The 267,958-nt window shown below is 38.9% G+C and overlaps 14 protein-coding genes and 1 long non-coding RNA gene across 27 annotated transcripts; 5 read left to right on the top strand and 10 right to left on the bottom strand.

Annotated features, from left to right (window-relative positions):
- Window positions 1–38,581: 38,581 nt before the first annotated feature.
- LOC148063551 (sodium- and chloride-dependent GABA transporter 2-like) lies at window positions 38,582–41,203 on the bottom strand. The gene is made up of 13 exons (XM_087811769.1): window positions 41,068–41,203; window positions 40,869–41,003; window positions 40,665–40,805; window positions 40,533–40,605; window positions 40,336–40,468; window positions 40,121–40,255; window positions 39,899–40,002; window positions 39,710–39,834; window positions 39,542–39,654; window positions 39,340–39,474; window positions 39,156–39,258; window positions 38,867–38,967; window positions 38,582–38,803 (listed from the first exon to the last, which is right to left on the bottom strand). The coding sequence occupies exons 1-13, from the start codon at window positions 41,201–41,203 to the stop codon at window positions 38,582–38,584; spliced, it is 1,656 nt and encodes a 551-aa protein (XP_087667895.1).
- Window positions 41,204–43,672: 2,469 nt separating this feature from the next.
- LOC148063550 (sodium- and chloride-dependent GABA transporter 2-like) lies at window positions 43,673–46,709 on the bottom strand. Its single transcript, XM_087810932.1, has 14 exons — window positions 46,574–46,709; window positions 46,375–46,509; window positions 46,171–46,311; window positions 46,039–46,111; window positions 45,838–45,970; window positions 45,623–45,757; window positions 45,401–45,504; window positions 45,212–45,336; window positions 45,044–45,156; window positions 44,842–44,976; window positions 44,666–44,768; window positions 44,377–44,477; window positions 44,143–44,313; window positions 43,673–43,855 (listed from the first exon to the last, which is right to left on the bottom strand). Exons 1-14 carry the CDS (start codon window positions 46,707–46,709, stop codon window positions 43,763–43,765), a joined length of 1,698 nt encoding a protein of 565 aa, XP_087667058.1. The 3' UTR covers window positions 43,673–43,762.
- A 44,578-nt stretch (window positions 46,710–91,287) lies between these two features.
- Window positions 91,288–97,921, top strand: dmbx1a (diencephalon/mesencephalon homeobox 1a). Its single transcript, XM_087810820.1, has 5 exons — window positions 91,288–91,473; window positions 94,254–94,417; window positions 94,523–94,701; window positions 95,637–96,054; window positions 96,171–97,921. The coding sequence occupies exons 2-5, from the start codon at window positions 94,264–94,266 to the stop codon at window positions 96,611–96,613; spliced, it is 1,194 nt and encodes a 397-aa protein (XP_087666946.1). The 5' UTR covers window positions 91,288–91,473; window positions 94,254–94,263; the 3' UTR covers window positions 96,614–97,921.
- Window positions 97,922–105,234: 7,313 nt separating this feature from the next.
- On the bottom strand, window positions 105,235–109,406 carry nsun4 (NOP2/Sun RNA methyltransferase 4). Its single transcript, XM_087810934.1, has 8 exons — window positions 109,286–109,406; window positions 108,999–109,221; window positions 108,006–108,180; window positions 107,468–107,622; window positions 106,952–107,112; window positions 106,767–106,891; window positions 106,327–106,459; window positions 105,235–106,204 (listed from the first exon to the last, which is right to left on the bottom strand). The coding sequence occupies exons 1-8, from the start codon at window positions 109,376–109,378 to the stop codon at window positions 106,061–106,063; spliced, it is 1,209 nt and encodes a 402-aa protein (XP_087667060.1). The 5' UTR covers window positions 109,379–109,406; the 3' UTR covers window positions 105,235–106,060.
- A 155-nt stretch (window positions 109,407–109,561) lies between these two features.
- Window positions 109,562–110,841, top strand: uqcrh (ubiquinol-cytochrome c reductase hinge protein). The gene is made up of 4 exons (XM_087810931.1): window positions 109,562–109,708; window positions 109,924–109,968; window positions 110,461–110,622; window positions 110,688–110,841. Exons 1-4 carry the CDS (start codon window positions 109,661–109,663, stop codon window positions 110,718–110,720), a joined length of 288 nt encoding a protein of 95 aa, XP_087667057.1. The 5' UTR covers window positions 109,562–109,660; the 3' UTR covers window positions 110,721–110,841.
- A 741-nt stretch (window positions 110,842–111,582) lies between these two features.
- Window positions 111,583–134,635, bottom strand: pif1 (PIF1 5'-to-3' DNA helicase homolog (S. cerevisiae)). The gene is made up of 13 exons (XM_087812034.1): window positions 134,593–134,635; window positions 121,000–121,550; window positions 120,797–120,920; window positions 119,131–119,256; window positions 118,535–118,688; window positions 118,361–118,475; window positions 118,177–118,283; window positions 117,972–118,111; window positions 117,018–117,124; window positions 116,060–116,147; window positions 114,852–114,997; window positions 111,749–111,940; window positions 111,583–111,677 (listed from the first exon to the last, which is right to left on the bottom strand). The coding sequence occupies exons 2-13, from the start codon at window positions 121,543–121,545 to the stop codon at window positions 111,627–111,629; spliced, it is 1,896 nt and encodes a 631-aa protein (XP_087668160.1). The 5' UTR covers window positions 121,546–121,550; window positions 134,593–134,635; the 3' UTR covers window positions 111,583–111,626.
- Window positions 134,636–139,752: 5,117 nt separating this feature from the next.
- On the top strand, window positions 139,753–143,377 carry ptger4c (prostaglandin E receptor 4 (subtype EP4) c). Its single transcript, XM_087810861.1, has 2 exons — window positions 139,753–140,835; window positions 141,772–143,377. Exons 1-2 carry the CDS (start codon window positions 140,008–140,010, stop codon window positions 142,294–142,296), a joined length of 1,353 nt encoding a protein of 450 aa, XP_087666987.1. The 5' UTR covers window positions 139,753–140,007; the 3' UTR covers window positions 142,297–143,377.
- A 998-nt stretch (window positions 143,378–144,375) lies between these two features.
- Window positions 144,376–162,580, bottom strand: LOC148063544 (uncharacterized). The gene is made up of 5 exons (XM_087810862.1): window positions 162,521–162,580; window positions 162,086–162,216; window positions 147,448–147,518; window positions 145,735–145,954; window positions 144,376–145,015 (listed from the first exon to the last, which is right to left on the bottom strand). The coding sequence occupies exons 2-5, from the start codon at window positions 162,156–162,158 to the stop codon at window positions 144,516–144,518; spliced, it is 864 nt and encodes a 287-aa protein (XP_087666988.1). The 5' UTR covers window positions 162,159–162,216; window positions 162,521–162,580; the 3' UTR covers window positions 144,376–144,515.
- Window positions 162,581–167,233: 4,653 nt separating this feature from the next.
- Window positions 167,234–217,817, bottom strand: st3gal3b (ST3 beta-galactoside alpha-2,3-sialyltransferase 3b). 9 transcript variants are annotated; one of them, XM_087812038.1, is made up of 13 exons: window positions 217,536–217,817; window positions 205,437–205,584; window positions 199,416–199,547; window positions 199,071–199,112; window positions 198,132–198,174; window positions 196,329–196,421; window positions 191,726–191,820; window positions 186,562–186,625; window positions 186,389–186,484; window positions 185,985–186,171; window positions 174,373–174,519; window positions 172,178–172,324; window positions 167,234–169,735 (listed from the first exon to the last, which is right to left on the bottom strand). In XM_087812038.1, exons 2-13 carry the CDS (start codon window positions 205,570–205,572, stop codon window positions 169,646–169,648), a joined length of 1,272 nt encoding a protein of 423 aa, XP_087668164.1. In that variant the 5' UTR covers window positions 205,573–205,584; window positions 217,536–217,817; the 3' UTR covers window positions 167,234–169,645. The 9 variants fall into 9 exon arrangements, with proteins under 9 accessions (XP_087668164.1, XP_087668163.1, XP_087668167.1 ...); XM_087812037.1 differs by lacking the exon at window positions 217,536–217,817 and adding an exon at window positions 208,197–208,387; XM_087812041.1 differs by lacking the exon at window positions 217,536–217,817 and adding an exon at window positions 208,197–208,386 and having other exon boundaries at window positions 199,443–199,547.
- A 231-nt stretch (window positions 217,818–218,048) lies between these two features.
- Window positions 218,049–231,741, bottom strand: LOC148063542 (lysine-specific demethylase 4A-like). 4 transcript variants are annotated; one of them, XM_087812025.1, is made up of 23 exons: window positions 231,592–231,741; window positions 230,226–230,387; window positions 229,609–229,784; window positions 229,401–229,515; window positions 229,096–229,289; window positions 228,902–228,951; window positions 228,736–228,839; window positions 228,527–228,664; window positions 227,665–227,888; window positions 227,430–227,596; window positions 226,735–227,300; window positions 226,383–226,491; window positions 226,065–226,240; window positions 225,024–225,219; window positions 224,749–224,828; window positions 222,727–222,782; window positions 221,610–221,718; window positions 220,402–220,593; window positions 220,144–220,248; window positions 219,861–220,028; window positions 219,200–219,319; window positions 219,000–219,092; window positions 218,049–218,922 (listed from the first exon to the last, which is right to left on the bottom strand). In XM_087812025.1, the coding sequence occupies exons 2-23, from the start codon at window positions 230,364–230,366 to the stop codon at window positions 218,785–218,787; spliced, it is 3,417 nt and encodes a 1,138-aa protein (XP_087668151.1). In that variant the 5' UTR covers window positions 230,367–230,387; window positions 231,592–231,741; the 3' UTR covers window positions 218,049–218,784. The 4 variants fall into 4 exon arrangements, with proteins under 4 accessions (XP_087668151.1, XP_087668152.1, XP_087668153.1 ...); XM_087812026.1 differs by having other exon boundaries at window positions 231,596–231,739; XM_087812027.1 differs by having other exon boundaries at window positions 231,636–231,739.
- An 822-nt stretch (window positions 231,742–232,563) lies between these two features.
- On the bottom strand, window positions 232,564–240,160 carry abhd8a (abhydrolase domain containing 8a). Its single transcript, XM_087812035.1, has 5 exons — window positions 239,908–240,160; window positions 235,810–236,609; window positions 235,574–235,744; window positions 235,285–235,501; window positions 232,564–234,361 (listed from the first exon to the last, which is right to left on the bottom strand). The coding sequence occupies exons 2-5, from the start codon at window positions 236,598–236,600 to the stop codon at window positions 234,155–234,157; spliced, it is 1,386 nt and encodes a 461-aa protein (XP_087668161.1). The 5' UTR covers window positions 236,601–236,609; window positions 239,908–240,160; the 3' UTR covers window positions 232,564–234,154.
- A 1,287-nt stretch (window positions 240,161–241,447) lies between these two features.
- Window positions 241,448–242,370, top strand: mrpl34 (mitochondrial ribosomal protein L34). The gene is made up of 2 exons (XM_087812046.1): window positions 241,448–241,551; window positions 241,935–242,370. Exons 1-2 carry the CDS (start codon window positions 241,496–241,498, stop codon window positions 242,248–242,250), a joined length of 372 nt encoding a protein of 123 aa, XP_087668172.1. The 5' UTR covers window positions 241,448–241,495; the 3' UTR covers window positions 242,251–242,370.
- Window positions 242,371–244,358: 1,988 nt separating this feature from the next.
- Window positions 244,359–246,414, top strand: LOC148063539 (DET1- and DDB1-associated protein 1-like). Its single transcript, XM_087812048.1, has 5 exons — window positions 244,359–244,590; window positions 244,674–244,754; window positions 244,823–244,874; window positions 245,353–245,414; window positions 245,502–246,414. The coding sequence occupies exons 1-5, from the start codon at window positions 244,582–244,584 to the stop codon at window positions 245,595–245,597; spliced, it is 300 nt and encodes a 99-aa protein (XP_087668174.1). The 5' UTR covers window positions 244,359–244,581; the 3' UTR covers window positions 245,598–246,414.
- A 355-nt stretch (window positions 246,415–246,769) lies between these two features.
- ano8a (anoctamin 8a) lies at window positions 246,770–267,545 on the bottom strand. The gene is made up of 18 exons (XM_087812029.1): window positions 266,747–267,545; window positions 263,812–263,922; window positions 262,919–263,051; window positions 261,238–261,376; window positions 261,065–261,161; window positions 260,766–260,882; window positions 260,510–260,637; window positions 259,591–259,752; window positions 256,051–256,203; window positions 255,205–255,331; window positions 255,075–255,130; window positions 254,908–254,982; window positions 253,353–253,835; window positions 253,131–253,295; window positions 252,876–253,067; window positions 249,426–249,557; window positions 249,122–249,232; window positions 246,770–247,858 (listed from the first exon to the last, which is right to left on the bottom strand). The coding sequence occupies exons 1-18, from the start codon at window positions 266,937–266,939 to the stop codon at window positions 247,250–247,252; spliced, it is 3,183 nt and encodes a 1,060-aa protein (XP_087668155.1). The 5' UTR covers window positions 266,940–267,545; the 3' UTR covers window positions 246,770–247,249.
- On the bottom strand, window positions 257,455–259,323 carry LOC148063538 (uncharacterized). Of its 2 annotated transcripts, XR_015713553.1 has the most exons (5): window positions 259,047–259,323; window positions 258,268–258,421; window positions 258,115–258,201; window positions 257,802–257,951; window positions 257,455–257,593 (listed from the first exon to the last, which is right to left on the bottom strand). It is a non-coding gene; the product is annotated as an uncharacterized LOC148063538 (long non-coding RNA). The 2 variants fall into 2 exon arrangements; XR_015713552.1 differs by having other exon boundaries at window positions 258,268–259,323.
- Window positions 267,546–267,958: the final 413 nt, after the last annotated feature.

Raw genomic sequence — 267,958 nt, 5'->3', positions numbered from 1 at the left:
TTGAGATTTCTTGACCCCGGGGGTTGAAAAAAAGGGCTAAAAGTCAACGTCTCTGAAATCGGGCAATAATGTCTTTAAACCATAGTTTATCATCAGGCGGATGATGTGAACGCAAATAAATGTTGCCTAAATGTGGAAAATGTTGTTTTCTGAAGCCTCAAAAAAAGTTGACATTTTGAGATTTCTTGACCCCGGGGGTTGAAAAAAGGGCTAAAAGTCAACGTCTCTGAAATCGGGCAATAATGTCTTTAAACCATAGTTTATCATCAGGCGGATGATGTGAACGCAAATAAATGTTGCCTAAATGTGGAAAATGTTGTTTTCTGAAGCCTCAAAAAAAGTTCACATTTTGAGATTTCTTGACCCCGGGGGTTGAAAAAAGGGCTAAAAGTCAACGTCTCTGAAATCGGGCAATAATGTCTTTAAACCATAGTTTATCATCAGGCGGATCATGTGAACGCAAATAAATGTTGCCTAAATGTGGAAAATGTTGTTTTCTGAAGCCTCAAAAAAAGTTGACATTTTGAGATTTCTTGACCCCGGGGGTTAAAAAAGGGCTAAAAGTCAACGTCTCTGAAATCGGGAAATAATGTCTTTAAACCATAGTTTATCATCAGGCTGATCATGTGAACGCAAATAAATGTTGCCTAAATGTGGAAAATATTGTTTTCTGAAGCCTCAAAAAAAGTTGACATTTTGAGATTTCTTGACCCCGGGGGTTGAAAAAAAGGGCTAAAAGTCAACGTCTCTGAAATCGGGAAATAATGTCTTTAAACCATAGTTTATCATCAGGCGGATGATGTGAACGCAAATAAATGTTGCCTAAATGTAGAAAATGTTGTTTTCTGAATCCTCAAAAAAAGTTGACATTTTGAGATTTCTTGACCCCGGGGGTTGAAAAAAAGGGCTAAAAGTCAACGTCTCTGAAATCGGGCAATAATGTCTTTAAACCATAGTTTATCATCAGGCGGATGATGTGAACGCAAATAAATGTTGCCTAAATGTGGAAAATGTTGTTTTCTGAAGCCTCAAAAAAAGTTGACATTTTGAGATTTCTTGACCCCGGGGGTTGAAAAAAGGGCTAAAAGTCAACGTCTCTGAAATCGGGCAATAATGTCTTTAAACCATAGTTTATCATCAGGCGGATGATGTGAACGCAAATAAATGTTGCCTAAATGTGGAAAATGTTGTTTTCTGAAGCCTCAAAAAAAGTTGACATTTTGAGATTTCTTGACCCCGGGGGTTGAAAAAAGGGCTAAAAGTCAACGTCTCTGAAATCGGGCAATAATGTCTTTAAACCATAGTTTATCATCAGGCGGATCATGTGAACGCAAATAAATGTTGCCTAAATGTGGAAAATGTTGTTTTCTGAAGCCTCAAAAAAAGTTGACATTTTGAGATTTCTTGACCCCGGGGGTTGAAAAAAGGGCTAAAAGTCAACGTCTCTGAAATCGGGCAATAATGTCTTTAAACCATAGTTTATCATCAGGCGGATCATGTGAACGCAAATAAATGTTGCCTAAATGTGGAAAATGTTGTTTTCTGAAGCCTCAAAAAAAGTTGACATTTTGAGATTTCTTGACCCCGGGGGTTGAAAAAAGGGCTAAAAGTCAACGTCTCTGAAATCGGGAAATAATGTCTTTAAACCATAGTTTATCATCAGGCGGATCATGTGAACGCAAATAAATGTTGCCTAAATGTGGAAAATGTTGTTTTCTGAAGCCTCAAAAAAAGTTGACATTTTGAGATTTCTTGACCCCGGGGGTTGAAAAAAGGGCTAAAATTCAACGTCTCTGAAATCGGGCAATAATGTCTTTAAACCATAGTTTATCATCAGGCGGATCATGTGAATGCAAATAAATGTTGCCTAAATGTGGAAAATGTTGTTTTCTGAATCCTCAAAAAAAGTTGACATTTTGAGATTTCTTGACCCCGGGGGTTGAAAAAAAGGGCTAAAAGTCAACGTCTCTGAAATCGGGCAATAATGTCTTTAAACCATAGTTTATCATCAGGCGGATGATGTGAACGCAAATAAATGTTGCCTAAATGTAGAAAATGTTGTTTTCTGAATCCTCAAAAAAAGTTGACATTTTGAGATTTCTTGACCCCGGGGGTTGAAAAAAAGGGCTAAAAGTCAACGTCTCTGAAATCGGGAAATAATGTCTTTAAACCATAGTTTATCATCAGGCGGATGATGTGAATGCAAATAAATGTTGCCTAAATGTGGAAAATGTTGTTTTCTGAAGCCTCAAAAAAAGTTGACATTTTGAGATTTCTTGACCCCGGGGGTTGAAAAAAGGGCTAAAAGTCAACGTCTCTGAAATCGGGAAATAATGTCTTTAAACCACAGTTTATCATCAGGCGGATGATGTGAACGCAAATAAATGTTGCCTAAATGTGGAAAATGTTGTTTTCTGAAGCCTCAAAAAAAGTTGACATTTTGAGATTTCTTGACCCCGGGGGTTGAAAAAAGGGCTAAAAGTCAACGTCTCTGAAATCGGGAAATAATGTCTTTAAACCATAGTTTATCATCAGGCGGATCATGTGAACGCAAATAAATGTTGCCTAATTGTGGAAAATGTTGTTTTCTGAAGCCTCAAAAAAAGTTGACATTTTGAGATTTCTTGACCCCGGGGGTTGAAAAAAAGGGCTAAAAGTCAACGTCTCTGAAATTGGGAAATAATGTCTTTAAACCATAGTTTATCATCAGGCGGATGATGTGAACGCAAATAAATGTTGCCTAAATGTAGAAAATGTTGTTTTCTGAATCCTCAAAAAAAGTTGACATTTTGAGATTTCTTGACCCCGGGGGTTGAAAAAAAGGGCTAAAAGTCAACGTCTCTGAAATCGGGCAATAATGTCTTTAAACCATAGTTTATCATCAGGCGGATGATGTGAACGCAAATAAATGTTGCCTAAATGTGGAAAATGTTGTTTTCTGAAGCCTCAAAAAAAGTTGACATTTTGAGATTTCTTGACCCCGGGGGTTGAAAAAAGGGCTAAAAGTCAACGTCTCTGAAATCGGGCAATAATGTCTTTAAACCATAGTTTATCATCAGGCGGATGATGTGAACGCAAATAAATGTTGCCTAAATGTGGAAAATGTTGTTTTCTGAAGCCTCAAAAAAAGTTCACATTTTGAGATTTCTTGACCCCGGGGGTTGAAAAAAGGGCTAAAAGTCAACGTCTCTGAAATCGGGCAATAATGTCTTTAAACCATAGTTTATCATCAGGCGGATCATGTGAACGCAAATAAATGTTGCCTAAATGTGGAAAATGTTGTTTTCTGAAGCCTCAAAAAAAGTTGACATTTTGAGATTTCTTGACCCCGGGGGTTAAAAAAGGGCTAAAAGTCAACGTCTCTGAAATCGGGAAATAATGTCTTTAAACCATAGTTTATCATCAGGCTGATCATGTGAACGCAAATAAATGTTGCCTAAATGTGGAAAATATTGTTTTCTGAAGCCTCAAAAAAAGTTGACATTTTGAGATTTCTTGACCCCGGGGGTTGAAAAAAAGGGCTAAAAGTCAACGTCTCTGAAATCGGGAAATAATGTCTTTAAACCATAGTTTATCATCAGGCGGATGATGTGAACGCAAATAAATGTTGCCTAAATGTAGAAAATGTTGTTTTCTGAATCCTCAAAAAAAGTTGACATTTTGAGATTTCTTGACCCCGGGGGTTGAAAAAAAGGGCTAAAAGTCAACGTCTCTGAAATCGGGCAATAATGTCTTTAAACCATAGTTTATCATCAGGCGGATGATGTGAACGCAAATAAATGTTGCCTAAATGTGGAAAATGTTGTTTTCTGAAGCCTCAAAAAAAGTTGACATTTTGAGATTTCTTGACCCCGGGGGTTGAAAAAAGGGCTAAAAAGTCAACGTCTCTGAAATCGGGCAATAATGTCTTTAAACCATAGTTTATCATCAGGCGGATGATGTGAACGCAAATAAATGTTGCCTAAATGTGGAAAATGTTGTTTTCTGAAGCCTCAAAAAAAGTTGACATTTTGAGATTTCTTGACCCCGGGGGTTGAAAAAAGGGCTAAAAGTCAACGTCTCTGAAATCGGGCAATAATGTCTTTAAACCATAGTTTATCATCAGGCGGATCATGTGAACGCAAATAAATGTTGCCTAAATGTGGAAAATGTTGTTTTCTGAAGCCTCAAAAAAAGTTGACATTTTGAGATTTCTTGACCCCGGGGGTTGAAAAAAGGGCTAAAAGTCAACGTCTCTGAAATCGGGCAATAATGTCTTTAAACCATAGTTTATCATCAGGCGGATCATGTGAACGCAAATAAATGTTGCCTAAATGTGGAAAATGTTGTTTTCTGAAGCCTCAAAAAAAGTAGACATTTTGAGATTTCTTGACCCCGGGGGTTGAAAAAAGGGCTAAAAGTCAACGTCTCTGAAATCGGGAAATAATGTCTTTAAACCATAGTTTATCATCAGGCGGATCATGTGAACGCAAATAAATGTTGCCTAAATGTGGAAAATGTTGTTTTCTGAAGCCTCAAAAAAAGTTGACATTTTGAGATTTCTTGACCCCGGGGGTTGAAAAAAGGGCTAAAATTCAACGTCTCTGAAATCGGGCAATAATGTCTTTAAACCATAGTTTATCATCAGGCGGATCATGTGAATGCAAATAAATGTTGCCTAAATGTGGAAAATGTTGTTTTCTGAAGCCTCAAAAAAAGTTGACATTTTGAGATTTCTTGACCCCGGGGGTTGAAAAAAAGGGCTAAAAGTCAACGTCTCTGAAATCGGGCAATAATGTCTTTTAACCATAGTTTATCATCAGGCGGATCATGTGAACGCAAATAAATGTTGCCTAAATGTGGAAAATGTTGTTTTCTGAAGCCTCAAAAAAAGTTGACATTTTGAGATTTCTTGACCCCGGGGGTTGAAAAAAGGGCTAAAAGTCAACGTCTCTGAAATCGGGCAATAATGTCTTTAAACCATAGTTTATCATCAGGCGGATGATGTGAACGCAAATAAATGTTGCCTAAATGTGGAAAATGTTGTTTTCTGAAGCCTCAAAAAAAGTTGACATTTTGAGATTTCTTGACCCCGGGGCTTGAAAAAAGGGCTAAAAGTCAACGTCTCTGAAACGGGCAATAATGTCTTTAAACCATAGTTTATCATCAGGCGGATCATGTGAACGCAAATAAATGTTGCCTAAATGTGGAAAATGTTGTTTTCTGAAGCCTCAAAAAAAGTTGACATTTTGAGATTTCTTGACCCCGGGGGTTGAAAAAAGGGCTAAAAGTCAACGTCTCTGAAATCGGGCAATAATGTCTTTAAACCATAGTTTATCATCAGGCGGATCATGTGAACGCAAATAAATGTTGCCTAAATGTGGAAAATGTTGTTTTCTGAAGCCTCAAAAAAAGTTGACATTTTGAGATTTCTTGACCCCGGGGGTTGAAAAAAGGGCTAAAAGTCAACGTCTCTGAAATCGGGAAATAATGTCTTTAAACCATAGTTTATCATCAGGCGGATCATGTGAACGCAAATAAATGTTGCCTAAATGTGGAAAATGTTGTTTTCTGAAGCCTCAAAAAAAGTTGACATTTTGAGATTTCTTGACCCCGGGGGTTGAAAAAAGGGCTAAAATTCAACGTCTCTGAAATCGGGCAATAATGTCTTTAAACCATAGTTTATCATCAGGCGGATCATGTGAATGCAAATAAATGTTGCCTAAATGTGGAAAATGTTGTTTTCTGAAGCCTCAAAAAAAGTTGACATTTTGAGATTTCTTGACCCCGGGGGTTGAAAAAAGGGCTAAAAGTCAACGTCTCTGAAATCGGGCAATAATGTCTTTTAACCATAGTTTATCATCAGGCGGATGATGTGAACGCAAATAAATGTTGCCTAAATGTGGAAAATGTTGTTTTCTGAAGCCTCAAAAAAAGTTGACATTTTGAGATTTCTTGACCCCGGGGGTTGAAAAAAGGGCTAAAAGTCAACGTCTCTGAAATCGGGCAATAATGTCTTTAAACCATAGTTTATCATCAGGCGGATGATGTGAACGCAAATAAATGTTGCCTAAATGTGGAAAATGTTGTTTTCTGAAGCCTCAAAAAAAGTTGACATTTTGAGATTTCTTGACCCCGGGGGTTGAAAAAAGGGCTAAAAGTCAACGTCTCTGAAATCGGGCAATAATGTCTTTAAACCATAGTTTATCATTAGGCGGATCATGTACACGCAAATAAATGTTGCCTAAATGTGGAAAATGTTGTTTTCTGAAGCCTCAAAAAAAGTTGACATTTTGAGATTTCTTGACCCCGGGGGTTGAAAAAAGGGCTAAAAGTCAACGTCTCTGAAATCGGGCAATAATGTCTTTAAACCATAGTTTATCATCAGGCGGATCATGTGAATGCAAATAAATGTTGCCTAAATGTGGAAAATGTTGTTTTCTGAAGCCTCAAAAAAAGTTGACATTTTGAGATTTCTTGACCCCGGGGGTTGAAAAAAGGGCTAAAAGTCAACGTCTCTGAAATCGGGAAATAATGTCTTTAAACCATAGTTTATCATCAGGCGGATGATGTGAACGCAAATAAATGTTGCCTAAATGTGGAAAATGTTGTTTTCTGAAGCCTCAAAAAAAGTTGACATTTTGAGATTTCTTGACCCCGGGGGTTGAAAAAAGGGCTAAAAGTCAACGTCTCTGAAATCGGGCAATAATGTCTTTAAACCATAGTTTATCATCAGGCGGATCATGTGAACGCAAATAAATGTTGCCTAAATGTGGAAAATGTTGTTTTCTGAAGCCTCAAAAAAAGTTGACATTTTGAGATTTCTTGACCCCGGGGGTTGAAAAAAGGGCTAAAAGTCAACGTCTCTGAAACGGGCAATAATGTCTTTAAACCATAGTTTATCATCAGGCGGATCATGTGAACGCAAATAAATGTTGCCTAAATGTGGAAAATGTTGTTTTCTGAAGCCTCAAAAAAAGTTGACATTTTGAGATTTCTTGACCCCGGGGGTTGAAAAAAGGGCTAAAAGTCAACGTCTCTGAAATCGGGCAATAATGTCTTTAAACCATAGTTTATCATCAGGCGGATCATGTGAACGCAAATAAATGTTGCCTAAATGTGGAAAATGTTGTTTTCTGAAGCCTCAAAAAAAGTTGACATTTTGAGATTTCTTGACCCCGGGGGTTGAAAAAAGGGCTAAAAGTCAACGTCTCTGAAACGGGCAATAATGTCTTTAAACCATAGTTTATCATCAGGCGGATCATGTGAACGCAAATAAATGTTGCCTAAATGTGGAAAATGTTGTTTTCTGAAGCCTCAAAAAAAGTTGACATTTTGAGATTTCTTGACCCCGGGGGTTGAAAAAAGGGCTAAAAGTCAACGTCTCTGAAATCGGGCAATAATGTCTTTAAACCATAGTTTATCATCAGGCGGATCATGTGAACGCAAATAAATGTTGCCTAAATGTGGAAAATGTTGTTTTCTGAAGCCTCAAAAAAAGTTGACATTTTGAGATTTCTTGACCCCGGGGGTTGAAAAAAGGGCTAAAAGTCAACGTCTCTGAAATCGGGAAATAATGTCTTTAAACCATAGTTTATCATCAGGCGGATCATGTGAACGCAAATAAATGTTGCCTAAATGTGGAAAATATTGTTTTCTGAAGCCTCAAAAAAAGTTGACATTTTGAGATTTCTTGACCCCGGGGGTTGAAAAAAGGGCTAAAAGTCAACGTCTCTGAAATCGGGAAATAATGTCTTTAAACCATAGTTTATCATCAGGCGGATGATGTGAACGCAAATAAATGTTGCCTAAATGTAGAAAATGTTGTTTTCTGAATCCTCAAAAAAAGTTGACATTTTGAGATTTCTTGACCCCGGGGGTTGAAAAAAAGGGCTAAAAGTCAACGTCTCTGAAATCGGGAAATAATGTCTTTAAACCATAGTTTATCATCAGGCGGATGATGTGAACGCAAATAAATGTTGCCTAAATGTGGAAAATGTTGTTTTCTGAAGCCTCAAAAAAAGTTGACATTTTGAGATTTCTTGACCCCGGGGGTTGAAAAAAGGGCTAAAAGTCAACGTCTCTGAAATCGGGAAATAATGTCTTTAAACCATAGTTTATCATCAGGCGGATGATGTGAACGCAAATAAATGTTGCCTAAATGTGGAAAATGTTGTTTTCTGAAGCCTCAAAAAAAGTTCACATTTTGAGATTTCTTGACCCCGGGGGTTGAAAAAAGGGCTAAAAGTCAACGTCTCTGAAATCGGGAAATAATGTCTTTAAACCATAGTTTATCATCAGGCGGATGATGTGAACGCAAATAAATGTTGCCTAAATGTAGAAAATGTTGTTTTCTGAATCCTCAAAAAAAGTTGACATTTTGAGATTTCTTGACCCCGGGGGTTGAAAAAAAGGGCTAAAAGTCAACGTCTCTGAAATCGGGCAATAATGTCTTTAAACCATAGTTTATCATCAGGCGGATGATGTGAACGCAAATAAATGTTGCCTAAATGTGGAAAATGTTGTTTTCTGAAGCCTCAAAAAAAGTTGACATTTTGAGATTTCTTGACCCCGGGGGTTGAAAAAAGGGCTAAAAGTCAACGTCTCTGAAATCGGGCAATAATGTCTTTAAACCATAGTTTATCATCAGGCGGATGATGTGAACGCAAATAAATGTTGCCTAAATGTGGAAAATGTTGTTTTCTGAAGCCTCAAAAAAAGTTGACATTTTGAGATTTCTTGACCCCGGGGGTTGAAAAAAGGGCTAAAAGTCAACGTCTCTGAAATCGGGCAATAATGTCTTTAAACCATAGTTTATCATCAGGCGGATCATGTGAACGCAAATAAATGTTGCCTAAATGTGGAAAATGTTGTTTTCTGAAGCCTCAAAAAAAGTTGACATTTTGAGATTTCTTGACCCCGGGGGTTGAAAAAAGGGCTAAAAGTCAACGTCTCTGAAATCGGGCAATAATGTCTTTAAACCATAGTTTATCATCAGGCGGATCATGTGAACGCAAATAAATGTTGCCTAAATGTGGAAAATGTTGTTTTCTGAAGCCTCAAAAAAAGTAGACATTTTGAGATTTCTTGACCCCGGGGGTTGAAAAAAGGGCTAAAAGTCAACGTCTCTGAAATCGGGAAATAATGTCTTTAAACCATAGTTTATCATCAGGCGGATCATGTGAACGCAAATAAATGTTGCCTAAATGTGGAAAATGTTGTTTTCTGAAGCCTCAAAAAAAGTTGACATTTTGAGATTTCTTGACCCCGGGGGTTGAAAAAAGGGCTAAAATTCAACGTCTCTGAAATCGGGCAATAATGTCTTTAAACCATAGTTTATCATCAGGCGGATCATGTGAATGCAAATAAATGTTGCCTAAATGTGGAAAATGTTGTTTTCTGAAGCCTCAAAAAAAGTTGACATTTTGAGATTTCTTGACCCCGGGGGTTGAAAAAAAGGGCTAAAAGTCAACGTCTCTGAAATCGGGCAATAATGTCTTTTAACCATAGTTTATCATCAGGCGGATCATGTGAACGCAAATAAATGTTGCCTAAATGTGGAAAATGTTGTTTTCTGAAGCCTCAAAAAAAGTTGACATTTTGAGATTTCTTGACCCCGGGGGTTGAAAAAAGGGCTAAAAGTCAACGTCTCTGAAATCGGGCAATAATGTCTTTAAACCATAGTTTATCATCAGGCGGATGATGTGAACGCAAATAAATGTTGCCTAAATGTGGAAAATGTTGTTTTCTGAAGCCTCAAAAAAAGTTGACATTTTGAGATTTCTTGACCCCGGGGCTTGAAAAAAGGGCTAAAAGTCAACGTCTCTGAAACGGGCAATAATGTCTTTAAACCATAGTTTATCATCAGGCGGATCATGTGAACGCAAATAAATGTTGCCTAAATGTGGAAAATGTTGTTTTCTGAAGCCTCAAAAAAAGTTGACATTTTGAGATTTCTTGACCCCGGGGGTTGAAAAAAGGGCTAAAAGTCAACGTCTCTGAAATCGGGCAATAATGTCTTTAAACCATAGTTTATCATCAGGCGGATCATGTGAACGCAAATAAATGTTGCCTAAATGTGGAAAATGTTGTTTTCTGAAGCCTCAAAAAAAGTAGACATTTTGAGATTTCTTGACCCCGGGGGTTGAAAAAAGGGCTAAAAGTCAACGTCTCTGAAATCGGGAAATAATGTCTTTAAACCATAGTTTATCATCAGGCGGATCATGTGAACGCAAATAAATGTTGCCTAAATGTGGAAAATGTTGTTTTCTGAAGCCTCAAAAAAAGTTGACATTTTGAGATTTCTTGACCCCGGGGGTTGAAAAAAGGGCTAAAATTCAACGTCTCTGAAATCGGGCAATAATGTCTTTAAACCATAGTTTATCATCAGGCGGATCATGTGAATGCAAATAAATGTTGCCTAAATGTGGAAAATGTTGTTTTCTGAATCCTCAAAAAAAGTTGACATTTTGAGATTTCTTGACCCCGGGGGTTGAAAAAAAGGGCTAAAAGTCAACGTCTCTGAAATCGGGCAATAATGTCTTTTAACCATAGTTTATCATCAGGCGGATCATGTGAACGCAAATAAATGTTGCCTAAATGTGGAAAATGTTGTTTTCTGAAGCCTCAAAAAAAGTTGACATTTTGAGATTTCTTGACCCCGGGGGTTGAAAAAAGGGCTAAAAGTCAACGTCTCTGAAATCGGGCAATAATGTCTTTAAACCATAGTTTATCATCAGGCGGATGATGTGAACGCAAATAAATGTTGCCTAAATGTGGAAAATGTTGTTTTCTGAAGCCTCAAAAAAAGTTGACATTTTGAGATTTCTTGACCCCGGGGGTTGAAAAAAGGGCTAAAAGTCAACGTCTCTGAAATCGGGCAATAATGTCTTTAAACCATAGTTTATCATTAGGCGGATCATGTACACGCAAATAAATGTTGCCTAAATGTGGAAAATGTTGTTTTCTGAAGCCTCAAAAAAAGTTGACATTTTGAGATTTCTTGACCCCGGGGGTTGAAAAAAGGGCTAAAAGTCAACGTCTCTGAAATCGGGCAATAATGTCTTTAAACCATAGTTTATCATCAGGCGGATCATGTGAATGCAAATAAATGTTGCCTAAATGTGGAAAATGTTGTTTTCTGAAGCCTCAAAAAAAGTTGACATTTTGAGATTTCTTGACCCCGGGGGTTGAAAAAAGGGCTAAAAGTCAACGTCTCTGAAATCGGGAAATAATGTCTTTAAACCATAGTTTATCATCAGGCGGATGATGTGAACGCAAATAAATGTTGCCTAAATGTGGAAAATGTTGTTTTCTGAAGCCTCAAAAAAAGTTGACATTTTGAGATTTCTTGACCCCGGGGGTTGAAAAAAGGGCTAAAAGTCAACGTCTCTGAAATCGGGCAATAATGTCTTTAAACCATAGTTTATCATCAGGCGGATCATGTGAACGCAAATAAATGTTGCCTAAATGTGGAAAATGTTGTTTTCTGAAGCCTCAAAAAAAGTTGACATTTTGAGATTTCTTGACCCCGGGGCTTGAAAAAAGGGCTAAAAGTCAACGTCTCTGAAACGGGCAATAATGTCTTTAAACCATAGTTTATCATCAGGCGGATCATGTGAACGCAAATAAATGTTGCCTAAATGTGGAAAATGTTGTTTTCTGAAGCCTCAAAAAAAGTTGACATTTTGAGATTTCTTGACCCCGGGGGTTGAAAAAAGGGCTAAAATTCAACGTCTCTGAAACGGGCAATAATGTCTTTAAACCATAGTTTATCATCAGGCGGATCATGTGAACGCAAATAAATGTTGCCTAAATGTGGAAAATGTTGTTTTCTGAAGCCTCAAAAAAAGTTGACATTTTGAGATTTCTTGACCCCGGGGGTTGAAAAAAGGGCTAAAAGTCAACGTCTCTGAAATCGGGCAATAATGTCTTTAAACCATAGTTTATCATCAGGCGGATCATGTGAACGCAAATAAATGTTGCCTAAATGTGGAAAATGTTGTTTTCTGAAGCCTCAAAAAAAGTTGACATTTTGAGATTTCTTGACCCCGGGGGTTGAAAAAAGGTCTAAAAGTCAACGTCTCTGAAATCGGGAAATAATGTCTTTAAACCATAGTTTATCATCAGGCGGATCATGTGAACGCAAATAAATGTTGCCTAAATGTGGAAAATATTGTTTTCTGAAGCCTCAAAAAAAGTTGACATTTTGAGATTTCTTGACCCCGGGGGTTGAAAAAAGGGCTAAAAGTCAACGTCTCTGAAATCGGGAAATAATGTCTTTAAACCATAGTTTATCATCAGGCGGATGATGTGAACGCAAATAAATGTTGCCTAAATGTAGAAAATGTTGTTTTCTGAATCCTCAAAAAAAGTTGACATTTTGAGATTTCTTGACCCCGGGGGTTGAAAAAAAGGGCTAAAAGTCAACGTCTCTGAAATCGGGAAATAATGTCTTTAAACCATAGTTTATCATCAGGCGGATGATGTGAACGCAAATAAATGTTGCCTAAATGTGGAAAATGTTGTTTTCTGAAGCCTCAAAAAAAGTTGACATTTTGAGATTTCTTGACCCCGGGGGTTGAAAAAAGGGCTAAAAGTCAACGTCTCTGAAATCGGGAAATAATGTCTTTAAACCATAGTTTATCATCAGGCGGATGATGTGAACGCAAATAAATGTTGCCTAAATGTGGAAAATGTTGTTTTCTGAAGCCTCAAAAAAAGTTGACATTTTGAGATTTCTTGACCCCGGGGGTTGAAAAAAGGGCTAAAAGTCAACGTCTCTGAAATCGGGAAATAATGTCTTTAAACCATAGTTTATCATCAGGCGGATCATGTGAACGCAAATAAATGTTGCCTAATTGTGGAAAATGTTGTTTTCTGAAGCCTCAAAAAAAGTTGACATTTTGAGATTTCTTGGGTTGAAAAAAAGGGCTAAAAGTCAACGTCTCTGAAATCGGGAAATAATGTCTTTAAACCATAGTTTATCATCAGGCGGATGATGTGAACGCAAATAAATGTTGCCTAAATGTAGAAAATGTTGTTTTCTGAATCCTCAAAAAAAGTTGACATTTTGAGATTTCTTGACCCCGGGGGTTGAAAAAAAGGGCTAAAAGTCAACGTCTCTGAAATCGGGCAATAATGTCTTTAAACCATAGTTTATCATCAGGCGGATGATGTGAACGCAAATAAATGTTGCCTAAATGTGGAAAATGTTGTTTTCTGAAGCCTCAAAAAAAGTTGACATTTTGAGATTTCTTGACCCCGGGGGTTGAAAAAAGGGCTAAAAGTCAACGTCTCTGAAATCAGGCAATAATGTCTTTAAACCATAGTTTATCATCAGGCGGATGATGTGAACGCAAATAAATGTTGCCTAAATGTGGAAAATGTTGTTTTCTGAAGCCTCAAAAAAAGTTCACATTTTGAGATTTCTTGACCCCGGGGGTTGAAAAAAGGGCTAAAAGTCAACGTCTCTGAAATCGGGCAATAATGTCTTTAAACCATAGTTTATCATCAGGCGGATCATGTGAACGCAAATAAATGTTGCCTAAATGTTGAAAATGTTGTTTTCTGAAGCCTCAAAAAAAGTTGACATTTTGAGATTTCTTGACCCCGGGGGTTGAAAAAAGGGCTAAAAGTCAACGTCTCTGAAATCGGGCAATAATGTCTTTAAACCATAGTTTATCATCAGGCGGATGATGTGAACGCAAATAAATGTTGCCTAAATGTGGAAAATGTTGTTTTCTGAAGCCTCAAAAAAAGTTCACATTTTGAGATTTCTTGACCCCGGGGGTTGAAAAAAGGGCTAAAAGTCAACGTCTCTGAAATCGGGCAATAATGTCTTTAAACCATAGTTTATCATCAGGCGGATCATGTGAACGCAAATAAATGTTGCCTAAATGTGGAAAATGTTGTTTTCTGAAGCCTCAAAAAAAGTTGACATTTTGAGATTTCTTGACCCCGGGGGTTAAAAAAGGGCTAAAAGTCAACGTCTCTGAAATCGGGAAATAATGTCTTTAAACCATAGTTTATCATCAGGCTGATCATGTGAACGCAAATAAATGTTGCCTAAATGTGGAAAATATTGTTTTCTGAAGCCTCAAAAAAAGTTGACATTTTGAGATTTCTTGACCCCGGGGTTTGAAAAAAAGGGCTAAAAGTCAACGTCTCTGAAATCGGGAAATAATGTCTTTAAACCATAGTTTATCATCAGGCGGATGATGTGAACGCAAATAAATGTTGCCTAAATGTAGAAAATGTTGTTTTCTGAATCCTCAAAAAAAGTTGACATTTTGAGATTTCTTGACCCCGGGGGTTGAAAAAAAGGGCTAAAAGTCAACGTCTCTGAAATCGGGCAATAATGTCTTTAAACCATAGTTTATCATCAGGCGGATGATGTGAACGCAAATAAATGTTGCCTAAATGTGGAAAATGTTGTTTTCTGAAGCCTCAAAAAAAGTTGACATTTTGAGATTTCTTGACCCCGGGGGTTGAAAAAAGGGCTAAAAGTCAACGTCTCTGAAATCGGGCAATAATGTCTTTAAACCATAGTTTATCATCAGGCGGATGATGTGAACGCAAATAAATGTTGCCTAAATGTGGAAAATGTTGTTTTCTGAAGCCTCAAAAAAAGTTCACATTTTGAGATTTCTTGACCCCGGGGGTTGAAAAAAGGGCTAAAAGTCAACGTCTCTGAAATCGGGCAATAATGTCTTTAAACCATAGTTTATCATCAGGCGGATCATGTGAACGCAAATAAATGTTGCCTAAATGTGGAAAATGTTGTTTTCTGAAGCCTCAAAAAAAGTTGACATTTTGAGATTTCTTGACCCCGGGGGTTGAAAAAAGGTCTAAAAGTCAACGTCTCTGAAATCGGGCAATAATGTCTTTAAACCATAGTTTATCATCAGGCGGATCATGTGAACGCAAATAAATGTTGCCTAAATGTGGAAAATGTTGTTTTCTGAAGCCTCAAAAAAAGTTGACATTTTGAGATTTCTTGACCCCGGGGGTTGAAAAAAGGGCTAAAAGTCAACGTCTCTGAAATCGGGAAATAATGTCTTTAAACCATAGTTTATCATCAGGCGGATCATGTGAACGCAAATAAATGTTGCCTAAATGTGGAAAATGTTGTTTTCTGAAGCCTCAAAAAAAGTTGACATTTTGAGATTTCTTGACCCCGGGGGTTGAAAAAAGGGCTAAAATTCAACGTCTCTGAAATCGGGCAATAATGTCTTTAAACCATAGTTTATCATCAGGCGGATCATGTGAATGCAAATAAATGTTGCCTAAATGTGGAAAATGTTGTTTTCTGAAGCCTCAAAAAAAGTTGACATTTTGAGATTTCTTGACCCCGGGGGTTGAAAAAAAGGGCTAAAAGTCAACGTCTCTGAAATCGGGCAATAATGTCTTTTAACCATAGTTTATCATCAGGCGGATCATGTGAACGCAAATAAATGTTGCCTAAATGTGGAAAATGTTGTTTTCTGAAGCCTCAAAAAAAGTTGACATTTTGAGATTTCTTGACCCCGGGGGTTGAAAAAAGGGCTAAAAGTCAACGTCTCTGAAATCGGGCAATAATGTCTTTAAACCATAGTTTATCATTAGGCGGATCATGTACACGCAAATAAATGTTGCCTAAATGTGGAAAATGTTGTTTTCTGAAGCCTCAAAAAAAGTTGACATTTTGAGATTTCTTGACCCCGGGGGTTGAAAAAAGGACTAAAAGTCAACGTCTCTGAAATCGGGCAATAATGTCTTTAAACCATAGTTTATCATCAGGCGGATCATGTGAATGCAAATAAATGTTGCCTAAATGTGGAAAATGTTGTTTTCTGAAGCCTTAAAAAAAGTTGACATTTTGAGATTTCTTGACCCCGGGGGTTGAAAAAAGGGCTAAAAGTCAACGTCTCTGAAATCGGGAAATAATGTCTTTAAACCATAGTTTATCATCAGGCTGATCATGTGAACGCAAATAAATGTTGCCTAAATGTGGAAAATGTTGTTTTCTGAAGCCTCAAAAAAAGTTGACATTTTGAGATTTCTTGACCCCGGGGGTTGAAAAAAGGGCTAAAAGTCAACGTCTCTGAAATCGGGCAATAATGTCTTTAAACCATAGTTTATCATCAGGCGGATCATGTGAACGCAAATAAATGTTGCCTAAATGTGGAAAATGTTGTTTTCTGAAGCCTCAAAAAAAGTTGACATTTTGAGATTTCTTGACCCCGGGGGTTGAAAAAAGGGCTAAAAGTCAACGTCTCTGAAATCTGGAAATAATGTCTTTAAACCATAGTTTATCATCAGGCGGATGATGTGAACGCAAATAAATGTTGCCTAAATGTGGAAAATGTTGTTTTCTGAAGCCTCAAAAAAAGTTGACATTTTGAGATTTCTTGACCCCGGGGGTTGAAAAAAGGGCTAAAAGTCAACGTCTCTGAAATCGGGAAATAATGTCTTTAAACCATAGTTTATCATCAGGCGGATGATGTGAACGCAAATAAATGTTGCCTAAATGTGGAAAATGTTGTTTTGTGAATCCTCAAAAAAAGTTGACATTTTGAGGTTTCTTGACCCTGGGGGTTGAAAAAAGGGCTAAAAGTCAACGTCTCTGAAATCGGGCAATAATGTCTTTAAACCATAGTTTATCATCAGGCGGATCATGTGAACGCAAATAAATGTTGCCTAAATGTGGAAAATGTTGTTTTCTGAAGCCTCAAAAAAAGTTGACATTTTGAGATTTCTTGACCCCGGGGCTTGAAAAAAGGGCTAAAAGTCAACGTCTCTGAAACGGGCAATAATGTCTTTAAACCATAGTTTATCATCAGGCGGATCATGTGAACGCAAATAAATGTTGCCTAAATGTGGAAAATGTTGTTTTCTGAAGCCTCAAAAAAAGTTGACATTTTGAGATTTCTTGACCCCGGGGGTTGAAAAAAGGGCTAAAAGTCAACGTCTCTGAAATCGGGCAATAATGTCTTTAAACCATAGTTTATCATCAGGCGGATCATGTGAACGCAAATAAATGTTGCCTAAATGTGGAAAATATTGTTTTCTGAAGCCTCAAAAAAAGTTGACATTTTGAGATTTCTTGACCCCGGGGGTTGAAAAAAGGGCTAAAAGTCAACGTCTCTGAAATCGGGAAATAATGTCTTTAAACCATAGTTTATCATCAGGCGGATCATGTGAACGCAAATAAATGTTGCCTAAATGTGGAAAATATTGTTTTCTGAAGCCTCAAAAAAAGTTGACATTTTGAGATTTCTTGACCCCGGGGGTTGAAAAAAGGGCTAAAAGTCAACGTCTCTGAAATCGGGAAATAATGTCTTTAAACCATAGTTTATCATCAGGCGGATGATGTGAACGCAAATAAATGTTGCCTAAATGTGGAAAATGTTGTTTTCTGAAGCCTCAAAAAAAGTTGACATTTTGAGATTTCTTGACCCCGGGGGTTGAAAAAAGGGCTAAAAGTCAACGTCTCTGAAATCGGGAAATAATGTCTTTAAACCATAGTTTATCATCAGGCGGATGATGTGAACGCAAATAAATGTTGCCTAAATGTGGAAAATGTTGTTTTCTGAAGCCTCAAAAAAAGTTGACATTTTGAGATTTCTTGACCCCGGGGGTTGAAAAAAGGGCTAAAAGTCAACGTCTCTGAAATCGGGAAATAATGTCTTTAAACCATAGTTTATCATCAGGCGGATCATGTGAACGCAAATAAATGTTGCCTAATTGTGGAAAATGTTGTTTTCTGAAGCCTCAAAAAAAGTTGACATTTTGAGATTTCTTGACCCCGGGGGTTGAAAAAAAGGGCTAAAAGTCAACGTCTCTGAAATCGGGAAATAATGTCTTTAAACCATAGTTTATCATCAGGCGGATGATGTGAACGCAAATAAATGTTGCCTAAATGTAGAAAATGTTGTTTTCTGAATCCTCAAAAAAAGTTGACATTTTGAGATTTCTTGACCCCGGGGGTTGAAAAAAGGGCTAAAAGTCAACCTCTCTGAAATCGGGAAATAATGTCTTTAAACCATAGTTTATCATCAGGCCGATGATGTGAACGCAAATAAATGTTGCCTAAATGTGGAAAATGTTGTTTCTGAAGCCTCAAAAAAAGTTGACATTTTGGGATTTCTTGACCCCGGGGGTTGAAAAAAGGGCTAAAAGTCAACGTCTCTGAAATCGGGCAATAATGTCTTTAAACCATAGTTTATCATCAGGCGGATCATGTGAACGCAAATAAATGTTGCCTAAATGTGGAAAATGTTGTTTTCTGAAGCCTCAAAAAAAGTTGACATTTTGAGATTTTTTGACACCGGGGGTTTAAAAAAGGGCTAAAAGTCAACGTCTCTGAAATCGGGAAATAATGTCTTTAAACCATAGTTTATCATCAGGCGGATCATGTGAACGCAAATAAATGTTGCCTAAATGTGGAAAATGTTGTTTTTTGAAGCCTCAAAAAAAGTTGACATTTTGAGATTTCTTGACCCCGGGGGTTGAAAAAAGGGCTAAAAGTCAACGTCTCTGAAATCGGGCAATAATGTCTTTAAACCATAGTTTATCATCAGGCGGATCATGTGAACGCAAATAAATGTTGCCTAAATGTGGAAAATGTTGTTTTCTGAAGCCTCAAAAAAAGTTGACATTTTGAGATTTCTTGACCCCGGGGGTTGAAAAAAGGGCTAAAAGTCAACGTCTCTGAAATCGGGCAATAATGTCTTTAAACCATAGTTTATCATCAGGCGGATCATGTGAACGCAAATAAATGTTGCCTAAATGTGGAAAATGTTGTTTTCTGAAGCCTCAAAAAAAGTTGACATTTTGAGATTTCTTGACCCCGGGGGTTGAAAAAAGGGCTAAAAGTCAACGTCTCTGAAATCGGGAAATAATGTCTTTAAACCATAGTTTATCATCAGGCCGATGATGTGAACGCAAATAAATGTTGCCTAAATGTGGAAAATGTTGTTTCTGAAGCCTCAAAAAAAGTTGACATTTTGGGATTTCTTGACCCCGGGGGTTGAAAAAAGGGCTAAAAGTCAACGTCTCTGAAATCGGGCAATAATGTCTTTAAACCATAGTTTATCATCAGGCGGATCATGTGAACGCAAATAAATGTTGCCTAAATGTGGAAAATGTTGTTTTCTGAAGCCTCAAAAAAAGTTGACATTTTGAGATTTCTTGACCCCGGGGGTTGAAAAAAGGGCTAAAAGTCAACGTCTCTGAAATCGGGAAATAATGTCTTTAAACCATAGTTTATCATCAGGCCGATGATGTGAACGCAAATAAATGTTGCCTAAATGTGGAAAATGTTGTTTCTGAAGCCTCAAAAAAAGTTGACATTTTGGGATTTCTTGACCCCGGGGGTTGAAAAAAGGGCTAAAAGTCAACGTCTCTGAAATCGGGCAATAATGTCTTTAAACCATAGTTTATCATCAGGCGGATCATGTGAACGCAAATAAATGTTGCCTAAATGTGGAAAATGTTGTTTTCTGAAGCCTCAAAAAAAGTTGACATTTTGAGATTTTTTGACACCGGGGGTTGAAAAAAGGGCTAAAAGTCAACGTCTCTGAAATCGGGAAATAATGTCTTTAAACCATAATTTATCATCAGGCGGATCATGTGAACGCAAATAAATGTTGCCTAAATGTGGAAAATGTTGTTTTCTGAAGCCTCAAAAAAAGTTGACATTTTCAGATTTCTTGACCCCGGTGGTTGAAAAAAGGTCTAAAAGTCAACGTCTCTGAAATCGGGCAATAATGTCTTTAAACCATAGTTTATCATCAGGCGGATCATGTGAACGCAAATAAATGTTGCCTAAATGTGGAAAATGTTGTTTTCTGAACCCTCAAAAAAAGTTGACACTTTCAGATTTCTTGACCCCGGGGGTTGAAAAAAGGGCTAAAAGTCAACGTCTCTGAAATCGGGAAATAATGTCTTTAAACCATAGTTTATCATCAGGCGGATCATGTGAACGCAAATAAATGTTGCCTAAATGTGGAAAATGTTGTTTTCTGAAGCCTCAAAAAAAGTTGACACTTTGAGATTTCTTGACGCCGGGGGTTGAAAAAAGGGCTAAAAGTCAACGTCTCTGAAATCGGGAAATAATGTCTTTAAACCTTAGTTTATCATCAGGCGGATCATGTGAACGCAAATAAATGTTGCCTAAATGTGGAAAATGTTGTTTTCTGAAGCCTCAAAAAAAGTTGACATTTTGAGATTTCTTGACCCCGGGGGTTGAAAAAAGGGCTAAAAGTCAACGTCTCTGAAATCGGGCAATAATGTCTTTAAACCATAGTTTATCATCAGGCGGATCATGTGAACGCAAATAAATGTTGCCTAAATGTGGCAAATGTTGTTTTGTGAAGCCTCAAAAAAAGTTGACATTTTGAGATTTCTTGACCCCGGGGGTTGAAAAAAGGGCTAAAAGTCAACGTCTCTGAAATTGGGAAATAATGTCTTTAAACCATAGTTTATCATCAGGCGGATCATGTGAACGCAAATAAATGTTGCCTAATTGTGGAAAATGTTGTTTTCTGAAGCCTCAAAAAAAGTTGACATTTTGAGATTTCTTGACCCCGGGGGTTGAAAAAAGGGCTAAAAGTCAACGTCTCTGAAATCGGGAAATAATGTCTTTAAACCATAGTTTATCATCAGGCTGATCATGTGAACGCAAATAAATGTTGCCTAAATGTGGAAAATATTGTTTTCTGAAGCCTCAAAAAAAGTTGACATTTTGAGATTTCTTGACCCCGGGGGTTGAAAAAAAGGGCTAAAAGTCAACGTCTCTGAAATCGGGAAATAATGTCTTTAAACCATAGTTTATCATCAGGCGGATGATGTGAACGCAAATAAATGTTGCCTAAATGTAGAAAATGTTGTTTTCTGAAGCCTCCAAAAAAGTTGACATTTTGAGATTTCTTGACCCCGGGGGTTGAAAAAAAGGGCTAAAAGTCAACGTCTCTGAAATCGGGCAATAATGTCTTTAAACCATAGTTTATCATCAGGCGGATGATGTGAACGCAAATAAATGTTGCCTAAATGTTGAAAATGTTGTTTTCTGAAGCCTCAAAAAAAGTTGACATTTTGAGATTTCTTGACCCCGGGGCTTGAAAAAAGGGCTAAAAGTCAACGTCTCTGAAATCGGGCAATAATGTCTTTAAACCATAGTTTATCATCAGGCGGATCATGTGAACGCAAATAAATGTTGCCTAAATGTGGAAAATGTTGTTTTCTGAAGCCTCAAAAAAAGTTGACATTTTGAGATTTCTTGACCCCGGGGGTTGAAAAAAGGGCTAAAAGTCAACGTCTCTGAAATCGGGAAATAATGTCTTTAAACCTTAGTTTATCATCAGGCGGATCATGTGAACGCAAATAAATGTTGCCTAAATGTGGAAAATGTTGTTTTCTGAAGCCTCAAAAAAAGTTGACATTTTGAGATTTCTTGACCCCGGGGGTTGAAAAAAGGGCTAAAAGTCAACGTCTCTGAAATCGGGCAATAATGTCTTTAAACCATAGTTTATCATCAGGCGGATCATGTGAACGCAAATAAATGTTGCCTAAATGTGGCAAATGTTGTTTTGTGAAGCCTCAAAAAAAGTTGACATTTTGAGATTTCTTGACCCCGGGGGTTGAAAAAAGGGCTAAAAGTCAACGTCTCTGAAATTGGGAAATAATGTCTTTAAACCATAGTTTATCATCAGGCGGATCATGTGAACGCAAATAAATGTTGCCTAATTGTGGAAAATGTTGTTTTCTGAAGCCTCAAAAAAAGTTGACATTTTGAGATTTCTTGACCCCGGGGGTTGAAAAAAGGGCTAAAAGTCAACGTCTCTGAAATCGGGAAATAATGTCTTTAAACCATAGTTTATCATCAGGCTGATCATGTGAACGCAAATAAATGTTGCCTAAATGTGGAAAATATTGTTTTCTGAAGCCTCAAAAAAAGTTGACATTTTGAGATTTCTTGACCCCGGGGGTTGAAAAAAAGGGCTAAAAGTCAACGTCTCTGAAATCGGGAAATAATGTCTTTAAACCATAGTTTATCATCAGGCGGATGATGTGAACGCAAATAAATGTTGCCTAAATGTAGAAAATGTTGTTTTCTGAAGCCTCCAAAAAAGTTGACATTTTGAGATTTCTTGAAAAAAAGGGCTAAAAGTCAACGTCTCTGAAATCGGGCAATAATGTCTTTAAACCATAGTTTATCATCAGGCGGATGATGTGAACGCAAATAAATGTTGCCTAAATGTTGAAAATGTTGTTTTCTGAAGCCTCAAAAAAAGTTGACATTTTGAGATTTCTTGACCCCGGGGCTTGAAAAAAGGGCTAAAAGTCAACGTCTCTGAAATCGGGCAATAATGTCTTTAAACCATAGTTTATCATCAGGCGGATCATGTGAACGCAAATAAATGTTGCCTAAATGTGGAAAATGTTGTTTTCTGAAGCCTCAAAAAAAGTTGACATTTTGAGATTTCTTGACCCCGGGGGTTGAAAAAAGGGCTAAAAGTCAACGTCTCTGAAATCGGGAAATAATGTCTTTAAACCATAGTTTATCATCAGGCGGATCATGTGAACGCAAATAAATGTTGCCTAAATGTGGAAAATGTTGTTTTCTGAAGCCTCAAAAAAAGTTGACATTTTGAGATTTCTTGACCCCGGGGGTTGAAAAAAAGGGCTAAAAGTCAACGTCTCTGAAATCGGGCAATAATGTCTTTAAACCATAGTTTATCATCAGGCGGATGATGTGAACGCAAATAAATGTTGCCTAAATGTTGAAAATGTTGTTTTCTGAAGCCTCAAAAAAAGTTGACATTTTGAGATTTCTTGACCCCAGGGCTTGAAAAAAGGGCTAAAAGTCAACGTCTCTGAAATCGGGCAATAATGTCTTTAAACCATAGTTTATCATCAGGCGGATCATGTGAACGCAAATAAATGTTGCCTAAATGTGGAAAATGTTGTTTTCTGAAGCCTCAAAAAAAGTTGACATTTTGAGATTTCTTGACCCCGGGGGTTGAAAAAAGGGCTAAAAGTCAACGTCTCTGAAATCGGGAAATAATGTCTTTAAACCATAGTTTATCATCAGGCGGATCATGTGAACGCAAATAAATGTTGCCTAATTGTGGAAAATGTTGTTTTCTGAAGCCTCAAAAAAAGTTGACATTTTGAGATTTCTTGACCCCGGGGGTTGAAAAAAGGGCTAAAAGTCAACGTCTCTGAAATCGGGAAATAATGTCTTTAAACCATAGTTTATCATCAGGCTGATCATGTGAACGCAAATAAATGTTGCCTAAATGTGGAAAATATTGTTTTCTGAAGCCTCAAAAAAAGTTGACATTTTGAGATTTCTTGACCCCGGGGGTTGAAAAAAAGGGCTAAAAGTCAACGTCTCTGAAATCGGGAAATAATGTCTTTAAACCATAGTTTATCATCAGGCGGATGATGTGAACGCAAATAAATGTTGCCTAAATGTAGAAAATGTTGTTTTCTGAAGCCTCCAAAAAAGTTGACATTTTGAGATTTCTTGACCCCGGGGGTTGAAAAAAAGGGCTAAAAGTCAACGTCTCTGAAATCGGGCAATAATGTCTTTAAACCATAGTTTATCATCAGGCGGATGATGTGAACGCAAATAAATGTTGCCTAAATGTGGAAAATGTTGTTTTCTGAAGCCTCAAAAAAAGTTGACATTTTGAGATTTCTTGACCCCGGGGCTTGAAAAAAGGGCTAAAAGTCAACGTCTCTGAAATCGGGCAATAATGTCTTTAAACCATAGTTTATCATCAGGCGGATCATGTGAACGCAAATAAATGTTGCCTAAATGTGGAAAATGTTGTTTTCTGAAGCCTCAAAAAAAGTTGACATTTTGAGATTTCTTGACCCCGGGGGTTGAAAAAAGGGCTAAAAGTCAACGTCTCTGAAATCGGGAAATAATGTCTTTAAACCATAGTTTATCATCAGGCGGATCATGTGAACGCAAATAAATGTTGCCTAAATGTGGAAAATGTTGTTTTCTGAAGCCTCAAAAAAAGTTGACATTTTGAGATTTCTTGACCCCGGGGGTTGAAAAAAGGGCTAAAAGTCAACGTCTCTGAAATCGGGAAATAATGTCTTTAAACCATAGTTTATCATCAGGCGGATCATGTGAACGCAAATAAATGTTGCCTAAATGTGGAAAATGTTGTTTTCTGAAGCCTCAAAAAAAGTTGACATTTTGAGATTTCTTGACCCCGGGGGTTGAAAAAAGGGCTAAAAGTCAACGTCTCTGAAATCGGGAAATAATGTCTTTAAACCATAGTTTATAATCAGGCGGATCATGTGAACGCAAATAAATGTTGCCTAAATGTGGAAAATGTTGTTTTCTGAAGCCTCAAAAAAAGTTGACATTTTGAGATTTCTTGACCCCGGGGGTTGAAAAAAGGGGTAAAAGTCAACGTCTCTGAAATCGGGAAATAATGTCTTTAAACCATAGTTTATCATCAGGCGGATGATGTGAACGCAAATAAATGTTGCCTAAATGTGGAAAATGTTGTTTTGTGAATCCTCAAAAAAAGTTGACATTTTGAGGTTTCTTGACCCTGGGGGTTGAAAAAAGGGCTAAAAGTCAACGTCTCTGAAATCGGGCAATAATGTCTTTAAACCATAGTTTATCATCAGGCGGATGATGTGAACGCAAATAAATGTTGCCTAAATGTGGAAAATGTTGTTTTCTGAAGCCTCAAAAAAAGTTGACATTTTGAGATTTCTTGACCCCGGGGGTTGAAAAAATGGCTAAAAGTCAACGTCTCTGAAATCGGGCAATAATGTCTTTAAACCATAGTTTATCATCAGGCGGATCATGTGAACGCAAATAAATGTTGCCTAAATGTGGAAAATGTTGTTTTCTGAAGCCTCAAAAAAAGTTGACATTTTGAGATTTCTTGACCCCGGGGGTTGAAAAAAGGGCTAAAAGTCAACGTCTCTGAAATCGGGCAATAATGTCTTTAAACCATAGTTTATCATCAGGCGGATCATGTGAACGCAAATAAATGTTGCCTAAATGTGGAAAATGTTGTTTTCTGAAGCCTCAAAAAAAGTTGACATTTTGAGATTTCTTGACCCCGGGGGTTGAAAAAAGGGCTAAAAGTCATAGTCTCTGAAATCGGGAAATAATGTCTTTAAACCATAGTTTATCATCAGGCGGATCATGTGAACGCAAATAAATGTTGCCTAAATGTGGAAAATGTTGTTTTCTGAAGCCTCAAAAAAAGTTGACATTTTGAGATTTCTTGACCCCGGGGGTTGAAAAAAGGGCTAAAATTCAACGTCTCTGAAATCGGGCAATAATGTCTTTAAACCATAGTTTATCATCAGGCGGATCATGTGAACGCAAATAAATGTTGCCTAAATGTGGAAAATGTTGTTTTCTGAAGCCTCAAAAAAAGTTGACATTTTGAGATTTCTTGACCCCGGGGGTTGAAAAAAGGGCTAAAAGTCAACGTCTCTGAAATCGGGCAATAATGTCTTTAAACCATAGTTTATCATCAGGCGGATGATGTGAACGCAAATAAATGTTGCCTAAATGTGGAAAATGTTGTTTTGTGAATCCTCAAAAAAAGTTGACATTTTGAGGTTTCTTGACCCTGGGGGTTGAAAAAAGGGCTAAAATTCAACGTCTCTGAAATCGGGAAATAATGTCTTTAAACCATAGTTTATCATCAGGCGGATCATGTGAACGCAAATAAATGTTGCCTAAATGTGGAAAATGTTGTTTTCTGAAGCCTCAAAAAAAGTTGACATTTTGAGATTTCTTGACCCCGGGGGTTGAAAAAAGGGCTAAAAGTCAACGTCTCTGAAATCGGGCAATAATGTCTTTAAACCATAGTTTATCATCAGGCGGATCATGTGAACGCAAATAAATGTTGCCTAAATGTGGCAAATGTTGTTTTGTGAAGCCTCAAAAAAAGTTGACATTTTGAGATTTCTTGACCCCGGGGGTTGAAAAAAGGGCTAAAAGTCAACGTCTCTGAAATCGGGAAATAATGTCTTTAAACCATAGTTTATCATCAGGCGGATCATGTGAACGCAAATAAATGTTGCCTAAATATGGAAAATGTTGTTTTCTGAAGCCTCAAAAAAGTTGACATTTTGAGATTTCTTGACCCCGGGGGTTGAAAAAAGGGCTAAAAGTCAACGTCTCTGAAATCGTGCAATCATGTCTTTAAACCATAGTTTATCATCAGGCGGATCATGTGAACGCAAATAAATGTTGCCTAAATGTGGAAAATGTTGTTTTCTGAAGCCTCAAAAAAAGTTGACATTTTGAGATTTCTTGACCCCGGGGGTTGAAAAAAGGGCTAAAAGTCAACGTCTCTGAAATCGGGAAATAATGTCTTTAAACCATAGTTTATCATCAGGCGGATCATGTGAACGCAAATATATGTTGCCTAAATGTGGAAAATGTTGTTTTCAGAAGCCTCAAAAAAAGTTGACATTTTGAGATTTCTTGACCCCGGGGGTTGAAAAAAGGGCTAAAATTCAACGTCTCTGAAATCGGGCAATAATGTCTTTAAACCATAGTTTATCATCAGGCGGATCATGTGAATGCAAATAAATGTTGCCTAAATGTGGAAAATGTTGTTTTCTGAAGCCTCAAAAAAAGTTGACATTTTGAGATTTCTTGACCCCGGGGGTTGAAAAAAGGGCTAAAAGTCAACGTCTCTGAAATCGTGCAATCATGTCTTTAAACCATAGTTTATCATCAGGCGGATCATGTGAACGCAAATAAATGTTGCCTAAATGTGGAAAATGTTGTTTTCTGAAGCCTCAAAAAAAGTTGACATTTTGAGATTTCTTGACCCCGGGGGTTGAAAAAAGGGCTAAAAGTCAACGTCTCTGAAATCGGGAAATAATGTCTTTAAACCATAGTTTATCATCAGGCGGATCATGTGAACGCAAATAAATGTTGCCTAAATGTGGAAAATGTTGTTTTCTGAAGCCTCAAAAAAAGTTGACATTTTGAGATTTCTTGACCCCGGGGGTTGAAAAAAGGGCTAAAAGTCAACGTCTCTGAAATCGGGAAATAATGTCTTTAAACCATAGTTTATCATCAGGCGGATCATGTGAACGCAAATAAATGTTGCCTAAATGTGGAAAATGTTGTTTTCTGAAGCCTCAAAAAAAGTTGACATTTTGAGATTTCTTGACCCCGGGGGTTGAAAAAAGGGCTAAAATTCAACGTCTCTGAAATCGGGCAATAATGTCTTTAAACCATAGTTATAGTTTATCATCAGGCGGATCATGTGAATGCAAATAAATGTTGCCTAAATGTGGAAAATGTTGTTTTCTGAAGCCTCAAAAAAAGTTGACATTTTGAGATTTCTTGACCCCGGGGGTTGAAAAAAGGGCTAAAAGTCAACGTCTCTGAAATCGGGCAATAATGTCTTTAAACCATAGTTTATCATCAGGCGGATCATGTGAACGCAAATAAATGTTGCCTAAATGTGGAAAATGTTGTTTTGTGAATCCTCAAAGAAAGTTGACATTTTGAGGTTTCTTGACCCTGGGGGTTGAAAAAAGGGCTAAAATTCAACGTCTCTGAAATCGGGAAATAATGTCTTTAAACCATAGTTTATCATGAGGCGGATCATGTGAACGCAAATAAATGTTGCCTAAATGTGGAAAATGTTGTTTTGTGAAGCCTCAAAAAAAGTTGACATTTTGAGATTTCTTGACCCCGGGGGTTGAAAAAAGGGCTAAAAGTCAACGTCTCTGAAATCGGGCAATAATGTCTTTAAACCATAGTTTATCATCAGGCGGATCATGTGAACGCAAATAAATGTTGCCTAAATGTGGAAAATGTTGTTTTCTGAAGCCTCAAAAAAGTTGACATTTTGAGATTTCTTGACCCCGGGGGTTGAAAAAAGGGCTAAAAGTCAACGTCTCTGAAATCGGGCAATAATGTCTTTAAACCATAGTTTATCATCAGGCGGATCATGTGAACGCAAATAAATGTTGCCTAAATGTGGCAAATGTTGTTTTGTGAAGCCTCAAAAAAAGTTGACATTTTGAGATTTCTTGACCCCGGGGGTTGAAAAAAGGGCTAAAAGTCAACGTCTCTGAAATCGGGCAATAATGTCTTTAAACCATAGTTTATCATCAGGCGGATCATGTGAACGCAAATAAATGTTGCCTAAATGTGGAAAATGTTGTTTTCTGAAGCCTCAAAAAAGTTGACATTTTGAGATTTCTTGACCCCGGGGGTTGAAAAAAGGGCTAAAAGTCAACATCTCTGAAATCGGGAAATAATGTCTTTAAACCATAGTTTATCATCAGGCGGATCATGTGAACGCAAATAAATGTTGCCTAAATGTGGAAAATGTTGTTTTCTGAAGCCTCAAAAAAGTTGACATTTTGAGATTTCTTGACCCCGGGGGTTGAAAAAAGGGCTAAAAGTCAACGTCTCTGAAATCGGGAAATAATGTCTTTAAACCATAGTTTATCATCAGGCGGATCATGTGAACGCAAATAAATGTTGCCTAAATGTGGAAAATGTTGTTTTCTGAAGCCTCAAAAAAGTTGATATTTTGAGATTTCTTGACCCCGGGGGTTGAAAAAAGGGCTAAAAGTCAACGTCTCTGAAATCGGGCAATAATGTCTTTAAACCATAGTTTATCATCAGGCGGATCATGTGAACGCAAATAAATGTTGCCTAAATGTGGAAAATGTTGTTTTCTGAAGCCTCAAAAAAGTTGACATTTTGAGATTTCTTGACCCCGGGGGTTGAAAAAAGGGCTAAAAGTCAACGTCTCTGAATTCGGGAAATAATGTCTTTAAACCATAGTTTATCATCAGGCGGATCATGTGAACGCAAATAAATGTTGCCTAAATGTGGAAAATGTTGTTTTCTGAAGCCTCAAAAAAAGTTGACATTTTGAGATTTCTTGACCCCGGGGGTTGAAAAAAGGGCTAAAAGTCAACGTCTCTGAAATTGGGAAATAATGTCTTTAAACCATAGTTTATCATCAGGCGGATCATGTGAACGCAAATAAATGTTGCCTAAATGTGGAAAATGTTGTTTTCTGAAGCCTCAAAAAAAGTTGACATTTTGAGATTTCTTGACCCCGGGGGTTGAAAAAAGGGCTAAAAGTCAACGTCTCTGAAATCGGGCAATAATGTCTTTAAACCATAGTTTATCATCAGGCGGATCATGTGAATGCAAATAAATGTTGCCTAAATGTGGAAAATGTTGTTTTCTGAAGCCTCAAAAAAAGTTGACATTTTGAGATTTCTTGACCCCGGGGGTTGAAAAAAGGGCTAAAAGTCAACGTCTCTGAAATCGGGCAATAATGTCTTTAAACCATAGTTTATCATCAGGCGGATCATGTACACGCAAATAAATGTTGCCTAAATGTGGAAAATGTTGTTTTCTGAAGCCTCAAAAAAAGTTGACATTTTGAGATTTCTTGACCCCGGGGGTTGAAAAAAGGGCTAAAAGTCAACGTCTCTGAAATCGGGAAATAATGTCTTTAAACCATAGTTTATCATCAGGCGGATCATGTGAACGCAAATAAATGTTGCCTAAATGTGGAAAATGTTGTTTTCTGAAGCCTCAAAAAAAGTTGACATTTTGAGATTTCTTGACCCCGGGGGTTGAAAAAAGGGCTAAAAGTCAACGTCTCTGAAATCGGGAAATAATGTCTTTAAACCATAGTTTATCATCAGGCGGATCATGTGAACGCAAATAAATGTTGCCTAAATGTGGAAAATGTTGTTTTCTGAAGCCTCAAAAAAAGTTGACATTTTGAGATTTCTTGACCCCGGGGGTTGAAAAAAGGGCTAAAATTCAACGTCTCTGAAATCGGGCAATAATGTCTTTAAACCATAGTTATAGTTTATCATCAGGCGGATCATGTGAATGCAAATAAATGTTGCCTAAATGTGGAAAATGTTGTTTTCTGAAGCCTCAAAAAAAGTTGACATTTTGAGATTTCTTGACCCCGGGGGTTGAAAAAAGGGCTAAAAGTCAACGTCTCTGAAATCGGGCAATAATGTCTTTAAACCATAGTTTATCATCAGGCGGATCATGTGAACGCAAATAAATGTTGCCTAAATGTGGAAAATGTTTTTTTGTGAATCCTCAAAGAAAGTTGACATTTTGAGGTTTCTTGACCCTGGGGGTTGAAAAAAGGGCTAAAATTCAACGTCTCTGAAATCGGGAAATAATGTCTTTAAACCATAGTTTATCATGAGGCGGATCATGTGAACGCAAATAAATGTTGCCTAAATGTGGAAAATGTTGTTTTCTGAAGCCTCAAAAAAAGTTGACATTTTGAGATTTCTTGACCCCGGGGGTTGAAAAAAGGGCTAAAAGTCAACGTCTCTGAAATCGGGCAATAATGTCTTTAAACCATAGTTTATCATCAGGCGGATGATGTGAACGCAAATAAATGTTGCCTAAATGTGGCAAATGTTGTTTTGTGAAGCCTCAAAAAAAGTTGACATTTTGAGATTTCTTGACCCCGGGGGTTGAAAAAAGGGCTAAAAGTCAACGTCTCTGAAATCGGGCAATAATGTCTTTAAACCATAGTTTATCATCAGGCGGATCATGTGAACGCAAATAAATGTTGCCTAAATGTGGAAAATGTTGTTTTCTGAAGCCTCAAAAAAGTTGACATTTTGAGATTTCTTGACCCCGGGGGTTGAAAAAAGGGCTAAAAGTCAACGTCTCTGAAATCGGGAAATAATGTCTTTAAACCATAGTTTATCATCAGGCGGATCATGTGAACGCAAATAAATGTTGCCTAAATGTGGAAAATGTTGTTTTCTGAAGCCTCAAAAAAGTTGACATTTTGAGATTTCTTGACCCCGGGGGTTGAAAAAAGGGCTAAAAGTCAACGTCTCTGAAATCGGGAAATAATGTCTTTAAACCATAGTTTATCATCAGGCGGATCATGTGAACGCAAATAAATGTTGCCTAAATGTGGAAAATGTTGTTTTCTGAAGCCTCAAAAAAGTTGACATTTTGAGATTTCTTGACCCCGGGGGTTGAAAAAAGGGCTAAAAGTCAACGTCTCTGAAATCGGGCAATAATGTCTTTAAACCATAGTTTATCATCAGGCGGATCATGTGAACGCAAATAAATGTTGCCTAAATGTGGAAAATGTTGTTTTCTGAAGCCTCAAAAAAGTTGACATTTTGAGATTTCTTGACCCCGGGGGTTGAAAAAAGGGCTAAAAGTCAACGTCTCTGAATTCGGGAAATAATGTCTTTAAACCATAGTTTATCATCAGGCGGATCATGTGAACGCAAATAAATGTTGCCTAAATGTGGAAAATGTTGTTTTCTGAAGCCTCAAAAAAAGTTGACATTTTGAGATTTCTTGACCCCGGGGGTTGAAAAAAGGGCTAAAAGTCAACGTCTCTGAAATTGGGAAATAATGTCTTTAAACCATAGTTTATCATCAGGCGGATCATGTGAACGCAAATAAATGTTGCCTAAATGTGGAAAATGTTGTTTTCTGAAGCCTCAAAAAAAGTTGACATTTTGAGATTTCTTGACCCCGGGGGTTGAAAAAAGGGCTAAAAGTCAACGTCTCTGAAATCGGGCAATAATGTCTTTAAACCATAGTTTATCATCAGGCGGATCATGTACACGCAAATAAATGTTGCCTAAATGTGGAAAATGTTGTTTTCTGAAGCCTCAAAAAAAGTTGACATTTTGAGATTTCTTGACCCCGGGGGTTGAAAAAAGGGCTAAAAGTCAACGTCTCTGAAATCGGGCAATAATGTCTTTAAACCATAGTTTATCATCAGGCGGATCATGTGAATGCAAATAAATGTTGCCTAAATGTGGAAAATGTTGTTTTCTGAAGCCTCAAAAAAAGTTGACATTTTGAGATTTCTTGACCCCGGGGGTTGAAAAAAGGGCTAAAAGTCAACGTCTCTGAAATCGGGCAATAATGTCTTTAAACCATAGTTTATCATCAGGCGGATCATGTACACGCAAATAAATGTTGCCTAAATGTGGAAAATGTTGTTTTCTGAAGCCTCAAAAAAAGTTGACATTTTGAGATTTCTTGACCCCGAGGGTTGAAAAAAGGGCTAAAAGTCAACGTCTCTGAAATCGGGCAATAATGTCTTTAAACCATAGTTTATCATCAGGCGGATCATGTGAATGCAAATAAATGTTGCCTAAATGTGGAAAATGTTGTTTTCTGAAGCCTCAAAAAAAGTTGACATTTTGAGATTTCTTGACCCCGGGGGTTGAAAAAAGGGCTAAAAGTCAACATCTCTGAAATCGGGAAATAATGTCTTTAAACGATAGTTTATCATCAGGCCGATGATGTGAACGCAAATAAATGTTGCCTAAATGTGGAAAATGTTGTTTCTGAAGCCTCAAAAAAAGTTGACATTTTGGGATTTCTTGACCCCGGGGGTTGAAAAAAGGGCTAAAAGTCAACGTCTCTGAAATCGGGCAATAATGTCTTTAAACCATAGTTTATCATCAGGCGGATCATGTGAACGCAAATAAATGTTGCCTAAATGTGGAAAATGTTGTTTTCTGAAGCCTCAAAAAAAGTTGACATTTTGAGATTTTTTGACCCCGGGGGTTGAAAAAAGGGCTAAAAGTCAACGTCTCTGAAATCGGGAAATAATGTCTTTAAACCATAGTTTATCATCAGGCGGATGATGTGAACGCAAATAAATGTTGCCTAAATGTGGAAAATGTTGTTTTCTGAAGCCTCAAAAAAAGTTGACATTTTGAGATTTCTTGACCCCGGGGGTTGAAAAAAGGGCTAAAAGTCAACGTCTCTGAAATCGGGAAATAATGTCTTTAAACCATAGTTTATCATCAGGTGGATCATGTGAACGCAAATAAATGTTGCCTAAATGTGGAAAATGTTGTTTTCTGAAGCCTCAAAAAAAGTTGACATTTTGAGATTTCTTGACCCCGGCGGCTTGAAAAAAGGGCTAAAAGTCAACGTCTCTGAAATCGGGAAATAATGTCTTTAAACCATAGTTTATCATCAGGCGGATCATGTGAACGCAAATAAATGTTGCCTAAATGTGGAAAATGTTGTTTTCTGAAGCCTCAAAAAAAGTTGACATTTTCAGATTTCTTGACCCCGGTGGTTGAAAAAAGGTCTAAAAGTCAACGTCTCTGAAATCGGGCAATAATGTCTTTAAACCATAGTTTATCATCAGGCGGATCATGTGAACGCAAATAAATGTTGCCTAAATGTGGAAAATGTTGTTTTCTGAAGCCTCAAAAAAAGTTGACACTTTCAGATTTCTTGACCCCGGGGGTTGAAAAAAGGGCTAAAAGTCAACGTCTCTGAAATCGGGAAATAATGTCTTTAAACCATAGTTTATCATCAGGCGGATCATGTGAACGCAAATAAATGTTGCCTAAATGTGGAAAATGTTGTTTTCTGAAGCCTCAAAAAAAGTTGACACTTTGAGATTTCTTGACCCCGGGGGTTGAAAAAAGGGCTAAAAGTCAACGTCTCTGAAATCGGGAAATAATGTCTTTAAACCTTAGTTTATCATCAGGCGGATCATGTGAACGCAAATAAATGTTGCCTAAATGTGGAAAATGTTGTTTTCTGAAGCCTCAAAAAAAGTTGACATTTTGAGATTTCTTGACCCCGGGGGTTGAAAAAAGGGCTAAAAGTCAACGTCTCTGAAATCGGGAAATAATGTCTTTAAACTATAGTTTATCATCAGGCGGATCATGTGAACGCAAATAAATGTTGCCTAAATGTGGAAAATGTTGTTTTCTGAAGCCTCAAAAAAAGTTGACATTTTGGGATTTCTTGACCCCGGGGGTTGAAAAAAGGGCTAAAAGTCAACGTCTCTGAAATCGGGCAATAATGTCTTTAAACCATAGTTTATCATCAGGCGGATGATGTGAACGCAAATAAATGTTGCCTAAATGTAGAAAATGTTGTTTTCTGAAGCCTCAAAAAGGTTGACATTTTGAGATTTCTTGACCCCGGGGGTTGAAAAAAAGGGCTAAAAGTCAACGTCTCTGAAATCGGGCAATAATGTCTTTAAACCATAGTTTATCATCAGGCGGATGATGTGAACGCAAATAAATGTTGCCTAAATGTTGAAAATGTTGTTTTCTGAAGCCTCAAAAAAAGTTGACATTTTGAGATTTCTTGGCCCCGGGGGTTGAAAAAAGGGCTAAAAGTCAACGTCTCTGAAATCGGGCAATAATGTCTTTAAACCATAGTTTATCATCAGGCGGATCATGTGAACGCAAATAAATGTTGCCTAAATGTGGCAAATGTTGTTTTGTGAAGCCTCAAAAAAAGTTGACATTTTGAGATTTCTTGACCCCGGGGTTTGAAAAAAGGGCTAAAAGTCAACGTCTCTGAAATCGGGAAATAATGTCTTTAAACCATAGTTTATAATCAGGCGGATCATGTGAACGCAAATAAATGTTGCCTAAATGTGGAAAATGTTGTTTTCTGAAGCCTCAAAAAAAGTTGACATTTTGAGATTTCTTGACCCCGGGGGTTGAAAAAAGGGCTAAAAGTCAACGTCTCTGAAATCGTGCAATAATGTCTTTAAACCATAGTTTATCATCAGGCGGATCATGTGAACGCAAATAAATGTTGCCTAAATGTGGAAAATGTTGTTTTCTGAAGCCTCAAAAAAAGTTGACATTTTGAGATTTCTTGACCCCGGGGGTTGAAAAAAGGGCTAAAAGTCAACGTCTCTGAAATCGGGCAATAATGTCTTTAAACCATAGTTTATCTTCAGGCGGATCATGTGAACGCAAATAAATGTTGCCTAAATGTGGAAAATGTTGTTTTCTGAAGCCTCAAAAAAAGTTGACATTTTGAGATTTCTTGACCCCGGGGGTTGAAAAAAGGGCTAAAAGTCAACGTCTCTGAAATCGGGAAATAATGTCTTTAAACCATAGTTTATCATCAGGCGGATGATGTGAACGCAAATAAATGTTGCCTAAATGTGGAAAATGTTGTTTTGTGAAGCCTCAAAAAAAGTTGACATTTTGAGATTTCTTGTCCCCGGGGGTTGAAAAAAGGGATAAAAGTCAACGTCTCTGAAATCGGGAAATAATGTCTTTAAACCATAGTTTATCATCAGGCGGATGATGTGAACGCAAATAAATGTTGCCTAAATGTGGAAAATGTTGTTTTCTGAAGCCTCAAAAAAAGTTGACATTTTGATATTTCTTGACCCCGGGGGTTGAAAAAAGGGCTAAAAGTCAACGTCTCTGAAATCGGGCAATAATGTCTTTAAACTATAGTTTATCATCAGGCGGATCATGTGAAGGCAAATAAATGTTGCCTAAATGTGTAAAATGTTGTTTTCTGAAGCCTCAAAAAAAGTTGACATTTTGAGATTTCTTGACCCCGGGGGTTGAAAAAAGGGCTAAAAGTCAACGTCTCTGAAATCGGGCAATAATGTCTTTAAACCATAGTTTATCATCAGGCGGATCATGTGAACGCAAATAAATGTTGCCTAAATGTGGAAAATGTTGTTTTCTGAAGCCGGCACCAGGAAAACCCCTGATTGAAATACCTTCACTTATTCATGTTCAAAATCTTCAGCTAGAGGGTGTGTTGAAGATACCTCCTCCATTTTTGAAGCACAGGTAGGGAAATCTCCAAAAATTGATGAGACCGATCAGCTGTCCCACCACAGCCAGTACATACTCTCTCTTGTTGGCCCACTTGCCTCTGCTCTGCCGCGTCGTCTTCCCTTCCATCCTTCTAGTGAAGCTTCTGCAAACCTTGACTTGATGAAGACTTTAATGTTTACCTCGTCATTCAGGCAGAACTTTAGGTGTCACGTTCTGGACTTGGCATCCATTGAACATCCTGCTATTCTGATATTTACTTACCACGGTTCATTGAACACAAGCGTGGAGCATTGATGGCTGTCAAAGCCTTCAGACATATTATTAGAAGCAAATACTAGATCTTAACGTAATTAAAATATTTTTCCAATTCATTTATTTTTTGTTAAAGATCTCAGTAGAAGACACATCTGCAACCAAAAATGTTGGAAGCGGAAATATGGACAAAAGATATTTGAACTAAGAATAACCATCCTACTACCTGCGGAGATGGCCTTGGTCTTGGTCTCTCTGTTCCTTTTTCGCTGTTTATATCTGGTGCCAAATCATACTGGCATGCTCCAGACATCCTGCCCTGGATCCTTGCTTTATGCATTAATGTATCAACAAAGTTGGTACTCTGCAGGAATGTTGAGAGCCTTTGTATCAGGACACTGAAGAAGATATTTTCCTCTACATTCAGCAGCCTGATCTGTGGTTGGAGCACTCGGAGAATCAGACTAGCCCCCTTAAGATCTGGAGCCTCACCCTCTGAATTAGGGGAAGAAACAGGAACTTGGTAAGTAGAAGTTGCTAATGAATACCTTGATGGAAGAAGCAAACAGTAAATCTTGTCAACAAAGGACCTAGATACTGATCCAGGTCCAGAAGGAGATATTGCAACTCTGTGAAGGAAGAGACATTCTGTGATTCTTCTCAAAACAGGCCTAGTTAAGCTGAAATCTCCAGAAGGACATAATATTGCAATAATGTGATGAAAGAAAAGCTCCGGTGCTTATTCTCAAGACAGGTCTAGCTTCAGCTGAAGGATCCAGAAGGAGAACGTGCAACACTCTGATGAAGGAAAAGCACTCCGTTGATTCTTCTTATAACAGATCTAGCTTCCACCGAAGCATCTAGAAGGGAGGAGAGCAGATCCTTACAGTGCCCAAGAGCATTCCCAAGACTGACTGCTGACATGCTCTTTGGTGAAAACAGAAACATTTTACTATTTTATATGTCAAAGAGTCTGACCAAGCGTGGCATACACACGCAACCTGTTTCGTCTCCTGATCCAGCTGTTAATGCTGAAGATGCGTGCAAAAAAATCACTCAGCCACCAGCAGAGTGCACTGTTGTCCCACAAGATAAACGGCGCGTCATTCATCTGCTTGATAAGTAAAAAGAAGTTCAGGACATACGACCGAGTAATATTGTTCTTACGTCACAGACTCATCCACTTTTTGGTACCAATATAATAAAAGGACCAAGTGTTGATTTGAGTGTGCCTTAAATGGATTATCTATTGTACTCATCAGTATGTGTCTGTTTGTACAAAACTTTTTTTCATTGAAATATTTAAATTACAAATTGTGCTTAAGCCCCGCCCACTGAAAAACTTTTTTCTGGAGCTTATCCATCACCATTAGGCATCATCTGCGTCATCAATCCTGGAAGTCTCCACCTCTAACAGACTTGTTGTATAAACAAAGCGGGTGTATTTAACACTAAAATAAGAAGTATTCTAAGGTATATGTACTAGGGGTGAACTTCTAATTGTTCTAATTTGAAACTACTTCTGACTATTTTGTAAGACTTTAAGTTTACAGAAGTTTACTTTTAAATATTCTCATCTATATACTACCAGTGTACAAAGTTTACACTACTCCAGTAGTAAGGCCCCTCCAAAGTGGAAGAGTGTCTCAGCCTCTCAAGAGTACTGGTTCCAGAGCGCACACTGTACATCGAGGAGAGTCGACTATATCAAGCTGGAAACTCTCTACCTCAAGCACCAGCTCGGACTCCTTCCTCGACAAAGAGGTTACGTTTGGATCACCAAGGTCTGCGCCTTAACCTACCGCCTGGCTTAAGGTGACCGTTGCCTGTGGCCCCTTTCACGGGTGGTGACCTCATAGGAATATATATAGACCTTTTTTTGCTGTTATAAACTGGGTTTTATTTTTATTTGTCATCGTCTAGGTTTTAGAGCTACTCTTTGACTGGTTCCTGCCACAGGATCTGTTTGTCTTGGGTGACACTACCAGGGGCATGAAACCCTATGTCGGGTCACAACATAGCTACTGGGGTTCCTGGGACACAGACCAGGGTAAGGTGGTAGCTCAAAGAGTGGGACATTAATACTATATATATAAAATATTTATCCTTTTCTTGGGTCTTTTGTAGAAAAAATTTACATTGTGTTAGCTCAGCCTGGAAAAGGGTATGTTAACTTCTAACATACCCTTGAAACTACCTGAGAGTGACACAACTGATCACATCCATTTTGGTGAGTATAAAATAGAAAACATGACATAAATACATTTAGCCAAGAATGAATGTTTATTAAACCTTTGAGATGGTGTAGGTATATAGTTATTGGATTAGGAATCAACCACAAATGTTGATAAAGTCTGAGGTCAATTAACGTTTTTTTTTCCTATATATATATTTTGCTATACATTATTCCTGAGTTGATCCATCAAATCTAAACTCTACAGAACAGAGTTGTGTGACTCTGGACTTTCTAGTCGGTTGTTTGGTGATCCTCCATGTTGGACAGCAGGGGAGATCAGAGCTTTCAGCCTCTGTTGGTAGAAGAGCCGTCAAGATTTAGCCTTCATTGATCAGTCATTAACAATGATCTTGATTTAGTAAAATCTTATCTACAGCCACAGATGAATCCCTGAAAAAATCGACCAAATATTGTAAATGTAGAAAGGGAGGTACGAAGACTGCAAGTACACTCTTCAAAGGTGCTTGGATGGCATCCATAGGGATACATATATTGCATCAATCCACCCAAAGGTGGGACACACCTGGTCTAGGAAAATCGTAAATAGAGACTATATTTCAGAGGAATGGTTGCAAGCACCTGTCTTAGTGTTCCTGTTGACACCTTCAAGTTGTAAATCGCCCAGACTGGAATCATGGAGATGATGGACACTGATAGAAAGAGTCCGATACCATAACCCCACCATGGGTACTGGTACACATTGTTGTACTTAAGAGGAGAGAATCTGACAAGTGACAGCACGATAGTGACCTGTCAATAAAACATAAGTTCTTCAGTTCCACAGAGTAGCTACATACAGAAGAGACAACTCACAGAACACACTGCTGGAGTGATGAACTTCCAGCAGTACTTCATGTACAGTGAAGGACGATAGCCGATCATCTGCTCTATATTCTCGTAGTAGCGGTCAGCGCCTGAAGAAAAAGAGCAACTGTCATCACTGAGGCACTTTTATGAATATTTGCTCACCACCATGAACAGAATAATCCTGAATTGAAGTTGGTTTCAGACCTATGTGCTTTATAACATTAGCTTTGTTGGATCTTCAGGTGGTCTTTTTGTTAAGGCTCGTGGTTTCTGACTTGAGGAGGCAGGAACTCACCGTAAGCCCATCCTATACTAACAGACTCCATCACAGCAAAGAGCATCAGTGACACCCCTCGAGCACCATAGTAGTCGAAGATGAGGAACAAGTAGAGTCCTCCCTGCACACAATAGAGTAGCGAGAAACATTTGTTAGTCAGGTTATTAGAATTGACCAGATTCATACTTTGAAAACTGCTCACCTCAGTGACCATTAAGAGTCCAACAAGATAACAAACAACACATATGATGACCAAAAGGACTTGACGCCAGTGTCCGATGTAAAAAAAAGGAAACAGGTCGGAGATGGACGTGACCAAGGTTTCCAAGGACAAAAACTGAAGACCAAAAAATGTCATTTGTGACCACTAATTTGATGGAAACCTTTGTTCGAATGAAGGTCACCTGACTATCTACTCCGAGCAGGAGGATCATGATGAAGAACAGCGACGCCCAGAGTTGAGGAACAGGCATCAGAGCGATGGCGCTTGGGTAGGTGATAAAGGCAAGACCTGGACCTGAAGGAGAATAGTTTAAATTGAAGTACACAAAATGTTTTTTATGGTGCGATACCTGAGTCAGCCACGACGGAAATGTCCTGGTTGAGTTCTCTGGACATGAAGCCGAGCACAGAGAAGACAGCAAACCCAGAAACCAGGCTAGTGAAGGCGTTCACCAGTGAAAGGTAGATGGCATCCCTACAAACAAGCTATTCGTCTTCGCACACATCTTACATATGTAATAATTCACTGTCAATTTTACTTGTAGCAGTTGTTGTTGAACTTGTTGTAGCTTCCCAACACTTCTAATAATCCAGCACAAAGAGACAGAGAGCCGAATACTTGGTTGCCGGCATCCATCCACACCTGAAACCAGAGACAGATTTCACAAGCTGACCTCCTGGAAGTAAGCTTAGTTAAAAAACAGATTTATAGTCATTTGTATGACATGATTACAGCGGAAGTTAATATTAATGATGTGTACCTGTGTGTCTGTCAGTCGTGCTGGGTCTGGGTACAGATAAAAGATTATTCCATCAATAGCTCCGGGAAGAGTCAGTCCTCGGACCAGCAGCACCATCAGCATTAGAAACGGGAACGTTGCTGTGAAATAGACGACCTGAGGGACAGGTAAGGAGACAAATTGTCAACTCATTCTTGTAACTAAGCTTAAGTTTTGTGATGTTTTTCATTAGTAACCTTCCCCGAAGTCTTGACTCCTTTACAGACGCACAAGTAGGAGATGATCCAGCTCAGCAACAGACAACCAGCCAGCTCCCAGCGGATGTCCCCCATCTCCTCTATTCCCCCCGACAGCTTCAACACTCGTCTCCTGGAGACATCAACATCAATCTTTCCATCATTGTTCTCAACTTAGATAGACCTCAGTGACTCACAGCCAGAATTCTCTGCTGGCAGAAGTAGCATTGATCTCGGATGAGAAGTTTTTCCCGTAATCAGAACAGTGGTCTTCAAGAGAAACGTTAGTGTTGACATTTGTTAGTGTTTACTTGTAAGGAAGTGTGTACCTGTGTTCCACGTGTTGTTGCAATTGCTCCACGGAAGTGTGGCACTGAAGGAGGAGAAAAGGTAGAAGAAGGCCCAGGACAGGATGACGGAGTAATCCATTAATGAGTACAACATTAACAGCTGGGTGCTGTAGCCCAAACCTTTACAAAACAAAAGAAGCTTCAAAAAACATCTTACAAGTCCACTGAGAAGTCTAGTGTTACCCTTAGTCAGTAGACAAATGCTGCTCCAGCAGGTGATCCCCCCTTCTTGAGTGAACTGTCCAAGAGAGGTCTCAGTAAAGAACAGAGGGATCCCACATGTGAACAGGAACACCAGGTACGGCACCAGGAAAACCCCTGATTGAAATACCTTCACTTATTCATCTTCAAAATCTTCAGCTAGAGAGTGTTTTGAAGATACCTCCTCCATTTTTGAAGCACAGGTAGGGAAATCTCCAAAAATTGATGAGACCGATCAGCTGTCCCAGCACAGCCAGTACATACTCTCTCTTGTTGGCCCACTTGCCTCTGCTCTGCCGCGTCGTCTTCCCTTCCATCCTTCTAGTGAAGCTTCTGCAAACCTCGACTTAATGAAGACTTTAATGTTTACCTCATCATTCAGGCAGAGCTTGAGGTGTCACGTTCTGGACTTGGCATCCATTGAACATCCTGCTATTCTGATATTTACTTACCACGGTTCATTAAACACAAGCGTGGAGCATTGATGGCTGTCAAAGCCTTCAGACATATTATTAGAAGCAAATATTAGATCTTAACGTAATTAAAATATTTGTCCCATTCATTGATTTTTTTTATAGATCTCAGAAGAAGACTCACATCTGCAACCAAAAAATGTTGGAAGCGGAAATATGGACAAAAGATATTTGAACTAAGAATAACCATCCTACTACCTGCGGAGATGGCCTTGGTCTTGGTCTCTCTGTTCCTTTTTCGCTGTTTATATCTGGTGCCAAATCATACTGGCATGCTCCAGACATCCTGCCCTGGATCCTTGCTTTATGCAATGATGTATCAACAAAGTTGGTACTCTGCAGGAATGTTGAGAGCCTTTGTATCAGGACACTGAAGAAGATATTTTCCTCTACATTCAGCAGCCTGATCTGTGGTTGGAGCACTCGGAGAATCAGACTAGCCCCCTTAAGATCGGGAGCCTCACCCTCTGAATTAGGGGAAGAAGCAGGAACTTGGTAAGTAGAAGTTGCTAATGAACACCTTGATGGAAGAAGCAAACAGTAAATCTTGTCAACAAAGGACCTAGATACTGATCCAGGTCCAGAAGGAGATATTGCAACTCTGTGAAGGAAGAGACATTCTGTGATTCTTCTCAAAACAGGCCTAGCTTAAGCTGAAATCTCCAGAAGGACATATTGCAATAATGTGATGAAAGAAAAGCTCCGGTGCTTATTCTCAAGACAGGTCTAGCTTCAGTTGAAGGATCCAGAAGGAGAACGTGCAACACTCTGATGAAGGAAAAGCACTCCGTTGATTCTTCTTATAACAGATCTAGCTTCCACCGAAGCATCTAGAAGGGAGGAGAGTCTGAGATCCTTACAGTGCCCAAGAGCATTCCCAAGACTGACAGCTGACATGCTCTTTGGTGAAAACAGAAACATTTTATTATTTAATATGTCAAAGAGTCTGACCAAGCGTGGCATACACACGCAACCTGTTTCGTCTCCTGATCCAGCTATTAATGCTGAAGATGCGTGCAAAAAAATCACTCAGCCACCAGCAGAGTGCACTGTTGTCCCACAAGATAAACGGAGCGTCATTCATCTGCTTGATTAGTAAACAGAAGGTCAGGACATTCTACCGAGTAATATTGTTCTTACGTCACAGACTCATCCACTTTTTGGTACCAATATAATAAAAGGACCAAGTGTTGATTTGAGTGTGCCTTAAAAAGATTATCTATTGTACTCATCAGTATGTGTCTGTTTGTACAAAACTCTTTTTTCATTGAAATATTTAAATTACAAATTGTGCTTAAGCCTCGCCCACTGAAAAACTTTTTTCTGGAGCTTATCCATCACCATTAGGCATCATCTGCGTCATCAATCCTGGAAGTCTCCACCTCTAACGGACTTGTTGTATAAACAAAGCGGGTGTATTTAACTCTAAAATAAGAAGTATTCTAAGGTATATGTACTAGGGGTGAACTTCAAGTGTTCTAATTTGAAACTACTTCTGACTAATTTGTAAGACTTTAAGTTTACAGAAGTTTACTTTTAAATATTCTCATCTATATACTACCAGTGTACAAAGTTTACACTACTCCAGTAGTAAGGCCCCTCCAAAGTGGAAGAGTGTCCCAGCCTCTCAAGAGTACTGGTTCCAGAGCGCACACTGTACATCGAGGAGAGTCGACTATATCAAGCTGGAAACTCTCTACCTCAAGCACCAGCTCGGACTCCTTCCTCGACAAAGAGGTTACGTTTGGATCACCAAGGTCTGCGCCTTAACCTACCGCCTGGCTTAAGTTGACCGTTCCTCTGTGGCCCCTTTCACGGGTGGTGACCTCATAGGAATATATATAGACCTATTTTTGCTGTGATAAACTGGGTTCTATTTTTATTTGTCATCGTCTAGGTTTTAGAGCTACTCTTTGTCTGGTTCCTGCCACAGGATTTGTTTGTCTAGGGTGACACTACCAGGGGCATGAAACCCTATGTCGGGTCACAACATAGCTCCTGGGGTTTTTGGGACACAGACCAGGGTAAGGTGGTAGCTCAAAGAAGGGGACATTAATACTTTATATATATAATATTTATCCTTTTTTTGGGTCCTTTGTAGAAAAATGTTACATTGTGTTAGCTCAGCCTGGAAAAGGGTTAATTTAACATACTCTTGAGACTACCTGAGAGTGACACAACTGATCACATCCATTTTGGTGAGTATAAAATAGAAAACATGACATAAATACATTGTTTAGCCAAGCATGAATGTTTATTAAACCTTTGAGATGGTGCAGGTATATAGTTATTGGATTAGGAATCAACCACAAATGTTGATAAAGTCTTGGGTCAATTTATGTTCTTTTTCCTATATATATATTGCTGTACATTATTCCTGAGTTGATCCATCAAATCTAAATTCTACAGAACAGAGTTGTGTGACTCTGGAGTTCCTAGTCGGTTGTTTGGTGATCCTCCATGTTGGACAGCAGGGGAGATCAGAGCTTTCAGCCTCTGTTGGTAGAAGAGCCGTCAAAATTTAGCCTTCATTGATCAGTCATTAACAATGATCTTGATTTAGTAAAATCTTATCCACATCCACAGATGAATCCCTGAAAAAATTGACCAAATATTGTAAATGTATAAAGTGGGGTACGAAGACTGCAAGTACACTCTTCAAAGGTGCTTGGATGGCATCCATAGGGATACATATATTGCATCAATCCACCCAAAGGTGGGACACACCTGGTCTAGGAAAATCGTAAATAGAGACTATATTTCAGAGGAATGGTTGCAAGCACCTGTCTTAGTGTTCCTGTTGACACCTTCAAGTTGTAAATCGCCCAGACTGGAATCATGGAGATGATGGACACTGATAGAAAGAGTCCGATACCATAACCCCACCATGGGTACTGGTACACATTGTTGTACTTAAGAGGAGAGAATCTGACAAGTGACAGTGCGATAGTGACCTGTCAATCAAACATAAGTTCTTCAGTTCCACAGAGTAGCTACAGACAGAACAGACAACTCACAGAACACACTGCTGGAGTGATGAACTTCCAGCAGTACTTCATGTATGGTGAAGGACGATAGCCGATCATCTGCTCTATATTCTCGTAGTAGCGGTCAGCACCTGCAGAGAAACAGCAACTGTCATCACTGAGGCACTTTTATGAATATTTGCTCACCACCATGAACAGAATAATCCTGAATTGGGGTTGGTTTCAGACCTATGTGCTTTATAACATTAGCTTTGTTGGATCTTCAGGTGGTCTTTTTGTTAAGGCTCGTGGTTTCTGACTTGAGGAGGCAGGAACTCACCGTAAGCCCATCCTATACTAACAGACTCCAGCACAGCGAAGAGCATCAGTGACACCCCTTGAGCACCATAGTAGTCGAAGATGAGGAACAAGTACAGTCCTCCCTGCAGACAAGAGAGTAGTGAGAAACATCAGGTTATTAGAATTTATCAGATTCATACTTTGAAAACTGCTCACCTCAGTGACCATTAAGAGTCCAACAAGATAACAAACAACGCATACGATGACCAGAAGGACTTGACGCCGGTGTCCGATGTAAAAAAAAGGAAACAGGTCAGAGATGGACGTGACCAAGGTTTCCAAGGACAAAAACTGAAGACCAAAACATGTAATTTGTGACCACTTATTTGATGGAAACATTTGTTTGAATGATGGTCACCTGACTGTCTACTCCGAGCAGGAGGATCATGATGAAGAACAGCGACGCCCAGAGTTGAGGAACAGGCATCAGAGCAATGGCGCTTGGGTAGGTGATAAAGGCAAGACCTGGACCTGAAGGAGAATAGGTTTAGTTGAGGTACACAAATAGTTTTTTATGATATGGTACCTGAGTCAGCCACGACCGAAATGTCCTGGTTGAGTTCTCTGGACATGAAGCCGAGCACAGAGAAGACAGCAAACCCAGAAACCAGACTAGTGAAGGCGTTCACCAGTGAAAGGTAGATGGTATCCCTGCAAGCAAGATATAAGTCTTCACAAACATCTTACATATGAAATAATTCACTGTCCAATTTACTTGTAGCAGTTGTTGCTGAACTTGTTGTAGCTTCCCAACACTTCTAAACATCCAGCACAAAGAGACAGAGAGCCGAATACTTGGTTGCCGGCATCCATCCACACCTGAAACCAGAGACAGATTTCACAAGCTGACCTCCTGGAAGTAAGCTTAGTTAAAAAACAGATTTATAGTCATTTGTATGACATGATTACAGCGGAAGTTAATGTTAATGATGTGTACCTGTGTGTCTGTCAGTCGTGCTGGGTCTGGGTACAGATAAAAGATTATTCCATCAATGGCTCCGGGAAGAGTCAGTCCTCGGACCAGCAGCACCATCAGCATTAGAAACGGGAACGTTGCTGTGAAATAGACAACCTGAGGGACAGGAAAGGAGACAACTTGTCAACTTCTTCTTGTTACTAAGCTTAGGTTTTGTGATGTTTTTCATTAGTAACCTTCCCCGAAGTCTTGACTCCTTTCCAGACGCACAAGTAGGAGATGATCCAGCTCAGCAACAGACAACCAGCCAGCTCCCAGCGGATGTCCCCCATCTCCTCTATTCCCCCCGACAGCTTCAACACTCGTCTCCTGGAGATGCAACATCAATATTTCCATCATTGTTGTCAACTTACAGTAGATAGACCTCAGTAACTTACAGCCAGAATTCTCTGCTGGCAGAAGTAGCATTGATCTCAGATGAGAAGTTTTTTCCATAATCAGAACAGTGGTCTTAAAGAGAAAAGTTAGTATTGACATCTGTTAGTGTTTACTTGTGAGGAAGTGTGTACCTGTGTTCCACGTGTTGTTGCAATTGCTCCACGGAAGTGTGGCACTGAAGGAGGAGAAAAGGTAGAAGAAGGCCCAGGACAGGATGAGGGAGTAATCCATTAATGAGTACAACATTAACAGCTGGGTGCTGTAGCCCAAACCTTTACAAAACAGAAGAAGTTTCAAAAATCATCTTACAAGTCCACTGAGAAGTCTGGTGTTACCCTTAGTCAGTAGACAAATGCTGCTCCAGCAGGTGATCCCCCCTTCTTGAGTGAACTGTCCAAGAGAGCTCTCAGCAAAGAACAGAGGGATCCCACATGTGAACAGGAACACCAGGTACGGCACCAGGAAAACACCTGATGGAAATACCTTCACTTATTCATGTTCAAAATCTTCAGCTGGAGAGTGTGTTGAAGATACCTCCTCCATTTTTGAAGCACAGGTAGGGAAATCTCCAAAAATTGATGAGACCAATCAGCTGTCCCACCACAGCCAGTACATACTCTCTCTTGTTGGCCCACTTGCCTCTGTTCTGCCGCGTCGTCTTCCCTTCCATTCTTCTAGTGAAGCTTCCGCAAACCTTGACTTGATGAAGACTTTAATGTTTACCTCATCATTCAGGCAGAGCTTGAGGTGTCACGGGAGTTGGCATCCTCTGAACATCCTGCTATTCTGATATTTACTTGCCACGGTTCACTAAACACAAGCGTGGAGCCTTGATGACTGACCTAAGTCACCCAAGTACTGACTCAACCCTGGAACCTTATTATCAGGAGCAATCACCAGAGTTTTTTTTGTCCACATTTAGCTGTAGAGTGTTTTCACTCAGCCATTGTTTGATTTCTAGCAAACAATTGACTAAGCTGTTCAGCCTCTGGGGCTCAATTGGATCAAAAGAGCAGCAGAGCTGGATGTCATCAGCAAAAATGTGATAAGAAACATCAGCAAATCTCTGAATGATTTTACCCAGGGGAATCAAGTACAGGAAAAACAATAAAGGACCCAGAACAGAACCTTGAGGGACTCCACACAACAGATCTGCCGATTCAGATCTCATTTGATTGGCAGATACACTAAAACTGCGCCCAGAAAGGTAAGATGAGAACAATTCTAACACAGACCCAGACAGTCCCACTACATCCCTCAGTCTACTTAGCAGGATCTGGTGATCAACTGTGTCAAAGGCTGAGGACAGATCCAAGAGAAACAGAACAGTGAATTGACCCGAGTCAGCCGACATCATGTCACTGTACACTTTCAGTAAAGCTGTCTCCGTAGGGTGATGTTTACGGAAGCCAGACTGAAACTTCTCATGGATGTCGCTCTGATCCAGGAACAAAGACAGCTGCTCAGACACCACCTTCTCCAAGATCTTGGACAAGAATGGAAGCTTAGAAATAGGCCTGAAATGACTGAGGTCAGTTGGGTCTAAGCCTGGCTTTTTGAGCAGAGGCTCCACAATGGCATTTTAAATGCATTGGGAAAAACCCCTGTGGAAAGGGAGAGGTTCACCATATTGGTCTGCATTATCGGCTGAGATAACACGCCTTTGAGACCTAACTTTCAAAGGCTTAGGTTCAGGGATGAAGTCCAGGTTAAACAAGACAAGAGAATGATCACTCAGATGGACATTATTAACAGATACATTAGAAAAGTCCAGGCCTAGAGTAAAAACAAAGTCTAAAAAGTGGCTTTTTTGATGAGTGGGTTCAGAAACATGTTGCTCAAAATTAAAGGCTTCTGTTTAAGTTAAAAGTTCTTCAGCAGAGCAAGATGTGACGTCATCAACATGAAGATTATAGTCTCCAAGAAAAAGAACAGATTCCATTTGAATAATGGAAGATAGGAAGACACTGAAGTCTAGCAAGACATCCCCCACGACCAGAGAGGCAAGGCTTCCCCAGGACAGCGCTCCCTACTGTAGAGTTCATTCAGATGAATAAACTCTTCCTCTCTCTGTCAAGTCTCAGAAAGACATAATAAATCCAAATTAACTCTTGTGAAAAGATCATTAAGAGTAAAAGATTTATTAGTAATGGAGCGAACATTCAGAAGTCCCACATTCAGAACCGATGACGTCCCTGATGACGCCGCGTCACTGACAGACGTTATTTGAACTAAGAATAACCATCCCACTACCTGAGGAGATGATCTTGGTCTCTCCGTTATGATACTGGCATGCTCCAGACATCCTGCCCTGGATTCTTGCTTTCTGCAATGATGTATCAGAAAAAGTTGGTACTCTGCAGGAATGTTGAGAGCCTTTGTATCAGGACGCTGAAGAAGATATTTTCCTCTACATTCAGCAGCCTGATTTGACGAAACCAACTAATGGATGACAAGTCCTTATCTTTGGGGATGAGGATACCACCTGCTCTTCTTCATTCTTTATGTGTGGTTGGAGCACTCGGAGAATCCGACTAGCCCCCTTAAGTTCTGGAGCCTTACCCTCTGAATTAGGGGAAGAAGCAGGAACTTGGTAAGTAGAAGTTGCTGATGAACACCTTGATGGAAGATGCAAAAAGTAAATCTTGTCAACAAAGGACCTAGCTACTGCTGGCAGGACCAGAAGGATATATTGCAACCCTGTGAAAGAAGAGACATTCTGTGATTCTTCTAAAACAGGCCTAGCTTAAGCTGAAAGCTCCAGAAGGAGATATTGCAATAATGTGATAAAAGAAAGATTCCGGTGCTTATTCTCAAGACAGGTCTAGCTTCAGCTGAAGGATCCAGAAGCAGAACTTGCAACACTCTGATGAAGGAAAAGCACTCCGTTGATTCTTCTTATAACAGATCTAGCTTCAACCGAAACATCCAGAAGGGAGGAGAGTCTGAGATCCTTACAGTGCCCAAGAGCATTCCCAAGACTGACTGCTGACATGCTCTTTGGTGAAAACAGAAACATTTTACTATTTTATATGTCAAAGAGTCTGACCAAGCGTGGCATACACACGCAACCTGTTTCGTTTCCTGATCCAGCTGTTAATGCTGAGGATGCGTGTAAAATTCCTTCAGCCACCAGCAGAGTGCACTGTTGTCCCACAAGATAAACTGCACGTCATTCATCTGCTTGATTAGTAAACAGAAGGTCAGGACATTCGACCGAGTAATATTGTTCTTACGTCACAGACTCATCCACTTTTTGGTACCAATATAATAAAAGGACAAAGTGTTGATTTGAGTGTGCCTTAAATGGATTATCTATTGTACTCATCAGTATGTGTCTGTTTGTACAAAAATCTTTTTTTTCATTGAAATATTTACATTAGAAAACGTGCTTAAGCCCCACCCACAAAAAAACTTAATTTTTCTGGAGAATATCCATCACCATCAGGCATCATCCGGGTCATCAATCCTGGAAGTCTCCACCTCTAATGGACTTGTTGTATAAACAAAGCGGGGTGTATTTCACTCTAAATATAGTAATTATTCTAAGGTATATGTACTTGGGGTGAACTTGAAGTGTTCTAATTTGAAACTACTTCTGACTAAATTGTAAGTTTTTAAGTTTACAGATGTTTACCTTTAAATATACTCATCTAAATACTACCAGTTTACAAGGTTTATACTACTCCAGTAGTACGTTTTTTAATGAAATGCTCTACATTTAACAGACTCATGTGAATAACATATTCTTATGTCACAATCTATGCAACGAGCATCAGAGGAAAGACACAATGATCATCATTCCTATTGTTATTGCAAACACTCTATGAAAGGGACATGATCCATAGAGAAGGCAATTTGAACGTTATTCTTTTTTGTGTGTATGTCCTTATGGTACATAAAGGTAATTCAAACCAACACACATACTATTTGCTATAAACCTGAACTCCAGCTCTACACGATCATACACATAATAGTAGTTTTAAAATTGTGGTAATACCTCAAAGAATCTTACAATAACACCAAAAGTCTGTTTTTGCCACACATCAGCCACTCCCATGATGCAGCTGCCCAAAGAAAGTATAAGTCACATCACACTTGAGTATTCTTCTTTTTGCTAAGGGATGAACTTCCAGTTTACTTCTTTAGTTTTTACTATAAAATAAGTATTCGTGTTATAATGGATATAATTCCTTTCGCTATGGTAAGTTGAAAGTGTGGTGCAGATACCTCCCCCATATTTGTGATGGATAATGTTGCCACGTTAACAGGATGTTTATGTCATGCATGAAGCACCATCAGTAGTCTTGTTGACATGGTCAGTAGTTGATTGTTACCTGCTAACCTAAAGTTCTTAATAAAGTTAAAACTTTACTCTTTATAAAACTTTCATAAATCCACGTTATGTAATATAATAATAATAATAATAGTATAAAATCACCTTGCTAAATAAGGGAATCAAACATCATATATTTCAAATGGAAATGCAAAATATTCCTCTACACAGATGTAACACTATTATGTTTGGTGCAGTGTGTTATATGGCCACTAGAGGCCGATAAATAGCATCTAAAGAGTCACCAGTTTCCGTTCTCCGCCACAAATATGTCTCACCTTCATTTAAATGTGATGGGGAATTTAAAAAAGTGATTATTAGTTTCATAACGACCAAATTTTGACTCAAAAGTGTTGAATGGGATTATCAGTTTGAGCGAAGATTTCTGTTATAAGAGCTTCATGTTATTAGATGCATTATGGGACATGATGTATGAGTTCTGGCAACTTGTGTTGTTCAATGACAACAGGCCTTTAATAATTGACATGCTACATTTATGTCAACAGCTTTTAACATTGTCAGACTAAAGTTTATTCAACCAAAAATCGTTGTTCCTATGACCATTTTACCTGAACTTTTTTTTCTTTGGCTTCTGTAGCATCTAACTCAGAAAGATCAGGGGCCACTAACTGGGAGAGTGTTTCCTGTTTGTGTATCATTTTATCCTTTTAGCTTCTGCTACAAACAAACTTAAAATCTAAACGTGTTGTTGATATTACAGATAAGCAGAATGGAGGTAAGTGTCGCTTTTTGGACGGGAAAGAACGAAGGAAATGAGCGACCTTCATGCGGACTTATATATTTTTGCCTATAACTCAAAAAACACTTTCAAAATATTCCCAACTCGACATGAGAGTGAGCAGAAAATCAATTTTAATAGTTAATTTAGAGTAAACCATCCCTTTGAGTTATGATAAGTGTAGCACTAAAAAAACTTCCATCTGAACTTGTCAAACATGCAGGTATTGTCCTTAAAAGTATAAAAAATCCTTTAGTAAATACAGTATTTTCTTATAATGGTCAGCATATAACGGCTGATTCCATCATAACAAACAATGAGAAATTAAAATCTCGTACATTTAACTAAATATTCCATCGCGTTTATTGATTCAAGCGTTTTCCCTTAGATTGTACCGCGGAGAGAAAATGGGACGAGGTGCGAAGCTCCGGAGACGGCGTGACAAGCGTGATAAATGCGGCAGGCGCTGACACAGCTATGGAGGGAAGACAAAAGACACCTTTGTCTTGTCACAATAATCCTAATCTGTTTGAAGACGGGCCACATTAGAGACAAAGACAACAGAGGCAGAGGAGAGTGAAGCGGCTCTGGATGATGAATGTTGCGACATCACAAACATGGCTCCCTCTGATGGCTCTCGCTAATGGCCTGATTGCTCAATTAATTCCGCGGGCCGTTCTCCGTCGAACCCCCTTTAATGTGGAAACGGCTATATTTTGTCCCAGATTAGTATAGACACCGGCTGACAGTCTGCACTGCTCAAGGTATTTGGGAGGTATAATTCATTCATAATGCCACAATGCGGCCCATCTATCATCTCAGGTTTTTCATCCTCTAACTCGCCGCTCGCTCCCTCTTCTCATTCCAGGCTCCGGGCTCCTCGGGGGCGGATGGAGGTTGAGGGAGGGAGCTCAACTCAGCCCTGCTTTGTGCGAGCGTTTAGGCGAGTGTGTATGCATATATGCCAGTGAGTAATGTGGGAGGTTGAGATTTGAGATATGAAGTGTGTGTAGGTGTGCGTCGTGACACCGTGTGTGTGTGTGTGTGTGTGTGTGTGTGGGCCGGCGGGGCATGCTAGGGTGGCGAGGTCACCGGCTCCTCTTCCTCTGATGAATTATATGCAAGCGATGAATTACCAGGCAACAGAAGTCAATTATCCAGAGGAGGGGAAAACACGGACACTGCTCCTGTGGCCCCGGGGTCCCTTTTCCAATTCAGAGAGTGATTTTCCCAAAATGTAGCAGAAGAGTGTGATGATGATGATTTTCAGGAGGAGAATGAATAGAGCGGGCGAGCAGTGACGCCCTCGTCACCTCGTTCTCTTCTTCGCCCTCTCTCGGTGTGGAAATGCAAAAGGCTATTATCAGGTCTTCAGAGTGTAGCGACGCCACTTATGATGGATGAGTGTGGGATTTAGAGAGGCCTCCTGTCCAACACTACACACCCGCCGCCGCCTCCACCCTTGTCTCCCGAATCAGAATCAGCCGCCCAGAGTGGATGTTAATATACTGACGAGGACGGTAATGTGCCCCTGAGAAGGTCACACAGTTGTCATAACCGCTCCAGTGTATGTGTGTGTGTGTTAGTGCTGCTGGCCCAAATAGAAACCAGCAAACCATTTACAAATAATAATACATGTGTGACGTGTTTTCTCAAAGATAGGTTAAAAATACCTGAACAATTATCTACAAAACATACCAAAATATCTTCCACCTTGAAAATCTGAAGGTCATAAATGTCATAACTACCAAGAAGAAAGATATCTAAACATTCATTCATTTTCTACCTGGGTCGCGGGGAGACTGGAGCCTATCCCAGTATCATAGGGCGAGAGGCAGGGGAAACCCTGGACAGGACGCCAGTCTGTCGCAGGGCACACAAAGACAGACAACCATTCACACACACTCTCATACCAATGGACAATATCCTAAAGTTCTCAATCAACCTCTGTATGGACTGTGGGAGGAAACCGGAGTGCCCGGAGTAAACCCACACAACACGGGGAGAACATACAAGCTCACAAGTTGGCTCGGCCTGGAAGCGAACCAGCAACCGACATGTTACTTTTATTTCATAACATATGTTAATGAACCAACTATCTTCACTCAAGAGTCTAACATTTTGTGAATTAAATCAAAACAAAATGAAAAACTCTTGGTTTTTATAGCATTTAGCAATTAGCATCGGCAAAATGTAGCGTACCAAGATTGAAGATTCTTTATTGTTGTTATACGGTAATTAAAAAATGCACAGTAACGAAATCATGTTGAGACTCAAGAGGTTAAACATTAAAACGACTTACAGCCGCAATACAGTTTTCACACTCAATCAAGTTGTGTCTTGGGCCACAAGGAATCTGACGAAGGGCCACAAATGGTCCCCTGAACCAGACTAATTATTTACTTTAGTTTAGAAAAAGTAGCAAATTTAAACCCTTTTAGTGATCTCAATAATCGATCGAACACTTGAACTTGAAATAATAAAACAACCACAACACAGTCTTAAGCATCTTGTGACTTTTTAACCGTTATTACAAAGTATATAAGTAAGTAATTAGTATTTATAGAGCGCTTTTCTGGACCAGGGTCACAAAGCGCCTAAACATTAAAAAAAAGACTTAAAAGGTCAAGACAACACCGAGACAAACACAGAGTCTAAGAAAAAAAGTGTTACTTTTTATTAGTAAAACAAAGCTAGTCATGTATTGCAAACATACAATCCATTGAATTATTTCCATATGAATGAAATATGTGTGACTATAACACAGAATACACATTAAAAAAAGATTATATTGAGAGCAACGGAGCAGGAAAAACTCTTCTGGAAAAGCTTCCATCTTGGCAGCAAAAAGAGCGACTTACATACAGTAGAATTACGCAGGAGGTCATAATGTAACGGCTCGATGTCACGATCAGAAGGCGAACGATAATGAATTGAAGTGTTTAAAGGAGAAGATTGTGCTGCCGGACGTTCTTCTCCGTGGAGGCAGAAGACAAAGAACGAAGGATCAGATTTCACACTCGCTGCAGACGAGGACAATCGTAAGAGTTTCACGCGAGGAAAATCCAAATCGCCGGACAATCCCGGTCAGACCGTTCATCCCTCTTGTTTTCAAGACTCAATTTAATCACAACAGCTGGAGAAAAACTGCCGTCAAGTTGTTTTAAGAGCATAATGGTAAAGAGGATAATGGACGCCGGCGCGAGCAGCCAGGAATCATTAACCATTTTAAAGTAGCGACGCAGCAGCTGCCAAAGACAAAATACTATTAACAGAGAGAACTTATAACCAAAATACAAAAGAGGGAATTAAAGATTTAAAGAAAGTGGAGAGAAGGGGGGGACAAAAGTGTGTTCTGAGATTAAGCTTGAACAAAGATGGCGTTAGGAGGCTAACACTTAAAATAAACAGTTGAAAAGAGAAAAGACTCTGTTACCATCAACTTTTGGGGTCACCATACTGGAAGTTTCTTTTCCCGACAAATATCAGAACAGGAAGTTATTGCTGGGAAGGGGTTAGCTTAGTTTCAGGCCGCCGTTAGCTTAGCATTAGCTCACCGTTTAAGGTGTCCTCAGAACTAGCTTAGCTTTAGCATGGAACTAAAGAGTTTAAAGACAAACATTCTTTCTAAAACATAATGTTATCTTTACTATTGGTCCATTAGTTTTTATAAGTGTAGCACTGAAACCACACAATCTTAAAGCTAAATGTAGAAATCACAGCAAATCATTTATTCTTAGTTTTACAACAAAAAGGGAACCATTTTCACGCAAAGATAATAATGTTAAATCAAGACTAAATATGATGATTCTGACAATAATTCGTACGACGGTGCTAATTTATGTCCATGTAAAAACAAAGTAATGTGAAAAACAGAGTTATTTATTAAGTCTTTTGTTACTACAAGCTGTCCAAAAATGAAAATTTATTAAAATAAGAATATTTTCATGTCTTTAGTTGTTGATTATTATTTTAGTAAAGGGTTGATGACATCATGGTTTTTCTTATAACTTGTCAAACAATAATATTAGCTATTATTAACTTTTTTGGGCTTATTGATACTTTTTCTTAGGAAAATAAGAGCAGGATTAAATCTTTTGTGGTGTCGAGCTAAGAAGCTAATAACAAAAAAGACACACAATCTATTTAGTTTGAGAAGACGTCGGTTGTTCTACGAGAGATCAAAGTGCGACGCGAGACATTTCTTTGCGACCGGACTGAAGAGTTAATGTGGGTCTGGGAGCATCAATCTCTCTCCATCTCGCGTCTTCCACCGAGGAAATCCTGGACACACCGATTCCGGTCAGACTATCGCGGCGGTCGCCGCTGCTCTCTGCTGTCAAGAGTTTTCCTGCGGGACCATCAGCCCCTTCACTTCCTCCATTACCCCCTCACACACACCCTTACATCCTCCTACACTCACACACATCACCTTCTTCCCGCCCCGCGGCGACATTCGCTCCACAATGGAGAACAGAGTGGTTTGGGAAATGATAGCCATTTATAACTGCCTGGCGCTGGATCTCACCACCACACACACACACACACACACACACACACACACACACACACACACACACACACACACACACACACACACAAAGATTTGGTGGTGACATTAAGATGTTAGAACAAAAACTACACAAATGAGATTGTAGTGTGTGTGCGTTTGTTTGACCTTTTAAGTTGAAGAGTTGTGTATTCAAAACTACTTTGACAATAAAGTAAACAAAATCTGAAACTATTACTGACTAAAATGCAACATAGTAATGGAGAAAATCCTAAATATACACAAACATACTTTCGTATTTGAAGTTCAAGTGCGACACACCTGCTTTAAATGGACGTGTCGCTCTCTCGGACTAAAGCCAAACAAGTACGAGTGTGAGACAGATATCCAGTGTTTCACGTTAATCAGCGTAAACTCGAGGAAAATGTATATATATTTTTTTTATCCGAACGTACTTTTCGGTGTTAATGTACGAGTGTGAACCCGTCAGTGAGCAGGACGGGCTGTCACTTTCTTAATTGCCTGAGCGTGACCCCGCCCCCTCGCTCACCTGACTAATTACTGCCGGCGTCGCCGCCAACAGACGACAGAGGCTGGACTTCATTTAAGCGTCACTGGCACGAGGAGTGAGGTTAGTGACATCGTCCGTCGTGCTTTTGGCAGATTTGTGCTTCCGGTGATTCTGTCAAAAGAAGAAGCAACGCCAGAGATGTAGGACCATGGACAGGTCGACAATTAATTTAATATTTATTAACATATATTACCACTTGTATATATCTGAATATAAATAAACTATTTTATTTTTTAAATTTGAGCTTCATGACAAACTTTTTTTTCGACTAATTCTATTTATTTATCTCGTGTAAATGTAATTTGAAAATCAAATTTTTATGGAAAAATTTGCCTCGTTATTTTATTTTATTTTGAAGTATATATAGAAAAATAATACAATAATACAAATGAAATATATATTCAGTCATATATTGTCTCTCATATATTTGAATATAAATAAACTATTTATTTGAAACAGCTGAAAACAGTGATGACAACATTTAAAGAACATTTTCTTTTAATTCTTTTATTTATTTCTCTTGTGTAAATTTACATTACGAATCAATTTCTTATGGAACAAAATCCAGAATCCTCATGTTTTATTGCTATATTCAACTTAAAATGTTATTATTTTATTTATAAATAGTTTTTATTTATTTCCTCATTACATTTATTAATCAAAATGTTAACAGTGTTATTTTGTTTTTAAACCTTTTTTTCTTCATATTTCTTTAATTCACAAGTAGTTTTTCATTTTCTTTTAAGAACACAGAACAGCACTGTGAATAAAGGAACAGCAGTACTGCAAAAGATACATTTATTTAAACAATTATACAAAATAAACATGCATTATCATATAATATCATTCAGATGTTTGAATATAAATAAACAATTGTATTTGAAACATTGGGGCTCAATGACAACATTGAAATAATAATTTTAACTAATTTTAATGGTTTCATTTCTATTCATATCTTTACTTTATTATTATATTCAACTTCAAATGTTATTATTTATGTAATTATATTATTTTTTCATCTATTTCCTCATTGAAGTAATCAAAACTTTTTTAACAAGGTCATGTTTTTAAAACCGTTTAACTTATGTTTATTTTCAACAGAACAGAACGGTCAGTAAAACAAAAGCAGTACTGCAAAAGATAAATATACTTTAAAAGAAGTAATTATACAATTGAAATAAATATTCTACAGTTAAATACATAGAATATGTCGGTATATTGTTGGGTCAACTGATAACACATTTGTGTCACCCATTGTTTTAAATGTTGAAGGTTGAGTATCTTAGTTATAGTAACAACTTAACTTAACTATAACTTATAATAGTTAATCAAACATAGACATCCTGCCAGTAATGTGGAAAACTTCAAAATAAATGATGTTTACGCTTTTTATAAACTTAAAAATAGTTGTTAAACTGTCGACTGGCTCTGGAAGGTGAGACAAAGACATCGGACGGGAAGACGAGCATGAAGCTAATGAATGCTAATGTAGCGCTAACGAGCGGAGGGAGGGTGAGACAGGTAGGAGGGAAAGTTTGGTTAGAGAGCTGGCGGGTGAGACGCCTGCCAAATGGGTGACGCTCGGGTGAGCATTGAACAGACTCCCTATCGCGCCTGGATGAGAGGAAAACACTAAAAGGAAGGACGCGAGGAGACGCTGTCGGCTAATGAATGCTGATTAATTTCGAAATGACATTTCGCAACTTTGTGTTTTCAATGCACGCCTTCCAAACTACGCGTCGGGCCAGTTTTTGTAGAAGTTTTCGACTTCTTGAACCGATTAATCACAGGAACTTCTACCGTCACTGTCAATACATGCAAACACTCAATGTAAGTCAATGTCCATTGTTTCCAACATGTTATTAGCCACGATATCACATGTATTTATTGTAACTAGTGTCTTTCGGGTTTGAACGTCACTTTACAAACCAATAAAGTTGCTAATGCTAATGCTAAAAACGTCAAACTTTAGATTTAACAAGTTGTTTCTGACTCCCTCTAGTTGCAGAAAAGTGTAACTGCGTTGTTGTGAAACCTCTGTTGAACCGTTGCCATGTACAGCATATTTTAATATTGTATTTGCTTTATGTACGGCAGCGTGTTCTAGTTGACACACAGGGGAGGGGCTTGATTTCTCCACCACTGCAGCGGAGTTAGCTTAGTATTCACACTTTTAAATTAGCTTTTTTATTTTTAACTTTTTTAAGTTTTAGGCCCGGTGTTCTGTCAGATGAGGGCAGTGAGGATGGAACTAAAATTTAAAAAACAGGATAATAGTTATCCTTTGGCATATCAGAAAAACAACATCATACCAATGATTGAGTAAAATGACTAAAGGGCAACTAATGTAAAAAAAACAAAAAAACTCTCCTGACTCACTTACATGTTTCAAAGTCTTCCTCTCCAAGATGTAGTAAGTCTCTCATCATGACCATGTTTTGAACTTATCACTTTAAAAAGTGATAAGAGGTTACGAGCGTGGACTCCATTATGACGCAATAACGGTTTCACCCCTCCTCCACTCATCTGTCATCAAGCCCCGCTTTGTTTATACAACGAGTCCGTCGGAGGTGGAGACTTCACGGATTGATGACGCGTGGTGACAACAAGATATTTTAATAATAAATGCACTTAATGCAGTGCAGCACACAGGAGAGGCACTTGATTTCTCCACCACAGCAGTCGAATTAGCTTCGTATACACACTTTTAAATTCGATTTTTTACATTTATTTTAAAGTTTTAAAGATGTTGTCAGCAGATCTGTATGACAAGGGCAATAAACCGACTACTACACTACTACTGAATACTACCCAAAGACTTGTGGTGTCAACAAAATATTTAAAAAAAATGCACTTAATGCAGTGCAGCGTGTTCACACAGGGGAGGCACTTGATTTCTCCACCACAGCTGTGAAATTAACTTCGTATTCACACTTTTAAATTAGCTTTTGTATTTTTATTTTAAAGTTGTTGTCAGCAGATCTGTATGACGAGGGCAACAAACCGACTACTACTGAATACTACCAAAGACTACGATCCTCAGCAGTGTCAATTATAAATTTACATCCTTGATATTAACATCTTATTGTGGAGGGTTTGATATTATTTTTTTTCACTAGTTTTAATTTGAAGTTCATCTCTGTTAGCGCGGACAAAGACTGCAGCTCTAGGAGAGCATAAGCGGTTCATGACGAGATGAGAAACTACAATAAAAACACTTTTATTTCCTCTAAGCTTTACAAAAACAACACAAGGAGAGGCGAGCAGGAAACACAGGCGCAGGTGAGAAAGCGAGCGAGCGTCTGTGTCGCTGATGATCGTGAGAGAACAGTGATATTAAAAAAAAAAATCCATTTCCCTTTTGAACCGAATATTAATGATCTTTCATTTGGATCTCATCACGGACGAGGCGGCGAAATTGCATTCTGTGTGGCAGACGTGAGACAGGATAATAGCCAATAGGTGTTTGGAGAGTCAGAATGAATGAAGGAGGGAAGACATAAGAGAAACAGAATTGACAAATTCCCATGATGGGTGAGAGAGGGGGGAGGAGAAGGGGGTACAAGCATGGAGGAGGAAAAAAAGGGGGCTGAAAGATTGGAAATTGAAATTTATGACATTGAAAATGACTATGACGGAGACAGAGACGGGGCCCTCGATACTCCCGCCACTTTGGCGGCAGTCAACCTTGCAATGAGGGCAGATCAAACAAAAATAGGCTGATGGAGGAGGGAGGGGGGGGAGATAGAGGGATGGAGAGGAGGTGTAGACACAAGTGAAGGAGGACATTAGAGGAGGAAATGATGATGTTGTCAGTGAGCGATGTAAATCTGGGCGGCTACATAGTCAACAGATACAGTCGGCTGCCCGTCTCAGCCGCGCTGGCAGTGACAAATGGAAATATTTGGGGGCGACTTAATCAGAGCAAAATGGGCTTTCATCTGCTCGCCCCGCACGCCCCGGAATGATGGCCCGTCTCCCCGCGAGTACTGAACCCTGCACAGGTTACAACAAGAGAATCCATCAGTGGTTCCAGACGTCTCAGTGATGAACTTGAAACATTCAGATTTGTGCCGAATAAAAATCACTTGTTAACCATTAGAACCCTTCACCACGAGAAACAAACCTATGACCTGTCACCGCTTTTTTCCCTACATTTGATGAAGCACCGTCACCGGCCCCTACGCCCCAAAAAAACACGAGGACCCTTCGGAAAAGTCCCCGACATAGGTGACGTGATCTATTTCTCCCGTGATGAATGCACCAATCTGTGGCCCCGCTGCCCTGGTGGACTCATTCATCACCACGTGACACTGTGAGGACTCTTGGTGGAGATGAAGCTGCTGCGAGCGTCCACCAGCAGCTAAGTGGGATGAAAGTGTCATGATGCTCTACGATGCTACTTACGCGCCACTCCGGGTCTGCTGAATGACATGTTTGCACACTTACGCCGAAATTAAGGCAATTTTTGCAGTTAAACATAAATACATTCAGAGTATTTGACTAGGGCTGTGTATTGGTGAGAATGTGGTGATACAATACATTGTCAACAATACGATTCTATTGCGATACTGTTGTAAAAAGGATATATTTATTAGTATTGTCGAGTACTTGACTCTGGTGTTGCAGCATTTACAGACCACATGACTCTTGAGGAAGTCGTGACTAATTTAATTTGATTTGAAACCAGAACATTAGCTTTAAAAGCTGCTGGAGACGACTGTATCCTCTTGTCCTCAGTCTAGCATAATGTTATTGTTCATATGAATGTGCGGGGGTGTATTGACTGCTGCCACCCAGCATCCAGAAGTTTAATTGCAACACAAAAATTCACAAACTGTGAATATTTTTATGATAATAGTAAAAATAAATCACTTTATTCAAACACAATTTATTGAAATATAAACCATAAAATAACTATTTAACACATAAAATATGATTGGAAAGCCGAAAATAAAGACACGTCTTTTAATAATACATAAAGTGCTGCAGAATATTGATACATTATGGAAAGAAATATCGCAATATATCACCATATCGATCTTTTCTAACACACTTAAATTGGACCAGTAGTGTGAACTTTTTAAGGTAACAATCCATTAACCACTTTAGGCCTACTTTTGTACTATTATTAATGGTGAACAAAAAATGGGTTTAGATAATTTGCCGAGATTTAATATAAACAAAAAACAACAACATACAATTAAATGAGTAAAATAACACAAAACAAAACTGCTCATCTGGTAATCAGCCTCAACTGAAGACATTAAAGATTTAAAAACTAGTAAAAAAAACAGTTGATAAAAAATGTTCTTGTCAAAAGTTAGCTATCCCAAATTGAATGAAAAATTATAATTGTTTTACTGTTTTGTAACATAAAAATGTCTTTGCTTTAAGCTAGTCCTGAACATGGTATTATTTATAGCAGCAGCCTGAGAAGCCATTCATGTTAAATGAAAATTGTCAAAACCTTATGAATTCCAACCTCCAACAAAATGATCATCTGTTCCTCGTCCAGCATTTCTGTAAATAGAGACATTACATGTTGTGTAATCTTAACAACAAACTTGGCAGAGGAAATAATGTTTGTGGACGAGAAACTCCATCAGAGCTAAAGTTCAGTTTAATGACAAATATATATAATTTATAATAATACTTCAATATCATTTATATTTCAACCATGACGAGTATATGTGTCAATAAAAGCTATACATTTCCTGTATACAAAGTTGTGGAATGTAACACAGTAGTAGTACAAAAAGTAGTGACAGTTGTGGATATTTAACTTGTGTTATTTATTGACTAGTAACTGACGTTTCAGTGGCAGATCTCTGGCAAACCTGGGGCTGCTATAAAGGCTTAGGCGAGATAGCCGCCATATTTGGACGGAATAAAACAAATAACCATTTAAAAGATCTAATAATCAACCATTTAGGATTTGATCTCAAGATGCTCAGATAGAATATTTAAATGTGCTAACATGCTAACAGCACAAACAGCTAAAAATGGTTTATACTATTATCCTGAAAAACATGACTTTAATTCAATCCATCATGGCTTGTATCTCAGTCTACGATCATGTGATGAGTCCCGGGAGCAGAGAAAAGGGCAGCGAGGGCGTAAAGCCCGACACCGAGGTCACATGTATCCATCAGAACAAGGGGGAAAAAGCGCGACAAAGCACAGATCAGCCGGCAGCGGCGAGGCAGAATTAGTCAGCGGGCGCGGATCAATGATAATTACCTGGCTGACATGAGTACAGTTATAACTTTACAGGATCAGCAACAGGAGAGAGGGAGCGGGACGGAGGAGAGGATGAAGAGCTCAGGGCAGCAGCCGGTCGATACGTGATTGTGAGAAGCCCCGCGGCTTCTACTCGTGGGCTGCTCAACAAGCCGTCGCAGCCCACGGTCGGGGGGCGCTCCAGAGGAAACCATTCGGTTTCTGTAGCAGCAAAATTTGAAACGGCAACGATTAAATCTGCTGTTATTTGACACCATTTCAGTTTTTTTAGGGATAGATTTGTTCGATTTGCACTCACCATGACTTAAAGATTCACCTGCTCGTAAAAGTGCAGATTAAGAAAATATTCTGAGATCAAGAAAATAAATAAAAACGTGTTTTTGTATTGATATTGATCATAGTTTCTAGTTGGGGTGAAGGTCCTGTGTTCAAACGTCAGGCAAGCATGTGTCCAGAGGCTGCTTCCTCAATGGTTGCTTCCTAATGTTTACAAAAATCCCTATCTTGAAGGAATTATTGCATTTAATCTGAGGCTCTTGAAAGGTCAACCCTCACATCAAGGTCATTAAAGCAGGGGTGTCTCAACGTTCTTTGGAGCGAGGGCCACATAAAGTCAAGCGATATCGAGCGCAAATGAACAGTGACATCTGGAGAGTTCATGAAAATGAAAAGAAGGATAAAAAGATAATAAACGGTCGGTGAAAGCTCGGGGCAAATAATCTACCTATTAACTGTATCCTCTGAGATCTGCCTCCGTCTGGTACTCTGTCTCAGACATACACACACACGTACAAACACACACACACTTCAATATCCGCTTTTTAAAACTTCTGGGACGTGATGAAAGTGTCGTCTCCGATCATCGATGACTTTCCAAACTAAAGCTCACTTTAACTACTGGGGATTTCCAATACGCCTTTTTTTCGCCATCACACACACACACACACACACACACACACACACCCCCACACACACACACAGCCACCCACACTAATCTATAGCAGACAAATGAGTGTGGAGCGTGGAGTGGGGCGCGGGACGACAGATTGACACACTGAGAGAAGCCTAATTAGCAGAGACTCATTAAGAGTCTGTGATCAGGGATGTTTGTTCACACAGCGTGTTGCTGCCGGGCTTAATGGCCCGGACTGATCACTAGCTAGTCTGGCCCCGAGCGTGACTGAGGCTGGAGTCGACACCGGGACCGAGTGTTTTGTGTACGAGTCGTGGTTATATACGAATGTGAGTTTAACTCGTATGTTTCGAAGTGGAGACAAGAGTCACAGAATAACTCGTCACTATGAAGTAGGGCCTGGGGGCCACATTTGGCCCTTGAATGTATTCATACGGCCCTTGTTTCTGACGATAATCCAATTAAATCTGTTTAACTAGTTAACTTTATATCGTTTTTTTAGGACTTAAACCTTTTTTTTCACGTGTTGTTTTTGTCCCTTAAAATGAAGATTAATAAAACACCTTTAAATTAACTGTGATTTTGATCTTGTTGCTTAAAACTATATTTCTACATATAAAAAAATAAATAATAATAATAATTTGATATTTGAGCTTCATTTATTTGAGTTTTTTTTATGTCACGCTTAAACAAATGCTGTGCTATCTTTACAACATTAACAAGATAAACAATATAACCCTGCTAAATCACCACCCCCTAAAAAGAATCTACAAAAATGAATTCAATTAAATGAAGAAAAATTAATGTTTAAAACTATTTTGATAAATTAAGAAACAATAAAAGGCCAGCCTACAAAAAAATGTCCTTTATAATATTTTATTTGTAATAAAATTAACACATTTTAACATTATTTAGAAGAAAATAATTGGTGCAGTTACACATTCACACTTTTATGCTACCATTTATTTTGACTTTTGCATCATATTGAGCCCTTTCTTGTCTTCATCCAATCTTCTTTTTGTGTGAGGGCCCCTCACGAGAGCCACAGTATATAATGTCCCCGAGGAAATTTAACTGCCCACCCCTCGGGAGAAAAGTGGCTGGAAAACTGAATAACAAAAGGAACAGAAGAATATTTGAGCGTTCCACAAGAAATGGAGGCAAAATAAATGTTCAAATCAATTCTATTTCTGGGAGAAGTCCAGGTTTGATCTGGCATCGGTTACGTAACAGCGTTGGAAGTTCGATCGCGTCTCCATGGAAGACTGCATCGCTTCCTTCCCCCACTAATCTAAAAGTTTACCAATGAGCTCAAGCTCTCGGCGTCATAAACCCCGAACCCCTTCTCTTAAATCTGATACGAGTCCAAGCACTTTTGTGATACGATTTTCTCTTGGAAGTCCGTCCATGATCCTGCATTTCCCTGAGTCCCTCTCGTTCCACTTCCTGAACCGGGATGGATTGTCTGGAATACGCTCCAATCCTCCTTAAAAGAAGAGGGGAGAAGTGGAGGGAGAGAGAGAGAGAGAGGGGGGTGAAAGCTGAGAGGATCAAGGATGCCGGGGCCAAAGCGGAGGATCCGACAGAGTGGAGAGTAGAGTTAGCATCTCTGTGTCTACTCCTTGAATTCCTCCGGCTGATTATCTCCCTCATCATTATCCTCCCAGCGAGATTACTCCGTCCTCTCGGACAACCGGGGGCCCGCACTTCCTCCCCCCGGCCAGCAGGCAGTGCTGCAGCTGCTGCCGTTCGCTCCTGTAACAAATCACTGATCCATTTGTTTGTTTGGTGAATGAGGGATTTGCAGAGATAGATTAGAAAACAAAAGCATATGGGAAAGCTCAAGAACACTTAGGTAATGGATTTAGGAGGCACGGCCGAGAACTCATCCTCTTTTAACCTCTCATCTCTTCTGCTCCAGTTTCGTTTTTGTTGCTCTTCTTTTGTTAATCACCAGGATCTGGTGAAGAAGAGCCGTTTGTTGATGAGAGTCCAGGAGCCAGGAGTTTGTTGTGAGTGCAGACGGCTAATAAAACGTGAAAACAAGGTTTGTATTATTACGTTTACAGTCACACGTGTGCTGTCAAAGTTCATTAAAAATATAAAACATTGATTATGTTTATAATTGAAATGTTTTTAATCAAATGCATGTGTTCTTTTTCTTTTAGGTTTTTTCTCATAAAAAGACACGCGTAATAAAATGCTACACTAACAGCTTTTTATTTGACATCGTCATGACAGTTCCTTGTCATATCTTTTTACCTTAATGCAAAATAAATGTAAATAGAGTCATGCTCGCAAGAAAAGTTGTTGCAAATTATTAATATTACGTATAATATCGATACAACCTAAGTAAACGAACTAAATGTGTTTAACTAGTACAACCCTAAACTTAATATCATTGTTTTTAGGACTTAAACCTTTTTTTCATGTGTTGTTTTTGTCCCTTAAAATGAAGATTAATAAAACACATTCAAATTAACTGTGATTGTGATCTTGTTGCTTAAAACATGTATTTCTACATATAAAAAAAAATAATAATAATAATAATTTGATGTGGAAATAGCGTAATAAAATGCTACAGTAGCAGTTTTTTATTTGACATCATAATGACAGTTATTTGTCATATATGTTTACCTTAATGCAAAATAAATGTAAATAGAGTCATGCTCAAGTTGTTGCAAATTACTAATATTATGTATAATATCGCTATTACCTCTAGCATTATTTAAAATACATGTTTACTGAATGTTACCTTTTTTTTTAATTGTCAATGTCTTGGTTATTAATGGGCTGAGAAAACAGGAGGTGAAGCAGAGAGTGCAGACAGGGTGACTGGTGACTCAAGACAGGTAACTTGTCGTGTGGTGGACGATGATGACAATCAATGAGCTTCATGGATGAATAAAAAAAACAAAATGAAAATGACTTGATAACATTCATATATATATATTTTTTTCTTTTTTTTAAGGGCTTTGCAAAGTTATCTGTGATTTTGTATCTTAATTTTAATCAATATAATGACATCTGTTGTATAATAATAATGTTTTAAAAACAGATGTTTCATAAAAACAGTTCAATCCATTGCTTTGTTTTGACATTAAATTAACACAAAATAATAAATATTTTTCACACGCCAGCAGTTCCCGTTTACGATTTAAAAAAATGTACTTAGCAATGTATTCTTTATTGTGTCATTAAACGGCGAAAGTTTGAGTTAATGGAGTTTATTTCATTAAAAGAGTTCACGTTTGAGGAACTTTCATTTAAAGCGGCGTTTCTAAAGAGCCGCGGCGCCGCGGAATTTATGTCATGATTCATTTCAAAACCTTCATTACGTTACATTAGCAGCAGCACATTAGCATTACAACTCATTTAGCCTGATTGAGGCGGAAGTTTAAACAATACTCGGAACGTACCGCGAACACGGCAGCACGTGTTAGCAGAGTTAAATAACGAGCAGAGAGCGGCGGCGGCGGCGGCGGCCGCGGCGGTGGCGGGGACGCCGCTCCTCTGAATTATCACCTCCTGGCTCGTGGCTGTTTATGAATACAAATTGAATTTCCACCGCCACCTTGTCGGAGTCACGCCTCATTTGATTTATTCCTTAATGAATATTTCCTCTTTCAACTCAGGAGATGGGAAACATTTCCCTTTTTTGCCGAAAACGAAAGCTTTTATTGTCGCCCATTCTCCGCCACGTCTGCGAGGACATTACGGCGGCGGCGCCCACTTTTAGATTGATCGCGGACTGTTTTTATCGTAAGGGCGGCGGGAGAGGATGGACGCCGTTGTAACTTCAGCCGCCCGTCTCTCCCGCCTCGCGCTGAATTAGGAACTTGTCATATAAGTTGGAGACAGATAAGACGATCTGCTCAATGGATTCCGAGACTAAAACTCTCCGCATTGACCGACCGCGGTGACGAAGATGCTACAGGCCACATGGTTCAGCCGCCGCTGTGAGACAGATTCCAGCAGAAGCTCATTTACCTGTTAATGTTGTGTAGATAATGTGCAATTGACTGTAGGAACTGCTAAATAATGCAGCGGCTTGTTTGGAGCCATAAGGAGAATTTAAAGAGTATTGACGGGCTAAGCTGCCAAAGTGCAGAATGTATGCAGTCACAGAGCCGCACTCGGTATTGATCCCTGAACAAGCTGAAAGCAGAATCGCTCAGAGTTCTGGAACAAATGAGGAGAAGCATGGAAACAAGGAAAACAGTGAGGAGAGATCCGTCAGAATGTTCTGGTTCTTCAACTCAACCATTAGAATGCCAGTGGTATCAGTAACAACAGTGAGTCGGTCATTTAACACAGGGGTCACCATTAGAGAGTTAAATGTTATCTTCATGGAAACTCCTTCAAATAAATGAGCATAAATAAAACAGCAACAAACAAACATTAGGTGAATAAAAGAATACATCTCCACATAACAATGACCTAAACTGGACTCGTTTCTCTGGAACAATACGGTCCCATATATCACTTGTTAATATCTTCAGTTAACAAGACCTTAACCACCATTTGGTCAAGAGTCCGAGACTAATGTTACTTCAGGAAAAAAATCTGTTTATTAAAATAAAATAAAAAATGGTTTCTTACCCCAATAATCACCATTAATCTTTGTCCATCCCATCAGTAACGGCTACATCACGGACCTGTTTCTGGCCCAGGACCACTGGTCCAGAAGACGTAAAAGTTACCGTCAAAAAGCAGCAATCCAACATGTCTTGTTACCACGATCCAAACAAGAGTGATGAGCTGACATTTGACCCTAATTTCCCAAAGGAATTCTACTTAATTCCCCTGAAAGGAATTTGCCTAAAAACGATCAATAAAGTTATATCTAAAAAGTTTGAGTCATCATGCTAAATAATTCAAAAATGGATGACAGAATTCAATGACATTTCAAGGTTCATAGTGGGTAAAAGTAATTTATATTTGAAAAGTCCTTTCACAGACTAGGGTCACAAATAGTTTAAGTGACAAAACAGCAGCCTTAAGATAATCAAGGAAAAGTCTGCACAAATAAAAATGTCTTAAGAAGTTTCTTGAAGGAGTCAGTAGATCATCAAACACAGAGGGAGAGGAAGATCGTTTCAAAGCTTAGGAGCAACAGCCTGGAAGGATTTCTCTCCTCTGGTTCTGAACCGTGTTCAGGAACCATCAGTAGATTCTGATCCACAGACCTCAGAGCCCGAGCTGGGGTGTAAGTCTGGATCGGATCAGTGATGTTAGGAGGAGTCTGAACATGAATAGATCTGAAAGTAAGAACCAGAATTTTAAAATTGATCCTAAAAGAAACTGGCAGCCGGTGAAGAGTTTTAAGGATCGGAGAAATGTGAGTTCTTCTACTAGAGCGGGTCAGAATTCTCGCTGCAGAGTTTTGGATTAACTGCAGGCACCAGATGCTCTTATTTTGGTAGCATTCCAGATTATCATCCGAGTCCAAAAGTATTTTAAAGACGGGACATTTTGCTTCAAGATTCAAGTACCTCAAGAAAAGTGTGTATTATAAACTGCTGCCACTTGCTGTCAGAAGCTAGTTGTTAATAACATTATTGATATTTGTTAGGTCATAAAAAGATAAAAAAGTAAATGTGCTTTTCTAGTTTATCAGGCTAATAGTTAGCTTGGTTTAAAACTGACCAACTGACTGTTTAGTTGATGTAAATTCCTTTAGTTCACAAATTAATTATCTAATTCAATCCTAGTTGGTGGGCTGAGTGGAAAGTTGTCATCGTTGGCCACTTAAAGTGAAAAATACACACAAACACACGACAAAATTGATCACTTGAACCTCTTTATGTTTTTGGACTTAAGGTTTTCTAAGGGCAAGCTTGGGCAAAACATACAAACTGACTGTAAAAATTAATATCATAAATTAAAAACTAGCTGGATTTAATACCTTATCAATAGATAAACACAACAATGTCACCATTACAGTAAAATTAAACACTAAATTAAGAGCTTATGTTATACCAGGATAATTCATCTCATCAAAACAACATTTATTGTCGTCAAAAAAGATCGAGTTTCACTTTCAAAGCTTGTTTTCCTGCAGACACGCTCTTCATAATATTTATTATTTGCTCATCAAGTCACTTTACTAATCTACGGAATAATACTTGCTGGATTATAAGAACCACAAAGTATCATTTCATGTCTGGGATGATATGTTTTCTTATCGGACAAACATCTCCCGGTCAAATCTGCTCAGGCGACACGTCGGGGAGAGAAAAACAACCCACTTAGGAGAGATGAGCGTCGTCCATCCTTCGCTTATGAAGAAGAAACTTCTGACCTAATCTGTTATGATCGGTGTCCACGAAGGAGAAAAACATGTTTCTGTGGCTATGATCTGTCTGTGTCTGTGTGTGTTAGAGTGTGTGTGTGTGTGTGTGTGTGTGTGTGTGACCACGGCCTAGGGTGGTCTGCTTAGCGAGGATTGGGGCGGTTGCAGATTTGAGGAAGGATTAATGCATTTTGGTGAAAAACAGACGGTGAAGAAGTGAGAAAACAAAACACAGTAATTAGTGACCACGAGGAGCTTCTCATTATCAGGACGTATTTCACCAGATGAAAGTTTCTATTCAGTATAAAAAAAGGGGGTAGAACTGAATAGTCGATACATTATTAGCACTTAACTGAAAGTGTGTGTGATGGCAAGATACAGGGGCAATGATACAATATATTCCGATACATTTTGATGCTTTTTAAGCGCTATATAAATACAAATTACTAACTTACTTACTTACTTACAGTAGGAACAAGGATATATTTGTAGAATTATCCGAGTACTTGACTCTTGACGAAGTTGTAACTGCTTTAATTTGTTTTGAAACCAAAATATGTTAAAACTTCACTTTAAAAGCTTCTGGAGTCGACGGTATCCTCTCGTTCTCAGTCAATGCCAGGATCTTGCAGGAACAAAAAGGAACATACGACCTGAATGTTAATTTAATTTTTAAAAATTGTTTTTAATTTATAGAGACTTTATTGACATATAAAACATAAAATAATATGATAAAATTGCAAAAATAAAATGATGATTTGAAAGCCAAAAACAATAATTCTTTACAAGAAAAAAAAAAGTTAAAGTTCTGTTTAATATGGATTCAGTATAGTGAAAAAAAACACGGTGACATATCAGTGTATAGATTTTTTAACCACAAACCAACTAAACTAAATCTTGGTGTGTCAGTTTTGAAAAGGCTCGGTCAGAACTTCAGCTCAAACATTTGTTACTGAATTTTATAAAATTTGAAAAATACATTTTACTAAAACAGGCAAACATTTTCTTCAATTTTATTGTAAAATCAAAATATCCATTTATTTTCCAGAATAATCTTCTTCCGATTTAATTTAATATAGAAAACAAAGACCTATTTAATTCAATTAAGTCTGTTTCTGTTACAAAAATGATTGTAAGAATGTGAAACATCAAAAGTGTATTAATGAGAGAATTCTATTTGCATAATTCATGTTTTTTCCACACTTTTTTTGTTGTTTAATGCATTTAATTAAAAAGGATACATTTTCTGAACAATAATACACTTTCTACTCTCTCCATTCCTTACCAAAAAATACATGAATAAAATTTTCACAAGGTTCAAGTCATATCAAGTCATTTTTCAAGTCTGAGAAAGTTGTCAAATGTAAATCAAAAATACTGCCGGTAAACAACTATAAAAGAGACTTTGAACCACAGTGAAAAACTGATGAAAAAGGTTGTTTTGTAAAGAAAAGCAAACCCAGACAAAATCATCAGACTAAGTTCTGGTTATCAAAAGTTTCTAACACCCCTGGTTTAAAGTATTGTGTACCTTGGAGTTGTGTTCCAAAGTGGGGGAAGAATGCATCGTCAGTATAGTGTCTTCAATTCACTCTCTACTGGTGTGTTGTGAAGGAGAAAGAGCTGAGCTAAAGGCTGTCTGGGCATCTTATTTTGTTGTAAAATACAATGTTCAAAAGTTACTGAAATATTTCAGCAATTCTTTTTCTTTTTCTCTATAAACTATTTCTTTTTTTTTCGCCAAAACATTGATCCAGTGATTCACCTTTTAATTCTTAAATTCAATGTGTTTTTTCCATCTTTACACATTGAAATAGAAATTTTAACTTGTATACATTTCTAACGATTCTAGCGTTCCTCGGCTGTAACTTCTCGTCGTCAGCATTGAAAGTATTCGAGTGGCTCTTTAAAGTTTTCATTCTTCTCGGGCGTCAACTGTGTCGAAGCGTCACAAGTTCAAATTAATTTTCTGAATTCAAAAGCAAATGTCGTGGCTCATCCTATTTTAGCCACCTCCCCTCCTCGCCTCTGATGTTCTCACTTTGCATGATAAACAGCTTCCCCTCCCTCCATATTTATTCATCTGTACCAAGCTGCTCTCGCCAGAGAAATAAATAAATAAACGTCGCGAACCAACATTGCAGAGAGGCTGCCGGGGGGGAATCAGGTTAAACATTTAGATGTCCTTGATGTTGATGCTCGCCGGCTGGAGCCGAAAATAAAAATTAATGACAGCAAAACGTGACGCCATGGCCATACTTAGGAGTGTGTCCAATACTTTAAGCAATAGCGTTAATGGCGAATTTGAAGGAGTTTAATTTCCGACATCAAACGCCCTCTCGCCTCTCGTGCGGCGGCGGCGGGCGAGAGCTTCTGAACTCCGAGGGGAAGTGATGCGGTGGAGCAGGCGGCTCAGAACTTCCAAGCAGAACAGCCCCTGGACTGGCGGGGGTGACGCTTGTTAGGCTCAGGCCCAGGAGGAGGCGGCGTGGCCAGTAAGTAAGGTTATTGGGAAATAATTAGCCTAGCGCGGGAATCAGCGGGGATAGCAAAGTCCTCTGGGGTGGGCACGCCGCCGCCCCTGGCCTGGTTTCCACAGCTAATTAACTTTGAAGAGTGACTATTAATAAGGTCGTCTCGTGGAAAAACTGTGAAACTTTTCGGATGCGGAGGAATTCAATTCCGACAGGGGGGCGGACGGGACAAAACGCCGGCGTGGAGAGCCAGTCTCGGTGACTGAGAGCAGATTGTCAATTTAAAAAGGGAAATATTTGTCGGTGGATCAGACGAAAAAAACGCCCGGGCCTCTCATCCCCAAGCGGCCTCTCGTCCCCCTTACCTGTCAGCGCCGAAAACCGCGGCGGTCGCCACCTCTGGTTCTCCAGAAGGAAGGGAAAAACTGGCCCGAGGGCGAGGAGAGCGAGGCGCCTAATCACCCCCTCCCATGACAGCACTCATCAAGACGGCCGCTCCAACAAATCAATCTCCCTCTGACAGTTCATTTAGACTGAATTAATTTGGAATTAGGGGCCATTACTGCAATTGGCAGGCATGGATATTCCCCTAACACGGGCTGTTATCCTGCTTTGGGGATGAAGAAAAGGAGCCAGCTCTCTGTTTTTTTTTTTCTCCTCCTGTAGGATCGACCGGATAAGGTGTTTTTCTGTGCTGATCGCAGGGCTGAGGGAGGCGGCCATTGGATTTTCCTCTTTAACTAAGTCATCATTGTTCCCAATCAGCGGTCAGACACTGATGTGGGTTCCAGCAGATAGAAGTGTTTAATGGCGGCTGTTCGCTCCATCGACCGTCAAATTGTTGCCAGGGGCCACTTAAAAGTCCAATGGTCGAGAAGAAGAGTTCTCAAAACATTCAAGCTAAGGAATTAAATCCTTAACTATATTGTATTTTGCTTGCTTAAGACAAAAAAAACGTTGTATTTGGGCCAAAAAACCAAAAGCAACGTTGAATTCACAACAGAAGTGAGACGAAGGTACGACATATTTCTGCCGGTTAAAAGCAAAGACTAAATACCAGGGGGGTGTATTGGCAAGTATCTAGTGATAGAATATGTATCAGTATTAATACACATACGATATTTTGTGATACTGTCGGAACAAGTATACATTTTACAAGTATTGTCCAGGTACTTGTATCTGGCGTTGCATAATTTAGAGACAGTCGTAACTGCTTTTGTTTGTTTCAAACTAAAATATGCTTTACATGCAGGAGTCGATTGTATCCTCTTGTCCTCAGTCATTGCCAGGATGATGCAGAATTCCACTGTTCCTTAACTGCGTATGATGTAATGGCTGCTCGCGGGCGATGTATAATTGCAACACAAAAACGAACAAACGCAGTGAATAGTTGCAGGTTAATTCTAAATGAAAATTTTAATAAATATGATAAAAAATTAAATGATTTGAAAGCAGAAAAAAATAATCGATAAAGTGATAGATTGGAGTATCGATATTTTTTGAAACCCCTACTCCAAACATGATTAAAATGCCAACGTCTAGACGACGGTGAAACCGTTGGAGTCGGAAAAATAAAGTCAAAAATGATGCACAAGCAGCAGAAACGTCGACAAGTAATGAGCCGTTATTGGTTCCCTCTGGTCATCGAAGTCATTCATCATTCGCTCACTTCATTAACAAACCACAAGGCCGAGCTAATCTTCTCTAATGTTAGCGTATGTAGCATATTTAGATGTCTTTAATGGAATTATTTGCATTAGAAAATGCTAAAACTGTAACTTCCAACACTACAAATGGTTGATGTGTGAGTGTTTTTTTTTATTGATGCGTCTTTTTTTTTTTTAAACCCAAACACAAACACCATGATGGCGCAACAACGCCGCCGCATGAACAGAACTGCTCTCTCCTACTGGGAACGCAGCAGCTTGAAGTTTATTTAGAGTTCACGACCCCGTGACCCGCGGGTTTGACCAGCTCCATGGAGACCCCGCTTTGAAAAGATAAACACTCCAACATCACACAAGCCACCGCACACAAGGCGCCGGACTGCAGAGGAAATGTTAAGAGAGATGCTAGCAGTTGGCTAACGTACACGCTAGCTGTGGGAAAAATGGATCAATAGCTACATTGATTTGCTAATAAATCACAATTGTTAGTGTTGACTAGCTGCTAGCTGTAGCTTTTTATTAAGCGTTAAACAACATTGAAACTGCAACTGAAAAGAATGACACATGTTAAAAACTAACAATAGCAACAGCGGCTATTTCATGTTTTAGCTAAGATGTAATAAGCAGCATATTATATATGAAGGTTATTAGCATTGCCATTTGGAAAAAAGTCCCAGAATTGGGGAAATAAAAGTGGACATGAAATTAAAACATTAAATAAAACAATATATATTTAAAAAAAAAAATGAAATTAATGTGGCTCTATATATTTCCACTTCAAGGTGTTTAGTTTATTTTTTGCTTATTTGTTCATATTTAGTTTGTTTTAATGTGTTTTTGGTTTGGCGGTTGAGTAGTTTTTTATTTAACTGACATTTGTTTACTTGAAAAAAATCATTTATAATATTTCTTGTCTTTCAGATCAAGACATCATTTATAAAAAATGAATAAAAAAAACAACAATTTATTTAACTGATGCATACATATTGTTTAATTAAATGTAACGTATATTCATTTACATGCCATTTCATGGTTATGTCTACTATTTTATTTTAATGTATTGTGTTTTAATTTTAGGAATCTCTTTTTATTTAATTAATATTATTTTAATTTTAATATTCTGTAATTCCACCACTAATAAATTGCAATAAAAGTCGATTTTCTTTCTGATTTACTTTACAAATTAACCTGTTTTTCCTCCTCACAAGACTGGTGAGAGTGTAATGAGCTCCAGAGTCCAACACTGAGATCAGAGTAAATATTAACACTGACACGCTGCTGTGGAAATACCTGGTCGACTTAGAGACACTGAAGGGGGGATCAGGAGAGAGGAGAAGAAAGACAAGTGCATGCAGACGTCCAGGGCCAGCCAAAAAGGTAAATCTGGGTCAGAGTGGATACACAAAGTCGGACCACCTTCATCCCTCCGATGACATCTTCCCTCGACACCCAGACGGATCACAGCGCTCCAGTTCCACGCCAAACAAGAACTGGAGAACATAAGTCGTCTGTAAACTACTCAACCCGTCAGTCGTGAAGGTTAGAGAAGTGGAGTGTCAACTAAAAAAAGCTGGAGCAGAAAGAGAGGCGAGATGAAGAAGAAGAAGTGTTGGTTACTTGCAGCCACATTTCAGCACCGGCCCGATAATAGAGTCAACACACTCTGCACAGGTTTAGAGGCGGCAGGATGTATATGAGGAATGTGTGCGAGTGTCAGAGGAATTCCTCCCTGAGAGTTGATTCACTGCCCCTCGTCGAGATTTAAACGCGCTCGCTTTGTTTTTTAAAAAAAATGATTCTGAAAATGTTTAACGGGGGGGCCCGCTGTGACCACGCGTTACGGAACAGCAAGACGTCGATCCGAAATACATTTCAGAAAATCTCTCATTGTTTTGATGGGATTTTTACAGCATCATCTCGCTGTGGGACAAACAAGATTGAAAGATTACGCCGAGCACAGATCAGGACTAATCGCTGGATTAGTGACGGAAAATGCCTGAAAAGCTACGGATTGTTGTGTTATGGTGGCGTTGCTAATCCGCTGAGCTAATGTCGGTTTACACTTTTGAACATCTGACCTGTAGTGCCTTCTCAAACTCAAACACTGCTTTGTTGATCCAATTTTTATAATTAAGGTGAACAACAAACAGCTTTACATGTTATATTTGTTTTTTTAATGAGTTATCTCAGGGTCAAGGTGACCCGTTGACCTGAAAACAAATGTGTTTGTGGTATCCCTTGAACGACCACCGCCACTGCATATGTCACCTTAACCCAGAGACAATACAAGGGATACCACAAACACATTTGTGTGGGCAAACGGGTCATTTTCACCCATAGACAACACAAAGGATACCACAAACACATTTGTTTTCAGGCCTTCAGGTCACCTTGACCCAGAGATAACAAATGATACCACAAACACATTTGTTTTCGGGCCAACGGGTCACCTTGACCCAGAAACAACACAAGGGATACAACAAAAACATTTGTTTTCGGCCATCAGGTCACCTCGACCCTGAGATAACACAAGGGATACCACAAAAACAGTTGTTTTCAGGCCTTAGGGTCACCTTGACCCAGAGATAACACAAGGGATACCACAAACATATTTGTTTTCGGGCCAACGGGTCACCTTGATCCAGAGACAACACAAGGGATACCACAAACACATTTATTTTCGGGCCAATGGGTCATCTTGACCCTGAGCTAAAACAAGGGTTTACTAGTAAGAAGGTTGAACCTTGTGACATATTTCCATACAGTTTAGATCTCCATGCAGGTTATAATGGAAGTACATCACTTCCATGACAATATTTAATTATTGAATTTTATCATTTCGTATTAAATTCAATATTTTAACATGAACTTTCCGCCATGTTAGCACTGGTGCGTCAATCTAGGTTTCGATCAGAAATGTGTCACAAAAAGCTGCGATAACATCTTATAGTTCAATCTGTGGTTCTGCTGTCGAAGGACTTCAGCAGGAATGATGTCATACTGTGGCGGGTCAACCTGTGTAGCCCCGCCCACAGGTTTGGTGTAGCTCAGCTGGTAAAGAGTCACAATTGAACTTCTTGGAGTCACAAGTTTTTTCCTACGCTTCACATTTTTCCATACGCGCTCATCTCTGGGGAGACAAAGTCTCTCAATGTAGCTTGTCTCAAAACTGCATTGATTTTGAAAGTATGCCAATTATGGCATTACATTAATAAATAAACCTATTACATTCAAATATTAAAAAAAAAAATGAAATTCTTAGAAGAAATTTTATTTTTTATTTCACCATTTAATATTCTGATGGTACAGATCAACTTCCTTGGGTTTTTCAAAGGTCGTATTCAAGGACTTGTTATTATTCTTTACAACGAATGCAATAATGAATTTTCCAAACATGGCAAACACTAAGTCACTGCAAGTGAAAATGACTCAATTGTGGTTAAAATACTTGCCTCATAGTAGTCGTGGTCCTTCTGGGGACCAGTACCGGTCCGTGAGACATGTGTTACTGGGCCACATAGAGAGAGAAAAAATATATATATAGATATACATTTATTTTTATAATTATTAGAAAAAGAACATTTCTTTATAAAACATTAGTGTGTGACTCTTGACGAGTGAAAATGTGTAAAACCAGACTCTATAAACAAAACCTCTGTTTTCAAAGTCCTCATTCCATATAAATAAAGTTAAAAAATAAACTCGCACACTGGCACAAAGTCTCTTAAAGCTAAAAGACACACACATACAGAACACCATCGTCGGCATACAATCAAATATAAATAGATACAAAAACACAAACATCTTGTCCAGTCCAGAGCTTGTTCTGATTCAGCGTTATTGTTATTATTTAGTTTTTTTCATGCACTTAATTAAGTTTTTTTAACAGGACATGCTATTGTCTTTTTACTTTTTTCTATTTGAACGTCGGTCCATGAATATAATCCTGACATTTAACCAGTCCGTGGTCCTTAAAAGGTTGGGGGCCCCTGGTCTGAATGATCTGACACAACTTCATCTGATTTAGTTGAAAAGTTTGATCTCTAAGTTATTCTAAGTGGCAGAATCTGAGAAAAACATATTAATATTGATTTAATGTGTATTTAAAATAGCTTTATATCTTAAAATGACCTTTATTTTGTTGGATTTCATTCTAAGCACCAGTAAAATTATCTAAAAATTATGACCAGAGTCCTCATTCCAAACATGCCTTTTTAAGGTCAGAGGTATCGCCCCAACATTTGAGCCTCACTTTTTGAGGCGCCCATATGGCCTCAGTGTTCTATAAGCCCGGCTGAATGTTGACCCCAGGAGTCCGAAGAGAAAGGAGACCCGAGGGAGAGCAGCCGAGCAAACATGGAGGAAAGGAAAGGGGTATTAGACGTTTGGGAATGAAATGGAACGAGCTGGTGAGGAAATAAAGGAGTCTCTGAGGGTTATGGTCGGACCGAGAATCAACGTGGAACCACCCAGGGCCTTGTACTAGTTAAATCATATCAATTAACCACGGGCCGTCAGGGGATTAGAGGTTAATCTCTCCCCTGAGACACAAACTGTAAATTATACAGGAAATAGAGGCGGGAAAACCACAAACGCTGGAACTCCGTCGTGATGAATTACTGCGCGTGGAATTCCCGACCGATGTTGTAAGTAAATAAGGCTGTAGGATGACTTGCGTTATTAGCGCTAATGTGCTAAATTACGACGGCAAACATGCATGCGGCGCATTTGCATTTCCCTCCGAGCTCCGACTTGAACAGAATTTAGGGATTAAAAACAACACAAAACAGGAGATAATCCGAGCGCTTGGCCACACCCGCCTGGGAACTGACTTACGCCTTTTTTTTTTCCCATTTGGATGAAGGGACCAAGTAAAAAGGAAGGTTTGAATATTTTACCCCAAAGCCTCCATAAAATTGCCCCATCAGATTTAAGCCAGCCTCATCTGATTGAATATAGAATCATCGACAATTGGAAAAAAAAAAAAAAAAAGGCCCACGAAAGGAAAGGTTTGAGGTTCTATACTTGGCAGGATCAGGGGGCTGGGGGGAAGAAAGGGGAGCCCCTCTGTCTTTGGCGTATATGCAGAAATGGCTGAAGTGGGTAATGGAGCCGTGAGGTAAGAGGATTAAGATCCACATTGGGTCAGGACTGATAGAGAGGAACGGGTGACACGGCGGAACAAAAAGATGAGAAACTGAGAGGTGAAGAAAAAAAAAGAGGAAATTAGGTGGAGACGGAGGAGTTCAGGTAAAAAAAGAAGCTCTTTCAAGACCCGGAGTGTGTGATCATGTGGGATCTGTGGATCTGGTTGGTGAAAGCATCTGGATAATACTTATCAATATAGTGACGAGCGTGACCGGTGCACAGACCTTCATCACACCTTCATCGGGGAGGAAGACAGAAGCTCTTAAATCAAGCATTCTGAGGTGATATTGAAGGATTGTGTCCTGAGGTTTAGAACCGGAGTCACTTCTGGACCCAGCGTTTGCTCGATACTCACTAAAATAAGAAACACAACCCGGGTTTTTTGAGCACAAATCTTTCTGTGATTCTTTGTGCGTTTGGTTTCATCAGTTAAATATACGATTGAATCGTTCTATCAATATTATTCATTCTTAAAATTGTTTTAACTGATACAATATTGAAAATATTCCTCTCTTAAAGTCATGTTGACATTTTTATTACTTAAATAAATAGAGAAAATAGAAATGGTTAAAGGATTTTTTATTTAATCCCAATATTTTCCATTAATATAAACAAATGTTTATTGTTTTTTATTTAGATATCTTTAACCTTTTATATTGAGTTTCGCAGTTCTCAATTTTTATCATGGCACAATTTTCTTTAAATGGTATTTATAAAATGAAATGTATTTAATGATTTAATACTTTTTCTTCTGACATCTTTATTAAAGCATATTTTCTTAATTCAAACACAAAATCATTTTTAATTTATTATTACCATTACACATTTTTAAACATGCTGTATGTGCAGCTAAAACTTTGAGTTCAGTTATTTCCAATATTTGAGTTTAAAAACTTCGGCTCAAACATACATCTTGAGGAATTTTACTTGAATTTTCTCCAGATGTTTATTTATTTGATAATTATTATTGTAGATTCCTTCTATTCTTTTCTCAAGCTCATCTGTCTTTCAAATTGTGAATTAAATAGCATTTTAAAAGTATTTGCAGTTATTTACTTGGAGTTCAACTATTTGGCCTTAAAAATGTTCTTTTTAAAATGTATATACGGTTTTACGTTCTGTTTTTTCCAGCTAAATATCATGTTTGTCATGTATCAATTATTAATTAAAATATTTTCTTATTTCTAAAGCTAAATAAGACATCTGTCTTGCACATTGTGAATTGAAAAGCTTTTTTTTCAAAACATGTTTTCATCTAAATTAATTATCAGTCGTAGTGTTTCCACTAGATCTTACTGTTATTGGACATTTCACACATGTTTTCTGTGCAGTTCTTTTTAACTTTACCATTTCTGATCTTCGATTTTTTTATTTAAAAAATGTACGAAGGCTTTCTACTTGTTTTTTTCCTCTCCAAATAAATCATTTATTTGTGCCACGCATCCGTCTTTACACGTGGATACAAATGTTGCATGTATATATTCCAGTGTTCATGCATGTATATATGAATCCAGTGTTCATGTAAATACTGTATAGTAATGACAAAATGTAAAGCTGCTCCTTGAGGCAGAAACCTCTAGAGAGCCCGACTCAAGCGACGGATACAAAAGAACATTAGTAGAAGGTAGTACATATTGGAGACACAACTGCAGGGAATACCTTTACATTCCCTTGATAAAGCTACAGCAGAGGTCAAGGTGTAAAATACTGTTTCCATTGAGACTCTGAGGGGCTGAAGTAAACTTATAATTCTAATTCTGTCTCAACTTTACAAACTTCCTCCATCTTCCCACCGAGCAGTTTCGCAGCCTGGAAATCAGCCTGAAGAGGCTGCGAGGCCTCGTCTAAGCGTTTCCTGTGACCGACACTTCTTTCCTTTAGCCAATTAGCTCCATCACAGGATCAGACTCAGCTCCTATTTGCCAGCCAAAGAGGCTCAGCTGCTCGACCTCGGCCTCGCGGAGGCACGTCGCCTCCCTGCCTCAGCCGACCCGTCCCAAGTCTTAATTCACACACTTTGAAGTATCTTGGTCTGTGGTAGAAGGAGCCACTCAATCAATTACCAATGAAATAATCTCCTTATGATTTAGGGGGTTTCTTTGGAATGGGGGGCGAGGACAGATTACAGAAGACAAATCAGTCTCTCAGCTGCGTCTCATGTGACAGTGGCAGAATCAGCTGAGAGGATGGTGGGAAATTAAATAAGGGGGGGAAAAAAAAAAAGAAAAAAAAGATTATGTTTGAGTGTAGCACCTCACGAACACTGCTGTGAAATCTCTCACCTGATCCATGAGGAGGTGGCGGGGACGTGGAGGAGCGGGATTATTGCAAGCCTCGGTTAAGAAGAAGAAATGGTTTTTTTTTTTGCTTACCTCGAAGGAAGAACACACACATTAGAAGAGGAAATATCGGCAGCACATCTGCTTTAAACCAATCTTACAACAATCATGGCCTTTGTTCCGACGACTCGCCGGCGTTCTGCGCGATGGATGTTTTTTATTCAATCGATGTAAAGGAATGAAAAGATCGCTTGTGAAGTGGTTGGAAGATTATTATGCTTTTATACTTATAGCATCTATTCCTCGTGAAAATAATCACTTGTATAAATAGAATATTGGTTGAACCTGCGTCAAAGCGGAGGTTTGTGTCTTTTTTAGCAAAAGGCTAAACGCCAAACGCGAGCTAGCTTAAAGGTTAGCTTGTATTTTACTGTGCGTTACGTTTTGCTATCAGGAGAAACAACCGTATACATTCTAGAAAACCCCTGGATTTCTGGGTAATGACGTCACCTCTTTTTGTCAAGAATATCGTTCCATTAGGCTCATGTCTATGTTTACGTTTTTTTGCAAAATAAAGTGTGTGACATGATGTGTATTTAATCGTAAAGGAGGAACAATAAAAGGTGAGGGGTTTTGAAGGTTTTTTTGGAAATATCTAATAAGATAATTTAGTAAAAGCTGTTTATTGCATTTAGATCTTTTATATGTTGTTTTAATATTTTCAATTTTGAGTTTTCGGGTGTTTGGCATTTCGGTACTCACTTAAATGCAGAACATTAATTTCATAAACGAGTAATTTTATTGTTACATCTGAATTAAACTTTTATTTCAAGGATTCAGTGTCCATAATATTGCCTTCAATAATCTCAAATGAAGAAGCTTCAGAAAAACAATTGATTCATTACAAAAATATAAATCCCTTCAAATTAAGTTCAAATTAAATTAGTTTGTTCCATAAAACAACCAAAAACAGAAATATGTTGAGTCTCTAAAGAGGTTTTTAATTATATTTTACTCATATAAGATATTGTGCTTTGTTGACAAACAACAAAAACTGTGGAAAAATATCTTATTTATTGAATTATATTTTGCTTCACTGGACTCGCCCGGAGCTCTTTTGATTTTCTCCATGGCTGACTGTTGTTTCTGCTCCTGCAAGCTCAGCCGGCATCGATCGCGGCCGTTCATCCTCAGCATCCGCTCCCTTATACCTGACTAGGACGCCTAATTCCCCCACACTCACCCCTCTTCATGCCAGATTGAGAGGGTCGCAGGGAAAAAAAAATCAATAACGGTGCCAAGTGGGGCGGGGTCGGAGGTCAATGAGGTTCTTGACAAGTGTGTCGGGGGAAGGAAGTGGTGAGAAAGTGTTGATGCGTGTGTTGTGTGAGTGGTAGTCAACAAAAAAAAACGGTGACCAAAAAGGCCTCGTGGGTGAAGGTGTCAGACTTGTCACAGATCAAATGTATGGGCATTGATCCAAGCTCTGGGTGTGTGTGTTGTGCTGATGAATGTGTGTGTGTGTTGTTGGGATCTATGGTGGAATCTGACAGAGGTGAGGAGTCGCAATAAAGCCCATTAGAGCACAACAGACGGGTCAAATAGTCGTCTGATGAAACAGACATGAAGGAGATTTATGTTTTTATCACAGCTATATTAAAGTGATAGTTCACCCAAAATTCAAATTACACCCATTTTCTCCTCACCCTCGTGTTCGCCTAAGGTTTGGGATTATTTATAATCCGTCTCTTTTTGGAGTTACAGACAGAAGTCTGTGTCTATATGATGTTTTGCAACTGGTTCTTTTCTTTGCTCAAAAAAGACAAACTTAAAACATCCAAATACCTCCATACTGTTCGTCTGTAATGTCCATCTTGTATTGAAGACTTGGCATGAGAAATGTTTGAGAAACATTTAAATTATTCTCAATTTAAGCCTATTTTTAGTGCAAGATCCCAGGCACAGGTATTGCCGTGAACTGAGACACTTATTTATTGCCTCATTTGATGGTTGTTGGTAATGATGCAGGATTTTAAGAGGTATTAAACCATTAAGATTCAACATTTTAGAAACTTTTTTGTTGTCTAAATTTAGTTTAAATGCAGGACGAGCGAATGACATTTAAGGATATCTATTTATCAAATGTTCTTTTTAAAAGCGTTGATTATACTGTATATTTGAAAATGAACGGATATCCACAAAATAAATAGCATAAAAAATCTACAACAGTGTGACTTGTTTTGAGTTCATATGAATTCAGAGTAACACAAAAATCTATATTAAACAATAAAACTTATGTTACATTTTGATCGTTGACTGCTTTATGTAAAAAGCCCAAAGACACTTGAGAGAAGAATTGACCTGTGGTTGTCTCTGTCTATTGAGTTTGAGATGGTTTATATGTTTCCAGCAGTGTAGTATGAAAATAAGAAGATAAGAGGGGAACACTATTTGATTCCATGGTGAATTTCTATTAGATGCCGAAGACTTAACCCTGATTCCGACGAGATATGGAAGCACCATGCTGTGGTTTCTCCAGGCCAGCTGGATCATGTAAGAATCGCAAAACCCTGCTCCAGTTAAAGAGGGATAATCAACCAGGAATTTTCATCTTGTTTTCTATGCAACAATCATCCTGTCCATGGTGTCACTCATCAAATGAGTAGATGGTCTATAACACTAGAGACAGTGTTGCCTGATATGACGCGTTTGCTTAAAATCACAACCAATGTTTGCACGAAATGTTTTAAACTTTGAATATAATGGATCCATTTAATTTCACTTCCTGCCCAAACCATAAACTCTGCTCCGGAAAGACTCGATCGGTGCGGATTAATGCTAGGTAGCCTCGCAGTGTAATACTAGCGAACCTTGTAGAGTAATACTAGAGAGCCTTGTGGAGTAATACTAGTGAGCCTCGTGGAGTAATACTAGTGAGCCTCGTGGAGTAATACTAGTGAGCCTCGCAGAGAAATACTAGAGAACCTTGTAGAGTAATACTAGAGAGCCTTGTGGAGCAATACTAGTGAGCCTCGTGGAGTAATACTAGTGAGCCTCGCAGAGATATACTAGCGAACCTTGTAGAGTAATATTAGAGAGCCTTGCGGAGTAATACTAGTGAGCCTTCCGGAGTAATACTAGTGAGCCTTCTGGAGTTATACTAGTGAGCCTTATGGAGTAATACTAGTGACCCTCGCGGAGTAATACTAGTGAGCCATGCAGAGTAATACTAGTGAGCCTCGTGGAGTAATACTAGTGAGCCTCGTGGAGTAATACTAGTGAGCCTCGTGGAGTAATACTAGGGAGCCTCGTGGGGTAATGCTAGCGAGCCACATGGAGTAATACTTGTGAGTTTCGCGGAGTAATAATAGGGAGCCTCGCAAAGTAATGCTAGGGAGGATGAACAATTATTGATTGTTGTGGTTCTAACTTTCATTTTTACCTTAAAGACCACTTACTTTTACTGCTGTTGTCAAGCATTGGCTTCAGGTTTCTAGACAAACTAAACATTAGTATTAATCCCTGGATTATCATAGGATATTCCATCCTATAACTGTGTTTTAACAATAATAACAACACAAATATCTAGTTTATTTGAACTTGCATTGCTTGTTTCGATTGCAGACATTTTGCGTCTGAAAAAAACTAGACTCACTTACTGTGAACTGAAGAATTCTGGGAAATCCATTTGTAATTTAAATGGAAATGTAACGAGCCCAAGCGGCGGTGAATGAACTGTCGATCAATTGATCACGTCAAGGACAAATAGGTAAACAGACATTTCTATTAGCGCCTCATAGCTCGACCTCCTTCTTCTGCGGGGCTGCCAGGTGACTGTGTGTTTATGTTCTACAAGGAGACAGTAAATACACCATCAATTTCTCCGGCGCGAGGAGATTTTCTTGCGGAGGAGAAGAAGCTAATGTGCTCACCGTGGAGCCAAATGTAAACAAACCCAGCCAGTAGCGTCTCCCACTGAGACAACCCTGCCCAGTCTGTTATACAGACAGTTGGGCCCAGCAAGGTTCCTTTCAGGGGCGATGAGGGGAGCGAAAAGGAGGAGGAGGAACAGGGGGAGGGAGTGAAGGGGCCCCAATCACTCAAACAAGGAGTGGGGCACTTTAAAACAAGTAGAAGATCAAGTGAACAGAGCATCAGCAGAAAGAGAGCTGGAACCAACCTGCTGCCTGAATGACCTGACAGCTGGTCCGGCGACGCGAGTAAAATACCTTAACTAGGATCCTGCAGCGATGGTACGAGTCAAGCGGGGCTGACATAACAGGGGTTGTTATTATTGAGCTATGAATCAGCATACCTTAGAGTCAATCATAATCACTGTATGGTATGACGCTGCAATCATCATCATTTCCGTACCTATCAGTGATATTGACTGTTTTGCCATTTAACAAATTATCCTATTTTTTTTACTCTGTAACATTGTTTTGTTGTTATCTCCGCACAGGAGTCGTGTTTTTACAGGCGTTTATCCGTTTGACCAAATAATTTGAAAAGTTATTAATAGATTTATAGGAAATTCTTCTTGATATTGACACTAAGAACAGATGGTGGAATTCTGAACCTCCTGTCATTCATTTGTATGGCCTCTATCTATCTATCTATTGTAATATTGTTTATTCAATGTTGTTTTAAGTAAGTAAGTAAAAAAATAATATTTATAGAGCCCTTTTCCAGACCAGGTTCAGAAAGCGCTTAATGAATCAAAACAATACTCAATAAAATAGATGTTTAAAAGGTCAAAATAACACAGAGAACAACACAGGAGTCTCAGAAAATCAAGGAAAAGCCTAAACAAATAGAAATGTCTTGAGATGTTTCAATGTTGACAGTTGGAAAAATGTTGTAAAGTGGTCATGTCGTCTGATGGTTAAGATTCTAGGCAGTTTGTTATTGTCTTGAGTCAACAAATAATTTAAATTATGGAGGGTTTTTTTTTCCAATTGTTAACCGAGTTTGTATTTAGACGTATGAAAGCATCCTTCTTGGCAGAGAGCATGTCATCTCACAGTACTTTTGTAGTTTAAAGGACCTTTGAACACTGTATTTGACATTTTCTGACTCACACTATCATCCATATAAGACACAAAGGTTCACACATATAATGGACTTCCTAATGTAAAGCATTAAAAAAAAAATAGAAGTAGCGTGCGGCTGTCCTTGTTGAAGGAGTGTCTAATGGCTCCATCCATGTGAGTATTTGTGATGACAACGTCACATGTGATTTGTTGACATGGCTCAGTGAAGACGGAGAGGTTGGAGACACGAGGCGGGGATGACAGCTTCAACGTTCCTTTCAGGGATCATTTCATGCCGGCTGCCTGCTCAACCAACAGAAAAAAGTGCCGCCATATACTTCCAGAGCAGGATCAGATATTACCCTCAGCTTTGGCGGGCAAGGACACATGCGGGATATTTGGAAAAACTATATTGTCTCAGCATATAATGAGTCTGGTGGCGTAAAATGGGTTCCATGGCATTATGGAGTCCATGGTAGAAATGAAAAAAATAGTTTTCTTGAATATATAAATGAGGCTGAAAAAAGACCCACAAAAGAATTAGCTTTTTTAAGAGAGAGAATTTGTAAAACAAGGAGTTTAAATCCAGATTATAGGCCAACAATGACACAATCCCTTATGTTCATTCCTGTAATACGCTGTGAAGAACAGGATTTATACTTTATTGTGAAGGAATGCATCCAGGCTGTCTAAAGTCTGCCTCTTTGGGGAAACGTCTCCTCCGTCCTGAGGCCAGGTGTAATCCCTGCATGGCACCAACACCGACGCCTTCAGCCAGCTACCGAACGTTTAATGGTTGAAGTATTACCAGTGATACCACCGGGGGGAAATTACTCAAATCCAGTCCAAAGATTCCTCTAAACTCCAAAGAGCAATGCTAGTTTGGGGGGCGAAAAAAAAAGAGCCGCTCGCGGTGACTTGAGTTGAATTGGATCGTTTTAATTGCCTCCTAATGACTGGATCGTCCCAACTATTTGCTTCATTAGCTCGCTGAGCTCTATTACCGGCGACGCAGCCGAGGAGGAGGCCATAATTGACGGCGTTAATGAAGAGATCAATGGTGAAAGCAGCTCAAATTAAAAGTCCATGAGTGTAAACTAATGACAATTGTCATGAGTGAAACCTGTGTAAATTCAACGACCACGCAAAAAAAGTAAATATAGCATTAAATGTTGCTACATTTTCAGCAGAAAAAGAACCATGTTTCCATACATCACAGAGCCCCAACAAAGCACCAGAGCTAAAACTGTCGGGATTAGAGTCGAACCGTCCTCAGTGAGCAGATACAGAGGGATTTTTGGCGGTGAAGACAGATGTTTTAGAGGGAGTGAGGAGATTCCACGGCTGCTGAAGAGCTTTAGCATCGTCATCTCTGGTAAGATTTCACCTCGCAGACTTATTACTGTAATAAGAAATGAGGGTGAACTTCAGCTAAACCTTTTAGTTAAGCTACTTTGACAAGAACAAACAAAGAGAAGAGAATCTTTATCCTTCTTAATACTGTGTGGTATATTATAAGCAGGAAATGTGGATTTGAAGACGCATTGGCTGCGTTGCCTTCGTTTTATTTTGGTTTATAATATCATGTGAAACGTTCATTTTCACATACTTGTGCTCTAAAACAACAGTTTAGCTTTTTATTTTAATAAAAAAAGGAAATATATTTATCCATCTATTCAATAAAGATAATAGATAATATTTTTAATATCTCATTGTAAAATATACCGACCACCTCTACTTAAACAAGTCACATCATGGCATTTTATTTCTGGTTGAACACTGCGATTTTAATAGTTGCCAAATCTTTTGCAGGTTTAAAATAAAATGATAATGACAAACAACAATGTGCCAACGCCAGAGTCCCCCATGTGCTAAAACTTAGTACAATATATATGTTTTGTTTAATTTTTAAAAATCATATCGTAAAGAAATATGAATCAATAAAAATGTGTATTATTATGCAGAAAATATATATTTTTTGTAAAATTACATTGCATATCAATTAAATTGTATTACTTTTATATGTATATATGCATTATCTTTTTTTTTGTATATGCATTTTTTAAATGTATTTATACTTGAGAATGAAAAGGTGTGATAAAGGTTTAGGGTAATTGTAATGTTAAAACCATGTACATATTTTTGGGAATGATTTGAAGTCAAACTGCGACCATTAAAACATTAATTTAAAGAAGCAAAACAAGACCAAACTACTACTTCTTGACATTTTCCTGTCAATTTATTATTATAACTTTAGTATTTACATGATTTTATCTCTCACTCTCTGGTCTCCTTCAACATCAAAAGTAAAACATACTTTCTTTGGTGTCTAATAAACTTTATTGTTGAATAATTCCAAAGATTTAGATTTTTTTTTTTTTTTTTAATTCAGGTAGCCCTCAAGAAGGTGTGCAGGATTTTCTAGAAAACTTTAGCCATCCCAGTTCAATCCTCAAGTGTGAGACTTTTCCTCTTGTTCTTTTCTTTCTCCCTCTCTGTCACTCTCTCCAGTTTTCCTTCTTTTTTTCCAACACATAGGTGGATTAAGGCAGAGGGGCTTTTGTTTAGATAAAGCGAAGGATTAGGGAGAGATTTGCCCCCATAAAGTTGTGGGCTTGATGGGCCTTTTATCCCTGCATGTCCCTAAAGCTGTGTTGCCTCTGGATTAGGACTATACAATGGGGCCCCTTGTGCAGAGGGATCCGGGCCAGAGAGAGAAAGAGGAAAGGAGTGAGACAGAGAATTGAGACTAGGAAGAAAAGAGGGCAAGAGGAAAAAGAGAAGGAGTGGAAGGAGAGAAAGAGTCAGGGAATTATACAGCTTTCAGAGGAAACTGACAGGTTGAAAACTTTCTGATGGGGATTTGCCAAAGAGATCTTGAGATCTTGTCACCAATAAAAAGGGATTTTCCGAAGGATTCGGAGGCGTGGGGCTGGCAATAAGACCGCCGCAGTCTTTTAACATTCATTTATCTAACGCCGCCATTTAAATAAATAAATAGGAGAGAGAGTGCGAGTGCTGCTAATAACGTGTCCGAGGTGGCTCCTGGCAAATTGCTTTGTTATTCTTGTCAAAAAGAAAAGGTCTCCAGCAAGAAGTCGATTTTAAACTACACATCAAAATGATTAATTGCCGTGGGATGAACAGATGCTGGAATACCCTTGAATGGTGGCGGTGAGGCCGAGGCGTGCTGGATTGCAGGGCTAATGTATTCATGAAGTTGCAGAAACATCATTAAGAGTAATAATTAGCTATTAGTGGACATAAATAGCATCGTTTCTGCCTCTGCTTTATAAATACACTTCACGCTCAGATTATTATGCCACACCGATAATGACTCATATTTTTACCTTCCACTTAAAGGTCATTGTTTACCGACCAAACTTCCCGCTGAGGGTGCACAGGGTTAAGGGGAGCTGCTTTTTGGGGTCTAAGCCCCTCGGATACGCTGGACAGCTCTAGTCGCTCTAAGGAGCTTTGGGTGGAGAGGCGCAGAAGAAAACTCTTTCTCGCTTTAATTGCTTTAGAGACGGTCCTCACAAAGAGACAGTGGCCAGATTTACCTCCCGTTTAAGTTCTTATTTCCATTGGTTCACAAGTTAATCCTCTTTTTTTCTCAGACCTTGCAGAGAGCCGAGCGATAGGAGCCACAGAAAGCTGCAGAGACACACAAGTTTTCACTGAGAATGGCACGCAGAGTGAAATACTGATTTGCTATAGCCATTGAAAATAAAATATACATTTTACATGATACGTCATGCGGTTAGTAAACATATGTATAAGGCTTAGCGTGATATATATTAGCTTGTTAGAATAAAAGCTCTTAATTGGCTCATTCAGATTTTTCAAATTCCCAATTGTTAATTTAATCTATTTCCCTAAGTACTTAATTTAAACCTACATAATCCTTTGTTTGTGACTGAGGTGAGACATTTAAACATTACCACGCCAAAGCAGATAAAGTGAATAAACAAATTAACACTTTCCTGTCTACCATAGTCGACATGATAAATCGAGAAAAAAAATAGGAAGACATTTAAAAAAAATATTAAATGGGAAAACATTTTTTTTACATAGATGTGTATCGATGTTGTTGGTGGTTGCAACAATAGCTTTAAATATAATGACTAATTACTTTTTGCATTGTCATCATTTTGTGTGAAATAATAATCATTTAAAAAAAATGACGTATATTATTCCAAATGATCCGTTTATCAGTGAATACATTTATTTTTGATTCTACATAGAAACGTAACATGACGCTCAGAATTCGACGTTTAATTTACGCAATTCTTTTACTATCTCCCTAAAAAACAACGTCCGACGTTTTTTTTTTTTTAAAGACTGTCAAAGAGGGCAAAGACTTTTTTTTTTCTCAAAGCACCTCCCAACAAAATATGCAAGCTTTACATTAAAAGGCTACTTTGCGCTGCCCTTAATTCCTCACCTAAACGGTTTTGCTCTGGGAGAAGAAATCTTCTCTAAAAACCCTTCAAGAAGAGAAGGGCATTATTGCCATAATCCTCTTACCCGCAGTCATTTTAAGACAGGGGTTTTTGGAGGCTGAGATGGCGTCTTGTCTCCCACTATCCCATCCCCAAAATCCTCGCCCGGCCGACACCGAACCTGCATCTCTTTGACAAACCCTTTCATGAGACACAAACAAAATTGAAATATCGTTAAAAAATATATATGTATTTAAAACGAATGAAACGGTGTTTTGTATTAAAAACAATATTGAGTACGTTTTTAATTTAAATTCGACTTAAAGGTTTATCTTAAATTTAATTTATAAAATGTCAGTCGGTTTGTGTGAATTTTAAAATCGAAACAAACAAATCAAGAAGAAAAAAAACAGTATTTATTTGTCGAGATAAATCCTGAGCGCGATGTATCATTGATGGTGATGGACTTCTCCAGCAGCCAATAGGAAGCCAGCTCGCGCCCCTCCTCGCCCTCCTTATAGTCCCTCCTGCGGCTGCGGCGGGAAGAAGAAGCGCAGACAGCAGCTGGCAGGTGGAGCACGAGCGCTGCGGAAGCGTGACCTCAGCAGGGAATCAGACACGGAACCGCGGGCCAGGTTGACGGAACCGAAGGGGGACAGTTGGCGGAACCGAGTCCAATTGAGAGCGAACTCAAAAAGAACCGAAGAGTTGACGAAGAGGAGAAGTTTCGGAGCTTTTATCTGTGCAGCGAGTGGACCGAGAGACGAAGTGTCCCGAGGAGGTAAAAACTTCTGCTCATCTTTTCTTCCAAGTTTAAATGTTTTAACCGTAAATATGCTTCCCTTGATCGTGTCTTTCTATCAACTTACATATATATTTTGATGCCTTGTATTCTAAATAAGAATAGTATAGTATTATTAAAGCGACAAAATGTGTTAAATTATTGTTCACAACGTGTAATAGTAAAATAAAAACAATTATTTTATTTGCTATTTTTGAAAACTACACTTTATATCTTCGTTATATTTTTTTTGGAAAGAACAATCGTTTATATAGCGTTGCATCTCATTTTAAAGTCGCACATTATACATTTTTGAATTCATGCGTTAAATGAGGTATTTTCCCTTAAAGTTGACAAAATAACATCGCATATTTTGTAAAGTAAGCATTTATCGAATGAAAGTGACTTGTAAATGATGTCATTTTATTTTTTACAGATATGTGAGATTTCAAAACACTAATATTTCCAATGAACTCGCAAAGCCTAACAGTATTTTAAATATAAATTATAAGATTTAAACGTTTATATAATCTTCACTACAATTATGAAATACTTAACTTTACACGGTCATTGCGTTTTACAATTAAATTAAATACACTTTTTAATACAAAAGAACGATACGTAATAACATATTGTAACGAAATGTAATTGTTATTTGAAGATAAGTCATTTTATACGTAAGCAATTGACTCTAAAAATCAGAAATGTACGCGTGCAGTATACAATGCAAATGTAAATATTTACTCTAAGCAGTAGAGTTATTGTTATTATAATAATAATGTCATTATTGGAAATAAAATTGAAAAAAGACGGACAAGTATCCGAGCGTCAAAACCGACTAACTAACTAAGACTATTATTCATGAATAAACAGAGCCGGTCCTCGGCCTCTGACCCCCGCACACACTCGCGGGTCTCAGCGCGGGCCCTCAGGGATCTTATCAAATAACATTTCTCCTCATCGAGTCGGATCAGAGGCTCGCACTGTACATGCCAATTTCCATAATGATGGTTTGATAATGGAAGAGTGACTTGAGGTCCAAGTGCCTGCAGCAACACACACGCATGTCAATAAGTGGCTGACATGCGCACACACGACGCGCCTTTTGTGCTCGATTTGACACGGAGGGCGAGAGTACAGATGTCCATCTCAATGGAAGGAGAGGACAGACCCCAAAATGAATGGAAAAATCGGACACGGGTATTAGACGTGTGTTCTAATGTTTATTATAATATTTTTTAAAGAGTTAATATTCATAGACTCGATAGGTCTATTTGAAAACGGTGTAACTAAAATTACTCCATATGCATTTAAAATTTCAATTTATATTTATTTTTAGCTGCACACGCCTTCTAAACTAGAACCAAAGTGACAACTTGCATTTTCATCCAATTTGTGGATTCAGTTTCCTAAAAGAAAATTAAATGTATAACACACGTGTGTTGGAAGCTGCTAAATGCCATGACAAATAAACCACCGCGCGCATGCGCACCGCGGCGTCCGTGGCCCACCGCAGAGCCAGTGCGCGTCTGTCCGTGTCAGCGGTGATGATAAATGGAGGGCCTCGCAGTCGAAACCTATTTGCACTTCCATTAGACGAAGTGCCAAATGGGGATCAACATGCATATTTTTACCCGCGGAGAAGCCATACATCTCAGCCAAAACGTTGCCTCGAGGCGATGGGATAAGAGGCCGCTGGAGAGGATGGCGAGGGGGGGAGACGGGGGAGAGGGTGGGAGGGCGCCATTCAACTCAAATACTTGAGGGAGTAAAGTAAATGTTTAGCGAAGCACCTTCTGTCCCGGCGAATTAAACTATTCCCCACTGCCCTCTGATCACATCCATCAGCCGCTGCACAGCTCAGACACACACCTACACTAACCTCGACGTCTTTTTTTTACATCACACGAGGGCCACACAAAGATTTTTAGTTATGCTAGGAACGAAACTTGTATATAAGATCAAGAGTTTAAATATAAGATTACAATTTAATAAATATTATTTACTATTCAGAATTAAGAATCAGAATCGAAATTATGTTTATTGTCATTATAAGTAAGTCATTTTTATTTATATAGCGCTTTTCCAGACCAGGTTCACAAAGCGCTTAAACAATTAAAACAATATTCAATAAAGTATATATTTTAAAGATCAAGATAAAACTGATAACACAACAGGAGTTCCAGAAAATCAAGGAAAAGCCTGAACAAATAGAAACCATCAAGTGCAGTGTTTCATCAATAAGAAATGTGTGTGACAATAAACATGAATAAAATAAATTTAAATAAATGTAGGAACTAAATTCATTCTGAAAAAAATACTGTTTATTTTCGAATAAGTTTTGTTCTAAATCAATTTAGATTTCTGGCGTGCAGGCCTCTTGAATTAAAGTTATTATATATACTAATGTATTAGCAACTTTTTCAAAGATGACAAACGTCTTTTAATATACCAACAAAAAAAAAAACGCAAATTAATTTGACATTTTTTGTCACTGAGCCAAATCCACTTACAGCTATCCTCGGACGCGTCGGTCCTCGCGAGGGGCCCCTGAGGACCCCCGTCATGAATAAAGCTGCCGTCACGGTTCATTATGAGCTCTGAGTGATAATTACCTCAATTACGAGTGTGTTGTATAATTAATAGCATGGACGGAGAGATAATTGGATGTTAATGGATAACACGCTCGGATCCATTGAGCGCGTGAACCCGCGCGCGCTGTCATTTATAAATAAAGTTTATTTATCGTTTATTAAAAGATGTTGTTTTGTGACCCGCAGGTGCGTCAACATGCAGCACTACGGGGTCAACGGCTACTCCCTCCACGCCATGAACTCCCTCAGCGCCATGTACAACCTCCACCAGCAGGCGGCGCAACAGGCTCAGCACGCGCCCGACTACCGGCCCTCCGTGCACGCGCTCACGCTCGCCGAGAGACTCGCTGGTAATTGAATGCACGCGCACGTTGACGCCACTCTTTACTGCGTTTTTATTATTTTTTGACTTAAACTTGACGTGTTTTTTTTTTCCAACGGCCTGGCATGTCCAGACATCATCCTGGAGGCTCGCTACGGCTCGCAGCACCGCAAGCAGCGGCGCAGTCGCACCGCCTTCACGGCGCAGCAGCTCGAGGCGCTGGAGAAGACCTTCCAGAAGACGCACTACCCGGACGTGGTGATGCGGGAGCGGCTGGCGATGTGCACTAACCTGCCCGAGGCCCGCGTCCAGGTGAGCGAGAGTCCCCGGATGTTGAACTACAGGAGGAGGAATAATAATAATAATAATATAGCGCTTTAACGCACGAATTGTATGACCCTGAGGCCTTTAGGCAAAATAAAAAAGGTAATTTAAAAAGTGTACAAAATATGTAATGAAATCAAAAGAAAAAAGAAAGATATAACGAATTAATTTCTCCTAAAATAAAGGCTTTTCATAAAGTAATTAACGGCAATAAAGGTAGTTAAAAGTATGGATCAGTAATTTCTCTTTTTTATTGTGTTGATTTTATGCTATGTTTTTGTATTTAATGCATGTTTATCGTTTTCCTTTAAGTACTTGTAAAGTGTCCTTGGAAGTATGCAAAGGGAATTTTCTAGTAACATTTATAATGTATTTGCAATTACCAAAAAGATGTTAAAGTCATTCATTTAATTAATTTCTAGAGAAAGTTCAATTTTTTTTTCTCATGTTGGAAATAACTTTTACAAAATCAAACAAGCAAGAACTTGGTTTTAAAAGTATGGCCCACATAAAGAGAGGAGATTGTGGTATCAAATTCAATTAAACTAAACGACTCATTGTTAAATTAATAATAATATTACTCAATTAATAATTTGTCAAATACGTCCAAAAAAATAAAATCAATATACTCAAATAATCTTGAAGTATAGCATCAATGTTAAAGCATTGACCTACTATTTTCTAAGTGCATTTTGATTCGCTTAGTTTAAAAAGTAAGTTTAATTGGATTTATTATGTCAAATTCTTGCTAAAATAAATTTGAATGAAGTCAGCTAAATGTATTAAAACATTAATTTGGATTTCTTTTTTTAAACTCACCTAACCTATAGCAATTATTAAGAAGGAAACATAATCAATTCATTTAAACTCCCTTTTTTATTTTTTGCCTTTTTGACTAAATCTCTCCCCTCTCTGTTCTCCAGGTTTGGTTCAAGAACCGTAGAGCCAAGTTCCGCAAGAAGCAGCGCAGCCTCCAGAAGGAGCAGCTGCAGAAGCAGAAGGAGGCGTCAGGTGAAGGAGGACCAGAGAAGGAGGAGTCCTCTCCTTCCACCACCGTCCCCAATGACTCCCAGCTGCCTTCATCTGCCGCTGCCTCTTCTTCCTCCTCCTCCTCCTCATCCTCCGCTCCGGACTCGGAGAACACGGTGGTCCACACCGTGCCCATAGACATGGAGCTGAACGTGACCTCGGCAGAAAACTCCGGCAGCGAGTCGGCGACAGAGGACAACGTCACGGATAAGGAGGACGAGGGGAAACCTCAGAGGGAGGAGAACCAGTGTGAGAGAGCGACGACGCCCGGGGATGTGTCCCCCAGCTGCAAGAGACTGAGCCCTAAACCAGGTAGACTTGAAGGAACTTTAACTTCTTCATGATTTTACAAGCATGTTACTTTTTCCTTTTTATTAATTAAAATAGAAAGAAACGTTGATTTAAACTCTTTTTTTCCACCCTCACAGATTCTCCTCTGGTCTCCCCATCGGTGACCCCGTCCTCCTCCACCTCCTCCGGCCTGGGGTCCGGCGGCTCCCTCCCTCCGGGCCACTCCTACGCCTCCTCCCCCCTCAGCCTGTTCCGTCTGCAGGAGCAGTTTCGTCAGCACATGGCCGCCACCAACAACCTCGTGCACTACCCGCCCTTCGACCTCGCCGCCCCGTCCTCGCTCCCCTACCTGGGGATGAACGTGAACATACCCCCCGCGCCCCTGGGCTCGCTGCCCTGCCAGTCCTACTACCAGTCCCTGTCCCACCACGCCCAGCAGGTGTGGAACAACCCACTCCTGCAGGCGTCCGCCGCGGGGGGACTGAGCAGCCACAACAGCAAGACCACCAGCATCGAGAACCTGCGTATGAGGGCCAAACAGCACGCCGCCTCACTGGGACTGGACACCATGACCAACTGAGGACAGTAAACTACCCAGCATGCACCGGGCTGCTGAGACAGACATCAGCTGATGCAACAAAACAAAAAAAAAGTGGCAGAGAAGCAGCTTGTTACACTCCTTAAGTCAATGTTGAACTGAGAGTTACACGATTGGCCGGCAAAGTGGTCGTCTCAACATCAGAGGAGATTCATAATGATACCATGACCTATGAATATGCCAGTGTTTGAGATAAGATAAGTAAATTGTGGATGTCAACAAATATACAGAAACTTCTTCTAAGAGTAAAATAAACTGATGTTGAAGGAATTTTGAATGTAGACTTTGGTGCAGGAACACAGATCATTCAGATAGATTGTCCTTAACAGGGATTGTGAGTCTGGTTTTGTTGGAGGTCAGTTTGGTAAATATATATTCTGTACATTTAATTTGACCCTTGGCCAGTACCGTATAAAATATGTTTGCCCCCCGGTGTGATCAAGTCTGAAACCATGGTTTAAAAGTTGTGTAAAGGAGCAACTAAACACACAGATTGATTGTAAAACGTTACATTTATATCCCTGGTATTATTTAATTCACTAAAACCTTATTTAATAGAGCAAACGATTCATGCTGGATGACATTTTTGACAATGTATTGATTTAAGGAGTGAAAACGGTGCTGTGGATATTTTGAAGAAAAAAAAAAAGCACTATCGTTGAGGTAGTTCCTGTGAAGACCTACACAAAAACAAACTCTTCAAAATAATACTTAAAGATGGTATTAGTTTAACAGCTGCCGTGTAGAGACGCTGCCTTCATAACAAGCAAATGATTCCGGCGACTCTCGCAGCGTTTAATTACATTTTGCCGCCAGAGGAGGGAACCGACCCGAACGCAATTATGAACATGCATCCGATTCAACTTGATCAATTTAAAAACGTGGTGTTGCTTCTCCTCCCGCTGACTGCAAGCACTTGAGAATAAGAACCAGCCGTCTGTTCCCACCTTCCAAAAGAGGGAGATATGCACATTATTTTAATATGTAAAATACTCAAAAGTCTATCTATTCATGGTGTAAAGATTATGTTGTAAGATTGTACTTCCTGTCCCCCACATGTTTACGTACGGTTGATAGTTTAAATGTGTTTTCTACTCCGCCGGCGAAACGAAGCGGACAAAAAACTACAAATGTTGTATTTAACACGGAGACGGTGACGAGAGTGTGTGTTTGTCTCTGCAGTGGTAGATAGATGTGCGGAGACGTAGAGAGTCGTTCTACTCCTGCTCAACCCATGTAGACTTGAACCAGTGTTGCTGTAAATAATCAATAAAAACATTGCCTGAATAATTATCTCATGACTTCCTTTTGATACATTTCACACACTTTTTTTATACACCCGTTTTTAAATAAACACATCATTTACAAAGGTTAAGAAAAACATATTTAAATAGCAAGTCTGTGTTTTATTGTTTAAATTGTTCAAGTTAACAAAAATGTATTATTATTATTATTTATCGTCTTATTAATGTGATTTTAATGATGCAGGAGTTTACTGTGCTAACAGTGATCGCTAACTTCCTGGAGACAACTTGCCTGTATTAGACATGAAAAAACTATAATAGACTACAGTTATGAGAAGAAGCACTATTATGGCGCATACCTCTGCCAAGGAGCTCATTTTCCATTACACTTTATTCAACACAGCCTAGTATATACTTTATTGAATATTGTTGTTATTGAATATCGCTTTGGGACCCTGGTCTGGGAAAGCGCTATATAAATATAAATTACTTACTTACTTACAATGACATCAAAAATACACTTTTGAAAAATCCATGAATCAAAGATTCTGTTGAATTATAGCAAAAAGAAAACCGACTAAGGAAGCACGATAGTCCAAACAAATATTCCACATTAGCATTAGCTTAGTCATATTCCAGGGTTCTCCAAGCTCTTCAATCTTGTAAATCAACCATAAAACAATATCAAATTAACCCAAAACAATACATTAAACTCACACAGGATTGGATTTTTACTGATATCCGTGTTTTTTGGGGCTGAACGATGCAGTGCGCGTGCGTGGCAGCAGTTAGAAGCCATACAAGTGAATGCAAATTCTTCCCTAACACAGATGGTATCCCAGAACACCACTGAAATGTAACAATGTGTTCATTATCTCTATAAACATTTCCTGAAATCTTTTAAATGTACTTTGAAAATTATCAGACGGATAAACACCAACTAAAACTCCTTGGCAGATGTAATACAACTTATCAGATGGGAAAAACTAAAAACATTCAAAACCCAATAATAAAACAATTATGAAAGAAAATAATAGAATTTTCCAGGAAAATAAAAATAAAAGTCACTGAAAATGTTTCAATTGTCAATACAATTTGCTGCCAATATAAGTTTACGTCAATGAAAATCAATGTGACTCATTTTGATAATAATTCATCATTTACCATTTAATATAGAGCAAGATGCGCAGTACAGAGACATGTTGACACTGTAATAAAACAGTTATGATGCTCAACACGATGTAAAAAGCAGCAACGTAAGATTTACGGTGGTTTTATTTCAATTAACGGCCATTGTGCGGCGCTAAAGCAGCACCGAGAGCCGAAGAATCAACACCCCGGAGGGTTATAAAGAAGGTTAAATTAAAAGAGCGACAATGTGTTAATATCTGCAGATGAAAGCGGCAGAAATAAAAGCACAGCCTAATCTGAAAAATAAAAAAGCTGAGTGGAAACATAAACCATCCCCAATGAATAAGCAGCCCATTATCCTGAAGAATGAGGGCCCGGGGCGGTGATTATGCCGCTATTATATCTTTAACAGCATGGTTTGTCAAAGAGGAGACCCCCACCCTCGCACACACACACAGACACACACACGGTCTTGTTTTCTCACGGAACACTTTAAATATAACCGTGTGTTTTTTTTCCGAGGGTCCGGGGGGCGTTATCAAAAGTGGGTGACCAGTGCTGAAGGAGGGATAATCATCTGGACAGATTAGTCGCATTAATGTGGCCCCGACACGTCACCTTGTCGTTACAAACACACACCAAAAGACACTCCGAAGACGAGTGTGTCCTTGGCCATGGGCGTCCGGATCAGTGATACCACAGTGTTAGGAGTGGATGTGCAAGCAGAAAATAATGTCCTTGTTATCCAGAGAACACGCTCGCGGACACGCCGTCGTTTTCTGTCCCTTGTGGCTCCGGAGCAGTTAACATAACACAATACTTGTGTTCATAATGTCCCCCCGCTTTCTTAACAACCATCCCCCCCCCAAACACACACAGAATCACACACACACACACACACGCCAGAGGGTTTCAGAGGGATCGCTAGATTGAGGCGCTGCAGGGTCAAGTGTGTCGAACCCTTGATGCTGGAGAACTTCTGTACCAGAGTCAGGAATGTGTTTTAATACTTGATTCTCACCTCAATTTCTAAGTCCATATAATTTACTTTAACTCCGTATCTTATATCTTATTTATCTATATATAAATATAATTAACTTTTTTTTCATTTAATCAGACTAAATATATCAATTTAATAATAATACAAATAAATATTGACCCACTTTTAATAATATTTGTATGTGAATATCAAGTAATATGATGCTTAACTTTTATAATTTCACTTTTAGTTAAAAAAAAAAAAAAAGGATTAACAAATCTCTGTTGGGTTATTTAAAGAAAAACAATATTTCTTGATTTCTTTGGGAATTTTTAATTTTTTTAAGTGAATCCAACATTTTTGCGTTTATTCCATTTATCATTTTTAAATAGATGGGCAATAAACATACATTTTTCAAAATCTGTAAACTAATAAGGTCACTTTTAATGACACCGAACTATGTTACTAAGTTTAATCTCCTTTTTCTGACATTCGGATAATCATGTTTAGATGTTTTAAATAGATGTATTTAAATCAGAATTTCACTCAACAAAATCTTGTTGAATTGACATGTCAAGGCAGGGCCTTACAAAGTAAATAATAATAAAAAAAAAGAAAAGTAGGACAGATTTTTGTTTAGATTGTATTCATAACTTGAAGTTTAAACTAACAATATTTTGTTCCGTTTGAAAACTGTGATCAGTGAACAGAGAAGCAGATGGAGTGCACGAATGCTCCTCCCATGATGCAACACTAATAGACTCAGGGACTCATTCATTCCTTGTGCCATTAGATAATTTAATTCTGAGTTTGGGGGCAGGAGTGTAGAGAAAAGATGATTTTGTATCCTTTTCTCTGTGTTATCTATCCATCTATCTAATTATTCCTTGGTATATATTAACCATTAAATTGATATATTGATGCTGTTAATGCAAAAACATTAAGTGACATGAAAGGAGACATTTTAAACGACTTGATGATGTAATAGTCGTAGATAATAAAAAGAAAGAAAGGTCCCCAGTAGGCGCTCTCTCCGTCTCACACACACATTGTGCTGTTCAATCAAAGCCTGCCTCCTCCCTCCTCTCCTCCCCTCCCTGGTTCTCCTAAAGGTTTTAACCACGGTGAGAAAGAAAAGTGCCAGCGTAAGAAACCTCGGCCAATTGAGGAGGTGTCAGGGTCTGCCAGAATATGATCCTAATCCTGTTTCCAGCGTTCTTTTAGCCCACTGGCATTGCCATTTCGCCGCACATTCTGCGAGCTGTCAAGTCGGGGAAATCCCTCTAATAGCACACATAGCTCAGATCCACATCAGAGAATCCTAGAGACCAGCAGCAGGACGCTACAGCACGCCACACAACTCCCACTGAACTCCCTTCCCGGTGGACTCTTTAACTCCGATGTAAACTTTATTGTGGCGTTTCTAACCCTCCTGGAGGACGTGAAGAGAGTTGAACAACAGGTGGTTAAACTGTGTCCACCTTTTCTTTAGCTGCCCTTCATCTTTCTTTCTTCAACCTTTAAACGCCCCGGACCGCCAGCTCGCCCCTCCCTGGATAATCTTCTTACAGAGAAGAAAACCCCCATTCTCTCCTCTTAATCTGGCCGCAGCCTAAACCTGTGCTTGGATTTCCAAAACCAAACAGGGAAAGCTGTTCGAGTGTTTGTCCGACACAAAGAAATTAACTTTATTATTTTTTATTACTTTATCGAATCGGGTTGCGTTAAATAACGGGTGAGAAGAAGAGTTTAGTGGGTCAAAGGTTATCAAATCCACTCGTAAAAAAAAAAAGAAAAGTAGAAAGGAGCGATTATTTCACTGCTAGAATATTCTTTCTCTCGCAAAAATATTAATATTTTAATTTTATATTTGTTTTCTAAATATTTAAGATGCATATACTTTCACATAGATATGTCGCACATCGCTGCTGCTGTTTTAATGTGTTGATGAATGTGTTTTGCATGCGTTGCTATGGTGACCTTGTGTATAAATTCTCCTTTAAATAAATGTATTATTAATATGAATTTATTCATTTTTTCCAAAATATTAAGTGCCGACTTACATGGATATTTAGCTTGTGAAATTCACATAAATTAGACAGTATATGTAAAATTAGACTTATAATATATACTTATTTTCAAGTTTTACTCATCGTTAAATAGGGAAGAAATCAATTTTCTTTAAGTTTATACCAGTTTTACAATTAAAATGTTTACCTTTGTTCACATATTTATATACTTAATAGTCCTGTAATACAAAAATGTAATCCTGGTTTGGCAACAAGCACTTTTCTACATGTGATTTCTGTTGAAAACTAAATAAAAATATCAAAATAATGCATTTTTGTGTGTGTGGGGTCATTTTTCCTTTCATAGTAACTCAAGATCTTTTATTTCTGTGTTAATAATTCTTATATCTTCAAAAAACTGCACATTTTTGGTGTTGTTCCTCATTAAAAGGAAGCTTCACACTCGAACGGTGACTGTTAAAGATGCTAAAAAGCAATATCCAGAGACTAGATTGTCATCTTCTCCTGCCCCTCGGCTGCCGTCCTGCTGGGCTCAGTCTGCAGAGAGCATCTGTGACAAAGACCCGGCGAGAGGAATCCTCTCCGGCTCCCAGCAGGGACACATGTGATCTTCACCTCTGGGCCGGAAAACTGCTCTATAATTAGTTTACACGACGAGCTCTTGTTTTTAATCGGCGTCAACAGTCATTAGCATCTCACCAGCAACGAGCGTCGCTGTTAAGAAGCTTATCAACTCATCTATCTTCTATATAAACGCCGTCACTGAGGAGGACGCTGCGGGAGGCTGATGTCGCCTCGGAATTCCGATGGAATAGACTTCAGTTCATAAAGCACCATCTTTAATGAATGAACAACGATGTATTGGGTTTATTGTAAAGAACTGTAAATAAACTGTCATAACAACATTGTGTGTTTACTATGCTAAGTGCTCAACATCAACTCACTTAATTAAAACAGAATCTACATTTGTATTTCACAAGAGAAGAAATATATCAAAAAATAAAATGGATAAACATTTAATTTAATTGTAAGTTAGACAATGGATACATTGCTGCTGAACATAGATACGGTATCGTGAAAAGAATTGCGATATTTAGGTGTGACGAAATTTTCCTGCTCTTTTAAAAACCACAATATACACAAATTGACACGGGAACAATTAAAACACATTAAACATAGTTAAGTTTAGAGTTAATAAACATTTAGGATTAAAACAATTAAATAAAGCCTAATATTTCCCATATTTACCTTTTAATACTAGACCAATTCTGTATATATATTTTAAAATTGAAATTATACTGTAGGGTAAAGCATATATTTATAGTATTGTTTTATTGTCTTTCATTTGGTTTGAAGCCAAAATATGTCCAAAAAAATCATCTTTAAAACCTGCTAGAGTGGACTGTATCCTCTTGTCCCCAGTCGCCGTTTCATTATTCGTTTCGCTGCGGCAGACGTCATGACTTTAGTGGTCGGAATATTAATTGCAACACGGTAATGAACAAACGCCGTGATTATTTTCATGGCAATTGTAAAAAAAATAAAATAGAGTTAGATATTCTACGGTTTACGGTTCAATAAATTGTGTTTAAAATAAACTATAATACATTAAAATGATTTATGATTAAAAGGCAAAAAATAAATACATTTTTTTCAATAAAATGTAATCAAATAGATATAGTGCTGTCAAATATCAACAGAGTATCGTGAACTATCAACGTATTAACATCTTACACCTGTACTATTCTATATATTTTAGGTTTTCCTGATGCACTGTTAACTGCTTTAGTGCAGTACTGTGTTGCTAGCTAAATACTAGCTGCAGTCGACTTGTTCTTACAATGGGGCAGGAAGACTAATTGGAGTTTCTAAGTGATAATATTATTTATTTGAAAGAGCAGAACTCCAGCTCTGGTCGGCAGAAAGACAACCGAGATGGCGACTCCCTCAGGTGACGTTCTTTAGAAACTGAATTTCTTTGTCGAGTCGATGACTCCCCAAGTTATCAAACAGGAAGCTCATCAGCTCCGACGCTACAGAGAGCTAATGCTATTAGGAATGTTTGGTCTGTTTATCGACACAAGGCAAACATCGTAAGTTGAGTTTGACGAGCTAACGGTCGTGCAGCCAAATCCATAATGTTCATCTTCATAATACACAGCATACGTCTGACAAAACTCTGGGCGCCTCATTGGCCGAGTCAATAATAACGCGCTCGAGTCCACAGACGGAATAGAGAGTAACTCATCTCTAACCGTCCGCCGTCTCCTGAGTGTTAAAACATGTAAATTTATGGAAGAGCCCATCGGAAACACATATTTACAATACGTTTAGGTAATCACAAGATGTGTGAACAGGCACTCCGGGGCCCCGGAGACGAAAGCAGTCAATACAAAAATAGTTTTTATGTGTCATTAATTCCCTCTGCATTCCGCGATACATCCCCCCTTTTACCGCAGTAATACAGTAATCACTCACAATCGCACACAAAATTATCTGCACTCATCTGTGGAATCAAAAAAGCGGAAGGGGAGAAGAGGGCGAGACGTCCCATTTTAGATCTCTGCTGCCTCTTTAATGTTCATCTGAGAGCCGCATGGCTGCCGTCCGTCCCTGCGCGGGGATGGGAGTCGGCTTCTTAATGACACCCCTCTATGCACTACTCGTTAGACGCACACGTCGACACACAAACACACACACACCTTCTTCATGCTACATTGCCTGGCCGGGACAACATCAAGGGTCATCGGCGGTGCGATGGGGAAAATAGGCATCTGGGCTCCTATCACCAGGTTTCACCTCTGAGCGATGCAAAACAGAGCGACGTAATGAAAGTTGCCGAGATCCAAACGGTCAGAGAAGCCATTACCTGCCTCTTCATTATGGCCTCCTGACACATTACCAGGCAAAAGGCATCACAGCTGATGAATAACCCGGCGGTTCTCGGAGGGAAGAGCGTTTTTCCGAGGGAAATGGATGTGTCACTGAAGTCCTTTGGTAAATGTGCATTCATCTTTAGGCCCCTGACAAGTCAGAAGGACCCTTTAGTTCTGGATGTTTTCAACCTGAAGGACCTTCAGCAGTAATATTTATACCACTACTGCCACCTATGGGTAGGAAATAATACTATTCCACTCGCTCCAAAAAAATGCATCTGAATAAAAGAATAAATTGTTTATTTGTGTCAGGGACCATGTACAAAATAACATTGTTCTCAAAACATAAGTAATTCATTAAACTAACAGATAATATTATTATAATATATTTTCGTTTATATTCTGTTCAAAACTGAAAAATACAGCAATTTTTTTTAATATTGTAATGTTTTGCACCATCTTATTTTTAGTGTCTTCATCTTGTTTTAAACCTGTACTCCTTTGACATTTTTAACGTTAAGTGAAATACAAATCAAATCTATTAATATTATTCTTATATTCAAGCCATCTCTGACGGAAAACGCATCTTAGCCTTTTACTTTCAACTTGAACATTTACCATTCTTATTTTACTTTGTTAGACATAGTTGGGAAAAAACAACACTTTTATTTGTGAAACTTAAAAACCCAAAACAAAGTTGTGTTAAAGTTTGTAAGCATTAAGGTTGATTTACGTTTTATTATATTTAAGATTAAAACGGGGCGTTATGAAGGACATACGGGATAGTTACATTTGCGCAATGACGCCACCTTCTGGCCATATGTTAAACTGCACTCAGGCAAACACGTCTTAATTTCCGAGAATATTCTAAACATGGAAGTTTTAAGTCTACGACATTTTTTTTATTATTATTTAATACATATAAAATGGAAAAAATAATGTAAACTGGTCAAGGGACAGCCGTATTATTGGGTAATGAGTTGAAATATAATCCCCAGATATGATTCTGGATCAGCCTTAATCCATTTAAAACCAAGTCAAACCTTACATTTGTTTCATTACCTGAACATTGTTTTATTTGTGTTTTGTGATGATGTTCATTTGCAGCCAACACAAGCATCAGAATCATGAGGGCGGTGAGTGAGTGAGTGTCCATAAAAAAAAAAGTTCTACGTCACTCTCCTGAGTTTGCACATATAAATGGGCCCGAAATTGGCCGCCAAGTGTGGAACCACCATCTCACCCAGTGCAAGGTCAGACGCAAAGTGAAAGGTTTTTCTGAACATGTGCGTGAGTGAGCTCAGGTCCACAACCTGCAAGTGGGTGTGGTGAGGGGGCAGTGGGGGGAGGAAGAGAGGTGGTGCGAGAGAGAGAGAGATCAGATTGGAATTCAACTTCTAAAACGACTACTGAGGCGCTGTTGAGCCGCACTCACCTCAACTTCTATGCCGTAGTCTTCCCGGGCTGCGTGGATGGCTTGTTGAACCACAGATGCATTTTGGACGTTGGATAGAGTGCAGGTGGAGTAGACCACTTCCCCGCCTTTACATGCAGCTTGGATTCCTCCTCTGCAGAGAACATGTGAGATTTTTTATTATACAATAATATAAATAATGGAAGATAAACAAGAAAACTAAACAAAAAGTCACAGAATGCATATCATCATCATGATCTATATACATCTATAGATATATAATTATATATATAAATGACCTCAAAGTCCTAAGTTTGATACATTTTAAATCATACTTAAAACTTTATAGCAGCTTGATTTGAGATCAAATAACGCATTTAACTAATTATATGAATATTAAAAGATAAAATATTCTCTTGACAGCACTACTGGATATATATTTGAAGTGTAAACAAACATACAGAAGCAACTTCAGCTGTAGCGTCGGTAATATTCGTCTCTCTCCCGTTCTCATTTTACTGAAGATATTGTTGTCCTCCTCCATGAGAGAGTGTCGGTCAGTCGTACACGGGACATCAACCAGGACCTAAACACAAGAGATATATTCAAGTGTCTTTGAATGGGTTTTTTTCAAATATTTTCTTACTCGATCAAATGTGTCGCTTTCAATCTCCCCCCACATGGTGCCATCGAACGAGGTGCAGCGCAGGTTATCCTTAGTCAAATACTCTTTAGGAACGTATCTGTTGAGGACGTTTCGTAGCCGTGTTGTTCGGGTCTCTGAGGAGTCATTTAGACATAGATACCCTGCAGCAGACAAGACAAGTTGCATTATGAGTAGGGTGTCATGGCAAATTTACCAAAATTGTTTCGATTCATTTCCATTTAATTCAGATCCTTAAAAATGGCTTAACTGCATTACAATTTCTTTCTTCATCTATAATATTAGTTCTACCTCATGCATGTGCTGCCCTCTACAGGCTTTTTCTATGGGCTACCCCAAGGCAGCGTATTCTACAACGAACCCAGGGTTACAACTGTAGCTAGGGTGAGTCAAGTTATTTTATATATTAAATAAGAAACATTTTTAATACCATTAATCTTTATTCAAGTCCTATGAAATGTTCCCACTCCCGACATTGATTGGAGGCTGGGATCTTACGGATAGACTGAGTCTGCATCAAAGCCAAGGTTTTGCCGCCGGGAGCTGCACAAAGGTCAAGGACGGCCTGACCCTCCTGGACGTCCAGAGCGAGACATGGCAGCACAGAGGCCGCATCCAACAGGTAGTACCCAAGGAGCCCCGACTTGTCAGGTCTGGAACAGAACGAAACAGTTTTCACTTCGACTTGTTCAGTGTCGCGATCATGTAGAATCTGTTATAGGCTTTAGGCAAAGAGTAGTTCGGGCGCCACAATTTCAATTATTTTCCTTCATGGGGTTATATATATATATTTCTATTGTCCAATAATAGTCTATAAATATGACTTTTGTCCTTTGCTTTTGTCATTTTTATGTGTATTTATTGCAGATTAAAAAGATTTAAGTGACTATAAAAAAAAATTATTTGGAAAAAATGCGTTTTTATAAAAAAGAAAATACAGTAAAATAATATTTTTAACCAATTTGATTGATTTTATATATTTTTGCATGACATGCGGCACCTGAGATCACATCAAGAAAAGGTTTTCCAAACACACCTGGCAGGCTTATAGCGCGAAATATTCCCTCTTGGAAACACCATACACCGAATCTTCTGGCTGATGCTGAGAGGTGGTAGCGGTTGAGCGTCAAGGTCCGACCCGTCTGCACGTGAATCATCAAGCCTCTCCTGAAAGTCAACACCTGGTCCATCTTCCTCCACACCTGGTTGAGCTGTAGATATTTTAGAAAAGTCAGATTTTACAAGTTGAATACATAGGTTCACATAGTTTAAGTATGTAAACAATCATAGAAAATACCTTAAAAAAGAATTGACATCAGACTTTGAATTTAATTTTTAGACAATGCATTTTTAACAGCATCAAAAGCTAAAAAAAAAAAAAAAAACGTATATAGCAAGCACTGTTGTCCATTATCTTTGTATGGATGAAAAGAAATCAATGTAAAATCCAGTGTGAAAAAAATTCAACGATAAAAAAAAAAGAAATCAGTGTAAGAAATTTGATGTACAATTTGTCGAGTAATATCCAATATTACGAACGCAAATCAAGCAAAGAGACTTATCGAAACAGCATCACAAGTTTTGCATGCCCTATCTCACCCCCTCTTCCTTCTGACCTTTGCGTGACGTCAGGGATCGATTGCTTCTCCTTAGTTGCCCAAACGTTAACGCTGAATTTAGTTTACACCGAATTTCTTACAATTAATTGATTTACATTACATTTTGTATTACATTGTATTGTTTACAGCCTTTTTCATTTTAGATTAATTTTTTAATACTTCAGTAAATAAGTAAATAGACAGTGATTGAAATGTGATGGATTTTTCAAATTCAAAGTCCGAGTTTGATGGTGTAAAAACTCAGTGTTTGCCATCTGACTTTTCAACTGATTATCAAACATTTTCTTCCATACACTTGAGGATAAAGGTAAGTATTTCAGCAGCAATTACCTTTCACAAGCGCTATATAAATAAATGTTACTTACTTACTTACAAATAAAAGTACCTGACGTCGCGAGGACCAAACTTACCTTCCACCTCTGTGTCAGTGATGAAATCCACGCAGCCCTGCTCCTGTAGACCCTGCAGCGGGCTGTCATCGTGCGAGAAGTTGTTCATCAGAGCCCCATATTTCTTCTCTGACAGCAGAGCGACTCGTATCGAGGGCCACTTGTCCCCCAGCTGAGGATTGTAGTTGACATCGCAGTGATGCAGAGCGATGGACGAGGGAAGATACTTGGGACGCGTAGTCGCCTGTTCAAAACAGCACATTTTAATAAAACTATGACCATATTAAAATCAAAAATATATCACGTACCCATTTCGCTTTGACTCGGTTTCTCCTGGGAGTAAAACATCTTAGGTTTTTGACTTTATTTAAAAAGAGTCTTGAGTCCAAGAGCAATGCCATCGTGCAGGTGTCGCACTATTGTTCGTCCGGCTGGTTTTGCCGCACTCGCTTCTAACGTTCCGCTTGTGCCCGGTTACAACATAGGCGGGACTTATACTAAACGCCAGTTGTGGATTGGCTGAAGCGCTTGCTGGAGTTAATTTAATCCAATCGATGTGAGTTTCCGGTAAACCTTCTGGACGCTTCCTGCGTGTGACCGACCTTCGCGTCCTCAAGCGAAAGCTACGACGACCTCGATCTTCTCAGCGAATATACAGAATAAGAACAGATTTAAACGCAAACATGGTTAACGAGGAGAAGATGATCACCAACGGCGACCCTGAGGAGGAGGTGAGAGAAGTGTTTTGTCGACGCTCTGTGTTGGTGACAGTTACACAACTGAGCTCTAAGCTAGTGTCGTGACCAACACCTGTTTAGAAACACATACACGTTTAAAACACATGAGGCTATGGTCGTATTTGTCGTTTATTTATTAATTGACAGTACATTTTATAACATTTGTGTAGATGTTTAAATTCAAACCGTGTTTTTCTTTGCATTCTTAGGAAGAGGCAGAGGAAGAAGAGGAGGAGGAAGAGGAGGACCTGGTGGTAAGTTTGCTCTTACCAGCTTTCTGTCTTCAGAATTGCCGTCTAGTTTCTTTTAAATGCTGTGTATTTAATTATTTTTAAGAAGGAAAATCTGTACACATCCTAGTACTTGATACATTGGCAGATCAATTGTAACTGTATCCAGTGTAGTGAGTTGTATTTAAGTAATCCTTTGACCTGTGGTTACCTTTTAGTGTCAGTTTGTCAACCATGACCTAAATCCCTCTACGGTACAGGATTATTACCGTTTATCCTTTCCTTAATTACCAGTTTAAAAAACCCTCAATAATTGATTTGTTTTTATTTAATATACATTTTTAATTTCTGAATTATGTTTTAACAAGGGACTTATGCTACTTATGATGCAAATGGTGAAGAAAAATCAATTGTCAACTTCTTCAGAGTCTTAACGTTTAGTTTGTATAGCAGTTGCATATTAAAGCGTGAGAATGAAGTGATTGCATTATTTAAAATGTAAAAACGTATCCTAAGGACCCTCTGGATGCGATACGGTCCAAGTGTGCGGAGACGGAAAAGTGCGCCAACTACAAGGAGCGTCTTGACCAGTGTGAGACCCGAGTCAACTCCAGGTCCAACACTTTAGAGGAGTGCACTGAAGAACTTTTCGACTTCCTGCATGCACGGGACCATTGTGTAAGTGAACCCCAGAGTGAGAAGACTTCAACAAGGCACTAATCATTTCTTCTTTTCTCCTCCAGGTGGCACACAAGCTGTTCCATAATATTAAATGATCCCGTTCCATTGCCTGCAGCTGTGGTCTCTGTAACTTGTACTATAATCTGACTGGTCTTTTATTCTGTTAATGTAAATTAAGCTGGTTGCCCTGAATAAAAACATCCAACGGAACAATAACTTTCATATCTTCATTGAATAAAGGATTTCTTCATCTTAGGTACCCTACTCTCTGCAACTTGAGAATCAATTATCAAGTCTAGAGAAAAGTAATGGCTACTTAAGGAAACTGTAGGATTTTAGACTATGCTCTACACAATAACTACTGAACCCAGTCTTCGCATCACTTGATACTTCTGCTCATCCTTAAATGATCCAAACTCTTATCCATTGCAGTTTGACTGATCCAATTGACACTTTTGCACAATACCGGCATTGTATTAGGAAAAAAAAAAAAAACCCATTATAGTTGAATAGTATGAGGGAGGATACAGTGTTTCTGGTTTCAAAAATTAAAGCAATTACGACGTCAAGAGTCATGTGGTCTGTAAAACAATACAAATGTTCCTACAGTAACGCAATATATTGTGATACACATGAGATTCTTGCCAATACACAGCCCTATTCAACCATTTCTGCAATACAGTAGGAAACCATAGTGCACAGGAACCACGGACGAGCAGAACATAAACCCCTCTCAGGATCAAGGACCGTTAAACTGGACCAGGCCAAGTGTTAATTTGTGGTGACAAATGTTTACTTCAGGACAAATGAAGAAAAAACAACTTTAATTTGTTTGAAAGATTTACTCAAAAGTCAATAAATTAATTTGTGAAATAAAAATCTATTTAAAAAAAAAGGTAAAAATATATCTGTACACATGGTGGCAGTAGAGCTCCTAGTTGTTGGGATTGCAAAAGTGTCTCGAAGGATTTGTGTAAATTGATACAGTTCAGTAAACTTCTTCACCAGGAGTTTTCCTTGTTGTTGCTTCCAATAAAGTCGTCCATAGATGCCTGAAAAGATCAAAAATAAAAAGTTCAGAAGATGAGAACAGACCTTTTAAAGAAGTCCTTCCTGCACTGACCTGCATCATCAGTCGCTCCTTTCTGAGCCTCTTGTAGAAAAGTAAAACCTCGGGGTTGGCCCGGACAACGTGGGGGTCAAAATCCATCACCCTTAGACCTTCCAAACTCCTGGCGCGGGACAAGGCCACGTAGGCCTGACCGCACTCAAACACGCGGGCGAGCGAAATCTCCACACAGTCCAAGGACATTCCCTGCAGAGAAACAGAACATGATTTTACATTAAACAGGTGTTGCACAAAAATAAAAATCCATTATAATGAGAAAACAATTTAAAGAAACAATTGAGCCACAAAAATCCATAATAGCTTTAATATTTAATGCACTACGAGTGACAGATTCAAGTAATATAGAGTACGATAAAGAGAAAATGAGTCAAACTTCAGGGACCATTTTAAGAGAAGGGACTGCAGCCAGTCTACAGAAGACGACCTACAGGTGATTGACAGGTGGACCTCAGATAGAATAGTACATGAAATTCTGTCCCTCATGGGGATGTCAGGACGACGCTTCAGAGTAAAGCACAAAAGAAAAATAAATCTTTGCCAAGTAAACCCTCCTGAAATATTCAGCGTGGATGCTCGCTCAGTGGGTTTAATATCAAAATGGACTCAAATTACATATTGGAAGCCTTCAGTTCATTTAATCACCAGATATTACAATTCTAACATCATTACAGCAACGCTGCATTATCACGCCTCTGTAGCGGTTCAGTTTCCACAGCACAACATTGACAGTATTTTCATTTTAAAGTAAAGTTCCGATCCCGTGTAGAAATGCAATACTTGAATCAGAGCTGGCTAGCAAGTCACTAGCATGTGCAACTTTATAGGATAGCAAATTATGCTAACCAACATTTAATACCCTTCTTTCCAAAGATAGCATTTCATTTACACTTTAATCATGGTTTGCATTTTTAGTTGTAAAATTTGAAATCGCTGCTATATCATTAGCATAATTAAAAATAATAGCCAATATGGCCATGAATTGCCAAGAAACTGGCCAAACAATACGCTATATTGTGATACTCTAGTAACAAGGACATATACGTTAGTATTGTTAGAGTATTTGACTCTTGACGAAGTCAGAACTATTTTGTTTTTAAATTAAGAAACAGCATTTAAAGCTGCTGGAGTCGACTGTATCCTCTCGTCCTCAGTCATCGCATGGAATTTATAGTTTTAGCTGTAGATGACGTAATGACCGCTGCCATCTAGTGGCTGTAAATATATTTATGTCAATTGTAAAATATTTATATAGTGTCGTTTAATATCGATACAATACAGTGATAAAAATGATTTGGAGATTAATTGAATTGAACACGCTTTATTGAAATATAAATTAAAAAACTTAATTAAAAAAAAAAAAATCACTGCTGTTGAATATCGTTAAATAATCTTTAAAATACATCGATGGCGTCAATATTTTCTCACCCTACTAGCCAACTCAGTGGGTATATACAATTCAAAGCAATAATCCAATTAGTTGGTAAATGTAAATTTGTGAAGAATAAAATCTTAAGTTTAAGTTAAGTTTCGAAATGCAATTTTCTCAGACACGTCTTTCCCGCTGCACACTAGTGACGTTGAAGATGAAAGTGTGAGCCTCAAACATGGAATGCAAAGAAAACACAATTTGCGCTTCTTCCATCCATTATTTCACTCTTTAACCTTCATTTTCTCTGCAGCGGTGCAGGTGAGGAACCCTTCTCTGGCACTGCAAACCAAACACTGAAGGTCATGACACCTGACCCCAATTACTCCTGGGGCTTCCATCTGTCACCAACCAGTTCCAGGAGCAGGACATTGGCGTTAGAAGGAAGAGTAAATTGGAAGCTGCTGGTAAAATTCCAGATGAAAAATGGAGGACGGAGCATGGATTATTTATGGGTCCAGACACGGTGTCAATAGTGTAGATTCAACTGGGATCTTCAACTTTCTTTTTTTTTTTTAAATAAAAATACAATTTCCTGAGGTTTTAATTGATTTCTCAGCATCTTGTCGTCCTATATCCAAAATCAAATCATCAAGTTGAGATGTACTTCAATCCCAAACTGAATTAATCTTCATTAGAAGTCAAGTCAATAAATAAAACATTTAGTCAGACTTGAAGTGCCACAGTTTTCACTGCCGATCACAGTACTCGACGACATCAGAGTCCAGAGGCTTCATGTGGGACTCAAAGCTCAACAAGAAAGAAGCAAAGTAGCTCCTCAAAGTCTCATCGACACCACCAGCTCCAGATCAACTAGATTTAAATCATCCAAACTTCAAATTAAAACCGTTCACAAGTACCAACAGTAACCAAAACTAGGTACCTTCATGGTACCAGATCTGATGTAAGACATAACCAGAACAAACAGCCATGCAGATGTTTGTAGCTCGTTTAATATTTTATACCTCAGGGAAAAAAAAGATACTAAAATTTAATTCAAATGTATAGTCATGAATGTATAGTCCAAGAACTTACAACTCATCATTACTCACCTGGTTAAGTCCTCATACATAAACACACACAATTTATCCCCAAAATATTACTGATGCAGAACAAATTAGTCTTTTATAACAGACATAATTAAGCATTGAAAAATATTGACAACATATGAGACAAAGTATACAACTACACAATCAGGTGTTTAACACAATTAAAAAAAACTTTCAAAGAGCACTTGTTTTTATGTTTGTGGAGACTTTTTGTTCTTTAAACCCTTTTATAAAACCTATACTTCCATTTTATAACTATAAACCAATATGAGCCAAGGCTTAGAAACCATCTCAGACTAGTTGAAGATTTATTTTCTCTTAACATAATCTTAGTTCTATTAATAAAACCTGTTGATTAGTTCTAATTTGGTTCAATAATAATATTTATTTTTTTTATAAAGAAAAAAAAATGTAATTAACAACTTGACCTCAATAGAATCAATGAGGTAAATCACAACCGTGATATAATTATTCAATAAAGAAGTTTAAGAAAATACAGTAAATAATGCTGAACATGCCATCGAGTGCTGTCCACTGCAGATGCTACAAAACCTACCCATTATTGAGAATCATTAGCGGACATTTGTTTAATTTATGAAAAGACAAGGAGGAAAATGCTGACCTGGCTTTTATGGATGGAGATGGCCCAGGCCAGCTTGAGGGGCAGCTGCTGGCGACTAAGGTGGACCCCGCCCCCCGACTTGAACACCCAGCGTTCAGGCTTCATCACCTCAGTCACGCCGCAGCGGAAACGAACTCGTGGGAGTCCTTGAGTCAGAGAGAGGGTTCATGGAATGAGAAAAGTGCACTTTTTAGATGAGAAAAATGTTTTCTGTCACCTCCTGACGAACCATATAAAAAGATAAACATCCATTATTCAGATTATGATTAGAGCACAAACTATTTTTCCATATTCATTAGAGCTTCGATTCAAGGTAAGAGGCAAATGGTGCAATAAACAACACAGAGTCCAACATCTATTTAACTGACCTTGCATTAGCAATAACGTCCTGCATAACACCAAATGACCGTAGAAAAACCTTGATCAGCTCAGTTTGTTGCTGATGGAAAAATCCTTGGAGCAATTTGAGATGAAGTTTGATTTCTTATCAGATTTACTAAAAATGGTGGAGAAATATTTGCAATGATATTAAAAAACGGCAACTAATACGTTGATTAAATGTTTCTTAAATAGATATTGGACTCTATTGTATCATCAGTATGTGTCGGTTTGTACAACAATTAAAAAAATATATATACACAGTATGTTTAAGCCCCGCCCACTGAAAACTGTTTTTAAGGCGATGACATCTTGTTTGACCAATCACAGCAGTGTGGGCGTAGTTATGGTAAACACATCAATCCCGGAATTCTCCATCTTCAAGGGACTCGTTGTATAAACAAAGCGGGCGCGATTACAGCTTGCTGGAAGAGGATCGAAGTGATTATTACATCATAATGGACTCCACTCTCGTAACCTCTTGTTTGCCAAGATTTCAGTCGGCGAATAATTTAATAGTGAATATATAGTTTAAAACATGCGATTGCAAGTCAGGAAGGTTGGGTTTTAACATTAGTTACGACTTAAATGAACAATATACTGTATTTGGACACCTTTTAAATGTCATAAGTTAAAGTTTAAAGTTCGTTTAGGATTACATTTTTCACATGTTAAATGTTGCAAAACTATACCCTACAAGTCTGTCAAATATTTAAAAAAAAAAAAAAAACTCAATTGGAAGAAGTAGTCTGAAGAATATTGCACCCAACAACAAATCAATAGACGTTTTGGCTCTTTTGTGCAACTTCAGTAGAAATTCCATCACTGACCTTGAGTTCCTGGCTCAAAGGAGAGGACCACCCCACGTGCTCCATTCACCAAACCTCGACTGACATCCAAGTTCTTAGCCAGCATGACCTTGAAGGGGAAAAAAGTAACTTAGTCCATGAGTCATTAGACACCAATGACGTGTCTGAGTGGGTTTTCTTAATGTTCTATTCATTCAAGATCTTTTGATAGGTTTTTTTTTTTTTAGTCCAACTACATTTCTAAAATGCAGTGACAACAAAATAAAATCTGGTTAATTGAACCGCTAACACAAGTTTAAAAAAGGCATCTTAGCTCAGATGGTAGACACGGTACCCTGATTGCTCCTGATGGCAGAGCTGGCGCCATGTGTTGCAGCCTACTCCCATCACAATGTGTGAATGGGGGAATGCATGACTGTCAAAGCGCTTTGTGACCCTGGTCTAGAAAGGCGCTATATAAATAGACATTATTATTATTATCATCTTGTTTAAATCCAAGCTGCTGAATTTAGATGTACGAGAAAATTCGACTAGAGCAAGCATTTACAATTTGAGTATTTCTTTGAGAGAAGGATGAATTTTTATCTTTTCTATTAGGTAAAACAATGCATTTAGAGCCCTTAAAACAAAAAACACAACATGAAATGAGATTTAAGTGTCTTCCAATTGAATAAAAAAAATGTAATTTTTTTTTTAACAACTTAGAACATTAATAGATAGTTCAAAAAGCAATGTTCATTTGGAAAAAATCCAAAATAAATCTTTTTGTACCAAGATTGAGTTTGTATAGTGACATTTTATGCAACCGTTTTTATCCTTGGACACACAAAGGGTAAGAAAAAGAAAAGCATACAGTTTGTTTCTTCAGCATCACATAATTCTGTTATTACACATATTTTCTTAAGAAGCAATCTAATTGCAAAAATAAAAACGGAAAAAAAAAGAAGTCTTACAAGGTCTAAATCATCCAGCATCTTACCTGAGCTCCGACTTTGAGTTGAATGACTCTGTTGACAGGACTGTGGACGTCGATCGTCTTCACCAATGCTGGATCACTGTCATGGGCATCAAATGTACGTATGGACCCTGAAAAATAAGAGAACAACCAAAAAGTCAGAATTTATGTCATGAGTTCTCAACTAAATAGACAACAAGGCAGGTTATCAGTAGTTAACTAGTTTCCTTTTGAGCCAATTTAAAAAGACTGACTTCATGTGAATCTCTGTAGAGGCGCAAAACTTTCAAGAAGGTGTAACAGGAAGTATTTTCATTTACTTCCTGCAGGTTTCTGAACCAAGTCAAGATTCTTTTCATGGAGTTTCATGATCATTTATTCAATTTTCTTCTACCTTATCACCCCTTGGCTCCTCAGGAACTAGTCTGTGATTCATTGCCAATTCACTCATTTATAATACATTTTTTTCATTATCTCTATTGGCAGTCGCTCTCACAGTTCATTCTCAGAGTTCCAGTGTCAGAGGATGTCGGGGGAGGCTGTCGATGAGGATGTAGCCGAGAGGATCCCGTTCTTGAAATATAGTGCTTCATTTAATCAGTGAGTGAGGTTTAATTAAAAACACTTTATTTTCCCACCATTAAAATCAATTGCAATTATCGTCCAAGTGTTAAGTCGTTGAACAATATGTGGATAACAACTCAATTAAATTGCAACTCAAACAAAAGTATTTAACCTTTACTAAAGGAGGACAATCATTGAAAGCCACTTTTAATCGTCTAGACTTTTTAAATACTGAATAGCAGAAGCTCAACTTCCTGTGTAGAATCAAGGCTGACAATCCAGATACAGCCACGTTTGACAGCAAGACAAAAAATTACAGCAATGAAACAAACCAATTAGCAACATTTTGAAACCAATTTCCTTCGATTCTCATCTAAAGCAGGACCAAAAATAAAAGGGAGAAGGACGTCAGACCTGGTAGCTGACGCAGCTTGTTCTCGTTGGTGAGCTCCACGTCATCCTTGTGCGTGCAAAGTCTCGTGGCCACGATTCCGTCCTGGTCGATGTCATGATAGGCGCTCTCCAGGAGTTTGGCCGTGGCTTCCTCAGTCGCCCTGAGTGACAGGATTGAGACCAATAAATGTATTTTCTGCTGCATGTCTAACTGGAGGTCACTCACCTGCCCACTCTGATGGTCTGCAGCAGAGAGATGAAGCACTGGTCGGTCTGTCGTCGCACTTCCATCAGCTCCATGTTGACCTGGATGACTTTGCGCCAACTTCTACCCTGTGGCGTCAAGAGAAGCTTGTCAGGAGGTGAAAAAAAAGGGTGAAAACAGGCAACAGCGTTGAAACAAGTCTGACCTGAAAGCAGAACTTGGCCTTCTCTTTCCCCTTCGACACGGGAGGAAGCTGGAGGAAGTCACCGCAGATGATCAGCTGGATGCCTCCAAACGGGTCCGTGGATCTCTTCACCGACCTTCGGAGGTGCAGCTCATTAGTCTCAACGTTCTCCTTCTACGAATCTCCACTTCTCACCGAGCGACAGCCTCCAGTTTGTCGAAGAAATCGGCCTCCACCATGGAGATCTCGTCGATGATGAGGTGCCGACAGCTGGTCCAGTGCTGCAGCACGCCGGGCCTCTGGGCCAGCTCGATGCACTGCTCCAGCGGGGCCGAACCAGTGCCGATGCCTACGTGATGAAGAGGAGCAGAAGAAAACATCTGGTCAGGTTGCCAAATTAAATGTCTGCATGCAATAGACTTCACATTTAGACACAATTAAAATGTACTTCAGTGCGGAGAGACGGCACCTGATCCAATTAAACAGTCGTCACATGTTGAGTCACACGGACGTCTGAAACGCTACAGATCCCTCCGAGAGCGACTCTTTTAATACACACAGATTCCCAGTGCAGGCGTGGAGATTTGTCAAGGTTTATTGTGATGCATTACAACATCAGAGACGATGACTAACACATAAATTCTTTAACATGGTTATTTGAGAGGTTGTGGAGACAAGAAAATGTTACTATAACAACAACAACAATAGACAGATGTAAATGGTTTGATTAATTTCCAAAGTATGTGTGAGTTAGTTTTAAACAGTCGTATTGATGTAAAGAAAAGACTGACCAGCAAAGTTGTGTAAGGTGGTTCCTCCGATGTGGCAGGCTGCGACCCCCGTGCTGGCCGTGGCAAAGGTGCTTTTAGGAGGGAGGGACCCCAAGATCCTCTTCAGCAGGAAAGACTTGCCTGTACCTTAAACGAGAGGACAAACTGGTTTATAAAGGGAACATTATCTAGACTGTAGCAAACACATTTTAAAATGGATGTGAAGCACAATACAGGATAGTTCAAAAGATGCATTTAATGCAAGTTTAATGTTTATCAAGGAAAATTCCAAATATATTTTTGTCTGAACATTTAAAGATCAAATTGAATGAAAATAGATGTAAAATGTTGAACATTCCTTACATAATATATACCGTTTAACTCACAAATCAGACTAGTTTGACAATGAAATATACAACTTAAAAAACATCTTCAAGTCAAGGAGGAATAACTTAGCATTGTGCTAAACTAACTTTTGTATTGAACACAAGGCCATTCATTATTAATGTTAAGACATAAGAAAACGCCAATTCTCCAACGAGTACGAATACCCAAACATCTTTACAATATTGACATATTGCACCATTTACCTGAAAGAAACCAAAATAACAACAACTTTTACACAATGCAACAGTTATGCTGCGCTTCAAGTTGGTGCCTTTAGGTAAACCCGGAAATAACAACTGTATCGTATGTATTGGCACAATTTAAACAAAACTATTAACGTTGATTGATTTTCCCTTTCATTTCACTACTCCATTTTGTAGTTGGTATCATCCTTGGCATTAGTAATTGCATTTACCGTTAGATGATGTTCAATTAATTAACATTGATTTTCTGAGACTCCTGTGTTGCCATCTTGACCTTTAAGTATATATTTTATTGGGTATTGTTTTGATTGTTTAACCGCCTTGTGACCCTGGTCTTGAAAAAGGCTCCACAAATATGCATTACCTACTTAGCATACGTTTTGTAATTGAATTAGAATAGCTAGATTTAAAAAAAATAAAATAAAATAAAAAAAATCAATGCCAACAGCAACAACAACAACTGTTATTCTTTAACACAAAACTACTTTCCTTGCATTTCTGGGCATTTGCATAGCTGGGTTTTGCTGGCTTCCGTTCCCACGATCATCATATTAATATTTGATCATGTGAATGTTCCAGAGTCATATTTAAAGTGCAATATAAAAAGAATGGATCGCAAGAGCAATCTTGTGGAGTGAATGTTTTAAGTTTGTATTATGGAAAGAGACAGTGAGGAATCAAGGCTGCTGAAGAATTCATAACAATTGTCTTACATGATGCTGATCTTTTTAAATAATTGTTTGGCAAAAAGATAAGAGTCAACAAATTTCATTCAAGGTTGAATTAAAGTCGAGCCCACAAAAGAAAAGTGCATATTTTTTTTTTACAGTTGACTTCCTGGCATCTTCATCCACACTGTGCTTCAGGCATGTTTTTTATTTTTTATTTTATTTCTTGGACTTAAGAAAATATCCGGATGATAATCATCTTATAGTGGTTATATACCATTACAATCAGGTTAGATGTGAGAGTTACACGTTTGTGATTTGTGTTATAGAAGCAGTCATTTTTCTAGGTATAAAAGACGATTGAGCAATTCTCTTTTGCAACCAGAAAAATATCCAATTAGAGCATGTCTGGAGGATCAGACTTGTTACCGGCACTTCCTGTGAAGAAGACGTTCCTGCCACTCAACACGGCTTTGAGGACGGCCGTTTGCTCTTTGTTGAGTTTCCGTGACGGCAGTGAGAGAATAGGCTTCTTGCTGGGGTTTCCCTTCACCTGTAATATTGAGGTTAAAGATTATTCACTTCAGATTGAATTACCTTTTTTTATAGAAACATGTATAATAGAAACTCACTGGGCTAAAGTTGGTCTCGCTCCTTGACCTTTTGACCTGCTGTCCCGATCCTGCCACTGTAGTCTTATTAGTCCGGTCTGAAAGTCCTTTAGGAGCTTCTTTACTTCGTAGGTCATTCACTTTCTGAATGTCTTTCAGCTGCAGCGGGCTGATGGTCTCAAAGCTGCGAGGCCGACCAGCCTTGACCTTCTCCCTCATAGTGAGGGGCTTGTTGCTCTGCAGCACTTTGTGTTTGACGCTGAGGGTCTTGAGGAAGAGGCTGAGTTGATCCGGTGGACAGTTGGAGATGAGGATCTGATGGTTTCCCAGCTTGATTGTGCATTTCCCATCCCTGACGAACTTTGTGAAGAGTTTAAACTCCTTCAGGTCGTAGCTCTGCGGGACCTTCCCGTCGTGGAGGCGCAGGATGATCTCCTGGAACTCATTCCTGCCCAGAACCACGGAGGCTTTGCGGATGACTTGTCTGCGAGTGGCTTGACCAGAAGGGTTGAGGTGTTCCACGGTCACGCAGCACTGCAGATCCGAGCCACCGTCCTCAGCAGACATGGTGACTAAAATGTATTAAAACAAAAACAATGTATATAGCACCGCTCAGACAGACTGTAGTCACCACCTACTAACCGAAATTAATACATGTAAAAATAAAGACTGCATTTAAAACAATACCAAAAAAAAAGATTAGATTCCGAGTCGTATTAAAATGACACAAAAGAATATTTTGCAATAAAATTATTAAAAGAATTTTAAACCCTAGTTATGGATCCAGTTAGATAGAAGGCAGGTTAATAAAATAATATCTATATTAACAGTATTATTGTTGAAATTGTAATGAAGTATGGTAACTGCACTTGTAAATAACACGTTTTAAATGAAGCAGCTTATTTTCCTTCAACCTGCTGCAGTATCGCCAAGTTATACTACAGTAGTACTTTAATAATCACACACTTAAAATCCATAAATGATCTGTAATAGAAGAACAAATGATTCTCATCGGCGTACAAACAAAACAGCAACGACCAAAAACATGACACATGCGACACATTTCACATCATAAGTATCGTAACAGCGCGGGAAATATAACTTTAAAAGCGGGGCTTTGGCAAGAAAACCCAGACAAACAAAGAGATATAAACTATTTAAACTTACTTTTGCGTGTTTGCAGCTGCGTTGAATTTCCCACTCAGAGAATTCAAATATACCCCGAGCGTGACTTCAGCCAATGAGGGAGCGATCTTTTAAACCAATCGGAACGAGGTCATTTAAAACAGCGCCCAATAAGAAAAAAGGGGGAGGGGCTTCCAACACTGGTTTCCGGAAGAGCACGCTTCAAAATCAAAACATTAATAAAAAGTTAGTAAGTAACACTGACAGATGGTCAAATCTATTGATCTTTAGGCATTTTATTTCGGTTTATTCCTGCTCTTGAGGTTCGCAATGACATAGCCAAATATTGGAACAAAAACGAGTGGAAAAGTATCATGAAAATAAAAGTAGAAGGTCTTCAATACATATTCAATTATCTATTAGGAAATAGGTATACAAGTAAAAGTATGCATGTCTGTGAAGATGAGCTTCGATAAAATACAATTGTTCAATTTTTATGATGCCCAGAGAAAACATCACTAGTTAATGTGCTTTATCTGCTAAAATGTATTTATTTTAACATATTGAGCACGAGCTAAGTAAATGTGTTTAGTAAGTGTTTGAAGTAAACTACAACGAATGTATTGTTGGATCTTTGGCCCACATGTCAAAATATTGTAACAAATAAGCCATTAAATACATGCATCAATACTGACTATTTTGGATGCGTTTTTTTCTTGAGGAAAACTTCCAAGCATTCTTAGTATTTTTCCAGTGTTGAAAGCTGAGAAAAGTTTCCATCTTGAAGGTAATATATCAAGATATTGGACTTTCCTGTTATGAAAACTCGCACGCTCTACGTCAGAGGGAAGTCTCAGACAGCGATCACTGACATAAGAGTGTTTTTGTCCTGCAGGCAGTGAAGTCCTGGGATGGGGGCGAAGAGCTGACTGGGCTTGTGCGACAAGATTTATAGTAAACATTGATCTAATCAAGGCTTTGGATACTGTCCACCTGTCTTATGCGAACTGTGTCAACCATGCACGCCTCATAACAACAGCTTGTTTTTAAAAAAAAAGGTTGAAAAACCTTATGGCTTAAACAAGACATACGCCATAAAACTTTAAAAACAGAAACATATTTGTCTTCGCATTTAAGCATTTTTTCCAAATAAGCTCTCGTCCATTAGCTGCTGAATTACTGTGGTCAGACGGACGACTAATGGATGTTTGGTCATTATGACACAGCGCTATTAAGTGCATAGGTCCTGAAATGAGGCATGAAACGGGGGGGAAAAAATGTCCGTCATCCTGCTCCCACATGATCCATCTTCTTGTGCTTCTCTGCAGTAGTGGAGCTACAGGAACCTTACATGTCACAGTAAAGGGCACGTCGTTTCTATACTAATGGCCATCCAGGTGAATATGCCTCAGAGCAGCCAATTATATCTCCCCTTAACAACATCTATTTTCTCATTGTGAATAATTCTAGAAGAAGATTATATTCTTTGTGATCATTAAATGATGAGGTTAGAGGTGAAGGACGACCTTATACCCAAGAAAGAATCAAAGACTATAGAATCACAGACCAGCCATCAATAGGAAATGCATGTGGAGATACAAAAGATGGTTCATGTGTAAGTACAGAAGGACATACATCTGAAAAAAAGTGTGCCATCTGACATGATGCCGGTTTAGAAGCATGACAAAAGGACAGGCAAAGCATTGTGATGATGAAAAAGAAGAAAAAGTAGGAGGAGGAAACATGTAAGATGAGATGCAACCGAACCAAAGGAAGAAAATGTGTAAAATATATGATTTAAATTTAATAAGTGCCAAAACAAAAAATGAAATACTGAAAATGTTGGCAAATACAGATGTAAAACTAAAGTGAAAAGGAAAAAGTCAACATAAAAAGGACATTCATTTGCAAAAATAAAATAAAAACAAGTTTTAACCAGCTTATCGCATTGTGTTGTAATAGACCTAAGATTCTTATAACAAATGTACTATTATTTCTTCAGAGCAAATAGAGATAAGTAGCATTTTTTAATTGAGCAAATGTGTAAAATCTACATTTAATTGTCCTCATAGGAGACAGATGGTGCGGAAATAAATCAGAAAGACAAATCATATTTCAGCCGGAGCAGTTTTTGCAAGTAGAATGATTATGTAAATTGAAAGCCCGACCATCCAAATGTATAAGCTGCAGGAGAAATCCCTCCACATGGTTAAGCTCACAAGCATAAATTATTCTAGAAAGCATTTAACTGAACCAGACTTTATATCTTCAACCAATCCTGCAGCCATTTTGTTCAACTCCCTCTCCACATTAATGGATCTTGGTCGTGGCTCATTATTTTTATTTTTTTCCTGCACCTCATGACTCACACTCTTCATGCACGAGCCCCAGCACACATCACATACACTTAAGGTTTTAAGAGAGTTTAACTTGCACTTTAAACTTTTATCTGTCGCCAAGATTTTGACTTGTTATTCTACAAAACCAGTGCCTTTCAGGTCTATTTCATTAGCTTTTTGACGCATAAAGAAGCCTTAAAAATGTATTAAAACAAGATAGAAACTGATCACTGAGGTCTCTATTGATTAAAGGTTTACTTTGTCGATGGTCTGCAGGTCTTAGTGTTTGTGCTCCTCGTTGGAGAAGTGATGAATGATTCAATAGTACGAGGAAACCTTCAGTGACGTCAGGGAGGATCTTCCCACGCACATGGGAGACTCGGTGGGGCTGAACATTTCTCTACATTATTGCACGGTTTGAAGTGAGATCAGTGGTTGGTCAGTTTAATTTCTCAAAGGGCAGCATTAGACTGCAGGCTGTGACTTTTGCAAGTAGCGGTCAAAGCAATACGAGGATGTAAATGATAAAAAGGTTGAGATAAAAAGGACCAAATCGGGTAAAAAATAAATCTATATGTTGCCAGTAAAGATATAAATAAGTTTAATATGATTAAACACGTTTGATTTTTTTTCTTCTCTATAATATTGGTACTTTAAAAGAAAACAAGTTGGATTTGTAGTTTAACTCCTAATAAACATTTATCACAATTGGCTCCAGCAAATGTTATCCATGAAAATGTTTATTCTTTTAATCGGACTCTCACAAGTTAGGCTGTTAGGAAATATAGATACACGATATTCCTTTACAAGATATTGTATTGTAATGCAACAACACTGTATGGTTTATTTTATTTTATTTCTCATTTTTGGCTTGAAAATCCTATTTTAAGTGTTTCCATAGTCTGTTATGTTTTATAGTTCAATAAAGTGTTTCTAAAATAAAATAATTCAATTTGATTAGAAATAATAATTAACATGCACATATTCACACCGTGTTCATTCTTGTGTTGGAATTAAACTTCTGGCCACTAGATGGCAGCGGTCATTACAACCTGCGCAGCTAAAGGAAGACTAAAATCCCTCAAGATCCCAGTAATGACTGAGAACGAGAGGATACAGTTGACTCCAGCAGCTTTTAAAGCTGATGTTTGAACATATTTTGGCTTCAAAACAAATAAAAGCAGTTACAACTTCGTCAAGATTCATGTGGTCTGTAAATTCTACAACACCGGAGTCAAGTACTCGACAATACAACAACCTTGTTACTACAATATCCCAATATATCATATCGTTGTCCATGTAACTTGATACGCATCGTATCATCAGATATTCACCAATACACACCCATAACTACGGCATAAATCCAGTCAAAGAGCCGGACTTCAGGTCTGAAATAAGATCATTGATCAACGGAAGGAACAAGAACAATAATGAGTCACGACTCACAAACAGTCAGTTATTTCGGTAGCAAAATATTTAAGGAGCTTTGTGAGGTCAAGGCTGCGAAAGCTGATTTCATTCTTGTGTCCACAGACAGTAGATCGCCTCTGAGGGTGATTCTTATTGCTCTGTGTTGCCGTGGGGCACCGCGGGAGGAGACGAGGCGACGAGGCGACGAGGAGGAGACAACAGACCTGAAAATCTATAACCTCTGTGTTCTGCAGGGAGCCACAGGAGGAGACTATAGTCATGCTTCCATCTGGATCATCAGGTTCATACGTGTTCATCAATGTGGAGGAGAAACCATCAGAATATAGAGTTTATTCAATATTTCCTGTAGAGTTAAAGCATCAATGCAGATCCACATTATCATGATTACATTTTCTTTAAATGCAATTAACTCTTAACGGAAATAAATCTGCAACGATTATTTCCTGGAGAGTTTGTTACCGTAGAACATTCCCCAGACACAACATGGACGACGTTCAGCAGCAGGTTGGCTCGCTTTTAATGAGAAATCTGCTTACAAAAAAAGACGGACAGTGAATGTAACATTCTCTGTAGCCTAGCAACAATCTGGCACATACGAATTACCATTATTGTGGCAACAGCTGTTTAACTTATATTTGTACGTGCTTTAGAGTGTGTGTAAAAGGTGAACCATATTATTATTTAACTTTTCTTCATTATTACTGTTTTTTCAGGTAAAAAACATTATTCAAGTTATGTTTAAATACAGCTCAGTTATTTCTTGATTAATCCAAAATTTAGCATGATTTATATTCATTTTAAATAAATGAGAATTAATCATGAATAATCCGTAGCAACAATGTAATTATTATGATTTTACAGCACAAACAAAAAGTGTCATCTAGTTCTTAAAATGTCTTTTACTTTTTTAGTAATTTTAATTACGTTTAAAAAAAATGAACCTACACACACTTTTGCTTCTGGTGTCAACTAGCTTTCTTTTTTTCTCCTTTTTAAAAGCCAAATGTGATGATCTCAGACACAGCTTTCCACAATTGAAATACTTTAAAATCCGTTGATAAACAACTTCTGCGAGTGTCTCTAACAATCGTATCCATTTATGGTACCAAGTGTGGAGCTGCATACTCATTTTTTTTATCTTTGTGTTGACACAGTTTGAGACGAGGAATGACAGCAAAAAAAAACAGCCTTTTTTCCAATTATACTCATCTTCCACGGATGATATCGACACGAGTCGCGGAGGGAAGAGAGGCGGCAGTGTTCTGTCTGCTCGCTGGCAAAGGTTAATTCAAACACTGCACTCACATTTGGCATTCAGCGTCACCTCTGCTCAATAAATGGTGTTCCTGCAGCGAAGATGAATCTCCTCCACATCTGCCACTGAAGCGTGGAGAAACTCTCACTGTGATTTATACGTGTGGTTTTGTGGAAGAGTTTTTTTGGAGAAAAAACAATTGGTGGAAGTGTTAGCAATCTTGTTTGTTGGCTCAAAACAAGACGGTTGTTGGTTAAAATACCTTCAAAACTATGCAAGGATTGGAGCTGCATTGTGAGTGCGACAGAATGCATGGCTTGGGGCCACATTTGGCCCTAACTATTGTTTATAATAGGTAGTTTAAGGACTGTTTTTTTCATGGACCCTTTTTTTTAATCTTAATATACTTTAAAAAATAAATTGAAAGATGTATTAGTATATGCATAGAAACATAAGGGAACTGTAACCAAATAATATATTCTTTACACGTATAGTTTCAGACTTTGCGTCTCTGATCATCATCTAGGCCACCTGCCAGGGTCACCAAATATGTTCATGAAAATGATTTGAGGCCACTGAAAAGAAAGAACATTATTTTGTATTCCTATTCAAGGAGGAATTTCATGTCCACGGGACGAGCCGCTGATTTGTGTCAGTTGGAAAACATTCAATCACTCGAGTGAGCTCACAAATCTAGACTCATCTTGATTGAAATCTAAAATAATATTATAAGACATGGTTCGTCTTCTTTTTTCTATTTGTTTGACATTTGAAAGCTTTGATAAAAAAAATTAAAAAAATTGTAATGTCCAATGTGTTTACCCTGAACATATTTTTACCAGACCCATCACAAAAGCAATTATATCAAATTGATATATACACATGATGTTGCCATGGAAACGCCAGAGAGTTCTGTCTTTTCCATTTAGACTTACAAACAAATATTGTCTTCCATTATTATTGAATGGACGGATGCTTGAGAAGAAAGTGCATCCAGGCTAAAATATACTTATTTAGTTCATCTTTTGTTTTTACCCCAAAGTTTGACAGAAGATAAAATTATATGAATTTATTATTTATTTTGTAAACCTTAAAAACATCCTCATTGTATTTCCATTATTATGTTTATGCTTAAGCCATCCATTGAACATCCTGTTCATCTTCACATCCTTCATCATTGATTAAACTCTAAGCCTTCACATATATATATATAAACCTGAATAACCACTAATACAATACACTTTAAACATGAGGTAAGTTTCTGTTTGATTAAAAAGGTTCCTTCTCTCTACCATCTTTCAGTAAATATTCTTCAGATCATGCATTTTCTCCTGTTCGTGGGTTTTATATTCATCTAAATTTTGATCGTAGGTAATGGATACATCAGCTAATGGGCTGAACCTGAGCGATGAAAAATAATACAGTTTTCTCTGAATGGAGTTCAATATTGTGCTGCTGTGAAGAAATACGGCACATGAAGCATTAGTAGCTCCAGTATTGATTCAAGTGTGTGTACCCAGTGGAACATAAGGATAATTTTACTTGAAATAAATGTTGTAAATACATTGTAGTGGGAGGTAAAATGTCCAGAAGTCTACATATATTTTAAAGCATTTATACAGTCACAGACAGCCAGTAAGATGAAATGGAAACTAATGTGTTGATTTAAGTGTCTCCTAAATAGATCTTGTACCTCTATTGTTTTCATCAGTGTGTGACTCTTTGTACAAAACTCTCTTTACATTTAAATATTTACATTAGAAAATGATCTTAAGCCCCTCCATCTGAAAACTCTTTTCTGGAGATTAAATCTTGTTACCATAACCACGCCCACTCTGCTGTGATTGGTCAAACCGTCTCCACTTTCAAGGGACTCATTGTATAAACAAAAGCTGGAGGAGGAGTGAAGCCATTTTTATATTATAATAGAATATGCTCTCGTAACCTCTTATTCGTTGAGATTTCAGACAGGGAAGAACTTTATAAAGTAATAAGCTCCAAACATGGTCATGATGAGGGAGTTACTGCATCTGCAATAGGTTTTTTCTGGCTCCCCCTAATGACAGCTTAGTGACTTTAAAGTCATAAAATCTTTGTTTGGCCCCTGTCAATTTTCATGGTGTATATCTGTTTAAGTACGAATCTCAGCCATCGACAAGAGACTCGGGGTGAAAAAAAAAAAACTTTTAAAGCTTTTATTTCATATGACTGTTAGGGGAAACCAAAGATGCAACACAATGTTGTTGCTTTTTGTTAATAACATGAGCAGTAAAGGAATATTGGGTACATTACTTGCATGTGAAATTGTACTATTTGACTAAATTCCTAACTGTCAGAGACAGTGGAGGGAAATTCTCTTCTGTGGACCATTAAAAAAAATTGCTTATTCAACACCTGGAAGTCAATGTCGTGATAGATGAGACAAATTCTTACCAAAACTTGAAATTGCAGCAACATTATCACATCTACCGAAAACTCATTTATCGTAACAGGTAAAAGAGCTAAAGGTCCAACTCTCAGGCATCAAACATCAACCCTGTATAATTGTTTAATTATCTCAAATCACATCTTAGTATCATAGTTACTTGATCACAAACGACTAATTGTGTTTGGTTCGGCGGTTTCATTGTGAAGAGCTCCTGGTACATTTGTTTCGCTTGATTAAAAAGTTCAATATCTGGCAGCAGCACCAAGATATGAAACCTCTGTAGGACAATTAGAGTCGACAGTCGCGCCACACACGAGAGGAACTGGAGAGTCATCTCTAAATGTGGAGGATAACAGTGACATTTATTTTCAGCAAAACAGAGATTTATTTTTCTGTTGTGCGCGTCAAAAATCATGACCGCTTTTAGATCACTATCATTACTTCTTCAGCTGCTTTACACACAGTTGCTGCTCTGTGGCTCCCATTTCATGATGTATTTTAAAACATTGTGCTCACTTTGTTATTAAAACTATATTTTCATACAGATAATATTCATCTTAACTTTCTGTATGGCTAACTCAAGCTAAAGTTTTATAGCATAGCCATGATCTTTGGATCCATAGTCAACTTTATCATTATATTTTTATTATGACATGTCAACTCATGCTAGTTTTATTTTGTGTTGTTAAAGATTAAATGAAAACCCATACGTCTGATTAAACTGATTAAAGATTACATTTTCTGCCAGGAACGAAGATGCATAAACATTGACCCAAATGGCATTAAAATGAGATTAAAAAAAAGAGAAGTAAGTGGAGGCAAAGAAAGATCTGCTAGAACTGAATCTGATATATTCTCCGAACTGTACAGGGTTTTCTTGATGGTGCAACTCAGTTCTGTGTCCAGAGCTGTTTCAATCTAGCATGTACCAACTTCAGAGGACCTCGATAAATGAATACTTTTGAAAGCTTGGGGGAATCTCTTCATAGATCCACGAAATCTGTGCAATATGTAAATGCTTGCAGAAACCGATTGGGACAAAAAACTGGATATCATTCAGTCTTTGTATACATTTACTCTAAACTTCCGGAATGTTGTCTTTTACTTTGCATAATAAGTTGAAACATATACACAATATAATGACACAATTATTTGTCTTGTGATATCCTGGGAGCTTCAAATAATAACAACCGTTTTCCAGAACAAACTATTTTCATGTTTTCCTCTAAACTGACATGCTAGCCAACAAAAATATTAACCTAGAATACCTTGATTAGTATCTTTATTTTAATCACTATTCAAGGTCACTTTATCAATACCAGGTGGTACATCTGTTGTGCAAATAGGTACCAAGTTGACTCAGTACAAAAGGTATAATAACAGGCATACAACAACTTCACATAGGACACAAGAGACGAAACAAAAAAAAGAAAGGAGAAAAAAGTGAATCATAGAAAGTATGAGATCACTATTGCTCACTGTTATTGCTACTGGAATGAAACTGTACCAATACCGTTTCGTCCTACCCTTGGGTACGGAATGTAAGAGCAGGAACTAAACATTGATTGATAGGAGCGGTTCTTGAGAATAGCACTGGATTTACACTGAACCTGTGCCTCGTAGAAAGCTAACAGAGCTACAGTAGTTGAGTCCACATTAGCCTCAAAGACAGAAGTGATCCAATAAGATAACATCATTGTTTTGTTGACATTAAAAAGGGAAATTTCCTGAAATAAAACAATCATTGGTTACAACATTTACTCACTGCTTTGCACTATTTGCTCAAAGTCATCTAGGCGTTAAAAAACAGTCCCGAGTTCCTTGACGACTGTCATGGTCTACCTGTGTCTTGACATAAATTATGTCTTTTGGATGTGTTGAGCACTAGATAACACGAGTCAAACCAGCTGATAGAGTCGTGCAAGACTGTGTCATAGTTGAGCTCAATGTTCGTCAAAAAACAATAACATCAGTGTCATGAGCAAATTTTAAAATGTGACATCTTTTTATACGATAAAAACACAAAGGGACGAGAACACATCCCTGTGGCGAGCCAGTCCATAAAATACCATTTACCTTGACTCTTTGAATTCTATTTATTATTATTATTATCATTTGTAAAGTAACTACAATCCAGCCTTCTAGATTATGGCTCAGAAGGAAGTGCTGGATAAGAGTTTTGGCTTAAAAGTTGGATAGACAATCTCACATGGGTTTTGTTCTCCTCTATGTGGTTAAAAAAAAAGATTAAATGTCATGGTCCACACCCCTACTGGCCCTGTGAGAAAACAGCATGTGCTTTTCTCTAAGAGTTCTAGAATGTGTTGGGATTCAGAAACTTTTATTGCCAGTATTGTAAGCACAACATGTTTTTTTCTTCTGTGATATCAGTATAGAATAAAATAATTAAATATGATAACACAAAAAATAAGCAGTACAAAACCACAACCAAGCACCAACGCAGCCATTCTGCGGCACCTGATATAGACCTTTATCGTTTAATAAAAATAGATTTCCCGGATCATGTTCCTGGGACTTGTGCTGTCAGGAATTACATTTTTTAATAAACAAAGCCATTTTAGAGGGAAACAAATCAGATGCTAACCAACAACGACAAAAACTTAACAATGACTACTAGCAGAAAGAACATAGGGTTAACTAGCATAGCCAGGAGTTGGCTAAAATAAATAATTAATAATTAATAGTGATACATCTAACGTTAGCAAAACATTGTAAACTAGAATGAACAGACACTGGGAGAAACACAAAAACAAGCTGAGATAGACAATCAATAGACAATCGATCACAAACAAAGACACACAATTCTAAAAATAGTTGTTAGCATACACAGAACACACACAGAACAACAATGGCCATCTATACGACGCTAACCAACACGTAGCCATCAATGACACCCACAAGACACTAAAATTGCTAGTTAGCACAATAGAGGCGACCATTCTTTGTGAGGATTCACTCAAAACCTGGTAAGAAAAATCAATAATATACAGAGAAAAGGCTAATTATACAGGCAGGAGTTGCTGAAAAAAAACTATTAACTATAGAATAAATCTTATGTCCGACTATGCTAGAGAGAATTTTAGAGTTTCCTCCAGGCTTCTGCTAAGACGATGGTTAACCGACACAAACATCCATCTGAGTGGGATGTTCGCAGTCACACATGTTCTGAAACTGAGCTTGTTAGAATGTGTGCTGGAGGGATGTGCAGTTTATTACATCCGTAATGCAAGCGAACAAATTGTAGCTTCCAGGTTGATCGTGAGTCTTTCACGGGGTCAAAAACACACTTTATCCTCTTGTGCGAAGACGAGTAAAACGAGAAACAAACCCAGCATGAGAGGAGGAAAAACATGTACGGAGTTGATGAGCCGCAGCACAGCGGCGTAATGTTGCAGCAGGATTGGCCGGTGAATGAAATGACACGAGCGCTGTGACGACACTAGCATAGCAGAGCGTCATCGACCCATCAGAGGAGTCATTTAGAACATAATCCACCTGTGCTGAGCAACACATGACTATTGATCTTCTAACCAAAATGATTGACTAGATGTATTATGAATACCCTCTAGTTCAGGTTTGTCACTTGCAGTCCTTGTCAACATATACAATTTGTTAATATAAAATTCTACTATAGATAAGACTAAATGGCAGAGCCTGTTGCAGAAAACATGGTGCTCAGGGAACAGAACCTCCATCAAAATAAAACAGGAAGTGTCATAAATTATGAGAGGATTAAACAATTGTGAACAAAGTATCTTAACACATTTGATGACATTTTACTTGTCTTGTGTTGAGTACATTTTATTTATTTTATTACAGTCATGGTCCCTGTCAGGATTCGGAGCAGGAAATGAATCATAAATGACAGGATATTACAGTTTCTCTTTCGCATTCTTTATATATCTTGGATTTTTTCCCCCCTTTACATTATGCAGGATATTTAGTTGAAATTTGTGATTTTATCATTAACTTTTTGGGACTTAAGTCTCTCCACTGAAAACACATTTGTTACGAATCAAGGTAGCACCTGAAGAAGAGTCTTTCACAGTTTCAGTGTTAGACTTGCTTCATTTTTAAGACAACAGTTTGCTACTGTCCTAGACAAGGTAGCCTCTGAATGTTTTTTTGGTTGTGAGTGAGTGAGCGGGCAAGGCAGGCAACAAAAAAATTGATGTGTGACTCACTTGATTATTTGAACTTGGTGTGGCTCCTACATGTTTGTGTTACTTTAAATTGTATCCATAGTGAAGAGGGAGAAGATGTTCTGGCGAGGGTTTCATACAATCATTACAAAAATAAATCAATAAACGTTTAAACAAAACAACAACTTTTCTCCTCTTCAACTCAACTGAACCATAACACTCAGAAGAAAAAGAACGAGGAATGTCGCACACTTCGGATCGCTCTGGTTGCCTGGCAACATATTCGAGAGGAATCAGGAAGTTGCTGCTGCAAGCACAAAGCTAGTGATCCTTGATATCGTGAGATGGAATTTATTAGTGGTAGACACTTTCCCATGGTGCAGTTCTTCACAGATGGCTGCCAGTGCGTGACGATATGGGAGAAGGTGTGTAATAGGGTCAATACAGTTTGGAGCCCAGTGAAGTTCTTACCACGTAACCTCGGCAGCTTTATGAAAGATAATGAGCCATCAATGCTGTCCCCGGCAGACAGAAGCCAACGATCTCCGTTCAATTGATATTGATTCAGTATTTCCCTTGTTTATTAACTTAAATTATATTTTATGTCTCACATTTATTGTATTAATAGCCAATATAGCAGCTAATATATAAGATAACAAACTTACTCCTTTGAGGATTCTGCATGTTCTACAATAAAAACTCTACAACATCTCTCAAACTCAAGGCCCGGGGGCCAGATTCGGTCCATCAAGTTCGATAAAAAAAACAAAAAAACACAATGGATAAAACGAAAAAGGCTCAGGCAAAAGGAGACCAAGGCACTAAGAAACAATAAAGAATGTAATCTGCAGAGAGAATGGAGAACGTACATACCAGAGAGTGACGACTGTAATCTGGCGCCTGTTGCTGCAGGAGAGTTGGCTTTAAACTCTGCTGCTGAGGTGTTGATTGTTTGATGAGCTGCAGCTGCTGTGAGAGCAACAGGCGCTCTGGAACTCAGGAGGCAGAGGAGACATAAAAAAGGTAGTTTCAAAATAAAATCATGACAAGACATAACATCATACTTACTATTTCACACAGTTAAGTTAATATACTGTACATTTTCTTCTGCCCGCAATCTTTAGTTTTTAAAGATGTTTCCACTATGTGTGAGTGAGTTATTTGGGTTGGGATTGAAGCTTGATGGAATAATACAGAGTTTATCAAATGTTCTCGACGACAGGTATTCACATGCACATCATTACTTGGGTTTTAAAACCATGCTTGGTCTCAGTTGTAAATACAAAGTGTGACAATCTCTTGTTTATTTAGATTAGCAAACATGAAGAAAACCTTTTTTACGCTTCATTAAAAACCTGCTTTAATACATTCTACTCTGTGTTTTTCTGGTTGTGAACTTTGTTCTCGCCTCTCGTATAATCAGTAACTTATAATGAGTTGTGACCAAAAAGTTGTTAAATCAGAGTGAAAATGGGACATACGATGAGAAGGTTCTGTATTAAACTCTCCTTGCAAGTAAAAAAGATTCAAACAGTTTTTTTGTACTTTCTTCCCTCGGGATCTATAAGAGTGCATGAGACCCGTAGAGCAGAAGCGTGAGTGGGCGATACACAGATCTGCTCGCCCACCTCCGGGTCAAGCCCTGCTTTAAACCGAAAGGTCAACGTCATAATCACCATGTGAAATTGATTAAAAACCATTCGTCTTAATTGCCGTCGTCCTGGTGGTGGCACTTTTATAGCCAGCACACTGATCAATATCTGGTTCACACTAATAAATAGTTCAAACCAATCAGAAGGGACTTATCCTCCCACTCACGTTTAATTGGAACGTTTAGTCGACATCCTTCGTTCTATGGAGATCTTTAGAGTGGATTTCACCGAGTCTTCATTGCCACAGGGAAGGTTATTAAACAGGAGGGGGTGGGGGTCAGTTCTCGAAATCACAACGTTGGTCTTCAGGAACACAAAGACCTCCTCGTCAAGAACCTGTCAGCCATGTGCGTTGGTGGACTCCGGGTCTCTCCTCTCGGGCTTGTATTAGTTTTGGTGTGTGGGCATCACGGCCACTGACGTCTGGTATTACACACGGAGACAGCGAACCCACAAACACCGTCACCCAGGAGGCATCAGTCCATGAGATGAGTCCACACAATCCACTTAGAGACTCGGAGAGCCAACTTACCTTTACCTCCATTATTTATGATGAATTCTTTCATTTCCACTGATCAGATTTTCCGGCTGCTGAGCTCACCAATGGCAGTGTGTGTCGCGGAAGCATCCACTGTTGCTTATATCTTGAATATCTACGGATGAAGAATATTTCACAACTGTTTCTATGCTTTCTTCTGTTCAAACTAAGAGTTTAGACAATTGGTGGGAATTCAACCCGAGTTTACCGTCTTGCTCAAAGGACTGTGCACCTGTAGAGACACGACAATAAACCAACCAAAGGTTGGGGGGGATGTTAGTTTTCTCCATCGACAAGTGTGAAATAAAGTGTGAGGATGTGACTCACAACTGTAAATCAGAGCTTCACGATGTATTTTTTTCAAACTGTGACTCACCTCTTCATGACAGATCGGTGCAGCTCTCGCGTCGCCCAGAGAATCATTCAGAGGCATTCGATCCATCACTCAATACAAAGTTTCTACTATTAGACTATGTCTGTTATTTGTCGCGTCATTTTGCTTTAATTCATGAGAACTATTCGAATATGTGTTTTTTATTCAAACTCATTCATGAATATGTGACTCATTCAAACGAGTATATATTGTCAATATATTGTTATATATATATTATATACACCTATATTATATATACATAAATGATCTATACTGTATATATAATACATTTTTTCAAACTATGTCAGAAATTGACAATCAGGACAGTTAGCGTCGATGCTAAGCTAGTTGTCAGTCTTGATAATAACATAGATAAACGTTGACAATACAGTGATTGGTAGGAATGAATATTAGATGTGACTTCAGAATTTCAGGTGTGATGATAAGGCTCGCAGTCATTTCTCAGCTCATTGAACTTCATATTTTAATTAACTCACTAAATAATCCACCCTTTCTGTGTCCTCTCGTTCACTCTTGCAGCTACTCTTAAATTCGAAAGTGAATGAACTCAATGACTCTTTATTGTTCCTTAATCTAACAGTCCTGAAATTCCTGCCTTTTTACTGCTATTGATACATATCTTACATTTTCTCTAATTATTTCTATTCACATGTTTAATTGTTAACTTACTTTTCTACTTTCTTTTATTTTGTTATTCACCTGGTATCTTATGTATACACAGCCAATTAATTTGTTTAGATTTTAATTTTATTTTCTTATACTATCTCGCTCTGTTCATTATTAAATTTGTCGTAAATATTCATTATTATATAAAGTAGTGTATTTACTATTTTTTTTTTTAACTAAATTGACAATGATCAATTTTTTTCTCAATTATTTACACATGTATTTAATTCTGTGTAATGTAATAAATACATTTATAATTATGATGTACATATATTATATAAATCTGTCAGTTAATGACACATTTTCTAATAGTTTTGATTGTTATTGAATATATTTAGAAATTGTTTTTTTGGGGGCAATTTAGTTTAAAAAATAAAAAAAACGTGCATTTAATTAAATGTATTTCTGTTCATTTAATTATATTTATTTCATTGTAACAAAAATGTTGGGATAAATTCTATGTATACTGTCTATGAACTGTGTATTGAATGTCAAAGCGCTTTGTGCCCTGGTCTAGAAAGAGGCTTTACAAATAATGTTTACCTAGTTACTTACTTAGTTTAAAACTAGTCTTAAAACTGTTTGGAGGTTTCAAAGGAGGTTGGAGCTTTTATACAACACACAATATAACATCGAAGTGAGCAGTCGTGACAATGTTTTATTCAGATGTTTACTTCAATGATTTCACTCTTTCTGAAAGTCCTTCGACATCTTCACTGAAACATTAATGCTTGTCTTTAATCTGTAGCATCTTATTTGGAAACTGATCTTTGACGGTGGAATGCAGATGTTGGCATAACTTGAGCTCATAAACGTTATTTAGCTATTAAAAGATGCACATATCTGTGAAATAGGAATTGTGTTGTACATCAATTTTATGTGATTGCAACGGTTGCACTGAACAGAAACATCTGCTGCTTCACATTTTAAACTGCTTGTCACAAATCAAATATTAATAAAGTTTTATTGAACATCTGCAGCCATTCAATGCGTCATCAGTGAGAAAACTTTGTTGTTGAAAACCTTTGATTGTACACACGTGAAAATACTTTTTGTACTTCTGATGATGCTGACCTTGGTGCTGGAATATTCAGGGGGAACCAGCGGGGGGGCCGGGAGGGGGGGGGGGCACAACAAATGTGTTGATTTAAGTGTGTCTTAAATAGATGTTCGACTCTATTGTATCATCAGTATGTGTCTGATTGTACAAAACTCTTTTCATTGAAATATTTACATTAGAAAACACTGTTTTTCTGGAGAGGAAATCTTGTTTACCATAACCACGCCCACTCTGCTATTATTGGTCAAACATCAATGTTCATCACCGCGAGTCATCAATCCCGGAAGTCTCCACCTCCAAGGGACTCTTTGTATAAACAAAGCGGGCGTGATTACACCTGGCTGGAGGAGTGCAGCCATTATTACGTCGTAATGGACTCTGCTCTCGTAACCTCTCGTTCGCCGAGATTTCAGTCGGTGGAGAACTTTGAAAGTAATAACTTAAAAAAAACATGGTTATAATGTGAGACTTACTGCATCTTGGAAAGGAAGACTTTAACATTTGAAACATGTGAGTCAGGAGAGTTGGGTTCTAGTTGCCCTTTAAGTCTACATATAGTATAGTATATGTACTTGTAGGGAACTTCAAGTATACATCATTTGAAAGTTCGTCTGATTTAATGACAGAAGTTTACTTTTAAGTATACTCATATACTACCGGTGTCAGAAAGCTTTCCCTTACACCCCAGCTCGGGCTCTGAGGTCTGTGGATCAGAATCTACTGATGGTTCCTCGCTCTCACACGGTTCAGGACCAGAGGAGAGAAATCTTTTCAGGCTGTTGCTCCTAAGCTTTGGAACAATCTTCCTCTCTCTTTGCGCTTGATGGATCTACTGACTATTTCAAAAAACATCTTAAGACGTTTCTATTTGTTCAGGCTTTTCCTTGATATTCTGGAACTCCTGTTGTGTTACCAGTTTTATCCTGATATTTAAAATATATACTTTATTGAATATTGTTTTGATTGTTTAAGCGCTTTGTGACCCTGGTCTGGAAAAGCGCTATATAAATAAAAATAATTTACTTACTTACTTACTGCATCCTTGAGAGGATTTTAACATTTGAAACATGTGAGTCAGGAAAGTTGTGTTTTCAGTTGCCCTTTAAGTCTACATATAGTATATGTACTCGTAGGGAACTTCAAGTATACTCATTTGAAAGTTCGTCTGACTAAATGACAGAAGTTTACTTTTAAGTATACTCATATACTATCATTGTCAGAACGCTTTCCCCTTAAAAAACTATTTTATTTTAATGTAATTTTTATTTATTAATATATATTTTCTTCTTTTTTATTTGCAAGCATTATGCATCTGAGGAAGTTCAACAAACCAACACCAACAAAATCACTTCAGACAAGTTTTCCATCATATTATTTTTTATTTTTGTAATGAGACAATTGTATTTTGCGATCTTGTTTGTGCTCTGATGTTGTTTTCTAAAAATAAGTGCATAAAATATATGTACTTGTAGTGAACTTCAAGTTTACTCATTTGAAAGTTCTTCTGACTTAATGACAGAATTTTACTTTTAAGTATACTCATATACTACTAGTGCCAGAAAGCTTTCCCTTAAAAAACAATTTTATTTTTATGTAATTTTTATGTATTAATATATATTTTTTTTCTTTTTTATTTGCAAGCATTATGCATCTGAGGAAGTTCAACAAACAAACACCAACAAAATCACTTCAGACAAGTTTTCCATCATATTTTTTTATTTTTGTAACGAGACAAAGTGGTATTTTTGCGATCTAGTTTGTGCTCTGATGTTGTTTTTCTAAAAATAAGTGCAAAAATCCGGACTAGATAAATGTTGGAAACGCGATCTGAGGAGTGCGCGCCCGCACGTCACCGTCCTGACATCAACACACAGCTTAAATACCAGCAGCAGCTCCAGTGTAAACACCAGCTGACACCACACACACCTGAGTCCTCCTCAACCATGAGTCCACTTCTTCTCTCCCTCCACACCCGACCATGATCAACGACTCCCAGTTCGGAGACGCCAACGTCACCCTGGGCTTCAGGGGGTTCCCCCCTCTGCGCCTGGAGTCCAGGTCCCTGGTCATCTCCGCCACCATGTTCGCCGTGGGGGTCCTGGGCAACCTGATCGCCATCGTGGTCCTGTGCATCTCCAAGAAGGAGCAGAAGGAGACCACCTTCTACACGCTGGTGTGCGGGATGGCCATCACGGATCTTCTGGGCACCTGCTTCACCAGCCCGGTGGTCATCGCCACCTACGTGTTCCGACGCTGGCCCGGAGGGACCCTCCTGTGCCACTTCTTCTCCTTCTCCATGCTGTTCTTCGGCTCGGCTGGGATGTCCATCCTGTGCGCCATGGCGGTGGAGAGGTACCTGGCCATCAACCGCGCGTACTTCTACTCGCAGCACATCGACCGCAGCATGGCGCGCTTCGCCCTCCTGGTCACCTACCTGGCCAACATCGTCCTGGGCATCATGCCCAGCTTCGGGTTCGGGCGTCACGTCCGGTACCACCCGGGGACCTGGTGCTTCCTGGACTGGAGGGCGGAGGACCCGCTGGGCGCCTGTTATTCCTTCCTGTACGGCGGGGTGATGGTGGTTCTGATCGCCGTGACGGTCCTGTGCAACCTGGCGGTCTGCAGGTCCCTGCTGGGCATGAACCAGAGGACCGGGATCGTGCGGGCGGAGGTCTGCGAGCAAGGGGGGTCGTTGCGGCGGAGGTTCCCCCGCCTGCCCTCGGTCACGTCCGCGGCGGAGATCCAGATGTTCTGGCTCCTGATCTTCATGACCATCGTGTTCCTGGTCTGCTCCATCCCTCTAGTGGTGAGAACATCTGTCTTTCTACTCACAAATACCAGTTCATAAAAGCAAGATACTGTAAAGAAAGTTTAACCATATTGTTGACCAGTTAGCAAGTTAAATGATTATATTTAAAAAACGAAATCCTTACACAGAGATACAAAACAGGTAGAATGTTACTCCATGTTACACAGACGAAATTAAAGATATTCTCTTGAAATGGACAAAAAAAAAGAAAAAGAATGGTTAAAAATGTATTTGAAAGTATTAAAAACATCACCAAAATATATATTTTTATGTCGGTTTAAATGTAAATCAACTATATTTTTAATCATTCTTAACAATTTCACATATTTATTAATTTTGTTATATGATATTCTCGATACTTCGCTACATGTTTTGTTTAAAAATATAATTTATTTGTCTTTTTGATTATAATTTTATGAACTTTCAAAGTTCTTGAAACCTAATCGCAGTGAATCACAGACAATAAATGAATTAAACCTTTGCAGGAGCCATTTTATAAGAAGGATGAGTATTCTGAAGAAAAATAAATGTTGTTTTCTCTACTTATCAAAAGCTTATTGATTATTAAAATACTTATTAAAATCGACGTCGATGAATGTGAAAGTTGGTGACCTATAAAGATGTCTGTCTCTAAGATAAGATAAGGTAAGAAGATGATGGATGTCAACAATAATAGTAAAATTCATGTTGAATAAAAGGTTTGATGAATAAGAGCAAATACACAGATTATTAAGATAAATTGAACCTCAAAGAATGGAAATGAATATCAAAATCAATCATTCTTTTTCTTTGGCCCTTAAACTAAAACTGCTAAAAAGATTTGTGGCCCCTTGCGTTGATGAGTTTGACACATCTGTATTAGACGCATAAACGTTTACTAATCTTCATGATAAACTAAAATAATATTAATAAAGTGTTTGTTTTGTGCGTCAGGTGCGCATCTTCGTGAACCAGCTCTACGACCCCGCCTACATCTCCGCCGGCGGGACCCCGGACCACCGCAGCGACCTGCTGGCGATCCGCTTCGCCTCATTCAACCCCATCCTGGACCCCTGGGTCTACATCCTGTGCCGCAAGAACCTGCTGCTCAAGGGCTGCGAGCAGCTGAAGAGGACGGTGTCGGCGCTCAAGGCCGGGCGCGAGGAGACCACCATCGTGGAGAGCCAACCCTCGCCGCCGTCGCTCCACAGCAACGACACCAGCTACGCGTCGCTGCGCACGGCGAGCTACCGGAACGACGCCGACCACCGGGCGTCCATCAGACACCACGCCTTCATGGACTTCACCCTGAGGCAGGCGTGGGACTTTGACACGGCGCAGGTCAACTTTCACCCCTTCTGCGTGGAGTCGTCCAACGCCACCACGGAGCAGGAGCTGGTCGAGGTCAAGGGTCGCGGGGACGTGGTCACATGCACGTTCAGCACGCCCACTTCCTGTCAGTCGATCAAGTGTCTTTGACGGACAGATGTCACCCATGCTGTGTCTCCAATCGCATACTTCTCTTCGTATACTAGAAGTTAGTATGCATCGGGATAGTGTACGTACTAACTAGTACGCAAATTCTCCACAGATAGTATGTCTCAAATCAAACACTGCCGCTACGCACTAACAGGAAATGACGCGACAGCTTCTTCTTCTACTACTATTTAACGATGGTTGCAACCAGGTGTTGGAACACTATCGCTACCTGCTGGCAGCACGTTTCGCAAGTTTGGAAGAAGAAATAAAGAAAAAATATGTGAATCCAAATATTCAAAGATATTTAAGCTGGTATCTGCGGAAAATACACCTGTAAGTATATGCATATATATGCATTTATATATGACGTAAATTCCGTTTACAACGTCACTAAGATGGCGGCTGTTTAGGGTGGTTAGTGTCCATCGAACCATGCTCAGTTTTGTGGGCATTTTAGTACGCCAATTTAGTGTGCATGGCGCACTTAATTTCGCATACTAAGAATTGAGACGCACTTACGCACTAAAAATACTAACTTTGAGTACGCTAGTATGCGATTTGAGACACAGCACCAGTGATTTGTTTTTAAAATGAATGTAGTCTGTTTTATTTTATCCACTCAGAATATTTTTGCTAACATTACGGACTACGGAAATAACTTTATACCCCATGGGTACAAATAACTGTTTGTGTTATTGTTTGTTGTTGGATCAGCTGCTATAGTTGTGTAGAGAAGAACTCACTGAAGACATTTTGTCACGTCTTGTTTTGAACATATCATGCTTGTCAACGAACGTGAGCTCCACCAATATTTGCCAAAATTTGATACATTTAGTATATATTTTTTTGAGTATTTTTTTTTTTTGATTGTTTAAGCGTCTAAAAAAGCGCTCTATAAATATAAATTACTTACTTACTTACACATGGAACTAGTCAGCGTTGTCATGTGACCCGGAAGTGAAATAAACTAAAATGATCCATATTTTAGTTGTCGTTTGAGCCACCAGAGGGCGGTAGAGTATATAAAAATGAGTGAAGAAATTCACACTGGAAATGTTGTTTTTTTATATTAAAAAAGAACTTTATTCCCTTCAAGGATAATGCCATAGAAAAATAAAAGACATTTATGATAACATTTATAATAAGACATACTGGTAGTGTTGCTTACTGATGGGGAGGATGGAACATGTTGAGGTTCTGTTGTTCATGTTGTTTGCACTTCATACGTTATATATATATAAAAAAAACCTTGACATTTATGAAAGATGAACTCCAAATTTTAAATAAATCAAATGATGGAAATCTGACGGGGAAAGTCAATCCACCAAACATCAGTGGTTCAGTCCAGGTTCTGAGGCAGCTGAGAGACACGACAAACGTAGCAGGTGTAACATGAAGCGGGATCTTGGTAATAAATAGAGATTTTCTGTGATATAGATTTCATAATCCGGCTCTCGTACGGAGCCATAATAAATAAATAATTTATCTGAAATAAATATATTCCACTTTACATACACAAGTAATACAAGAAGATGCACGGCATCCATTCGAGCCTGGCTGCGTTCACAGGAACAGAAAATAAAGTTGGATTTTCTAGTGTAAACAGGAGAGTGAATGAAGGGAGGATTTGACGAGCAGCTCATAAAACACTGTGTTTATGTTCACGTGAACGCAGCCAGAGTTTCTCTTTGCTGTTTTTTTTTAAGTCTAAGTGAAAACAAAAATTGAACTTCTGGGATGGTTTGGCTTTAAGGTGAGTGATGGTCGTCAGCTTTTCAAAATAAAAGCACAGTTCCGTAAGCTGCGCTGCTTATTCACATCGGCTCGGTTACTCACTTGGAAACTATTGACCTTGTTAGGAAGACGTGATAAATCCACACCAGGAGACCTTTGACCTCCATTATTGGTTCAACCAAACACAAAATTGTGCTCGTTCTGACCGTTTCAAATGCTTCGACCACATTTTGGATTTATGAGACCTGCTTTAATACAGGAGCTGTCGATGATGGCTCACTATTTGGCAGATGTTCGCACATAAATAGTCAGCCATCATTGACACAGGACCTGGATTAGAAGTGTTTTTTTATAAATGAGGTCTGGATGTTGTCACTATGACGACCAATCTCTATGAAGGCTGGTGTTGTAATGTCTTAAAGTGGTCTCCAGTACCCAGAGCAGCTTCAGAACTCCTCTGGTCCATCACCTGCAGGTCACCCTCTTCAGCCGATGCACATGCAGCTGGACGCCGACACCTCCTCGATGGTCTGCCATTTGGTCTGAGCGTCCATGAAGGTGACGGGCTCGAAGCTGTCGGGCCGGCAGCACGGGTGGGTCCGGACCCGACGGGCCGTGCGTCTGGGAAGCGACCCGTTCTCCAACAGTTTCTCCACGACCAAGTCATAGTTCTTTCTGGAGGACTGGCAGGAGCCCACGCAGAACTTGAAGAGGACGATCTCGTCCGAGTCGTAGCCCAGTCCCAAGTCTCTGACCTTCATCTCCTTCTTCTCCACCCGGCAGTCCCGGCTGCTCTGCTTCAGACCTTTACCTCGCCCCCTTTTCCCACTCTTCCTCGTCTCTTCTTCCCTCTCTTTCTTCTTCCTCTTCTTCTTTTTCTTCGGGGTTCCCTTGGTTGGAGGTTCTGACGGGTCAGAGGAGCGTGGAGAGCGCCCTACCCAGCGACTACTGGGGTGATCATCTACCTCGTCCATCACAAAGGGTTCTGAAACATTAAGAAGTTTACTAAATAAAGTATATAATTAAACTGGAGCTGCAATTAATTTGCTTGATTTGATTAGTGATCATTGATGTTGAGTTATACATTTAATTTTTTTCAAACAGATTTTCTTTTTTTTCTTTTCTTTGTAGCTATTATTGTTCAGAAGAGCTTTGATGTTGATGATGCTTCCATGGCATTCTATATACTCCAATAACCCCCTCTAGTGGGAGAGCACGGAACTCCACCCATGTTCTAAACACCAGGGTTGGAATTACATTTCCTCGGGGCCACATAAAAATAATATGTAATTAAGAAACAGGAAGCCACAAACAGAGAATTGAATATGATGGAAAAACTTGACAAAAAAAAATTACATTCTCAAATAATAATAATAATATAAACTTAAGTCTGTTTTAATTTGATTATAACTGTTATTTACATAAAAAATGAACATAAAAGAAAAAAGTGTTATAGTTCCGTTACATTTCTTTTCATAAATTGTGTAATATTTAATTTAAAATACATTTTAATTACAAATATTATCTAAAATAATAAAAACAATACCCATATAAAAGGACAAATAAACGAGGGATCTTTAACAAGTTGAACTAGTTATAAAATAGTTAGCTAGCGAGCGCAAACATTTCTAAATGATCAGTTTCATAGTATTACTTTGATCTAATACATCTGCTCTACACTAAATATGAAACACCGTGTATTACCGTATAACACATGCCAGGGAGAATAAGGATCACTGTCTTCCTCCTGCTCCTCCTCCTCTTCCTCCTCTTCCTCCATCAGCTCAGGCAGCCGAACAGGAAGTTCTCGTTCCTCCTGACCACCCAGCAGGTCCACCACCCGGCCCGACTCAGACCCGAACCCGGGGTTCATGTGCGCTCCCTCCATCACAGGTAGCAGCGACAGGAGCACCCACAGCACCACCTAGAGGAGGGACGAAGTAGCGCACAATGAGAAGAGATCTCTTTGATACAAACAAATAAATGTTAAAACAAAAATGTATCACTTGAAAAAAAAACCTTCAATCTGGTTGAAAAATGGCTTCTGCTCTCTTACCGTCAGCTAGCTAACAAACGCTCTGCTAGCTTAGCATCATCATCTTGTGACTATGGATGAAGCGATTATAAAAATAATCTCATCTTTAATTCTTTAGTTTTGCATCAACAGAACTTACTACAAAAAAACAAAAAAGTACCTGGAGGTTTAACAACAATAAGTAGAATCTTGGTGGATTCTTGACTAAAGGTTAGCATCAGCAGCTAATGCTAGAAAAGCTAGTGTCGGTGCTAATATCTGGAATATTTTTAGTGTTTTCTAGGTTTTTATATCAAACTACAGCTGAAATCCTAACAGCACATCTTTAATCATGTAAAACACCATCTTGAGTTATTTTTATAAATACTTAAGAGTTCTTGTGTTTGAGTTTAGACCAGCAAACTTGCTAGCATATGAAGCTGCCTAGAAATTAAGTCGTTTTGATGGGAGAATATGTGAAGAGAAAAATGCTCATCATGTTCACATTCTTGGCAATATACAAAAATAATGCTCCAAGTCCAAGTGTAAAAAGAGCAATATGAACTTTCTTTTGGTATTGAGTACCAAAACATTTGAAACAATATAGCTGGGACATATTGATGGTGTGAATTCATGTAATTAATATCTAACTAAAATACTGTTTTACTGTAAAAAAAAAAAAAAGAAAAAAGAAAAAAGAAAGAAACCGGACCAGAAGCTGGCTTTGGAGCAATGGACGAACATTAATTCATTTTCTATGCTGTTTAATCCTTTATGAGGGTTGCGGGGGCGCTGGAGCTTATCCCATTTTCTTAGGGCTAAAGGTGGGGGACACCCTGGACAGGAGGCCGCAGGGCACACAAAAAAAAAAAAATGGAGCTCGGAAAAGAAATGTGTAGACCTAAGGATATACTAGAGACCATCATGCCTGATTGACTTTTGAAACCTGTTTGTTGTTTTTGTTCTTTTTTTTTTCGTCTTTTAAAAGTTTTTTTCTCCCCTCTCTTATTGACTGGTGGTTGGAGAACTTTTGTAAACGAACGAAAAAACAAACAAAAAGAGAAGCTTTTTGTAAAGTTGTTTTGAATGACTTAAGAAGTCCTACTTCCATCATGATGAAATCCTAGACCTTGGAAAAATGTGTCTCCAAGACCACACATTGCCGTTAAATATGACTGTTTTGTCCTCAGATCGTTCATGATTTATATTTTACATACAGTATCTACAGTACAATAAGTACAATTAAATAATGATATTAGCAGATGACACACTGTGATATTCTTACTTAAAACATTGCTTTCTTTCCTCACTTCTCTAAGGCTAGTCGCCCCCCCTAAAAGAAGTCACATATATAACTGATTTCATTGCAAAGATTTGGGGTGACGACCTTGTTTGTGACTGACCTTGACCTTTGCCGACATAACAGAAGTCCCCTCCGTCCGACCCTTCCTGTGAGTCCTGCATCTGCTCCCACCTGGACAGAGTGAAAAGAGGAAACGTGAGAACCAGAACAAGGTTCTTCATCTTCCTTTGTACGGACCAACATAAACTAAAGACATGCGGGCGATATTTCTACAATTTACACATACTGTAGATAAAAAAAAAAGGGGCGAGTACGGGCCCCTGAATGAGCGTCACATGAATCACGTTATGTACGAGCAGCGACCATGTTTGTTGCTCTTCGGTCGACTTGTTCCTTCCAACAAGCGTGCAAACAGTCCGGCGACAAAAGGCAACATCTGCACCAGAGCTGTCGAAGGCATTCTTCGGGGGGAGTCCTGAGGTGTAGGCCGGGGCGAGCCGGCACACTCGGAGGTCTGGGGGTGAAAACACGCCGAGCAGGTGATAAGAGGTGTGACGGACGCAGATGTTTAGATTGAGTACGTGCCGTGTTGGAGACTCACATGACCTCATCCTAGGAGACACGTTCAAGGAACTCATACAGTCCAAGGAGAAGAGGAAAAAACAAAACCTTTGTTGTTAATTTACACAAACATCACACCCATGTTTGGCTTGTGCTTGAACTCCTTACCTAAATAATGTTGAGGATTACATCAGCTCTGAACGTGACATGATTTTAATCTCAAGATAACCTCAGAAGTTCCACCACCTGTGAGATGCTTTGTTTACCTCGGCAGTGAACTGCAGCCTGCTGTCGCGGCGCTCAGATGGGACCGATAAGTGGAGCTCCATGTTTATCTAAAGCAGCGCCGCACGACTGCGGATCCACTCTCCTGGTCTGAGTTTAGATCCAGTTCTCGCCAACTTAAAGTCAACGACACCAGTTCGGAGGAGATGGAAGCAACTAGGAAGTTGATCAACAATAAAACCTCACTCCACTGCTATATGTTCACACAAATACACCTCACATTCATGACTTATAAATAATTAATAATACTGGATCAATTGGAGTTTTGAGTGTAAAGTAGTAAATGTAAAGTAGGAGATTGTTTCTGGCTCCCCCACTGTTAGAATAGTGTAATTACAACAGTGTAGACAGAGGTCACCAACAACTGCATGACCCGTGATCAATTATTTTTTTATTCTTTGTATGGATGGATGTGTTATTGCTGCTGGAAAACAGAATTTCTTCTTCAGTGGATCAATAAAGTATCATCATCATTATCATCATCATTATACTCTAATCATATTTTGATTCTTTAATAAATACGAACGATACAACAAGAAAGGAAAGACTAAATTAAGTAGTAAAGTATTAAAGTATTAAAACATATTTTTAACAGGCACAACGGCAGCAGGTACAACGTTGATATAAAAAATACTTAAGAAAATATATCAATAATATTATTTAAAGTGTACTCACTTTTAAATATGTATCGTTTATTTATTATTTTTATTTGTTTTTATTTTAGATCACGAACAGCAGAGTCTGGTTTGACACAGAATGTTGACACTGAATAAATGTTATTAAAGGTGGTGTGTTTAGGTACCCTCGGAAACTTGAGAATCTGAAGATCAAGGCAGTTTTCATGTCGTATGTTCAGCGCAAATAGATGTTTTATTCTTGCCGTCGATTTTATTAGGCCTCCTAGCACTCCTTGGTGGTTAAAACCACTAAAACATTTAGCCTCACTGCTATTATCAGCCTTTGCACTTGTTTAAAATGCTAAAATATAATGGTTTTCATATCCTTGCAGCTTCAAAAAGGGCCCTCCAGTTATTATAGTAATGAATGCAAAAGCCGTCTCTAACTAAGATCATTACGGCATATGTAAACGAGACCAACTATCACACAAAATAGATTTTCAATAAGCTTGGAACACCCCAGTTCCACAGTTTTCAGGTCCCTGGAATATAGCGCAACAAGTGTAGGTGGCGCTCGAGAGTAACTATAGCAGGTATTATATGAATAAAGTATCGGTTTTATCTTCATCAAAGCCGCCAACATGCTTCCAGCTAGAGCGACGCAGAATGCACCGGAGCAGAGGGCAACGCTCGGACAGACGGTGAAACTTAAAACCAAACTGTCGCCTCCCTCCGTCTGCGAGCTGATTTAGGACCTGACAGCAGGAGGGACGGCGAAAAGCAACGAGCCCTCCACAGGTCCAAGTGCCCTCCCGAGTCCCTAATGTCACAGCTGGGAGCGTTTAAGGCCCCCTTCAGATCAGGGAGCCGTCTGCTGGTTCATTTCAGCGCCGCTCTCTGGACCCGTTTACAGGCCGACGCCTGCAGCGTCCAGGAGGGCGGGAGGTTTGGAGAAGGTAGCGCTCAGACCCTGAGCAGCTCCAGACTCATGGGTGATGTGGGTTTGTGAGTCTTTCAGACCTCCAGCCAGTCGCCACTGTTGTTGATCTTCAGCCGCATCAGTTCATGCAGCTGCTGTCAAGAGATCGCCAGCCAATAACTGTTTACCGCGTCTTGCAGTGAACTTTACCCTGAAATGATCGCAATAAAACAGAGGTCCATTTAACCAATTAAATAGTTTTAGATTGCAAATATTCTTCCAATAGCAGAGTCTAAAAATATTTTGCTGCAAATGAGCTCCTTAGCAATATTAGCATTAGCATCAGATAATTTTATCAGCTTTTTTAATGAATAATTTAAGAAAAAAATGTGTCTTAGTTTCTCAAAACAGGGAGGGACGTTTTCGGTTGTACGACCCATTCGGTCAATATTTAGACAAATGATCAGCATGTAAGGGAAATATCATAAAGTATTTATTAGCAGCTAGTTCAGTAGCCGGATAAATAGTTGAAACGTTTCCCTTATTGCTGATTATTTACATTCAATGAGAAAAAAAACGATCTTTAAAGTAGCATTACAGAAGTATTTGTCTCTGGCTCCCCCCACTGTTAGAACAGTGGGATTTGTTTTAAAAGTTTTAACTCGTGAAAACCGAAGAGTAAGTAAGTAAATAAATAAGTAATTTATATTTATATGAGTGAGAAAGAGTTAAACAAGAAACAAAACCAAAAAATAATCAAAAAATATAAACATAAAAGATCAAGATTACACGGAGAACAACACAGGAATCCCAGAAAATCAGAGGAGTCGTGTGCATTTGTTTACAAAACAAGGCGTTATCTTCCTAGAAGATGAATTTCCTTTTTTCTAGTATTTCCGCCAATAGACAGTTCTATGAAGAACCATTCAAAAAATATATTAAGAGTTCTACTGCTTAGTCATAAAGACAATATAATGAAAAGTAAAAATGTTGTGTTGTGCTGATATGTAGTTAATATAAATTCCCTAATCTAATAATTCCACTGTCAAATGAACCCTACAAGCCCTCTGTGTAAGAGGTCATAATGTTACGGCTCTAACCGTATCCATCTCTTAGAAACGTTCTGCTGAACAACTGTGGAGGTGAAGGAACAATGAGCTGTTTAAACGGTGTAGTTTGGCTGGTATTTCTCCTCCTCCGGTGGAAGAACAAAAGAGAAGGAAAGAAAGCCAAACTCCTCCGATAATGACCTTCCATTAGAGAGTTGCCGCTCGCCCTCTGACCTCCAGCTTCAACCTGTCACTGCTGCGCCGCGTGATTGCGGCGGGAAAAGCAAGAGTACAGTAAATCACCGGCGACTCAATAAAAGACACCTGCGCTGTAAGAGGAGAGAACACCAGGAGAGCAGGAACTGATCACTGCCAGACTCGGAACAAGATCGGCGGAGGTCCAACTGGGTAATAACACGCAGCTCCGCCAGCTCGACTCAACTGCGGCGTGACAACTTGTTTGTGCGTTCTTGTCATCACTCTGGACGGGGGCTGAGGAGGGTCTATGTTCTTCACCGGGACACGTTTGTTTCGCTTCAGTGTCAGAGAAGAAAAGATAGTTTTATGAAAAAAATGACCCATCTATCCTATCTACCTGATCTATATTAAGCAAAAGAAGACGATATCTGATGCTAAGGTTGTGTATTGGCAAGAATCTGGCGATACGATACACATCACGATACACGGGCAGCGATACGATATATTCGATACTGCACGAACAAGTATATATTTGAATTATTGCTCGAGTACTTGCCTCTGGTGTTGCAGAATTTACAGACAACATGGCTCTTGAGGAAGTCGTAACTGCTTTCATTTGTTTCCAAACCAAACTCAACTGTATCCTCTCGTCCTCAGTAATTTTATCGTCATCTTATTGTTTCTTTAGCGGCGGATAAGGTTATGACTGCTACCGTTTGATTGCAACGTGAATACTTTGCATGTTATTCGAAAAATAACGACACAATGTCGTTAAATATCAATACAGGAATGCCTCCAAAAAGCGTTTGTTTTGCTGAAAATTCAGCTTCCAGTTATCACTGTGCAATCAGAAAGTGGTTCAAAATATTGCAAAATATTGCATTTTTTATTTTTATTTTCTTGGCTATGTCTCTTTACAATGTATGCCTCCATTTATTTCCCTGTGTGAGATTAACTTTGTGTTATCTGAGGGTCAAGGTGACCCGAAGGCCGAAAACAAATCTAATTGTTTTACCCCTTGTGTTGTCTACAGGTCAAGGTGAACGACCTCCCTGGCTTCCATAAATACATATGCACTGGTGGAGGTCGTTCAACTTGACCCGGAGACAACACAAGGGATAAAACAATGACATTCGTTTTCGGGCCTTTGGGTCACCTTGACCCCGGAGATAGCACAAGGGTGATAAAGTATCTGAAAATACTGATAAAAAACAGTTGAATTTAAACACTTTGAAACCAACTTTGATTAGTCTGAAATTTTGTCAGAGATCTAGGAAGTCGTCAAACCAGAGAAGCGAGGGAACGCAGAGAAAGGTGAGGGGAAGTGAGGGAATGTCAGCAGGAGAGACGGAGGCCCACGGAGTTGCCGCTCGCCCTCTGACCTCCAGCTTCAACCTGTCACTGCTGCGCCGCGTGATTGCGGCGGGAAAAGCAAGAGTACAGTAAATCACCGGCGACTCAATAAAAGACACCTGCGCTGTAAGAGGAGAGAACACCAGGAGAGCAGGAACTGATCACTGCCAGACTCGGAACAAGATCGGCGGAGGTCCAACTGGGTAATAACACGCAGCTCCGCCAGCTCGACTCAACTGCGGCGTGACAACTTGTTTGTGCGTTCTTGTCATCACTCTGGACGGGGGCTGAGGAGGGTCTATGTTCTTCACCGGGACACGTTTGTTTCGCTTCAGTGTCAGAGAAGAAAAGATAGTTTTATGAAAAAAATGACCCATCTATCCTATCTACCTGATCTATATTAAGCAAAAGAAGACGATATCTGATGCTAAGGTTGTGTATTGGCAAGAATCTGGCGATACGATACACATCACGATACACGGGCAGCGATACGATATATTCGATACTGCACGAACAAGTATATATTTGAATTATTGCTCGAGTACTTGCCTCTGGTGTTGCAGAATTTACAGACAACATGGCTCTTGAGGAAGTCGTAACTGCTTTCATTTGTTTCCAAACCAAACTCAACTGTATCCTCTCGTCCTCAGTAATTTTATCGTCATCTTATTGTTTCTTTAGCGGCGGATAAGGTTATGACTGCTACCGTTTGATTGCAACGTGAATACTTTGCATGTTATTCGAAAAATAACGACACAATGTCGTTAAATATCAATACAGGAATGCCTCCAAAAAGCGTTTGTTTTGCTGAAAATTCAGCTTCCAGTTATCACTGTGCAATCAGAAAGTGGTTCAAAATATTGCAAAATATTGCATTTTTTATTTTTATTTTCTTGGCTATGTCTCTTTACAATGTATGCCTCCATTTATTTCCCTGTGTGAGATTAACTTTGTGTTATCTGAGGGTCAAGGTGACCCGAAGGCCGAAAACAAATCTAATTGTTTTACCCCTTGTGTTGTCTACAGGTCAAGGTGAACGACCTCCCTGGCTTCCATAAATACATATGCACTGGTGGAGGTCGTTCAACTTGACCCGGAGACAACACAAGGGATAAAACAATGACATTCGTTTTCGGGCCTTTGGGTCACCTTGACCCCGGAGATAGCACAAGGGTGATAAAGTATCTGAAAATACTGATAAAAAACAGTTGAATTTAAACACTTTGAAACCAACTTTGATTAGTCTGAAATTTTGTCAGAGATCTAGGAAGTCGTCAAACCAGAGAAGCGAGGGAACGCAGAGAAAGGTGAGGGGAAGTGAGGGAATGTCAGCAGGAGAGACGGAGGCCCCGTCAGCCAGTAATCCCATAATCCCATGCAGGCCGGCAGGATGTAATTGCTCGTTAGTGCCAGTTTCCACTCGGAGGCCTGTCACTGCTGGAGAGCCAGTGCTGCCCAAATGAGAAACAGATAGCAGGTCCCATGCATGGGCTCAGATAAGTAGCTAACCACCCCCCCCACGGACCACTGAACACACACTCTTGGCTCCGACACACACACACACTCTGTGTAACTATGCACTTGAGCATGATAAAGACGCGCAAAGATATGCACTTGTCAGCGTGCCAAACACACACACACACACACACACACACACACACACACACTGGGAGGTGTGGACACTGATGAGCCCGGAGCAGGAGGGTGAGGATCTGCAGTGAGCTCACCCCTCACATCACCTCCACCGGGAGGTTGGATTAACTCTCCGACAACATCTGAGCCCCCGAGGTGTGAGGCGTTCTTGCCGAGCCAGAGGATGATCAGCAGCATGTGGACGGCACTTGAAGAAAACACTGGGTTTTATATGTAGAGGTTGAGAGATATTTCTATGAATACAGTTTTTAAGATAACTTGAGGTTATTTTTTAAGGTTTAGTTTTCAGATACACGTTGGATTTTCATCTGAAGACGCAATTATTTGACATGTTGGTCTTTAGATTCTTGTCATTCACAGAGATTTTTTTTTTTTTTTTACGAAAAACATACACTCGACATCTTGGAAGGTAAAAGCAACACTTTCTTTTCACATTTGAGACCCAATTATTATTTAATTTCTAACAGTAACAACTTGCGCAGTAATAGTATTCATTATAAAGTTCAATTTATGACATTGCAGTTACACTGTTCAGACTGCAGGGGAGCCAGAAACAATATTTGAGAACTCACACATAGTCGCTTTAATGGAAATTTACTTTATTATCTTATACTTATGAATGAAAATAATAGTAATAATTAATTTTCTTTTTCCTTTTGTTTTTGTAGGAATTATATAAACTTACATTTTTAAATAGACAATTAAGATTAATCTTAATGTAACAAAAAGTTACATACAAACATAAAGTAATCATCATGTAGTTTCATGGATATGTTTAACCCTTTATCTCAAGGTCAAGGTGAACGACCTCCCTGGCTTCCATAAATATATTATTGCAATTTATTAAATCTTAATGTTGAAAGTGGAGTATATTAATAAAAGTCTGTTTTTTGTTCTTATATTTTATACTACTTACAATTTGTTGCTGTCTAAGAAGGTCTGGTTTGAAAGATATCAACATTTTTGGGCCTCAAATTATATTTCTTGACTTTTTTCTGTGAATAATACAGAGAGGCTTAAAACAATTTTACATTTTGACTTTTGAAATAATTATTGAAAATTTGTCACTCACTAGAAAAAGTTTGGGGACCCCTGATTAAAAATATATTTAAGCTAAAAAATAATTTAGCTTTAAACAAAAATAAATGACATTTCAGCGTAAAAATACCTCAAGCATTGAAGAGAAACTAACCACATGAAAAAACACATAAAAAATAGCAAAACCTTTTTGTACATTTTTCTCATTTTAGTACATTTGGACAAAGACCATGAATAATGTTCAGGGTGTCCTCTAGTGAAACCAGGAACATTTCTAAACCCTCAAACGTTGAACTTTTCAATTTTATGATCCACATTATCACGCAGCACCTGCCGCTGTGTAAACGTCTAACACATCGTGGCGATTGCTCAACGGTTGCTGGTTCAACAGCCGGATCATTGGCAACACAGCAGGTTTTTCTAAACGCTGCCGGTGAGCGAGACGCTCAAAAACCTGGAGCTCATTATTAGCGGCTTTTAGAAGTGAACCTGCAAATAAAAGAAAAGTGATTAGTGGTTTACTTCACTGACCCTGCAGCTTCCTCCTCGCAAACGTGTCTAATGGTTCTTTCCGAGGGATAAACGAAGCACTTTGCCCGGAGAACAAACTGTGTTTGAAGTTCAACGGTTTTCTGGAGCCGAGCCTTCGCACATGCCGGGTGGAGCTGCCAGCAGCCCGGCGGAGAGTTACGGTGGGTCATCAAAGAGGGGAAGAGGAGACGGTTGGGTCACCGAGGGCCCAATAAAAAGTGTCCGGGGTGAATAAACGTGGCTCCGCGACCTCTGTGTCGACCCTGACCCACGACCCCGTAACACTATCGAGGCTGAAGGAGCCGCGGCTACATCTTAAAAAGTGTTTGATTCTGACGACATAATCATAGATTTCGCATAATCGCGCTAATGGCTACATTGATAAAAGACTGCAACTTCAACTGAAAACATGCAAAGAGAAATATTTGCCAAGAAGAAAAGTGAAGAAGCGCCGAGACTCTCTCCAAACTTAAAAGCTTCTCTTGCTCCAGCGTGTTGTCAAAACTAGGATTTTCTCCCAGTGTTTTTCTGTCTGAGCCAGCGCCGCTGAGTCATGCTGACCCAAAACCCAACAAACTGAAGAGTCGTTCCTGCAGCATTTAGTTGCAGGATCTGGCGCGCCGCCACGGTTCTTCCAGGAAACACATGTAACCGTCTAATTTTAACCGACGCAATTGTGCCGTTATTGACTTTAATAGAAGCCTGATGCTGGTCCAGGGCAGCACCTGTTGAAGTGGCACCGAAGATGTATGCTGGAGATACTGTACTGAGAACACACCGTGATAGGTTGGAGAGCATTGGATTTTCAACAGTTTTTTGCTAGAATATACACAAATAAATTGGAAAAAAAAGGGCAGAAGAGTTTATATTTGCTGCAACAGCGGTGTTAAAAACACCATAATCATTTTAAGAATGCAAACTATTGAAATTTATTATCTTTTCATTTGCTTTCTTGTTGTTTTAAGTTATTCTTACGGCAAACAAACAAACTTGGACATTGACAAAAAAGAATAATAGAAAGTTTCCAGAGTAAAAGCTAATAGCTTAGCTTTAAAATGCTAGCTTTATTTTAGCATTAATGCTTCCCTTAGAATCAAGATTTGACAACGACAGAAATTCTACTAAATAATTTCTATTTTTCCTTCCAAAAGATCAATTAATGAAGCTAAACACTATTTCATTAAAGATTATAACAACTATTACTAAACAAATCACTTGTTTTTGGCAAGTATTTAAGCATCATAAGTGAAAGTAAGTGGTAGATGGTAGAAGATTCTAATAAATCCAACACCTGAAGAAAAGCAAATGAAGCCTCACTGCTGCCAAACTTGTGTTTTTTGCTTAATATTTGAGGAAAGGCATAAAAAAACATCTTAAAAAAAAAGTTCTTACAATTGCTGACCCACATGTTTTTCAAACTAAGAGCACCAGTTGATGCACTATTGGTGTTTAGCAGCGTACTTTGGTGACCATCAGTAAATTATAAGAATGTTTAAGTTCAAGTCATTAAAAAATTCAATAGGTTTCTTTCTATTTCATTCATTCGTTTTCTAAGCCACTTATTCCATTATGGGGTCACACAGTCTATCACAGTATCTTCAGGCGTGAAGTGGGGGGACACCCTGGACAGGATGCCAGTCTGTCGCACAAAGACACACAACCATTCACACACACTCATATCTACGGACAATTTCAACAAGTTCCCAATCAACGTCTGAATGATGAATAACGCTAAGCTGTTAGCTTGTATAGAAGGAAAAGGGTTTTGTTGTTTTCTGTTACTTTTTATTTAGTTTTAATGATGTTTTATTTATTTAGACTTAAACTGTGTTTACAAATAAACGACAGAGACAAGAAGCTACTTGCTAGCAATAGTTAGCACACATGGTACAAAAGCTTTTTCTTGCAAAATATAATCAATAAAGAAACGTTGTCAACAAGGTTTTTGCTGACTCATGTGTGTAACTGGAGCACTGGAGGGACGTGCAGCTGCTGGTGTATAAGGTTTGGGATTAATGTCGGCGCGTCAGTTATTATCAACAAAGAGGGGCCCACGATGTAACAGGTCATGTGACCCCGTCAGGTAAATCCGGGAAGCATCAACAGGAAGGAGCGACACATCTGTGTCTTCCTCGTCCAAACCGTCCCCCCCGCCCCCCCCCTGGTGTCCTTGACCCCTAATAACCCAAATTCCTGCCTGATTGAGTTGGTTTTTTTTAAAAGGAAGCCACACAGAGAGCCTCACCTTAAATGGGAACACATTGTTGCGGCGTGGGAGCGACGGACGGAGGGTACGATTTCACTTTCCGGTGTTTGTGAGGAGGAAGAAAAAAGTGCTTGGAAGAGATGATCGTCTACCTGACGACGTCCACCGCACACGTTTGACCTTTCGCCCGGTCAAGCGCTGACATTTTCTACGGATTAAAGCGCAGGAAAACGTGTCTATCTGTGACTCGAACCTGGTTATTAGCGAGTCCTGTGTCTGGTCCAAAGTGTTTCCGTGTCGCCCGGCTCGCGCCCCAGACGGCCCCGGCTCTAATGACCCGGCCTGATGGTTCAAAGCGGCGCTCAGACTCCATGATTAATGAACGTGACCCGCTAATTTCACAAGAATACGCCGTATTGTATCAAGCTAGTTAACATTCTTCTGTTTTTTTTTGGGGAGAAGAAAAAAAAGTTGCTTTAAAGGGCGGAAGATTTCCCGATAAAGATGTTAGCTTTATTTTTCCGTCGGTATTAACGGCGGCTTTGTTCTAAAATAACCGTGTTTGAACAACTGAGGTCGAGATCACAGAGGAATAATTCCCCCGCAGATTGTCCCTTAAAAGCAAACAAGTAGCTTGGGAAGCAGAAATACGTCGTACAAATTGAAATTCCTTTTTGTCAGATCGTGCCTCCTTCGATTTGGCAGCGAGGAATCACGGGGGTCGCGGAGGGCTCTAAGCGCTTCCAGATTGGAGTCGCCCTGTGGCGCTCCAGGTTGCATGATCAATCTCTCTCACCGGCCAACTCCATTAGTGTCGCGACACAAGACACTGAGTAACGCTACACGCCGCGGCGCCCGCCGCACATTCATCTTTTTCCGATACGCCGCTAATCTGGGAAGCTAGTGATCAATTATAGTCAATTCATCTTGGTGTCAGTTCAGGTCACGCCTTTAAATCCTGCCTTTGATCTAATTATGATCTTATTTGTTCATATTAATAAAAACATTATGACTAAACCAACCCTCTGGTCAAGAATCTTAAAACACTTTCCAAAAGAAATTGTTTTTATTTGTGTTTTACCAACTTCCCCAACATTGCTAACTATGCTATTAGCAAAACAAAAGATTGAAAGTAATTAAGTTAAAATATTAATAAATATATTGCGATACGTGACAATTGTCTAAGGCTGCTGTTCATTTTCAGACAAAATATTTGCATTCAGAAGTTTTTTTATCTCCATACATGTTGGTTGTTAACTGCTAGCATAGCAGCTAGTGCAGCGGCCGGCTAGCTATCTTAGTAAAGTGATGTCCAAAGCTAAACTTCAATATTAAAGAATTTACAACTACTAAAACGTGTTTGTGATAGCGTCTATAAATACGTATTCAATCCCGCCGTTTGTGAAGCTTTAAATGAAAATAATTTATAATGAATCTCAGCTGATGCTAGCAAGCTAACAAAGCAAGGCTAATTATTCAGTTCTTCATTTGGCCAAAATCCTCTAATGCTAAACACAAATATGTTTAGGGATGAAAAGTTGTTTGAATTGGTGTCTTTTAACAATCAGATAATTTCCACAGAAACATGTGAGACGAAAATAAACTAAATCTAAATCTAAAATGCAATTAAAAGTGTGTCATTGAGTGTCATACCGTGTGTAAGCGTCTCATCTCAAATCCATGGGGAATTTTAATTGTTTTTAAAGTCATACAGTTGTTAAAAAAATATGAATAGGGACGATTCCTTCAAGAAAATAAGCAGAATATTGGCTCAAAATCATCAACGTCATTGAGTAATTTCTACAAACACCGTTAAACACCGGATTAATTAAAGTCTTATTTTACGTTTCGCTATTGATGAACTACCCAATTCCGCCACTGGAGGCAGCGACTCAAGGTACATTTCTTTGCTCCGTCTTTGAGAACGTTTTTCCTTCGGCGCTGACAGCGATCAAGTCGTGCTCAAGGGCAACATGACATAACCTGGAAGATTCCAGGGAAGACTTTTTTTCAAGCATTTACGATCACCTCATTTCCTTTGAAACTTTCACGAGGGAATCTTTTACGACATAAATAAAATCTACAATCAAAGGTGCACTCAGTATTTTAAAAGGAATTTGGTTAGTATTTGTTTTTATTAGTTTGTAAAGTCGACTTTTCCCCCCACCGGTTGTATCGCACCAAGCTAGCACTAGCTAGCATTTATGTGTGAAATAATGTTGAAAATAAATAAATTTACATCTTCTTATTCTGATTAAAGCCATATGTGCTAACATTACGTTAGCAATGTTTTTAGTTGTCATCTGTCAATTTAAAGATTTAATTAAATAAATGTTTGAGAGATATAAACATGCTTATTTAGGTACGCTAAATTTTAGCTAGCTACTAGCTACCAACATTTAACGGATGTGATGCTAATGGTTAGAACTTCTTATATGTGAATGTAAGCAATATGTTCATTAAAGCAATTGTTTCTACAGTAGCATATGCTAATGGCGACCTAAACAGTTAACGCTACGATTAAGAACAATATCAAAGAAACGCTGCGACTGTTCTCGCAGGAAAGAAAAACATTTGACTCATTCACGAGCAGCCTCGGCTCCATTAGCGTTGACTTATTGTGTCGGTTTAATTACGAGTGTTTATCCGGCCCTCAGCGGGGCCAAACGGAGCCGCACAAAGAGTTCGCCCTCGGAACAGCAACAAACGCTCGGCTAGCTCTCGTAAAACCACATGCCAGGTTAAACAAAACAGACCACACATCGGGAGGCCGTGCCGCGCCGCCGTACCTGACCCTCGGCGGGGCCGCTCACCCCCGCGACCTTTGACCGCGGGGAAGTGAAAGCCGCGGCGGCGTGACGGGGGAGTGTGAGATGTCTGAGGCTCTCGAGTTCCGCCTGAGAACAAACCCGATATTTTAACGGACACCAGCGAAGAGAAAACAGGACGTGTTCGGACATTTTTTTTACACAGCGAGCGACACTTTTCCCACACGAGGGAGACGACGACACAAGAGTCCACAACCGGGTCTATGTTCTGCAGGCATGACTGTGTGAGTCAGTGGGTCACTGAGTCAGCCGGGGAGTTCATGCTCTGATGTGTGAGTCAGTGAGGCGCTGACTTCTTTCTTTCTTTCTGAGCCGACACATGACCAAAACACTTCGGCGTCACCAGAACACACTCGCACAACAAACCTCACGTCTTTGATCCACTTCTTGTACTGATGGTGTGTGTGTCTGTGTTAATGTTTTTTCTAGTTGTGAGTCTCTAAAAATGTGTGTACATCCTTTTCATATGGGCTAAAGATTTGTTGTGTTTGTGGATGTGTAAGTTTGTGTGTTTATTGTAAAGGTGTGTAAATAAGAGCATGTAGAAAGGGACGATAAAACTGTACAACACCGGTGGCATCTTTATATGTATGTTTGTGTGAACAAACTTGTGTGTAGTTTTATGCTCATGTGTTGTGTGTGTGTGTGTCAGATAAAAGGCAATAATACTTACTATAGACTGAATTGTTGGTATGTACTTAAATAGGATTGTGTATTTTATAGATTCATTCCTTTCTGAGTCGTGTGTACATTCCACATATAGAATACATTCACATCGACCATTTAGGTTGTAAGTGATGTTTTTAACATGTTTGTGTTTCAAATTTAATAACAGATTGTACACACTTTTGCCAACTCAACTACACAAAATGTACTGTAGTTTGTTACACAAATGTCCTTCATTTTATTCCCAAAATGATTGAATTGATGCTATAATCCTTTTTTTTTAATATCAAAATAAATTATATAAAAACAATTATGTAAAATAATATATACAAATAATAATTTTAATCAAAATAATGATTTATGTCATCCAACATTGACATGTTCTGGCTTTTACAAAGACACTGTTTCTTCATCACAGAAAGCAGATTCATCAAACCATTGCAGGAGCCAGGGTCACAAACACCAGTGCCCACTATTAACCATTTAAAACCAAAATGTAAAGTATTTGATGACGTTCAAAAAACGTTATCTTCTGAGGACACACATTATGTCTCATACTGAGAACATCTTGATCTCTTCAGACTTTAAAGACACTTCAGAGACTCACAAACAAAAACTCTGATCCGACACCCATCATCATCATCATCATCATCATCATCATCATCTCCTCTAATCTCTCACCTCCTCATCCCCCTCTCACCACACCTCCTACACTCCTCCAGTGACAGAAGATGATCCTGTCAGGGTCGCAGTGACTCGCAGCAGGTGGACAACCTCAACCTCACTTCTCCTCCCCTCCCATCCTTAAATCATCTCCACCAGCAAACATCTCACCGTGCGTCCGCGGGTCCAGCCCGGAGGAGGAGCAGCAGCCCCGGGTTCGGATCCATCCACCGCGGCGTGTCATGTCTCTCTGGTGCTCGTCACGGCGCGTAACAGTCCACGGCAGCCTGTCCCCTCGGCGGCTGGAGACAACATGAAGGATACATGTGAAGCGGTGCTGCTTCAGGGACAGAAGGACACCTCCTTCTCCTCCTTCTCCTCCTCCTTCTCTCTCTCAACTTTTACGCGGTGCTGCTGTGGAAGAGATGGGAACCATTAGATGATCATTTCCAAACTCTCAAAAGACTTTTGAAATAAACTTTAAAGAGTGTAAAAAAAAAAAAAATGGCATCAGAAAATATGTCCTCGTTTTTTTTGTTTTTTTTTTAATCGTTGGATCACATATGATGAAATTTAAAGCCAGTTTTTCAAGACTCTCCTTCGTACCTCCAGCAACCTGTTGGGTCTTGTCTCCAAACAGAAGATCTCGATGCGTAAACAAGAGCTCGAGAAGATTTCGTTTGTCCGTGTTTTGGTTTATGTTGCGCTCAGAAGATGAAACGTGCGCGCGTAAAGTCTTGACGCATCCTCTCCTACGGCTTCAAATTGAGTTGGGAAATCCTTCTGGAAGTGCAGGTATCCAGTCACGAGAGAGTTTCCCAGCGGATCCGTCTTGAACGCCCCGCGGGGCTGGAAGCGATGCGTAAAAAGTTGCGCACCTTCTCCGCCCGTCAGTGAAACCGGAGCGCCTCAAACCTGCGACTTTTTCTTCCTCGTCCGCGAGATCATGTGTCTTTTTGTGTTCTTCCCTTGAAGGAGGGAGGAGAGCAAAGGAGGAGGAGGGGGGATTGTCATATGGGATGGATAGATATTTGAGTTCCAGGAGGGAGGAGGAATTTCAGTGGCATCTGTGCTCGTGGACGTGGAATTTTTTTTTCTCTTTGTCACACACCTGCTCTCTCGAGGTCTTCTTCTATGAAGGAGTTCCTCCTCCCCTTGCCAGCTGGGACACTCCCTGCAGGGCAAACACTGAGGCCCGGGGCCAAACAAAAGCTGGGTAAACAGAATAACTGTTGGGAGGAGCTAAGAGTGAAGGTGAGTTGACGAAGATATGAAAGTCTTCATGTCCAAACTGACCTCAGGAGTTCAGGAGAAATTGAATTTTCCATGGGGTTATATTTGGGCCCCACACTGATTTTATTTCTTTGAGATTAGGTCATTAAAAGTTGTGATATTAAGCTTAGAAGTAGTTTTATTAAGACTTTGAAAGTCATAATATTCTAATATAAAAATAATATGAACTTGAAATTTGTTTTATTACAAAATTTAAAGTTGTAAAATTCCGAGTTTTAAAGAATAGAAAGTATCCCAGTGTTTTTTTCTGACTAGAGAATTTAATGAGTAGATAAACGCCCACAACTAGTGTGTCCCATGTATTTAATGGATACACGTGTTATGAGATTAAAAGTCGTAATATAACAACTTTAATATTGTAAAATTATGACTCCATAATTCTTAGTATAAAATTTTGGAAATTAAACAAGAGTTGAAGTTGTAAAAAAAAAAGAATTATCTATGAGGGCCACATAAATACAGTCAAAGGGCCACAAGCCCCACCAAATCTGGATTAGTTGTTAATGCTCATTTTATTTTAAATATATATTACTGTGTTCCAAGCCGCCCCATCAAAGTAGTTCCAGACATTCCTCATCCAGTTGAAACATTGGGGCCACACACTGAATTTTCTTCGACATTATGTCATTAAAAAGTGCTATTAGGAGTTATTATTTTATATAAATGCAAAATGAAACGTATAAAATGTCTTTTCGTAATATTATATAATTAAAAATCGTTGATGTTCATGCGACTAGCAGGGTTGCTAAATGCTACAACTGGTGTGACCCCTGTCCTTACTGAACACACATATGAGAATAAAAGCCGTAATATAAAAAAAAGAAAAAAATTATCTCAACATTATGCCTTCAAAAGTCTTATTCAGTTTTTTTTGGTCATGTCATAATGTAAAAAAAATAGGGTGTGTGGCCCTCTGTATAATATTTCGGGGGACAAAACTTGTCGTCAGATAAGATAAAGGTTGAAGTTGTAAAGAACAACAACAACCACACAAAATATCGACGTCAGTTTAATAGATTTATCCATCAGGGCCCCAAAAAAAACGGTTAAAAGGCCACCTACGGCCCCCGAGCCATACTTTTCCAAGGTCTGTATTGGCTGATAAATGTCGATTTATTACAAACATCTAAAATGTGTGTCCTTAGGGACCCCATTGAAGGATTCCAGACGTTCTTTATCCAGAGTGAAGGTGAAACAGCCCTGGCTCTGCTCCAAATACCTATGGAATGACCGAGCTCTTCGACTTGAATCTGAGTCCCGGGTTACTATTCATAACTCACGAGTCGTTCCTATGCAAGTCCGTCCATAGGTGCGGAGACTCGGCCGTGGCCGAGCGGCGGCGGAGGTTTAGCAAGTTTGTCTACAACATCCATCAGTGTGAGCGACGGCGATGAACTTGTTTGTCATGGTGAGTCTTTACAGCAGCTCTGTGTTTGTACAAGCCGCCGTTGAAGAACAACACACACACAGAAGACAGACCTCCTCCTCCTCCTCCTCCTCCTCCTCTTCCTCCTCCTCCTCCCTGGCAGCAAATCACTGCTGCTTCTTTCTGAAACCCCTCTCAGAAGAAGCACTTCAGGGCGAGAGTCTGGGCTGCTCGGCGTGATTATTAACGGGAGGTTGAGTCCTTAAAAAACGCCGGACGGTCGCCTCGGTTCGGGTTCAGGAGGAGGGGAGAGTACATGAGCCTTTTGTCCAAAAATACTTTTGTACATCTCAACGTAGCTCCAGACGGATCTGGATGAACCGACACGAAGCAGAACAAAACAACAGAGGTCCAAACCATGATCCTTGTGGAACCCCACTATACAGAAATAGTAGCCATGATCCTTTTTGGTTATTTTTCCAAGTTTCTTAAAAAAAACAATGTTATATTTTACTTTCTGGAGAGAGAATGAATGAATTATTTGTAGGTGTAAATTTAATTGAAAAAAAAAATTGTAGTTATATATAAGAAAATTAAGGAACCGGAATGAACTTAAAGATTATGTTTTTACACCAGAATAAATTATTAACATGGAATTAGTTATGAATAGAAACCATCTACAATTATTCAGAAGTTTATTCTCAACATTAATTTTACTGGTTAGATTTATGTTTTTATATGAAAAGGAAGTATTTATAGTAAATATACTTTTTTTATATACAGTATATCTTTGTATTTTTCTTTAGTTATAATTGCATTTTCTGACATCTTCCGTGTGTTTTCTTAAAAGAAAACTACATAAAAACATAATCAAAAAATACAATTAAAACAATATACTTAGATGATAATCGGCCTATTTTTTTATAAATATATTTCTTTGCCCTAATCTCTCAAGTTAACAATATACCCTCATTTAAAATGCTGCAATATCCTTTAATGTTGTTGTCGATTCATTCCTAATATTGTTAAATTATCTACATTTCTTAAATCAAAGGTTTCTACTTCATTAAAAAATATTTTAAGAATTTGTTTTACTAAACATTGAAAAAATAAATACATTCAAGTGAAAAAAGGCTGAACTTTCTCTTGACTGGAGGTTAAATTACTTATCTTCAGATTCGATCTAGAAGTTTAAAACCGTCAATCATGATTTTTCTTATATTAAAGCTTCATAGTTCCTCGTGGTCGTGGCTCACGCTGGCGAGCCCGGGTCAGAGCGGGTCCAGAGGCGGGTCCGCTCACACACACACACACACACACACAAAAAGGTGTAGAGAATTTGGGCCAGCGAGAGCAGAAAGGAGGTTCTGTAAACAGAGACCGGTCCGAGGGAGTTCTTTACGAGGAGTTTCAGTTTCAGGCCCGGAGGTCTCGGCCCCTCGGTCTGAGAGGAGGTGGGGCCGCGGAACTGTCGCTCGGAATAAAAAGGCTCGAGGACTGAGGCGGTGCAGACGTGCCGGACCGGGACTGTCCAGTCGCTCGGGCCAGCTGCTTCACGGAGGTCCCACGCCGCAAATACCGTCCCCATGCGTCGGGGGGGGAGCCGAGCGAACTCCGCCAAACAGGGGGGGTCAGGCGGGTCAGGGACGGTGGTGTTCATGGGAGCTCGAGGTGAGAATTTGGGGATTCTGGCACCCCATTAGCAGAAGGACGGGACAGTCCAGCAGAGCTTTAAAGGCCCTCAGCGTCCAGCTCCAACAGCTGCTTGGCTGCTTCATGACACCGTGCATGTGTGTGTATGTGTGTGTGTGTGTGTGTGTGTAGCAGCTACAAAGGAGTCCCTCATGACCTCGCAACTGTAACCAGATCAGCCGCTGTGTTGTGCAGGTGAGAAGACGCTAATATGAGACTCAAAGTAAAAAGACAGTTGCACAGGTAACATTATCTTCAGCTGCAGACCCGTCTTCCCAGACCCTCCCACCTACTCTCTCAAATCCTTTTACTTGTCAAGACCCTCAAGCCCCTCAAGCGTCCTGACACTTCGAAAAATACATTTTCAAAGATATTCACCAAAAATAAAGACGTCTTTTCGCAACAGACCTTGGTCAAAACGACCAAATACGACTTTTGCACGACTTGTGCAGCGGACAATGCTATTAGCAGCTGCTAACGCTAGCCTAGTAGTTGTGTTGTTTTGACTACAAACGTGTGTGCTTGTGTGTGTGTGTGTGTGTGTGTAGGGGCCTGAGGGGAAGGGGGGTCTGCAGGTAGAGGGGCTAGCTCTCGGCTTGAGAGTTCAGGTTGAGGGGCCTAAGAAAACTGGTCTGTGACAAATGGTGTCACGAGTAGGATGGGGTAGCAAGTGCTGTGTACAGACTAACAATTCAAGCGTAAACCCATAAAGATGTTTTTTGAGGGATGAGAGATGGACGTGCCTTTTAAAAAAGTTATAACTGGTCTTTACTAAGGGAGGAGCAAAGGGCCAAAAATAAAAACTTAATAAAATACATTGAAAATATTACCGATAAATATGTATAAACAAACATTTAAAAACTGATTTCCAATAATATATGAATAAAAAAGGTGAATAAATACAAAACACGACAACAAAAGTATTATTAAGAGTTAATACAACATTAAAAACGTCACAGAGCAACAACTTTCCATTACAAACGTGTTTATTGTAGAAGCACAAAGCCGTTTGACTGTATAGAAAAATACAGTTTGATCACTTAAGTTCCCTCTGATGGTGATTAACAAAAATTTAAGTGTACAAACATGATGACGGACACATTCCGCGCGAAAAACACCTGATCACTGGAGGAGGGGATTGGGTCCAACGAATCAGAACCATCCAGCGTTCCCGAATCTTCCATGACCAGACTGTGAGTTTTTTTTAAACGTAAAAGAAAGCAGCAACTTTTCATTCACTAGCAGGGATTGATTTCCTTCCAGTTGGGACACGATATGTCATTTTGGATTTCTTTTCTTTTTTTAAAGTTAAATGCTACCGTGGATGTGGGTCGACACTACTTCCTGTTCGTACCCTCGGGTGATATTTTCCAGCTGAAGGAAGGCCTCAAGCGCCGGCAGGTGAATCTTCTCTCTGAAGAGCTGAGACTTCGCTGACCCGCAGCTTGGGACCGGATCAGCTGTTTCTGGTTCCTCCACCTCCGCGCTACACAGTGAAGGTGATGAGGTGTAAGGCATCGAGCGCCTTCAGCTGCGACCTCTTCTAAGATAGAACCCCATACATTAAAAATCCCTCTCCTCGAAAACATCCATGAACATATACAATCAGCTGCACCTTCTTGAAAAAAAAAAAGGGACAGACTAGGCTCGTGTCTCACATTCAACATTCATCTGAGGGACAAAATTATTTTTTTTACTCATCTTTAAGAGTCCAGAACTGAGAAATTAAAACTTAATATAACGACTTATTTTCAGTTTCTACTTCTTATTACGAGAGGAGTATTTTCTACCCTCTATTACAGTATAGACACCCAACAAATGCATTAAAAAGTGCATTTTTCTCATCTAAATGTGACTTTTTTTCCTTTCACCTTTCAGAATGTAATCAAAGCCAACAACTTAATTTATCAACAACCACATCCCTGAACATCCCTATGATACACAAGGCAACTGAAGATGGATAAAAGGTTGAAACTAGTATAAAAAAAGGCCTGAAAGTTTTTCGCAAATTGATATTGAGGAGTCAAATCTTGTTGCTCATCTGTACAACACATTACGGTAAAGATGAGGAAATAATTTAGATTGAGAGATAAAACAACGATAGAAAATATGAATATTCGATGTTATTTTCTTGCTAAACTAAACAAGAAAAGTGTAAAAAATAACTGAAATCAACCTAAAAGTCTCAGTTCCGAGCATCAGATTATTTGTTTTTTGTTCCTCAGTTGAACACCGAGAGAAAAACGGAGCCGACAGCAGCATGTGGATTAAAAAAAAATGGCGTCGCGTGCAGTTACAGTGAAGATACACGTGAAGAAGAAGAAGACAACGAAAGAGAGAAACAAAAGGCAGAAATGCACCTGAGAAAGAAAACGTAAAAATCAAGTCGTTAAAGCAAGTCGCTCTTGCTTTGGTGGAATGTTTTTGTTTTTTAAAAAGGAATAAAAATAAAGCTGATCAAGTCGACAAACAAGACGCTGTCAAAAATCAACCAATCACAATCGCTATCCAGCAAAGTTTCCCCCCATGATTCCATCTGTCACGTAAGAGCACACGACTAACATTTGTAGCGAAAGGAAGGGAAACCTCTCGTGGTCTCTGAGGAAGCCCGAGTGATGCTAGAGAAGCAGGCCTGCCTGTGATCGAGAGGAGGGTCTGTAGCAAAATAAATAATTAAAAACAAATATATATATATATTGATATAGAATCAACAATCCAAGAGTCACCAGTCATTGAAGAAAACCTGCAGCAGGACGAAGGGTCAGTTTTGGACACAAGGAGGGATGAGATGGAAAGATAGAAAATATATAAATTTTGCTATTTATCTGCATAATTAACTTTAATAAAACTCTTTTTTAATTTGTGAACATGAGCGGTTTTGGACCCTGGACGGGGGAGGGCGGGGGAGGGCGGGGCTGCTGCAGATTCTTTTTAGAAAAGAAAAAGAAAAAGCACAGTAAAAATCTTTGATATTTACACTGAACAAATACATTCAGGCAGCAGGAGGAGAGGACCGGCACCTCTCTCCCCGAGTTCGAGGTACGTTTGGCACTACCACTTCGCCGCCGGCGCTGCTTCTCCACTTCTTCCAAAGACACAGCAGTTTGAAGTGGCGGAATAGATTCAGGATCGCTGACCGCGTGGAGACAGGAACCGGGACGATCCGCTCGCTGCTTCCGTCAGCAGGAGTCTTTGGTTCCGAAGGCACGAGTGAGTGCGACCGTCCTGTGGGGGTCTCCAAAAATAATCTCCGTTGGATATAAAAACCCGGCAGTGTTCACGACCAGGCGGACGCTAAAAGGTTCCATTTTCCTCCCGTGTTTCTCCTGGTCCCGTGGTCCGTTAGGGGGGGCAGGAAGGCGGAGGACGAGGGTGTAAACTCAGATACCTTTGGTCAGGTCTGTGATGACGTTGGCCTTCACCAGCTTCCGGAGGAACTCCTTCTCCTTGGATATGTTGTGAGTCCACGACTGTGAACCGAGCAGAGAAAACACTTAACTGGAGGAAGACATTCTGTTTTAACAACACTTTTTTTTCTCAATTAACACAAAACAGAATGTTATTAACGATAATATTTGAATCATAAACGTAAAAAATATGAAAAATAAAGTCATATATTACTGTCAAAAGGTTAAAATATGTATATGGATAGTTTTACATTTCAGAACTGAGTGAAAAAGAATCACAATTACATCAGTTAAGGTTCATACACTGAGTTTAAATCAAACTCCAACCCTGTGTAAGTAGGAAAAGCTTCAATTATAACTTTATTAAGTTATGTCGTGTAATAATGTTATTCTATTCTGTGTTAAACTTTTTGAGTTTTTCTGGATCATTATTAATTAATTATTATTTTTGCAAAGCAGGTGAGACATTTTTTTGTTAATTAATAGTATACAAAAATTGAGTTTGACGTTGCACCACGCTCTTATGGGCCACATCACATTAGTTGACGGACTAATTTTGGCCCCCAGGCCCCTGAGTTTGACGCGACAAGAGATTCATTTTTTAGTGCGGCCCTTTAACTGTATTTATGTGGCCCTCAAGTGAAAGGTGATGTAGAAACTAACACTTTAAATTTGGATTTATTTATTTAAGTCTGGTCTAGAAAGGCACTATATAAATAGAGATTATTATTATTATTATTATTAATATGACTCTAGGGTTTTTGTTTTAGGATTTTTGCCTCCAATATTTTTTGGGGGTATTTATTGACTATTTTTAAGATTTAAATGAACATTAAAATATTTTTTAAGAAAAGTGCATTTATATCAGATTAATAAAAATGTTATATAAAATACAATATAATGATAATTTCATCATATTTTACTTGATTTTATAACTTCATTTTAACTTTTCCGCTCCTTTATTTTTTTTTTGGTCAAAGGCCCCTCACTTCAGACACTGGATAAAATGTGGCCCCTGAAACAATTCAATTGCCTAAACCTGAATATTCGGACTCTGTGTGAGAACGGGAGAATCTAATGAGGCTAAAAAAAGAAAGTCATCCCGATATTAAACAATTCCGACTGGTTGTGTTTAACTTGAGATAAATCCTGCGACTCAGGTGAAAGATTGAATCGTGGATCCAGTCTTTAGACTCTCCAGCTAACGCCGAGTCCACACAGGGACCCGCAGGACCGGCGTGGGCGTGCATGTATAAGTAGAACCACGTTGTGTCGGCCTCTTAGACCCCGGACACTTCTGGACAGAAATCAGGGTTGGAGGTTCCTGTGAGCCGGTCCGGGCCCCGCAGAGACCAGACACAACAAAGGACGGAGACACGGGAGTGGAGGATGAGGCAGACGAGTGGGGATGGGAGGATAACAGAGGAGGAGAAAGGCCGGCGTCCCTGATGGAGTCCCACAACCCTGTGATGTGAGTAGAACCACGTGTGTGACGGGAAACAATGCGCTGTTGTAGGACAAACACAGGAAGTTGGTTCGGGACGCAGGTGTGAAGATGTTTAACATCGTCTAGAGAAACTAAATGCCGTCGTTTAGTTGCTCAAATCAAGTTACAGTTAAATTCAAGCTGTATATGTATTTAATGACTGTAAAACTGTTAATAATATGCTCTGAGTGAATATGGTTTTTTTGAGATTAAATGTTGAATTTCCGCCAATTATTCAACCTCACTGAAGGTTTTTGAAAAGTGATAATGCTTTTCTCACTCCCTCTCAGTGAACTCATGCCTGCTGCTTTTGCATGAGCATTATAAAGATCTCGTTTCCTGCTTAAAGAAAATGTTTGACTCCTGAAGGTCAGATAAACAAATAAATAATCCAATGTACCGAGAATCCTGCCTGACCCTTGACGAATGTGAATCTGGTCTATGTTTAGGCAAAACCATACACAAGAACAAGGCCACAGTTTTATACTTTCATATTCCATTAGTTACGGTTATTTAAACCTGCATGTTAAAGTTTAAAATACATATTTCAACACTGGACTCTCTACTTTAGTTCATTTGATAATAAAAAGCAAACAGAAAGTCATTTGTATTTGTATCACGAACACCAAGGTAAACAAATCCTCCCACTTTTCAAACGCAGACTTGACCTTTAGCCATCCAAAAGAGGGATTAAATGAAGTGATGACTAAATATAAGAAGCATAGCCGGCATCTTAAAGGTGAAAGATCAAGTGGATGACATCATCAAAACATAACCGATGACTCAGCGTAAACTCGTTTCATTTGCTGCTGACTCATCATATTCTGTGCAGGGTTGTGTTTCAAGTTCAAGAGTCTCCACAATTAAGACTTTTTTTTATTTTTTCCTCTGATAAAACTCATCCTTTCTTTCTTATTTCTATTCACTGCGGCGAACAATAAAAAGAGAAGAAGGGTGACCAGGTGTCCTGACGCAACAGGTTCTTACTCATGGACCGACCCTCAGCAACAGTGGCTCACCTCTTTGATTGCAGACATCTTGACGGTCTCGTAATAGTGCAGCGGTGCGTACGGCTTGCTCATGTCGTAGCCGAAGCCTGCCACTGCTACCTCGTCACAGTTGTGCAGCGCCATGGTGATTGCAACTGTTCCCAACGTTGGAATGTTCTGTGGCGAAGACGATGAGGAGAGTTAGGGAAAAAAATGGTTCGACTAAATGTCAGCAACTGTGTTTTGCTACAAAAGAATGTGGCGATACTTTATGTATATGAATCATGTTTAAAGTAGCAAATATGGTCTCGCATAAAAACATACATTTATTTAAAGAGTCTTTACTATATTTATTTTTGGATTAGTCTTTCTGTGTGAGGGGGTGAATCTTCCGTATTACACAAACCGCACAAACAAAGTAAGAGTGAAGAGTCTGGCACGACAGTATTTGGCGCTCCATGAGCCAATCAGCAACCAGAACACAGAACTCATGCTCTGATTGGTCAGTGCTTTTATGTAAGCCAATAGCATGCTGTGTTATATATACATGGTGCTTCCTTTAATCCCATAATATAGCGAAAAATCTGTGATATTTAAAAGAAAATCTCATCTGTAAACTGCAGGGCTGTGTCCCTAATCTTACACTTAATATTTTGAGTACACAAGTGCGTCCAAATGAGCAGTGTGCGAAAATGTAGTGCGCATTGAGCACTTAATTGGTGCACTCAAACAGCCTTAAAATTGAGTGTGGACCGATGGACACTTTCCACCCTTACCGGCCGCCATCCTAGTGACGTAAATTAGGCTAAACTGAAGCTACTTCACTGACAACGGGTCCAGCAGATAACGGTGTAAATGTCCAGAGAAAACACACATTTTACCACAAAACAACACAACAACAATAATAACACAATGAAACACAACTTTATAACTTGTGACGATTGTTGAAAATAGTAGTAAAAGTTAAAAGTAGTAGAAGAAGAAGCTGTCGAGTCATTTCCGATAAGTGTGTAGCGGCAGTGTTTGATTTAAGACAGTACTACCTTGCTGAAATTTGCGGACTGCACAATCAAGTGCACTGTCTTACAGTGTACTGTAATGCAATACGCTTGGAGAAGTGAACAATTTTATTTTTTACACTGTCTTGGAAGTTGGGCCATCGACTTGCTGCTCTAACCAAGGTTTGCATTCCCGTCAGATGGTGTGTACTAACATGAATATTTGATGGCAACTACTACTCTCAAGCCTTATAGCTGCACTACAGAAGATTGAGCGATTTTGTTTCTGGCTCCCCCTACTGTTATAACAGTGTAATCGCGACATTGTGAAATGTCGAAAGATAAGTGTCTCCAGCCCTGCTGGTTTACAATAAGAAAGAAAGGACTTTTCTTCATGGTAGCTTAAAAATTACACCCAAGACCACGGCCATTACGGAAATAATTTAAACCACCGTCCCCACTGCCGTAAAGCGGTTTTGGGTAGGGAAGAGCATTACACTTATAAAAGTTGTTGCGGCAACTACTCGCTCCTTCCGTCTTCGGTCTGTTGGACTAACCGACGGCGAACACTTGGTGACGAACCATTACCTCGAAAACGCGACCCCTGCTGAGGCGCCCTCGTCTAGGGGCCACAAAGAGATCTGAGGGGTACACACTTTGAGCGGGTGGAGGAGGAAGAGTGGAGGGAGGCCCCCGTTTAAATCATTACGCTGATTTGTGGCCCCCAGGGAAGGTGGGAGCTGCAGCGGCAGCAGCAGCTGGACACCCCCCACCCCAGTACGACCGGTACATTTCCACACATGCAACATAAACACTCCGGTTACAAACACAACTCTTCATTAATTCTTCACATTTGTAAACCATGATGGTCAGAGGCCAGACAGCAAAGCACTCTGGGAGGAATTATCAAATCATAAAAAACTCTCCAGTGACCACATGTGGAACACATGCCCGGTTCATCAAGGGGGGCGGGGGGGGGGGGTGTTGTGGTGGCCCCAGAGGGCAGTTACAGTGATACCCCCTCGCACATGTCCCCCTAGAATATTACACCCGGCTCCGCTTTTCAACGAAAACTCTGATGGGTTCGAGCAAACATCTCGGAGAGTCGTGTCAGTCATTAGTCGCGGCTCAAGTAATCAGCGTTTCACACACACAAGTGGACCGGAGAGTAAATCTGACTAAAGATATACAGAAATGTCGGGTCTAATCATCGGGGCGAGCACTTACCCCTCTCCCCATGAGGCCGTTGTTGAAGGGCAGGCCTATGAACTGGAAGGCGGCCTCCTGGATGAAGTAGGGGTTGAGTATTCGGATCTCGGACGGCTCCCGAGGCACAAACTGGGCCACCGACTTCCAGAAACCCTCCGTCCCCCTCTGATGGAGACAGAAAGAAAAAGAAAAAAAAAAAAAGTTAGTCATCTGAAGACGTCTCCGGACCCAGAACATCAAAGCCGGAATATCTTATGCAGCGTTGACATTAAACACAGAAGCAAAACCAGGAGCCAGACCCCGTCCAGCGCTGATTAGGGAAATAGTTTTTGGACCCTTTAATGGATGAAGTCAGGGCGAGGGGCTCCCTGGACATCAGTAATTAGGACGTCAGCAGGAGCAGAGCCGTGGGGGGGGGGGACAGATCGCCTATGAGTGCTGACAGTGTTCTGCTGTACAGAACAGAGTTTCACTGCTGGGAAAAACCAGTCGTGTAATCTGACCATCAAAAACGGGGTCCCACAGGGGTCAATGCTTGGTCCATTGTTGACCACTTGGCATGGTAAAGAAATGATTGTCTCAAACCAATTCCTCAGAATGTGAGTCACGTCTACACATTTGACTCAACTCAAGAGTTTTACAGAAAAAAAGTTGACAATGTTTTTATTATTCAATGATAGCTGGTTAGGGAGACATTTCGCTAAAGTAAGAGTCAGTAACAAGTAGTTATTTTTCCAGAATGCGATTTCTAATCTTTACTTGTATACAACGATTCAATACCTCACCTGAGAATGACTATGGCTAGCACTGTTAGCTATAGCAGCAGGTATATCAGTCTCACTTTTAGTACAAATAAATAAGTTGTGTGTGTCACGGAGTGGCACTTAAAAAAAGTTGAATAGTACCCAAAGACCCAATTTTCAAGGTTAAATCAAAACATTTTTTTTTGTTGCACAACGAGAATTTTCAGTGCAAACAGTGTTGTTGTGCTCGAGGTAACCTGTCAACTTTATGTGTCGAGTTTGTATAAAGAAAAATAATTATTGTTTCATTAAAGTTAAAAAATTGTTTGATTACAATTGAAAATTTGTTTATATACAAAACAAAACGTTTGTATGATTCCAGGTGTTGATTGTATAAAACTTATATATACTATAAACCAACATAAAGGACCAGATTTGACTAAATAAAAAATCAAACAAATCTCTCTGTGCTTGCGTGGAATTTACTCCGGGTACTTTGGTTTCCTCCCTTAGACCAAAACAATACTGTGTTTTTTGGTCTGTTAAGGAAATCAGATGTTAAAAAATAAATGAATGAACAAAATGGTTCAAAGAACTCAATTGAAAGTTGACCTGGATGGGTCATGAAAGGATACATTTTAGTGGAATGTATATGGAAAAAAAAGGACAGCTGACATGTTGGCAACTTAAGTGAGAAACCATGTCAAGAAGTGCTCACCTGAAGAATGTCGTCTATACACTTGAACATTGCAGTAAACAGGCGTACGCCCGACAATCAATCTTCCTTGTAACAAACGGAAAAATTCACCTGCAACAAACTGTCGGAGCACAACTGAGCGATTTCTCAAGAAAAAAAAAGGCTGTGAAAGCAAAAGGATCTAAAATGTAAATGGCAATCACCTGTTCAAATAGTGCACACTCATGCTGCCGCCTTTGATTCAAGCTATGCATGAGCGTGTGTGTTTGTGTGTGTTGGCAGAGGCAGTAGCAACAAGTCTGCCGGCTTTGTGGCTTTCCACGGCGGCGGCTCTTTTTTTTTTTCAACCCCGGTCCACTTCTGGGGCGGCAGCAAGCTGCGACAAGAGCGGCGGCTCATCGCTCCTGTCAACACAGCTTGTGTTTGCCAGGAATCCATTTAGCGCTGCGTTGCGTGTCTGAATGAAGATGGTGACGGTGTACACATCGCCGCATGAATGTGGCCGGGGCGGGGATCTCTTTGATGGCAGCGAGACAGGCGGGGGAAGAAGTACAGGTCGGCAGGAGCGGCAATCAGCCGGTCGTTCAGGACCCGTCGGGGGAAAGTCGTGCGGTGGATGCGAGCAGCTGTTTACAGTACATGTCGCCGGAGCACTTGCACACCGGGTGGAGGAGCCAGTAAAAGTTTATGATAGCACTCCATGTTCCTTACACAGCCACCGCCGGGCTTCTTGAAGAGCAACACTTAGTGCTTCTACTAAGTTTTTAGGAAGCCAAGTGAACGACCTTTTATGACCACTGAGTATCTTGAGCGACAACATCTCTTTGAAACATATATATTCAGAGTTTGGTTGAAGATATAATTGTATATTTATGTTATGCAATATCTGCTTAATAATAAGGGTCTTGAAATAGGTATTTCTTTCAAATAAAACCTTGTCTTTATTAGGAATAGAATTTAATATTTATCAACATTTGAACCTTCTCATTTCTTTTCAATGTTTATATATTTAGGTAAATTTTAATTTTCTTTACATTTTATCTTTTATATTCTATGTTATGGATGCACCGATCTGTTTAAGGCATCGTTCCTCTCAAAGGTGGATCAATGAAACGGTTCCATCTGCTGAGCTGATCTGTTATATATTTATATATATTAAAAACTAATAATATTAATAAATAAAGGTGAATCTTTTTTTCTAAAAATGTGGTTTATTTATTTAAATAAATACCAGCTTTGCAGTTCCATTTAATATAGTCATTTCTTTCTTCTTATTCGAAAGTTATATATAGTCATTTTTGATTTAATTCAAAAGTAGTGCAACAAAGTTAATACTGTATGTAAACAATGGCAACCATCAATATTCAAAGCCCAGGTATGGCAAGTTGAACCGGTGCATTTCTAATCTTTAAATGTAATAAAATGTTAATATGTTAAAGTTAAATGATGTATCATTGGGGGTGTAAAATTATATTGATACACCTAAATATCCTGATATCATATTGTGGTTTAACAGCAACGTATCAATTTTCTTCACTAAATATGCAAAGATTCTAACCGTGTGTTCATTGTGTTGCAAGTCAACTAAAAGGCAGATATTATTTTGTTCAGCCTGCGTATAAAAAGCGGAGGTTGCATCGAACTTGGCATTTTCTTTTCTTTTTTCAAAATTTTAAACCTGCTTATTTAGTATACTACAAGTACGGGTTCACCTTTTAACATCAAGAAAACTTTATGCGTTTAACCCAAAAAACTGCATTTGCTTTGTTGTGAAAAAGAAATGTAGATCCCTCCATTTTAAATCAATAATCTGATGTAACAACATTGTGTGTTTATTATGCTATGATAGTTTTCCTACAATACTTTTTTTTTTTTTTTAATCGCCATTTTCCTGCCAAAACACAAACCTATACATCATATGCTGATATTTCTACTATTTTTAAATATCTCCAAAGACAACTGTGTTCAGGGAGAAATAACCGAGATTGTATAATGATCAGAAAATACAGACGATTAACGCACATGCATCAATATGAGGCGACACAAATGAGCAGAAAAGTCAAAACTGTGGTTTCAGTTCGGAATCCAACACAAATGTGGGGAAGATATTAACGATAATTGATCCACGACGTAATGGAAATGTTAAGATATTGAACTTGATCGTACCAGAACCTTGGCATGGTGGCTGTTAATAAGATCTGGAATCAGCCTCGAGGGAACAGGATGTGGCTTCTACTGACCGCTAACCCCCTCGCGAGTGTGTGTTGGCTGCTACAGAAGTGTGTGTGTGTGTGTGTGTGTGTGAACGAGAGTGATGTTGAGGCCGACAGAACAGGGTCGCGCACACACCGGGCTCAGACACACGTGCAAAGGTGAACAAAAGTGTGCGGCTTTGGTGTTTGGGCTGTCGCCGGGCTGTGGTCAGGGAGGAAATGGCTGTTTCCCTTCTCCTGTGACAGCTTTATGGTTAAATTGGCGAGGATTATTAGATTTAAGTGCGAGCGCACGGCTGCGCGCTCCAATAAAGCACCTGTTAAAACAAGCTGCAGTGAAGAAACGAGGAGAAATCTTCATCGCTCCTCCAGGAGGAAAATCTAGATCTTTGGATTCTCATCTAGAATACGTGATTTTATGGCATCATTCAATATGGGAGGTTGTCAAAGTGTGACCAGCACTGATAAATCTAACATCCCAACAGATGCATGAGTCAACAAATGAGACACCGCGGCGGTTTTTAATTTCCTGAAGAATTCTCTTCATGTTAAACACATTAGTTAAATTTCCCATCTCTTCTTTTTCTCACGTTTATCGCTGCAGTCAAGTTCTTTTTTGGCTAAATAAATAAATAAACAGATACAAGACAAATGTTCTCAAGGGAAAAAAAAGCTCTAGTTCCCTCCCTGCAAATATTGTTCCACTGAACCATTTTATTATAATGCAATTCAATTGGATTTTAATGACTCTTAAAGTAGCTTTCAAATAGTTGTGTTGTAAGTTATAATCTCCTTTACCTATGTGTCATCTCTGGGTCAAGGTGACCCGAATGCCAGAAAACAATTTGACTTTAACCCAGAGGCAACACGCGGGATACTACCTTTTCTTTTATTTCGGGAATTCAAGTCACCTTAACCCTGACATAACAAAAGGGTTAAGGAGTGCAATAAAAAAAAAACTCTTTTTTTGCACCAGGCCAACAAGAAAAACTAATGAGATAAAATGTTGTGCTCAGTGGTAGAAATTTGTTTGTCAGAATTTTTAAATTAGTTTAAAATGTATTCTGCAAATACACAAACCTCCACACTAAAACCTTTTTTAACCTAATGATGCCCTTAATTTACATTATATATAGCTTTGTAACCCATAACATTACTGTAACTTTTTATTCTCTCACTCTACTTTTAATTTCACTGTTGTACAGATTTTTCATTCTGCAAAATTGCAGGTTGTTTATAATTTCTTCTGCAATCTTGAAAATCAACCTGCAAATTGCAGACGGGTATTTCGAACACTGGTGCTGTTCATTTGTAAGAATATAAACAAGAGTTGTGAGGCTGCACTTAGTTTAATAGAACATCAATTCAGCTTCAAATCATTTTGTCATCTATGACATCATCTCAAGCTCCTAGTATCCACTTCTAGAACAAATGGAATGCAGCCATTCTCGTGGTCCCTGGTGCTACAGAAGCTCAACATGGACAAAAATACGTTGAATCATCGTGTCGATTGAGTTCATGCTGGGCTTTATATCATGTTTGACCTCAGAGGTGCAGCAAAGTGGGAACAAATAACCCATATAATGGGCCACAGATCAAATGTATATCATCTGCAGCCCTAGACTTCCACGGGCTAAATATTTACGAGGGCGATCCAAATGTTTTCCAGGGCTCCGTTTATGTTGAGACTTTAAGTCAAGTGTAATTCAAAACAGCTCTTTTGCTTCCTTAAAGCTCACAAATGTCTTTGGAAGTGGAAAACTAAATTGATTTAATCCCCTTTTAATTCAATTCTGCGTTGTCAAGCAGAATAGGCGGCGAACAGATGTTAAGTCTATTTGACGTGTAATTTCACAGCTGGACGAAAATCACGAGCATTGAAACTATCAAAGAATCTTAATACCCGGGATTACAGGCAGATTATGTTACAGGCTAAAGAGGAGACATGTGGGCCGCTACGAGCGAGGGATCAAACAAATGGAGGATAAATACGAGTAAATACAAGTTTGTGGTTAATATGTGGATTACAGAAAGAAGCAGGCATTTATCACAGACTCGCTTTTCCTGTCCTCGTCACACCTAAAGAAGAAGAAGTCTGATGTAGTTTAGTTCCAATCTGGCATAAACCTGCGACTCCCTGCTCCCCTTTAAACCCCGACCGTTTCCCTGCGCGGAATAAAGAATCCCTGCGGGGCTGTAAACTCAGCTGCAGGATACTAACGTGAGGAACAACATGATGTTTCACATGTGCGGCCGTTTTACAAGTCCAAGAAATGTCACTAATTCAAATCCGACAGGGAACCAAGTCAAAGGTGAAGGTATGAAGTGAGACGTTGTCCTCCACGATGGAGGTTTAAACTTTCAGTTAATCGTCCTAAAATTGATGTTAAATATCAATTTATGGTCATTCTTATTAACTATACAAGAAAGAAGCGATTTTGTTTCAAATAAAAAAAATGAAATAGTTATTTATGGACTTGGGTTGCATGAGTTTGTTGCATAAAATGTGTCGTTTTCTCTCTTGGAATCTACCACGAGGGTCGTGTAAAACCACCGTCATCTTTAGGAGGATGTGGTTTGATGCAAAGTTGTTTGTAAACGACAGCTCGAGGAGGAGGACTCGCTCCCGGAAGGTGGACTTAAAGCAATTTGGACACGAGAATGGTAACCCCAAACTGCTAACAATCACAATTAAAGTTGTCTGGAGGTTATTAGCTCGTGTGGAAGTCGTACCTATGAGTTTGTCTCACCACACAAGTGTTCCACTTTGAGGAGGATGAGGGGAGTTGAGGGCAGGTTTTTAAAAGGAAAGTTGGATGTCTCCCGGTGTATCAAAACGACTGCATTGTCATCATTTTAAATCTTAAGAAAAATGATTGAGAATCTTCTAAATAAATCCCTGTACTCGTTCATGTACATCCCACATGACCTGCCGTTATTAAAGTGCTGTTACCATAATACACTGCAACAGGTTAAGCTCTTAAGCACCACAGGTATGAAGTATTACTGGGGCTCAATGTGTACAACACTAAGCTATCAACCTTTATCATTGCACAACACATTAAAATCCACCTCTGCGTGTTTTGAGGGTTATTTGATAACCTGAGCCCTCAAGAATCAATTTAAAAGGATCAAAACTGATAAGCGAAGAGTTAGGAGTTAAATATTACATAATTTTGGGGAGTTTTTGATCAATTTATTCATTATTATGAAGTCCAGACAGTATGGAAATGATAAAAATCTTTTTTTTTTTTTTTTTAAACCAAATTACAAATTTATTTGCTAACATCATGCCCTGGATAACATTCTAAATGCTTTCAAAAAACAAGCATTATTTCTTATATTTCTCACAGTTCTACTTACAATCACATAACACTTATATGCTCTGGCTTTTGCAAAGACACTGTGTCTTTATGTGGCACTTACAGCAGATGTAAAATATCATGGAAAGTCCAAACACAATTAAGATCGCTAGAGAAATGTATTTCTTTCATAAACTGAATGCAACATTTGCTTGCTAAGCTAGTTGATAAAAATGGTCAAAGCTAGTGACCACCCCATAACGCTTTGCATCTTGGTATATTCTAAAGTCTAGCGTCTAAACATTTGAGAAGATTTTTATGACCGAAAAACATTGAATATTTGAAAAAATGATTTCATAATAAGTATGTTTAGAATGAAGGGCTTCATATGCAATCGGTGCCCAATTGAAAATAATACCAGAGTTATAATTAAAAATAATAAAGACTAATGAATAAGGTGGTATATTATTAGGTCATACGTGTCATATTATTTAAAAAGAAAAAGTGGAAACTAACCATTGTTTTCTAAATTCAGATGCAGTGATATCGTCTTGAGCTTATAAACCACTAATGAAAAGGGGAGTCAAGCCAAATTTAAAGTTAAAACAAGTTAAAAAACAAGTTACATTTAAGATCAAAACATCGGCGTCCAGATCGCTCGCGACAGACGTGACTCACTTGTGTAACGCAACACTCGAGGTAATCAGTGACATCCGGACGCAAGTGAGTCACTTTCTTCATGTTCAAAATCCATGTTTACAAGCATGTAAATGTTTACGAAGACATGTATTCTTGCTACTTTTGGGCTTCTGCAGATGTCTGCTCTTTAAATCGACATGCACAGGTGATTGAAATAACCCAGGAAATTACCGTAACATCTAAAGGTATCTGTCGTCCTCATGGAGCTTCTGAAAGTTATTTCGCAAATGTTTTTTCACAACTGGCTTACTTCCAACACCGATAGAAAACGTTAACGAAAGGAGACGCATCTCAAACGTCTCCATCCATCACCTATCGCGGTGGCCTGCAGAGAGAGTTCACTGATCCCGTAAACAAACACGGAGATGAGACACCGACAGTCCACCTCCGAAATCCAGTGTTTACCACCGCCTGTATATCCTCTGCCGACTCTGTTTGAAAATACCCCTCCATATACAAACAACTGAGGCCGTCCACCGCGCGCACACATAAAGCTAAGTGCAACAATTAGACACATAGGAGAAAGACAACAATCCTCGAAATTATGTTTGAAGACATTTGTAAACAGCATGTTAAAAGTGGGCAATCAACCAGGCGGCCTGCGCACGTGAGGTCACTCGCTCGGCGACAGGGATGAAACGGAATCTTGTAAACCTCCAGGATTAGGTCAAACTAAAAGATGGAGAGTCAATCTGGTTGTTAACGAAGATTTGAGTTTCCGGAGCTCAGCTGCCAAAATCTTCAGTTGAATTTGAGAGTTTATGCAACGTGGGCGTCTGTCTGAGGCTTTAAATAAAGGATAGTAAACAAGTCCTGACTCCATTTGACTCCAGTTGGACCATGTTTTTACACATCTAAAGGCCCGGGGCAGAGTCCGGCCCATGGTGTGTGTATGAATGAGGAAAAATACACTTTCTTTCATAGCCAGTTAAAAAGGACTTGAACCGCCTCCGGCGCTAAATGTGCATGTGAGCGACCGTGAAAGCTGATGCATCCACTTCATCCCAGACAAATAACTGAGGGAGAGATGCTTAGCACTATGATATATGAGGGTATTTTAAGATTTTTTCCACATTTGAGTGGAAAAACCTTCGAGTCACGGATGTTCTGATGAAACTCAAATGATCTCGTAAACACCTCCCACTGTTTATGTTTCCTGATGTATGCGTCTCCTCCATATATAGGTCAGATACAAGACGCTGGAGGTGAGAACGTTTATATAACAACTAGCTAACGATACTGTGAAGATATTTTCAGTGACTATGCAAAAGCTATGTTATTTAGTTTTTAAATATTTTATTATCGCTTTATGCTTGCATGGACGTAAAAGGGTGCTAGATTCATTTTTCGGCCAATTATAACTGGAGGGCTTGGGACTTCTAAAAGGCTGTACTTGCTTTAGATTTGAACTACAAAGCTCTAATTCTGTTTAGACCTTACTTGGAATAGGACAAAGAAAATGAGCACTGATCAATAATAATAAGAGTTTTTTGCGCACAACCGTTTTCGGCCTTTTTGGCCTTTTATGACAAAAAAATCTGGGTTATTCCAGAAAAGCAGTTTGTGACAGTCATTCCAAGACCAAGAAAAGCTTTGTAGGGTGAGAGAACCAGGCTGACTCAAGTATAGATAATTACACCCGAGTATTATTTTACTTTGCTAGCTCTGGTTGATCCATTTGGCTCCTCAGAACTGCACTCAATAGTCGACTAATCTTTTTTATTACCTTCCTTATAAGTAAAATAATCAGATTTCAAAACTACCTTCTAAGTTAATCTTGTCTTATTTTTTCATTGATCAGTCAAAAATGTGCTTGTAGAATAACTATCAGTCAAATGATTTGCTACTTGCACACAGGTATATGAACAGTTACCTGGAAAGATTTGACTGAACTTAATATCAAATCACCTTTAAAAAAAAAAAGGAATCTCTATTTAAAAGTTAACCCATTGGTGACATTCTTTCACGTGAAACTGCTTTACAAATATTTTTAGGTTTTGAGAGTGAATGGCTTTTTGTTTTTTTCCAAAAGTTTTCATGTCCTTTTGCTTGCTGTAAGCCTGTAATACTTCTTGCGCAGAAGCAGTGACATCACTGAATATTACTATATCTAAAGCAGCAATTGAACCAATCGTTTCCGGCTCCCCCCAGTGTTGGAAAACTGCTACGTGGTGGTTCCTCCGTTGCCACGTACTACATGTACTTCTTTTTTTTTTAAGTTTATTCTCTTCTGTTAAAAGTATTTCGGTACTCATGAGAACTTGCATATGAAAACACTGCTGTAAAGGTTATTTGACACTGAAAAGTTGTGTGATGAAGATTATGATTAAAGTACTGTACAGCGTTTCTGTGAGTAATGACTACTAAATGTAACCAATCATTACAGAACTACAGTATCAAACATGTGTCTAATCTCTAAATGTTACCTCTGCTGCTTTAAGTTAAACTTTACTCTAACATTGTCTTTATACGATCCTTTTTTTCAGATGAATAACTCCAGTGCCAGTTAAAATTTTCTCCTAAAACTGCCGGAGGCGTAGAACCGCAGCACAGATGAGCAAGGCAGTGATGATGGTCTGTGCTAAAAATACTCAGTACTAAGTGCAATTTGGCCTCAACCGCCATAAAAAAATTAAAAAAAGAGAAATGTCTGGGCACTGACATTTCAAGAAAACACACTGCTCTTTTGATATCTTTTGTGTGCGTCTCTTCCAAGAGCTTTTCATAAGTAGCCTTTTGTCCCAGTGTTGAATGGGCTCACAGTAATCCCTGTCCAAGAGATACTGGAGACTGTTTAACAAGGAGAGAATGAAAGTGCTTATGGTAGCTTTTCACTACAATGAAGGACTTTAAAAAAAAAAAAACACTTCTTTCTGTCGGACCGAGGTGAACGTCAGATCCCGCTGATGGAGAAATGTCAAAATAACAGTGCGGCAAACGTAATTGAGTTCCGACAATATGAAAGAAAACCAATTGGGAAACCATCAGGAGCTTCCTATCCAGAACAATGCAGGTTAAGAAGGCAATTTGCTGATCGTTGGAGTCAGAAGAAAAGGTAGAGACATGCAGGGAAAATTGCCTCACAGCCAGAGATTAAGAACAATCCTCCACAACTCCAGAGGGTCTTTTCTAACTCAACTGTACTTTCCAAATCCAGGCGTCGAAAACATCTAAAACACGCACTGAAGGTACTTGTTGTCCTCTTAACCTGTCCTACAACAGCTTTCGATTCCAAAGGAAAGAATGTGCAGAATGCCATTAGGGAATAGGTATGCTATTTCTAAATAAAGAACACATAAGTAGAATGTTTAAAAAAAAGCTTAAGACTGACCAGGCTGTTGTACAAGTGCAGGTGTTATAAACTTTGGTGTATTAATAAACCCTCAAAATGTAAACGTTAACGACTTGCCGACAAATGAACTAGGAGCTCGGATTGTAGCTTTAAAAGGTGTGAATGGTCGTTTCCTATTAATACAATTTCTTTTTAGGGCATTAGATAAAATAAAATAAAAATCACAAACAAAACAGTCAATGTTTCAAAGCATCATAAAAGTAGTTGTGTAATACAAGCAACATTTAGATACATTTTTAGCGATAGCAACATGCTAGGTCCATTCTTGTTGAAAAACAGCTTGGATCTTAAACACATTTCACTGTGGTCATAATGGTTGACCTGACTGATAAGACAGTTCCATACTACACCCTGTACCCTGAACTACATATGTGTGGTTTCATCTCTCGATCATGAAAACTGCCTCTTGATCAACCGAAAGACAAGAAAGCTGTGACTATGATCGGCTTTTAAAACCTGGTATAGTAACAGAACGGTGATTTGTGACATTGATAATAAAAAAGTCATAGACTCCCAGAACAAAAAGTTATTTGCCAAATACAAAAATGATTTCATGTTTAAAGACAGCGGGGCCTTGAAACTTCAAAATACTTAGAAAACAGACCAAAAAATATATCGACTTACCGGTTTCTCCTTCATGACTATCTGTCTGAGCCACTTGAAGTCCAGAGGTTTGAAGGCTGAGAAAACAAATAGCGAGTCTTTTTCATATTTATCGGGCTTCTGTATCGCTCCCTCTGGATATGTAATCCTCAAGGTCGTTTTGGTCCCCACGTCCCTGCTGTACCCCGTGACCGGAGCTTCGTTCAACCTGCGGGAGAAGAAGAGGTTCAGCACTACATGTTTTAAAAGCATGACGATCATCAATGAGTTGGTAATGATAGTAGCATGTGGACACTGATGTTATTCCAAGTGAAGGAGAAACATTTTCTAAAGAGGTTCAGAATGAAAAGACTTTGTTTTAGCTTAAGAAAAATCAGGCCCCTGTGGGACTAATAAAAGGAAATTTTAATATAGAATCAACTGACCTCACTACGATGTCGTACTCGTCGATACGAGGTCCCAAAGACTTGTTGAAGAGGATCCCGCCGTTTCCTACGATGATGCATCTTCGACAGCCGAGACTGAAACGTAGTTTTATTCGCCGTTAACTCCATCGAGATGACAATTGATTTATTAACTGCTCGTCATTAAATGTCACCTTTCCAGTTCTTCTCCGAGGCCAAAGGTCTTCGTGGTCGCCAAAATTGCGTCTACGACTCTTTCTGCGAAGGAGATGAGATGATGACATGAGGGTTTTATTTAGAACTTGAGAAACTAATTTTTCAATTGGACACAGGAAAAGTTGATGTTTAAGTCATTAATGACATTGACTGGGTTTCCAGGTTATCCTGATCATTTTGAGACACATATGTTCAAAAGTTTCCTTGGCAACTGCAAAACATGCACACTGGATTGCATCAAGACGCAATGACAGCTTAAATAAAAATAAAAAACCATATTACATGGTAACTCCTGGAAAAATAACTTTATATAACAGACACCATCATTGGTTAATGTGTAGAATATTTCAGATATTTTCTAGCTGGTGTGGTCCTCTTACCATCACCATTCGATAAAAAGTAATTGTCCTGGAAACCCTTTTAACTCTGAACCAATTTGCTGCTCTGACTCTGGAGCTACTGTAATGACAATAATCAAAAATCAAAAATCCAGTTCTTTGTTTTCAGGTTATGTTTGAGATCTCTAGATGGGTTACAGAAATCTGCAATTCCAATGTCGTCAATAAAGTGTAAATCACCTGGTATGTAAATAATAGTCATATTTTTAAAGACCAAGACTCACAGTAGAAAAGTAATTAAGAAAGACAATTATTTAGGCAGATTTAGTCCCAATATGATAGAGAGAACATATAGTTAAAATAATTTTGTGTGGGGTTAAAAAGGGTGTATCGCGTTCTTGGCAAAAAAAAAAGTTCCCAGAATTCAGATAACCAATTCCAGATGGACTTCTGACGCAAGTCCTGATAGTAAAGTGTAAAATAATCCAAGCATTGGAATTGAAATTAATGAAATAATGACAATTTCAGTTGTAAGAAGTAAATAATCCGGTGATTTGAGCTTCAAAAAGAATCAACAGCCTGTCAAAAGAATCACATCCCACCACGGACATCCAGAACTTAGGTGGTCTTCAGCAGAGGTAGAAGAAGACAATGTTTATTTCTGGAATAGATAAGGCGTGACACATCTACTTTCAGAAATAGAAAGTGATGAAAGTTGGGGAGTAAAAAAAGCTGCTCTTATAACATCAAGACAAGTAGTTATGGAGGAAGCAGCGTTCCGGGCGGTATGCGTGTGAGGAACTCCCATAAAAGTCCTGGCAGAGGAATGCTGTTTTCAAACAACCACATTCTCCCGGTGAAGCAAATGTTGGATTGGTCTTGCTGCGCGGCTTCTGGGCGCGGGGTTCGAACCAGGGATGTTTAGTCATAGTGTACATTCCTAGCGTGTTGATCGAGGTTTCCCAGTAAATTCATGCTTCCAGCAATTGATAACACTTACAAGTCATTAAGTCCTTCATGCACTTGTTTTACAATTGATTTTACAGGCAGTTTTAGTCTAGTTTAGAATCCTCAGCAGGTTCTTTTATAACACTCATCTAAACCGACCCTGTGACTGGCATCTCTATAAGCCCCCTGACCCCGGCTAACCACCCTAATGATTAAGCTGATGTGGTGAGTCGAGCGAAAGCTTCAGACCATTGTTTTGATGTGGTGTCGATGTCTGCCGTCAAGCATCACCCTGAGCAGCATAAACACCGACCAGGACCACACCTGGATCCAAGAGACGGAGGGGTGAAAAACCACAGAGCCGTCATCCAGGGGGGGGGGGGTGACATCCAAGCTAATTTTTAGAAGTGCTCGGGGTAAACATTTCAGCCAAGTATGTCTCATGGTGCGGACGTTCATCCTGGCACAGTTCACGAATGATAAAAAAAAAATCTGGTAAGATGGGAAGCATCTCAGGAGGTATAAACACAGACGCGTCTGTTGGGAAGAGCACAGCCTAAACACTATAAAACACTATGCGGTGAGCGAGGGTTATTTGTGAGGCTCTTACTCGGACAATGTCGTGATGAAATAACGAAATAATAACGATGATGAACCTTTAGCTTATATAGACAAATGACTGGCGGCGCCTTATGCAAGCATCTGCTAAAAAAAGAGAAATGTTGATAAATGAACCATGAAATTAACTGGACCACCAACGTTATTAACTAGGGCTGTGTATTGGGCAAGAATCTGGTGATACCATGCGTATGTGTGACAATACGATATATAAAAGTATTAAAGAAACAACACTTTTTCTGGCTTTTACAACAAAGAAAAGAGCAAATACTTATCAAACTATTACCAAAAAGGCCATTAACATGCAATTGTCAGTGTTTAATCTTTCAACTTCAAACTTTGTTTTAAAGCCAAAATGGGTCCAAACATCAGTTTTATTTCACTTATTGCTGCTCATTTAACTGCGGTATACTTAATTTACTGTTTTTTTAGTAAACTTGACTAAAACTAGTGTCATGCAAGTCAATAGTTGAAGGCTATTGTTACTTCAGATACATTTCAAAACAGAGATTTTCAGACAGAAAAATATTTGATATAATTTCTGTTATATTCATTATTGCTTCCTGTGGGGCCCAGTCACAAATGCCTCACAGATAAATGATAAAACTTGATGTGATGATCTTTATTACTTAACTATCTGATTTTGGGAAGACACCAAAACTTTGAATTGAATCTCACAGCTGCAAATTGCCCGTGGGTTGAAATTTAATATCCCTGATGGAATTTGGTTAGATATGCCACTTTCTAAAAATGATGCAAGTGATCTAAAAACAATCGTGACACAGGTTATGCAACATATCTTATCAATGTAAAGATTTTAACACCTGACATAATCATGCTATATCATTAATAACTTCTAAGATAAATGAAGCATTTCTTAGAGCTAAAGCCACGGCTGTTCACCGAGCTGTTCAGCGACTACAATGAAAGTGCGGGGCTACACAATTCTTCTCGACTGTTTTATATTTAACTTTGTCCGCCGTTATCTCAAAAGTACTTCATAACACTACTTCAACTTTCCTCCTCCTTCACAATTGCAACCGTGTATCTGTTATGATTCAGCAGTGCATTGTGTCGTAGCTTATATGAGGGCACCAGAAGAAAAGACTTCCCAACAGAAGATGGCAGCGAAACAAAACATATCTGACGGACGGGCCTTATCGCTGTAGAAATGTTCCAGATTTAAACTTCTTTGAGGCGCTCTATTCAAGACCCACACGTATCCTCTCTTCACATGAGCACCGCTCAAAGGAAAAAACACGCCGTCGTCATAGATCTGCGGCGAAAACAGAGAGCAGGTGTTGCGGTCCTACAAGGATAAGTCTTTTGATAGCTTCGGTGACAATACGCGTCAGCGTGGGCATGTGGGCAGGAGAACTTTCCGCAGGACAAAGGTGGCATTCTCTGCGCAGGCGAGCATCGGAAAATGTGAGAGGACAGGTCACTGGAGCCGGCTAAATGTTATCTCCGCCTGCACTTGTGTTGTGTTCTGGCTGCGGTGTCCCAAGTGCTGGAGTGTGGCGAGATCAGAGAACAAGAACGAGCTTTATGGACCAGCATGTGGAAGAGAGCGCCAGGACAAGAACTGGTATCTAAGATTGGATTCATGAATCCTGCTCTCATTGCAGGTTCTTTTAAAACAGCACAGAGAAGAATCTTTGCTGTACCACACAAGCTCAATCCATTCACGTCCCATTTTAACCGTTCATTTAACAGTAGAAATAAATATTCGAATGTATCCATTTATAGAAATAACTTCATAATATGGTGAAAAGTATTGCTAGCTACAGCGCTAACTATAGGTCCTCTGTATGCTAGCACCAGAAAGCATCCAAAATAATTGTGGGTGAAAACCTAATACCCGCCAAGCTAGCAGCGGCGGTAATAGGCAAGAATATGGCGGCAGGGACACAGATACGATATATTGCGATACTACAGGAAGAACGATAATAGAGTACTTCACTCTAGCATTACAGAATTTACAGACCACATGACTCTTGACAAAAACTATAAGTGCTTTCATTTGTTTTTAAAACAAAATATGTCCATAAAATCAGCTTGTAGAGCTGGAGTAGACTGTATCCTCTCATCCTCAGTCATTGCCAGGATTTCAATGTTCCTTAAGCTGCGGAGGACGTAATGGTGGCTGCCATCTAGGGGCAGGAAGTTTAATTGCAACCCCAAAATGAATCAGGCATGAATATTTGCATGTTATTTTTAAGTATAAACAAAATATAATTATTTATTTTCAACACATATTATGGACGTATGAACCATAAAAGAAAAATGGTTATGTATAGATGTTTTGCAAGCCAAAAATAAAATTAAAAAAATTATATAGTACTGTTGAATTATCAATACAGTATTGTGGAAAAGAATATTGCAATGTTGATATTTCCCAACACCCTCGCAAGATCCTAATTCAAACAGTAAAGACGATCCATGTCAACATCTCTTTTTCATTGTCTTACTGTGTTTTGTCTAGTCTGATCACTCAGATGGTCTTAGCAAAAAAAATATTACATAGTTTTGTCATCTTCCTTGACCGATAATTCAGTATTCAGTCTCACAAAACGTACGAAAATACAAACCGCATGTTAATAGCAAAGTGACAGAGGAGTTAAGAAAAACATTAGATTAAATGGTAACATCTATAATCTTCTCCTTTACTGCAACAGACAGATTTCTTAAAAACATTTGGAAGGAATGAAAAACATCAATTACATAACTGTGATTCAGAACCAGCCGAGGACGAGGCAGCATGTGTCCCGGCTCAAAATAAAGCAAAACTAATCTTACAAAATTAAGAACAACAGACCCTTCCAGTAAACTCTTCCAGACAACAATGAAGGCTGATGAAAAGGTCCGAAAACAAACGCTACACACATGAAACAACCGAGTGTAGACAATCTACGGACTGAGAGTGACATCAGTGATACCACAGGTAGATACAGTGAACGCACCTTTGTGTGTAAGAATGTTGATAGATGCTCGAGAGCTATGCACTTGAAGACAAAAGTCTTCCTTTTAAATTGTTTTCCAAAAATTGTACATTAAATTGTTGTTCGGCCTTCACAACAGAACTAAACATATGCTAAACGGATCCACTCAAGAGAAGAGTGATGAGTTAGTGGGGGTCAAATGATTTATATTTTCCTTTGACATATAGACTGTGAGATGTAAAGCAATCGCTACGATATGTCAATGAACAGTTCGCAGAATGAATGTCGTTTCTTACCTTGAGTTTTTAAACCGAATGGAGGCATGTAACTGCTGACTTTTGCGAGACTTTTGTAATTTGGATCCAGAAACATGGGCACGTCACTGACAAACCTTCAGTGGACACAGAGAGAAAAATAGAATTATTTCATTGTACAAGCAGGTACCTTCACTTCTAGACACATTCATTGAAGGGTTTTGTTGCGAGTTCTTAAAAAAACAAAACAAGTCTCTAACATTCAAAAGAACATTTCATTCATTCCCTGCAGCACGTCCTCCTCATCCTGTTCTTGGTGTTTCCCGCTGTGATTAATTGAGGTTCTAAAAATCAAAAGAAGCCATTTCCTCCCTGTCAGGAATACGTGCCACTACAGAATAAATGAGTGTTTTTATAACCTGCTGTCAGGCTGCAGTGACACAGGAAAGAAGAGATGATTCCCTGTAAATGTTTTCAATTTCTTCAACTGAAGTCACATCCTCAAGACACCACTGTGAAGCTGTATGGTGTTACTTAGTAACTCCCTTTGAGGTCACTATCAAACTCTCAGTTTTGCATTCACTCTTTTTTGAAGTTCTAATTCAAATGAATAGTAGAGGGAAGAATATTAGCAAGAAGTTTGTCTCTCGCTACGACATGCATAAAGACAGTGGGTCATGATACAATCATATAATAATATAGTTTATATGACAATTTTGTGATCATTTAATTGGAAGAAACTTTTTGAGATCTTTCTACTGTAGTAGAGATATTGAAGTCGTATGTTACCTCCAACTTGCCTAAAATATATATATATTTTTTTTTATTAATAGATAAAAATTGAAATATCAATAAATTGCAATTTTATATTGCAGATATAATCAATGTTGTTTCACACCTATACAAACTTCACAAAATAGCTTCATATTTCATGTATTAAATACAAATGGAAAAGTGGTAATATTTGAACGTTTGTCATCGTTATCTTTAGTTTGTTTCCCTTCATATAATATCATGATTTAAGGACAAAAAAATCATCAACTTTTGTATGCTTGTGTTAGCACCACAACATGGCTATTGTTCATTGAGCATTGTTTTAGGGTTGCTACATAGATTTATTTAGTTTTTACAATTTGGGGATGTTGCTAAGCTAATGACACTGAATTAGGAGGTAGACACTGTCAGTGCTTTTCGGGGTTCCTTTTTATTTACGGTAAACTGCTACAATTACTTTTCTCAAAGTGGATTGATTTCTAGTCTAAATATCTCTCTTTAGTATCAATGTTCCCCTACATATTCCAACCTTGTCATGTCGTTTTTTTTGCTATGCTCGGTTAATAATCATGTTTATTTCAATTCATTGTCATTTCAAACAGAATTCAAATACTTTCCAAATGTACTAGAGGAAGCCACAATGAAACACAATGTTTCCTAAAACATTTGTCAAATATTCTTCATTGTTGGAATCTTAACTGAATCACGCACGACTGGGATTGTTGCCGGCATGACATGGTGACAGGTAACATTGGTTCTTCCACACATACCAGTGGCTGCTTCCCCTAACAAACCGTAGCTCAGTGCCTGTAAAGACTTCTTTAACCCGCGGCACGAAGACACTCAAGTATGTTCCAGTAGGAATCCTCATTCCCGTAACACATCCCCGGGTTCACTGAAAGTATGTGTTGCACGATGACCAAACATGGCCGACATTATTGGGAGGCTTTCCGGTTAGCTTCCAGCTGAAGCACCTTCAATCTCGCCTGTGATACCCTCATTATCCCCCCGTCTCTGAAACACACACAGATAAGCAGCTCATGCTTCGGGCCGACGCCGCCAAAATAAATGACGATCGGTTGAACCCGAGACTTCAGAGGCCACGAGCGTCTATAAATAACCGGGTCCATTGGAAGTCGCTGAGCCTTGACCGGCAAGTCAATCACTGACAATCTAACAAAGCAGAGAGACAGGGGCGGCTTGTTGTTTAAAAAAAAAAAGTGAGCGATCTGAAAACTGCCAAGAGGCCAGGATGCATTGTGCTCATTTCCTCGACTAGATCCATCCCTCACCGGCGATATTTTCATAACCGTGCCTCCTCAGGTTCGCTGCCAACAATTGATTTAGTGCTCCAATGCAAACACTTTTGGTAAAAGAAGAAGGGGGGGGGGACAAATTGGTTTCTGCCAGACAAAAGGCATCAGAGGAGAATTTTAGGAAGCAGAAGATGATTAGAGGGAGGAGGTGCAGGACCTGGGGGTCAGAGGTCAAGCACGCAGGCTTAAGAAGGACGCAACACCAATTAACACAAAGAAAAGAACGTTTTTTTATACAAAAAAAAAAGCTGGTCAAGAACGGCAAAGTCAGATTGTGTCGTGCAAAATAGCAGTTGGTCGAAGCAGGAACAGAGGGTGGTAGTAATCAATGCGGTCCCCACAGGGTCCCAGTTGTACCCAGCTTTGATCAGACACGTGCAGCTGGTTAGAGAAAGTCATGACCTGGGAGGACACTCGGGATGGATTAAAGGAAGAGAACTCATTTGTCTTGGAGGCACTAAGATTACACAGCTTGTCTGATGCTGCCATCTGCAGAATAACAACTAGGAAAGTAATGATTTAATTACTGCATTGTATAAAGAAAATTGCTTATTCATCACGGTTGAGGCCGATTGTCCGATTGAATCTGTATGTGTTGAGTCGCCGAGCTCAGATTCTGCACTCTGGGAATTGATCGAACCGCTAAACAACCCAAAAGGTGATGATTGTGGCTATAAACTGGCACTAAGCGCCTGGCACTTTTTCCAAAGCGACTCTCGATAGATCAGCTTGCAGCACTTAAGTTTAAACAAGTTCCCCTCGAGGGGATTCGAACCCGGGCAACTTCCTAACCCGACGTCAGTGTTGCTAGGAGGTGAGCCAACCAACAATTTGTACAGAGTGTGTGAGTCTTTAGTCTAAATTTACACATTTACTATATAGTAGAGGGTAGGTATACATTTCTTCTCCACATTTTAAAGAGTGACCATTGTTAGGGGCAGTCAAGCAAAACATGAAGGAGAGAAAAGTCTAAATATAATGCAAGTAAGTTGGTAAGTAAGTAAATAATATTTGTAGAACGCTGGGAACAAAAACAAAACACATCTAATAAAAATCATACATTATCTAACTTTTTATCTAATGTAGCAGCAAAATTATTTTTTAAATATCCACTAAATTCTTTTTGATAGGAAATAAATAATCACTAAATGTAAATGAAAGGCTTTTTTGTCGCAACTTGTGTTAACATTTTTTAGTTTAATTAACCATTGCATTATTTCAGGGTCAAGGTGACCCGAAAACAAATGTTTTTGGGTCAAGATGAACACAATGGATACCTCAGAAACAACACAAGGGATACCTCAAACACATTTGTTTTTGGGCCTCTGGGTCACATTGACCCTGAGATTGTGCAAGTGCAAGGGTTAATTAATAATACAAAACAAATACAATTTTGGTAGTTTTTACACGTTCAGTGTGATGATTTTTTCTTTTACCCTTAATGAGGGCCAATTAAATACAGCCAAATGACTGCATTTGACACTGGGCCACACTTTTTAGGTGTCTTGGGTGACTATATTAATTTTAGATTTATAAGTGGTATAGTTTTCCCCATCCCCAAAACACTGTATTATATTATCCTGTCAAGATGATACAGAAACTCTGATTAACATACATGTTCTGTAATGGTTGCTTGGTTTAATGTTGAACAGTCATGAGTCATGGTAAGACTTTCACTTTGTCTGGGAGACTGTCCAAGAAACCAAAATGCTTCACAACAACAGACTTTCTCTTGTTTTCTTTAGAGAAAATGTACTTGCGATATAAAGCGATATAATGGCGCAACAGGGCAGCCACAAAATTGCAGTTGAACCTTTCTGTCACTTGAGGGAGCCATAAACAATATTTTCCATCTTACAAGTTGCATCTTAAATAATCCAGATGTATTAGTGAAACATTTTTTATTTAAATGTTTTTGGGGTTTCAGGTGTTGCCCAAGTTTTTATCTTTTTATCTAAATTGTATTGTTGACAATTTATTTTCATGCCATTGAGATTGTCATGGTATCACAAGTCATGATCTAAGAAACTAGGGGGAAAATGTTCTATAGCTCAAGATGTGCCAAAAAAAAGGAGATTAGAGATTCCAAAGAGCCTGCGACAACCCCGACTCCTCGTGTGCGTTAACACAATCATGGTGACGACTCGTGGAATGCTGGACAGGAAGTCGCTCGCTCGAGTTCACAGAGAAAGTCTGTGAGACTCGAGGAGTTGACAGCTCAGAGATGAGAGACCTTGTACTCGCATGATAAATGGTTCTTTTGTGCAACAGGGGGATCACAAGGACGGAGTTCTGTGGCGGCCGATAGAAACATGATTGAAACGAGAGGGCGAGGGGGGAGGGATCCTCTGTCCCTGGTTCAAAACCCTTCCGGCAAGCTCGGCTCGAAAAAGTGACATCATGCATCTTAGCACGCTCGGGTTGATTAAATTCATTCTTTTGAGTGATTCATAAACTCCTAAGAGACAAATTGATGCAATAGGACAGCGTTTTTTTTCCTCCGACTGAACACAGATTTAGATTTGTCCGAGGCTGCTAAAGCTGACAGTCCTTACTTGGGGTAGATGATGCCCATCTTGGCTGCTGTGTATCCCGGCCTGCATGATCCTTCGCTGAGGTTACCGTACTTGTACGCCAAATCTTTTGGTCTAAAGAACAAGAAAAAAACAAAACGATCATTAGACAAAACAACCGGTTCTTAAACACTGTGCTCGAGTGTGGCCTGTAGATTAGAAGCTAATCATCTGTGCGTGGCAAGAGAGAATCTCGAACATTTACTCCGACACTGGTGCGACCATTAATGTCACAACGTCCAAATAAACAAGCCCAATTGGCTCAGCTCGACGGAGGTTTGTGTAAAACCTGCAGCACCGTTGAATCAGTGCGTTTTCCTCTTGTGATTAATGGAAGAATACGTTAAGTTGTAAACTAGAATTAGATAAATCAGCCGTGTTTGGAGGGGGGGGGGGATCTTTTCTTCATTTATTTAAAAGTGAAGTAAGATGAATAACTGGAAGAAGGTTTACATTTCAGAGTCGCTACATTGATCAAACAGAGGGCTTAGAATAAGCATCCAGTGAAAACAGCTGTAAAACACTTTCAAACTGATGGACTTCAAGTGTCGTGAAGGGAAGACAAAATGAACAGAGTGTAGCAGAGGAGGGCAATTCATTTACCAACACGACACGAGGCACTGCTGGGAAGGGACGGAATCAATGGTTAACTCTTCATATAAGCAATAATCCGGATGAGTTGACAAAATTTTACTTTACTTTCTTATTAAGTCTTACTTGTCATTACAATTGGTTAATATCCTGGGCTAGAATAAAAGATATGATAAACAATAAGCGAATAATGATTATTACTTGCAAATACACATATCAATAAAGATATATTAATAAAGACAAGTGTTCCCATATATATATTTTACACAAATAATATTTTTTCTAATTATTATGTGTATATTTTATACACCTAAACCCGATTGGCTTGTATACAAAGCAAAAAAACAAGCGAAAAGTACATACAATTCCTTGAAAAACTGCCTTTTCCCCCCACTATTAAGTTAAGGATAACATTTTAGTTGAACCAACAAGCCCTACATTTTTTTTTACATCCTATACAAGTATCAATAAATGTATACTTCTCAAAAATAAGTTAAATTTGTTATTATCTCAACAAGGATGTTATTAGTCCGATATCAAAACTCTCAAATCTCAAATTCATTTTTTTGGTCATCTTGTTGGTGTTTCATTGGTTCATTTGGATTTACAAGCAATATTTAGGTTATTTAGGAATAGAAAATAATAATAATCTAATCACAAAAAGGCTCGTTTTATGCGACAATGAAAGCATGTGTCATTATATACATTCCAAATGTATTTTTATGACAATAGGTACAAGTTAAAAGAACAATGCACAATTTTTACTTTTTTTTTTAAATTGTGATATCCATTGCTTTCATTAGTTTCAACAGATGTGGCCACCAAACTTTTATATGACAGTAGGTTGCATTCATTTCCATAATGGCTGAAGTATTGAGAGGAACCCAAGAAGATGAAATGTTTATTTACACCGTTCGAACAGCAGGAGGAGCCAGAAACGAACGTGTTTAATGTTTTGAGTACAGATGAAGATGATGTAACCTCACAGGTTACCATGTTTTTTCTAAGGACATGTTAAGTTGAGCTCCCTGGTGGAGGTATGCACCGTCTCAGTGCTTTACTTTCATGTAACATTGTACTCATTATGCAAGCAGAATGTTTGTAAAAATGCCAATGACATACACAACAATCCATGCGTGTGAAAGAAAAAATATCAAAGGCCAGTCAACACAATCGGAAGTGTGTTCTACTCACAATTTGGTGTCCAGCTGCAGCAGGAAGCCTTGTTTGTCAAACTCTGTAGGGGAGACACAGAGAAGACTGACCATCAGATTTTTAAAAAATCTCCATTTCTGGTTCACATTTTCGATATAGACCATCAAATAAAATAAAAATAAAAGCATTGGAATCATAGAAAAAAAGCGCGATTAGGTTTAAAAGCCAGCCAAAACAATCTGTTTAGCTTCAAAATGGAGAAGAGATTAGAGACCACCTATGGACAAGGCTTGCCAGTAGGTGTCTGGAGAAGCTCTGGGGAAAAGGCAATTTATAGGGAGAAAATAAAGCACAGATATACAACAATAAAGCTTTTGAGTTGAATTGCAAAAGCCTGGTGTTCGGTGATGTGGTTTCAGTTAGAAGGATGGGATCTATGGCAGGAGTCTAGTGGGTTGTAGGAAAAGCTTGTTATTGTTTCCTTTGGTTTGAGGATCTTGTCTTCACAGAGAAACTGCAGGAGAGAAAATCGAGTAAAAGGAAATGGAAAAGCGAAAAAAAATATGTTGCAGGAAACGGGTCAAAGCGCTGCCCTGGAGGGTGAGGACTTCCCCCGAGCAGCCAGGAGGAGTCAGTGTTGGGGTGTGTTATGGTTCGACAAGTCGGAGTCCACAGCAGGAGAGCGTTATATTGGCGGGATCCCAGCAAAACAAGCGTCTATGTGGACGACAGCAGCCTGCTTGGATGAAGGAGTACCAGGCAAGAACAGAAGAGGGCAGTGTTGCACTACAAATCAAGCTTGAAGACGCTCTGGTTGGATTTTCTAAAAGCAGAACTGAGGTGAAGTGGTTATTGAAAGGTTAATTATCCACGGTTAATTTGAACTATTTCAGCTGCGTGATAGTTTATCAATATTAGTCCGGGAGGAAGACGGGACAGCAGGGATGGGGAGGAGCTCGCAGAGCTGAATCTGTGTACCTTCGACTAAACTCTGTCCCTCGATGACATCCGTCTCCAACTCTGAAAAACAAAAGGGTCGGTTAGCACCACCTGATGCCAACCTGGTTATGCTTTGACAACGAAGCCAGTCGCAAGAGAAGTAAGAGAGGAAAGAGGCATTAGTAGCAGAAATCCCATCAAGGCAAATTCTTAAACTTTATTCGAAGACCAAAAGCCCAGTGAAGTGGAAAAAAAACGACCCATTGAAAGCTCCTGATTGCAAGTATGAACTCAATAAGCACGCATGGGAACTCAAGATGACAGGCAGGTGAAAGTTGTAAAGCCAAAACCGCCTTTGCCGAGGTAGCAGAAAATGTACTCAACGGAGAATAAACCCAAGACTCAAATCACCAACGACAGCAGCACGGACAGGCAGAGTCTCAGAGCCTCTACCTGCGATGGGTTTCACTTCATCCCCTTTTCTTGTGACTGCAGTTGTCACTTCCGCATCAATCTCTGAAAACAAAAGTGGTTGAGAGACTGAAAATGCATCAATTCTAAAAAGGGAACAGTCCTGGAGGCAACTGTTAAACCAAAATTATGTTTAAGCCTCAGCAAACAGACCACAGCACACAAATATGAAGCAGACAGACACAAACATTCGACATCAAACAGCCACAACTAATCAAACTGGAACCAAGCGTCATCAAAAAAAGCTCCACTAACAAAGAAGTGCCTCAGAAGCTTGTGAATCGCTATCATTTTACTCTAAATCTGGACTTTTATCATCATTAACTCAAAAAGAAAAGCCGTTCTCTCAGGCCCACGTGGTCGACCAACCATTTTCATTATACTTCTAACTAAGAGTTTAATCTTCCCTTCTGTGAACTCCAGCTGTGCTCTGCAATTCTCTCGCTTTCATTTACATAAGTTCTCATTTCTTCTTCCTCTCTTGAGGACATTTGAAAAGGCATCCATTGTGTGACTCAGAATACCTCATTTTAACACGTTCTATCGAGAAAAACTAAATGTCGGTGATAATACGAACGTGTACTGTGTTCATTATAAATGAAAATAAATAATTAAACAAACTTCCTTTGCTATCCTTAATGCTTAGAACACATATGGCAAATTCAAGGCCCCAGACCAGCAAAATCTGGTCCCCGAGGACACTTCATGCAGCCTAGAATAGCATGTTGTTGTTTTTTTTAACACTTGCCTGCATTTCCATTGTAAGCTTGTTTTCAATGGGAATTGAAAAGAAGTGGTGTTGTGATGGAGTAACGTTTATGCAATTCATAACTAGAATGGTAAGGTTTTGCTTAAATGAACCTTTAAAAATAAAAAAAAAGGAGACAGATGTTTAATTATTTTCAGATTTATATTTGGTTCATGACATGGACTGCATTTAAAGTAATATCTTCTTGATTAAGTTTAAGTCCCTTGGTTTGGGGCCTGAATTCAACCCAAGGCGCCAAATCCAGGCCATCATATCACTTAATATAGAGGCTAAAAGCTATATAATTAGTGTTAAATCATGTGGAAAAAAAACATCATTTTTGGGAACAAATTGAGAGAAAACTATGATCAATACCGTCTTCATGTTGTACTTAACTTACTGGAAAAGGTTCTCTTTGCTTGGTCTACATCAAAGGCCAATTTTTTAACTATGTAGACAAAGCAATAGATCAAACTTTCCATTCCAAGGTCTTATAGGACGATATTTATTCTACCCTTGATCCCTCTATTCAAATATCCACGAGCTATGGGACAGGTTTTTGCACGGATCAAATTCCACTAATAAGTGAACCTTATAACACCTGAAACTGTACCTGTGCATCGCTGTCAACCAGAAGTCAAGGAGGAACTCAATCCCTCGTGTGGAAAAGCAAAGCTATATGTCACAGCATACGCCGTGTCGTAGCCTTTGCTACCCGAGTCTTCGAATGTGTCTCAAGTGGCAACTTGTGATCAGATCCCGTTTCTTTCCACCCACCCTCAATTGTTGTAAAAGCCATTCGATACCCTCGCGTCTGGGGCAAATTCACACCTGTAGTCGGATCAACAAGGACGCATGACGACCAACAAACCGTCATTCGAGAAACTTTATTGATCCACTATGAGGGGAATGGAGAAAGTGACACAGCACACAGGAAGTCAAGTCAATAATAATTGGATATGGGCTCAAGCAACTGTCTGGTTTCATGCTTATATAGTTGCTATGAAGAACCATCTGGCAATGTTCTTATTTATACTGGAAGGTGGCGAGTTAAATATGCTGGGATGTGGTCTGGACGGTTTCGTCCAAAAAGACCTTCAACATCTCAGGATGGAGATTGTCACGATGATATAAATTTCCACCGCCACAGTAACCTGAACCCTGTACGACTGCGCTTCAACAAACACACACATGTTTGTCCGCCAGCTCTTTTGTCAAACAGACAGTTTAGACAAAGGAGTGCCTCCATCCATCAGGTGTACACTGCTCCCTACTACAGCCTACAATTGAATTGGCCAAACGTTGGCAAACATGCGATAACAGTTGCAAAAGCACAGGCTTGGGGTGTGTAAAAAGGACCAAAACTTCCTCAAGAGTGTTTGATGTCATATCTGAAGCCACTTAAAACCCTGGAATGTGGCTTCATGCCACAGGGAGGAGGGAACCAAACAACACCTCGAGACATTGAATGTTTGAAGAGATCAAAAGGTTGGTGGGAGGTTGTTTTACCAAAGGCTTAACTTAACTGGGCTAGTTAGTAATAACTTAGTCATTATCATTTGAGCAATGCTTGGTAATCACACGAGTCCATCTATACTGTCAATTTCCTTTTGATCCATTATCTTTATTTTGATCCATATTATTCAAACTTGCACTTAGATACATAGATAAATAGAATTGCGCTTTGTTCTATCTATCCATTCATTTGAACAGGTATTCGACTATCAAGGGGAAATGTTTCCCACTCATGTCGACAAAGGGTTGGGATTGTTTTCGCAGTAATCTGTTCCTTTTTAGCGTTATAGGTAAAAATGTAAGTCCGTTGTAATGTAGCGACTGGAGCTCCACTGTCTCAGCTTCACTTTCATCCAAAAAGACACTTAAAAACATCCAAATACCTCCATAATGCTCGTCTGTAACGTTCATCTTGTATTGAAGCCTTGACCAGAGGAATTTTAACAGAAAACTATTTTAAGGGGTAGCTAGGCTAGCTTTTAGGCTAGCTGCTAGACCAACATCCTAAACAGACAGCAAGTACTCCGGGTAAATATCGCAAGTGCTTCCATTGTAGACAGTAGACCAGACCTGGGTAAAGTGTGGCCCTTTGACTGAATTTATGCGGCCCTCGTAATATCAAAGTACGTTCATGTATAAATGGTTTTAATGCATTAACAATGTCTTTTGTATTTATTATTTATTTAAATTTCCACACTTATTTACTTTTTCCCTCCTTTGTGTGTAATTTTTCGAGTATATATTAATCCCTACAAAATTTTATTTTAAGTTAGTTGAAGAAATTTGAAAAAAAAACGTATATATATACAAGAATAAAATTGCATCTTATTTAGCTTAATAAATGTCATGGTCCAATGACGAAATTCCTTTTTTTTAGGGATTTTTTCATCCTTCTTTTTGCTTGACGGCCCCTAACAACACAACAACACAACTAACAGAATTTCATGTGGCCCTTGAAGAATTATAATTGCCCACCCCTGCAGTAGACCATAAGTGAGTTTTGTGTAAGCTAAAAATAACTATGCTTAAAAAAAAAGTAAATTTATCTCAGATAACAAACATGTTTGCACTTCCTACACCATCAGTTTGCACGCACGGTCCCTGTGTTAAAAACGATTACAACAGCATATTTACAAGATCCTGACAGATGCTTAAATGATAGAAAATTGTCGACAGAGTAGATCCTGGAGGTAAGTAAGCCTGGTTTATTAATGAAACAGAGACTTAACAAGGCAAATGGAACCGCAGTCTTAACCTTTTGGATCTAATGGCCATCTGGAGTTCAGCTTCTGTCACAACTCGGCTTTTTTAACTCCGATAAACTGTCGGAGGCAGATTATCTCGGAGGAAAGGCTTGTGCGGGTGTCCATTCGTCTGGAATGTGTATCATCAGGAAAGACCAGATGTCTACCCGGCGCCACACCGTGACCATGAGCAAGGTGCAGACATGACACGGGGCTTCTATATGATCCATTTGTGTTCAGCACTTTAGGTCAAGAATAGGGAGTAAAGATTATCGTTTGATCCTCTTACAGAGACAGCAAAGCTCAGCTGACCGGAGCGCAGAGCAGGGCAGCTTCAACATGTTTCCCTTTTACCTTTGACCTTCTTCAAGCAAAACATCTGGCACCCGTGGTGCTGCAGGAAGTCAGTACTGTTGACTGCAACTTTTGATTTCTACTCCTTTTCGGATTCAACCAGCTGCGTGTGCAAATATGCAAGTATGAAGACACGTTCGCACAAACCCGGACATAAGATTTTGAAGCGTGGAACCGCCCTGTGCAGTGAGGCAACTTCCCGAGGAAGATGTTTTTGTGCAGAACGGTTTTATATACACGACTTCACTTTAAAAGGGAGTTGTTTCTAGAAGCCATAAACCAACAATAACCAACAGTAGAGACACCTGAACGTGTCCTTGAGGCAAAATGAGTCAAAGAACTTGTGTGTGATAAAGATTCAATAAATGTTTAAAAATAAAAATGCAATGGTGATGCAACTAAAATTTTAATTCATGTAATTTATCAGAACAAAAGGTAAAACAACTTATCTTGGATCAAAAATAACATAGTAGTGTAGTGGCAGAAATTCTTGCTTCTTCTTTCCTCAACTCCTCCCGAGATCAACTCAAGCAGGAACATAATGTCCAAAAAAACACACATTTGACCTCAAGATACAGGGTTAGAGCAACAGCAGGACTAGTTTTATCCAGCTATTATTCCTAAAGTGGCAATTCTCTATTTAAGATTAACTATTAGAGGCTAAAGTCTTTGTGTCAGACTCATTTAATGACTGTTTTATCATCTTGACATGAATTAAATTACAGTGTTATAAAAGTCTTAGAGACAACAACAGAATTCCAAGGTGACCGACCACTCCCTCCTGGATTGTACAAACCCTTTTTTTAAATCTAGTGCAGGAGTTATTATTAAAACACACCTGATGTGACGGTTGAACTGTGACTTGGTTTACCTGATACTTCATTACAAGTTATACAAAAACCACCACAATCTGAAAAGTATTTTGGGTTTTTTTTTTTTAAAAGGAAGAAAAACCTTTTGCATTAAACCAAAATACTAACCCTAAACTGTTTCACGTCTGCATTTTGAGCCTTTTACACCCTTTAACCTCGGATTGACTTCACAAACTCTCCCTTGACAAACAACAATAAATGGGTCGATGGATGAAGCAATAAGGACAAAGTGCTGAACTTTTGTGACTTCAAATATTTGTTCAGTGTCAGAAAAATCTCTAAACTTTTCTTCTCTTCTCCACCGTCATCTTTTCAAAACACTTTCAAAACACCTGTTGACTTCATTAGCACAGGAAAGCGACACACAAACAGCATTAAACAGTCGACTATTCAGACGTCACAGAAAGCATGACAAATATAAAGAATAATAAGAAGATATTTTTGGCAGATCGGTGTAGTTAATTGGAATGTGCTGGTTTATATCAGTTGTCAAACCGTAAAAGTTAATTTTTCATTTCTCAATTTCACGGCTTTTGTCAGGATGGTCACATGATGTCGCTCCAGGTGAAAGACCTCATTCATGTTTTGCTACTTCAAAAGAAAACTAAATGGTCAAGGCAACAGTAAAGAGATCACGCTGGTCATCTATTCAAGCTTATAGGCATGTGATTAATGAATCATTTATATATATTTATGTATTTAACTAAACTACCCCCAACTACTCTCCTTTCCAGATGCAACAATAATAGACGCAGGGACTTATTCATTCCTCGTGCTATTAGAATGTTTAATTCTGAGTTTGGGGGCAGGAGTGGAGTGAAAAGATGATGATATTCTATGTTAATCTTTGTATCCTTTGCCTTTGTTATTTTTCTTTGTCTATGTTCTTTATCTTTAGATTCAGATTGTGTCCTCTTGTACTTTCTTTATTGCACTTTGTTCTTGTTTCATGAATCTATCGTCTGTGTTGCAGTGTGCTGGAAAATCAATTTCCCAGGATCAATAAAGTATAAATGTCTCTTGTGAGTGCTGAAACAAATGCATACCTGTGAATAAAAAAAGAAACACGGAGAGAAAAAAAACAAGGCACAATGGCAGCCTGGACAGAGGAGCGTGAAGCAAACACTGATGATTCAATTAGAAAAGTATATATATATATATATATATACATGTGTCATGGTCGCACAAGAGTGACACTTACGAGGCTTCTGACCCCACACGTGCTGGTGCAGCTTCCCGGACGAGTAGTAAATGAAGCCCAGGACCAGCATGGGACAGAGGACAAACAGCAGCTTGTGTGTGGGCTTCATGGTCCTCAGTCGTTTACATGGCCCCATTCAGTTTATCATCTGAAATGAGAGAATAATAGACGTTATCTTCCGGAACACTTTTGTTTGTCATCCCTTGCACTTCTCTTGCTCTTGTTGTTATGAAACCTGCTGTACCGAAACCCAATTTCCCAAAGGAGATCTCCAGAGGGATTAATAAAGTCAATCTATCAATCAGTTTGGGTTAGTTCTGCGACATCAAACATAAAAGTGAAAAAACAAGATGGCAGCCTGCAGTTTCTCCTTAAAAATTAGGTAGTAACTGTTGCATGTATACATGGCACAAATCATTTATAACTAGGTTCACTGAATTTAAAAGGTATTTTGTGGAGCTGTAGTTTACAACAGTATTACAAACCTGAGTTACACAAAGTCTTAAACCAAAGATGAAGATGTAAGAGCAGAGGGTGTTTCAGGACGTGAAGGTCGATTTAACTAACCAAACAAAATCGATTTAACTCAACATTTGATGTGACAAGTTATTTGCTGAGTGACAAATTTCCCGTGAAGAACACAAGGTTTGTTTTTTATCCCATTGACTGACTTCATAAAAACTGGTTGAATATTGTTTCGATTGTTTAAGCGCTTTGTGACCCTGGTCTGGAAAAGCGCTATATAAATATAAATGACGTACTCACTTAAATGGCACCAGCAGCAAAAAGGTGTGTATTCAACTTTTGATGATTGAAAAAATGCAGATAACTGTTCAAACAAGGAAACCAGACAGTCAGGTTTTAGTCGGTCTCAACGTTTGTGTCAGACATGGAGCAGCAGGATTATAAAGGGTTCATCTTTAACCGCTGGTGTTTGCTCAACTAATATTTCCCCCAAAACAGTAACTTTTTAGTTCAGTGAAGAGGAAGCCACGCCCTCTCTGTTGAAGGGAAATGGCTTTAAGACGTTACACTTTGTTGCCTTTAATACAGCTTGTGTCCTCCCTAAGCTGTCAAGGAGACTTGATGCAGAGAAATGCATTTAAAAAAAATATGTTTTCATTATCTTTATAAAAAATAAAGGTCTGGTTCGGTTTGCTTGTTTGATGGTGCAAGAGCCAATTGAGATGGGAGGAACTTGTTTCAGGCAAAGACATTCAAAGTGCGTAAATCCCCATGAAATACTTGACTAAACATGATATGCACTTCCGTGCAGGCGGCACACTTGAATTTCCTGTCACAAAGACACACGGGTGAGGGACAGAACGACCCGTGAAATTGTTGTTTTTTCTTTACCACCCGCAGACGACAGTATGTCACAAAGGAACAAGGGAAGATTCTAACAAAGCGAGAGTTAACCTTTAGTTTGAAATATTAAAGTTTCTCTCAGGTTACACAAAAATCCAAAACACATGCGTCATTTTTGACACTTTATGAGGAAACAACTTCCTCAGAAATACCCGCAGGTGGTCGCAATCCCTGTGTGTTCTCCATAAATAGCTGATGAAACAGTCAGAGATGATGAGCGATCTTTGGTGGGAGTGGACCGGACAGTCCAGAGATAATGTTCTACAAGGTGTGTCGAGCTAAGACGCTGAAGATAACAATACACAAAAAAGCACTTTTAAAGTAAACTAACGTACAAGGAAAAGTTTATGGGAGGGGGTTGCGATAGCCAACTTATTTTCCTCCTAAAGCGATTAATAAATAAGTCATCTTGGTGTATCACTATTAAGAACACAACTAAAGAGCTTTAGACTACAGACAAAATATATATATATATTTGCCCTGTTTTGACATTTACTCGGCACAACTAAAATATCTACTTGTGATGGTCTTAACTGAATTGAAAAAGACTTGAAACATCAAGTGTTGAAATTAACTTAATATAAAGATAAAGACGTAAAATCTTCACATCCTGTTGTGTTATCAGTTTTATCTTGACCTTTAAAGTATATATTTTATTAAATATTGTTTTGATTGTTTAAGCGCTTTGTGACCCTGGTCTGGAAAAGCGCTATACAAATAAAAATGACTTACTTACTTACATGGAAGGTTAAATAAAAGTATATTTAGGTGGCAAACGATAGTAGTTTATTTTAAATATGCATCATAAAGTTGTATTACCTGTACAGATGTGAACCAGCAGAGCAGTCACGTGTTTACCTGCTTCATATCAGAAACACTGACGCTACAATATTAGCATTAAACTTACAGAAAGCAACAAAAAAACAAACATAACGGAACTTTGTTGTTCTAAAATACACCAGAACGAAGACAATAAAACACCACAGACGAGGAGGGGGGAACCTGGATGGTTCTTGACACAGCGGACCAAACGTCACGAACACGAATAACTTATTTTAAGTACATTTTAGGTGTTGCAGCCCAACTATGATGTTAGCTTACGTTAGCAGCCTGCTATGCTAACAACGCTGCGTTGGCACACAGGGGGATTTTTGCATGGATCGTAACCGTGGCCTGCGAGGAACCATCACTAGATATTCTCTTGGAAAAAACAAACCGAAGTGTTTTTTAAATGTTCTCGATCGGGGTGGACACGACAGGAACATTTAAACCCCCTCCTTCTCCTCCTCAGAATGTGGAGCACCAGCGCCGGGTTTTTTTTCTTTTTTTCCCCCAAATAAATCCCCCACCATTGTGGAAGTGAAACACGTCTCGTTCGCTGGTAAACAGTACCTTCTCTCCGGTGTTTCTTCTCAGATCGGAGAGGAAAGTGAGGCGAGGATCGACACGCCGCCTCTCGCAGCCATCGTGATAGAATCCGTGAATGAAATGTTCAGCCTCCACCCCCCTGACTTTAGATCGCTTCTTCTTCCTGCTGCTGTCTCTGGGAGCAACACTGGCTTCACATCTGCTGCTTCTACTGTCTCTGAGCAGCCAGAGACGAGCGAGGAGAGACGCCCCCCTACACCCTACAGCCTCACCACCTCCAGCACCAGCGTCTACAGTTTTCTTGTGGGTACAACATGTGTGAAATTCATTTTTGTCTTTAAATAAAACGAATGAAAAGGCAATCAAAATACATCTTAAACTTGTTTTATAACGTCTTTTTATTTCAAGTTATCCCATCTTTTTTTTAAGAGTCCCTTTTTTATTTTGGCTCGATGGCCCCTAACGACAGTCACAGTATATAATGTGGCCCCTGTGGCTACAATTTCCTCAGGGGCCACGTTGCTTTTTCTGTGACTGAAACTGGAAGCCAGTGAAGAGTTTTAAGGATGAGAATAGAATAGAATAGAAAATGTTTATTCATCCCCAGAGGGGAAACACACTTTTACAACAGCAGCACAATTGAAAATAAAGTGCAAGGAAAAAAAGAAATAATAAAAGAGATAATAAAATAAAATAAAACGATCTTAAAAATATACAAATTATTAAATTATTAAAAAAATAAAATGGAATAAAATTAAATTAAAATAAAATAAAATAAAATAAAATAAAATAAAATAAAATAAAATAAAATAAAATAAAATAAAATAAAATAAAATTCTTCTATAACTCTCCATCCTACACTGGGGGTGCCTGAGCCTGCCACTGAAGGAGCTGAGAAATGTGAGTTCTTCTACTTGAGCTATACTATTAGATATTAGGCATGTTTTTTTTCCAAAAAAGTTTCTTAATTTTACTTAATAATTTTTTTAGGAAAAAAACAAACAAATTAAATAGAAGGGGAAAAAAAAGAACATGTTATGGTGTTTTTATGTATTAAAATTAAATATCAAAATAAATAAAAAATACAAGAAGTAAGTAATTTTTATTTATATAGCGCTTTTCCAGACCAGGGTCACAAAGCGCTTAAACAATCAAAACAATATTCAATAAAGTATAAGAAGGTTGCTGGTTCGATTCCACACCTTTCTGTGTGGAGTTTGTATGTTCTCCCCCGTGTTGCCGTGGGTTTACTCCGGGTTTACTCCGAGTTTACTCCAGTTTCCTCCCAGAGTCCAAAAACGTACAGAGGTTAATTGAGAACCTTGGGAAATTGTACATAGGTATGAGTGTGTGTGTGAATGGTTGTCTGTCCTTGTGTGCCCTGCGACAGACTGGCATCCTGTCCAGGGTGTCCCCTGCCTCTCGCCCTATGACTCTGGGATAGGCTCCAGTCTCCCCGCGACCCCGACCCCCGGGATAAAGCGGTTGTCGATGAATGAATGAATGAATAAATACAAAATAAAATGGTAAGTTAGCTATAATGGAATCACAGTCACACGGCAAATAAATGTTTTTTTAAGTGAGTTATTATTAATGTTTCATCTTCAAGTTTGCAGCGACTTCTCATTTTTAATCTGAAGGAAACACACCTTAGTAACGTTGGTGCGACCAGAAAAGGAAGTGCATGTCTCCAACACCATCAAGGCCGTTGCAACATGTTCATAACATACAGCCATGACACACACGCACATACGAACTAAGATATCTTGCCTTTCTCAGTACGTTCTAATGTTTTTCTTATCCTTTGATTCACTCATTTCTTTTAGATAGATAGAACTATATTGATCCCTCTGGAGTTTTTCAAAATAGCAATAAACAGAAATACATAAAATATAGATTTATAAAAATCATCAGCGCGTCCAACAGAGGAATTAGAAATGACTGTTATTCACAATAAAGTGGACGAGTTTTATTTATAGACATTTTTAGTTGTTTCCAAGTTGATTTAATAATTTGGGGCGATGCATTTCTATTCTGGGCGACAAGCACAGAGCGAGCCAAGAGTTTCTGTATGTCAACCAAACAAGCAAATTGAATTATCCTGTTGCATATCCTTGAAGTTTATTGGTTTATACTGTGTGTGCCAGAACTGGCCAGTCCAAAGTGGATCAAATGTTTATGACGCCAAAGTACAGCCAGGTGAGATCAGGGTTTGGCTGCAAACATACACTCATAAACCAAATGTTGTCATGAGAACAACAATAAATCACTGAATAATCCATTTCAATACGACTCTGTCAAAACAACCGAGTTGTTCTCTAGTGGACATGTACATTTATTTAAAGTATTCTTTGGGATTTTAAGTGACATGGATCGTTTAAGCAGATAATCCAAACTTTATTTAACAGTCCACCAAGAGTTCTCAGGAACTGGTGTTGAGTCGATAAGGAAGTGCCAAAGGGTGTATCTGTGTTTGCTCTCTGCTTGCAAAAACAATGGTGACCAATCCTTGGAAAATCTGCAACCTCATATAGATCCCTTTCTTTTCCAATCTACTCCACATCTCTACCGAATGATTCCTCTCACCCCAGGTGACGCTCAGATTAAAACTTTTTTTTGAATGAGTTTTAAAGGGTATGGAACTGTCAGTCACACTAAATGAAATTACAAATTTAAGGTAAAATAGTGTTGCCATCTAGTGGCCAGAACTTTAAATGCAACAGAAAAATGAAAAAACAACATGAATATGGCATATCATTAAAGGGTTCCAAGTCTTTTTTTGTATTTGTTGGTCAGTCCCTTGAGTGAAACCATTTTTCCAGTCTAAAAAAAAGGAAATATTTGACCCAGTTAAAAAACAGGGATAAAAAAAAAAGAGAAGTGAGTTAATTCTTCTCACAGTTGGAGTCCTCGTCTTAAAGCCTGCGTTGCAACTAGCTAGCTCTTGGGCTAGCATGTCCAGCTCTTCATGGATGAATTATTCATCACGTGTTTGCTCTCGGAGAACTCTTTGTTTTCTCAAAGTTTGTCATACGAGATCACTGATTATCCACAAGACAAGCAGTTACAGTCGTAGTGTGAGCCACGAGTTTCTGTTCCAACTCGCCCGGACAAGCTCAGTCCGGCTCTCAGGGTGTCATTTCCGCGGTGGAATTCCAACAGTATAATTGCTCTGAAGACCCAGTTCATGTTTATTTACTATTGTGTGTAAAAACACCAGTAATGTCTGAACTAAAAATGGTAAAGAACACCATGCACTTTTTTTTCCCTAGCAGTTGGAGGATGGAGATCCAGCCGGATAAGGGTCGGAAGAAGTATTTCCCTTGTGACCTGTGAACGGCGAGGCAGAGTGGCATGCTGATCTATTAATATTAAATCAGGGAGGAAATAGAATCTGCTCGCCCACTGTTCTCCATTTGGAGTAAGAAGATTAGTGGCAGCCGGGAGAACAGGGAGCAGAAGTGTGCCTCGTCCACGCTCGGACGTACAGGCTTTTCCGAGAGCCGTCGCCTGCACTGCTGCCCACAGATGATTCGTGTCATCCACTCCATGACGGGGAGAGATCAGTGGCCCTCAGATGACAATGGAATCACTCAGGATTTCCCCCCGACGTCTGACCCGGAGACTAACAGTTATTTGTTTGTCTGGCCACGAGGAGAAACAGAGGACGGCAGTGTTTGCCGGAGCCTCTGTAGCCCCTACACACTTCATCCAAGGCTTCAGTCGCCAACATCAAATGTAGCTCCTCTGAAAACATGACTGTATCCTTCGATTGAGATACTGCGGTACGACTTCATTAGGGTTTGTAAAGTTATATCGACAGAAACACTCATGTATGAACAGTCAAAACCAGGGCTGTGAAACTGACGATACGTATCACGATAGGAAACCATGTGATAAAATTTGATACTGTAGTAACAAGGATATATTTGTAGTATTGTCGAGTACTTGACTCTGGTGTTGCAGAATTTACAGACCACATGACTCATGACAAAATTAACTGCTTTCATTTGTTTTAAAACCAAATATTTCAAAACATCAGCTTTAAAAGCTGCAGGAGTCATATGTATCCTCTAGTCCTCAGTTGTCGCCGGGGTTGATTTGTTCCTATAGCTGCGAAGGGACGTAATGACTGCTGCCATCTAGCGACTAAAACTTTATTATTTATTTTGAATACGGCAACCAGTTTTCTCTCCTAATCCCAGATACAAAAAGTTGAAATAAGACTTCAGTGTTAAGAGAAACTAGGAGGAGGCCTCGGGAACAACCTGGACGCTTGGGCCTCCTTGCTTGGCTACTTCTCCTGCAACCTTGAATAAACAGTGTACCATGGATAGATGGACAGAGATATATACACTGTAAAACTGTTATTAACTTTCTTTTAACGAAACTCAGTTTCCCAGCAAGCATTTCAGGAATAACTATCCTAAACGTTTTTTTTTTTCTTTTATCAGCTCATATATTATAATTTATTCACTAAAACCCTTAACCTAAAGGGCAACTAATGTAACTTAAGACTTCCTCTCCAAGATGCATAAGTCCCTCATCATGACCATGTTCCGAAGTTATTACTTTATAAAGTTCTGAAATCTCAGCGAACAAGAGGCTACGAGAGCGAAGTCTAGAGAGCTACACTCCTTCTCGAGCCAGCTGTAATCACACCCCACTTTGTTTATACAACAAGTCCCTTGGAGGTGGAGACTTCCGGGAATAATTGAACGTTCAAAATAATTTTCATTAAATATTTGTATAATAATATTATTATATGAATGAAGCTGTAAGGCTAAAAGTTTTCGGCATTTTCGTTAGTTACCACTTTTATATAAGTGCCACCTTTAGCAGCTCAGGTGTGTTCTCATCCGCCTCCCTTTCAGCGTCTCACATTCTCAGGGTTAACCCACGACTGTCAGCATGTCCTTGACCAGTTTTTATTTTCCCAACGGATTCCCGTCCCCTCGCCATGATTCCACGCATTCCTCTCTGCAGTTTGTTCCGACCTAATGACGCAATAGTTGGACTTATAAGAAACTCTTAAGTGCATCGGAATCTTGTAATCAATGCCGTGGCTCTAATGGAGGCAGGAAATGAACTAATGGAAAGCTGATGGACGCGAAGTCATCCTACGACTTTCCTTTAGGAATATCTTAAAGTGCGGATCAGTCGAGGAAAAAATACATCCGACGGATAATCCGACGTTTTCTGTTCCTCCCCCGAAGTCAGGGAAGGAGTGAGTAATGCGATATATCGGGTGACGTCAGGTGGAGGAGGCTAGTATTGTTCACGGATATTTGGATTACATGGGAATCATTTAAAGAGCGCTCGCAGACAACATCAAGTTTGTATACCGAGGTGTCACATGACACGTTTGTGTCACATTTCTTGTCATCTGCGGGAGTTCCCCTCCCTGCAGCGGCACCGAGTCTGTTTCTCCAACTCAAAGAGACGTAATGAACGATGTCGTGTTTCACTGGAAGCTCGTTTTCAAGATACTACCTCGACTCCAGGGCAGCGAGAAGACAGACGTCACTTCTTCATGTTACACCTACTATTGTCACGACTGCCAACATGCTCTGAGCTCAGGGAGCTCAACAAGTTATCGCGACGTCTATAAACCACGTGTCAGGACGAACGGATCAAGATTCAGGGACGTGTTGAGCGAGATGTTTTCCCGCTGATCTTAAAGGCATTAACACGTGTATTGAAGTATATCAGTGCCATCACATTCTGTTTAAAATGTTGGAACTTTTAATTGACTTTATTGATATTCATGCCACCAGATGAGGCCAAAAGAGTTCCGAGCTACTTGTTTGGAATTTTCAGCCAATCACGTGACGCACAGACGACCACATGACGAAGCACTGGCAGGTCATCATGGTGGATTTCAAAGCAACGTTAAAATTTAATTTCGCAACTAATTGTAACTAATTAGCTTAGTGTGAATTTAAAAGTTGGGTCGGTGGCTCGGCGCTCGATTGGATTAGCCTTGCAAGATGGCAACATTTTTATATTGAATTTAAAAGGCTAAAAATAAAAAAAAATTCAATTAAAAAAAGATAATTTGGGGGCTTTTGGAATTAGACTATCAAACTCTATGTGCAAAAAAACAATTCATATTGAAAATATTAATATTTTGATTTCAATTATTAAATTAAAACTTTCAACATAGTACTTTGGTTTTATTTTGGTATTGTCTGGTGGCAAAAAAAATAATTAAATGCTTAAATGACAACATTTTATATATATATATAAAAAAGAAGCAAGTTTCAAAATTTGAAATAATACATTCAACCGTTTAATATTCTGAAGGAATTAATACACTTTTTCTATCCTCTTCAATTCCTGACATCTAAATTGAATAACTTGTGTGTTTGCTGTTAAGTCAAAACTATCTTGCGCTGCAACCATGAGTTTTATCTGCAAGGCCACGGTCTCTTCGTCTCACAAACAGTTCCTGTTTTGGTTTTTCTTATCGGTCGTTGAACTGTATTTTCAGCAGGAGTGTTCCAGAGGAAAAATGTGTAATGCAGCAGAGAATTAAAAAAAACACGAGTCCATTTTCTTGAGAAATACTTCTCATATTTACCATAAAGATCTTACAACTGGAGAATACGTATTTTTTAAACGCCTTCAAGGGTTACCAGATGCAGTCGTCTGTTACAAACTAAAGTTATGTTGATGGACTTTACTCGTAATACAGATCAACTAACAGAGTTTGGAGGAGAGGACTTCACTGATCAAAAGAAGAATGTGCAAAAAAAAATGATGCGTGACAATCTTCTTATCACTGAGAATCATCGTACCATCTTATCTTCCCACAATCCTTCGCTGCTCGCTCTACCTGCTTTTCCTGTTTCTTTCTTAAATGACCGCGACATTGAGTTCAGTTGCCAAAACATAAAGTCCACTTTTTCTTAACAAACACATTTCTTTTTTATTATTAAATAGTTAAACTAAAGTAGTTTAATTAGTTACCGTGTGTGTATATTCAAGTCACATGACTCATTTACAGCCTGTGTTTCTTTCCTTTTTAAATTGAAAGAAAATGTATTGCACTAAACTATTTTATACGATTATACGAACAATATTATACAAACTATTTTATGATAGTTTGTATTGTGTAAGTGTATCATCATTTTAATAAATATACTGAAAAAACTCTTAATCAGAATAGGACTTTTTTTGTGGTATATGTACCATATAAAATCAAACAAAGAATGAAGAATGTTTTTTTTTCATGGCATCATATTTAATTAAACCGAATTTTGAAAATTAAATGTATGTTAATTTTAACAAACTTGCGTTCCAATTTTTTTTTGTTTTTAAGTTTGGTTTTGCATGGTATTTACTTTAGATTTATTTAATAACAGATGATGATTATAATAATAAAATACTAGTTTCAAGTGGAGCAGATTCTTATTATATCATCGAATCATGTATTATTTATAAATATTTTTCAAACCTCTAATCACATGACTCTACTTCAACAGAATAAATATATATATATATATATATTTTAAAAACACCTCAGGTTGATTATACCCACAACAAAGTTAAAAAATGTTTTTATATAATTTTGACATATTTATATCTGAATTAGTCTTGTATGCTGACTGTAGGAATTTATATCTTTGGCCACAGACCACACTTTTGATCAACGCAGTTTAAAAACTAGAAGATGAATTCAAGTCTCCACAAACGACATTGTCTTCCGTCCACAACCGAGCCTGCAAGCATGGCCAGAGATTGCGTGCTAAGTGATACGAGACCTCTGGTCTGGTTATAGAGTTGATCCATCATGTGATAAAGTGGAGTGGATGTTGGGGGGGGGGGGGGGGGTCTATAGGCCCAGAGAGCTGCAGCTTAATGTTCTGGTACCAACAGGAAGTCCCATTAGGAGGAACTGTCTCGCCACAAACTCTCTGGAGTACTTTCAAATACTGAGTGCAGAATAAACATTTCGGAGGTTTCATTTTCTGGCTTTTGTTTTGGATGGAGGTGGACAGGATGGACCGGACCAGGATATGAAGGTTCAAGTAGGTCCATTGAGAGGGTCGGCGACCTTGCGGTGTCGCTCCTGGTAGCAAGAGAGGAATGAATGGAATCTCACACCAACAAAAGTGTTGTGGTTGTAGCGGAGAAGCTTTATTATCGGAGGGAATTAGGAAAAATATCCGGTGCTCCTCGAGTAAAACATGCACATCTGTTGCTGACTTCCATCCTTCACAGCTCAAATTTGTGAGCATCAGTCATATTTAACTTAAATTATTATTTTTTATTATTTCTTTGTGTTAGCATGATGCATGCAGCAGATAGCATCTAATATCAGCTTGAGTTTTTTGTCAGTTTGTTTAGTTTTGGCTAAAATATGCAGAGGAAAAAAGGCTCCGCCTATTAAAGGCATTTTGGATGAAATTCATTTCTATTCAATATTTTACTTTTTTTTATTTTAATATTATTTTTTCACATTTTGACCATTCACATCAACAATTTTGTCCATTGACAATGAATGTATTCTTTTCTATTAAGAAAAAATGTTGTATGGAATTCATCTTTGGATGTTATATAAACATTTTGTTTCACAAATAATGATCATTTGATGTTAAACAGGACATAAGCCAACACTGCAAGATGAACAACATAATAACTGTTTATAAGAATGTAAATGCTGCTTTGTCTTGTCGTGGCGTTTGTTAAACCGAGTGAATATCCGTTTTAAAAGGAATACGTGCACATCAGACATCATTAGCCGAATACAACTAGAGCAATGTCACTTGACGACCATGTGACCACGTGTGGCTGCAGACCACGATACTCAGTGCAAGAAACCAGGAGCCTCTGTTGAGTCTCATCGCTGACAGAGATAATGGTGCGACATGAGCATGAAAGCACAAACAAGGCTTGTTTCCTTTGTGTAGTTGTGTGTTGAGCATCCAAAAAAAACAAATTCGAAGACATAAATCATTGTTAAAAAAAAAGGTTTGACAAACGTTTGTTATTTATTATCATTTTATCTATAATATATATTTTTTAAATTAAGGGTTTGTATGTTTAATCTTTTTTTGTCAACTCTGCTGGTAGGAAGGCGTGGGAAGAATAAAAGGAATATGAATCAATCAAGTTTTATATTTGTAAAACGTACACTAAATTTACCACAATGAAATCCCGTTTTATAAGTAAGTATTTAGAATAAAAAATATCACTGTGTTCGTACTTGTCCTCCCTGACGACGGCAGCACAATCTCGGCGCCTCATCAACACCACCACATTAAAAAAAACAACATTAATCTTACCATGTTTTTGCTCGAGAGGAGAGGAGAAAACCCAATTTACCGAGAGGTAAAAACTCAAGAGAAATAAACTTACAAGTGGGGTCGACGACACCAGAGAGCTGTGCAGACGTGCAGAGAAGATTCTCCGCAGGATCAAGAAATCCAGACAGTGATGTTTTGACTAAACTATTATATATGCCGTAATATTGTCTGCCGGGCACTGAAGGAATGAAGTCGAGCGAGTAACCTCACCCTCTCAGCTGGAAATCTTAAGTCATCCTATTTTCATGATAGTTGCATGATGTGAAAAGCAAGATAACGATGTAGGTAAAAAAAAATAATTAAAAACGGCTTTGTTAACACATTCTTGTCACGACTCAGGAATGCTTCTGATAGAAGACGAAAGGAGGGAGAGCATACATGTGCAACTGTACGACAAGTGAATACCTGTTGTGCTTCTGACAAGCCTCCCTACCACCTCCTCCTTTCAGCAGATAGCATCTACAGGAAGTGGCATAAGTTCAGATACAGCTTTGAAACCCCCCCCTTATTTCCTTGCAGTGTGTGACTCACCAAAACTATCGAACAAATCACTCCACACGACGACTGAGGCACGAAGACTTTATGCAAGGATAGTTTACAAAACAAATGTCGGTTGTACAAAGCCAACCTGTCCCGTCTGAACGTGCCACCACTACACCAAACAGCGAGTGCACCTCCTGAGAAGCAACAAATGGACCTGGTTATTCAAAAATATAGACTACAGCAGGTGCTAGAAAAGTCACTACGTCCAGGTCCAGAGATTTTCTATCCACGTTCTAGTCTTCGGAGACGGGAGGAAGGACTCCCAACTCGATACAAAGGAAACATTAACTTAAGTGCTTTTTGTGTTGACCGTATCAGGATCCGTGCCAGAAAACCTTGTCCTTGTAATAAATATAAATACACCTGAGGTTTTCTACGGATCGTGACAACGTAGCTTTGATCTGAACGCGCATAAATAAATTCAGAAGAACCTTAAAAAGCTGGAGATGATCACCGGCTCGGTGAGTGTAAGGCGGATCAAATCTCACGTCACAGTTGATTTTTGCGATCTTGAATTCAGTGAATAAAAGAGAACACAATAGTGATGACAACTCACTTAAAAGATGACCAGAAGTGATATTATTGTTGTGAAGTCAGTGCTCAGAAGCAATAAATATCCTTGAGATGATCACTGATGGCTTATGAACAAAAAAAGAAGCAGGTAAACCTGATCAGTATTACTTGGACACAGAAAACAGTCCCAGCCGTGGTTTATAAGTTAGTAGCCTGGCAGGCAGGTGGAAGTCCAAATCTGCTCTTTATTCCATGATGGCTCTGTAGATGACCGGCTCGATGTAGTCCTCTCGGTACCGTGAGTTGACCACGCGCTGCCGCTTGGAGGTCTGCTGGACCTCTTTTTGTGTGAAGAGCTCAAAGCGCATGTCAGAAGCCACAGACTGGAAAAAAAAAACACGGGAATGTTTGCATTAGTTTCAGGATTCCAAGCAGAGTCTTGAAGATGAAGTGGTTTTACCATTCTGGACTTGACTCTTTTAGGAAGATCTTCATCCAATGCGTAGATGTCCTCTCGCTTCAAGCTGATCTGGGATCCGTCCTCAAACTCCACCTGAAACCACAAATCATTATCGTCGTCTTTGGATGATCCATCACCGTGACTCTATATCTGTGTGAACTGGATGCAGGACTGGGTTTATGAGGAGACCGAACACCTACCTGGTACATTGGGATGGAGTGTGACGCTACAAATTTCGCGCCGTAGGTCAAACCGTCAGTCCACCGTACTTCCACTGGAGCACCTTTTGCTGGCGGTCCCAGTCGAACACAATCCCGGTTCTGAAAGTTCAGATGAGTATTTTATCCTTACATTTTCTCATGTCTTTGTGTCTCTTTTACGGTCCAAGTACATACAGTAAAGCAAGCCATCATAAACACTCAAGATATGGTTTATTGTCTCTCTTTATGGTCATTTAAACAACATTCCTAAACAAATATTCCTTTTAACATTCTACCATTTTCTTACCCTGCATTTTATATCTTGTGCCACGCTTCACAGTTTTCTTGCATTTATATTACAACTAAGGAAGTTCTTACAATATTTTCAGTGATACATTCGGTTGAAATTATCAACAAAAAAAAAATTATAATTTGATTCAATAATTTGTTAAACTGTAACCTTGAAATTCTTCTCTTTTTTTTATTAATTCGGTATATATTCAACATTTTAGTAAGGAACGTCATAACATTTGACGTTTCAATATCATGACTGCACTGATATACTTCCATTGCAGTTAAGTTTATTTAGTTAGTAGAAAAGATTAACTTTTGATTCAATTTTTTTGCCATTTAAAACTATATAAAAAATTCATAGGCTGACCTGTATGTCTTCTGGGAAGAGGTTGTCGCTGTACGAGCCGTCGTCGAAGACGACCTCGTAGAAGGTGACGGTGCTCAGTTCCGCCACCTCGCTGTGGTAGTAGCGCCCGTTCTTGCATTTGGCGATGACTCGCTGGCGCACCGTCAACTCCCTGGTGGCTTTATTGCCCTGCTTAGACAGAAAGTCTTAAAACCTTATCGCGCACATATAACGTCGGGAAGATAAAAACAACAACAGAGTGGCTGTAAACTTTTAACAGGAATTAAAACAGCTTCTGACAAACCATGCAAGCAGGAACCTGGTGCGTGTGGAGACTCGTGGTTGAATTCCAGTCAGAAACTAATATGTCATTTTGTGAGTAAGGCCCTCCCTCAATTAAGTTTTCAATCTGTTAAACAAAATGTTTGATTTTCAGTATAGCAGCGAGACTTATTTTGAAAAAAGACCAAACATCTTCTTCCAGAGTAACCATGACAACAAGCTCATTCAAAGCTGCACTTAACTCACTAAGGGGGCATGTTCTGGGAATCTGTTATCGTACCTGTGATATGGTGGGAGCTCTGTGTCGGAGACAGGTGATGAAGACCACCAGCGGCCAGTCGTCGGGGTGCATGACGACTCCGGCAGCCAGGGCACAGGTGGGATGAAACGATGTGGGGCAGCGCCCGTGGGAACACTGGACACAGCAACCTTTCACTTCCCTTTTCATCCGCTTCCTGCAGAATACACATTTCTACGAGACAAAAGGCACGAGTGCAGGAGGGGGTGAGGGTTAGGCGGAGAGGTTAGGAATGGAATGGTAAAGGAAAGGAAGTGAAGGGGAAGGATAAAGGACAGGGGAAGTGAGTTAGTGGGACAATGATACAATCAAACGAATTTCTATTGAGAAAAATAAACTAGAAAACAAACATGCTGGCGGGGATTTCCTTTTGATAAATCATAGGAAACAGAGTCACATTTGGAGAGTGAAATATGGCCGTGTCGGACAGACATACACGCCTGTGGTCGTTACACATGTTGACCCAAAAAATAAATAATGTGTTTTTATATATAACAATAATTATTTAATGTAATTATTTAAATAAATCCTAAAGTCAATGAACTGGCAGAAATGATAGATTTTACTTTGAGGGGCCAAACAGTAATAATATGATATATGAAACAGGAAGTCTTTATTCAACATCAATTTGCAGTTGTTAGAAGTCTCTTTATAATTGTACAATATATAAAACGGAGGTTAAGGATATTGACAAACAGAGGTGTCTTTAAAGGACAAGTAATCAACATGAACATTAATCTACTTTGGTTTAGAGCAAACCCTGTGGAGTGCCACATAAATTGGCTTGATGGGCCTTGGTCCTTAAGTTTGAGCGTTGTAAATGATAGATGGCTTAAAGTATCAACATGCCAGGCAACAAAACACAACTAAAAGCTAATGGGGAATATGCATTAACTGTCCTTAAAAAAAAAAAAAGACTGGTTTCAAAGTTAAACAGTGAATTGAAATGGTAATCTGCAACTTATTCTCCTCCATCATATTAGTTATTCATTCACTGACTACACTGTTTACCTACTTTCATGCAAGCCAAGCTAACGTCATGGAAAGCTGTCAAAACCAAACAGGATAACTTTGTTGCAGTTGTTTTTATAAAAAAGATTGATTTTTCTGATCATTAATTTATAAAACAGCCGAATTCAATGTAGAAAACGCGGCAACTTCAACGTAACCGAGGAACAGGCGAGTCTTACCAGCTTGAACCGGGACACTGGGACGGACGAAATGTCGATCGGACTCCTCTCAGTGATGTTGACAAAGCGAGCCTCCATCACAGTGATGGCACACAGCACGTGGACCCACCTTCGACATGGACAAACAGGTCAAGGATTCAGGAGCAACAGTGCAATGAACATGGAGACAAAGCTCAACTTAAATATACATTGTGTGGGCTGTATTTACACAACCTGGGTGGCAAAGGTTATGCGTTTCACCAACGCTTGAGAATAAAAAGTTCAAAAGAAAATAATAACCACATGGAAATAAATTGGCATAAATAAAAAATATGTACGGTTTTGAAATGATTACTTTTTACATTTTCGGCAAGGAAAATACTTCATATGAGGCCTTTTTTCTTTATCTCATTTTGTAAAAACGAGAAAATTTGCGAAACAAAAAATCTATTTAAATTCCGTTACACTATAAACACACGATGAACACTATTGGAAAAAAAACTACATTCCATGTAAACAGAAACTGTTGCACTCTTAAGCCTTTGTGTGTGAATCTAAATTAAGGTGTAGCTCAAACAAAACATGAGTAGTTAAATGTTTAAGACTTTCATTTTTCTGTAACTCTCAATTAAACAAAGCGTGTAAATCCCAAAAGAAATTCAGTATGTGAAAAGCTAAAGCTTGAAAAACAGAAGAAGATACGCAGTAGTGGCACCTTAGTAAAGAAAGGACTTGATTTATAATTTCTATATTTATAAAGAATCACTCAAGTCTCCAAATACCATTAGATACATCAGTTGAGAGAAACTTGTGCCTCCATTTCAGCATTGCCTTGCAGAAAAAACCAGCAGACATTTTCTGTGACTTGCACTCAGCAGTAAATTGTAACCACAGGCCAACACCATAAAACAGGCGGACACACGTGCTACTGCAAGTGTTTGTGTGCGTGTTTGTGCACGTGTGCGTGTGTGTGTGTGTCAGGTCTGCCTTTTAAAAGAGCAGCTAGTGTGAGGCGTTCTATTCACAACACTGGTCAGCATTTTAAAATGTCTTCGTGAATGAGAAACATCCGAACTAAGACAGTTCCGAATAAAGTATAAAAAGGCAAATGTGCTCAATAAAGTCCGTCTGTACATACTTGCCACTGTTGGCTCTCTGTAGAGCTCCACCTCTAAGTGAGCACAGGCAGCAATCCTGAAACACAAGAAAATGTCTGTCAAGAATTTACACATCATCAGTTCTGACATCTTAATTAACAATTGACAAAAATACTTTTATAAATCATTTTAACTGTGGGAGGATTTGAATGCTTAGGTTTAAAGTGGAATGATCACATGTAAGAGGCGAAGCTGGGAAGGAAACTTAGATGATCAATTATTAATGCTGCTTCTAAGTAATTTAGTGGCTTGATAAAGGAAACAATGACAAATATTTTAAACAGTTAAAAGCATAGGCTAAGAACAAAAGACACGTGTGACATGGACGCAATTGTCTGATACAGTCAGATAGTCATAATTTCCATTTCAGCCATTTGTTCGGTTCAAAAACATTAAGCCTTAAAAATAAATAATAATATATTTTTTGGTTGTATAAGGAAAGGGAATTCCATTTAATATGCATTTTTTAAAAAGAGGTTTAAATCTAGTATGAGCATGGGGGGTTTAAACGAAGTAAAGACCATGTGTGAGCCCCGGGCCACTCAACACTGACCTTGACTCTGGAAAAAAAAAGTAATGAAGTGGAATGTAAATGTCACTCGTGTTGATATAATTAGTTTATTCCTGAGGGTTTAACTATAATGCTAACTTTGTTCTCACATTAAGAAGAGGTTTAATTTTATTATCAAATCAAATAGACTCATTATAAGCTTGTGGGTCCCATCCTAAACAAGGTCACCAGTAGGGGAACAAAACTGTGTTCACCTCTAGTCTAATTAACACAAATACAAGGAAAGAATGAGAAATAAGTTTCAAATAATACACATACAATTCTACTTCGGGGTGCATTTAGGATTTGTGTGCTTGTATCTATAGTGCAAATACCTTAAAGTAAATATTTGAGCTGGTTAATCTAAAATAAATTTGTGTATTGATAAAAAACAGCTACATCAACAACTCGGTTACAGTACCTGGTCTTCAATAAATGCTTTCTTTCATTCTTCTTGTATATATCCATATACATACATACATACATACATACATGTAAATATACATTTATGGCTTTAAACCAGAGTTTAAAGTTAAAATATTAAACACCGACAGATGCTTCATATTGCATGTTGCTCCAGGTTGTTTGAGACTGTTAATGCACTTCATTGTTAATTTAAGTTTACATTTTTGTTAATATATTGAGAAGCACTTACTACAAGCACTTTTACATTTGATTAGAGCAAGTACTTGCTCATTCCTTTGCTATTAAAGCCAGAAAAAGTGTTGTTTCTTTAAAATAAACAATATATGGTTGTTACTACACAATCGCAATATATTGTACACAGCCCTAATAAATAAATATATATATATATATATATATATATATATATATATACTATTTCAGTTATATACTATATACATCCTGCTTTTCTCATTTCCGAAAAAACAGCAGACCAGCATAATAACCACCACAGATATGACCACAGGGTAACACTGGTTGATCATGACGTGCCTGCAGACCACAGAGAGCCAAGTGAGTGAAGCACAACAATAATCAGTTGCTACTACTGTTGGTGTATTTATGTCACGGTTGACCTGAGCCAGCACTTTCGATTAGGATTGACCTTGAAATTGAGTCAGTTGACAGGTAATAGGTGCAGATAAGCTGCCAGGATAAATAAGAGAGCGTCCACACCCATGCTAAACCGGTTACTCTTCCAACATCAAGAAGTATGCTTGAGAACTCTTGCTCACAAGAAATTAACATCGTTAAGCGCTTAGTACGAGAAGGATGTACTTGCACTTTGACCTAAGATCTACATTTTAATCTCGATGAAATTAAGTGATACAAAAAAAGTGAGAAATGGGCCAGCATAAGTCGATTTTCTGGAGATAAAGGATGACCAAAACAAAGCCAAAATCCTTCAAAATGTTTGATTAAAAAAAAAAAATAAAAAAAAAACCTTATTCCACGAGTTTTATTTTCAAACCAAAATGATCAAGACACTAACCTCTTCAGTTGCATCAGCTTCACAGCGAGCACACAACCAGTCGTCCAGATCGTCTTCATCTCCAGAGACGCCATAGCAGCCTGACGAGATGGAAGCAGATATTTATTATAACAAGACCCATGGGTTAGTGTTTGTTTATTGTAAATTGGCATAGTTCAAATGCATAAGCATGAAGTACAGTCATTAGAACACCGAGTGCTTTGAAACCATTTGTCAACGATTTACGACAACCATGATAACAACAAACAACAGCAAAGTCAGTGACATTAACTTACTCGCGTGTACACGGACGCAGCACTGAGAACAGCTGACCAGCCTGCTGGTGCCATCCTCTGCGACTCTGGGGTTGGACAGCAGTCCGTCCTTGGATTGAGTGTGAAAACACATCTCCGGGATGAGGGGTTTGGACCAGTGGCGGCCTCCAGGACGGTTCACCAATGTCACACTTGGGCTCCCGGTATTAGATTCAGACTTCAGGAACACGGTGTACAAGCATATCAGAAGATTGCGAAGGGAAAAATCAACATGAAAAATTATCAGATGCGAAATTGCTGTATAATGTATAACACAATCAAGGAAGTCATATTTTAATGGTTGACATGAAATGTAAAATGACAATATAGAATTAAGCTCCCAATTAGAAAGCTCATCTCAAAAGTCTGTATGTCACAGTCGTATCAAAATCTGTTTTGGCTTGTAGAGACCTCTAGTGGATGCAGTGGTGCCCAACAAGTAACACTATCATTCAGCGCCAACAGATGGCAGTGAAGAGACAATACAAAACGGCAAATGTGTATAAAGTGATAGTTCAACCAAAATTCAAACTACACTCATTTTAAACTCACATTCATGTCACCTAAAGCTTGGGATTATTTCACGAGTAATCTTCTTAGATTAGTTATAGGATAAAAATGTATGTCCATTTGAATGAAGCGAATGACGTTCAGGGTTTATCGTTTTTATCTTCTGCCAAAAAGACGCTTAAAGCGGATAAATATCGTGAACGCTTCCAGAGCACATACAGTCTACTATGTACACTGGAAGCACTCATGATATTTACTCACAGTACTGGTTTATATAGCTTTTATTCTTTAAACTTCTTCCACAAACTAGCGTAAATATAGACTTTCCTGAATAATTCTCATTAAAATGAATATACATTTTTGCCTACAACTCTAAAAAGGAACAGATTACTCCAAAAAGACTTAAGGGTGAGTAGAAAATTACTGATTACTTTTGGGTAAACTATCACTTTACCTCTCAGCTAGTCACTTAGTGAAACTTTGCTAAAGCCTTCAAATAAATTAAGTCTCTACCTGATGATGTGCATAGAAGAGTAGACATATCGAGCAGTATGGAGCCTGTTCGCCTACGGTCTTGTTGTAGTTTCTTTCCAGCACTGGGTCGTATGGTCGACACTGCCACATCTGGAACACAGGCTTGGCCCACTCTTCTTTCTCTTCCCAGTGGAACTCAAGATCTAAATCAATCTCTAAGGAAACATAAATAAAAAGGTTAAGAAATTAGAGGCCAAATAATTATTAAATGTATTATTATGATCATTATGTAAATCAAATAGATATTTACAGTTTAATTGCAATAAATATTCATATTCATTATATGCATATATTTACCCTCTTCATCTTCTCTAAACAGAGGGTGATGACGGGGAAGTTGACAGAGCACATCTTTCTGTTGTCGTTTAGCAACCACTGACTTGCAGTAAGACAGCTCTTCTCCCAGCTGATGGAACAACGTCAAAAGAAAAAATAAATAATTTACTGAATACATGCGATTAAATCCTTATATTTCACAAAACTAAATTTCACATTAATGAGGCAAATAAGGCAAAAGGACTAGTACAGAGAAAGAAGAGGTATGAATTCCAACTGGTTATCTAAAAAGTAACTCGCATGGTATTGTCCATATTGAACACAATAAAAAAGCAGCAGTAGTCAAGTAGTTGAATGTATTGAAAGTGAATACCTTTCGTGTACTGCTCTTTGGGGATAGACTTCCGTTGATTTCACCAGAATGGTTTTCAGGTTTCGGACTTTTAGTTGGAGTGACACAAGAAATCAAAGATGCTGGCCTTTCAGGGCTGCTTTTGACAGTGGCTTCCTCTGAGTGGGCTTCTATTGCGGGAAGGATTTGTTCGTAGCTTTGCACGTGAGATAGAGTGGACGCTTTGAACTGAATGTTCTGAGGCTGATGTTCCCGGGCATAGCTGTGCACTTGAAGCTGTAAAGGAGGATGCTGCTGTGGCGTCGACTTTACAGTGGCATAGCTTTGCACCTGAATGGCATCTTTTGAGCTCTTAGTCCGGTGGAAAAGCAAGCTAGCAACACCCATTTTTCTGGAGGCCTGCAATGCCGAGTTGGACTTCATATCTGCCGGCGGATTCCCATTTTGGGTCTGTGTTTGACATACTGGTGGAGTATTAATCTTCATATATGCAGAGTGGTGGCGTCCCATAGGGTTGAGATTCAAGCCTCTTTGAAACGGATTCATCAAAGTGAGTTTTGTTGGCGTGACGACCAATTTTGGTGGACCTGCAAGAACAATAAACCAAGCCTTCATTACCTTAAAATATAACAAAAACATTTACATCTCTTTCTAGGTTTGTTTCTTTGGCAGTATCTTTGGAATTGTGAGTCAATACTAAAAGATTTTGGGCTAACCTTTAGATCTCTTGATGTCTTGTGCTGAGCTTTTCTGAGGCATAAGATTAAGTCTCGGTCGCTTTCCATACTCCATCATATCGTCATCTTCCTCCTCCTTTGGAACAACCTCATCTGGTACCTCAAGACACACTCTGTGCCTTTTAGTTTCAATCCTTTGTGGAACGCTAAAGAGAAATAGAAGCGATATAAGAACAGGAACAAACGAACGGGTACATCAAAGTACATGACCTACCCATTGCGCTCTCCATCGTCCGCACAGATCTCGGTTGTACACAAACTCTTTTTGTTGGAGATTGGAAAAGCCTCTCCTAAGAATTCTTTAGCCTCTGGTGTGGGACGAGAGTGGTCGATTGGAACCGTGTCCTTCCCTGCCAGCCATACACTGTAGCGTTCTGGCTGGAACTTCTTAACAAACACGTCCATGGAGATCTTCACCATGTCTTTACGGCATGTGCACTGTGAAACAAGAATGGGGTATCCAATGATTGACGCACTATTAAGGTTAATTTTCCTTTACAATACACTTTCTAGAATTTGGATTATTGTTTTTGTCTCTTTTGCCTGTTACAAAGTTGGCAGTTCAGATTATGTCTGGCTTCTAGAATACTGATGTCTTTCAATGAATATGTACAAAGACTTTTTTTTTCTTAAATAAGAAAAATGCATCTTAGCCTCGCTGACAACACCAATAGCAGAAAAGCTAAATATTCAGCGACCATTAATAAGTATTTGGCTACGTTGCCGGCAGCAACATTTGATGTACATTTGTATGACAATATCAATATGTAATATACATTCTAAAACTATATGATATAGTTTTTAGAAGCTGTTTAATTTTCCAAACTTCATTTACAATTAAATTACTTAAATCCCATTTGTTTCCCCATTTGATTCCTTCCTTAAAGAATACTAAATATCGATAAATGTCTATATTGAATACATGTCAAAAAAGGTAATATCATCATCCCATGTATAATATATAAATCAATGTGGTTCAAATATATTACGAATTGTAAATCATTTTAACAGTTACCTTGTAGTCCTAAGACAAGTGCTGGTTATCAAGCTAAAGGCTGTTTATCTTTATTACTTACCAACACTGCATGCTTGCCATAGTCAATCCATCTTTCAGTCGCAAAATTGGTTGACTCTGCACAGTTAAATCCGTGATTGAAACCAGCATGGTAGCCATAGGGGAATGTGATCATGAACTCTCCAGCCTCCTGAGTTATCTAGAAGGATAAAGAACCTTTTGTCACAATCTTCTAAAAGAACGTGTGAAAATAAAAAAATGTAATCCTACCTTGTCAAACGGAATGCCATATTTTTTAAGTATTGATGGAGAAATGAGCGTCATTTTGTGCCTCAAAAATGCCTCACAATTTTGAGCACTTCCAGGAAAGAACCCTGCAGAAGAGAGATTTTTGGTTAGGGGAACAACACTTAACATCGCATGCAAGGGAATCTACCTTTTGCGAGACGCTCAAATCTTTTACCATGTTCTGGAGGAATACAGTACCTGCCAGACAACAAATTACAATTTAAACTGAAAGCAACCATGTAAACATATATGTACAATATAATTTGAATATGAAGGATCCAATCAAAGCATCATTCAAATGTGCAAAACAATATGTCAAAAGGCGGAAGGTTGCGTTTATACCATGACTTGGGTTCTCCAAAGTGAAGATAATTGACACTGTAGAGGTCCATGTCTTCAGTGTGCCAGGCAAAGGTTGTCTTCCACATCCCAAAGTATAAATATGGTGTCGTCACACCTTCGATAGTGATGCCACTCTCACTTTCCACAGTATCTAGAATGGTATTCAAATGGCAAATATTCCATTCTTTAACTCCCTGTAAAGGTCAGAGAGCATGCAAATTAGCAATCGAGAGGAGGCATTCAACCATTCACTCACATTATCATTTGTTCAAGAGTAAGATAAAGAACTACAAATTAAAACTTACAGGTTTATACAAGCTTCCATTCACATCTGCACCATATATTGGCGGGTTAAAGGTCACATTCTTCCAATATTTCCTTTCCAGCTCTTCAAAGTCATCATATCGAGGGCTACAGAACCTGTGGCACAAATTTTAGTAAGTCAGTATAAAACATGTCAATGCCAAGTTGAATTACAGATCCAACTTCAAAATTGCGTTATTCAACTCTTACTTGTCGCTGTTTGCAATCTTTCGAAACTCCCTGACAGTCATAGACTTCTTTTGAATATTGTATTGAGTGAAGAGTCCGGACTGGCCAGTCACAACCTGCTGGATTGGAGCTGGTATAACTAGATCATCTATGTCTTCATATGATCCTCTTGGTGACCATTCCTTAGGTGGGACAATCTTTGAAGGAAATAAAAAGAACATGTCATTTTATCCGTTGAACAATAAGCTTTTTTTTCTGTTTAATATATCTTAAAATAATTATATATTAAAACATTTTATCACTATATCATATCAATAGGATGTTGAGTTTTTCCATTATTAAGCACTTCTTTTTGTGTTAAACAAAGAAAACAAAAAACACTCTTACTGGTTTGTATAACTTAACTATTACTGTTAGACTAATTAAAATGGATCTGTTTAGTTATTTTGTTGTCATTAGCATGACCTTTCTCAACTATCATTTAGCTAATGCGATGCATATGTTGACATTTTACAACTTGGCAACAACATCATTGTTCCTCTATGAAGCAAAACATTTACCCAGGAGGTTATTTAAGTCACTTTCTCAAAGTACACTCTGATGTAAGCTGTAGTCGGTATAATAGTAGTGGTACTCACTTTAGCAAGGCCTGCTTTGTGGGCTCCTTGAGACTCAATGTATGCAACATAGCGACTGAAGTTCTTGAATTCCTCCATTGTTGGGTAAAATGTCACGATTCCTTTGGAACCAGAGCCTTGGGAAAGCACTTCGGACGCCATCTCTGGATTTGTGGCCGACTCCTGAAGAACACAGAAATCAGAATCATAAAACATTTATCACAAGACAGCATTGGGATGCTTTGGATACTGTATAAAATAGAATGATATGAATAGATTAAATACATTAGATGAATACAATATAACAAAATAAAATATTTGGTTTTAGTACAATAGTTTATTAAAACTTTTAATCATTTGCATTTAAAAATGTGCCATGTATTTTTGCTCTGATAAATAAAGAAATGATGTCATTCATTAACTTATATATTTTTGATATACAATATATATTTTATCACAGTTACTTTGATAAAGATGTAGTTTTACCTTTTATTAAAACAGGTTCCTACACATTCCTTTCTGATACAAATACCTCTAAGTTTAATAAAAATCTTATACAAAAATGTTAGTGGAACCACTTCGGGAAAGTACTTAAACCAAGTGTCGACTAGTTAATTTTGATAAAATAGAAAATCTTTATAAAAAAAACATTTACGATTTGTCTCATTTAAAATGATCATCTCTACATTTCAAGTTCAATGTCGGAATCATGATGAACATCATTTATCTGCGAAGTCCACACTACCTCGCTGTCTTTGTGTAACTTAACTGTCAATTAACATCTATTTTTATATTTCATACAAATGTAGGCACAGGCTCTCATACTGTAACTGTCGATGACGTTCTCGCATCTGATTGGCGGATCTCGCGTCTCTTTAACTGGGCTCGGCTATGAAGTTAGCTTGTGCGCTAACAAGTTTAAAGTTAACACGAGTAATACCTTTGAACCAGAGGACCCTCGGATCAGAACGGACAGTGACAACGTGCACAGTCGGTTGGCGCGTATTCTACGAGTAGTGTTTGGACAGTCCTTTAGGAAAAATAATTGATATTTTAGACAAATAAGACAATCGAAACTGTCGTGACACCGACTACCTCCCGCGCAGGATAGCGTCCCAGTTACTGTACGTTCTTGAATATGCCTTAAATGGGTTTAAACAAGACTAAACGCCCTTGGATGTTCTTCACTGCGTGACAAACGCGTGCATGCATGAAACCTTTAAGATTCCAATAACGGTTTGTAACGACTTTAATAGAACGGTTAACTCCATAACAGGATGTATGATCCAGGTGATAGACGGCGCCCATGCTAGCGGATTAGCACTTCGCGGTTGAAACTAGCATGGCGCCGTCAAAGAAATGTAATAGAAAAGCTTTCGTCACGTACCTACGCTATCGAGACGATATTGTTGTGATTCCGTTTACACCCACAGTTAGAGAGGAAGGTTCAGCAGAGCGGTTTGTTAGCCCAGGTCACAGTGAGTCTCCTCCATTACTGCTCGTACGCAAGCACACGCACCAGGAATTTGTTTACCACAGCACGCATGGTAGACGTTCAGCCAATCACAAGAGGAGTCTGCTGTCACATGGCGCGTTGTCGGACATGAAATCGTTAGGTTGCCAGTTAATACATTTATAAATTAATAAACATTCAATTTAAAAATTCCTACAAAATATATTTTTAAAGAAATATAAAATCTATTTTCTATTTTTTTTCCTATATTTTAAATTGAAGATTTACATGAGAACGATTTTTCCTTCTTTTCTGTTTTAGAAGTTATTTTTGAGAATCCTCTGATACTTTATCTCCACTTTTTCTACAGCAAATCGAAGCAGATATTGTGAAGAACAAAAAATGCTGAAAAATAAATAAAATAATATCAAAACTTTAACGCTTCCATGTACACATATTTACAAAACAGCTTTCTGTTTGATGAAAATCGGACATTTGGCTCTTTTTCTGCCAGTAGATTTTAATTTGTATCTCAATTGACTTATTACTTCTTATTAAGAAGTGGATCCAGTGATGTTTTCACTTATTCTTCATAATTTCTTCAATACCTGATCTTATCTAAACCTTATCCCTTGTGCTGTCTCAGGGTCAAGGTGAACGACCTCCACCACTGCATATGTATTTAAGGAAGCCACGGAGGTCGTTCATCTTGACCCAGAGAAAACACAAGCGATATCAAAAACACAATTATCTTCGGGAAGAATACAAAATAATTCTCTTTAGGTAACACCTAAAGAGAACACAATAAAGGGATTCTGATTCTGATTCTGATTCACCTATATACCATACAGTCCTAAATTTTACTTTTTATTTGAATCACTCAATATAATCAATAGCAGAGACACATTTGAAGACTGAATATTTTATTTCCGGGCCTGGAAAGGCACATTCACATACAGAATGCAACTGGTTTATATAGGGTACAAGGTCATATGCAATTGCAGTGCATATATATGATGAATAAATTCCACAATTACATGAACACATTTTGTTTACCACAAAACATATAGCACAGAGGAGCGCTGACAGTTTGTACACTTTAAGCAGAGGAGGGAATACATGTGCACCCTGTGGTCCAAACAGTGTTACTGACCTTTGACACCAAAAGTTACACTTGAGCAGCACATGAGATTTTAAATTCCATGACATTTTTTAGTGTTATTAGTCCTAGATTTATTTCCCAACATATTTCCTATTAATATTGTTCAGAAAATATGCATATATATCATAAGATCTGCATTGTAAGTATGTTTTTTTTATCATCGATCTTCCGTACTGAACATCAGCCAAACAAAATGTCACCCTCCATGACACAATACAATAATGCACTATTCAACAGTGAAGCACTGTCTCAGCCCATATAATCCGGGGCTCTGTCTCCTCACAGTCCCACTGTGGGACAATCAAACACCCATAAATGAATGTCTTTTTTTTTTTAAAACAAGCTCCTTCTTCAGCTCTTTTTCTTTCATTTTACCCATCTACAGAACGATTGTGTTGTATCCACCAACATAAAGACACATATACTATGGAACAGAAATTAGGGAAATATATTTTAAAGTGAAAATTATATTCACATTTCAATAATTATTTACGTATTTGGTCAATTCTTTCCATTTTTTATTTTAGTCTTTACTCATGCAATGTCACAGTATCTGTCTTTAGGATCACTAGGAATGTAAAAGAGTAAGGTTTAACAAAGTTAAGCTTTGGAAATGTAGTTTAACTTTTCTCTGCTTTTACATTTTTAATCATTTAGATTTTCTTTTTTGTAATCCAGGAATTAATTAGTTGTTTGTATAGCAAAATACAAAAGCTATTAACTTTTGTTTTATCAAAGGTAATGATTGTAAAATCACAATTACAGCCAAATTAAGTTAATAAGCTTTATAATTATATTATAAATTCTGTGCATTTTATTATCCGTGAATGTAGATCACAATGACTTCTGTATTGACTTCTTATCAAATACAAACATATGTTTGATTTTTTCCTTACACTGTGGCAGTTAAATAAGTATTTATTTTTATATATATCTTTGTATCGGATTTTGCTATTAGTATGAGGCAAAAATAAGTTTATTCCATTTAAAAAATACACTCTTTGCAACACTTAACATCGACGTGGCGGGACGGAGGTTAAAGACGTCAACTCTGCACCTTAACGTTTGACAATATAGTTCACAAATGGACTGTCCCTGTAATTTCCAGTTATTGTGTGGCGAAACGTCTCTTAATGAAGAGGATAGCAGAATTCTACTTTGCATCCGATCGTCATCTGTAGGCCGAGGTGAGTCCAACTCTTTCCTGGCGCAGCTTAAGACGTGGCTCTGTAGCTAACAGCTCACAGCCTTGCAGCAGCCTTAAGACAAAGATTCAACTGCCGAAGAAACGGCCCATCTTTTGAATTTCACCAAATACAAACCACTCTTGATTGATTATTTTTCTCCATTCTTCTTGTTTTTCAATGTCTGAAGTGAGTCGGCTGTGGCTGTAATTGTCTGTTCTTGTGCGCTGTTTTTACTGGACATGTCGGGCTCCCACAGGAAGAACTCATGGAGAAGAGTGTTGACCGTTTCAGGACACTCCATCATCACCATGTGACTGCCTTCGTCGATCACTTTCAAGAATCCGAACAGGAGGATCTGAATAAAGAGACAGAAAAAGCAACTTAATAATGTTGCACGGTGAAATTATAAAAACATTAGAGCGGCCCTTACATAAGATTGTTTCTCATTTTGCCTAATCACAAGTCTCACGTTAACTTTTCCTCTGAAACTTCAACTGACAACCAAATGACTTTACGACTCTGGGTCTTATCGTCAGTTGCATTTATTTCCATAATGCCGGAAATACTGAGAAGACTATTTAAAGATTCCAGGAACAGAAAACCGCATCAACATGAAGAAGGTATAAAGTTCTCCCCCGTCTGAAATCTGTCAGAACGAGAGGTTACGAGAGCGGACGTCATTATGATGTAACAATAGGCTTCACTCCTCCTGCAGCAGCGAGGAACGCCTTTCTTTATACAACAAGTCTCCTGGAGGTGGAGACTTCCTGGATTTATGAAGCTGCGTGACAAACATTGATGTTTGACCAATCACAGCAGAGTGGGCGTGGTTATGGTAAAGATTTTAGCTTGAGAAAAACAAAATGTTCTCAGTGGGCGGGGCTTAAGCGCATTTTATAATGTAAATATTTCAATTAAAAGAGAGTTTTCTACAAACAGACACATACTGATGATACAATATTGTCCAACATCTATTTAAGAGACACTTCAACACATTAGTTGACCCTTAACAAGTTTACTTCTCCGTCAATGCTTGTCCCAATATTTTTTTTATTATCCTGGTTTCCTGCAAAGAAAAGGGAACATATCCCCTGAGATGCAACTCCCCAATGTGGGATGAATAAAGCTATATCAATTAAACTTAACTCCTCTGTCAGCCATCTTGCTTTTCATTTTAAAGCTTATTATTTCACTCACAACAGCTGCCCAGTGGGCAGAAGTATATAGTGGACACTGTGCATGAAAGGGTTTTTGAGGACTACATCAAGATATCATTACCTCTGCCATCCTCAGGTCTTCGTCCACCGGCACAAACTTGTCACACATGCCATGAACCAGAAGGATGGGCACTGTGAGCTCAGCATGGTAGACCTCATCTCCCTCTGGCCAGTACTGACCGCTCATCATGGCCCGCAGTACAAATGGAGACACGTTGAAGGCGTTGCCCTGCTTCAGAAGCTGCTTCTCTTTGGCACCCTGGTGGGCGAATCCAGCTCTGATGACATTAAAAAAAAAGGAAGGATTTTAATTCAAGTTCCAAACTTCTGTTGTAATCCGAAGGTCTTACTTGAGGAAGCTCCAGGCCAAACAGGGCGACAGACAGTGGAGCACACAAGAAGGGAGCTGGAAGATGGAGCAGAGGCTCGGCTCCAGGGCAGTGGGGCCTCCTCCGTTGATCATCACTACTTTGTGCACCAGATCGGGATACTCGTGGGCGAGGAACGTACAAAACGAGACTCTGCGGAGGACAAAAGACGGTCAGGTATCGGTGCTACGATGAGAACATCTGACTCCATTACTCACCCATACGAGTGTCCGATGAGAATGTTACGTTTGCGGGCGTATCTCTTAAAGATGGCACGCAGGTCCTCGGCCAGGGCGTAGAACGTATACGCCGCCGCGATCTGAGGGGCGATGCTGGCCCCGTGTCCCGCTAAATCCGGTGCGATGACCTCGTAGCCCAAGCGGGAGAAGAAGTCCAGCTGGCTGCCCCAAATGTCCAGCGAGCCGCCGACGCCGTGGATGAAGAACAACGCCACGTCCGAGTGCGTCCCTTTGCAGCTGGAGATCACCCTCTTAGAGTCGATCATCAACGTGCGTTTGGGTTTCCGACGCCGGCGACGAGGAGGCGGAGCCGGTTTCTGCTCTCCTTGAGAAGGAGGAACTGGAGGTGGAACGGGTTTGGGATCTGGTGAAGTGGCGATGTCTTTGTAGTCGGCCAGCTCCACCTCCACGGTGCTGCAGGGTTCCAGATCTCCGTCCTGGCACTGAAGGATCTCAGAGTGCAACACATCGCCCAGATTCTCGATCACCAGTTGGCCGTTACGGTAGACCGTGATCTTCCTCTTGCAGTGGACGCTGCTGGAGTCCACAGGAGGACCATCAGTGCCCGAGTCCGCCTTGTCCACGGCCTTCTCCTCCGTGATGGTCGGCTGACGCTCCGGGAGGATGTGCCTCACTCTCAAGACTCGTCCAGGTTTCACCTCCACAAACTTGAAGCCATTCGAGGGTTCCGATGACTCCAGCGGCAAAACAAGATTGGCAGACTTCCCGGTGAGACAGCAGAGGATCCCATCGGTGATGCTGGTCAGCATGGCGCTTCCCTGCAACATCGCCACGGAAACACGAGATTTAAAGCCTTAAAAAAAATGATGTGATCATGGATGAAAACAAAACAGAGGGATGAAGAATGACGGTTAGTGAGGGAGTGTTGACAAAGGAAAGTTTGTTAGATTTCTTTTCCCATATGTTTTCTTTTGTGATAATTGCTTGTCAACAGAACAAAAATGGGGAAAAATCAGATTAAAATAACATTGTTATAGTTCTCTTATGTTATATATTTGAATAAAAAATATATATATTACTGAATAATATGCAGTAGAACATTTATTTTAGCATTTAACCGTTGTGGCACAGTTGCATTTGTTGGTACCCTTTCTACTAGCATTTATTTTATCTTCATTATAAGCATATGATGAGGCTCTTGAGTAATATTAAAATCTTCAACTCGATCCAACTACTCGATACTTGATACTGTTTTTTATACCACAAGGATACAATTCTTTTTTAAAGAAATAGTTTTATTTAACAAGAGAAATGCAAAAATAACCTATGATACAACATGTAACAATAAATAGAACCATATGTTACATGAGTATAATATTAAAACAGATGTGCAGAAATAAACTGCATTAGAATAACAACTTTTGATATTTTGGAAAAGAGTATCTGGAGACAACATTTAAGTATCAGATCTTTTGTGACTTTACGCCTTAGGAAATGTAGGCTACCACATTTCCTAAAACCCAGATAAACTTATTAAATTAAGTTGTTCATGATTTATTGGCACCTATAAACAACGCGATCTTGATATGAACCCGATTAAATCATAATGTAGTAGACAAGTTAAATCTCAACTGACTTATATATTTTAATTCTAAAAGCATTGATCTCATGTAACTACACAATTCTCGTCACTTTTAATTCAAAACAAAACAGAAGATTTGGGGTTTTCCTGACACCTGTTTAAATGCGGCTAAATGCTGTGAGAATAAAATACAAAACTTACCAGTATATCTTCACAGAAGTTCACCTCAGTATTTTACTGTCCTAAACCTAATAATAAATCTGCTTCGTGCTCGCAGCATGCAGACATATTTATATTGTTTCCCAGTGATGCAGACAGAATGTATTAATAGCAACCATCAGTCATCAGAATGACTCTGTGGAAAAGTCTACATGTCTGGCAAACAAATGATTTTATTGTCATTTAAAATATATTGTTTTAAAACAGCTTTTGTGTATTTTTTTATTTCAGCCTAAAGTACAAACCGTCCCAAGTAAACCTCTGCAGCATCACTGCAGTGTTTTATAGTTTTGATTACAGAGTTGCACCTGAACTATTGAGGGATTATTGCTGTTATGTAAAAGCTGCATGTTTGATTCAAATGAATACATCTGTATATAAACTGGTAGTTCTTAGCAAGATGGACATGACAAGGAAAAAAATAGGAATTTATTAAAACAAATATATTCCTATGGGATGGACTTAATAATAATGTGGGATGAGTAACCAGTTAAAAAGTGGAGATTCCAACGGACAACGACACATTTATCTAATGGGGGGTTTGTCTGAATGAATTGAAGGAGTTATATCACAACAACATAGTAAACAGAAGAACGGCATCTTTGTGTGAACCTCAAACCCACATCTTCTGGTACTGACAAATAGTACAACTATTGTGGAAAAAAAGATACACAACATTGGCCCAAAAATGCTGCACAACAAGATCCCTTTGTGACTGCTTTACTGTAAGTGGACAGTTGTCAGGTTGTTTACACAAAACAATTAAAATATGTTACAAAACTGGTAAACTCCATTAATATAACCTCATCATTTATTTGTTTAATTTATTACCTTCACTTGAATTTTTCAATTAATTTTTACAAGAGTTAAATGTCAATATCACATTGAACTCAAATAATGTTAGGTAGTACTAATAATTAATACAATTTTAAATGTAATTAAAATGTGTTTAATACATTGATTTAATTCCGTTTTTAAATCAAGTTAGTGTTTACTTTGATACTTAGATACTATAGACTATTTTTAGCTTTAGCTTTTGAGTGACACCCCAGACAGATCATCAACAAAAACAACACACACACAAATCCTGATGGTGAACTTGGCGCAAGTGTGCATGCCTACTCCCATCAGTATGTGTGAATGGTTGAATTTCCCCTCGCGGGACTAATAAGGGATTCTAAAAAAAAAAAAAAAAAAAAAAAAACACACACACGCACACACACACATACGCACACGCACACACAGAAACAATTTAAGGTATTTTAAGATAAAATACGTTTTTGGACGAAGGGAAGAATTTGGATACATCATGTTTTGCTATGATATGTCTTGCTATTTACTACTATTACTACTATTTTAAAACTTAACTTCAAAAGCACTCAGAGAGCGCAGACCTCTGACGACCTCTGAGTCCGTCATTCATTTTTAAACAATATTTCTGTTTAAATTTTACAAAGTGACATTTGAAAATCAGTTCCGTTTACTGTTATGTTCTGTATTTGATGCATCATAAGTCTTGTTTTTTGGTGAGAATATTGAAGATACTCTGTTCTTCTGAATTATGTAATACAGCCACAATTGTATTGACTGCCCAGACATTCAAATGGTGCAGCTGAGTGAACAGCTCCACATCTCTGCAGCCAAGCAAAGCAAATGTATCGATCGACCCACGTGAGCAATTAGAACTTCCCTGAGCTTCTCTCTCGTACACAAACACATGACGTGCTGGGATTCCCTGTCATTCAAATGTGACTATGAGAGTCAAAACCAGACCTTTTGTTATGACTAACCTCTTGACCTACAATCAATAAACACAGTTTATCATGGTGCAGCTTAGACCACCATCTTGGTTGAGTCGAGCTGAATGACTATTACTCGTCTGTGTTTGTGTCTGTGTTGCAGAAGATGTAGGTTGAGGGGTGGAACAGGGTTTGTACACAGAGTGCTGCTCTACATTTGCAAACACGCACTACCATTGACGCAGTCTGCTGAGAATTTAACAACAAAAATACAAATATAATCAGCAAAGAAATAAAAACATATTATTGCTTGAATAATATAAACATAATAATAAACATAAGGGTGCCACAAAAATAACTGGTATTAAAGTGTAATAAATAAATGATGTAATTGAAATATTAAGATAAATAAACCTGCAAAAATGAAGATGAAAACGAGGTCATGATGCCAATAATCATTTAGTTGCGCAGATGATGATGATGATGATGATGATGATGATGGAGCCATCGTTGTTTATATAATTCATAATACATGTGCAAAAACAGAGCAGCATGCAATAAAATAAGAAGTCTTACCTGCAGAACTACTGCTGATGTTGGAGATCAATAGTCAATAAATCGAGGATCCGCAACTCCAAATTGAGGGAAATGTTGCATTTGTCGCAACACTTGTGCGTGGAGCTTGCTATGCTGCTGATCTAGATCCCTAAATGTGCTATGGAGGAAAATATATATCCAGCATGCATACAAGTATGCGAATTACATTCCAGTAAATCAGCCATATCTGTGAGCAGCGGTGCTGTTTTCCTCTCCTCCAGCATCCACTGCGCAGCAGGCCGGACCCCGCCCAGCCCCGCTGCAGCCCGACTGACTGACAGCTCTAGCGGCCAATCAAAAGAAGGCATCGTGAGCGAAAGCCAATCAGAAAAGGCCTTCCCTGTCTCTGTCTGTTGCTAAGGCTGCTGTTGTTCGCATGATGAACCTCCAAGACTCACACAGGTCGACCGTTTTAAGCGTAGAGTTGACCACAGTACGTTTAATTTATTCAAGTTTAAAAACAAAGGTCTGGCATAACTGAGTCTGTGTTCATTTGCTTCTCTTGACCTCTCAGGGTGAGGTTTTTTACTGACACTGAGAACTACTGAGGATGAGGAGGGAGGAGGTAGAAACACATGATGTTGTTATTCATGGACACCTAACTGCACACAAATGTTCCTCTCAAGTGCACAACTAGCTTTTATATGGGTCTCATTGTGATGCAGCTTATATTAATTTAACATTGAGACAATTTGGTAATACATTAAACTAAACATATTTTTTTCCACAACACAACCTGTTAACACACTCTCAACAATAGATGGAAAACACAATTTGCTCTTAGTTATTACTTAAACCTAGTCATGAAATCCTTGAAAATTCCATGTATACAGAATATAAAAATATAATAAAAAAGAGATTAATAAAAGAAAACAAAATAAATAAAACAAAAGAATGTCAAACCAGAATTATATATTACTGACTATATAGAGATGAATAAATGGGCCTTCTTCAGCAATGCCTGGTTCAAAACAAACTGATTTTACTAGTTCAGAAGTGTCTTAAATACAATCTACCTTAACACTCCTGTTTCCCTTCAGTTTCTGCGTACACCCCAGTATCTTTGCATCGGGTCAAAGTGGACCACGTGGAGTACAAGAGCACCCTGCCACCGCATATGTATTTTGGGCTGCCAGGGAGGTCTTTTACCTTGACCCAGAGGCAAAACAAGAGTTAAAAAAATGTTTTAAAACTTTTTCTGTGATCTTTCTATTGACTACCAACAATCAACCACAATGAGTAGAGAAAAAGGTAGAACGATCACACGTCTACATGCATTTAGTTGAGGGTTGTACATACCATAATACATCCTTAGTGGTACATTGTCATTAATTTGTCTTTGACAAATACTGGCTATCTAGTAAATACAGTGTACATTGTTGAAGAATGGTCTTGTAAACAAGTGGACTTTCTGCAATATCTCCACAAGCCAAATGAGGCCGCTAGTGAGCAACCATCTCAGTTTTTCTACAAACAAAGAAGTCGCTACGCGCTCAGCCAATCAGAGCTGCGCATCTAGTGTGACATTCAGGCTTCACATGGTTGTTCACTTTGGCAGTATTTTATAATGAATTGCATAATAAAGTCTTTGTCTCGCCTGCGCGGACTGAGTCATGTCAGCAGGTATGTGTTTCTTCCGAACCTCATTTCAACCATTCGACCTTAAATTGATTAAATGCGTGAAAGCAAAGTTCGCTAACTGTTAGCATTGAAGCTAACTACTCAATGTTAAGATGATACAAAACAGCGATTGACACATTGTTATTCAAGAAAAACAAGTGTTGTGCTTTACAATTGTGCTTTAGCTTTAAATTGCATTAAATGTAATATGACTTACGTGATGTGATGCAGTCCAATCCTGTTAAAATATTGCATTAGCAAACCAAAACACTTACTTAGTTAGTCGAACACAATTTTCTTTTTAATAATGCTGACAAGGCTGGTCTGCAATTCAACGTTCGTGTAATTCAACGTATTCGTACTAAAAATATTTTTGTTTTCTTCAGTTTCCCATCAGGAAATCTGGGATTCTCTGGCTTCTCTCCCCTTCGGTCATTCAGCAGCCTCGTGCCTCGAGCAACATGGGAATCTCCCAACTACAGATGTGGACCTATTGTCTCGCAAGCGGAAGGCAGAGGAGTGTTTCAACAACCGCCTGGCAACTACCAGCAGATTCGAACCAAGAAAAGAGGCACCGAGTATCAGCCCAAGAACATCAAGCGCAAGCGGACCCACGGTTGGATCAAGAGGATCAGCACAAGAACCGGCATCGAAGTGATCCTGCGGCGGATGTTGAAGGGACGGAAGTCTCTTACACATTGAACAATATTGCTGGAAAGAATGACTTTGAATTCCACCCCTTAAACCAAACACATTGGTTAATGAAACTGTTTGATTTGGGTTTGACTCAATAAAACATGATGATGCTGTTAAATATTTTCAGACTGAGTGTGGACTGTTTCAATATAACGTTTGAGAATTTTGCTTGACTTTCAGCGTTATGATGAAATGCACCTTTTTTGACCCGCAGTAGTGAAACATAAGCAGTAACAGCAGCACAGATCACAGAATCATTTACAGAGTATACATAAAAAAAATGCCATGTATTGCACATATTGTAAAATAAATTATGAATCATAATAAAAACAATTCTCAGATTATCAATATATATATACAGTATATATAATATATCACAAGCGAACTACATTATCGCTTCCTTGGATTAAATGTTAAGTTTTAAACAGTTTTTAAGCAAGACAACAGCACAAGCACTGGAGTAGACAGAGGTAGGTTTCAGTCAAACCATAGATGTACTATTTTTATTTAATTCTATTTTTTTAAAGGGCAACCGATGACAAACTCCCGGTCTCCGGACTGACTCACATGTTTCAAATGTTGAAGTCTTCCTCTCCAAGATAAAGTCCCTCATCATGACCATGTTTTGAAGCTCTTACTTTATAAAACCTCCCTTTGCAATCTGGGCGAACGAGAGGATACGAGAGCGAAGTCCATTATAATGTAATAATGGTCTGGACTCCTTCTGGCCAGCAATAATGAAGTCCCGCTTTGTTTATACAAGTCCCTTGGAGGTGGAGAGTTCCGGGGTTTGATTACATGCGCTGACAAATCGATGTTTGACCAATCACAGCAGAGTGGGCGTGGTTATGGTAAACAAGTAAGTAAGTAAGTAAGTAATTTTTATTTGTATAGCGCTTTTCCAGACCATGGTCACAAAGCGCTTAAACAATCAAAACAATACTCAATAAAGTATATACTTTAAAAGTCAAGATAAAACTGATAACACAACAGGAGTTCAAGAAAATCAAGGAAAAGCCTGAACAAATAAAAACGTCTTAAGATGTTTCTTAAAGGAGTCAGTAGATCCATCAAGCGCAAAGAGAGAGGAAGATCGTTCCAAAGCTTAGGAGCAACAGCCTGAAAAGATTTCTCTCCTCTGGTCCTGAACCGTGTGCGTGGAACCATCAGTAGATTCTGATCCACAGACCTCAGAGCCCGAGCTGGGGTGTAAGGCTGGATCTGATCTCTGATGTAAGGAGGAGTCTGACCATGAATAGTTCTGAAAGTAAGAACCAGAATTTTTAAGTTGATCCTGAAAGAAACTGGAAGCCAGTGAAGAGTTCTAAGGATCGGAGAAATGTGAGTTCTTCTACTTGAGCGGGTCAGAATTCTCGCTGCAGAGTTCTGAATCAACTGCAGGCGAGACAGATCCTTCTCGTTAAGACATGAAAATAAACTGTTACAATAGTCCAGACGAGAAGAAACAAACGCATGGATTACAAGCTCCAGATCATGTTGTAACAACATTTTCCTAAGTTTAGAGATTTTTCTCAGTTGAAGGAAACAGTTTCTGGTCAGTTTTCTGCAGTGTTGAACAAGAGACATGTCTTTATCAAACACAACACCCAGGTTTCTCAGGCTCAGTTTGACAGACTGACTTAAGTCAAGTACTGACTCAACCCTGGAATCTTATCATCAGGAGCAATCACCAGAGTTTCAGTTTTGAAACAAAACAGAACAAGATTATATTTCCAGAAAATTAGTGTTTATAGTGGGCGGGGCTTAAGCACATTTTCTAATGTAAATATTTCAATGAAAAGAGAGTATTGTACAAACAGACACACACTGATGATACAATAGAGTCTAACATATATTAAAGTAAGTGTTTAAAATCAGAATAAAAGGGCATTTATCTTGACTTGACTCCTCAGACATTAAACTAAGAGTCCAGTAATCGAAAGTCCCGTTAATCAGCTCTGTTTACATCATGCTGCCTGACTCAACCCGTCTTCCATTGGAAGGTGCGCCCCTTACGTAACAACATTCCATCCAATCAGCGCCGTTCTATTTACTGCCCTGCACATCCCCACCAATCACACGCGTCGGTGTTTGAAAGGTGTCCGCCCCTAAAATAGACAAACAACAAAAATGGAGTTGTGAACTTCCAGAATGTCATCTTTAGAAAAGTAGATTTAAATACCTTTTACTTCCGTGGTTAAGATATTCAGGTGGATTCCACACAGCGCGTTGTACCAGTCGAACCACCACGCTGCTGTCGTCGTTTACAAACGCGACGTGTTTGTGGCTAAAGTTGTTAGCTTCTGCTAGTTAGTTCTTGCTGTTCTCTTCGCTAACATGGAGAAGGTAAGTGATTCACCAGCATTATATGTTGCTCACACGTCTGTCCTATAAAGTCCGTTAAATACCTCCTGATATTTGTGTACCAGGGGGACTTCCTGAGAGGCCTGCCCGTTTACAACAAGAGTAACTTCAGCAAGTTCCATGCAGACTCCGGCTGTAAAGCTACAGTGAGTTACTTTGGTTACTTTAAACCTCCTGGAATCCTCAGATCACTGGTCCACCTCTTATCTTTCAGAACCGCAGACCTACGGTTTATCTCCCAACAAGGGAATACCCATCGCAACAAGGTTAGTGTTTGAATGGGATGATGTAGAGCATTTATTATTTTTGATCTAAATGTTTAAATTAAATTAAATTAATTCATTAACTGACGGTATTACTTATTAAGAGTGTTCCAAGTGAACTATTTTCTTTAATTTTCCTCTAATGCTCCTTCCCAGGTGCAAAACAAATAGACTCAAGGACTCATTCATTCCTCGGGCTATTAGATCTATGTTAGTCTTCGTATGCTTTGTCTATGTTCTTTATCTTTATCTTTAGACCTAGATTGTATCATCTTGTTCTTTCTCTGTATTTCTCTCGTTCTTGTTCTAATTTTATTTTTATTTTTAATTTTTTATGAAAAATGGCTGTATTTTCTGTGGCTAATGGAAAAAAACAATAAAGTTCTAACTTACCTTACCTTATAAAATGTACTTTAAAGTAATTGGAAGTTTCCTATTTTTAATCAGTGTATACTGAGTTCCATCTTCCCGTTTCTCTCAGTTATTGTCACGGAGAAGACGAACATCCTGTTGAGATATCTTCACCAGCAGTGGGACAAGAAAGTAAGGCTTCCTTTTTTTAAAATTCTGTTAGTTAAAATACACGCTCGCTCTATTCCTTGAAATGAACATCTATTATTCCCTTCATAGAATTCGGCAAGAAAGCGAGAGCAGGAGCAGGAAGATGGAGAGAATAATGCGCCGCCCAAAAAAATGGCCAGAACAGAGAGTCGGGAGGATTCATGAAACTCTGATGGTGGCACAGACTGAAAATGGACGGTTAAAAGCACGTTAGATAATTTCAGGGGCATCTCCTTCAACAAGATATATATATGTTTATATCCTTTATTGTTCTTCTGTAGAAGGTTTATGTTTGTATCGTTGGATTTGTTTGACCTTCATGCCGACAACCCCCAACTAAAGTTGAACATTTCTTGTTTACTCTGATTTTATTCACTGGTGTTTAGACTGTTCTGTTCAATAGCACTGATGTTTCCTGTTAGGGAATTGACAAAACACATTCATTGAAAAAAAAAAGAAAAAAGTATGACTGTGAAGCCCTCATTTTGCATTTGCAAATCTTTAAATGTAGTATTTTGTGTCCCAGTCATGCATGTGTGTCGAGCTATTTAACTGCATGTCTCTTTTGGTTTTGGGAAACACTGTACACCATTTCATATTTTGAGTCAATCTAAGAACTGCAACACCTTTAAAAGGAAGTTGATTTATTGTGAATAAAAGATGTTATTGATGGCTGAGGTAGAAGGCAATAAACAGAACTTTGCTTTGTGAATAATAAAAGCTCTGATTCCATAAGAAAAGTGAAAACGGAACCATTCAATACATTTGCCATGTTCATTCATTTTGCGAGTAATATTGTGAAAACATATTTTTGTTTTGAGTAAATTATTATAAATCATTTTTACACATATTTCAATCATCTTTCAACTGATATTGTTTTTTTTTTACAAGACTTATGTTTTAATTGTTATCGCCAAAGAAATTGTTAAAGCATATTTTAGTCGGATGAGGTAAAAAAATAAAAATTGGTTCTGTCTTGTAATGTAAGAGAATAAAATGACACAGATGCTGTAATAAGTATGTGAAAAAATGAGGATGAGTAAAGGAAATAATCTCGTTTTAAGATCATTATCAAGGAAAAAGTAGCTATATATTAATTATTTTATTATTTTTGTGATTACATCCGTATGAAACTCAATGATTTGTAGTTGTTTTTGATGAATGTTTACCTTGTTATCTGCGAAAATATCTTCTCTAACTTCAGATTTTGTCATTTTAAATGACGTATGTCAAAGAATTGTACAACACACATTCACCCCAGACCACAGGCAGAATTCCGCAGGAAGAACCCGTGACACCGTACAAAATAAGCAGCAGTTTTCCGTGTCTAGTGACTCTTTATTATCTGGTCAGTTCCACCAGGTCATTCGCTGTTGATGGTTATTAGTTCAAGTGGTTTATTTGCATTAGAAGTACATTCGCTATTTCATGTAGTAAAATAATTCATTACAAAAATTAAAGTTAAGAAAAATATATTTGATATGGTCACAGTGGATATAATCTATTGCAGAAGAATAAAGTGGCTTCCAAGGTGCTGGGAAACTGAAAAAGAAGAACGTCGTGCACATGAACATGCAAACCAGCTGAAGATGTAAAAGCTGCTACTTGCAGATGTCGAGAAGAGTCTTCGCTCTGATTTTTTTTTTTTTCTTAAAAAGGATACACCTGCAAAGATTCATGCCGTTTGTCGTGATTACAACCGCGAGTCTCGACCGACTGTACATATTTACATGGAAGAAGTGACACATGTGCAAAGAACAGTTGCATCATTATTGGAGCTCCCGTCTGAACATTCACGATGCTCCACATTCACAGGATTATTGACTCTTCTCCGAGTCGGATTGTCTCGTCTCTCCTCTCTCGGACTCGTTGGACGGCAGCTCCTCGTGCGACGTGTTTAGCTCGGCTCTGTTGGTGGTGGCCGGGGCCCCGTTGGCGCACACGACCGTCCCCTCGGACTTGCTGAAACTGAAGAGCTTCCCTGGACTGAAAGTCCTGTTGGGGGATTGGGATTTCTCCTGGCCGCCAGGAGGGGTCGCTGTCGAGCCAGGGGACCCACCAGCAGCAGCCTCCTTCTTCCCCTCGGGTGACTTGAGGAACTTGAGGAACCCCGGCAGTTTGGCCTCTCCTCCGGTCGGGGACTGGGCCGGGGAGCGCGAGGCCCCGGACGAGAACTTCCCCTGCAGAGGGATGATCTGCTTCAGCTTCATCACGTTGTTGTTGCCCAGTAGAGAGCTGGGTCTTTTAGGCTTGTCGCCCGTCTTCCCCCCCGCTCCCTTGTCGTGGTGGTGGTGGCTGTCCGCCTTGTGGTACTCGCTGTCTTGACGCGCCTCGGCCTGAAGCTCGGCCTGCCGGTGGAGCTCCTCGTCCTCCCGTCGGCGCCGCAGCTGCTGCTGGAAGTGCTGCTGCGCCTGGAGCTCGTGTTTCTGGAAGCATTTGGGTCGAGTCAGTCGTTGATGCTTTAAGAAGTAGATAAGCGGGATCGAAATATCACATTTCAAAGGTTTAAACTGGAGTGTTCATTGAAATGTTTATCTTTCAAATATATTTATTTTTATTTTTATTTCTAAACAATTTGGAGCTTATAATCCATTTAGACTATTATAACAGTTTATTTTCGTGTGTCTAAACAAGAAGGAGATGTCTCGCCTGCAGTTAATACAACATTCTTTATATGCTCTAGTAGAAGAACTCACATTTCTCCGATCCTTAAAACTCTTCACTGGCTGCCAGTTTCTTTCAGGATCAATTTAAAAATTCTGGTTCTTACTTTCAGATCTATTCATGGTCAGACTCCTCCTTACATCACTGATCTGATCCAGACTTACACCCCACCCTGGTCTAGATAGGCACTTTACAAATAACTAGTACTTACTTATTTACTATTGAATTATGTAATTAAATAATTTCTATATTGAAAGGTTGAATCCTTTGTTCTTTTTTTTTTCAAAGGAATTTTTTTTTTTTTTTTACACATAGAGTTTGATATTCCAATTCCAATAACTAATTTGAAGCCTTTTAAATAAAAATGTTGGAGTAATTATGGCATGTATAGCACAATATCAAAAGAGCTACTTGATCGTACTTTTAGCCAATCGTGCGACGCGCAGTTGGTCACATGACGACGTAGAAGCGCTCAATCAAGTGGCTCGGTATTGTCGGATGGCACTGCTATGAGTTTAAATGAATACGAAAAATTACATTTAGAAAATGTATTTTTCTGAATTATTGGAATTAAAATATCAAATGACGTGTAAATAAAACTATTTTGAAAATACTAAACGTTTTGAATTCAATTATTTAAAAAATAAAAATAAAATAAACCTTACAATATGCAATGTTTTGAATTCGATTATTCAATAAAAACAAGTTGGGAGCTTTCGATATATAGAAATTATTGAATTACATTTTTCAAAAGAAGTTCAATACTTAAAAAAAAAAAAATTATATTCAAGATGTGTTTAAATTCAACCATTCAATATTCTGTTGGTACTGATCTACTGACATACAGAAGCTACATTTCAAGATCACATCATATACTAAATCACTGTTTAAGGTAAATTAAATTACTGATGACATCCATCCATAAATAGTAGAAAAGAACCATCTTGACCATCAGTCATTGGGACACAGACTAAGGAATATCAAAGCGATGGCCGAGGATCTTTCAAGCTATGACGCCACCATACCTTGAAAGCCTCCCTGCGACGGAACTCAAGCTTGGCCATCTCGTCTGCAACCCAGCCGGGGATGTCAGGGATAGCAACATGGATGATGTACTTTAGGAGAATCGCAAAGTGCTGCGGACCACCAGACCACACGGGGACAGACGCGACACATGTTGTTAGAAGAAAAAAAAAGATCATTTTGTTTTCAAAATGATGCGAAAGGTTCAAAGGGCAGGTAGAAATGTTCACAGGTTCTTTGACAAGAAGGACGAGGAAGAGCAGGCCATGCACACGTAAGAACTTCAACATGTGAGGACGTTCGTACCTCCAGCAGGACGATGGAGATGATGGTCATCTCAGGACTCAACCAAGGGAAGAGACGCTGCAGCTGACCGCACTGACCAATCAGGTAGCAGTTCACAATGATGGCTATCAAGCCCATCGCCTCCATCGCAGTCTGGACGAAGAGCAGAAAAATATGTCTTCATTTAGCATCGACAGGTTGAGTGCGAAGGGGCGACATAGCTCAGATGGTAGAGTGGTTGCCTGCAGTCCAAAACGTTGCAGGTTCAATCCCAGCTCCAGACAAGCTTGTGTCGTTGTGTCCCTGAGCAAGACACTTTACCCTGATTGCTCCTGATGGTGAACTTGGCGCAAGTGTGCAGCCTACTCACATCAGTATGTGTGAATGGTTGAATTTCCCCTCGCGGGACTAATAAGGGATTCTAAAAAAAAAAAGAGAAGGCAACACCCTGGGCGCACCTTTAAGAAATGTGCGGGAAGTTGCATCCTTTTTCAGTGTATTTCATATCATCAGTACTATTTAATTCACATTTTTATTAAATACTTCCATAGAAGATTGACAAACATATGATTATATTCTAAGTCATTTCTTAATTTCAAGGAGTTTATTATGTTTTTTCCTCACTTAGAATAGCAAGAGTTTGATTTAGCATGTTGTTTGAAATATTAAATGTTTTATTTATTTATGTTTATCTATACTATAACATATTATTTAATTTTTAGGTATTTGTATTGTTTTTTGTGGGATAACTTAATTAAAAACAAGTCTTTTTTAACAGGGTTAGTTGGACGGTCACATTCAAAAGCCACTGTATATGACAGGCCTAATTAACTTGTGGCCTTTAAGGCCATTTAGCAACATGGCGACATACATTTAACACAAAACAACATATTTAACAGAGAATGGACAGAAGAAAGATGCAAATGATTGCCGTGTGCCTTTTGTGTCACAATGTCTATATCGTCAACAAGGAGGATAACATGAGGAGATGAGTAGTTTCTATTTCAATACATATGGACAACAACATTTATAACGTTGTGTATATATTTTAGTATTTTTTTGCCCAACCTTAAACTTTCAGGAAATTCGTGGGCGAGTCTATTGATCTATTGAATCTATAGAATCTGGTGATACAATACACATCACGATACAGGGCTAACGCTACATACAATACATTGTGACACTGTAGTAACAAGGATATACAGTGAAGAAAATAAGTATTTGAACACCCTGCTATTTTGCAAGTTCTCCCACTTAGAAATCATGGAGGGGTCTGAAATTTTCATGGTAGGTGCATGTCCACTGTGTGAGAGATAATCTAAAAAGTCCAGAAATCACAATCTATGATTTTTTAACAATTTATTCGTGTGATACAGCTGAAAATAAGTATTTGAACACCTGTCTATCAGCTAGAATTTTGACCCTCAAAGACCTGTTAGTCCACCTTTAAAAGTCCTCCTCCACTCCACTGTATTATCCTGAATCAGATGGACCTGTGTGAGGCTGTTAGCTGCATAAAGACACCTGTCCACCCCATACAATCAGTAAGACCCAAACATTCAGCATGGCTAAGAGCAAAGAGCTGTCCGAAGACACCAGAGACAAAATTGTACAACTCCACAAGGCTGGAAAGGGCTACGGAGAAATTGCCAAGCAGCTTGGTGAAAAAAGGTCCACTGTTGGAGCAATCATTAGAAAATGGAAGAAGCTAAACATGACGGTCAATCTCAATCGGAGTGGAGCCCCATGCAAGATATCACCTCGTGGGGTCTCAATGATGCTAAGAAAGGTGAGGAATCAGCCCAGAACTACACGGCAGGACTTGGTCAATGACCTGAAAAGAGCTGGGACCACCGTTTCCATGGTCACTGTTGGTAATACACTAAGACGTCATGGTTTGAAATCATGCATGGCACGGAAGGTTCCCCTGCTTAAACCAGCACATGTTAAGGCCCGTCTTAAGTTTGCCAATGACCATTTGGATGATCCAGAGGAGTCATGGGAAAAAGTTTTGTGGTCAGATGAGACCAAAATGGACCTTTTTGGTCATAATTCCACTAAGCGTGTTTGGAGGAAGAAGAATGATGCGTACCATCCCAAGAACACCATCCCTACTGTAAAGCATGGGGGTGGTAACATCATGCTTTGGGGGTGTTTTTCTGCTCATGGGACAGGACGACTGTACTGTATTAAGGAGAGGATGACTGCAGCCATGTATTGTGAGATTTTGGGGAACAACCTCTTTCCCTCAGTCAGATCATTGAAGATGAGTCGTGGCTGGATCTTCCAACATGACAATGACCCAAAGCACACAGCCAGGAAAACCAAGGAGTGGCTTCGTAAGAAGCATATCAAGGTTCTGGAGTGGCCTAGCCAGTCTCCAGACCTAAATCCAATTGAAAATCTTTGGAGGAGCTGAAACTCCGTGTTTCTCAGCGACAGCCCAGAAACCTGACTGATCTAGAGAATATCTGTGTGGAGGAGTGGATCCTCCTGCAGTCTGTGCAAACCTGGTGAAGAACTACAGGAAACGTTTGACCTCTGTAATTGCAATCAAAGGCTACTCTACCAAATATTAACGTTGGTGTTCAAATACTTATTTTCAGCTGTATCACACGAATAAATTGTTAAAAAATCATAGATTTTGATTTCTGGATTTTTCTTTTTAGATTATCTCTCACACAGTGGACATGCACCTACCATGAAACTTTCAGACCCCTCCATGATTTCTAAGTGGGAGAACTTGCAAAATAGCAGGGTGTTCAAATACTTATTTTCTTCACTGTATGTGTAGTATTGTCGAGTACTTGACTCTGGTGTTGCAAAAGTTACTGACCACATGACAAAGTCATAACTGCTTTCATTTGTTTTGAAACAAAAACATGTCCAAACATCAGCTTTAAAAGCTGCTTAAGTCAACTGTATCCTCTAATCCTCAGTCATCACCGGGACCTCCAGGGATTTCATTGTTACTTTAGCTGCGGAGGACATGATGACTGCTGCCATGTAGCGGTCGGAAGTTAAATAACATACAATACAATCATGTATGTTCATTGTAAATTTAAAAAAATGGAATAATTGTATTCTACCAACCCTTTTTTTAACTGTTCAAACCTTTATTAACTGTTGGAAAATTGAACCAAACCCTACCCATTATCGATACGGGTGGTAAAGAAGGACACAGACAAAGGGATGAAATAACTATATGATTAAAATAAAGGATTTGAAAGCAAAAAAAAAATCAATACGTTGTTTGTGATTATTAGTATCGTGGGGGGGAATTAAATCGTGATGTATCCGTGTACAGTATATTCTTGCAGAATATCTGGCCCTCAGGATATTTGAGTTAAATACTGCTGGTCTTCAACAAAACAAAATGTCTATATTCACTCTTTATGGATTGATTTTAACATCAGATGTAATAGCGCCTCTAACAGCTAGTAAACACTCCAACAAGGACCTGAGGCTGACCTGCCACTGGCCGATGTTCTCCACCCTCTGTCCGAACGGCCTCTGAAGACCAGTGCAGAGTTTGAGCGCGTCGCTCCGGATCTCGATGATGTTGTTGATGAGCGCGCACATGGCCGCCAGCGGGAAGGCGGACGAGAAGAGAACCACGTAGCCGAACTGGATGAACATCTCCTGGTAGTCCTGGAGTGTGTCCTGCAGCGGTCGAGCGAGATCCTCAGTCGACACATCTTATGGCATGAGTGTCGTTAATCTGACCTCGTACGTCTGCATACAACTCTCTATCTCCGCTTGACTCAGCGTGACCGTCTTCACTTCTTCCGGAGGATCGATCCAGGACTTTTTGTTCTCGCCAAGATCACCGATGTTCCGTCTTCTTGTGTAGAGAGTCTGATTTGAAGACGCTCCAGATTCTCTGCTCTCCTGCAATCACACAAGATGAGATGAACCTTCATGTGTATCTCGGAACATACCACGTACCTGAGTCTCGATGTCACTGTCCTCGTCGCAGCTGTCGAACATGCACGTCCCGTCCATGCCCTCCACCAGAGTGGGACTGTCCTCCAGGAAACTCTCGTCCACCGGCAGAGTTTCTGGGTTGACGTCCTTGTAGTCCACCTTCTCGGTGAAGCTGACTTTGCGGTTCTTGAGGGTGTCGCTCATGTCCCACTCCTCCTCCGACAGCCTGAACCCAGCCTTCAGGTCTCCTCGTCTCCTGGTCTGCAGGTTCCGACCGTCCCTGCCGACCGACATCCCTTTAGGTCCCAGGAAGGAGTAGGCCGTCATGGAGGCCTGAGCCTTCCCTAGAGCCAGACGACCGTATTTCAGCATGATCGCCTGGAGAAGCTCCCACAGGACCTTCGGGGTGAAGACGCCTAGCTTGTTTTGCTCATAGAGATAAGGCTGGAGGACCTCCTTGATGTTCTGAAGGAATTGACGGAAGATCAGAAGTGTAGCTAGCATCTGAGGAGAAGAGAGAAAAACCGTTTTAATCTATCTAAATTGTAATAAAGGTCGATTGCATTAATACGTTTCAAAAACAACTCTGCCGCCATCTAGACGATAAAGCTGGAATTGCATCTTGTTAAACTACATTTTATTTGAATTTAACTTAAACCTGAACTTAACGATGGTTTATCTTAACTTTTGGATTATTCTATTGACTTTCTTAACTACAGGTAATGATGAAAGATGTGACACACTGTAAAGTCTTTATTCACGCAATATTTGTACAATTGTATTTCAACTTTTTTAAAATTCCTATGTATAATAGTAGTTCTGTTTCTTAATCACTTTTTTTTCAAATTAAAACTATAATTATAAAAAGTTTAAGAGGAAATTTAAAAAAAAAAAGGCGAAAAGGCAGAATATATATCAGCTAGACTTTAGACTTTCTTTTATTGTCATTGCACAGAAAACACAGCAGTGAAAATGGAAAAGAAATTTCGTTGCTTGGCAACCGTTAAAAACCACAGCAGAGAGATGTATATATAAAATTTATAAATATAAATATTAATAAGTTAAAAATAGTGCAATATGGTATAAACAGAATAAATAAATAATATTATAAATATTGCATATAATCATTAAAGTATAAATACAAATAAGTTAACAATAGTGCTAATATGTTATAAATAGAATAAATACATAATATTCGAAATAGTGCATAGCTCGACTCATTAATTTATTAATCTCTCTTGAGATTTCCGTCAGGAAATTGGGTAAACTTTGAGAAATTGATATATACATATGTTTATATATTTAAAAGAAAACATTATCATGAATAAAAATATTTTTTAAATAAAATATTGAAAATGATCTGGAGTTTCAGATACCAGGGAACGGCAGAAGAGGAACAAAACCACACAATAAAATGTACAATAAAACTCCTCCACCCGTCAAACTCTACTGTATTTACAAAACAACACCAGCTACTTATCCTGTACAACCCTCACCATATGATGCTTGAATTCATTGCATTATATTACCCACAATCACCCCAAGATACCACTGGATAGAGTTTTATTTGTCTCACCTCCTTCAGTCGCTCCATATCCTTGAGGTAGAAACCAATGTAAAAGAGACTAAGGTATGAGTTGATGAATTCAAACTGTAGAGAAAAAGATTTGTTTATTTGTTGAAATATAAGTGGGAATCGATTGACAGGAAGTGTTAAATCAATCAATTTCGATAGCGACTCACAAAAACCATCTTGATGATGAGATTGTTTTCATAGGCACTCTGCAGTCTGTAATTCTCTAAAAGGACGATATTGTCATTAAATCTTCACCACTTTAAATCAATCGACATGTTGATCTGTAAAGCCTCTCACCCATGACGTTCAGCCAGTAGGCGATCTTCTTATACACTTCATCGCATACGGTCACTGTGACTGCCAGGAGTATTTTTGGGATGAACCTCGTGATGCCCGGCAGCTCCTGGATCTCCATCACCACTTCCTGCATGAATAATTTCAACGTTTTTTTTATCCCTTCTTATCAGGGCTCACATCTATTTATATCTGCTACTGTGAAAAAGTCTAACCTAGTGGCCAAAGACACTACTTCTCTCACTCACTCCACCTGCACCATAAGCCACGCCCACTAGGATCCAGATTCTGGACTCGGCCTCCATTCGCTGCCAGCCTCCGAGGAGAGAAGACATCATCGCCATATCGACAGTCTTTGGAATATTTATTCTGGATGATATATTCGTGGAAGTGCGTCCAAGAAAGTAAGAGAGGCTTTATCTTTACTTAAACTTTGAAAGTTAAAAGTGTTTCGTTACTGTGACGCTGCTTCTGCCCTGAACATGTCAGGACAAAACACAGGACATGTCCTACCGCAAGTCACCGAGCGGCCACTAGATGGCAGCACTGTTAATGTAAACAAATGCCTTCTTTTTGAGTTCTGTGCATCAGTTTGACTAGAAGTGAAACAGAGTTGTGTGTTAAGTTTGCCTTATTTATTTCTTGCTTACTTTTATTTATGTTCAATAATTCGTTTGTTTCCCTTTGTATAGAAAACCCACTGAAACCAGGCGTCACTGTGGAAATAAAGCCTTGGGATTAACGACCTGCTGCTGCGGATATTCATCCTTAGAATTAGCAAATAGTTTAAAGAGGGAGAACCTTCTTTCTCACAGTTATTCTATTACATTTTAATTTGTATTTACAAACCTGCAGCTCCAGACACAGCAGCATGGCGAGGAAGACGAACACCAGACACAGGAGGCAGACGGGGAGACTGACCAGCCACCTGAACACGGCTCTCTTCCAGGGAGGATAGTAGAACTCTTCACAGCCGGTGATGGGGCTGGTTCGCTTCACTCCCTGCACAGATATCACACTTAAAACATTAAAAAAAAACAAAAAAAAACTAGCTAAAACCATATGCCAAACATGTATAAGTTAAACAAAAACATTTTGAATAGAAACATTGATGCCTATTTTCATTTTAAGAATAATGGCAATGATAAATGGACTGTGATGACGTCATAGAAAGCTATTTGCATTGATTTAAACTCTCACATGATGTGATTTAATAACATTTCTACAAAGAAAATGGGATTCAATTGGAAAGGGGAAAAAAAGATGTAGCGCCCAACGTGGGGCTCGAACCCACGACCCTGAGATTAAGAGTCTCATGCTCTACCGACTGAGCTAAAGCTGGCGCACGTTAGTCTGTTAAGGGGGGGGAAGAAGGAAGAGAAGGGGGAGGAAGAAAAAAGAAGAAAAAAGAGGAAAAAAGAGGAAAAAAAGAGAAAAAAAGGAGGGGAAAGGGAAATATTCAGGAAACTGAATTTATCCCATTTTTAGTGATCGTTGTTATGCTATTGACAGTTTTTATCAACTATGGGCATTGTATTTAAATAAAATATGTTGGTTATGTTAAGGGAAGTTGATACATATTCTGCTTTTCTTTCTTGTGATGTGATGAAACATGCAAAACACAAACAGATGTTTCAATATATATATATGTTTAATTTAGTAAAACACACAAGAAAAATTTACACATCAACCCAAAACCAGTAAAAAAACCAAATATTTTATATACAATACATATTATATATATTTTTTTAATATCCTCAAGCCACTTCTCTTTAGGAACAGTCTCAGTCGAAGGGCAGTACATTTTCCCCTGATACTGACTGTGCCCAGTCTCCTTTGTCCTAAACTGCCCACATTTTTTACAGCTGTTGTGCTCCTCCTTGCGGTTCACCCTTCTAACCGGAGCTGGAGCAGGTGCATGTACAGGTGCAGGAGAGGCACAGAGGAAGACTCCTAGAGAGGGCCCACTAAGGGCGGATGGTGTCACTAGGAGCATCCTTGGTTGGGGAAAGGCAGGGCTGCGTGGAGCAGGGCTGGGTGGAGCAAGGCAGGGTGGAGCAGGGCTGCGTGGAGCAGGGCTGGGTGGAGCAGGGCGGGGTGGAGCAGGGCGGGGTGGAGCAGGGCGGGGTGGAGCAGGGCGGGGTGGAGCAGGGCGGGGTGGAGCAGGGCTGCGTGGAGCAGGGCGGGGTGGAGCAGGGCTGCGTGGAGCAGGGCTGCGTGGAGCAGGGCGGGGTGGAGCAGGGCGGGGTGGAGCAGGGCTGCGTGGAGCAGGGCTGCGTGGAGCAGAGCTAGGAAGCTTGGGTGGTGGTGGAGGAGAAGGACTTGGGCTGCGGCTCACTAAATTAGGCTTTAGTAGAGCTGACTTGGACCCTCCAAAGCGAGACTTTGTGAACTACAAAAAGAAAAAAATGTATTAGATCATGATTGATGCTCCATACAATTTCACAAGTGTTGTGTCTAACTGTGGGCAGAGATAAAGAAACCAGATGCATGTATTATAGGTGTGTAACTATATTATTATGAATGGGTGTTTGACATTTGTTAGACTTCAAGACCATAATGATAAGAGCACAATGAAATAAAAAAAGACTATTATTCACCATCGATAAACTGGGAGGAGGTCTCAAGAATGACCGTGGCGTCGCCAAAGCCTCAGTCTGTGAGGGCCCGGTTCCTTCTCTTGATGTCCCAGCTGCTACTGCTGTTGAGGTGGTAGCATGGGACACCGATGTTGTTGTTGCAGGGCCCGACTGGATTGACAACAGCAATAATGTAGCATTAGGACAGCAATGTTATAGTGTTATAACATAACATAATGCTGAGAGTAACTAATATTCGACACATGGCCGTCATGCTGATGTTCAGCTCACAATGTAATCTCATGTGTTTATGTTATATGAATAAAAAGATTACTTTAGAGGCGTGAAAGCCACAAGAGCAGGCAGTGGATCCTCCGAACAGGACAGTTTGTCCACGGGTCTGCAAAGGGCACTTCTCAATCTGAGGAGATATTTTGGCGTTATTTACTCACAGTTTATAAGTATTTACGAATGTATAATTTTTTACCTTCTGATAGAGGTCATGCCACTTCCGCTGCCGTGGAGCTGGTCTGTTGCCTGCTCCAGAGGGCCAGACGCCTGTATTGGCAAAGGCCTTCCTTCAACCTGGCCATCCATTCACCATCCCCCATGGGCTTGTGGGACTTTGGTCTAGCACTCATCTGTTGTGGAAGTAATAAAGTTAAATTAAATCCCCAAATTTCTCATTTTTATTAAGCAAAAAGAAGTGAATTATAATATATTATAATTTCTAAGGCTGCATGCTTTGTAAAACGTGTAGAACTCTGTTTAAAAACGTGTAAAACTCTGTTTAAAAACAATAAACTCTGTTTAAAAACAATAAATTCTGTTTGTAAAACACCCCAATAACTGTAGAAAAACGAAAACACAATGCCTATTCTTACCATGGAAATGTTAAACATAATATTTTATTTTATTTTTTAATTTTATTCGACTTTAAATCATTAAACTCTTGTAAGATAACTGCTCCTTGCGCGTAATTGTTATTAACGGGAGACAAGAAACAAAGCCCTACTTCGACGGGCAAAAACACAGACAAAAAATAGATTATTTGTTATAAAAGTTAGAAATATTTTTCTGGTTAAATTACTGACATGTATTTAAAGCGGATTTCATTCATACATTAAAGCTAACGTGGGTAGTGACAAATATTTTGAAAAGTAGTGTGTTATAACTAGCGTTGCATGCACGACATTTTATGCAAGAAAATAAACATAAAATGTTATTTACATGGCTAGATAGTAATCCTTAATATTAAAAACTTACCTTCTCAATGTAACAGTCTGCAATCGCTCCTTGTGACGCAAATGAAGTAGCGAGGGAGGGGGTCGGTAGATGAGCAAGTTCATGCGCGCGCAGGGGGGGAGGGTTTAGCGCCTGTGATTGGTCAGGCTCACTCGAGCCCCCTCTGCTTCATGATTGGTTTTCGCTTAAAGGAACTCTGTTACACGATTGGTCGAGCTGAGAGCACCTCTGCTTCATGATTGGTTTTTCACTTAAAGGAACTCTGTTACACGATTGGTCGAGAGAAGACAGTCTGACGTGCGATGGGTAGAGCTAGCCGGGCTGACGAGGCCATGCAGTTCATACCTCACTAAGAACGTGGCTACACGGGTCGCTGTTTATTCATTTAGTCACACAATTGCAACACAACGTGTAGTTTTATCTCATAACACAAACAACTAGTGCTGCAGCTCCGCGTGCACACGCTCCATGAATGAGACACACACGTTGCTGCATTGCAGTACCGCACGTCGCCACACGTCGTTTTTTTTTCCACAGCAAAAAAAACGTGACACGTGACACCTACCCTGAACTGTGGCCGCGGCTCCTCCAGGGACTCGGCCGGGGTGTCCAGGGTCCCCCACTTGTAGGCCAGCTCTGCCTCGCGTCTCTTCCAGCGTTCCAGGAACAGCGTGGCCCACACCACGTTGAAGAGCGCAAACACAACACAGCAGATGTCCTGACTGGTCTGGAGCACCAGGAGTAGTGATGGCAGGATTGTAAGAACAACAATAAAAAACGATTAATAATCTCGTTAGTGTTCAGTAACAGACAAAAGTTTAGTGATACATAGCATTTCAAACATTTAGATACGTATATGTCAGAAATATGTAGGATTTGTGATCAGATTTAAGGTTAAAAGTTATGTTGTGCACCTTTATTTTGGTTAATGCAAGTTTATATCCCATAGTTAAAAAAAAATGTTTTGCACCTTTACTTTTGTCTATCATCTTTTTCTGAAGCCTTATGTTAAACATATAGTATACAAGGAAGAAAACAAATATGTTATAAACCAAAAAATTCACAGAATTAAAATTTAAAAAAAGCGCCTGTTTTAAGGTTAATGCAACCTTTACATCACATAGGTAATAAAACTATATGATGGAGCAGATAAGTGGGTAAGCAAGTAATGGTTGAAGCGCCTTTTCCAGACCAGGGTCACAAAGCACCTGAACCAATTAAAAGCAATACACGGTTAAAAGTTTAGTTTAAAAACGACCATAATAAGATGACATGCCTTTCAATAAATACATAAATAAAAATCATCATTTGTAATGGTTGTTATTCCCTCAAATTGCATGCAGCCAATGAGGTATTTGGTTTATTTTGTAGTACTTTGTACAGTTAATTTTTCATCATGTGCATGTAGCCTTTGTGTTATTTTGATAATAATTAACTTCGACTAATCTTTAAAGATTCAAGCTTCAAGGGATGAATGTTCACACCTGGTCAGCTTCTGCTAGTATCCAGAGCAGGAAGCCGATGACGGCTGGATACAGCATGGAGTTGGTGTAGAAGCCCAGCCAGGCAAAGTACATCCCGATTTTAACTCCAAAATAGTCATAGATGTCGTCTGTTACAGGAAGAAAAAAACAAAACAAGATAGAAACATATACATTTAAAAAAAATCATAATTTCTATGCAACATACTTCAGTCAATAACGCTGATGTTTGTTTAGTCTTAAACAGATTCTTTCTTACCTAAGGGCTGCCTTTCACAAACAGCCTGAACCCATGATGTCATCAGCTGATTCAGGATCCTCTGCTCATGGAGCGGGAACATCTGATGGATCACGCCTCGAGCCACCAACTCCGGAACTGTAACAAGAAAGAATGCTGAGATTCACAGGGAACACATGGCCGACACGACCAAAACAATGAGAAGAGTGAAGATCAAATCTTGCTTGGGAATGTCTTGGAATCCTCACAGAGGACCAACTTGCTTGAGGTCAATTGATTGACATGTGAGTGTGACCAGGTGGATCATTTTAGTAACCTACTGATTGGCTGTCCCTCCAGGAAGTGAATATTGTGAAGCACCTCCCCCTGTTTGGCTCTCAGGTTGTCGAGCCAGTACTTGATGATGCTCTGACGCTCCTGCAGATACAGCGAGGAGGTTGAGAAGATCCTTGGAAGTATCTCAGCGTCTCCTCTGTGCTCGCGACCTTCTCACCTGTGACGTGAAGAAGCAGAGCTCGCTCTCGATGTTGTCGTAGATGTTGTCCTCCTCGCAGGAGAAGCGCCGCATCCCGCCGCCGAACTGCGGCTTGACGGCTTTGTGCATGCTCATCTGCTCGGCCCCGCGCAGCAAGCTGGGGGTCAAGGGCGCGGGATTAAAGTCGAACTACAGATGTTTGGATTAAAGCGTATTAGGGGCTTGCGGGATCGCAAACCAAAATCTCAGAGTCACATTTGGGATGAGTGGCGAAAAAAAAAAAGACGGATCATGTGCGAACACAAGATTGAAGATTGTTAACATTAGATGAACTCGTTGTTCATATCGCACCTTGATATGTTTAAATAAGACTTTCAAATCATGAAAACCTCCTTGAAATGAAGTACAGTTTACGACAACTCAACCGTGTTTAACCCTTCTTTGGTCTCTGGGTCAAGGTGACCCAGTGGCCCCAAAACAAATGCGTCCCTTGTGTTGTCTCAGGGTCAAGGTGAACCTCCAGTTGTGACCCAGAATGTTAATAAAAAACATGATAATAATAGTTAAAACATCATAATTACACACATTCACAGCAGTGGTTTTGAGAACAGACTCAAATAAGAACTGTATATATCAAGGGTATCAAACTAAATTACACAATGAGACACAGTTTGCAGGCTTGAAAAAATCTCCATAAACCAAACCTGTCTTTCACAGGAGTCTGATGGCGATATTGTCCTTTGAATTCTTGGAGGCTTTATCGATCAATTTATGTGTTTCAATTCCAAACAGTCCCATCAAATTCCTTTCCTATTAACAGTTAGACTGCTGTAGGTTGCGATATAAACATGCTGACTACAATCCTGTATCACAGATATCAAGTCCTGGATGAATGAAAACTTCTTTTTACTGAACTTAGACAAAACCTGAGGTTCTACTAGTTGATCCACAACATCTTAGAATATCCCTTACTTATTATAACTGACTCGCTGCAACACCAAAAATAATTAGTGTGTTAGCTTACCATGAATCTCCAAGTGTAGATATGGAGATATATAGCATATTTGATAAAGCCTATAGTTAGGACTGATTCAGTTTTAGTCATGCTGTTAGACCTTTGGATTGCTGGAGAAGTTCTTTACACACAGAGCGAGTCTGGTTCTGCTCGAGATCTTCTACCTGTTTAAAGGAATGTGTTCCTCGCTACGGTCGCCAAAAGCTTGCTTATTATTATTTGCTTTTCTCCGCCCTGTAGTTAAGTTTAAACTATAGTACCCTGAGGCTGTTATGAATTGATAACAACGTTAACATCAATATACTTTGAACCATCCATCCATGAGGCCAAATGAAATGACTTGCGTGCCAGATTGAACCTTGATTTAGACAAAAAGCAGAAATCATTCGGCCTCCTCGCCTTCTACATTTTTAACTCCCTAGATCTGCAGCTGTTTGAACCATTTTGCAGACAGCTTTGAGTCTAAATGTAATACCTGATTCTGCTTTGTAGACTCGAAGCTAAATATAGAAACTCACGCACACCTGCTACATCTTTGTCACGAAAACCAAGTTGCGATTGTTAATCTTGATCTTAAGAATGGGTTACACAACAGTCACTCTCTGCCCACTCGCTGTGTTCAAGCAGAAATACAAACATAGTAACACACTCACACCCACACACACACACAGGCTCTGGTCTTACTTCTCGAACGTGGTGGTGATGAAGAAAGCATGGGCCTGGGTGTGTTTGTGCTGGCGGACTTGTATGCTGACTTGTGGGATCCCGACACGGATCTGGTTCAGGAGCCACAGCAGGGTGTGATCGTCTGTTGTATCTGAGGACAATGTTTGAGACAATATTTGAACACAACATACGGAACATGTATTCTTCCCGACAGCAGGCCGCGGTAGTTTCAGGTCAGTCGGGTCGCTTGAGGGGAGTTGAAGGATTAATCATAGTAAACGTTTATCATGTATGTATTTATACTATTTATGACATATTGCACTATTTTTAACTTATTTATATTTATACTTTTATATATAGTAATTGTTATATGCAATATTTAAAACGTTATTTATTCTGTTTATACTATATTGCACTATTTTTAACTTATTAATATTAATATTTATAATATTTATATATACATCTCTCTGCTGTGTTTTTTAACGGTTGCCAAGCAACGAAATTTCGTTGCCAGTTTCACTGCTGTGTTTCCTGTGCAATGACAATAAAAGAAAAGTCTAAAGTCTAGTCTATTAAACTTGCCAGTTTTTATTACTTGGATTTAGCAAATAACCATCTGGATCCAGAAATAATTTGAAGTATACTCAGATAGAGCTTCAGCATGAGCTCCCGTTTTTACTTTTTTGGGGAGTTTCGGAACACTACTTCCTCCTGATATCAACAATATTTCAAGTGCTAAATAAGTATTAATTAGTATAGATGCGAAAATGAACCAAAATATAGATGGTAATGAGCAGATTTTGATTTTCCTCAAAGACGGAGAGCAGAGTCGCGGAACATCACTTTGCAAACGTCATCCTGTCTCGTGGTGATTGACTGTTTTCTACCGAAAAGTTTCTTAATTGCCGCACCTGGAAATGTCATCAGGATATCACAGTTTTCTGTCGGCACCATCTTCAGCCAGGACTTCCTCGACATGATGTAGTGTCTGGCCTGTAGCAGTCGCTTTCCGAATAATTTATCTGAAAGAAACAGGAGAGCTAATTAACTCAAGAGAAAATGAAAGTACATGTATTTTCCAATATAGAGAAAGTCGATGTCATATCTGTCATACACTCCAGTTAATTAACAGAACATGGACACAATTGTTTCTATGGAGGTGACCACTGCTGTTTCTACTTCCATCTTCTGTCACGTAAATCTCTCTGAACGCTTATCTCTGTGAGGAACAAGGAGATATTTCTCTCCTAAAATCTTCCCTCTGCAGATTCTGCTCAGTCACTCAAAGCGGCTTAAATTAGAAACCTCTGAAGTCCACTGACTCTTTCTAAAGGTTTCGTGTCATGACGGTGGTCAAGGATGACAAATGGTTGGAATGCAGAACAATTTGGATGATACAAAAACAAAAGTTATTTTCAGTCACCAAATGGAATGACTCACTTCATATTCATCCTGATACTCTCTCCTTACGATCAATATTTATTAAGTCTAAGGCTGGAGTTTCAAACTCCATTGGCCACAATGTTTACCACCAAGTGGGTCACAGGCTAAACAAAATGTACCTTATATTTGTTGATCCTCCTCTAAAAATAGACCAAACAGATACAATTCAAATTCGATGACATGCAATATAAAGCGAGCGGATGTTTCGAGGGGGGAAGTCACGAGATTTACCATCACAAACTAACCGAGCAGATACCAGACCTGGTTTCCTGTGCTTCAAAAAGAACCTCAGTGAGACAGTGAAAGATTTCTGAACACAATATTTGACATTGTAAATAAAAAAGAAACAGACTTATTGCAACAGTGGACTGAAATGCTTATGTTTCTAAGAAGGATTCATCTTTGCACTTCAATGAGCATTCTGAATAAAACAAGTTAATCCCTTAAAATATTTCTACAATGGATACATCAGCTGCTGTAATATGCAGGAATTTAGAAGCTATTTTATTTTAATTGTTTTGTTTTCTGCAGAGGAATCTTTATTGATTGACACTTTACACTATGTTCCTCACAAAATAGTTCATAGTATGTTGTTACAGCAACTTGTTTGGCAGTTGTTATTTTTTGCAGGTTAAAGAAAGCAAGAAACAAAGGTTGCAATTCAACTGTATTTTTCTTTAGTTTCTCAAAACGCTGGTAAACATTTAAACAACTTCCATATGTAATTGTTTTTACATTTTATTCCAAACATGACAACATTGAACCACAGCCCTGCTTTACATGATTGAGTTTCCCACAACTTCAGTCTGAAATAATAGTGTTTTGAACTAGAAAGAAGAAGTATTTTCTACTAGTAAGAGTGTAAAAAAAAGATTATTATACTTTTTACTGTTGTTTTAAAATATACATCTTAGATTTGATCAGATCAAAGAATGTTTAACTAATATAAAATAGACACTAAATAGTTGTTTCAATGGAAACAAATACAGATTTTAAATCTCTAAAAACTTAAAATACCAAAAAGGTAATTCATATTTAAATGTAAAGCTAGTCTACATTATTAAATTGTATGAGCACTACCTCTATCACTACTACTAAAGTGACTCTACACGAAAGACCTAAAATAAATAAATAAAACCCTAAATTAAAGCAATATATTACTTTAATATGGTTACACTTTTAAATCAATAATAAAAGATGATCATTTAACCTGAAGTTGCAAGAATCTAAGTAGGTAGTTTCTTGTTCTATTGGTGGTAACAACGACAGGAACATATTTTTTCAGTTGACCTAAGTTTTTTCAAATCATTTTATCATCATATTAATTCATTATTTCATTTTCAACCACTTATATCCTAATGCCGGGGTGGGAAATTTAAATTCTTCAAGGGCCACATTAAATTCTGTGAATGTTCTTAGGGGCCGTCAAGCAAAAGGAAAGACAAAAAAATCCCTAAAAGAAAAGTACATTTGTCATTAGGCCGTGACATTTATTAAGCTAAATAAGCTGCAATTGTATTCTTGTATATATAAATTTTCTTCAAAACATTTATTCAACTAACTTAAAAAAAAATGTTTTGAGGGATTAATATATACTCGAAAAATTATGTGTTATGTGAAAATGTAAATTAATGATAAATACAAAATACATTTGTTAATGCAATAAAACCATTTATAAAAGATCATACTTTGACACAACAAGGGCCGCATAAATACAGTCAAACTTACTGTCTCCTAAAAAAGATCTACAATTTTGTTGATATACTTGTTTATGTAACGCTCTACTCAACGGTACGATCGGGTGATGGTACATCAAGTATTGTTGTGATTCTTTTCACCTGGCAACGTTTCGAGATGAGATTTCTTGTTCCAGAAACGAAATGAGCAGTTGAGGATGATGATGATGAAGATGATGAAGATGATGATGATGAAGATGATGATGATGATGATGATGATGATGATGAAGATGAAGATGAAGATGAAGATGATGAAGAAGATGATGATAGATCTAATAAGGTCTGCACACCCATGACTCAGCTCAGCCCTTTCTACACTCAGTTGTCAGACCCAGATGGTACCTGGGACACTTGAATGAAGTAGACTCCGGACAGCCCTCTAGAGTGTTTACATGCATCTCCCCCTGAAACGAGCCTCTTCTCCCACTGACACAATATTTACTCATCCCTGTGGAAACTCCTGCAGGCTGTAACCAAACAAGGTGCTGTCACCTGATCATGCATTCCGTCCTGCGAGCTGCACCTGTGGACCAGGTCCTCCTTGCAGGCCCCGGAATGCGGAATCCGAACTCGAAACCGGATCGGATTTATCGGAGTGCATCCCATATTATGTAAACGGTTCTTCCTGCTTAATCCAAACCTGGATCATCGTGCTGTGGTCACTCACCCAACACCCCAGTAGCGGCGGGGAGATGCTGCTGCTGCTGCTGGTGGTGCTGGTTCTGGTCCGTGATTCTGTCCCGCTCGCTCGCCATCGTCGTCCTCTCCGCCTTCTCCATCCTCTCCGTCCTCCCGCCGCCGTCGTCTGCGGAGCCGCTGCTGCTGCTGCTTCCCGCGGCGTCGCTGTCAGACGCCTGCATGCCGCTTCACGCGCACATCGACACGCACGCGCACGCTCTCTCTCACACACGCACACTCGCACACGCGAGGCTGCAGGTGAAGGGAACCCCCGGTGTGTGTGTGTGTGTGTGTGCGTGGTCATGGGATTTGAAACATGCGTCGCGCACACGTCGTGCTCGTGCTCGTGACGACACCTGCTGGTCCCGCCACAGGTTAGCATGTTAGCTTGAAACTAACTAGCGGCTAATTATGTTGCTAACGAAAGTGAAGTTATTTATTTTTCCTCAGTTAATTATTCCAAAACCAAAGACACCAATAAAAATCCCAAATTTCCGATACAAAGTATCTTTTAAGTAACACACACACATATATATATATATATATATATATATATATATATCACGTAAAGAAAAAGCTCTGTCTATAGCGTCTTCAACAAGATTTTTGTTGCTAGCTTTTCATTTGTTTATTCCGAGCTTCTGGTGAACATCTGGATGAATCAAACATTTATTTTTAACATCAAACGACTCACTTGCGTTGAAGTCTTAGCGCTATACAAATAAAAATTACTTACTTACTTCCTCTCCATTATACAGTCACTCATCACGACCTTGTTTTGAACTTATCACCTCATAAAGTTCTTCTCAGGATGAAAGGTTACGACGGCGGAGTCCATTACGATGTAATAACCGTCTTCACTAAGCTTTGTTCATACGAAGAGTCCCGCGGAGGCGGAGACTTCCAGGATGAATGACGTGCGGTGACAAACCTCAATTTTTGACCAATCACAGTGAAGGGGGTGTGGTTATGATAAACAAGATTTCATCCTTAGAAAAGTGTTTTCAGTGGGCGGAGCTTAAGTGCATTTTCTTATATACATACTGTAGTTGAATGAAAAGAGAGTTTTGTACACATACTGATGAGTACAATCGAGGTGCAACATCTATTTACGACACACTTTAATCAACACATCAGTTACCATCTGGATCCAATAATAATTTGAAGTATACTCAGATGGAGCTTCAGCACGAGCTCCAGT

The sequence above is a fragment of the Callionymus lyra genome, chromosome 16 (assembly GCF_982586985.1).
Source record: "Callionymus lyra chromosome 16, fCalLyr1.hap1.1, whole genome shotgun sequence".
Classification (NCBI taxonomy): domain Eukaryota; kingdom Metazoa; phylum Chordata; class Actinopteri; order Syngnathiformes; family Callionymidae; genus Callionymus; species Callionymus lyra.
Note: the sequence above shows the minus strand (reverse complement) of the source record. Positions and strands in the feature narration are given on the sequence as shown.

What these genes read in the sequence shown, in the direction of transcription:
- LOC148063551 (XM_087811769.1), bottom strand. Translation starts at nt 41,203, where the DNA reads ATGGAAGGGAAGACGACGCGGCAGAGCAGAGGCAAGTGGGCCAACAAG. An exon ending in TGCTCGGAGTAGATAGTCAG is followed by an intron (nt 39,475 to 39,541) that starts GTGACCTTCATT and finishes TTTGGTCTTCAG; the next exon opens with TTTTTGTCCTTGGAAACCTT. An exon ending in GACTCTTAATGGTCACTGAG is followed by an intron (nt 39,259 to 39,339) that starts GTGAGCAGTTTT and finishes TATTGTGTGCAG; the next exon opens with GGAGGACTCTACTTGTTCCT.
- LOC148063550 (XM_087810932.1), bottom strand. Translation starts at nt 46,709, where the DNA reads ATGGAAGGGAAGACGACGCGGCAGAACAGAGGCAAGTGGGCCAACAAG. An exon ending in GTGCTTCAAAAATGGAGGAG is followed by an intron (nt 46,510 to 46,573) that starts GTATCTTCAACA and finishes TATTTCCATCAG; the next exon opens with GTGTTTTCCTGGTGCCGTAC. An exon ending in GCCAGCAGAGAATTCTGGCT is followed by an intron (nt 45,971 to 46,038) that starts GTAAGTTACTGA and finishes TTGCATCTCCAG; the next exon opens with GAGACGAGTGTTGAAGCTGT.
- dmbx1a (XM_087810820.1), top strand. Translation starts at nt 94,264, where the DNA reads ATGCAGCACTACGGGGTCAACGGCTACTCCCTCCACGCCATGAACTCC. An exon ending in GCTCGCCGAGAGACTCGCTG is followed by an intron (nt 94,418 to 94,522) that starts GTAATTGAATGC and finishes TGGCATGTCCAG; the next exon opens with ACATCATCCTGGAGGCTCGC. An exon ending in TGCCCGAGGCCCGCGTCCAG is followed by an intron (nt 94,702 to 95,636) that starts GTGAGCGAGAGT and finishes TCTGTTCTCCAG; the next exon opens with GTTTGGTTCAAGAACCGTAG.
- nsun4 (XM_087810934.1), bottom strand. Translation starts at nt 109,378, where the DNA reads ATGGCATTGCTCTTGGACTCAAGACTCTTTTTAAATAAAGTCAAAAAC. An exon ending in CTACAGCTGAAGTTGCTTCT is followed by an intron (nt 106,460 to 106,766) that starts GTATGTTTGTTT and finishes TGTTCTCTGCAG; the next exon opens with AGGAGGAATCCAAGCTGCAT. An exon ending in ACTACGGCATAGAAGTTGAG is followed by an intron (nt 106,205 to 106,326) that starts GTGAGTGCGGCT and finishes ACCCACTTGCAG; the next exon opens with GTTGTGGACCTGAGCTCACT.
- uqcrh (XM_087810931.1), top strand. Translation starts at nt 109,661, where the DNA reads ATGGTTAACGAGGAGAAGATGATCACCAACGGCGACCCTGAGGAGGAG. An exon ending in ACGGCGACCCTGAGGAGGAG is followed by an intron (nt 109,709 to 109,923) that starts GTGAGAGAAGTG and finishes TTGCATTCTTAG; the next exon opens with GAAGAGGCAGAGGAAGAAGA. An exon ending in AGGAAGAGGAGGACCTGGTG is followed by an intron (nt 109,969 to 110,460) that starts GTAAGTTTGCTC and finishes ACGTATCCTAAG; the next exon opens with GACCCTCTGGATGCGATACG.
- pif1 (XM_087812034.1), bottom strand. Translation starts at nt 121,545, where the DNA reads ATGTCTGCTGAGGACGGTGGCTCGGATCTGCAGTGCTGCGTGACCGTG. An exon ending in GCGAGACCAACTTTAGCCCA is followed by an intron (nt 120,921 to 120,999) that starts GTGAGTTTCTAT and finishes TCAATATTACAG; the next exon opens with GTGAAGGGAAACCCCAGCAA. An exon ending in CACCTTACACAACTTTGCTG is followed by an intron (nt 118,689 to 119,130) that starts GTCAGTCTTTTC and finishes TTCATCACGTAG; the next exon opens with GCATCGGCACTGGTTCGGCC.
- ptger4c (XM_087810861.1), top strand. Translation starts at nt 140,008, where the DNA reads ATGATCAACGACTCCCAGTTCGGAGACGCCAACGTCACCCTGGGCTTC. An exon ending in TCTGCTCCATCCCTCTAGTG is followed by an intron (nt 140,836 to 141,771) that starts GTGAGAACATCT and finishes TTTGTGCGTCAG; the next exon opens with GTGCGCATCTTCGTGAACCA.
- LOC148063544 (XM_087810862.1), bottom strand. Translation starts at nt 162,158, where the DNA reads ATGACACGCCGCGGTGGATGGATCCGAACCCGGGGCTGCTGCTCCTCC. An exon ending in GCTGGACCCGCGGACGCACG is followed by an intron (nt 147,519 to 162,085) that starts GTGAGATGTTTG and finishes CACTCTGTCCAG; the next exon opens with GTGGGAGCAGATGCAGGACT. An exon ending in TTATGTCGGCAAAGGTCAAG is followed by an intron (nt 145,955 to 147,447) that starts GTCAGTCACAAA and finishes TCCCTCCTCTAG; the next exon opens with GTGGTGCTGTGGGTGCTCCT.
- st3gal3b (XM_087812038.1), bottom strand. Translation starts at nt 205,572, where the DNA reads ATGGGGCCATGTAAACGACTGAGGACCATGAAGCCCACACACAAGCTG. An exon ending in GAGTCTTGGGTTTATTCTCC is followed by an intron (nt 199,113 to 199,415) that starts GTTGAGTACATT and finishes TTTGTTTTTCAG; the next exon opens with AGTTGGAGACGGATGTCATC. An exon ending in GAGTACGACATCGTAGTGAG is followed by an intron (nt 186,172 to 186,388) that starts GTCAGTTGATTC and finishes CTTCTCCCGCAG; the next exon opens with GTTGAACGAAGCTCCGGTCA.
- LOC148063542 (XM_087812025.1), bottom strand. Translation starts at nt 230,366, where the DNA reads ATGGCGTCCGAAGTGCTTTCCCAAGGCTCTGGTTCCAAAGGAATCGTG. An exon ending in CTGCGTCCGTGTACACGCGA is followed by an intron (nt 224,829 to 225,023) that starts GTAAGTTAATGT and finishes CCATCTCGTCAG; the next exon opens with GCTGCTATGGCGTCTCTGGA. An exon ending in ACCAGGTTCCTGCTTGCATG is followed by an intron (nt 220,029 to 220,143) that starts GTTTGTCAGAAG and finishes CTGTCTAAGCAG; the next exon opens with GGCAATAAAGCCACCAGGGA.
- abhd8a (XM_087812035.1), bottom strand. Translation starts at nt 236,600, where the DNA reads ATGCTGACCAGCATCACCGATGGGATCCTCTGCTGTCTCACCGGGAAG. An exon ending in TTGGCCTGGAGCTTCCTCAA is followed by an intron (nt 235,502 to 235,573) that starts GTAAGACCTTCG and finishes TAATGTCATCAG; the next exon opens with AGCTGGATTCGCCCACCAGG. An exon ending in AAGACCTGAGGATGGCAGAG is followed by an intron (nt 234,362 to 235,284) that starts GTAATGATATCT and finishes CTCTTTATTCAG; the next exon opens with ATCCTCCTGTTCGGATTCTT.
- mrpl34 (XM_087812046.1), top strand. Translation starts at nt 241,496, where the DNA reads ATGAATTGCATAATAAAGTCTTTGTCTCGCCTGCGCGGACTGAGTCAT. An exon ending in GGACTGAGTCATGTCAGCAG is followed by an intron (nt 241,552 to 241,934) that starts GTATGTGTTTCT and finishes TGTTTTCTTCAG; the next exon opens with TTTCCCATCAGGAAATCTGG.
- LOC148063539 (XM_087812048.1), top strand. An exon ending in GGAATACCCATCGCAACAAG is followed by an intron (nt 244,875 to 245,352) that starts GTTAGTGTTTGA and finishes CGTTTCTCTCAG; the next exon opens with TTATTGTCACGGAGAAGACG. An exon ending in ACCAGCAGTGGGACAAGAAA is followed by an intron (nt 245,415 to 245,501) that starts GTAAGGCTTCCT and finishes TTCCCTTCATAG; the next exon opens with AATTCGGCAAGAAAGCGAGA.
- ano8a (XM_087812029.1), bottom strand. Translation starts at nt 266,939, where the DNA reads ATGCAGGCGTCTGACAGCGACGCCGCGGGAAGCAGCAGCAGCAGCGGC. An exon ending in TATCCTGATGACATTTCCAG is followed by an intron (nt 263,052 to 263,811) that starts GTGCGGCAATTA and finishes CATTGTCCTCAG; the next exon opens with ATACAACAGACGATCACACC. An exon ending in AGAACATCGGCCAGTGGCAG is followed by an intron (nt 249,558 to 252,875) that starts GTCAGCCTCAGG and finishes CTCTTCGTCCAG; the next exon opens with ACTGCGATGGAGGCGATGGG.